Source organism: Sinohyriopsis cumingii, chromosome 7, assembly GCF_028554795.1.
Source record: "Sinohyriopsis cumingii isolate HCF-2022 chromosome 7, ASM2855479v2, whole genome shotgun sequence".
NCBI classification, from domain to species: domain Eukaryota; kingdom Metazoa; phylum Mollusca; class Bivalvia; order Unionida; family Unionidae; genus Sinohyriopsis; species Sinohyriopsis cumingii.
In genome coordinates this window covers 133,337,949-133,619,583 of record NC_142967.1, presented here as the reverse complement: position 1 = coordinate 133,619,583, position 281,635 = coordinate 133,337,949, and the positions used below count along the sequence as shown (strand labels likewise).

General features: G+C 36.2%; 4 protein-coding genes and 1 long non-coding RNA gene across 5 annotated transcripts in view; all 5 read left to right on the top strand.

Moving 5' to 3' along the window:
• The window catches only part of LOC149796161 (uncharacterized), a 21,605-nt gene extending 9,550 nt beyond the window's left edge, over window positions 1–12,055 (top strand). Inside the window, exon 5 of the mRNA XM_089964202.1 lies at window positions 10,791–12,055. Within this exon, the coding sequence (XP_089820328.1) occupies window positions 10,791–11,068 (278 nt within the window). The 3' untranslated portion in view covers window positions 11,069–12,055. The remainder of the gene's footprint in view (window positions 1–10,790) is intronic.
• A 42,088-nt stretch (window positions 12,056–54,143) lies between these two features.
• On the top strand, window positions 54,144–56,461 carry LOC149796160 (uncharacterized). The gene is made up of 3 exons (XM_089964201.1): window positions 54,144–54,222; window positions 54,685–54,864; window positions 56,080–56,461. The coding sequence occupies exons 2-3, from the start codon at window positions 54,759–54,761 to the stop codon at window positions 56,361–56,363; spliced, it is 390 nt and encodes a 129-aa protein (XP_089820327.1). The 5' UTR covers window positions 54,144–54,222; window positions 54,685–54,758; the 3' UTR covers window positions 56,364–56,461.
• Window positions 56,462–58,716: 2,255 nt separating this feature from the next.
• On the top strand, window positions 58,717–61,922 carry LOC149796159 (uncharacterized). The gene is made up of 2 exons (XR_016422168.1): window positions 58,717–58,947; window positions 60,715–61,922. It is a non-coding gene; the product is annotated as an uncharacterized LOC149796159 (long non-coding RNA).
• A 5,809-nt stretch (window positions 61,923–67,731) lies between these two features.
• LOC149796158 (uncharacterized) lies at window positions 67,732–173,490 on the top strand. Its single transcript, XM_089963937.1, has 11 exons — window positions 67,732–67,812; window positions 71,322–71,471; window positions 73,273–73,425; window positions 82,956–83,022; window positions 83,879–84,061; window positions 88,362–89,040; window positions 95,216–95,867; window positions 102,569–102,692; window positions 139,073–139,180; window positions 142,399–142,528; window positions 172,683–173,490. The coding sequence occupies exons 1-11, from the start codon at window positions 67,806–67,808 to the stop codon at window positions 172,824–172,826; spliced, it is 2,397 nt and encodes a 798-aa protein (XP_089820063.1). The 5' UTR covers window positions 67,732–67,805; the 3' UTR covers window positions 172,827–173,490.
• Window positions 173,491–236,949: 63,459 nt separating this feature from the next.
• On the top strand, window positions 236,950–272,653 carry LOC149796157 (uncharacterized). The gene is made up of 6 exons (XM_089966095.1): window positions 236,950–237,217; window positions 239,313–239,472; window positions 249,477–249,694; window positions 251,566–251,766; window positions 252,350–252,448; window positions 271,437–272,653. Exons 1-6 carry the CDS (start codon window positions 237,133–237,135, stop codon window positions 272,129–272,131), a joined length of 1,458 nt encoding a protein of 485 aa, XP_089822221.1. The 5' UTR covers window positions 236,950–237,132; the 3' UTR covers window positions 272,132–272,653.
• Window positions 272,654–281,635: the final 8,982 nt, after the last annotated feature.

Here is a 281,635-nt window from a genome sequence, read left to right as displayed (position 1 = left end):
ATTCTGCATACTTTTCGTTTTAAAGAAAGAAAAAATAGTACATATTTTTACAGAAGTGTTCATTTTGAATGAAATTGATTAAACAAGTTGAATGTGTGGTTTTATATTTTGCTACATCTGCTGAGAGTTAATTTATCACATTATAAACATATAATGATTTTATTAACTATAACTAAAATATAGTTTAGATCAGTCAACCTAAAGTACACATTGAACGTAACGCTTTTGTTTTTATTGACATCAACCCGTAAATTATGATATGTTATGGTATCAATAAAGAAATTTAATATAAAAACAAGATAATACAACAATCATATGATGAATAAACTTAACATGCCTAGAACGTACCTTGTTATTTTAATTACATCTTATTTTCCTAACCACTCCAGCACTGTTCTGATTGTTAGTGTTTGCTAATTTAGTAACAGAAGGAGAATATCCGCCTTTAATTATAAAACGCTACTTATATAGCGATGTAATAGCAAGCTTATGTCAGTGAACAAATGTACACCACTTCCAACTACCTTCTCTCCAGTCGACCTTCCGGACCTATTTGGAAATTTCTTCGTGACAAAGTACGAACCATTAGAGATAAGTTTGACAACACAATTTCAATTGACTCATCGTCACCATACAGTTGGGATACATAACTTCAGCGACAACCATTAGAAGGATTTTAACCAGTCTCTATGGATTTAGTACATACAGTCGTAATGAAGATTGCACCAAAATCACGTGAACTTGATCGAATTCCAACATCACTGCTTGCTTGAGTGCTTAGATCCAGTATTGCCTTCACTAACTGATGTTATTAATACATCTCTCTCATCCGGGGAATTCACATCATTTTTCAAAATTGCCATTGTAAAGCCTCTGCTGATGAAACCAACACTCTACCATAACGATTTAAAAAACTACCGCCCAATTTCTAATCTCCCATTCAAATAAAAAATCTTAGAAAAGGTTGTTCTATCTCAGCTTGTATCTCATCTGAATTCAAACAGTCTTTTTAGCAAAGTACAATTTGCATATCGCCCTTGCCACAGTACTGAAACTACTCTTCTACAAGTAGTTAATGACATTCTCTCTGCGTTGGATAGTGGAAAGATTACAGTCCTCACCCTCCTTGATTTGTCTGCAGCATTTGACACAATAGACCATGATATATTACTTCACCATCTCCAGCATGTATTTGGCATTCATGATACAGCCTTACTGTGGTTCAAGTCCTACTTGGTCAACAGGACACAAATTGTATCTGCTAATGGAATACCTCCATCCTAGTTGATCTATGTTGTGGTGTTCCACAGGGGTCTGTTCTTGGACCTGTTCTCTTCATTCTATGCACTCACCCGCTCTCAAGTGTCAAAGATCATCATCCTGTATCTCACCAATTGAACGCCACCCAAATATACAAATCTAGCCACCCAACTGAAGCTGATGCTACCATCAAAGTGTAGAGAGGTGCATTTCTGATGTGAAATCATGGATGACATGTAACAAGCTGCAGATGAATGATGATAAAACTGAGGCTATACTGATCACAACACAAAGACTTTCTCATTCACATCCTTTACCTCAAACAATAAATATCAGCAACATCAACATTAAATTCACACAGTCAGTATGAAACCTAGGTGTTACTCTGGACAGTACTCTCACATTGCACCAACATGTCATGAACATATGCAAGGCTGCATATCTTGAGCTGAGATGCATCAGCTCCATTCGCAAATATCTTTCAGTTGATGCCGCTAAAACACTTGTGTGTTCATTAGTACTTTAAAGTCTAGACTACTGTAATTCAGTTATGTCTGGTTCATCTCAATATCTACTCCAGAAACTTCAAAAAGTTCAAAACACAGCTGCTCGGATAATACTTAGAGTACCACGATCAGAGCACACCTCCCCGCTGCTCTGTACCCTACACTGGCTATCCATTCGATCCAGAATCAAACAAAAATTTGTTCTCTGTGCTACGTTTCACTGACGGATTCAAGTCCAACATACCTATCCGACCTCACCCATGTGTACACACCAGCAAGATACTTACGCTCCTCTTCTGACAATCGTATACTCATTATTCCCACTATGAAAACAAAGTTATATGGACAATGTTCTTTTGCATACCAGGGCCAAGCAACGTGGAATGAATTGCCCACTGAACTTAGACACAAAGACACGGTGATCCCATTCAAGAGTGCTCTTAAAACTCACTTATTTCGACTACAAGAACAAACTTAAAGACCTAATAACGTTTCCTACCTTAAATATTTTCAGCATTTTTTTATGTTTTCTAATTTCATGGTGTTTTTTTGTGTTTTGTTGTAATCATATCATTATATATATATTTTTAATGTTATTGGTGTTGTCTAATGTTGTAAAGCGCTTAGAGCTTCTAAAGATTAGGCGCTACACAAAATCCTCATTATTATTATTATGTCACGTGATTGTTTCATCGGAATATTATAATGTTTGTGCTTTATGAACTTAAGTCATGACTTTGGTCCATTTGTAACGGAGGGTAGCAAGTGAATATCGATTATAACCGAAACAACGTTTCTGGATAGAAAATATTAGAGTCTTCTAAAATGAAGAGATTCGCTTACATTAAATAGTCATTACACCAAGGATCCAGATAAGTGGAAATCTATAGTTTTCTCACACCATCCTGATTGTTTGTAAAATTGTCTCATATGGATGTTGTAGCACCGACTTCATAAATATAAAAAATAATGGTGCTTCAATCCTTTTTTATGTGGAGGTATTTGTGTGTAATATAGAAAATTTGTTAATATTACTACATGGCTTCGCTCAGGTTGGATAAGTACAGGTAAATTTTATATACGTGTTTTACTCAGCAGCGTCCAGCTCATTACATATTATTCTAAGCGACGCTTGACCTTCTTACTGGTAAACTGTGATTAGAATAGATTATTTGCTTTTCAATTCGTACAAGTACTTTAAGCGACGCCTGACTGATGTTTACCCGTATAGGCACTCAAACAATTGACCTTCCTACGGGTAAACTGTGACTAGAATGGATTATTTTCCTTCCAATTCGTACAAGTACTATACGCAACGCTTGACTGATGAGAACCCGTATAGGCACTCAAACAATTGACCTTCCTACGAGTAAACTGTGACTAGAATGGATTATTTGCCTTCCAGTTCGTACAAGTACTATACACGACGCTTGACTGATGTTTACCCGTGTAGGCACTCAAACAATTGACCTTCCTAGGGATAAACTGTGACTAGAATGGATTATTTGTCTTCCAGTTCGTACAAGTACTATAAGCGACGCTTGACTGATGTTTACCCGTATAGGCACTCAAACAACTGACCTTCCTACGGGTAAACTGTGACTAGAATTGATTATTTTCCTTCCAATTTGTACAAGTACTATAAGCGACGCTCCAGTGATTCTACATGTACGTACAGTCAATTTCAGATATCTGTCGGTTATTGTGACAATACATGATTATTGAGCATCAACATTTTTCATATTAAAGCGATGCTCTAATTCTACTTGTGCAGGTCACGTGCGCCCCTTTACATGTATTTATCATCGTGGGTAACTCTGCGCAGATACTCACAAATTCATAAATCAGGACACTAACTACACTACATGCATATAGAGTCTGCTCTATTTTGTCTTGCAGATTTAGACCATGGGCGAGACCAGTCTGACAACCACTCAACATCTGTAGTTTCTCTGGTTGTCATCACTTGAATATATTCAGGCTTAGATATTATGGACAAAAGTCGATCATAGCTTGGGAGGACGAAACTATCTGATTGCACGCAGGGGTCCGTACCGTATATTTTCTGGTCAGCGAGATGGAGAGAAGCAACAATTATCAGTTCTAGTCATGCATATCAGAATTATGGACCGGATACCTTTATCAATATCCCGTACCCCGTGTCAATCTCAAGAACTGGACAACCTCACGCGAACCAAAATGGTCATGATCCTTCACGGCAGGACTTGTCCATATGACTCTGATCGCAATGGGCCATGACCACAATCTATCATACAGTATCAGCCACCATAAACGAGCTCTTCATGAAACCAGTCGTAATTGGCTCAGTTTCACCCCAAAGTGCCGCTATGCATTTTCTGTGCAAGACAAACAGTTTTGTTAGGTACCATCAATAATCAATCTTACCTGCATAGTACCTCAAGACACTTCCGGAGTATGATGCCCATCTTGGGACCATAGTTTTCAAGAGATGTCTCTTCACTCACTCTCATATATCTGCCACCCAAGAGACTCTACTTAGCGACACGTCCGAAGTAACGGGATGCTATTCATAAGTGCTGCTATTGTAGTGGGACATAATCAAAGACATTATTTTCATTCGACTTCGCAGGTAGTGCAGGTGACGTCGACCTTACTGCATTAATATGTAAACAACGATGCTAGAATTCAAGTTACTTCGTCGTTAATAGATTTTACTTGGATGAGAGAAATTCCGCCCTCCAGTCTTGAATTGAAGTTTCCCAGCCAATCCCATTGGACTTCTGTCCTTGTTTCTCGACATCACTTGCCGGGTCTACAGTTTTAACATAGGTGAAAATAACCTACGGAAGATTCTGCTTTCAATTGCTTCGACAATCGGAATATTTGTAGATCACCACCACATATCTCATCATTATTGACGGTTCCTTTAGGTCCTCTCACCTTCGTGTTCGCCTTCTATATATATTGCTCAACAGCGAAGGAAGCAACGGAAACAGCCAAAAGTATTCTCTAGCACAGCATATGCACGGACGACCGGTTACATGAATCAAACAACGCCTAATCCGTCCCAACGTAATGAATCGGGCGACGTTCTCCCTGCACAGATGACATAATTTCATTTCGACCGGACTATGCTGTATGCAAGGGATCATAGGGGCCACGACCACAACATGTATATGATAAATCACCAGAAGACAATGTGTCGTTCTTTATGTTGAACTCCGTCTATACAGGCAATTACGGAGACCAGTCTAACCCACATATAGCCTCAATACACTCATTATTTGGGATGCCAAGCTTAGTACCACAAATTCCAATAGTTCTCAACCCATTGCCACGAGAAGGGAATCATGAATTAGCCACCGATTAGAAGTCATAGTGCTCCATGAGTTAAATAAACGGACTAAGCGGGAACATATTTACATAACAGAGGCACAACATACTATAGCCGTAACAGCAGCTATGAACTTAAAACAGATGAAAAAATACAATGCTCTCTACCTCCACCTTACAAGGCCTATCATAGCACAAGATACGCTCGCAATCTTCCTCATTTAATTTCCTCTTTAATGATAAAGTTTACGGACTTCGCACCATGCTACCAACCCTTTCAGTCCTAGCAACAGCGGAGGGATTTGCAAGGCAACCAGCAAGGTCGCAGGGATGTCCCTAGAGTGCATGCCACTGAGAAACAATCCTACAACTAAGTGGATGGGTCAGAGGAAGGTCGATCGTTTTCACCAGTGTTTCACGAGACAATCCTATCTCAATGACATACATACAGCTACCCCCCCCCCCCCCCTTATCACAGATCCAGGTAGGGATTAGGCTCCAATCTTTTGTCCCTGAATGCAGAAGATTTACCCTGAGGACTCAACAAGTTTTCTGGGGAATTTGTATCACGTCCAGCGCCTAAGTTCTTCAGCTACGACACAGCACATACATCAGTTCGTTCTCAACCTAACCACATTTAATCAACTCTGTTACGCTCTTGAATTTGCGATGGAGTGCAACAACAGGTCCTAACGCCGTCCAATGGTGGTTTTATACAATCACTGTGGACTTGCAAGAATCGTGTTTTCACAACTCCACTCAAATGACTTCCGCACGTTCTGCGATTTGGCTACAACAGGTTACAAGTAGTATAACAGTTATATTTTTGGAGCAAAACATGAATTCACATGTTACACTCCATACCTCTTGGTCTTCTAGTCAACAAAAATATTTGGTCGACTAGGCGTGGAATCAATGCTCAAGACAAAAGAATGGGTCCCCTAGGAAGGATAATTGCATTCATGCAATGGTATTTTCCTTGGCTATTTGCAGCAATACATATGTTAGAGAATATCTTTGCCTTCCAAGTTTTGCTCAATGACGTAACCGGATGTTGGAGTCTAGCTAGCTTTATTTGGGCTCCCATAACTTTATCTACGTGGTCGTGACCATTGGGCTAACTCTTACAATGTACAACAATACGAGGTTGCATCTTGAAGGCAGGGAAACCAATTTGGACTCTCACCCGCATCTGCGATACCTCTGTAATCACAACCTCCTGCAATAACCAAAAGTTGAACAGGAGTGACTCCCATTATCTGGATAATAGCTACCCTATTTATGATCCATGCAGCATGAGTGTTCATCCTAGTTTGAACTAGTGCATCTTCATTATTACTCGGAAATCAGAGTACTTCGGGACGCTGTTGTTTTTTATTGCCTTCTATTTGTCCAAAGAAGTACGGTGGATTATTTCGGATGACTCCTCGTAACATAATCCTCATATACCGACTATCCACATGAGTGGCTACAATTCTTGGCTCAAAGCCGCTTAAAACGCTTTGGATGACACAGCCTTGCCAAAATCTAAGCCACATCTAGCAGGCTTGTTGAAAAGCCATATTATCATGTTTCCATTCTATAGTGTTTTTCGCATCTAGGATTTCTTTATTAAAAACTAGATTGTCCGCCATAACCTGAATGAAAGCACGGTACTTGTTTTAGTAGAATAAACACGTAATCATTTGTATACCTTCCTTGTATGTGACCGCTCCGGTGGCCTAGTAGTTAGAGTGTCCGCCTCGAATGCGGGAGGTCGCGGATTCGAACCCCGGCTGAGTCATACCAAAGACATATAAAATGGTACTAATAGCTGCCTATCTACGCGATCAACATTAAGAGGTTAGTGATAGGACTGACCGGCAGTGCTAGACATCACTATAAGCTTTAACACAGCAGACATCGTTGCGATATGACTGAACAAATTGTTAAAGCTACGTTAACAATCCAACACACTTACACACACAATTTATATGTGCCTAAATTAGTATCGTACATCATTATTCAAACCTCTCGAGCCTTAGAACGAGCTTTTCTATGTACTGTTTATTGTCAGCGTGTTTGAGAGTATGAATTTTACCCAAAACCTAAGCGCTGTATATCTTGTGCAAAGTATAAAATCTAATGGTGCATGAATTAAGACCTAACCTTTATGTTTGCAAAAATGACTTCTTCCACATTCTTTCTTTGATCAGCCAGAATCTTCAAAAATTATATAAATTATTTTAAATCGTAGCATATGATTTTTCTATAGCAATATCGTCAGACGTTGGCACTGTAACAACCAAGACACTTTATATTTCAATTCAGAAACCTAAAATCTCAACTGCTTTGCATTCACCGACTTGTGATGGACCATCATCTCTTGAAAAAAATCTTGTTCCCTTTTCACATTTTTTATTTCTAATTTTTGTGGTTAGATGTATGAGTGAGATTTTTGCCTATACTAATTGTACCCCGCTACCGAATATGAAATATGACTTATAATAGAAGTGTCGGAAGATATTTGAAATAATTTTTGTCACCATAGCAGATTGAAATCTCTTCTTAAACGTTTCACTTCCATCGTTATTACCACCTGATATTGCATCACTGAGAAGTTGACAGCGAAAAGTCTGTCTAATGTATTAGTTCCTCAAAAGCTTCGTAATGCTGGCTTTCGTGGGAATTTTCTTTTTGTGACGAAGTACCAGTGTTGGGGAACATTTTGTGCCGGACGAAGTTCATGTAACATAATTCATGGTACTTATCCCCAGAAGCAGTAATGTTTTCCTGTATATTGGTACAAGTCTGCTTCATCTGTACTCGGGCTTTTCTCCCTTCCAAGCCTTATCATAACATACCTTTTCAAGAAATGTTTTTTTTAATAGAAGTTTTATAACAATTAATGTGTCACTAAGCCTTACTATCTTATTTTGATGGACATGACCTTACGGAAAACTTGCTTTGCAACACGCTCAACTGTCTGAATACCCAAGCTACCTACCATACATAATTGTTCGTTCCTTTTCTCTTCACATATCTTGACAAATAATACAGTGTTTCAATCTATCTGTAATAAAACTACATTTGCATTCTTTGACGACGACAATTACTTTTGCAAGAAACACCCACGCATTACCTCCTTCTCTCTTGCCAAGGACCTTGGCCGACCTCGCTCTTTCTCCGTTTCTCCGTCTCTCTGTCTGTATGTCTCTCTCTCTCATTGCTGCATCGACAAAAAGAACTTCTGAAATTTTAAAAATGGTTTTAGTTCATGCATGAGACTATTTAGCGCAGCGTTGACAGTAATGAGAACACGCCCATTTACGGCATGTCTCGTGAAGAATTTGCTTTAGTATTGGGGGTGGATACCGAAACCCATGCATAATTATCACAAGGCATACAAAGCAATCGCTGTAGTCAAAATACTGCCTAGATCTTGCATTTTCACTGGTTTTAATGACAAATGTTGAAACGTGACGGGGCAGAGTGGCTAGAATACTGCATAAAACGAACTTTCTACGATTATGTCAAACATTGCAGATGGACCTTTTCCTGTCTAAATTTATTCTGCATATTGTCGAACTGTTCTTTGAGAAAATACGAGAACAAAAATGTCTTACTCCTCGTAGATTTATGAAAATATTGCTTTGAGGACATGTGTTCAAGTCACCGGAGGCAAACTATCAGTAAGCAAAATATTGATTGACCAAAAGCCATCGCAGTACATATTTGACAAGTTATTATTAAAATGCATTGCAGTTTGAGTCGAGTCTAACACGCCATGCACAAGATTACGGAAGTATGTGTTAATAATGAATAACATAGATAAAAACAAGTATTGTATTCCATGTTATTCTTTGAAGTTTTGACGAGCTGTTCTGTTCCAAATATTAACGAGCCACATGTTTCTGGACACAACTTTTGTTCATCTCAATTTCATCACGACACAATTCAGGTTCCAAAATAGAACACAGAAGTTTGAATGGATTTAACGGTTATCAGAGGTAACGGCGGCTTTTCGACGTTCGGTTTTAGATACAATGCTTTGATGTCTTCAGAAACGTTTCCGGACCGGAAATACTAGCCACATAGCGTTATATATTCGCTATGTAAGAATTGGTTTCTACGAAATAAAAATCCCTGATAAATTAAACTACATTTTTCCTTCTTTTGAACTTGTAGGCATTTCGAAAATATCTCGAGGCTGCTTAGGTTAGATTTCGAAAATGCTTTCGTGTAGGTGAGGTCGCCTTGGTTGGATTTCGAATTTTATTTGTCGTAATAGTGGTCACTATCAGCAAGAAAAGTCAATGGTACTCGAAAATAATTTGACAAAACTACATTCAAAGGAAATAAGAAGCTTATCTTAAGTCTTCAGTATTGATAAATTATTGTACTAGAAACACAAAGTTTTCAAATTGTTTCATTTTCGAAATGATTTGCTAATTTGTGCAAATATAATCATTCCACAGTTATGCACAGTTATATGTGAAAAATGTCTTTTAAGGAAGACAAATGATTTTCTTTTTTGTGTTGCAAAGAGCAATGTTATAGACACATTTCAGCAACTTTTCTAGAGGAACAAAAACTAAAGCGCCATGATGATTGTGACTCTATTAGTTAACGGCTGCATTTTCTTTTGTTTCTCTTTTGTGTTGTCTTTTGTTGTTATCATTGTTTATTTTGGTTTTACCCGGGGGGATTTACTTGTTAGTAACTAATATCCCTGTAAGGAAACAAGTTTTTCATATAATCTTGAGAGTATGTGACCTTGCATTGCAAATATTTCTTCAAATTATTATTATTATTATTATTATTATTATTATTATTATTATTCATTCATTCATTAATTCATTCATTCAACACATAATCTGAAGTTCTTGTGCATTCGTACATATATGTAATTAAAAACAAGTTACGATGAAACCTAACGATTTAAATCTCCAATGGCTGACTAGGTCATCAAGCATTATTTTGTGATGACAACTATTTTCTGTGGTAGAGTTCTTGGGGGGTGGGGGTGTAGGCCCACACGCTTGGATCAATTTCACCCGATTTTAATCTGGTTAACTATTTGTGGGGAAACGTTAATACATTCGCAGATGAAACTCGGCACAGTAGCTATTGCTAACTCGAACTCAGACATTTCTCATACTTTTCGACGTACAACCGTATCGCTTGTTAAAATGCTGTGAATTTTTTCAACCTAAAATATGTGCGACTGTCATGTGCAAATCTATTACTATATTTATTCATAAAAGCTCATACCAGAGGCACAAACAATGACCATACTGCCATTTAAACATTGAATAAAAAATGTACCTTTCTATCAAGTAAATAATTTTGTAGGAACTTGTAATCAATAATTATCATCATTACACTACCACAACTACTACTATCACCAATTAAATCACAAAGTCAACAGCAAAAACAGAGCACGCACACTATTATGACTGTATTTATTTAACAGTTATTTAGTATTCCAGACTAAACGTAGCAAATTATAATCACATTAAATGTTTGTGTAATCGATAGACATGATAAACCAAAACACATACATGATCGGGTCAGAGTTCTTGCACTATCAGTACTGATATCATCACCTGGATACTCTAATATCCACTACTACAAGTACTACTACACAATGTTACTACTACTGGCACTGACAAAATTACCGTTGTGTAAAGATGTACTAAATATGTTTCAATTTTCTGATAATTTCAGTTCCTCCAAATATGGAAAATCTCACCTCGAATCCAGAAATGAATCTCTATGTTCCCCGAACTGGAACCTATGCATATGGCGAATACAGTCTGGAATCAGTCATAGAGGGCTTGCCTCCGCCCTACACTCCGGCCTCAATGTGTGAACCCGTTACACCTTTCGCGCCTCCTCCCTACACTATGGGCTCACACTCCGAACCCGCTGTACTTGTCGCACCTCCACCCTACACTCCGGCCTCACCGTCTGTACCTCCACCGCCATATTGCGAGTATATATAAGCAGAGAGTCTGCGGAATCTCATTCTGATATTAAAATCATACGATACGCGAATCTCTGTTTGATATGTATACAATATTATTACTTCCTTGAATACATACATTTTCTATATATTACTATTCCTAAGCACGTTATCGTATGTTTTTTTTTGCAGGGATTTGTTTTAATCCAGTACGTGTCATTTATGCATTTTTATTAAATTCAACTTAAAGACGTTGTAAAAAGAATTTTGAGAAGACAGACTTCAAGCAAAGATAGTATTCCTATTGCTTATATCTTATCTAGAAGAAGTGTGCCATTTCAAGTCGTAACAAAACTAACACCTGACAATGAAATATATGCACATATTTATGTTGTAATTTTGTTATTATTATTATTATTATTATTATTACATTGTCAGTATCCCACTAATACATTCACATGGCCTATTTACTTTATTACCTTCTTAACTTATAATTGTATTGTGATATACGCCGCTGTAGTGTATAATATAATTTCATGTATTTCCGTCATTTGTCTTTAGTCTACAATGACGTCAAGAAGTTTGGTTCGTACATATGATACTTTTATTAAGCCTTTGCTATTCCCAACCCCAACAAAAACAGACACATTGTCTTCACCTCGTTATTTGATATATGTTTAATTATTTAGCTATTTCTTGTAGATTTCCTCTGTCATTCAACGTTTACATAGCTCATGATTTGTGTCGATCTGGTGCTGCGTGTTTGTTGTGGTATTTTTTAAAATATTGTTTTGTCTCTTGACAATGAGATTGCTTCGTTCCTAACGTTGGGACGCTGTTATCTAAATGCGTCCATACCCAATTTTATTTTACTTAGGTAGGATTAAGTATAAAGAGATGGATTTGATATGCTATTTTTTTCTTCAACACTGTGTTTATTTTACATGCAAATGTATTTGAATATATTCTGTGTATTATATTTTGTATGCAAATGGATATAAATATATGTGTAAATGAGAACAATCAATTGAGTTTTATCATCGACTTTTTCATTGACAGTTTCGCTGAAAACGTATAGTTTGCTACAACAATGCAGTATTCGACAGAATAAAAGTGCAGACACGTATTCATGGTTGAAGTACAGTACATCTGTATTATCATTACCGAAATATCTCTTTCAAGAACACAGCACTTTGATGTATGTTGATCGAAAACTTGTGGTCGGATGCTAAAATGGATAAAGATTTCTTCTATTAAAAAAGTAAAGAAAACAAAAAAATTGAAAGTTTTGGGTTGGGTATATCATGAATGACTGTACATGCTTCTTAATACTATACAAAATAGGGTGGATTAATACACAATGTTAAAATAATTGCAGGCGATTTTAGAGCTTTGTAATTAATAGAATGCACATACACAGGCAGATTAATTGCAGGCGATTTTAGAGCTTTGTAATTAATAGAATGCACATACATAGATAGATTAATTGCAGGCGATTTTAGCGCTTTGTAATTAATTGCTTATACACAGGCAGATTAATTGCAGGCGATTTTAGCGCTTTGTAATTAATTACATGCACATACACAGGCAGATTAATTGCAGGTGATTTTATAGCTTTGTAATTAATAGCATGCACATACACAGGCAGATTAATTGCACGTGATTTTATAGCTTTGTAATTAATAGCATGCACATACACAGGCAGATTAATTGCAGGTGATTTTAGAGCTTTGTAATTAATTGCATGCACATACACAGGCAGATTAATTGCAGGCGATTTTAGAGCTTTGTAATTAATTGCATGCACATACACAGGCAGATTAATTGCAGGTGATTTTATAGCTTTGTAATTAATTGCATGCACATACACAGGCAGATTAATTGCACGTGATTTTATAGCTTTGTAATTAATTGCATGCACATACACAGGCAGATTAATTGCAGGCGATTTTATAGCTTTGTAATTAATAGCATGCACATACACAGGCAGACTAATTGCAAGTGATTTTATAGCTTTGTAATTAATTGCATGCACATAAACAGGCAGATTAATTGTAGGTGATTTTATAGCTTTGTAATTAATAGCATGCACATACACAGGCAGATTAATTGCAAGTGATTTTATAGCTTTGTAATTAATTGCATGCACATACACAGGCAGATTAATTGCAGGTGATTTTAGAGCTTTGTAATTAATAGCATGCACGTACACATGCATAATAATTGCAGGTGGTTTTGGAGCTTTGTAATTAATTGCATGCATATACACAGGCAGATTAATTGCAGGCGATTTTAGAGCTTTGTAATTAATAGCATGCACGTACACATGCATAATAATTGCAGGTAAAATGATATTTTGCCATAACTACGGCATATAATTTGATGGAGTTAGAGTGGTAAAGTTAAATGAACTATTCATTATTTGCTTTTTGTACACAGAGAAAGAGATTGAAATATACTGTTAGATATGTTTGGTTTGTATTATTTTTTGGCTTTTCTTAGTGATAGTATGTTAAATACGTTTGTTGTTTAGACGTGACGTTTTTGTCCACAATCAAGTACCTGTACATCGCAATTCTTTTTGTAAACAACATAATACACAGTTAATATGTCTCTGTGAGAATATATTAAACATTACGATCATAATCAATGGAAGCAAACATTTTTTTCTTAATCTGAGTCTTTGACATTGTTTTTTCCAGTGTAAATACCTACTCTACCTGATGTTTCCCATGTTCTTTATTATACATTTAGTAATAGACCTTGTCTTGTTGACAACCTTTAAAAACATCGCTTAAATAAGAAACATCATTCTATGTATAAAATCTTGAGTAAGGGAATTATTTGGCGAATAGAAAAACACAAACAGCAGATAATGACCAAGTTTTTTCAGTGATTAAATAATCATGCAATCATGACAAGAACATAAAAAATCTAGAACATTATTAAATGTTGCCTTAGCTTTATTCGTCCAGAAGAAACATATACAGAATCTCTGAACAGTATAAAATAACAAATCAGAACATATAAACATGTGGCGACAATTAAAACATTGGCATAGGTATTGTTCTGTGAAACTCATTGCAAACCTTGATTTGCAGCTTCAAGAAAGTTAACACAAAACCAATCTACTAAAGTATTATCACAGCCATTGTTGACACTTTGAGAACGTCAACGTGGGTGGGGAAACTCCAATGAACTATTTAAGTTTATGCTAGTCTTTTGTATATAAAAAAATTCTGATTTTGTGAAATGAATACTAGTCAAATTCAAAAATCAAGTTCGGTGTAGCAATTACTTTGCATGTTCATGGTTCTGAACAAGATATCGTGCTCAGGCGGGCTTGAGTAAAATAATTTATCCTTTGAATATGTACGCTAGTCATATTAGATTAGGAATATTAACATGCTACCTCGCAAATTCAATCCTACTAAAAGATGAAATTTGTCTTTTTCTCTCTATTTTAATAAACAAAGGGCAATCATTCTTGCTAATTACCTCCCCTTGGCACCGCCAGGTTTCGCTAGTTTTTAGCTTCGCTGCTGTACTGGATAACATCGTCCAGTTTATTCTTCAACAATCCAAGCCATTTTTGTGTTCTAATTGACTCATCTAACGTTCCTTTTCGATTTATTGTGTGGAATAATCACTCTGCTGCAGGTTATATAATTTTTTAATACAATTTCTGCCAAATTTGAGTGATTTCCACACCTTTAAGGACTTTTTACTTTTAAGACAAGGTGACACCATACTATCGTTGACCTCTACATTATCATTATGAGTTAGCGCAGCTTTTATAACGGAGTTGGTCTCATCTAGTTTTTAACATGCTGCATTACTAATATATGCTTTGTTTCTCCCATCTTGTGTAGTTTCAGTAGAACGGTCAACTAAACGCTTGAAATGTATAACTTCAAAGCATAGTCTGCAAGTTTTAAATGCGACAATGAAGAGATTACAAGATCAACTTGATAAACTAACAGAGGAGGAAAATAGGGGAAGGAAGATAAGGGCTGGGAAATTTACAAAAAATATACAAAAAAGCTGAAGGATTGTACAAAAGGGAAGAACTGGGGGGGGGGGGGGAATGTATAGGAAAACTAAAAACTATAAATAATAAAGAAACCAAGGAAGAAATAAAAATGAAATTCTTGACTATAATGAAGATTTTTACAAATATTTATATACATCACAAGAAATAGATAACACAACGATCGATGAATACTTAAAGGGGGTAGAATGCGAGATGATCTCATCAGAACATAAAACCTTATGTGATGGGTTCATCTCGACAGAAGAAATAGTAAAAAGTATCAACAAACAAACAAAAGGTAAATCTCCAGGTGGAGATGGACTCACCACGGATTTCTATATAAAATTCAGTGGTGAGTTGTCGCCCATCCTAGAACGGCTATATAATGACATTTTTCTGAGGAATGATACAATGACAAAAACAATGAGGGAGGGAATAATAACTTTAATCTATAAGGGGAATGGAGATAGGGAAGATCTTAAAAATTGGAGGCCCATCTCCCTCCTAAATACAGACTATAAAATCTTAAGTAAAATATTAGCGGAAAGAATTAAACAAGGAATGGACAAAATAGTAAATAAACCAAACATGTTGGGGAAAAGGAAGGGACATCCAAAACAATATACTAAGCATAAGAACCATAATAGACTATATACAGGAATGTGGTCTGAAAGATGCTATGGTACTTTTTGACCAGGAAAAAGCATTTGACAGATTAGAACACAACTATATACAAAACGTATTAGAAAAGTTTGGATTTGGAAACAACTTCCAAAAATGGACTAATATTATGTGCAACAAAATAATTGCAAGATTACAGGTGAACGGAGCTAACACGAAATAATTTGATATTAAAAGATCAGTAAGGCAAGGATGCCCACTATCTATGCTATTATACGTAATAGCAATTGAAATTCTAAGTATAAGAATAAGACTAAATAGGACGATTGAAGGCATCAAAGTTCCAAATATAAAGGACGAAGTAAAAATGCTACAGCACGCTGACGATTGTACAAACTTTATAAAAGACCAAAATTCCTTTCAACAACTAGAAAAGGAATTTGAAAAATTTGGGAAGGCCTCCGGATCTAAAATCAACCATGAAAAAACCGAAATCCTAAAAATAGGGAACTGGAGGGGAAATCACTCAGGATTACCACCACACATTAAAGAAAGAGTGAAAGCAAAAGTGTATACCGTTGTGGTTTTTAATCAAAATCATGAATTAGGGCCACTTGTAATGGAGGTTAGCAAGTGGATATCGATTATAACCAAAATAATGTTTCTGGAAAGAAAATATTAGAGTCGTCTATGTTTAAGACATTCGCAGACAGTAAATAGTTTTTCATCTAGTGTCCAGACAAATGGAACACGAGACACCAATAAAGAATCATAAGTTTAACTGGTTATTGCGGTAAGAACCGTTAGTGACATCTTTTTCACATTCATAGGCACACAACAGATTGGTATCATTGTTATCATAATAGAACTTCCCATCAAAGAACAATATATTGTGTGATTTCAATATGCATTTCATATATGAACTATGTACAAAAAATATTTGAAACATTGCACCCACCACTCCCTCTCCCTTTTCTTACATTTGTAGTTATAAAACAATCAGAGTGTTATCTGAGCTGAACATTTGGGCCCACTTTGTCGCACAGTGTTAAAAGCATACGATACTGTATGAGTGAGAGAATATTGAATAGCAAACAGCCGATAAAATAATTTATATGATTCAGCTGTCACTAATCATTTCTATGATTCAGCTGTCACTAATAATTTCTATGATTCAGCTGCCACTAATAATTTCTATGATTCAGCTGTCACTAATAATTTATATGATTCAACTGCCACTAATAATTTCTTTGATTCAGCTGTCACTAATAATTTATATGATTCAGCTGTCATTAATAATTTATATGATTCAACTGTCACTAATAATTTCTATGATTAAGCTGTCACTAATAATTTCTATGATTCAGCTGTCACTAATAATTTATATGATTCAGCTGTCACTACTAATTTCTATGATTCATGTGGAAAACTAATTTCAAAATGTTATCGCTTGAAGTCTATTTTTTGTTTTGATTTCGTTTATAAGCATTTTGATAGCACATACGTTTATTTAGATAAAATTTATACTTGAGAGGCTACCGTTTTTAAGACCCATTGAACCTGAGAGAGAGAGAGAGAGAGAGAGAGAGAGAGAGAGAGAAAGGAAAAGGAAAAGAAAATTGGAATAGCCCTAAATATGGGGATACAGATTTGAATAACATACATAAGGCATATATACTTCCTAAATAAATAAGGAAAGAAAGTAGTTCCAAAAGTGATATTCCCACTATAGTGATAAAAGTAGCATCGCCACTGTGTCAATATCATTTTTCTTCCACTGATATATTTCATTATCTCATTATGAAATATATAACGTAATGGTTATCTCTGAAAAGCTGCAACATGGAAAACATTGTTTTTACCGGCTGATTTGATAAATGTTTGGAGGGGATCAGATGCAGTTGATCACTAGCCTTACAAGATCTGTGCAGCATCCAGGAAGAGGCTGATAGAAGATTAATTTTGCACGTGTCAGATGCAGCAGAAAACCGAAATCACGTAACTGTCTGTTAAACCAATAGACACTAAATAGTCTTGTTTGTTGATTTATGCACGGCTTTCAATGCCAGTGTATAGTTAGAAACGTATAAAGAACAAATCACTACACATTTCAGTCCGTGATGTTGCAAATACTCTAAAACAGGGCGTTTGTTCTTTTCTGGTTGGATTCCATTCTGTACTAGAAAGCGAGTCAATTATTCGATTGTATTCGTTGAGAAAGAAAAACCTTTAAGCATGTTTAAAACTACATCCAACACTGTTCGGAAATGACATCTACACAAGCAATGGAACTCAGTTGAATGCCATGAAATAATCTGCCGGTTCTGAAAAGAACCACTATATCAATGAAATGAGCAACAAATTCTTCAAGAAAATGCAGTCCAAAAATAAAGTCGCTTCCTATTTCAGCTGTCCTAAGCACTTTATAAAGCGATCCAGCTTTCAGACATACATATCGAAAAAGCAGTAACAAAACCATCTTTTCATTCTACCATTGAAAATGGGTGTAAACTGGAGTGAAAAGCAATGCAGTCCACATTGATGACACACGACTCAGCCTCTAAATAATTGTCAGAGGTTATTATATACGCTTCCAAAGAGTCACTGAGTCAAATTCGTTACAGTTGTTATCTCAAGGACTTCTTTTTCACCTTGGCTTGTGTACATGTAAGGTTGAACGCTCATGCAGATATTGTATGAAAGAGTATTTTATTTTCATGCATGAGGACTGCGAGTCAAGTAGTAACAGCGATGCTGAAGATGACAACTGAGATACTGGATGATGATTAACTATAACGTGATCAACATTTAGTCTCTATTACTAAAGTTCGTCTAACCGCTTTTAATTCATTTAATTTCATTCATGAGCTTATTTAGTGAAATGTTGACACGTGATGAGAATACAGCCATTTATGGTGTGTCTTGTGCAGCATTTGCTTAATCAACGAGGGTGGGTACCTAAAACCCAGGTACACTCTATTCCATCAATTCCCTACCTGTTGGTCCCTGGCCCCCAGTGAGCCGCGGGGTTATTCCAAGGTGGCCCAAACGTTCAGCTCAGCTATTAGCATGTATAACGAAGCAATTCCTGTTATCAAAATACTGCCTACATCTTGCCTTTTCACGGGTCTTAATGATTAATGTTGAAATGTGACGAGGGAGAAAGGCCCGAATACTGCAGAAAAAGAACTATCTACGATTATATAAAATATCAATGATGGACATTTTCTTGTCTAAATTAATTCTGCATATTGTCCAATTGTTCTTTGAGAACATTGTGAACAACTAGATCTTACACCTCGTAGATTTATGAAAATATTGTTTTCAGACGTGTCCAAGTCGCAGGAGGCAACCTATGAGGACGCAAAAAATGTTAAGACCATAAATCCTTCGCAGTACATAGGACCCTATTTTACAAGTTATTATTAAAATGCACTGCAACTTGAATCGAGCCTAAGACACGGTGCACAAGAATTCGAAAGTCTGTGTTAATAATAAATAAAATAAATAAAACAAGCATTGTATTGCATGTTATTCTTTGAATTTTCGATAAACTGTAAATAGTAATGAGCTAGACAAGTTTCTATACACAGCTTTTATTCACCTCGATTCCATCATGATATAATTCAGGTTTCGGAGTAGAACCGTGAGCATTGAATGGATTAAAGTGTTATCGGAGGTAACCGCAGCTTTATAAGTACCATACGATTTTTCTGGCCGTGGCCACGTTCGATTTAAAATAAAACGCATCGATATCTTCAGAAAAGTTTCCAAACCCGAAATACTAGGCACTTAGCGCTATGTTCCCTATTCAGATTCGGTTTCAACGAAAAAAAAAACATCGCTGCTAAATTAAATAACCACTTTCCGGATTGTTAACCTGGAGGCATTTCGAGAATATCTCGAGGATGCATGGGTGGAATTTTTAAATATACTTTCATGTAACGGATATCACTGTCCGTGGGATTTTGAAATAGATTTTTGCAGTAGTGGTCACTAGCAGATAATAAGTCAATGGTATTGGAAAATGATTTGACAAAATTGCATTGAAAGGAATAAAGAAACTTATCTAAAAGCCTTCAATATTGACAAATTATTGTACTAGAAATACAAACTTACAATATGATTTCATTTTAGACAAAATATTCTAATTTATGCTTATAAAATCATTACGCTTTGGAAACAATGTCTTTTAAGACAGACAAATAAGTTTCATTTTTTTTACATTGCAAAGATCTATGTTCTACATGCATTTATGCAACTTTTACAGAGTAACAGGAATTAAAGTTCGTGTTGATTGTAACTGTCTTGTTTCCTGTTCGATTTCTGTTGCTTGTTTAATGTTGTCTTTTTATATTCATTCGTTGTTTTTTATTTTTGTTTTTGTTTTTCCCTATATGGAGGTCATTTGTTAGCAACCAATATCCCTATCAGGGAAACTGAAGATTTTTTCATATAATCATGGGAGTATAGGACCTATCAGTGCATATATTTGTTCAAAGCATTAATGAACTTTATATTATTATTATTATTATTATTATTATTATACAGCGCCTAAACTAAAGTTGCATTAACATTCGTACATATGTGTTATTAAAAAAGTCAAAATCGATCTGCAATGGCTGACTAGGACATCAGACATAGTTCTGTGACTACAACTATTTGCTATGGTAGCAGTTGGTCGTTATATATCTAAAAATATTAAATCACCTTAATTGTCGCGAACTCTAGCTAGCTTTGTGTTCATTGCCGTTATCACTTTTTCAAGAGTTGGGGCGAGGGTGGGGGTGTAGAAGGTGGGGTTTTATAAAGGCATAAGCGCTAGGATCATTTTACTCCTGATTTTAATCTTTTCAACTATTTGTGAGGAAAAGTTTTTACTTTTACAGATGAAACTCTTTTTACAGATGAAACTCAGCACACTAGCCATTGCTAACTCCAAGTCAGACATATCTGATACATTTCTACGTACAATTGTATCTCTCGTTAAACAGGTGTGAATTTTTCCACCTAAAATATGTTTGTCATGCGCAGGTCTGTTACTATAGTTATTCATAAAGGCTCATACAAGTGACACAGAAAGGGGCTATATTGCGATTTAAACATTGAATAAAAGAGTACCTTTTATGTCAAGAGAATACTTTTGTAGGAACTTGTAATGTTGGCAATAATTATTATCATCACACTACTACTATTACTTTCATCGCCTATTAAACCTCGAAGACAACATCAAAGACAACAACTATTCTTACAGAGCAAGCACGATATTATTATAAAAAGTGTTTACTCAACAAAATACATTTTCATAATGATTGCTGTTTTCTATTCGACACAAAATGTGGCAAATTATAATCACACACACACAATGCGCGCGCGCGCGCGCATAATGGGGTAAGATTTCTGCTACTTTCATTAATTATGTGCTCATGGACACTGTATTATCCACTACTATTAGCTCTACTACACAAGTACTACTATTACCATATTGTATATATGTCCTGAATATGTTCCAATTTTCTGATAATTTCAGTTCCTCCTGAAATGGAAAATCTCATCTCGAATCCAGAACTGAATCTGAATATTCCCCAAACTGGAACCTATGATTATAGCCAGGAACGCATTACAGAGGTCTCACTTCTGCCATGCACTCCGGTCTCACCGTTCGAATTCGTTACACCTTTCGCTCCACCAGCCTCACCGTCTCAACCCGTTACACCTTTCACACCTCCACCCGACACTCTGGCCTCACCATCCGAGCCTAATCTACCTGTCGCACCTCCACCCTACACTCCTGCCTCACCGTGCGTACCCCCATCGCCATATTCCGAATATATCTAAGTAGAGAGATTGCCTAATTTGCAACAAATATTGAAATCATATGATACACGAATCAGTTACACTAATATATAGAACAATTACAAACAATTCAAATTATACATTTACGATTTTTAATAAAATTGTTATATTTGTTTGAAGCTAACCATCCTAACACAATTCTGAAATTTTCCTATTTTAGAATTAAATGTCGAAAACGTTGCCAATAATACAATAATGTTTCAGAATTAAATGATTAAACCATTACCAAATTTATTTGCAATCAAAATATTTAATTAAATGTTAGTTCCAAAAAGAAAACTATAATATTATTTTCTGTAATTTAAAAGGTATTTTGTTTCTAAATTAATTATTAGTAAGTATGAAGTAGGTAGTAAACCATTTCTTCAATCCTCTCATTACAAATTTTAAATCAAATTTAAACAATCCATAACAGACTAAATTACAAGTTAAAATTATAAGATAATAAAAGATTACAACGCTTTAGAAGTGAATGAAATATTTTCTAATTATGTTTCTTCTCGATTGTCAATGTATTAAACCACTAAGAGTTCTCCATTTTGCATTCCACTTACATGAATAGTAGTAAATGGGGGCACACTAGCGACAATGGGAATTAGCATTACAAGACCCCTTGGGCAACTCTAGCGACAATGGAAAATTAACATGGAGAAAAATCGTGGGACAATCTGGCGACAAGGGAAATTAACATGGAGAAAAATCGTGGGTCACTCTACCGACAAGGGGAATTTAACATGGAACTATAGTGTGGGTCTGTCTAGCGACAAGGGGAAATTAACATGGGAATAGAGTTTGGGTTTGTCTAGGGACAAGGGGAATTGAATATGGGATTTTTTTTTTTAAATTTAAATTTAAATTTAAATTTAAAAAAAGGGGTAGGCAATGGAAAGGCTATCTCTTTTCGAGAAATATGGCTGGCCCTGAAAAGGGCCTTTGGGTTTATGTTAATATTAATATTAACATAGATGGCATCTGTCACATCTTCTTCTTCTTCTTCTTAAACTCCTTCTAACTGCCGGTCCATACACAAGTACCCTCTTGAGACATCTTTGTCTTTCTATGTAAACTATCCTCATCCATTGACTAGTATCTGTCCTATCAACAACAGTCCACTTGGACCTGACATACATGAGCATGTCCGTCCTAAACATCATGGAAGACACAAGGGTGGATGACTCAACTGTGGTCCACATCTTGAAGCGACGAGAATAGGTGAATCAATGCAGTGAACTGCGCTTATTTATAGGTACAGGAAGGATTGAAACGGATTGAACTCATTCACCAATCCGAACACGCGTTACAAAATTCAGTCAGCTCGCATCCAATCCGAAGAGAGCAGTCTGTGACGTCACGTGGTCTATATAGATTCGTTAGCGCTTGTGTGCAGTCAATCTATGCGACAGTGATTCAACATGACGGAAACTCAGAAAACGATCCATTGGGGTGCACCAGCAGGGGAGACTGCCCAAGGGAACCCGGACTTACTTTCAGAAGAGGTACATTGGGATTTTGTGGATTTTCTTACCTCGCAAGAATTTGTTCCGGAACCTTCGTTACCTTCTTCATTACTGCAAGTGGAGAATTTTAGACAGAGACAGAAAGAAGAATTGGAGAAATTTATGCAACGACAAAAGGAAGCGGAACAAGCTTTTCTCCTACAGCAACAGCAACAGCAACAAGAAGAGGTAAGAAAAAAACAACAGCAACAACAGCAAGAAGAAGTAGCAGCAAAGAAACAAGAGGGTGAAAATCAAACGGCTACGGTACTGTTGGACATTTTAGCGGAGTTAAGAAGTCTGAAACAAATGTATCAGACTTCTTTATCACGACCGAAGAGAATACGACCTTCCCGAGCTAAACACGCCAACCCTGTGACTAAGCCTATCGTATCACCCTTAGTGATTTCAACCCAATCATCAGAAGTAGGCCTTGGCCGTGGCAAAGGCTTAAGGCAGTTAAAGTTGATTGGTTAAACTCACCCCTACACCAAAATAAAAAGGCCCTTTTCAGGGCCACCCACATTTCTCGAAAAGAAATACAATTTCAATTTGCCAATAACTCAAAAATAAACCCCACCCATTTTACCCTTATAGTACGTGTCTGTGTATGAGTGCGTGAGTGTAGCTTCTTATTTTAAAATCAAAACTCAAAGACACTTACCTTATATCATTCATGTATTCTTTTATCCATTTTTTACAATCCAATTCACAGCACAACACTTTAATTAAAAGTTCATTGACTTCTTCTTTCTCCTTGTTTAGTCTCTCTGTTTTTTGAATTTCTTCACCGTTTTTTCCTCATTTTCTTCCCTTCTTCTTTTCTTCTCCTGTTTCTTTGCTTCTTTTAAATAGAATTGTCTTCTTTCTTCCTCTGAAGAATTCCTCTCTTCTTTCGAAGAATTCCTCTCTTCTTTCGAAGAATCCCTCTCTTCTTCCGAAGAATCCCTCTCTTCTTCTGAAGAATCCTTCTTTTCTTCTGATTCCTCTTGTTTCTTTTTTGGGCAATCTGGAGACCAATGTCCTTTTTCTTTACAATAATAACAGGTATCTTGACTTTTGTCTTTTTTAGCCCCTGTTTTTTTTCTTTTTTGACGGTCTGGACACTCTGAAGACCAATGCCCTTTCTTCTGACAGATATAGCAAGTATCCTGACTCTTATCTCGAAAGGAAGGAGAGTAGTCTGTCGGCTGGTCTGAAGAGAATTTTCTAATGACCCCTCGCAAAGCTCTGACGAAACGTTCGATTTGGCTAGTCTCTTCCATCGTTCTCCTCGGTTTGAGAGTGAAATGAATAGTGAAAGGACAAGACACACCCTTTTTATATACGCTGGTTTGCCATGACTATAAATTAGTCTATGGTGTTTGAACTCGAGTCATTTGACGTTTTGCACTCAAGATGAAACGATCCTATTCATTCGAGAAGAAAGAAGAAGAAGAAAGTAAGAGGCAGAAACGTGATCTATCGCCTCGTACCAGGGCTGAAATCTTGGCACAAATTCATGCCAGTGATTTTGAAGAGGACATGAGTGAACCAGAATCCGAACCCTCTAAACCAAGTTCACCACCCTTAGTCAACCCTGAAAAGTACTATTCCATTCGAGAGACGGAAAAGCGCTCCTCTAGAAAATTTAGAACCACGGCTTACACCTACACGGTGAAGTTTAAAGATTTCAAGGCCGACGTACCCTTGGAGAAAGCAGAAGGGTTCATCACCGAGATGTGGGATTCTTTGCTCACCGCACTCAAGCGACAATGTCAACCCAAAGAAGACGATCGCTTGACACTATCCATAGATCACGACGGTTTGAAATCCCCTGTTTGGATCGAGTTTAGCAGACCCGCAGAACTAACCCCTTCCAAAATCATGGACACGATTCAACACGTACAACAATCTAATGACCAGTTTGACATCACCGATGGTAAAGCCACACTGAAAATGGCCCACGTCTCTCTTCCTCAAGGGACAGGACGCAAAAAGATGTTATTGGTGGACAACCTTCGCAACACCAAAACAAGTCTCGTCCGAATTCACAACCCTCAAGACCAGATGTGTTTAGCCCGTGCCATCGTGGTGGGACGAACCTATGCCAACAAGAACGACACGGTAGAATGGAAAAGAACCTGGAAAACTATTCAACGATCCGATCGAGCCAAACAACGAAATGAAGCAGAACTCCTGTTACAACAAGCCGGACTGTCCAAAGACACACCCTGTGGCATTCCTGAGATGCAAAAGTTGCAAGATGCCCTAGCTCCACGCTACACCTTGAAAGTGCACCCTCAAGAAATGCGTGGAACTCTGTTGTTTCGAGGCCAAGATTTTAAGGACGGAAAATACATTCATGTCTATTATCACGATGAACATTTCGATACCATTACCAGTATCACTGGATTCCTGGGATACAGTTATTATTGTGAGAAATGTGATTATGGTTATAACAATCGAGAGCAACACAAGTCTTGTGGATGGAAATGCCCCGGATGTTTGGCCTCTCCACCCTGTCTGAGCGAAGAACCAGTGCCTTGTTCAACTTGTCTGCGCACGTTTGTCAGCCCTACCTGTTACCAGCAACATTTGAAAACACAAGGTTCACAGAAGAAATGTGCTTGTCAACTCCTGAGATTGTGCCCTACGTGTGGACAAGGCATACGTACCAATAGTACCAAGGTACACGTATGTCGAGGAAAGAAAAAATGTCACATTTGTCACCACATCGTGGACTTGGAACACGAATGTTACGTGCAAAAATACCAACCCCCACCAGAGGAAGAGGACGGTCACAAGCAGAAAGGCAATTTCATCTTTAACGATTTCGAATGCATGCAAGAGACCGGCATTCACATTCCTAATTTCTGCGTGGCTCATCGAGCGTGCGAGAAGTGCATTCAAGAACCTATCTTCAGTCATTGCCCTCACTGCAGCAAGATTCCTGGAGGACGTGAAAAAATCTTTCGAAGACCAAACACGTTAGCCGATTTTGCCCAATGGGTCTTAGACCCCATCGACAAGACATGGAGCAAAGAGGACATCGAACGTTACGGAGATTGTCATCGTCATGCCACGGTGATGGCTCACAATTTCTCCGGATACGATGGACAGTTTCTTCTCAGATACTATACGGAACAAGGCACCGAACGTCCTAAAGTCACTTTGAACGGAGCCAAAATCATTTTCATGCAAGTGGGACAAGTACAGTTTAAAGATTCGATGAGTTACTTGGCCATGCCTTTGAGTCGAATGCCTAAAACGTTTGGAATGACAGAAATGGCTAAAGGGTACTTTCCACACTTTTTCAATACGGAAGCCAATCAACATGCCGTTCTACCCCATTTACCTGAGGCTCACTATTACGACCCCGACAACATGCGTACCGAACAACGAGAAGCTTTCTACGCTTGGTACCAGGCTCGTGCCTCTGACCCCTTCGACTTTCAGGAAGAAATGTTAAAGTATTGTCGTTCCGAGGTGGACATTTTACGACGTTGCTGTGGAAAATTTCGAGAACTGTTCATGGAACACGGAGGGGTCGATCCTTTGAAAGAAGCTTGCACCATTGCCAAAGCGTGTTCCTTAGTGTACCGCCAACGATTCATGCCTGAAAACACCGTGGCTGTCATCAGTCCTCAAACGACCCACTATGTCAAGCGTCAATACTCGGTCAAAGCCCTACGTTGGTTACATTACTTGTGCGACAAGGAAGACAAATGGATTCAGCATGCCCGCAACGGAGGAGGCGAAAAGACCATCGGAACGTATTCGGTAGATGGCTGGGACTTAGAAAACCCCAAGATCGTGTATGAGTTTAACGGCTGCTTATTTCACGGATGTCCCATCTGTTACCCTGACCGTGACACTAAAAATCAGTTTTTGCAACGAACCATGGAAGACTTGTACCAGGACACTTGTCAGCGACGCCTAAAGTTAGAACAGCAAGGATACCAAGTGGTGGAAATGTGGGAACACGAGTACGATCACCGTTTGAAAACCGATCCTGAGTTTAAACGCCTCGTGGAAAGTTACCAGTTCATGGACCCGCTGAACCCGAGTGATAGTTTGTACGGAGGAAGGACCAATGCCACCTGTTTGCTGTACCAAGCCGACGAAGAGAAAGGAGAAGAAATCAAATACTTGGACGTGTGTTCGCTGTATCCCTACGTGTGCAAATATTGTCGCTTTCCTGTAGGGCACCCGCAATTGTTCACGGAACACATCGACCTGAAAAACATTCGACAATACGAAGGCTTGATCAAGTGTAAAGTTTTGCCTCCTACGAACCTATACCATCCCGTCTTACCTCACCATTGTCAAGGCAAACTGATGTTTCCCTTGTGCCGTACTTGTGCCGAAACGTGCAACCAGGACCAACCTTGCCATCACAGCCAGGAAGAACGTGCCTTGACGGGAACCTGGGTCAGCGTGGAATTGTTCAAAGCTCTGGACATGGGATACCAACTGTTAGAAGTGTACGAAATTTGCCACTTTCCCAAGACACAACAGTACCACAAGGGTGACCCTACTCAGAAAGGCATTTTCGCAGACTACGTGGATGCCTTTTTGAAACTGAAACAAGAAACCAGCGGCTATCCTTCCTGGTGTCACACTCCCGAAGACCAAATACAATTCAAAGAGAAATACTACGCACAAGAAGGCATCTTTTTAGACCACATCGAAAAAAACGAAGGCAGGCGATCGTTTGCCAAAGTGATGTTAAATTGCTTGTTGGGTAAAATGGCACAACGACCGTGTTTACCCAAGACGGAATATTTGACAGAACCTTCCCGCTACTTCCAGATGATTCACGACAAAACCAAATACATGAAACACGTGGACGTCGTTCGAGAGGATTTGATCTTGGTCAATTACGAAGAAGATCTGGACTTTGTACAAGACGACCCTTTTGGAAATGTCATCATTGCGGCTTACGTGACAGCTCATGCTCGCTTAAAATTGTACGAAGCTTTAGAACTGTTAGAAGAACGCGTCCTGTACTTTGACACGGACAGTTGCATTTACATCCATCACCCGATTCAACAGCACCCTGACATCGAAGGAGACCGTTTAGGAGCCTGGACAGACGAGCATCCCGACGACAAGATTCTAAGTTTCGTCAGTGGTGGTCCCAAAAACTACGGCTACGAATACCGGGACAAACAAGGAGAAGTGCACACGACGTGCAAAGTGAAAGGACTGACTCTGAATCATCGTACCAGTCGAGTGGTCAACTTTGGGGTATTGAAAGAAGCCTTGCAATCGGGAGAGGATGGAAACTTTAAAGTGACCACTTATCAACCGAACAAGATTGTACGTTTACCCACTCACCACATCGTCAGTCGGCCCCTGGAAAAAATCTATCAAGTCGTGTACCAGAAGCGAGTGAGACTTCCCAATCACTTTACGTTGCCGTACGGTCACATCGATATTGGTCAGCATATAAAAAGGGACAACGTCCAAGACCAATAGTTCATTGTTTATTGAAGTAACTTACCATGTCGTTGACGAAGAAGAAACCAGATTGGTTAGGAGTCAAATGTTGGACATCACCGAGACCAGGGTTTTGAGGCTTGGACACAAGAGGTGGCCCAGTATGCACGAGAGTTATTCAAGGAAAAAAGTTACTTTTCAACCTGTGTTAGTGACGGTGCCAGAAGAACCCGTCACCCAGGACAGGACTGTCGTGGACAGGCCTGAAAGACCCTTTCGGGAGGACACTTGTGTGACCTTACCCCCTACTATAGAACTGGTTAGAACTTTACCCAAAACATGTGGTTGTTGTACAGACACTTGTTTTTTATTCCACGTTCATGTGCCTTTTATTCTTGTACTTAAGCCTTTGGCTTTTATGTATTTTTGTCTTTCGTATTCATGTTTGAAAAAAACATTCAATAAACGTGTTCTGAAAAAGTATATAAACTCTTGTCTTGTTTGTTTTTTCGTGTCACAAGTGACATTCCTCACACCATGGCAACCTCTACTGTCTCTGCTCCCTCTTCCTCTACTGTCAAAGTCATCGACGAACACTTAGATCGTGCCAGTTGGGAGGCTTTGTATCTTCGCCATCCCTTTAACATGCTCATTGCTGGACCTAGCGGTTCTGGCAAAACTGAATTCGTCAAACGTTTGATCGAACATAAACATCATTTGATCGATCGGCCCCCTCAACGGATCGTGTGGTGTTACAAAGAGTGGCAATCGGCGTACAGCCTCTTGCGAGAAAGTCAAGGCGATTCCATCGTGTTTGTGGAAGGCATTCCTAAAGAAGACGACGGCATCGTCTCTGACTCCCGTCAAAACCATTTGGTCATTTTCGACATGTTAGGAGAAGACGAAGAAGAAATTAAACTGTGGTTCACGCGCAAAGGGCATCACCGTAATGCCAGTGTCGTTTACATCACCCAAAATTTGTTTCAACAAAGTAAAGCCCATCGCACCATCAGTCTCAATGCGCATTACGTGGTCTTGTTTAAAAGCCCTCGAGATAAATCGCAAGTGCAAGTCTTAGCCAAACAGTTAGGAACGCCTTGGCTGACTCAGGCGTACGACGATGCCACTCAAACGCCACACGCCTATTTACTCGTCGATTTGAAACCTACGACTCCCGAGGATTTGCGATTTCGTACCCACTTGTTTCACCACTGGTGCCAAGACGGAGGGCCTGTCCTGTACACGTCTCCGTCCTCGACTTCATTTCACTCCCCATAAAAAAATCTATAAAAACCTCAGACCCTTTTTCGTCTGTCTCACACAGTGCGAACATGACGTCCCTTCAGTCGCATCTTCCCGTCAAATTGATTCGTGCCTTGTATGGCATCAGTCGAGAAAAAAATCCACAAACACGAGCTCGTGTCTTAGAAGCTAGTCTCAAAGAAGTCTTACGATGGTTCACGGTGACGGCACGTCAAATACTCCAAGGAATCATTCAGATTCCTCATCAAACCAAACGCTATTTTGATCGAAACAAAGTCGCTTTGGTCCAACTGGCCGATCCCCGCATCGACACTCAAACCAAAAAACAAATCATTTTGAAACCTGGAGGGAGCGGTACTCTAGGAGGGGTCATCATTCGCTCACTCTTAAGATGGGATCCTAATGCCCCCAAAGTTATACCCAAGACAAAAGTCCAACGAAGCCCCAAGAAGAAAAAGACCAGGTCCCCAAGGAGAACTTCTCCAGTGGCAGGACCCTCCTCTGACCAGACACCACCACCACCCCGGAAAAAGAAAAGAAGCCCCCAGAAAAAGAAAAGTCCACAGAAAACTAGTCGCAAGAGAGGCACTTCGGCCAGGACGCAACCTTACACTCGCAAACCACGACCTGCCACGGCGGTGACTGCGTCTCCGGCAGCTTCACGTTTGTCCACTTCTCCGTTAATGACACCCAGAACTGAAGAGTACTTGGAGACGTTGATCACACCAAGAACTTCTCCGTTGATGACCCCCAAAAGAACTTCCCCAGTGGCAGGACCTTCCAATTTAGTGGCAGTGGCTGCTGCTCACAAAGTACCTTCTCCCAAAATCAAAGTTCAAGAAAGATCGGGCATGTTACAAAGTTTACTGGATTTGTCCAAGCAAGAACTGGCTCGATTTAGTCCGTTACGTACCCCTGCACGACGTGTCATGCCTGTCCTCAAACTAATACGACGTCAAGACAATCAGTGGCGACGCGTTCCAGTATAAAAAAGGCCTGTGACCAAGTCGGGTATCAGTGTTTTTTGGTGCTCCTGAAGACTCAAAGATGTCACCCTCCAGAAAACCCCAAGGAAAGAAAAGGAAAGGACTGCCACCACGTTTAGCCAAACATGGGGACATGTTATCTGTCCTGTCCAAAGCTTCTCCACCCCTACGAAAAAAACTCATTCAAACAGCCTCCAAAGAGGTCATCGATACCGTGTGCGAATGTTGTTTGAACGTTTTGAAAGGCACGATCCCTTTGTCCAAACACCAGAAACAATGCTTAGGCAAACATCGTCACGTTCTTCGCCAAATGGTTCAAAAGAAAATTCCCATTCGTCAAAAAAAGAAGATGTTAGTGCAACGTGGAGGTATTTTACCTCTCTTGTTAGGCCCCATACTGAAAGGAGTCTTGGGAACCATGTTGGGAGGACTGGTGGGAGCAAGATAAAAAGGCCTCGGAAGTTCCAAGATCTCAGAATCGACCCCTGACAACCCCATGGAAGGACGAAAACTAGCTTTAGTGCCTTACAAACGATGGATGGAATACCATCGGTGGCAAGAACAACACACCCCGCATTTACCTCCCAATCCCCATTTGAGCGAGATGTCCCAGTTACAACACGAATTGCAGTCCTTGATGGATCGCCAAGATTTGTCCGAAACAGAAAAATCGCAAAAGTACGGTCAACTCTTGCAACGACTGCAACTCTTTCACCAGAAAGCTTTAGACGAAACAGCTCTACCCACTCTGAAAGATTTTAAGACCTTGATGAAAAGTCCAGTACCATCACCAGTACCAGTACCAGTACCACCAGTACCCGTGACCAAGACAGAAAAAGGAGAAGAAGAGGAAGGGTTTCAAACTCCACCAGATAAAGTACGCAAGTTAACAACACCACCTACCTCCAGAATTGGATGGATTAAAAAGATGATGGCCACCCCTTCTTCCTCACAAGAGAAAAAGAAAGTGAAGACAGAAGTGAAGACAGAAGTGAAACAAGAACCGATATCCCCCGCTCAGACATCCTTCTCCTCTTCGACACCTATTGCTGGCCGCACACGCAAAGCATTGCAATCCAAGAAAATACCCCAAGAGAAAAATAGTAGCATCCTCCAAGAGTGGGTGTCTTATTAACACACCAACCAACACAAAAAAATGGAAAAAGTCTTAGCCAGCATTTACTACGATCCCTCCCATCCTGCAGGTTACGCAGGAGTTCAAAAATTGTATCGTGCTGCCAAAACGCGACTGAAAAGTCTCCGTTTACCTCAAGTGCAACGATGGTTACAAGAACAAGCTACCTACACTTTACACAAACCCATTCGACGCAAGTTTGCCAGAAGTCGCACCCGAGTGGAAGGCATCGATCATCAATGGCAAGCCGATTTAGCCGATGTCTCTCATTTGGCCAGCTACAATCGTGGCTACAAATATTTGTTTTGTGTCATCGACGTCTTTTCCAAATTTGCCTGGGTCGTGCCCTTGACTTCCAAATCGAGCAGCGAGTTAGTGCGAGCCCTGCAACGGGTGTTGAAACAAAGCGGTCGTCACCCTCTTCGATGGCAAACGGACAAAGGCACCGAATTTCTGAACCAAGCTTTCCAAAAAGAATTAAAGAAACGTGACATTCATTTTTTTACCACCGAGAATCCCGAAACCAAAGCCAGCATCGTGGAACGTTTTCAACGCACTTTGAAAGAACGCATGTGGAAATATTTTACGCATCACCACACTCTGAAGTACATCGACATCTTACCGCACCTGGTGCAAGCGTACAACCAATCTTACCATCGAAGCATCGGACGTGTCCCGCAAGACGTGACTCCCGACAACGAAGTGTTGGTGTTTGAGCGCCTGTTTGGTACGTCCCCGACGAGGGCTGTCCCCAAGAAAAGTGGAGAGTTGGCCGTAGGAGATTGGGTTCGCATTGGCAAAACCAAACGCACTTTCGACAAAGGTTACTTACCTAACTGGACGACCGAATTGTTTCGCGTCACTGGACGAGTGCATGGCCGTCATCCTGCCGTCTATAAATTGGAAGACATGAACGGAGAAGTGCTCAAAGGAACGTTTTATTTGCCCGAGTTACAACGTGTCACCAAAAAAGAAGACGACGTGTACGACATCGAAAGCATTCTCGAACGCAGAACCCGTAAAGTGGGCAAACGACGTGTCAAAGAAGTCAAAGTACGTTGGAAAGGATATCCACCCAGTTTTGATTCTTGGATCGACGCTTCGCAAGTCATCGACTATAAAAAGAAGTGACCATCATGCCCTTTCACACAGCAGACGCAGCTACGTCGACCACTCCTCCTTCACCTAGTTCTTCTGTGCAAGATTTACAAAAACAACCCTTGTGGGTGTGGTGTGGAGAACGTGTGCCTAAAACGCAAATCGTCTTTTTCTGCCAAATCTTCGTGGTGTATTGTGTCATCGGGGCAGCCATCGCCAATTTGAGTTTGCAACAAGGAGACAAACAATTGTGGACCATTTTATTGAGCAGTTGCATCGGTTACCTGCTTCCTAATCCGTCCCTGAAATTCACCTCGACCGGGAACCCAGGGAACCTTGTGTCCAGTGCCAGTGCCAGTCACCACTTCAATCACAACCAGAACCCCATTTTAGACGGAGACACGCCTCTGACGTCCAGTAACCCCTCGGACAGCCACAGAACTCTGGAATTATGAGTCACCAAAACCAATTTTACTTAACTTTACCCAGTGACAGTTCCATGGAGGTGTTTCCCAAGAACACGTTGTGCTGTTACACGGCCAAATTACCTCAGGCCATCCAGTTAGATCACGAAGCCCATTGGGAAGTGGCTTTAGTAGAAATGATTCACCCGACCCAAGTCCTCAATGTCCTTCCCAATCAAAATTTTTTTTTGATGTGGAAGTTCATGACGAGCAAATGCAACAGTGGATGGATAGCAATGTCAAATATGACAAGAAAACCCGTACACAAAAGTACACCACCTATCACTTGTTCATTCCCCCAGGCTATTATTTTAGTGGTCAACATTTGGTCAGCACCATAACCTCCAGGTTTAATGTCGTGTTTCTGAAAGCTTTGGAGCATGTCAACAAAAATGTCACCATGGAGTACCACAAAGCAGCTCGTCGCTTCTTGATGAAATTTGAACGGAGTAAAATCCTGTCCATTTTATTTTGTCCTGAATTGTATGACATGTTGGGCGGAGACATGGACATGAGAAAGACCATGATCAAGAAAAACGAATTACCCATCGTTTACGACAACGAGTCTTTTAGCAAGTTATTTCGTGCCCCGGTAGAACTGAACCAAGGACTGAATTTGATGTTCGTGTATTCCGATGTGGTGGAGTACAACGTGGTGGGACACACCTCCGTACCGTTACTGCGTGTCATTCCTTTCAAAGTGGATTCTGCCACGAACACTGACGAGGAAGGTGGAAACACTTACCACGTCCACCGCGAATTTGTCCATCCTCACTATTTGCCTGTCAGTAAGTCGTATTTGGACACGGTCAACATTGCTATAAAAGGAGATCTGGGACAAAATATTTCATTCACCAAAGGAAAAGTCACGGTGAAACTCCATTTTCGAAAACGGTTCTCTCACGACTCGTAAGTCATGTATCCAGTGTACCGAGGGGTTGCTCAACAGCGAGGACACGGCTTAGGAGATATGTTAAAATCGGCCTTTCGTTCGGTGGCCCCGGTGTTGAAACCGATGGTGACACGCGGATTGCACGCCTTGAAAGATGCGGCACTGACGCAAGGCAAAGAATTTCTCCAAAATGTCATCATCGACAAACAAAACCCTAAAGAAGCCTTCATGAGGGCAGGCAAAAATGTCTTGCTGCAAACGGGCAAAGACATTTTAGGCCAACGAGAAACACCTATAAATGCCCTGCACGCTACCGAGTCAGGCATTCAGCAAGGACAAGGCAGAAAGAGACGACGAAGAAAACACCCTTTCACCAGACTTCAAGCGAGAAAGGCCAAGAAAAGAAGAACCGTTCGAGACTTAGACGTTTTCGATTATTGAGAAAAGAGACAAAAAAAAATGATGCACCGAGAATCTTGCGCTTGTTCCAAGACGGAACTGGATCTGTTTGCCATGCCCCCCACGATGATGACGATGCAAGAATCCCAGTGGGTGGAATTTCACCCCGTCTCCTCACTGACCGATTCCGCTCCCATCGAGTTTGAAATCAAAGGACAGCCCGAAGATTACATCGATCTGAATAGCAGTTACTTGTACCTGAAAGTCAAAATTCTAGATAAGACTGGAGGTGCTATAGACGATGAAGCAGTAGCTCCCGTCAACAATTTCATGCATTCCTTGTTCAGTGGAGTGGACTTGTGTTTGAATAACAAACTGGTCAGTAGCAGCATGGATACTTACCCTTATCGTGCCTACCTGGAAAATCTCTTGACGTACGGAATAGATGCCAAGAACACTCATCTCAATGCCTGTGTGGTATGGGAAGCTGACGAACCTACCAAGTTTGAATTATTGGAAACTGATGAAAAGAAAGACAACAATGATGGATTTGTAGAACGAAGAAAGAGAATCATGGGAGCCGACACAAGTTTAGAACTGATGGATCGTTTGCATTTGGACATGTGGTTGCAAGAAAAGTATTTGCTGAACGGGGTGGATGTCCGCCTGAGACTGAATCGTAGCAGTGCCGCTTTCCATTTGATGGCTGATAGTGACGGTTACAAAACCAAAATCCTAGAAGCCAGACTCTACGTACGCCGTGTGGAAGTGTTACATAAAGTGGGAAACGACATCAGTCAGACGTTGAGCAGAACGACCGCCAAGTATCCCATACGACGCGTGGAAGTGAAAACCTTCACCATTCCCAAGGGACAGCGATCCATGATCGAAGATCATCTGTTCCAAGGACAGTTACCCAAACGTTTGATCGTTGGTATCGTCGAGAATACAGCCTTCAACGGAGCTGCCGAAAAAAATCCTTTCTACTTTCAACACTTTGGCGTGTCCAAAATCGAAGTCAGTCGCGATGGCAAGACCTTGTGTACCCGACCTTTCGAACCTGACTTTAAAAAGAAGAATTACTTGAGATCGTACTTGTCCTTGTACGAAGCCACCGGACAGTTAGGAACCAATACCAGTCACGGTATTACGTACGAGGATTATGCAGGAGGCTACGCTTTGTGGGCTTTCGATTTCACTCCAGACCAAAGCAGCGACGAGGGACATTTCCACCCTATAAAATCCGGCCAGATTCGTGTGGAAATTCAGCTTAAAGACCGAGACCCTGATGAAACGGTGAACGTCATCCTGTATGCAGAATTCGATAATACCATAGAAATCAACAGTTTGAGAGAAGTCATCCTAGATTACTAGAAACCATGGAAGACTGTTATCCCTCTTTACCTAGTGGAGAAACTTTTAGTGTTGCATTGTTGTTAAAAAATGTTAGAGTTGTTGTTGTTTAGTGTTAAGTGATTTTTGAATAAAAAATGTTGTGTTTTGAAAAAATTGTTTGATGATATATTGTTGGATTATTGTTAAAAATGTTAGAGTTGTTGTTTAGTGTTAAGTGGTTTTTGAATAAAAAATGTTGTGTTTTGAAAAAAATGCCTTTGTCTTTTGTTCAGCTATAAGAATGTTGGATTGATGCTCTTTCATTTCTTACTATCCCTCTCATGACACTCACTGAACGTTGCGACTCAAAAACCGTGTGGGGGATGTTTTCCTTCACGTTCGCGCTTTGACTTTAAGAACCGGGTTGTTTCCAGTCTAACCATCCATTGTCGACTCATCCTCCTAAGAAGATGTGCTCCAAACTAGCTAAACTCAACGAAACCTACGTGAATTTGCATAGGGTCAGACACAGTCTGATACCGAAGCCAGAAGAAATAGAGAATGTGAGAATGTTAAAAATCACTGAAGACCTGATAGAAGAGCTCTTCAGAGAAGAAATGAACAGGGAAAAAGAAGAATGGACAGAGAAGTACAGACTTCAGAGACAGCAGCAACAACAACAACAAGAGCAGCAGCAGCAACCTGAAGCTGACAGAGGCTTTGTCGATTGTCGTATCGACACCAAAGAGTTCTTCTTCTCTTTCCGAAGAAGCAGACCTATCGCCAGAAAGTCTATCCTCAGAGGACATCGCATTCTTAGAAACTAAAAAGAATGCCATAGCAAACAAAAAAAAACAGCCCTTTTCAGGGCTACCCAATACTCTAGAAAAGAAATAACAATCGATTTGCCAATGTGTGTAGGTAGAGTAATGTGAAAATAAACACTAACTCTTTTTTAAAAAAAATGTGAGGGTATGTGTTTGTGTGTTTGTGTTTGTAAGTGGTTAAGTTAGTTGGTATGGATAGTAGATTAAAATGATGTCTTTTTTTTTTGGTGTTTGAGGTATAAATTTGGGGTTAGATTGGATTGCTTTGCGTATGTGGATAGTCTATTGAAGTGATTTATAAAAAATTTTAAAATAGTGATGGGTAGCATAAAAAGTGAGTGTTTCTTTTAGGTCCGCGCGTTGTTGTTTTTTGGTCATGATGTAGGTAAGATCAATTTTATGTTTTTAGGGGATGTTTTCCTTCACGTCCGCGCTTTCACTATAAATTGAAACTCGTTCGGCAGTCCAGCTACCCTTGTTGATTGATCAACACCAAAAATGAACACGAGACTGGAGAAACTGTTGGAACTTCATGTGCATCTGGAATATGCCAGGCGCATATTAAATGAACTGGCCGCGGAAGCCATTGTGGAGGAGGGAAGGATAGAGAGGAGGAGGAAAGAAGAAACAAAGAAGAGGAGGAGAGAAGATATAAAGAAGAAGAGGAAAGAAGATACAAAGAGGAGGAGAGAAGATACAAAGAAGAGGAGGAGGAGGAAAAGGAGAGAAGAAGAAGAAATTTCAGAATCCCAGAGAGCGAAAATTGGGATTCTGAAGCGACATATCCTGCCTCTGCTCTCTCCCCCAAAAAGGTAAAAAGTAACTGGGGGACAAGATGTGTATGTGGCGCTAGGCCTGGAAGGTGCCACCATTAACCAGGTGTCCATGAAGTTCCAAAAAAACCCCAGCCCTTTTCAGGGCTACCCAATACTCTAGAAAAGAAATAACGATCGATTTGCCAATGTGTGTAGGTAGAGTAGTGTGATTATAAACACTAACTCTTTTTTAAGATAGTGTGAGGGTATGTGTTTGTGTGTTGGTGCTTGTAAGAGCTCTGGTATGTTTGTGGGAATAGTAGATTATGGGTTTCTTTATTGTTTATTAGCGTAGGTGAAGAGTATAGTTAGGGTTCTGTAAGCGCTCACGTACGATTGTGTGGATAGTAGATTATGGATTAGTTTATTGTTCTTAGCGTATGTGTTTGTGTGTTTGTGTTTGTGTGTTTGTGTTTGTGTGTTTGTGTTTGTGTTTGTACCCGCTCACGTACGATTGTGTGAATAGTAGATTATGGATTTGTTTATTGTTCTTAGCGTATGTGAAGAGTATAGTTTGGGTTTTGTAAGCGTTCACGTAAGATTGTGTGGATAGTAGATTATGGATTTTGTTTATTGTTTCTTAGCGTATGTGGAGAGTATAGTTTGGGTTTTTATTATATGAAATGAGAAAGTATAGTTTGGGTTTTATTATATGAAATGAAAAAGTAGGGGGATGTTTTCCTTCACGTTCGCGCGTTGTTTGGTCATGATCTAGGTAAGATCAATTTTACGTTTTAGGGGGATGTTTTCCTTCACGAACGCGCTTTAAGTATAAGAACCCATAGTATTCGTCGTTCAAACCATTCTGCAAAGAATAAAAAAGAAGATGGCTTCTAACCAAATGGACAAAATACAAACATTACAAGACGTTTTAGACAACTTAGGAATGATGGAGGAGATGTTAATAAGACTGGTTGAAGACCATTATTCCTATAGTCCCCATCGTGTAAAGATGGAAATTAATAACTTAAAAAAGGTAAAGGACAAGATTAGTGGTGTCATGAAGGAGATAAAGGAGGAGAAGGAGGATGAAAAGGAAAGAATAAGAATAAGCAAATGGAACGAAAAGATTGAAAAAGAAGAAGAAAATGAGAAGAGGAAGAAAGAAGAGGAGGAAGAGAAGAAGAAGAAAGAAGAGCAGGAGAAAAAGAAAGAGAAGAAGAGAAAGAGTGTTGGAGATAAAATAAGAACTTGGTGGAGAAAAAGAAGAAATTAGAAGCAGAAGAAGAAGAAAACCCAAAGGCCCTTTTCAGGGCTAGCCATATTTCTCGAAAAGAGATAGCCTTTCCATTGCCTACCCCTTTTTTTTTAATTTAAATTTAAATTTAAATTTTAAAAAAAAATCCCATATTCAATTCCCCTTGTCCCTAGACAAACCCAAACTCTATTCCCATGTTAATTTCCCCTTGTCGCTAGACAGACCCACACTATAGTTCCATGTTAAATTCCCCTTGTCGCTAGAGTGACCCACGATTTTTCTCCATGTTAATTTCCCTTGTCGCCAGATTGTCCCACGATTTTTCTCCATGTTAATTTTCCATTGTCGCTAGAGTTGCCCAAGGGGTCTTGTAATGCTAATTCCCATTGTCGCTAGGGTGCCCCCATTTACTACTATGAATAATTTGCCGCCTCAAAAATTGCAAAATTTAGACCCTGACTGTATTAATTTCTCTCATTGTATCTTTTGACATAAGCAACAGGGAATGATACTGACGCAAATAGTTTTTATGTACTGTATTGCTACCTTTCTTTATTGGGATATACGAGAAATACAGTAATATATTTTTGTATAATGTACAAATGCTGTAGTACATAAGAACCATAGTAATCTCTACTAAAGATATACAGTTTGGGTTACAATTATCTAACAATCATAGTGTATATTAAAGGTATACAATTTTTAATTACACAATACAAAAATTCTAACAATCGTCATCTTTATTAAAATTATACAAAATCAAATTACAATGCAGAAAATTCCTCAAAAATTCCATGGTGACATTAGTTCTCTCTGGCCTATTTTCTTTATTATCTTCTTAACTGATAATTTTATTATGATATATACGTTTTACTGCATAATGTAGTTTCTTGGACTTCGATGGCATTGTTTTCTCTATTCATTTATTTCCGTCATTTGTTTTTAGCCTAAAATTACGTCAAGCATTTTGGGTCGCAGAGATAATCATGTTATTAAGCTTTTGTTCTTTCCACCCTACATCTTACATCTTGATGTTTCATTTTGATTTATGTTTCATGAATGAGCTATAAAAAAAAATCTTGTAGATTTCTTCTGTCATTCAACATTCAAACAGTTCATGATTTCTGTCGCAATTTGTACTGCGTGTCGGATGGTGATGTTTTAAACATTGTTGCATCCCTTGACAATGAGCTTGCTTAGTTCTAAAGTTTGAGGCGCTTTTTTCTAACTGCATCTTTACCAATATATATATATATATATATATATATATATATATATATATATATATATATATATATATATATATATATATATATATATATATATATATATATATATATATACATACAACTGTCTCCTAATTAACAGTTTCGTAGAGATAAAGTGGAGTCCACGACAACAACGCAGTATTCCACAGAATAACAGCATAGACACGTATTCATGGTTAAAGTAAAAGTACGGCTGTATTATCGTTACAGAAATATTTCTTTGAAGAATATGTAGTACTTCTATGCACATTTATGGAAAACTTGTGTAAGATGCTCCAATGGATACATACTTCTTCTATTTAAAAGTAAAGAAAAGAAAATCACGTCAGTTTTATACTGGTTGGGTGTATCATGAGAGATTGACTGTATATGCTTCTTGATACTTTTGTAAAATAAATTGGGGTGGATTAATACACAATCTTAAAATAATTGTTCTGATTTTAGAGCTTTGTAATAAATAGCATGCACATACATAGGCAGATTAATTGCCGGTGATTTTATAGCTTTGTAATTAATTGCATGCACATACACAGGCAGATTAATTGCAGGCGAAATCATATGATGCCATAATTATGGTACATAATTTGATGGAGTTAGAAAGTGAAGAAAAATAAACTATTCATTGATTGTTTATTGTGTACAGAGCATGAGATTGAAATATACATGTAATAAAACTTTACACTATCCATGAGTAAAGGTTGAAATATACATGTAATAAAACTTTACACTATCCATGAGTAAAGGTTTATTTCCTTCTTTCTATATTTCTAATATTAGGACTGTACTCACGCATCTCTGAGGTCCCCATATTCGACAGTAGGCTTTGTTCTTTTTAGTGGCTGTCTTTCGCACTTTCAATTTTTATTGTAAAGAAAACAGTAATTAACCTCATCAGACACCATTCATGGGTTTTCTGGGCAACTTCTTAATGAAAAGGTACGGCTCGCAAGTTTGTCATGACATTTGTGTGCATTACTTGTAAGTAGCTTAATCTTTTAGTAATGGGGATAGGTGTCTCTTATTACCAATTTTTCATTCGAAACACAATATGTGCAGTATTAATTGTATGTAGTATAACGCTATCATATAAGTAGTAAGTTTTGTTCAAGTTTATTGTATTATATATGATATTAGCCACGTATTTGCTTTTGTTCATTGATTTATCACATGGTTGCTATGCTAATTTAATTATTAAACCTATTTAGTATTTTTGTGCACATTGCACACACGAAGTACCACCTAAAACTGTTCAGAGTAACTGGCTCCGTTTTTTATAGCAAAACTAAGGCATGTTTGTTTGACCACGGACGAGGCTGACACACGTCAAAATACTTCTTATGTCTGTTAACAGAAACGACATTGGATTCAAAATACTTGTTGAATATGCACGTTATGTGTAAGGACCAGAGAGAGAGAGAGAGAGAGAGAGAGAGAGAATACACTGCAGGTTCAGTCTGTGACAGTGGATATCACAAACAGATCACACGTCTGGGTGGAGAATATCTCCAGATAAAAGTCAAAATATTTGTCTGTCAAGGGAAACAACATGCGGTTCTAAAATCTCCACAGCAAAGAGACGAATCTAGAAACGAGATACAAACGTAGGACGACCTGTTATCATTGTGAGGAAAAAGTTGATTTACAGATTGTCCCAAGAAGGTGAAAAAAGAGTAAAAGTAGGACATTTCTGTAGAAGAGGGAGAAGTAGATTAAGAAGCAAGAAGATCAGAAGAAACAATCGTTATGTAATACATACGAGGTAATGCGATTCCCCGTTTGACCTACGGGCTTAAAGCGTAATGTTAAATTCCTGTTAGACCCCATACAGGCCGACACACGTGTTATATATATAAAGTGTGAAAAATAACATGCGTTGAATAATTTAACAAATAATTTATTTCCCTGGAAAAAACACAATAAAAATTAAAAAATAATAACCTACGGTTTTCAGATTCAAATCCAAAAATAATCCACGAATTAAATTTTAGAAGTCCCAGTAATGAAATATTCTAATGAAATTTGAGTTCGAGTCCGGACGAAAAATCCAAAATGGACGGCGATGACGTATACTGTAGTCAGTAGTGTGATGTTGTGTCTACAGTACTTCGTTGATTCACAAACAATAATATTCCGGTGTTTGAATGTCCGAATAAAATTTAGAGAATTAAAATATAACTCCAAACTGGTCACAAACAAACACTTTTCCAGTGTCCAAGGTAAAAGCCCAAACTCTCTAAACATCACTAATAAATCTAACTACTGCGCAATTTTGGAAAACCCAGTATTGAGAAATAGGGTTGTTTACAATCTAATGTCATATATTCCCAGTATGACCTTGATAAAAACCAATCATTTTACTCCAAGAATAAAATAAAAATAGAAAGTTGTTTACTTGTCTCAGTGATTTCTGAATCAAGGTCGGGAACTAAGTCAAAATAGAGACAGTGTTTCTAGTATTAGATATTTATGAAAAGATTCAGGACAAACTGAATTTTCTGGAAAATATCAAATTCCTAGTAAACAAATTTATATTACATTAACATGTAACGAAATTAAAATTAAAAAATTTAAAATTTACAAACAGACAATTAAATTAAATCAAATATAAAGTAAATCAAATATATTTAACACTTAAAGATTTATATGATAAAGCTTTCTTTTTCCCATATATTAATTATACATGAGGTTAAAAAGAACCCTAATAAATTATATAAAGTTTACATAAAATAATACATTTCTATTAAATCATCTTTTCCCTTGATGAGTCTTATATCAATATCATATTCCTTTAACAACAAACTCTACCTTAATAGTCCTTGATTTTTATCTTTCATTTTGCCGATGAAAGTAAGGGGGTTGTGGTCACTAAACACAATAATCGAAGAAGCTGAACTAATGTAAACTTCAAAATGTTGTATTGCGAATACCAAAGCCAAATATTCCTTCTCGATTGTGGAATAATTTCTTTGGTGCTTATTTAATTTCTTAGAAAAATAGTACACTGGATGATCAATACCATTATCATCTTCTTGAAAAAAAAACTGCTCTAACCCCAACATCACTTGCATTAACAGACAGTTTAAATAATTGCCTGAATTTGGAGCTGTAAGAACTGGCGCGCTTTTAAGTATGGCTTATAACTTGTCAAAGGCCTCCTGAAATTTGTCAGTCCAAAGGAACTTGTTTTTCTTGCTCAATAAATTTGTATGGGGTTCAGCAATTATAGAAAAATTGGAACAAAATTTCCGATAGTATCCAGCCACATCAATTGCTTTTTGTTAACAGCACAGGAATTCAGAGATAGTCTTGACCTTAGCATATATTGGCTTAACTTGTCCATGTTCCACGATATGTCCTAGAAAAGTTACACTAGCACGAAAAAACTCACTTTTGGATAAATTAATTGTCAAAATTGCATCTGTGAGTCTGTCAAAGAATTTCCTAATTGTTGCTAAATGTTTTTTCCTGGTGTTGTTGTAGATGATGACATTATCGATGTAAGCATCACAATTATCTAGACCAGAGGCAATCATATTCATGAGACTTTGAAAATTACTTGGCGACCCTTTCATCCCAAACGGCATTACTTTATATTGATAAAGTCCACCTGGAGTCACGAATGCCGAAATTTCCTTTGCTCTTTCCGTTAGTGGAATTTACCAAAATGCTTTCAGACGGTCAAATTTGGTGACATGCTTGGCATTTCCGACCTTATCAATGCAGTCATCGATTCTTGGTAATGGAAATGAATCTGTTTTTGTCACACTATTCACCTTCCTATATTCAGTGCACATACGGAAAGTTTTATCTGTTTTTGGAACAAGTATTCTTGGTGAACTCTGTTCACTTTTACTGGGCTCTATAAAATCATTCTCCACCAAATACTGAATTTCATTTTTCAAGTATTCCTGTTTGAGAGGAATCATCCTGTACGGGTGTTGTTCAACAGGTTTGAAATTTACAATTTCAACGTCATGGAAAATTTTGTTTGTTCTTGTATGAGCGTCTTGAAATAAGTGCTCATATTCAAATAATAACTGTTTAAGTTCATTTCTTTCTTACTCTTGCAAATGCGAAAGTTTCTGGTCCAGATCTTTCATAATTTCTGAATTCCAAAGATTTGTCACCCCAATATCAGTAGAATCCTATGATATTCCTTCTCTTAAATCTTCGCTGAGTGGGGCAGGTACAACTAAATTAATTGCATGTTTAACATGGCTATCTCTTTCAATAAAATGGTACTCCTATAATTTATTCAGATCACAGGAGCACTAATATCATAATTTAGCTCATTCATTTTATTTTCCTAATTTTATAAGGGCTGTAATATCTAATCTGAAGAAAATTTTGAAGAATGAGAAAGAGCTACAGAACTATATGACCAGACTCAAACGTTCTCTCCATTGAAGTTCTGTCAAACCATATTTTCACTTTTAACTTGAATTGCTGGATGCTAAATTCAAGAATAATAGGCTGGAAATTTCCAGACCTAAATTTTGACCTTGACCCGATTGGACAGATTTGGGAAAGCCAAATTGAGCAGAAAACTTTATCAAAGCTTTTACTCTTGTTTTAGATTTAATATTCCTCAAGGGAATCGCCTCTGGAAACCTTGTTGACGCACACATAATGGTCAACAAGTATTGGTTACCTGACTTGGTCTTAGGTAAGGGACCAACACAATCTACCATAATTCTACTAAATGGTTCGTTAAAGGCAGGAATAGGTTGTAGATGAGCCTTATGTATTTTCTGATAGGGTTTTCCAAATATTTGACAAGTATGACAATATCTACAGTATTTACCAACATCATTTTTGATCTTCGGTTAATAGAAGTGACTCAAGATCTTGTGATAAGTCTTATTAATACCTAAATGACCAGCCAAAGGAGTTTCATGGGCCAGACTAAGTATTTCCTATCTGTCAGGTTTTGGAAGTACGATTTGACAGTTCACTGACCACTCATCGCCAGCTGGAACCTTGGGAGGTCTCCATTTTCTCATGAGAGTTCCGTTTTTAATGAAATAACAGACAGGAACTTCAGTGGCTTCAGTTTCACTAATGACCTTTTTCCTGTCCGACGACAAGTGATTGTCGTTTATCACGCTGATTAGAATAAATAGAATGAGTCGTTAAAATAGGATCACTGTGACCAATACATTCTGATTGATCCAATCAAGGAGTGAAAGTGACTTCATCTAAAGCCTAACCAATACATGTGTCAGCTTATGGAATACTTTCCTTATCAAAATCATTCTCAAGAGCTTTCTTTGCCATAGCCCTGGTAACTGCACAAGCTTGTTATAAATCAGGGAATTCTTTTCCAACTGGATCGACTTTCTGATCCAAACAAGGCTTGTCAGTTACCAGTGGATTAACCACAACCTTGTATCCAGCTAGGCCGTTGCCTAGTAATAAATGATTGTCCTCAACGGGTAAAACATATACTGTACCGATAGTCACAGGTCCTGAAAAATTTACACAATGGAGAGGAACATTAACAAAGCCACACTCTACTTCCTGAATAAGAACACTCTCATTTGACGAAGACTTCTCAGAAAAAGGGAAAGTATCTGACAATAAAAGACTCTGAGAAGCTCCCGTGTCCCTTAATATTTTAATAGGGATATGATTGGCCGAATCACCCAAGAGTGATATAGAACCCTTCGATAAGAATGGTTCATAATTCTCCATAATAAAATCAGACTGGTGTTTATTAGACCAAACAAATGTATTGCTTTCAATACATGACCGTGACTTTGACCTCTTAGAAATAAGATCATTTGGAATATATCTGTCTTGATTCTGATGCCTATTTTTCAATTTGTAGCAATCAGAAATAACGTGTCCTTTTTTCTTGCAATAGGTACACGTAGGAAGAGACAATGATCTTTGGTCAAGCTTATCTGAAGCTTGATTTTTAGTAGTTGTGCCAGTTTGAGATTTAGAAGGGCTTGTGTATTAGGCTGAAATACTTTTCTGCTAGAAGGCTGTTGAGTGGAAGTCTTATTTACAAATGGAACTTTATGAGTTAAAGAATACACATCAGCAGCACGAGCAACATTTTCCAAGGTTTCGACCTTATGCTCGTCAAGATAAATGTTAATGTCACTATGAACTCTTCAAGTAATATAAGTTGTTTGTGACTTTCATAATCTTGTTAAACTTTCTTGGCTAAGCACCATCTATCAAATAACTGATCTTTTTCGCTAGCGAATTCGACATGAGTTTGTCCAGCTTCTTTTCTATAGTTTCTGAATTTTTGCTGATAAGCTTCAGGGACTAACTCATAACCCCTTAAGATGCATTCTTTAACCGTATCATAGTCACCTCTTTGTTGAACTGACAGTCAATGATAAATATCACTAGCTTTACCAATAAGTACACATTGTAATAACTGAGTCCCTTTTTAATGGTCATTTTTGGAATAAAAAAATCGCCGAAAATCAGAAAAAGATTTTTTTTTAAACGAAAAGTTTAATCCATCAGTTTGGTCTTGAATTTTAGATGATATATTTATGATCTCGAACCATTCAACTGTCGAACTGAAAAAATTAATTGATCGCCTAAATCATTTTCACCCGACGATTAAATTTACTTATACTGCATCTAGTACGCATGTTTCATTTTTAGATGTAAATGTAATAAAAATTATTGATAACACTATCTCTACAAATATTCATATCAAGGAAACTAATATCCACCAATATGTGGAATATTCTTCATGTCATCCCATGTCATGTAAAAACCGTATACAATATAGCCAGGCCAAAAGATACCAACACATTATTTCAGATGATTTTCAATTAAAAATTTCGTTGAATAAATTACAAACATATTTCCAAAATAGAAATTATCCATCACATATAATTGATTCCGCGCTGAACAAACCCCGTAATCTTACTCAACATGAGGCTTCAAACACAGTATAATGTAAAACAGAGAAAAATATAATTCCTCTCACAATACAGTATAATCCTTCATTAACTAATATAGGTCGCACAATTAATAAATATTATAGTCTCATAAATTTATCAAATAAATCCAGCGTAAAATCACTTAATTTTCTGGAAAATATCAAATTCCTAGTAAACAAAATTACATTACATTGACATTCAATGAAAAATATTTAAAAAAAATAAAATTTACAAACAATTAAATTAAGTCAAATATAAATTAAATCAAATATAAATAATAATAATAATAATAATAATAATAATAATAATAATAATAATAATAATAAAAATAATGAGAAGAAGAAATTGTCCATTGAAATGTATAATAAAAAACAGATGGCAAACTGATTTACATTTAAATCATTATGGTAACTGCTCCGCTTTAAGATACTCTCTCATTCTATCTCTTTGTGTCTGTCGGCCTCTCTCTCTCTCTCTCTCTCTCTCTCTCCATTCTTTAATTTATCAATCTAACACTAGTCTTAAGAAGTTGGTAAATGAAAATTTGCCAACCTTATGCAAACTTACAACTGGCTTTTAGCAAGAATTTTAAAATTTAGGATAGCTAAAATTTCTGAAATCACCCCCCTCCCACTTCAGTTCATATAGGATTCATAACAGATCAAGACTTTGAACACTTCTAATATAAGATCTTTCCCTGTCAGTGTACACTTGTACCCAGCATGCAACAACAACAGTAGCAGCAGCAGCAGCAATAATAATAATAATAATAATAATAATAAGAATAAGAATAATGGTGATGATGATGAAGATGATGATGATAACAACAACGACAATAATAATAATAATAATACTAATAATAATAATAATAATAATAATAATAATAATAATAATAGTAGTAGTAGTAGTAGTAGTAGTAGTAATGATAAATGACATATTTTCTTTCGTCATTCACTCTGCTGGTAAAATTATAAGGGTTATGAATATAATAAGGGACTAGTTATTCTTTTTTTAATTTAAAGTAAGTGATGAGATGGTATTGAGATTATATAGAGGGTAGAGGTTTTACTTCATTTATAATGGGGATGATAGGTTTGTTGATAGGTAAGGTATTTTTGCTGATAAGGGACTGAAATTCTGTTTGTATGACCCCTGTTTATTATCCTAACCTGTGTAGTCAGTCAATGAGTGAATATTAGCCATTCCAAAATGCACATTAAATATTAGCTGGATTGTTATAATTTCCTTTATTGTTATAAGCCAGAGAACCCAACACATCATAACTTACGGCGTAATATTCATTTCATTCAGAGTGCATAACAACTCCAACCTTTTCATTCCCCGGCAAGAGCATCCGACATGCTACATTTTTACATTTTCAGCCAGGACAGACTCTGCAAGTGAAAACTATGACGTAATATTCATTCAGACAGAGGGCAGACAAACACATTTCTTGCCAAATAGATAGTGTTACACTTCCAACCAGACTGACTCATCACGTGAAAACATTTAAACTCACTTTTAGAAAATAATAATTTTCCTTTTATGTTTCAAAATGGCGGCCTAATGTTAAATCCCGTTTTGACTCTATAATCTATTTTTGCCATGTTTAACATATGCCCCCATTTTATTTCGAACACCATCCTATGCTACTTAAATGTTTTACTATTTATGGGACTACTATATCCACATTCAAAATGTAGCATCATTTCATTTCATTTTAAATGGTGATAACTTGTGCCAGACACAGAAAAAATAAAAGCAGCATCAAGAATGTTGGTTAAAATTATAACACCGTCTGAATCAGATCTTGATGTTTGAACCCCCAATTGTCGCAATATCCACACCAGCATCTTCTTGTATGGAGTGTCCACCGTGATCCAAACCACGCAGAAAAAGTCTTGTTAAAGTTATTTGAAGACATAATTGTTTTCCACACCATCCAAATATCTGATTACAGGAAAACATAAAACCTGGAGGGAAAAAATCCGCGTATGGAATAATGTTTTTTTAATAAGAATTATTTTTTGTTTTCTTTAACTCTTTTTTCTTTTCTTCTCCAGGCTGGATTTGTTTTTCGTCCCAGTGGGTGGCGCTGGTGGCTATAGATAGAGCAAGAATCAAAACTGCATACATAATTTAGCGGGGGAATTCTCGTATCGCAATTTTTTTTCTTAAACAAGAAATAGTAATCTACTTTTTAAATGCGTATGTATCATATTACGAAGTTGTTTTTTTTTTAATATCTGAACGTAGCAGTAGATAGGAAAAAGTAAATAGCTGACTGTGCAGGGATAATAAAATAACTGATAATAAAGTCTTTTTTTTTAAAGGATTAAAACTTGAAAAGCAGTAACCAATTTAATTACTATCTTTGAATTAAACCTGCTCGAAGTCAATCAACAACACACGTGTCTGGGGAGAGCATTTAACTTTACTGTCGTTGCATGAATGTTATGTTTAGTGTCGAATAGCTTTATCTTAATCTACATGGAATGATGGTACTACCCTGCCACACGTTTCCGAAATTTCTTTGCGCTTAAAATGTACGGTCTTCTGTCTTGCCTACAGCTGGTTAAAAGGCATTTCCGGAAATAGATTGATTTGCGGCACCTCGGAACCAATCGAATCTGTACTAGTCAATCGGTTTAAAACTTGAACGAGGGAAATACGAATGTCATTTCTGTCGTCTCATGCTATCTGTTTTGGCCTTTTCGGATAGTAACATAATTTAATGTCTCTTTATGCTGTATATAAAACTAATTCACTGCAATATATTTACAGGGAAAGGTGCGAAAACAATTTGTACAATGATTAATTTGGCAGATGTAACAGTATAACAGGAATGAATCGTGTTCTGTCACTCTATGTTCTCCATATTATAGGGTCAAATCCCCAAAACAGAAGTTGTTCCAAATTAATTTTACGGCTGTTGTCATCAAGCATGCAGTAATGCTGCTTTAGTAAATGACAGAGAGAGAGAGAGAGAGTAAAGAGTGAAACGCTTGGTGGATGGTGTTGGTTCAGGGACCAGGATATCAAGTGATCCAATATTTATTTCTTAATGATATTCTGTCATGATTTCAGCTCATAAATCGCAGTTTACTCGTACGACACATTTAAGTTGAATCCGCATTTGTAGCGCTTTCCGAGGTTTGCCATAAATAAAGATTTTTTATGTACTGTTAACAGTTATCACCTATTCACCTAGTCCGAGTTTCCTCTGACCCTTGCCACCCCATTTTTGATATTTGGTTTTTTATGTTGGGGTGTAGGGTCAGAGTGCACTGACTATCGAAAAATTGGAATTCGCCAACACCATTTGGTGTCAGCATAGGGTACTCGCCTACTAACAGGCATAGCAAACTTAAATGACCTTACATTGAGCCATATTTACATTAAATTGATAGGGAAATCATTTATCTTCTCAGAAATTACAAGTATGACACCGATTTTGTCATCAGTCCGTTGTCGGACGAGATGAAACTACACAGCGTTGATGAAATTAGACCTCGTTTACACCATTTGCATTGCTAGTCACATGACTAGCCAAATCTCGTGGCCGATATGCATATCACGTCACAGGTTAAATAGTCACGTGAAACAATCTGCCTCTTTCCAGGATGATGCGACAGCGACATGTTTCTGGCTGGTGTCATCTCAATTAAAATGTTGAAAACCATGTGTTCTTTCGTGTTATTGTAGACATTGCATGACTTTGTTTCAATATTTTTTAGTGTTTGTTTTAACAACATTGGAAAATAATTGTACTATGATGGAGTGTTCATGCTGCGGCACAGTCTCAGAAAAAAATAAAGGATTTAAAAGAATAGCCATTAATTCTAAATTTAAAGGTGGACCTAGTGCGGCAGAATTACTAGAAAAAACATATTCTGTGACATTCATGTCTGAAAAACATAAATTCATTTGTACTGAATGCAGCTTGACAATAAAATCCCTGGATGTAAACAAGACTAACCTTGATGAAGTAGAAGAAAAATTCTGAAAAATGTGAAAATCAGAGTTGTAAATAGGAAGTAAGATTCAAACCACGCAAAAAAAAAAACGCCGCGGAAATGCTAAGAAAGCCAAGGTTATCTCAACATCAAGAAAAGTATACCAACCACAGCTGATGTCAAGAAAATCTTTGATGGAAGAAAAGGTAAGTACATAAGATAACTATAACATCTATCAACATCCTGGATAACCATTTCTTATTATAATTCAGCATAAGTTTGTTATTTTACATCTAGTGATATTAAATGTAAAATAAAAATTTTAAGCTGATAATTCCGTGTCTATAATGAGATAAGAATAAACTAACCTGTAAACAGGCCATCCATCCATATCTAGGAATAATTGTGACTTTCTTTTTTCTTATACTAGGATAACTTACTGTGAATAACACTTACATTGGGAAGGCAATACAACATTTGGCACACAAGATACAGAAATGGTCTGCGACAGCTCTTTAAAGATAGCAAATCTGCCAAGAAATCTTCAGTTTATGTCATTTGTGATATAGTGAGGCAGAAGATCTGCAGGTTTACAAAAGTGGTTTCAACGGTGGACTGTCATCAATTTTGGATTTCGAATAGGACAAAATGGACAAAATGATGTATGATGCCAATAAATGTTGCCCCAGTTTACTTGAGCTTGTCAAAGCCAGCTTAACCAAGAAGCATTACCACAACTCTGCCACAAAAAGAACTGGAAGAAAGGTTGCCTCCTTAGTACCTGTCATTAGCTCCCTCCTATGTATAATCAGCTTTATTAGAACCAGGCACATTACTATCCAGCAACAGCTGGTTTCCATTATAATGTGGTTAGGTGGTTGTAAGAGAAAGGGAACACAATCATTCAATTATAATTTGCAATTGTTATCTAAATTTTATGGTTGCAGTGTTATTAAAAAAATCTACAAATAAAGACTAAAGATTTTTTAGTCTTTTAAAATAAGTAGAAAATGTAGCATACATACTGTGCAAATTAATTACCATATTTGCATATTTTATTTACCATAAATATGTTTGTAATGTTTAGTGTAATTATGAGTATTTATGAATATATATTCTGGTGATTTATAAAAACATTTATTGAGTTCTTGAGCAATTAACAGCCAATCATAAAACATAATGTTGAGTCACTTTAAACATTAAGCATAATATATTGATATCTCTCCTGGCCTTTCTCATAATACCTATTGACATACTTTCATTGCATGAGCATGAAAAGTAAGAGATCATTCACAGGTTAGGTATAACAGATAGCTGTATTTATGCAGAATGACAAATCCTTTAAATGTCATTGCTTATCAAACATAAATAACATACAGATGATTCTAACATTTCTTAGTAAATGTATATTTGTAATATTTTAACAACAATAAAATAAGCAAAATTGTCTTGATGATCACTATTAATTTCATAAGAAACTGCAGGGATCGTCCTGGGCTTCGCCAATGTCGCAAATTGCGATTTTTTTTCCTTATTGGCGACAAAAATATCCCATCTGGCGATTTTTTTGGCGACATACTTTTTGGTTATTTGATTTGTACATACAATCATGGATTTGGACTGGATAAATTAAAAGGCAGAACGAAAGGAAGCCACAAACTTGACTAAGCAATGCATTGGAATCAATCTGTTACACAAACGATCCTTTGTTCTTATTGACAACCCCATCTTTACAGTGTATTGTTACATCATAATCTGCTTATGCTGACATCTGGGCTGAGTACTGTATGCTGTGATACAGTCAATCATGCTACCGCACTATAACTACAACTGACTGACTTCTGAAGACGCTAATAGAACAGATAAAATTAATTGTATGGCTAATCCTTCTGTTTTTTTTTATACATATACCAATACAATAGTTTTGCTGAACCTTCATAGAAAACTGATAAGCTTTGAAGTACCGACTACCGTGTATAAATACAAAGCAAATGGAAAAAATCTAAATCACAATTACATCTGTCGCCAGTGCAGCATTTTACTCATTGATCTTTTCCTTTTGCCATCAGTCCTGTGTTACGGCTGCAGAGACTTAAACTCCGCAACAAGAAATAGCAACAAAAAAAAAACAGTTTTGCATAATTAATAATAATTATTTATTTCTCAAAATGCAGGAGTGAAAGAATCCCTAAGTTGGGTGTGAATTTATGCTTATATATACGGTCCAATATTGCCAGGTGTTGACTCGTGTAAGTTTCATTCGTGGGAATGGAGATCCTATTTTTCTTGTCGAGAAAATTTATACAGCATTCAGTGATCATTCTTGGAATTTAGGAAGCAATTCACTACAAGCTTTGTGAAGCTAGCCATGGGGGGGGGGCTGCTGAGAGACTACTGGTGTCACCTGTCAGCACTGTAGACTGTGAACGTGGATTCAGTAAGATGAACTTCATAAAAACTGACATCAGAAATAAGCTCTGTATCTCATCTCTCGAGAATTTAATGAGAATCAGCATGTACAGATGTGAAAAATTAGACTTTGAAACTGCATTCAACAAGTGGGCAGCCCTAAAATCGCGACGGATCTTCATGTAACACTTTGTAACATTTTGTTAATGCTTCTTGTAATTAAAGTATTAACTAATCCATCTTTTGTAATTTTCATTGCCTGTTACATTAATAGACTAAATTAACACTTGGAAAAATGTACACTACTTTTTTGGCGACACTTTTTAAAAATTGGCGACAAAATATTGAGGTTGGCGATTGTTTTGGCGACATCTTTTTAAAAACCAGGACCATCCCTGAACTGGGGGTGAAGCATCAGATGGGAAAATCTGTATATGTAGACTCGGCTTTCATTTTCAAAAATAAACCTCTGTATGTAAATGTTTAACATCAGTTTCTAATATTTGGGAATGTGCTTATTGTCAGGCATTAGCTTATCATGGGTGATAGTTTATTGTATTCAACAATAGCAGGTTGTGTTAAAAAATTTGACTTCTTTTGCTTAAAGGGTTCTCATCAATAGATAAGATTTCTTTTGTACTGCCATGTATACTTTTGTAGATGATCAAACTGTACTTTTGTTATAAACTAGGTTTTTGGATGGTGTCAAAGTATTGATGCCTCAAGACAAAGAATAGATGGTCTGCAGCAAGATTTTGACAGGTTAAGCTGTGGAGAGATAAATTATCAGGAAAGGAAAGAGGTATAAACCATAGTGAACATGATACATATTTATATATGTAATGTCCATGATATATTGTAGTATATTATATTTTGTATCCATACCAACTTAGAAAATGAGAATCATACTAATTGTTTCCTTATTTTCCGTTTCAGTTTTGATAATTTAAAAGAGTTATTGTGAAAAGAATTAAAATTGTTGCATGTCATTCATAAAAATTTTGTGTCAATTCTTACACCTGTATTTGTCTCTTTGTTTAAATGTTTACTTCATGATACTTATTTTTGAGGCCACCTAAGTATATAAGGTTCAACAACACATCATCCAAATCCTGGCTATATACTGTCTCCATTTAGCATAAAAGTGAGACACTTTAAAAAAAATAAGGCATAATGATTTGTTTGAGGTACACACAACTATAAGTTTTATTAAACAGTACAGGCATTATGACAGTTAAATTATGCATATTTTTTCCTTTTTTAGAAAATGCAGATGAAACTTTGGATGAGCTTCCCAAGTTAGAGTCTGTTTGGGAAGATGAAGAGGAGGAGGATTTGATGGAGGAAAAAGAGCAGGCGAAGGAGGAAGATGAAGAGAAGACTGTGGAAGAAGAAGAGGAATCTAGTTCAGTCCAAGAAAGTGATGAGTTGACTAGTGTAGAAGGTATATTCAGATGAATAATTAAGTCATTTGATTCATATACGTGCACATCTGAAATTTACTGTTTTTAAAATAATAATAATGATAATATTTTTCATCATTGCTATCATCATCAAATTAATAGTAAGAATATTTTTTTCTAAAAAATGTCATACATAAACCAAAATGTTTACAAATCAAATAGCTTCAAGTTTCTGTCACAGCATGCAAATTCTATGACTAGGGGAAAGTTATGAATAATATACTGCAGTTATTTGAGTTATTACAAGGTATGTGAGATAGTGGATAGACCTGAGTCATTAATATCCACCCATAAAGGTCAGGTTTAATGGGGAAAAATGATGCCAGATATGCCAATAATTAACTTACAAAAATCATTGGGACAGATTTTAAATCATGTCATTAAAGCCTTTTATAATATTACAAAATTTGAAATTGACGCTAAATAACATATTTGATATATTGGAACTGCAACAACTTAAACTTTCTGAAGACCACAGGTTGAAACCTATGCATGTCAGTTATATTTTAAGATCACAATTAAACACAATGCTAACTTAATTTAGGAATTATATCTTCAAATATTACATTAGTTTGACAGTTTTTGCAGGATTTAACAAGGAAATATAGGTCACAGTGACCAATTGTTATAACACTAATGACATTTTTCTTATTGATAACCACATTGTCAAACTTTAGTCATCCAAGTAAATTTTAATCTTTAGGCAAGGCATTTGTAGAGAATTTGATAAGAGTGCTCCTTGCATAATCATGCCATTCCATGTGGTCAGTAGGTAATTGTACTCTTATTGAAAGTTGTTCCCAGTGTATCCCCTAAGGGTGCAAGACCGAGAGTCAAGAGTCTCCTTGGTGTCAAAACTAGGGTTAAGACTGAGTAAAAAACAAACTTTATTATTGAAACTGGGGGTCAAATAAAAAATTTGAGGGCCGCAGAAGCACAAGTGAGGGTAAAAGGAAACACAGTGTTCCTGTGCTGTATAATTGTTATTGCTATTGACAGAAACACTGGCATATATAAAAGCTTAGTTGTCTAACAACTCTTTACTCTGTTTTGTCATGAATGGTCACCATGTCCACTAAACATACAACTCTTTCCTGTAATTTTTATTTAGCTTATTGTTTAATGTTATTGTCAAACAACCATACAGTGGAAGGAATAATTATTGTCATACAAAGCACTCTCATTTAAAATTTCAGTTTCAACTGAAGTAACAACTGAGTCAGTTATGTTGCCTACTCCTAACACTAACCAAAAATTATGCTTTGATATTACTTGTGATAATATCAACCAGAAGATTGGTGTCCAGCATCACGTGAGGGGAAAGAGAAATGCCATGCTGAACATGGTACAGGGATTTGTCACACTGGAAAGGATTGGTAGTTATGGGATGTCACATGTATTCCCCTCACCAGAGGCCATAAGGAATTTAAAGATTTCGGATATCTTACCATCCAGTGAAGATGAGACGGCCTTAAAATAGGAGCTAGCAGTTATAGTTTTAAGGATTCTGACAACATATGTTCCTGCCTATGTTGGACTTGACACTGTGTGGTCCATTACTCATCAATATTCAACACAATCAGCATTCAGGAGTGAAATTGTTAGTAGTACATACTCTCTCACTCTCTTTATATATATGTACACATTTTCCTCCATACTGTTTGCCTACATACTGTTATTTTCATGCACCATGAACCTATCACAGTTATAGTTATATACTGTCACATTTGAGACACCTTACATTTTCTGTGCAATGTTCTGCAAATTATAGGTAATAAATAATAAATGCTTTTCTTTTAGGTATCATTTACCTACTGTTACATTTTATACACAATAACAAATAAAAATTATATGATAAGAATTGCATTATATATACAGTAGTCCCTCTCTTATAAGGCCACCCCTATTGCAGCAGGGAAGTGGCCTTATAATGAGGGTGGTCTTTCTAGAGGGGGATGACAAATGCGAATAGTAAATGCATATGAAGAAAGTCACAAGTACATTCAATTCTTAAACATTTAATATTTTCATTAAAAGATCACATGCATGTTGTGAAATAAATGTAAAACAAACTGTTTCATCATTTTCAAAAGAATGTTATGAATAACCATTGATATAGTTTTAAAACTGTCTTTATAATTATGTTACAGATTGCATCATCTGTCACTGTGTTGGTAACAGTCTAAAAAAACAAAGCATTCTCGTCACAATTAAAATTGTCCTTGCTATCATATCCCCTGCATATATCGTTTAGTCTTTTGGTCCAATCTTTGACAACTTCATTATTAACATCAGCTGATTCTCCACTAAGGATAGAACACTTTATATTTTGTCACACTTGAAATCTGTGCAACCATCCGTTACTTGCGGTAAAGTCGTCATATCCCATTTCAACTGACAAAATTGTTTTTTTTCTTTCTTGTCATTCAAGTCAGGATACAAACATCTGGCTCAAACAATCTTCCTTTCTCCATCCATTTCACCTTCCCACTTCTGCAGAATTGTTTCCTTATCTTTCACGGTGTTATTTATCTGAGTCTTAACGACATTAGTTTTCTGCAAGGATCCTTGTCCCCCCCCCCCCCCCGGTCAGTTGAATTACTTTCACTTTCTCATCTAAACTGAGAATTTTTCTTTTCCTCAATGACATGTTGATCTTTTTGCAGTAAATTATTCATGTTGCCAACTAAAATAATGATAAAACAATTTTGTATGCATCTAAACAAATTGCCATGCGTTTTTAAAAAAAGTGATCTTGTCACATGATTCATTAGTCGCAGTCTGGTACCCTATTGTTTTTATACATTTCTTTACTCTAAGTGAGAGAAGCCAAAACGGCTTCGATATGTACCATTAACGTCATGCAGATTTGACCTTGCGGCCATTAGGGTTTGTAATTTTGACAATTATTGTCAGTAGTAATAGCCACTAATTATCAAAGTGAACAAGCTTGACATCTTACTAAGGGAAGCCATAAAGGCTCTCAACCATTTTCCTGCTAACTTGTGTATTGTACATAGATACTGCCACTTCTCAGCTGTTACTACTGTTCAGTAATTGTAATCTTAACAATTATCAGAGTGACTAAACCGGACATCTTTTGATAACAGCAGTAAGGCTAATTGGATTACATGTACTTACCCTTTTGTATGGATTAAAATTTGAGTCTTTCTCTGCTTTATGGAATAAATGTGGCTTCTCGTGAGGCATAAATGATATAATATTAACCTTAGTGGTACATGTACTTTAGTCAACACTTCTTTCAGTAATGAAAACCTGACATCGGGAAACAGAAATCGGATTACTTAACACACGTTATGAATAAAATACTGGTTCTGGATACATATTAAAATAAAATGCGGCCGCTTGTGAGGGGTAAATAAAATTAATGAGCCCTATATCATATATTTATGATTATTGTTAACCTCTGTATTATGAACACACATTTAAAAGAGACACATGTTATGATCAACTGAATATGCTTCATTAAGATATTATCTATTTGTTAACCGTCAATATATATCAATGTAAATAAATTTAAAGAATTTAAAAAATAATACATTTAGATAGGTTTGATTGTTCATTTTAAGTTAGACTGTAATTTCAGTCAATCAGATTGCTCCCAATGCACTTTAGTTCAATCCAGAATTAAGTTGTCGGCTAATTTATGCCCATGTTTTATATTGTGTTAGCCCTTTTTCAAAGATCAAATGACAATAAACAAACCCTTTTTCAAAGATCAAATGACAATAAACAAAAATATCCAATGCAACGTTGCTTCTTCATATAATTTTCTATTTCTATTATAGGTTCCTTTGGGAATTCTCAACAAAGATGAATCTACCACAGCAGGCATGATTGAGATACTGGAGAGTTACAAGGAGTATAACCCTGAGAATGAGGATGGGGATCCACTTCCACTTTTACTTGACTGTGATGGCTTGAGTTGTGAGAGGGTCGAAGGGGCTCAACAGGCTCGAATAAATGGAGCTGACAGGTGGGCAAGACTTGACCTGTTTGAGCCTGCCATACAGGAGTGGCACAGATGACTCATGTTTCTCCAGGTGTGAACAGGAAGAAAGTAAAAATTTCACAACATATCATTTATATTGATTGGTACATAGCTGCCAACCCTCACAAATTCTTCAATTCTCAATTATTTTAAATCTTTAATAAAATAACCAATTTCCCGTTATGCGCTAGTCATGATATTGGCAGTTGCCAAAACGGCCTGGTACTGCTGGTCGTGATATAGTAGAACTACAGCCGATTAGTACAGTTGGCATGGTAGCAGGCATTTTAGCCTATCTTAATCTATATGTATAATAGTAGTTTTACAAACGCTTTTGAGAGAAACTGGGGCCTAACCGGAATTTTGCTCCGAAAATGCATCAGTAATACTGATTTGAGTTACCGTTCAGCATCGCATGTAAGATCTTGAAAATGTCTTCACCACCAAGGAAAAAGAAATGTATTGCTCAAAAAGTGAAGTTTAATTTGGAATATATACAAAATTGTCTGTGCATTCTGCCATTAAACATTGATATACATCATGCTTTTTGCACAGTGTGCCACAAATTTTAGTATTGCTCATGGTGGCAGAGACAATGTGAGGAAGCACATCAGTTGCAAAAAACACAAAGTTGGGAAAATTAAGAATTCCCAGATTTCAGCTCTGGAATATTTTAAGCTGTCATCGGAATACCTGCAAGCTACCAAAGCTGAAGCATTATTTGTGAGTTTTCTTGTTGATCACAATCTACCTTTATCAGCTGGAGACCATGCTAAAAACATTTGTTCCGACAACTGTTCCTGGACTAAAAAATCGCTTCCAAATTTTCCTGTCGAAAAACCAAAGTGATGCAGCTTCTGTGCATTCCTCACAGCAACAGTGACAGCGAAAGAGTATTTTCTCTAGTGAGGAAAAAATAGACAGACTTTATGGCCTCCTTAGCTGCAGAAAATTTGTCAGCAACTTTAGCCACCAAGATCAACCAGCAGGCAAGAAGTCTGAACTGTTTAGAAAACAAATTTATGATCAAGCAGTTGAGGAAGTTCAAGTCTGCCACCGTATCATGTCTTGATAAATAACCACAAGAATAAATGAAGTTTATGAATACCATAATAAATAGAAATGCATATATATTTCTGCATATATGTAGTGTTTTAGTTTTATATTGTGATCTTGATATAGTGTAGTATTGACGATCAGAATAGATGGAGTTACTGTCATAGTATTTTTCACTAATTCTTGTCCAAATTCACTACTTTTTATCCCTATTTTCACTAATTGCGAGCCTGGAAGGTTGGCAGCTATGTTGATAATTGCAGTAAAACCTGCTGTTGTAGAGAGGTAGAATATAAAGACACCTCATTGTTCAGAAAAGAATACATTTAGTGGTATATCCTGTCATATTTAAAATAAAATAACACCTTTATATATATGACACCAGTCAATTAATAATAAATTGGTGGGTTCCTTTAAGTGTCTTTTATATACAGGTTTTATGGTATTACATTTTCCCTACATTTTATCATCTTTAAGATAAGCTATTAAGGTGTACTACAGAAAACATACTGTATCTGATTATATATCACACTTTGATGTGCAACTAGCATCATACATTGTTTTGCAAGTCCAAAAGACTTTCATCAGCCTATTACTGTGTGACACTTGAAAAAAGATTAACAGTTTTGTTATTTTAAAGAGATGGAGTAATATTATGAAACGTCCCAAGGATACCAAGAAGGGTACAAGATTTTTAAAAATAAAATTTGGATGTTTATCATTTAATTCTGCCTTTTGCTGACTTTTGAATTTATCTCTTCAGGCACAGCTTAGCCACTACATTATATTCAGGACCAAGTTTACTATTGCAAGAGTCAGCAAACTTTATAATCAAAGAAAAGTGACTAAATTTACAACAAGATTTTTCCTTCATCAGGACACATATGATGAACTCTTCAAGTTTGAAAGTCACAGAGAGAAAAGAACATTATACTACCTGAAGCAAGTGTATGACCATAAAGGTGTTACAAAAAATTATAATGGATTGTTTTGACAAAGCAGAGGCACTGTTAGAGTTTGTGACAGGAGGTTATATCATATTGTATGCAATGGAACTCTCAGGTATGACAGAAATAGACGATACACCTAAAGGCTTTCCTGACTCACCAGAAGAAAGTATAAAGATGAGCTCTCAAAAAGAATTGTGGAAAAAGTATGAGAAGGTGAACACAAAGGATGTCTTTCACGTTGCAGCAGAACCAGTGATTGATGGTGGGGATTATTGTATATGCTGGTGGACCTATGGTTTATTGTAACAACCAGTATTGTCAAGGAGGGTTCCTGGTTCCATTTGGAGTGTTTAGGTATGGAGGAAGATGATGTACCAGAAGGTGAATGGTTCTGTTCAGAGGAATGCAGGAGGGAGCTTGAGTTAAGTTTAAGCTGGAGAAAGAAGATGACATCTGATAGACTCAAAGATGCCAAAAATGAATATGTCAAGAGATTAATTTGGAGGGGTTTAAATGATATAGCTCGGCATTATGATCCCAGAATGATAAGGTACTGGAAATTTGACCTGTTTGAATATGAAAAGAACCACCCCGAGTACTTGATATTTGGCCTGAGGCTGATTGCAAACATTGCTGGAGCAACATCAGAAAGACTAAAACATGTCCTAATGTGGGAAAGGACAGTCAGTTTGAAGGGAGGAAAAAGAAAAAAACATTCCCAAGGACCTACATTGTGAACATCTAAACAGAGAGTATAAGGAGAGTAGTAGGAATGCTGGAGGCCAACTCACCGCTGACACAATCACAGCCAGATGTTAGGAGTATGAAAGGCTGTTAATCATATTTTTGAGGAGAAGGTCATCTATAGGCCATTCAAGACTTGAAAAATTGGAAAGGTTCATGGAAAGAAAGACAGAATGGTTCAAACACTGAAGCCTCAGAATTTAGTCAAGTATCAAAGTGGAAGAACATTCAAAGGTTTTGAAGATTTGAAAGTGGTCAGTGGAGTAAGATTTCCTAAAAAAATTAAATGAGAGACTGTTGAGACATGTTGACAATATGCAAAGTTACGTGAAATAAACAATTAGCCATCATAGTTAGCCTTTATTCAGTAAAACTGAATGTTTGAAGCCATAAACTGTACATCTTTCTCCTATATGCAACATTTAAACAACTGAGCCTGACGGTCTCTAATGAAAAAATTCAACGCAAATAAGAATGAATCAGGTCATGCTTAGACTTATTTCTGTTTGGACATGCAGTTTATGCTTAGATGTATTTCTGTTTGGACATTCACACTTTGACATGCAGGTCATGCTTAGACTTATTTCTGTTTGGACATTCACACTTGGACATGCAGTTTATGCACATTTGACATTGGCATGTATCTACACAGCCTTTTGAACAAGATTTAAAGTTTTTCATTTTGTCTATTTCTGTATCAGTTTTGGAGCTTAGTGAAAAATATTTCAAACAGTAAATCCTCTGGCATTCAGTTCTGTTTGCCAAACTTCTCAGGTAGGTTCGACTTGGACAAGAGCATGCACTTTTGGTCTGTTTCCTGCAGTTACCACAAGGGATGGCAATACTTCTGGGGAATGCATAGCATAATGTAAGACAAAGTCGGCCAATGTTGGGGGCAAACCCCGTATTACTACTATGGACACATCTGAAATATCTATTCCCATACCTACTACTACAGTAGCAATTAGAATTCTGATGGTGCTGTCACTTCTATGGAAAATATTCACAATATGTTCCTTGGATGATGTATCTGTGTGTGCATGAACCAGTTCAATCAAACGATTGCCTTTTCCCCATCATAAGCTTTATCATTAAGTATGGAATGAAACCATATATATAATCATTCACACATGCTTATAGGGTTTACATATATTATGACATTTTCATCATACATCCATTCTGAATAATCTGTTTTTACCCATTCAAGTTCCTCTTAATATTTTTCAGAACTTTTGGTGGCACAATGCTGAATATTTGGCCTGCAAAAGTATCAAATTTATGCAATTTTATAGACGTGTACATTAATTTCTAAAAGAGGACTTTCATAGAATGCATTAAAATTACACGCCCTCTGATTATGGCATACAGCTTCTTAAAATGTTTAGGTGTAATATTTTGACCAGTTAGATTCCTGGGTCTAATCCAAAGGTAATAATTCGGTCTCACCAGTTTTAACTTATGGAGAATTATTATATCAGGTTTAATGCATCTGTTCTAATAATATTGTAAGAGCCTGATGTGACAAAAGAAATGTTACAAATAATAAAAATAGACTGAAGATATATGTACTAATTGCTTTTATCTACGTATGTATTATGTTAAAATACCTATGAAATGTACCAAGTTACTTTCTTTAGTGATGTTTGCCTATTAGTATATACTGAAATAATAAAATTTGTAGCAATATTTATTAATTACATACCTATTTGGCAATAGAGAAACAACATTTAATTTGTTACTTGTCAGCCCTAGGGTTCTTGCAATATTATTCTTTATTTCAGTTGTTGCAGTCAGTGTTAGCACGGGATATTCAGTAACACTTTGGAGTACTCCAACCTTTAGGTACTCTTCCCTGAAGTCCAGCCCCCTGAAACAAATCACAACCCAAATATTCTAAAAGAAGTTTATTTAAATTTATATTATTAGATATTATTGATCCAATTTCATAATTTAAAATAAACATAAATATTTATACGGTCATCAAATACATTTTTCCAGTCAGTATGTACGTGCCTATTTTTCCTCCTTGATGTTACATTTTTTCTCAAAGTTAAGCTTCTATCTTCCTGAGTAAAATCTGATACACCTATGTTATAAAACAGAGTTATTACAAACTTCATACCATTCAGATATGCATTAGGCTTCATCATATGCAACCACACAACTTTTCTCATAATGCATTGTCCAGTATGCCTTTCCATTGCCTAGTAATGATAGCTTCTGGGTAGGCTATTAATACTGTTGGTCATCCACTTTTTATGGCTGCAAAGAATAAATGGTGGCATGAGTAAGTTTGTAGCATTAAAGTGAAAAATTAGTATCAAAGTCATGTGCTCTGCATCATGGTGATCATTATGTTTCACATATTTGTGTGAATTGACTAAAACTTTTCAAACTGATAGTAAAATCTTTAATGCATAAATGACAGTAACTATATATATATATATATATATATATATATATATATATATATATATATATTATATATATATATATATATATATATATATTATACTTGCCATCTATTTATTCTTTCTCAATTCCTTCATGGATTCCATATGCTTTAATGTTATGGTTTTTCAGTGTTTTCACCTGGTCATTTATCAGTGATTTCAAAGGTGATATGACCAAACTTGTGTATTGCTTAGGACAGTGCATCTGCAATAAAATTGGTTTGCTAAACTTTGTTTTTGAGAAAACATAATTTATCTTACTCCAAAGTTATCTTATTACGATTAACATATGAAAGCAATTAACCTATTCGTATTAAACCTATATGCATTGATGCATATCACTGTACTTAACTTTAATGTTGACATTCAAAACATTAGCAATTATGTATGTACATTACTTTTATATTACAATTTTATATTTATAGCATTATACATGCATACCTACTATTACATAAAGAAAATCTTTTCATATATTTTCATAACACACAATTATAGTGTTTATGAAATCAACATAACTCAGCAGCATTTATTCAGTGTAAATTCACTTAAGTGAGTTAACTCTCTTTCTTCACTCTCCTTACCTTGTCCAACATCATTGGTGGGAGAATGTAGCATACACTTTTCCCATATCCCGTGGGAGGACGGCAAATGTGTCACTTCCATCAGTAACTGATTTTATTATCTCATACTGTTTTTCTTTAATCCATTTTTTTTAAGTATCTCATTGGCAAAAGCTTCCATGTTTCCATCTTTACCTGCCATGTTGTAATATAGGTTTATGCACCAAAAGTTCCTTTCCATTATTGCAGAAAGAAGACAAAAACTCGAAAATATTGAAAGAAAGTCACGCAGTGTCTACAGTAACACGAAAGAACACATGGTTTTCAACATATTGAGATGACACCAGCTGGAAACATGTCGCTGTCACATCATCCAGGCAAGAGGCAGATTGATCACGCTGATGCCACACGTCAGTGCAGTTTTGTTGTTATCACGTGACTATTTTACCTGTGACGTGGTATGCACATCGGCCACGAGATTTTGTTAGTCATCTGACTAGCGATGCAAACGGTGCGAAATAGGTCAAATTTCATCAACGCTGTAGTTTCGTCTCATCCGACAACAGATTAAAGACAAAATCGGTGTTGTACTTGTAATTTCTGAGAAGATAAATGAGTTCCCTATCAATTTAATGTAAGTATGGCTCAGTGTAAGGGCATTTAAGTTTGCTAGGCCTGTTAGTAGGCGAGTACCCTATGCCGACACCAAATGGTATTCGCGAATTCCAACTCTTTGATATGCAGTGCGCTCTGACCCTACACCCGAACATAAAAAAACAAATATCAAAAATAGGGTGGCAAGGGTCAAAGGAAACTCGGACTACTATTCACCTTGAAATTAGCAGCATGCATCAAAATAATATCTGACAAGTTGACTTTGAGAGGTAGCAAGTTTGGCACAAGTCAGACCCTGCTCACATACTACCCAATGACAGGATTGGGACATGAAAGTCTGTGACTACCATATACTTAAAATATTACAATTGAAATGTAACTAATAAAATTAAAATGTAAATATGTTTGCCCTGTTGTCAAATTTAAATAGTAAACATTTACATTATTGTGACAGCACTACAAAATGTGATTACAAGATGGAAATTGCAGACTTTTACAATGTATTGTGTGATATGAAGGACCAGCAGATGAAAGAAACTAGGCATCTATATAACAGAAGTATCTTGAAGATATAAACAATAAATATAGATGTTAATAGATGTACAGTGGTGAGATCACATAGTATAAAAATTGCAAAACATGAAGCATCGTGAACTGAACACACCCTCTCTCTCATTTTGGTCTTGCTGACAGACAAGTACTTGGCAAACCTGAGCTTCTCTAGGGCATGTGGCAAGTGGATTTGTAATGCCTTTAATATATAGTGACCCCGCTATAGAATGCTCTGTTATAACACAAATTTGGATATAACACGGTTGTGGTGTGGCTCCTGAAATTTCATTTTGGATTTTTGGCCGCTCACTAGTAGTTAATATATTTACATAGACTGACATTTGTATGTGGATGGTAAGTAAAATTCCACTTCTTTTCACTCGGAATTAAATCCTTCAGAACACTCACATTTTCTGTAGTAATCCCTGTCATCAGACCAGAACTGCATATCTACTGACCGTTGACCCTTTCTTAAATTTCTGATGCATGCATGGAAGGCAGTATTACTCCGCTACCACAAATGTATTAGACATATACATATAAACAATATACACGTACATATACCAATATGTAGGTCTCTGAATAAAGTAAAATATATATACCTTCTCTGTTTTCACTACAGGTGTATTTCTCATTTTATATGCATCGATTTAAGATGGTAACTGCCAATGAAGCACATATTTTTGCTCACGCATTTATTACCTACCCCCCCCCCCCCAGCAATTTGTTTTGGGGTACATGCATCATTTTCTATAGCTAACGGTCCTGGCTACTTATAATACAGTTCGATCTATAACATGGTAGGGTTCTACGGCTCCCAACTACTGTGTTATAGCGGGGTCAAACTGTACCTATCAATTTTCTGTCCAAGAATGAACCAGAATTTAACATTAAGTCCCAAAAGAAGGTAACTGATAGTTATTTTTCTATCCCATATTAACATACTCCTGAATAAGGCTGGAACTACTTTTTCCTCAAGATTTCCTGGTTACAACGGAACAAGCATAAATAATTATGCTGTAGCCTCAGTTGACATTAAATGGAAGTGAGTAGCTCTTCTTTAGCAAATCTGTCATCAATTTCCAATGATTTCTCCTATCCCACTGTAAATAACTAAAGATAATGCTGTGATTTACATGACAAGACCCCATTGGAGAGTATCTTCATATCCTGTTGCTTGGATAGAAACTTTACTAGATATTCAGCTGGTGAAGTCTTCCATGATGCAAAATTTGGCAACTGTATACTAGTTTCAAATCACATATGGGTCTGCTGCCACCCTGCATTGAAGAATGTGTGTTATTAACCACTGTGATAGTAGTGAAAATGAGTGAATATTGCTACACACACTTCATTAATAAAACTGATATTCCTGCACATACCAGCTGTAAACAAAAAAAAAATTTCATGGCTTAAGATGAAGTTTATATCAGAAAGGTAGGAATATTAAGCAATATCTTCTTTTTTCACTTACGTTTTGGGATTTTATTAATTTACCTCAAAATTGATAGGTATATAATAACGATATCTTTATCATAGTAATTCAGTCTTGATTTCTAGATCGCCATCTGAAAATTCAGATTTCTCATGCTGGCAACTCCGCATGATCTAGCAATAAAGATTGTATTACTGTGATAATAATGTATATGTACTGATAGAAATAAATACATTTATCCATTGTATAAGAAATAAGTTTTTAAGATGGACTCTTAAAGCTAGCAGAAATGCGTCATATATCATATTAAGAATCAGTTTCAAGAGACCAGTAAAGTATAGGGTATTTACTGTCAATATTAAAATTTAATATAGATACTTTTCTTTTACTTTCATGTGTTCATTTTTTTGTGTGCAACTGAATGGCACATTGCCATTTGAATTATCAATTGTTTTGTTTCTGATTTAAGGTTATAAATACAAACAGTTACAGGAAAAGGAGCTGCAGCAGAGTTTTATTTCAAAAGAAAAGAGGAGTAATCAACGATGGATGGTATGTATCAGAGAATACTGACAAGTTTTTAAGACAGTTCTTCCCACAAAGGTTTAAGTGCAGTATACAAGATATTTGCAACATTTCAACCATGTGGAGGACATGAAAATGGTTTAAAGAAGGCAGAGTTTGGATGATCAAACTTGTTCATGGACCCTTGGGGTGGCATGGGGTGGGGGGTGGGGGCGCTGATCAGCCATACATCCCTAGGTTAGAAGCAAAAAGTCATCCCAGATGATTTAGAGAAACCTGCAAATAATTAATGTTCCATCATGAAAATTATACAACTGTTGCAGTTGAGATTTCGTTTCAACCATACACAAATGACATTAGTTTTAAAAGATCTTTCCAGATTGGCTGTTGTTGAAAATCAAGCTCAGATGTATGATTTCCATGCCAGATAGTCACAGTTGTGCTTTTCTTTTACTCCAGATTGTTATTTTTTGCAAGAGATATACACATGCATTCTGCAAAATGTTCTCTAACATGGAAAAGCATGACCTAAGGCAGCATATGGAAAACTTTCTCATGAAAGGTTGGTTCAGAACTTACATTTGGGTGATACTATCAACACAGACAAAATGTTCTAGAAGTTCTGCTTGCTTTGGCAGGTGAGACAGTGATACAGGTTTTCATTCAAAGCTATAGAAATTTTGTAAAAAGTGAACATACGATCTATGGGAAAACTTTCTAGATCATTTGTGAAGTATTTGTAACTTGCTCAAGAAGTAATAAGTAAATTTGGCTGCTTGCCAGTTTGTTATGAAAACTATTGAAAGTATGTAAATGATCATGTTAGCAAGTTCTGTAAAAGTTGGCAACTTTGCTAGTAATTGGTCCCCATTATACTTGAGTGGGGCTTTGGCTAAAAGTTTATTATTTGCTTTCTACTTATTAATTTATTACATTTATTATCATTTACATGAAGTTCCTTTAAATTACTGCAGCAAATTCATATTGGGAACGCTACAGATATTATCAACTTCTGAGAGAGTGAGAGGTGTAAGGTGGAGTTTATTGCATTTGCAGCATGCACAATGGAGAGAATGTTGGCATGCCTGCGTTACTTTCATGTACTGTGGCTGAAATTTCATTGGATATTTATGGAAATTGTACATGATCTAAAGCAAACAGCTGATCAAAATGACTGCTTCCATGTGCTAAAAAATCAGCAGTTATAAAAGTAGGAAAATTGAATTTTGCCAGACGAGACAGTACCAGTTTCTGGAAGTGCAATGAATGCATTACCAAATATATAAAATGTAAAATAAAAATATTTTAAAAAAACAAACAATTTACCTCTGACTCCAGGAAGTGAAAATGACCAAGTGGAGGTAGCAGTTCTTTTAGTGGTGCACGTCTGAAGCAAGGCTAAGCTATATAGTCTATAACACAAAATACACACATCACTCAAATACCAAAATAATGGGAATTAAAAGTTCTTTTAACAGTATCAAGATATACAAGGTCATTTTTAAATAACCAGTATAACTAGCGTGGAAATCCTGGGAAATTCTTTTTCTTTAAAAATACAATCCTGTGCAAAATATGACACAGTAAAGTGCCACTGTTATTGGTTCTCTTTGATACAAAACAACCAAGATCCAGTCTGATTTCCTGCTCAAAGAAAAATTATTTTAGACAGGCCCAGGGCTGGTGACTTAAAAACAATCACAAGCCCAGACTACAAATTTCAGCATGCCAAAAAATATCTCTTTTTTAAATATTATTTATGACACGTCATTGCAACTTCTGCACTTCAAATATGAGAAAATAAAATAAAAAAATCATATCAAATTGACTTATTTATTTGGATCTCAAAAAATTTCATGCAAAGCAATATTTCTTACATGTCCAGAGGTCAGTAATTGATTGCTCTAACATAGTCCTTATTCATTGGATCAGCAGTGTTTATGTTCATTAGCATCAGAAGTGTGTCTTAATTTATACAGTGATGTTTACACTTTTGATGTTGTTCATTGGTGCCACTTAATATGTTTAACCAGTATTTCATAACACTAACGTAAGCATGAGCAAGGCAGGCCTGCCAGTCCTTACGATTTTACCGTAAGCCTTACAGAAATTATCTTAAAATATGGTCTTATGGAATAAAAGTTTAAATTACAGAAATACGATTGTTTTCAGTAAAATCCGGATACTGACTTTTATGTGGTTGATTCAGATCTAGGTTTCATATTAGATTCAGTAGAATTGGAACCAGACTAACTTTACCAGAATACCTCAGATGCTTTAAACTGCACATATTTTGTGATATGTTGGCATGATCAAGCTATTTTTTTAAGTAATGGCGTTCAACAAGTGAGCGGTCATGATGATGGGACAATACACATTTTAAAAGTACAGAAGAATGAAATGGAATATTAAGATTCTTTGGGGGGGGGGGGGGGCAGGAAAGCCAACAGCTATGTTTAGTGGACATCATGTGTTAATTGGAGTACATCCCATGGCAGGAATGATGATTACTGTCGTCATGGCTGGTTTTTTTATAAAAAGGATTACGTCAAGTTGAGAGATTTTAAGAAGCCATTGAGCTCTGTATGGTTTGGAACTGCAGTTTGTGAAACTGTACTGGAGGTAATTATTGTTAAAATAAACTTTGCAAACTTTTGCAACACAATGTTGACCATTCATAGATAAGTCTTGAATTACACTTTTGGAGCAGATTTAAATCCAGATCTTTTTTCAGAGTCCCACAGTTTTCAAAACAGATGGTAGCCCACTGGGGCCAGAAAAATGGAACTGTTTATAATTTGTTCCCCAGGCAAGTAAAGCTTACTTGACCAACCAGTTTGTCCAGTTATATTTGTGCACACTGACAAAGGCATTAAAAGACTGTAACAGATAAAATTATAGATATTCCATGCTACTACTACATACCCAAGTGTTGCACCTTTCTTTCTGAGGTGCTCTGGAAAATGTCTCCTGGACTTGCTGAAGCTGCAAGACTGGACATCACTATCCAATTGGTTCAGGCACAAGATTATTCATGATAATGATTAAAAGCCATCTGAGCTACATGATTTCAGTATTTGTAGCTCAGGCCCAGTATTTTGGTAGATACTGAGGTTGAGGCACAGGATTTGATGGACATTGTCTTTTGCTTTCCTGTAAGATTTCCACTATACCCTCAAAAGTGTATAGGGAGAACACCGATATTTTGTACTTGTCTGATGGTCAGATACTTTAAACAGGTTTAATGTTGAATGACTTTTCAATAATTCATATCTGTTACAGACACTGACAACATTGTTATTTGATCCACCTATGTCAAGTGGTAGATACTGTAATCTGGTTTAATGTTGAACATCATTTTAATCATTCATACTTGTTACATTGTTTTTAAGAAGTAGCCTGAAAACTGGAAATATGAGAAATGAAGGTAGATTAAAGTAGACTTTTAACAATATAAATTGCCAAGCTTTGAGAGTAATTTAAATTTAAATAAGATTTAAGCTGCTAAATTGATTTGTACAATTTCTTTCTTATAGGATGTGAGACTGGCATCCTTATAGACTTCAGTGAGCCAACAGATATATCACTTGATGGCATGGAAACATTCAGAACTCTGAATTCTGCCAACAATAAGAACCTTAGTGGCTTTGATGAAGAACAGAAAGAAAATGTATCTAATATAGAAGGTAATAATGTTTGTAAAAGTGCTTGTACTATAGACACAATATAATGTCAATTACATGAGTGCTGGGAAAATTGTAATTTGTGTTCACATCCTGTATGGCAAGTGACTTGGACCTTTCATTTGCCTGGTATCCATTTTATTTGTTCTACACTAAACATAATCTGCTGATAATGCTACTGTTCCAGTTGGATCAGCATCTCAGTCATCCCTCATTAATGTGAACAGATAAATGGAATTTTCAAGCCATGTTCATCCATATTGCAGTTACAGTTGACCTTTTATTTTAAAAATGTTGCAGTATCAAATTATATCTAAATGTGAATTATGACTATCATCACTCGAGACTCTGGAGATATGATTGTCATGTGAAATGAAGAAGAAAATCCACGACTTACATCAAGTTCAGAAATAGCAACAAGCCATTGAGCTGCATAAGACTAGAAACTGAAGTTTGTGGAACTGTACTAATTTGGTAAATAAGGTCTACATGTACTTTACAAACTTTTCAGTTGAATATAATGTTTACCATTGCTGTATGTTTCAAATGCAGAACTTTTAAAGATGTTTTCCAGTTTTACAACAGCAGTTCATGATATTTTATTACACCTTAGTGAAAAATGGTCAAACTTTTGGAAAAAAAATCAACTGCCTTACTGAGATGGTCTCATCAGGGTTGGCAGGTCTGTGACTATGAATACTAGATTAACAGGGTCTAATCTCATACCTACAGCTTGAGACTATAATCACTGTAGATTAACAGGGTCTAATCTCATACCTACAGCTTGAGATTATAATCACTGTAGATTAACAGGGTCTAATCTCATACCTACAGCTTGAGACTATAATCACTGTAGGCTAACATGGTCTAATCCTATATGCTGCCTGTGACTATCAACACTCTGGATTCACAGAATCTAATCTCATACCTACAGTTTGTCTTTAGGCTTATTCAGGCATATTGTTATTTTTAGTTCATTTAGTGTTATTTAAGCATTATCTCAAAGAGTGTTATTAAAGTATGATTTTATTAGAGTTTTGATACACAACTTTTGTATCATAATCCAGAATGGTTTCATGAATCAAAATATACATTATTTGGTTTGTTCTGTGACAGCAAAGTGGTAATCATATTTATGGTGAAAACATTTATTGTTATTTGAAAAAAGTATAGTAAATTCTATTATTATATTTATTCTTTTACCAATTTGTTTAGGTTTGTCTTGTCTATTCCTCTGCACTCTGTCTATGTCTTTGCATGCATGAATTGATGCATCTGTCCATAAGTTATTTCACCTTCTAATCTGCTCTGCTTTTTAATGAGTGTTTTATCCAGGATGCACATAAATCACATTAAATGTCCCTAGTTTTTGACAAAATACATATTGTTTTTTTAAATATCCACCTTTGCTTGCAAACAGCAGTGACATACACAGTTTTCCCATTCAAAGATCTGAGTAAGTTGAAATATCCCAGATGTGTATCATTATATTGAAAATAAATGTAATTTTGATAGAAAAGCAAATAATTTTATTTCTTTATTTAAACTGAGAGTTGATCAGAGTGAACTGTCACAGCAGTTGTTTTGTTTCTGCAGGAAGTAGAGTGTGAGAGATTTTGTTCTTAGTCATCTCCATTCTCTCACCCTAGTTGAGAATATTTTCCTCACGAGAAAATTGCACTATTTCTAGTTTTTAATATAATACCATATTGCCTTCCAAAATTTAATGAAAGTTATAAAATTGGTAATAGTTACAGATACAACATAAGTAATAATTCATTGTCTCCAAATATATTATCTGTAGATTCCAAACAGTTGGAAAGAAGTGGATCAGAGAAGCAGAACAGCTTCACAATAAAAACACCACACAAAGAAAAAAATTGTGTATTGGGAGATGTGACAGACTTTGTGACCAATCTGAAGAGTCCAGTTCAAGGTGTACAGAACAGTCCCACAGGTAATATGACTGCTTCTCTAGATTTAAAAGGTTTTATATTACATGTCAGGGGCTGGAAATTCAATCTCCCAACATGCAATGGCATTTGAAACTTTCCAGTAGTCCAGTGAATTTTCAAATAACTCACCCAATCAGGGAAGTACTTATTTAGGGCTGACCAGTGTTTCTCTTTAAAAGGGTGTTCTGTCAAGAACATTGCTGACTTTATTCATTGAAAGTTTGGCTTTCTGCCAAAAATTTATAGTTTGTTTTGATCAAGTTCATACAAGTATATTGTTGTACTCTCACTCTTAATACTAATAAACAGTTGCCATAGTAAAAGCAGACTAGACTAGTCTTTATTTGAAGTGACATGCATTTATAAATAGTAGGGTTGCAAAATAGTTGCCTCATATGATGAAATTTGGGTATGGTGAAATCCCACTTTAAAGCAGTGGTCAGGATCTGCAAAGTGTCATTATACAATATTCAGCCAAGTCAGTTAACTGAAGAAAATGTTGAGAGTATAGTGAAATCCTGCTTTATTAAAATGGCATGGGTCCAGAAAGTGACATTGTACTGTGTACTGTACTATGCAATATCCAACCAAGTCAGTTAACTGAAGAAAATGTTGCATGTTTATCCACATAAATAGCACAACAGTATGGAGGCAGGGAGTCATGCACAAAATTATGGACTTCACTGACACAGTTACCAACTTGATGCATATTAAATGATAAGTGCTTAAAAGTTACTATATATTTGGCAGAGAAACATTCATTGGTACATGTACATGTATTGTAAAATTAACAACTCAACAGAGTAAATAGAGTATGTGTATTCAACAGCTGATCTCATTGTATTCATAAATTCTTTAATTTTGTGATTGATTCCATTCAAGTTCTAATTTCTAATTTCTTGCTAATACACTTGCACCAACTTATAAAACACTGTATTGTCAGAAACATTCATGTTTGCTGGACATGTCCAAAGGGTGTGATTTTTGACTGACAATAAAATACATAAAGCAGGCATTGGGATTCAACAAATAAAATTGTATTCAGGCTTGAAAATATTGTAACTGAAATTTTCACAGGAGGTCAAGAATATTGACCTTGTAATGTACTTGAGGTGAACAATTTAACAGATACAGCGTGACTCCGCTATAGTGCGCTATGTTATAACATGAATTCGGATATAACACGATCGTGGTGTGGCTCCCGAAATTTCATATACAGTGTAACCCCGTTATAACGCGCTCCGCTATAACGTGAATTCGGATATAACACGGTCATGGCATGGCTCCCGAAATTTAGTATATTCATTCGCACATGAAAAAAAATTTTTTTTTCCAAAGTACATAAAATAGTGTGTAAAAAATTTATTATCATTATGGGGAGGAGATAGCATATAAATTCGAATTTGATATGATCATATCATGGTTCCTGAAATTTTAAATACGTGTATGTGTATTTTTCTCGTACGGGGAAAACACTTTTTTAAAAGTACGACAGCTAGTGTGTAAAACGTTTATTATCATTTTGGGAAAGAGTTCGCATATGAATTTTAATATAATACATCACGGCATAGCTTCTGAAATTTAACAATATCACCAGGTTGTTGAAGTGTTATGATAAAATAAACATTATTGGAAATGTTACTTATTACTGATCCATGATTACAGCCAGTATTAAAGTTGTCTTTGTGATTGTCTTCAATTAATTTCATATACAATCGTTGCTCAAACAATAGCCAACATGTGTTTCTTCTTTGACTGCATACACAACCAAGCAGCAGACAATGCAGTGGTTGATAAAAGATTCACACAATTTTATAAACATAAAAAAACAAAAGCCACCATCATATTTGCTGGGCTTGGTGGTGTTATTAGATGCAATCAGTTGACCAGTAAATACTGTCCGCTTTATTAGCTGGAAATTGAAATGGTATGAAATCGTACATGCACTCTTCTTTAAATTCTTTTTATAAAAGTGACTCGTGACCATTGCAGGCCTACTGCACTTAGTTCTCGGGTTTTACATGTGTATGGGGTTTACTTATGAACTCATTACTAATTTCCTATTTTTTAATAAAAATTATTTTACCGTTATGGAAAAGCATGTTTACAAACGCAATTCTTTCTCTGCACTTTGCGCAAAAAAAAACTCATTATTATTTTGGGGAAGAGATCGTGTATGAATTCGAATATAATACGATACGGTGTGGCGTGGTTCCTGAAATTTTAAATACATGTACGTGTATTTTTCTCATACCCGGAAATTTTTTTTTTTAAGTACGTTAAATAGTGTGTACAACTTTTATTATCATTTTGGGGAAGAGTTCGCATATGAATTCGAATATAATACGATCGTGGCATGGCTTCTAAAATTTAACAATTTCACCAGATTCTTGTAGTGTTAATCGAAAATAAACATTATCGTAAATGTTACTTGTTACTGATCCATGAGTAATGCCATTAAGTCATCTTTGTGATTGTCTTCAATTAATTCTGTATACAATCGTTACTCATATAATAGTTGACATGTGTTTGTTCTTCTACTGCATACACAACCAAGCCGCAAACAATGCGGTGGTTGATAAAAGATTCTCACAGTTTTATAAACATAAAAAACAAAAGCTGCCAACATGTTTGCTGGGCTTGGTGGTGTTATTAAACGCAATCAATTGACCAGTAAATAATGTCCACTTTATTAGCTGGAAATTGAAAGGGTATGAAATTGTACATGCGTTCAGCTTAAATTTTTTTATATATAAATGTTACTTGTGACCATTGCAGGCCTACTGCATTTAGTTCTCAGGTTTTACATGGTTATGGTGTTTGTTTATGAACTCGTTATTAATTTCCTATTTTTTACAAAAATATTTTACTGTTATGGAAAAGCAAGTACACAAACGCAAGTCGTTCTCTGCACTTTGCACAATGATTAGTATAGTAGTTTTCACACGTTTCTTTCGATATTCACAAAATCTTAAGTAAAAGTTATAGGTACGTTGAAAGCATGTGTTGATTGGTAATTATTCTTGCTGTAGTCAATCAAACGAATAGGCGTACAAGCGTTAATTATTGGAAATTTGCAATGGCAGTACACAGAAACGCATATGAAATTTGTACAGACATCTTACATAGACCCTGGAATGTAATGAACCGTACACGTGTTTCGTTTCTTAACCTAATTTTGCTGTTAATTTTTCCCATTGAATTTAGACTGAATGATGTGTGACAAAATTATTGAATAGTTTAAATATGTATGCAATTTTTGCAATGGAATTAAATATATTATGGATTAATTTCAAGCCCTGACGATACGATATCAGACGGCAAGTAAACGGTGTTGATACTCTCTTCATGCTGTATATTAGACGTTGAATTCAGACACATTGATCTATGATTTTCTTTTTTTTGAATATTGTAAATCTGTGTGCAATTTTTCAATGGAATTACATGCATTATAGATGAAATGAATGCCACGACGGCACAATAGTAAATGGTATTGATACCCTAGTCATCATATACGTTAGACATGAATACACGTATATGTGCGAATGAGTTGTTCTCTAAAAAAAGTAAAATATTCTAAAATGCCACATTAATGCGACCCCGATATTAACGTGATCCAATTTGTTGTACCCCAATTATCGCGTTATAGCGGGGTTCCACTGTACATGTATTTTTCTTGTACACAAAAAAAAGAAAATTCTTAAAAGTATGCAAAAATCGTAAAAAGTTTATTATCATTTTGGAAAAGAGATCACGTGTGAATAATACAAGACGATTGTGGCGTGGTTCCTGAAATTTTATATGTATTTTTCTCGTACACGAAAAGTAGTTTTTTCTTCTAAAAAGTATGAAAAATAATGCATAAAAAGTTTATTTTGGGATTGCGTAGGTCTTTGCCAATATTGCAAACTTTGATTGTTTTTCCTTATTGGTGGCAAAATATACTATGTGGCGATCTTTTTTTTTGCGACATTGTTGGCTGTTTGAACTTTTATATTCAACCATTGGTTTGGAGTGCAGAAATTGAGAGGCCCCATGAAAGGAAGCCGCAAACTGGATATAAAATGCACTGAAATTTATATATTGTTACATAAACAAATTCTTTGTCCATATTGACAAACCATCTAAACAGTGCATTGTTATATCATAATCCGCTTATCTTGACATATAGCATGAATACTATATGTTGTGAAATATCTGCTTTTTTGTTGTTGACATTTCTTGTAACAGGGATCAACTGGACCAGGCATTATCTCATACTCAATCTTTCATCAGATTTTTGGCAGCTCATTAGTAATTAATATATTTGCAAAGACTGACATTTGCATGTGGATGGTAAGTAAAATTCCTCTTTTCACTCAGAATTAAATCCTTCAAAACACTCACATTTTCTGTAATAATCCCTGTCATCAGACCAGAACACCTGCGTCTCTTTTGTCTGTTGACCCTTTGTTAATTTTCAGACGCATGCATGGAAGGCAGCATCACACTGCTACCACAGATGTAAAAAAAATAAAAAAATAAAAATAAAAACTACATCTTACTTATTGGTTTATTAAATAGGCATGGAGGGACAGTACCTAGAATAGTCCAAATGACATCAAATTAATTTTTTAAAATGTATCCAGATAAAATTGTTTGAGATTTCAAAGGAAACAGAATACCTTTGAAGCATCGATTGTTATGAAAATGTACTCAGCAGCTGGAGAAAAAAAATCAGTCTCAATCATGCAATACAATTATTTGGTGTTGCCGCCACAATAAGAAATGGGCATTTGTTTGGTTCCCCAAAGCTGTCCTTTAGTGGTGACTTCAAGAACGCATGCACCCTTCATCAAAGAAAGCAGACTACAATCTTTCAATAAAAACAAGAACTTTTCTTCGAAGGAAGTTAGTACCCAACTTAAATAAAGGTGATGGAATCTGATGGATTTTTGCATTTTCCAACGTGATTGGAACACATTAACTGTGCTGTGAAAGTTTCCTTTTTGTAGGGAAAAAGTTTATGCTTATGAACGCTACCAATGGCAGCTTTAATCGCAAACCAACTTTTACCAACTTGGGACATACTGAAAAGTAAACGTGCTTCATCATTCGTAACGTGCTTGTACAATGTTTTCCCAATGCATTCAGACCAATATGACCTGTGACAAAATTATTGAATATTTTAAAGCTGTTTGTGTATATATTTTCAATGGAATCACTTGTATTGAGGATTTAATGTATATGATGAGGTTCGCAGGTGAGTACACCGTGTTGATATCTATTCATGCTATACATTAGACATGTATATATAAACAGTATTCATGTATATGTACCGATTCGTGGTTCTCTAAATAAAGTAAACTATTATATATGTCTTCTCTGTTTTCACTAAAGGGGCATTTCTCATTTAATATGCATCAATTTAAGATGGTAACTGTGCTGATGAAGCACGTATTTTACCGGCCACATTTATTACCTACACACCCCCTCGCAATTTTTTTGGGGTACATGCATCATTTTCTTCAGCTAACTGACCTGAATATTTTAAAGCGGTCAGGTTCTATGGCTCCCAACTACCGTGTTATAGTGGGGTCACACTGTATACATAAATTGCTGAGCCCAGTTTGCAAGTAAACCGTTTGAATTGTGTGTAAATAGTTGAGCCATTCTAAAAAAGACAGTAAAAAATCGCTTGGTTGAGTATACCAGATGACTGCAATCATCTGTTGGCTATTGTTTAATCTGGATTGAACAACAGTTATAATCTGGATATATTGAAGACAAACACAAAGAAAATTTATTGGTTTTATTATTTGATAGCTGAGTAATTATTAGATTAAAAATCATCAGCCTTTTAGGGAGCTAACATCTTTTAAAAAATAACTGATAAGATGTATTCTTTCTTCAAGATAACAACACACCTAGTCAAATCATTAAATCAAACTCTTGTTTTATTGTGGCATTAAAACATTATAGTACTTCTGATTCACGGAAATAGTGTAGATTCAAAGAGGAAAAAGGGTTGGGGGCAGTGCTTTTCCTCCAAGTGTTTGTGAAAGGTCAAGAAGCATGTTATCGTGGGGTTTCACCATCTTCACTAGCCAAGGTTCCAATATGAAAACCCTATCTACACCTTGGTGGATGGAACATATGTATTGGTGCTTTGTTCTAGCAGCATCTATTGGATTTCATGATTTGACTTCCTTAGTATGTAATGCCAACTAACCAATAGTGCTGTGCATTGTACATTGGCCAAAAATGGCAGGGGCAATTTACCTACAAAGGATACTTTGGAAGTTTAACATCCAAATGTCATTGTTTTTATAATCATGACAATTGCTCAGTATTTTAAATATGAAGAAATCTGATTGTCACAGAAGTTGCTTTGTTAATAATCTTATTATTAGGGAGAAAGAGAAATAAGACAGTTTGTGCCTATCTGTGACAAAGTGGTAGTTTCAAAATCAAAACTGCCTTGTTGATGTATACATCCATTAGAGAGTGAAAATAAATCCAAGTGGAAATGAATCTTGCAAAGTAAAAGTATTTCCAGCAATTTCATATAAAGTTCAAGCAGTGTACTTCTGGACTGAGTCAATCATATGACTGATGCAGTCAAATAAACAGAACCACATGCTCGCATAATTATGTACATTTAATACACACCATCTTTGAGCCAGTTTGGTTTCTGATGCAGTTCTTATATGTGTCTGAGCAGATGATCTTGGTATAACTGGTATACATCTACCATGTCATGACCGCTCCAGTGGCCTAGTGGTTAGAGTGGATGCCGGAGGTTGTGGGTTTGACCCCTAGTTGAGTCATACCAAAGACTTGCAAAAATGGTATGAACAGCTGCCTCACTTGGCTCTCAGCATTAAGAGGTTAGTATTTGGACTGGTCAGCATGGTGTCAGGATAATGTGACTGGGTGGGACATCAGGCTACATGTCTGTGGCATGATGCCCTAGTGCTAGACATCACTTTAAACTGTTACACTGCAGACATCATTGCAATATGAAAATTTGTTAAAGCTACGTTAAAAATCCAAATGACAAACACACACACACACACACACACTCTACCATGTCATGGACTAAGTCCCTAGTTTTATGGCAGCAAAACACCTCAGAATTAATCACTGGGTAGATGTTGATTGCTTCACTCATGTATTAGTATATAAGATGGAAATATTTTAACAAAAAATATGCAACAACAAAGCTTTGCTGCTCTGCCATACTGAATGTAATGTAGTTTTGTTGGGAATATGTTCATAGGTGATTCTAATAAAAGCAAATATAAACAAATGGAAAAAATGCAAAATCAGTTACTTTCTAGGTCAGAGTTACCATAGCACATACATTTCAAGTGTATATTCCCTCTTTCTCTCTTATTTATGATCCTATGCTTGTTTTGCATAAATTAGACACAGGATAAAGTTTTGGAATTTGTCATGTCCATTTCATTCACGAGGTGAAATGTGACATACCTGAGTGATTGATTCTGGTCACACTAGCTGAGGACAACCTATCTAACTGGTAAATGCATGAACTAACTGGAAACAAATGTTGAACTTCATTTCGGAGGCATATTTCTTATGAAGGGAGCTTAGCCTCTACACAGGCCCTTTCCATGACAGGTTAGCTATCTGACAATGGGTATATAATGGATTGATTTGGATTTCATATTCATCAGTTAGTTTGTGATGCAGTCAATAGGCATAGCAGGTTGCTATCTGACCACTTGTCACCCTTGGTGGCTTATTGCATAGCTAACACTGACTTTATTGACTCTGTGGTGGTATTAAAAACTAGTTCTACTTGTCCAGTGCTTACTAAACATAGGATGAAATTTGAGGCATGTTGGCAAGGTCACTTCCTTACTGGGACTTCCTAGCCACTACTTTGGAAGTCATTTGTCACAGTTGATTTGGGTGCATTATTGACTCAAGTTCTGTGTTATTGAGAGTGCTAATATATGATTTAGAATAGGAGTTTTCTAGAGACGCATATGTATTGTATATCTAGCATTTGTTGGAATCTTCTACATTTTTACCTGCAGCCACAAAGGTGGATGACATCTTGAGAAATCTTTAATGGTATATGATAATAAATTGGCCTGTCGAGCTTTCTGTTGCAAAATAATGCAATCTCAGTAATTGTGTGATTCTGAAAATATAACTCACTTTTACACTTTACAATTACACTTTTCTTTGTGTATATGATTTGGTTGACAGTGAGTGTTGGGGTACCATATATACTTGCTTATAAGTAGAGATGGGAATCTGTCAGAATTTCGGGCCCCGAGTGGTCTAAAGCGCTTTCTGTTACGGATCACTTCCATCTCACCTCTGTCTGCGTGGGTTCGAGTCTCGGATTCGGCCAATGTGGGTATGTGAGAAAGCTTGCCAGTAGCTTCTCGTGAGTCGGTGGTTCTTCCCGGGGTTTTTTCCCAGGTTCTTCCTCCACCATTGATACTGGCCGCCATGTATAGCCTATCGTGTGCTGAAAAATGACGTTAAACCCTACAACAACAGCAACAACAACTGTCAGAATTTCATAATCGATAATTGATTCCAATTGGCTTTTAAGAGCAAATTTTACTTTTTGTTTGTTATACAGTTATATCTTGGCTTAAGAGCTCAAAATGTTAATAAATGTACAGGAGTAATCTCTTTTAATGACATTTATACTTTAACCTGATAAAAATGATACATTTTCTTATGATATGTTATTTTTGTTCCAAAACTTTGCTAAATGAAAGCAACTTCTTATGGCTGTTTAGTTTTATCTAACTAAAAAACTGTCGCAATCCCCATAAATCCTTTCATTCATATATATGATGTGTCTATCTTTTAAAGAAAAGAAGGTTTTCCTGTTTGTCATTATTTACAAATACTGCAAAAGATTTTACATTAAAACTAAAACAAATCATCATATTTGTAAAACAATTTATTAACTCTACAATTTAATATCAAAATCATGTAATCATGACTATATGCTCTTAATTAAGTTTGCAACTACAGGGTATGGTATGGTTTTATATTTTTAAGTAGTGAAGGGAATAAATCATTCAGATTGATGGTAGTAGGTTGGAAGTCCTATACAGCTTACCATTTACCCAGGAGTTTTACTAATCTTTGTATTTTGCATGCATCTGAAAAAAGTAGTCTCCCTTTGCACACAATCGATTGTGGAGTTTCTCAATCGATTATCTTATTGGTTTGCTCAACCAAATGATAATCAATAATTGGAACAACACTACTTATAAGTTGAGTCAAACCGCAAACAACAAAGATCCTGATCTGCTTTAGCATAATGCACCTGCAGATCAGAGTCTATGTAGTTTATTCTTCTGATTACTCCTAACAAACTGCACAGAGCCAGATCTGCTTGCACATTATGTGATGGCATCATTATGTGATGGCAGGTCTGGGTCTATGCAGTTTGCAATTGGATTTGTTTTATAAGCAAGTATATATGATTAATGACTTGCAATATGACATGCATAAAATTGACCTATCTTACATGAGCATTTTTATATTCCAGTGACTCGCCTGATAGATGAAGAGACCTTTGACTTTGATTTGCCACTGACCCCCACACAGCAAGAAATGTAAGTTTTGCCCAGAATTTTCCCCAAAGTTAAATGGCCATTATTGGTGTTGATAAATTTCACTGGGAAAAAAAGAAAAATAAGCAACTTCAGTTGGTGTACTTTCATAAATCTGCATGCTGTTTGTGCATTTTAGATACCAGGGAAAGGTATGTGCTTCATAAGAACATTGTATTTAACATTCAACATCGATGGGTTTGAGGAGCAGTTTTTTTTTTTTTTTGCCCATTCACTATCACAAATTAGACACAGAGTAGTACATCAATCTCAACATTTATGTAATTTGTCTGGGCATGCAAAAACAATACAATTTTTAATTTGTAAACACTTTTAAAGCAGTATGCATACCTGCTCGCACATTATAAAATGCTGGCACGTTTATTACCTATGGATTTTATTGCTGGGGTTTGGAACAAAAAAGAAACCAATTGGGAACAAAATTTTCTAAAGTGAATTGATAATATTGGAAATAAATCCAATTTCTGCATAATTGTAAATAACTTCTCACTGGGACAGGGTCTTAAAATTAGCCTGAGTACCTCCTTAAAAACAAAAACTCCGTTACCATATTCAGTGTCCTTCCACCATGTCATCTAAAAGGAGGAGGAGGTGTGTAATGGATGGATGGGCACTGTTTGCAACACCCCACCCATCAATACACACACACTGGGAGGTGTGGTACCTTTTCTAAGCTCGTAGTCCAGTCCAGTGTTTTCAGGGAACAAGTCATGCCACCTTGTGATGAAGGAGAACAACCTATCCAAGCCTGCATCACTGATGGTGACAAGCAGATCAAGCCAGCCTTAAATAGGAGATTAGCGATCTCATTCTGGAACTGCCGGTGTTCTTCCCCCAGATGTTTGAGGAAGGTTGGGAAGCATACTTGTCCTGCCCAGTCTGTTACTAGGAACATAATCATTGCTCCACATGAGGAGTTACAGGACTTGAATACTTTTACCCCTAGGTATCTTCCTCAACAGGGAGTCATAGGGTCAGAGTGTCATCCCTCCAAGGGGCAAGAGCAGGATGAGGATATCCTGTCAGTCCTAGTGGATTTGAGTGAGTTCACCAAAGAACAGACTGGGATGGTGCCTCCTCCTTCTTTTGGGTTACATACCTCCTCCCACCTTTTCATTCAAGTAGTGGTGGATGAAGAGGCCTGGATTTATGTCCCAGGATCTCAGGCTCAGAGGACTAGTAAATTCTCCTAGGGGCTGCCTCATACCAGATGACTTGCTATTCCCCATTCCAATGTAGTGAGGGAGATCTCCAAAGGTTTTGTAAGTTCCAGGAGTGTCCTAGGCAGCATAAAGTGTGATCCGTTCCCCACTTTATACTCAGACCTCAGGTCCCTGCAGCTAGCTACAGAGTGCATTAAACTGCTTGGTCCCTTAAGCCTCCATTCTTGGACACAAGGGTGTTGCAAGTGTTGCCTCGACCCCCATAGCCTTTTCCAGAGTAATAAGAGTAGCTGCCACCCACTCGGGTCAGTGGGCATCCCTATTACTATAGTATTTTGATGACTGGTTGACCTCAGCGGCTTTTTAGAGGCCCTTAGAAATGATCTTTACCACTGCTGGTCTGCAGTGACCTGACTGGGACTGGTTCCAAACCTAGAGAAATTGGAGTTAGTTCCATCTCAGGATTTCATATACATGGAGATGAAATTCCTCACCAATCAATTAGTTTGTTCCCCTGGAGAGAAAAGACAGAATCCTGTTGCTTTTGGGAGTGCTGCAAGCCAAGACTTTGTTGACAGCTTGCTTATATCTACCTCACCTGGGAATCTTTAACTCTGCAGCAGAACAGGTTCCCCTATAAAGACTGCACGTGTGCCCCCTCCGATTTCTCCGTCTGGTGAACTCCTAGTGGTTAGAGCGTCTGCCTCAGATGCGGGAGGTTGTGGGTTCAATCCCTGGCAGAGTCATACCAAAGACTTATAAATGGTACTAACAGCTGCCTCGCTTGGTGCTCAGCATTAAGAAGTTAGTGTTAGAACTGGTCAGTCAGGTGTCACAATAATATGACTGGGTGGGACATCATGCTACATGTCTGTGGCATGATGCCCAAGTGCTAGACATCACTACAAACTGCCATACTGCAGACATCATAGCGATATAACTGAAAAATTGTTAAAGCTACGTTAAAAATCCAAATCACACACTCCATCTGGTGAACTGAAAACTGAACAGGGGTCCTTGGAAAACTTGGATTTCTCTAGGATCAGAATTTCACAACCACTCAGGTTATTGGCTAATTGGGACCAGTTCATGACCTAAGTCCTTATGCAAACCCAGTCGTGTCTGTCATCTTTGATAACTTGAGTTGCACAGGGTCTTGTTCACTAATGCAGGGTGGAATCTCATGTGCATGTTTTGGTCTTTGTCAAAAATCCCATGAAACACTGGGTGAAGCTTCTTTAGAGAGCTGTACCCTTAAAACTGTTTCCGGCTGACCTTAATAGCTGCTAAGCGAAAGAGCAGGCTTTGTGCTCTGTCTAGAATTAGGTTGTTCACGGTTCAGCTGTAATTATGAGTCTATTTCTTCTCCTTTTCAACCAGGTTTTTCAGCAAAAAGAATGATTCCTTTGCTGGCTCCAGTCCTTATAGATATCCCTAGTCTTCGTCATAGGAAATGTTATTTCCTCCTCCTTATAGACTCAGCTGATAATGCAGCATCTATTTCTACATGGAATGCCGCGCCTCCCCCCATAAAGATAGCTTATCAGTCCTCTGCTGAGAGTGGCCTCTCATGAAAGTCCACAAGGTCCAAACTATTGTTGCTTCATGTGTCTATCTAACTCATTTGTCATTGGAGGATGTTATAAAAGCTGAATTTTGGCCATCACACACTACTTTCTTCTACCTTTGGTCTTCAAACACCAGAGTGAAGGCAGATTTTCTTTAGGGCCAATAGTTACAGCATAAATAGTGGCCAAAGCTGATGCCAACCGTTACATGTTTAGGCTCAAATAAACAGTAACATAGAAAGAGTGAAAACTACAAGCTTTTTAAAATTTAACAAATAATTTATTTTTCTGGAAAATATTGTAAAAATGAAAAAAGGAGAAGAACTTATGGTTTCAAGAATCAAATCCAAAAATAATCTAAGAATAATCCACAAATTGCAAAAGTCCTAGTAATAAATGTTCTAATAATTTCAAGTTCGAATCCTGATGGAAAATCCAAGATGGATTACGATGACATATGCTGTAGTCAGTACTGTGCTTATCTACAGTTCCTTGTAGAAATACAAATAATGGCACTCTGGTATTGGAAATCCAAATTAAATTTTTGTAAGTAATGTCTTTCCAAAATTTCTGTGAGCACACCTCAGAATATTTCCAGAGAATAAAGAATTAATCCTTTTGAAATCCAACTGATCTGAAGAAGTCTTATAGCTCAAATCTGGCTACAGCAATTTAACTTGACATCAATATGAAAAGCCCCAAAGTGAGAAATCTCTCTCAAAACAAAGATTATATTGTATCATAAGACACAGTTTCGAAATTCCCCCAAGTTGCGAAATCGGGGGTGGGGGCACATGATCATGTTTATATCACATACACATAATATGGCCTTGATTAGACCAAAGATTTTATTCCCAGAATAAAAATTTTAAAAAAGGTGTTTACTTCTTAACCCACATAGTCCCATCATGACCTTGACAACAACCAATCATTTTAAAATAAAATAGAACTTTGTTTACTAATTCTGAATCCAGGTCAGAATTTAGATCAACACCTGTTGTTTATAAACTGACAGTCAAGGTCAAACAATTTTCTGAGAAAGTATCATCTGTAGTGAATAAATGTACATTACAATAGCATGTAAGAAAAAAATATTAAAACTGACAAACAAACAATTAAATTAAAAAAAAAAATATATATATATATATATATATATATATATATATATATATATATATATATATATATATATATATATATTAAATCAGATATACATAACACAACCTACAGGATAGGACATTACTGTCTTAAGTGTGCATATATATCCTTTTTACCATGGACTGTGCCACAGTATTCATGCATGGGACAGTTACCATGGACTGTGCCATAATAGTATTCATGCATAGGGCAGTTTTTGCCATGGACTGTGCCATAGTATTCATCACTGCCGTAATAGTATTAATTCATGGAGCACATTTTTACCATGGACTCTGCCATAATAGTATTCATGCATAGGACAGTTGTTACTATGAACTGTGCCATAATAGCATTCATGTGTAGGGCAATTTCTGCCATGGATTGTGCCACAATAGTATTCATTCATGGGACAATTTTTACCATGGACTCTGCCATAATAGTATTCATGCATAGGACAGTTGTTATTATGAACTGTGCCATAATAGCATTCATGTGTAGGGCAATTTCTGCCGTAAATTGTGCCACAATAGTATTCATTCATGGGATAATTTTTACCATGGGCTGTGCCTTAATAGTATTCATGCATGTAGCAAAATTTACCATTGACTGTGCCATAGTATTCATGCATAGGGCAATTTTTACCATGGACTTTGCCATAATAGTATTCATGCATGGGACAATTTTTACCATGGATTGTGCCATAGTATTCATGCATAGGGCAATTTGTTACATGTCCTGTACTGCTCTGGTGGCCTAGTGGTTAGAACATGCGCCTCAGATGTGGGAGGTTGTGGGTTTGATCCCCGGCCGAGTCTTATCAAAGACTTACAAAAATGGTACTAACATCTGCCTCGCTTGGCGCTCAGCATTAAGAGGTTAGAGTTATGACTGGTCGGCCTGGTGGCAGGATAATGTGGCTGGGTGGGACATCATGCTACATGTCTGTGGCAGGATACCCCAGTGCTAGACATCACTATAAACTGCCACACTGCAGACATTGAAGCGATATGACTGAAAAATTGTTAAAGCTATGTTAAAAATCCAAATCACACACACACACACCATGTCTTGTACCATAATACTATTCATGCATAGGACAATTTTTATCATGGACTACCATAATAGTATTCATGCATAGGGTAATTTTTACCATGGACTACCAGTATTCATGGGTAGGACAATTTTTACCATTGATTGCCATAATAGTATTCATGAATAGGGCAATATTTACCTCGGACTGCACCATAATAGTGTCATGCCTTGGAGAAACTCATACAAATTTATAGACTGTTTTAGGGTTGTTGCCTGAGAAATTTCTTCAGATTGATGTAGGATTTTCAGCTGATTGAAGAAATTTCTTCAGAACTAAAGGTTGTTCTAGAGATGCATTTTTATCCAAGTTGGATTCAGTTATTTCTTATGGAAAAAATGTCATTTTCTTTTTTGGGGACAGAAGTCAGGATGTACCACAGTTTGATAATGAGGAAGAGGTGTTCTTTGGACCTGTTGGATTTACAGAACGTTGTGTTAGAACTGTTGTAGGAAATATAAACCCCCTTACTGAAGAGGTCAAACCAATGAGCCCACTTCGGCCTGAGCAGTGGGCAGAACTTGTAAAGGAGGCAAATATTGTAGCTTTTAGAATACAAGAAGGACAGACTTCTAGTTCTGATGATAACATGTCCCCTGTTCAACATGTAAGTAAAACAGGAAAAAGGAATTGTGGCTACTCCAAATGTAAACCTGATGGGAACAAAAACTGTACAGATTCAAAACAGGATAAAATTGCAAATACTGGATTGATGTCACCCAGAAATGGACACCGTCGAAGTGACACCTTTATAGTCAACACAGAAAAACTTCCAAATGATATCGTAAAGGTACTGCCTGTGATTAAAACTCCAACAGAGTCATTTAATCCAGAGATGCTCACTAAGAGAAGAGAAGAGGTCAGTGTGAAACAAGATAATCTGTCAAAAAGAAAGAGCAGCTCCAGAGATGCTAGTGTAGAACAAGAGAAAAGGTCAAGTAATGAAAGTCTAAGTGCTGCTGAACAAATAAAAAACAAACCAGGTCCTGGCTCCAAGTTGTCAAGGCTACCAAGGAATCGCAGTGCTACCAGTCTGCAAAAGGTATGCTGTGTTGTTACAGTGTACATAAGTATATCAGGGTTCAAAACAGAAAGTAGCAAAGTTGCAGCTTGTTCTATACTTTGGCTGTTATGTATAAAATTTGGTAGAACATTTTTTTCCTCCAATAATTTTGAACAAATAAAACCGTTTATTACACCTTTGCCACATGGTAATTTTGCTACTGGATTCAAAACCATGTAGCAAGTAGCATGAACTACTGCTATGCCTTGTTTTTATGTCTTAAGTGCACATGTTCAGTCTTTGTGGCATGGGTGAAATTTCTCCATGATATGATGGAAATTCCATCTTCAGAATGTTCCCACAGGTCGATCTTCAAATCATGTAAATCCATTGAGATTTATTTTTTTGGAGAGGGGGTAAAGTGGTTGGAAAGTGTTTAGTAGGATAAAAATAAATGCTTAGGGATAACTAAATTTTAATATTGTGATTTGCTGCTGAGCAAGCAAATGGAAGTTTTCATATGGTATTTAATTCACTCAAGGCTCCTCTGATGTGTTCTGTTGAATCATAGAGTTGAGTGCCCTCTACGGAAACCCAAATAACTCAGTTGTTATATTCCACTGCTATTTGATTCCTACATTTGCCTCAAAGGAACAATAATTGATAAAGGATGCTGAATTGTTTGAGTGTGACACTTCAGCTGATTCTATACCTGCATGTAAATCATTCTACCATTGGTTTCTCTAATTCATAAAAAGATTTTTTAACAAATAAATTTGTTGCATTATCCAGTTTTGGTAGTCATCAGTCAGGACTATTGGAATTTTGCCATGCTAAATGCACAGACAATAACTGCATATTTTTTTCTCCAATTCAGTCCAGTTAAAAATGTATAAATAAATGGCTTAAAGAAGAACAACCACCTTTTCCTGAGTTGAAATTTCAGAGCGTGACAGTCTATTTCTCCTGACTGCTGGTCCTGTATGGAGGAAAAAATGTGTGAATCAACAGACAAGAGCAGTGCATGCTGACAGGTTTAAGAGAAAATATTCATTGACTAAGTGTGGTTATTTGTTAACTGGGAGAGACTTGAGGATTTATGCAACAACATATTTGTTTCCTAAAACTATTTTCATGTTTGTGTTACAGTCAATATTGGTTCCAGTATATATATATATATATATATATATATATATATATATATATATATATATATATATATATATATAAATAAATAATGTATCAGACATATCCATTTGAATTAATGTTCAGCTCCTGAATTTTGATATTTACAGAAAGAAATGGAATAATTGTGTTGAGATATGGGAAGCACTTTTTTCTTCTTCAAAATTAACTTATAAATTGCTGTATTAATGATCCAGTGTACCTATGAATAATATTAAAGAATCAGAGTTTTGGATTGTGTATTACAATTTTCATTTGAATATATTGTGTCAAAATTTCTCCTGTTTTTGCCCCCCTCCCCCCCACCAGGCTCCTTTCAGTATTGTTTTTTTCCCCCTCAACTTTCTGATTTGATCCACTATTACTGTCAGTGAAATGTGGTGATGCAAAGAACAGGGTTCCCATGCTACTGGGAAATTGGGAAAAAGTCGGGAGAAATGATAATTTTTTTCCCGACTGTGAAAAGTCCTTGAAATTTGCAAATATTGACGAAAGTTGGGGAAAACCTGGGAATTTTCCTCGACAACGTGACACACGAAACAATTACGTAATTGAGTTGTAACTGAACTGATCATGAGTTTAATTTATTGATTTCTAACCAGAATATTAGGAGGTATGGATCATTTGGGTGCTTGCCATAAATATATTTGTTGAGACAATCCAAATGCTCAGGGTGGCCGAGTGGTCTAAAGCACTCTCCGTTACAGATCACTGCCATCTCACCTCTGTCTGCGTGGGTTCAAGTATTGGACTCAGCCAGTATGGGTATGTGAGAAAGCTTGCCAGTAGCTTCTCGTGGGTCTGGTTCTTTCTGGGGTTTTCCCGGGTTCTTCCTCCACCATTAATACTGGCTGCTATGTATAGCCATCGTGTGCTGATAAATGGCGTTAAATCCTACAAAAACAACAACCAAACGCTCAGTGGATTACATTCATCTAGAAGACTTTTTGTTTCACAGACAGCTCGATATCCGTATTTTTGAAAAAAATTATGGAATGCATGAAAACCAGTCTAGTATCATAAGTGGCCAACATGGTGGCGTTAAAGCATATCCCGTTAGCGGATGGGCTAGCAAACTTAAACGTTAAATCGAGTTAAACCTGCATGAAATCTATATGAAATTTTTTTATTTTCTCAGAAATGGCAAGAGTATTAAAATTGTTATGTCTTTAATCTGCTGAAAGACAATGAAATTTCAGCTGGTACTAGCAATTTTGATAGCATGTCGCATGAGCACACAGAATCTCATCACCGTCATTTTGAAATATTGTAGAAAAAAATATTAAATGAAAACCGTATACTGATTGTAATAAAAATACAAAAACAAAAGAGCACAAAATTCTCTATATTTATTCCGAGACCAACTTCAGAGTTTTGTTGTATCACGTGATTACCATGTTGACATGTGCTCTCTCACATATGGAGCATACGAAGCAGGTAACCAGACTACTCTGCTTGATGAATCAGACTGGCCCAGTTTCTTGTAGTTGTTCTTGAAATAAATATGTTGAGAATTATATGTTCTTTCTGGTTTTTACAAAGGTATCAGACTTTCATTTAATATAATTGAAATGTTATACAACAACAACATTAAAAAGGAGTTCGTTGCTGATATCACATGCCTATTGGACTTCCGATGTCGTTGTTTGAGAGTTGGGAAGTAATGTGACTATTAATGCAAATGGCAAGTACCTGGTCAGGTTTCATCTATGCTGAGTTTCGTCTAGTCTGTCAGCAGATTAAAAACATAACGATTATAATACTTGCCATTTGTGAGAAAATAAATAATTTTCCTATCGATTTCATGCAGGTATAAGTTGATAGCTAGGCCCGCTGGTAAGCTATCTTATGGTGGCGGCAGATTCCAAATTTGATATGTAATTGCTCTGAATCCTCACTCCATCCAAAATGTCCAGATGTGAAAAATGGGGTTGGAATATTTGGCGGAAACCCTGATTAGAAAAATTTTGAATCTCTGAGCTGAACTTTGGTGTGAAACTATTACACAGTGACATGTAGCTTGAAGCATTGGTTTCAGTTCTTAAATGGAATGTAGGAAAAATGGGAAATTGTCGTCCCTTTTATTATATATCAAAAAACGATAATATCCCATGTATCAATACATGTTTGGGGACTGGTTTATTGAACTACAAGAAGATAATTTGATTTACAGAAAATTCAGCCCTTGTTTATACAACAGTATATAATTTTTGAAGATCTTTTGTCAAAATTTAAATCATCCCTTTTGTAAATGTCTTTAAATGATGGAATTTTTAACTAAATTGTCTTAAGAAGTTTAGGTTGGTCGAAAAATCTTTTTTAAGATTTTATTCTCACACATAATTTCAGGGTTAAACATTTTTTATAACAAGATAAGATTCTAAAACTTTGCATTTATTGTTTTTTTTTTCATACTGTGATAGGAAATGTTTACTTTGTATACCATGCACACACATTGCTCTAGAATTCTTTGGAATTAAAGGTTTGAAGGAAAACAAAATAATGTATGCCCATTATGTTGTTTCCATGTAGCAACATAATGCAGGTCAGCAAAGTAAAGTTAGAATTTGTATTCTTACATTGAAATGACTTTAAATGCCAATTTATGGGAATATAGTCAAATTTGTTTCGTATGACTCATTTTGTGGTTTTGTACATGATCATCATTTCTGACATATATGTTTTGGAGAGTCTTGAAAGAGAAACATCATCAGATTTGGAAAATGCATGTTTTATAATCCAAAATGTTCTTTAATTCCATTCAGTAATGGTCATATGTTAACCTTGAAAAAATTAATTTCATCCTGGAAAAGACCTGGAAATTTATATTTAGAAAAGTGTGGGAACCATGAAAGAAAAAACAATTTTCTGTGATGATGATAATTTTTTATTACATTAGCATAGGAAAAAAATGTTTCAGTAGCCTCCCAATAGAGAGAGCATACTCAGATGTACCTAACACAAACTGTTTAACATATCAGTTCATATTAAAATGATTATTCAGAAGTTTATATAGAATGATAAAAAAATTTGAAACTGCATCTATGGGTAATTACTTCATATGCAAAGTGCCTTACCTTGGTCCCAATCATGTGTGGCAGGAACAGCCCTGGGGAATAATTGTTAATCTATGAGGAAAAAGATGTTTTAATTGATGAAAGATGATACAAATGGTTATCTTTGCTGATCAATCTGATCTGATTTAAATCAAGAGCTACTTATAAGAGAAGGTCTTATGGTAGCTATGGACAAACAAGGTGGGGATAACTCCAATATGCTTTTGAAAACTAACAGTAGGCCTAGAGATAAAAACAGGTCCTTTTTTGTACTATACCCTGTGTTAAAGAGATAATGTCTTGTTTGACAATGTGTATCTGGCATTATTTTAATTTTAGCACACATTTTAAGGTGAGTAAAGGCACAGCAAAATATTTAAATTGCATTTTATCCTCTTTTTTGAAAATTTTAGCTGGCACATTGCCTGAAATTGAGTTTTGAATTATGTGGGTCAGACATGTTATCCAAACCGGAAAATGCATTGCCAACATGATGGAAGTAGTACAGATACTTAGTGATGTCATTCTCATGGCTTGAAAATAAGTTACACTGCAAATTTATATAAACTTTTTGACCAAAATTGGCACACCATGTAGCAAATTCATAACTTTTCAAACACTAGATATGAAATTTTAGTTGGACTGATCACCAGCTTATGAGGTGTAAACTTCTGGACTGCTACTTCATTGAGTTTCAGCACCAACCTACTTTATTATAAATATGACTTAACCCTTTGCCATAATGACAAAGTGTTGTTATATATAGTCGCAATTTTTAATTACTCAGCGTTTAGGAACAAATATCTTTGAAATTGAAATAATGGATAGTAAGATGCATTTTGCATTTTTGATTCATGGTGATTGTGTTTATATTTTGGAATAAATCAAAGCAATTTGAATCCTAATGCACAGAGACAATTTACTCCAAATTACCATATAAAGGAATGAATTCAAATACATGTTTTAAATGTCTTTGTTAATTTACTTGTATAAATTTATTAATACCTTAACATTTATGTAGGTTAAGGTGTTATAAACAAATGTTTACATTTTTGCAAATTTCCCTTTGTTGATCTCCAAATGTTGGAAATTTTGACAACTGGTTATTTTTAGATTTCAAGTTTTGTACAGCTCCTGGAAAAAAGTAGGAAAGGCAATGTGTACATTTATTGGACACCCATATCGTTTATTGTGCATGATATGATTGATATATGCCATGTGATATTAAGAACAAAGATTACATTAAGTTGAGGGATCTAACAATAACCCATTGACCTGCATGGAGTTTGGAACTGCAGTTTCTGAAACTGAACTGGATGTCATCATGGTCGAAGCATACTTTACAAGCATTTTAGTTGAACATAATGTTGCCTTTCTTGCATCAGCTCACACCTCAGCACTTTTCAAATGCATGTTTTCCAAGTCTAAACTGTCTGCAAGATATTTAGTTATACTTTACTGAAATTGGTTTAACTTGCTATTACTGCGAAGGCCTAGTTAAAGTTTGTAGATCTGACTCCCAAACACAAAATGCAAAACATCATCAGATAAGCTACTTTAACTGAATCAATGGAATTGTAAAAGGTCACCAGATTGCAGCTTTGCTTTGATAGCAATAGGGGAAATGCTAACTATTCATCGTGATTTTCAACCTATGAAACATTTAGTGCAGACTTAGCCAGGTGATCATTCAACTTTGGAGGTTAAGTTTATTCTCGAGGTTTGGTTTCAACCAGCTATTAAAGACTTTACTATTGTAACATCATTATCCCCTCACTTTTCAACTATATGAATGAATGTTGCAGGACTAATGGATATGGCAGGGGACACTTTGAATATCAGCTTGGTTCATATTTCATTGTGACTTTTACATCAGTGGTCTAGCTTACCTATAAAAATCACAAAAATTGATACCCCACAGATTTAAAGTGATTCACAATAAATGTTTTGAGTGACTTTTTTCATTTTGTCAGCCAAGAATAGAAGCTGTTGCAAACAACAGTGAAATAAAGACGTCTTGTTTATCACTGCCAAAATCTGATGATGCTGTATCCTCTAAAATGGGAGGGATGTTGATACCTCAGGATGGAACAAAAGAAAACAATGGTCCTTCAACAACAGGGGATGGGAAAAAATCTGCCTCTAGAGGTCTTGTCAGGAGTGGAAGTCTCCGGGTACCTTCCAATGGTTCAACTGAAGTACAAAAAAATGAAGACAGGAAATCAGGAAGCACAGGATTGACACGAAAAGGATCCCTTAGAGTACCATCTAAGACCAGTTCCTTTACCAGAAAAAGTGTGGGAGAGTCACAAACCAATATTAATGACACTGCTTCTAAAGTTGGACCAGCAGCAGTTGCCACAAAAACTCTGAGGTCTTCAGGGGCCAACCAGGTCACTGCACAAGGGACTGCACATGGTAACACCACCAATGAGTCAATGTTCCTAAAGCAGAATGTTCAGAAGACTGGGATACCAGCTCCCAAAACAAAGCTTCATCTGTACAAACCAGGAACTGTGCAGAATGCTCTGATTCCCAACCGTAGCAAACAAGGAGACAATGTAACAAAGTGCAATGGGCCGATGAAAGCATTGGTTCCTGTGTCAGTCTCAGAGAAACAAACAGGTTTGTAGGCTTTGGTTTTTTTTTTTTACATGATGTTTTAGAATGTATTCAAATCCATTTTATCATAATACATGTATAAGGAAAGATAGCTTCATTATTCATTTTAAAAATCTGGAATGTAAAAAGTAGCTATTGAAGTCCATTTTTTCACGTCAATTGTAAGTCAGGCATATTATGCTATGATATTGTTTGTCCATTTGCTTGCCTGGCCCATAACTACTCAGTAATATTTTGAGGGATTTTCATGAAACTTGCCCAAGTAACTAGGCATTATCTCACATACATTAGGAATGCTTCTGGTCATCCACCAGAAGCAAGACATAGGAGTTACATTTAGGACATTGTTGTTAAAGTTTGGTTGAAGGTTTTCATTTGCTTGTACTTCCTCAACTTCCTGAGAGATTCTTGTCAAACTTGGCATGAATCAAAATCTGCGACAATTTATTCTGTGACATGTACATTCATCCATATTATTTTATAGTCTAGCCAATAGTTACAGAATAATTTTGTTAAGGTTTTTTGCATATATTTCTGATACCCCTTTGATGGATTTAATTCATACATGGGATGAATCATTATGAAACTAAGACTGTCCATTCTGCAACTTGGTGTCAAGGTCATATCATATGTTTTACAGTGTGGTTTGTACCACAGCCATGTCCCTTCATCATCGTGGTCATTCAACACACACATCAATGCTTTGGTTGTAGGCATGACATGCCTGCTGAGGCTTTCTTGTAATGCAACTTTAGTCAAGTATATAACATGTATAGACAGCGTGCCATGCCCCCTGCTTCACCATTCCATGCATCACTTGCTTAGTCATGTTATGATGCTGAGGCTTTCTTGTAATGAAACTTTAGTCAAATATATATCATGTATAGACAGTGTGCCATGCCCCCTGCCTCACCATTCCATGCATCACCTGCTTGGTCATGACATGATGCATTTCATGATACTTGAGTGGTGATATGATACATATTGCAATTAATTAATGACAGTACATTGTGTATTACAAGACTGACTCGTGTCAGAGTCTCTTTGCATGCCTGTTTTAGCATTATGTACATATGGCAAGGTTACTAGCATTGCTTGAATATAACAATTCTGTTCTGCAGAGTCTATTTATGGTTTTGTTACTAACTGTACAAAGTCTTTGTGTTTATTTGACCCTGAAACCCCAAATATTTCCTGACATGAGCCTTTAATACAAATGAGGGGTTTATATTCATGTCTGTCATGTTTTAACTGCAGTTTCTGAAACTGAACTGGATATCATCATGGTTTGTGCATACTTCATGAGCATTTTAGTTGAACATAATGTTGCCTTCTCTGCATCAAATCACACCTCAGAACTTTTCAAATGCATGTTTATTGGACCCAAAACCTGAAATATTTCTGGACAAGAGTCTTTAATGCAAATGAAGGGTTTATCTTTAAGATTTTTTGGGTCAATTTTTGGGGTTATCTTGCAGACTTAAGTTTCAACATGATTATCATTTTATGTAACCATATTCTACTTAAAAAGTTTTGATTGTTTCATCTCTAGGACTGGTGGTTTTTTTCTTGCTGATTAGTAGAAAATGAATTAACTGATTTGCAGCAGATCGATAATATGACACAGTGCCGAAATCTTGGATGCTTTTATTGAAGAAACTTAAAGCTCTCTAATTTTATAATTCCTATCATGATATTGCCTTGATGTGCAATATTGTTGTATTGAAACACTCATAATGTGATATGTATTGTGATATTCTAGTAGTAATAAAAGTATAAATGCAGTAAATTTGTCAATAAGATGCCAGTACATATTGATGAATCCTTATACCTTTAATAGCCATTCAGTGGTCATGGCAAGGGTGAATGTAATTTTTTGACTCATATCCTCGAACTTTTGAACCAAGGATATTTTAATGAAACTCTGTGTAATTCTATAACACAGATAGACTGCCATATACCATAGCCACTCTGTGGCTCTTGGTGAAGATCAGAGCAAGGGAAGATGCAACTCTGACATGTACTTATCTTCAGAATAACATTTGAACCAATGAAGATTACATGAAAATTCATAGACGGAATCTTCTGATTTCATGGCAGAAAGGAGGAGAATGGGGATTATAAGGATTAATTGATTATGGTTGAGTATTTATCAAAGTTTATATTTTAACTAATCACTCACAAAGGAAATAATGTTCAATAAATACCCAACCATGATTGTTTAATTTTATTTTAATGGTGACATCTTGTATTTTTTTCAATATTGTCATTACACGTAAATCAACAAAGTTTTCCAGTGGCTGTAAAAGCTCAAAGTAGCTCACATCACAACTGCATCAGTGATAATTCTGCTATATTGATTAGGGTCACCTGGTGGTCCCAATTTCCATTAGCATCCTCAGAATTTTTATTTTGAAATATTCCAATTGAAAATTGTAAATTTCCTTGCCAGAACATTTCTGTCATTCCATATCTTACCCGTTATACGTGTTACTAGATCAGAACTATAATTTTACCTTTATCCCAACCAGATGTCATCTAGATCACACGGAAACATGTTAGGTGCACCTAATCATAACAAAATTATGAACAGACTTAGCCAAAGAATTAGCAGACTTAGCCAAAGAATTAGCAGACTTAGCCAAAATGAGGAGAAGTGGGTGTAGTACATTCAAAATTGTCACACTTTAATTTTAGTTTATTAAAATATTGATAAAATACTATTACACTTTTATACAAAGATGTAAACATGTATGTTGCATAACTACAGTTGTTGACCAAAAATATGTTTTTGGTCGGCCAACACTCCCTGTTTTTCATTGCCGACACTAGCACCACCACCCTCCTACCCGAAGTTAAAAATATGCAACAAAAATAAAATCACAGAATTGATTTGTGGATCTAACTGAGCTTGTTTAGAACAGTACTTAAAGTGCTTAGTACATTATATACTAAACATTATAATATATACATATAATGATTTTTTTAAAAACAACCTACCTATTTACCCTAATTTTATAAACACACATTTTTATTTTGGCTTACTAATAAAATTAGTAATTTTATCCAATAATTCATTTTATATACAGATGAAAAAAGAGCTTCTGCTATTTAAGATATTGCCATTTTTAGACTAATGTATTTTCGATATTGCCTTTTATGTTTAATGGACCTGGATATGCATACTGAATTATATTTGCTAGAGAGAGAGAGAGCAAGAAAAAATTCAACTTTCCACTTGTTTTTTAAGGTTCTCTGAATTTCAATATAATTTCTGGTATTTATGATCATAAAATTAGTGACATAAGTGAGTGCAGAACATAAGACTTCTTTTTATATCTTTCTGCATTTGTCTTTGAAGGGGAAATAGACACCAAAGATTTACTTTGTCTAATAATGTATTGTATTGAAACAAATTGGAACATGGGTAATGTCATGAAATCAGTTCAGAGCAAAGTGAACTCACCATATGGGCTTGTTGGATGAAATTACATACTCTTGAGTTAATCTCCTCCTAACATGGACCTTGTATGTACTGTGATTTTCCAATGTACATGCATTTTTAAAAGGCTAACAAGATAGCAGACAGCTGACACCTCTCCATTTTCATAGAGATATATTCCTTCCATAATTAGAAAATTTTCATTGACTTGATGTTTGGATAGTTGACGGTAAATATTGGTAATGGTTGATACACACATTTTATGCTTTGAATTGCTTATATTCAACACATGGCCTGAGATTCCTCTGACAAAGTATGCTTAGTCTAGCATGAAAAATGAAGTGATTTTTTGACTATTCTACCTCTGTTGAACCAAATCATGTTTCTTGTGACATTCTGTTTGATACTTCTTTTTTAAAATTAAAAATTCACTTTAGCTTTAAACAGTATTCACTCTTTGTTGCTGACTTGTGTCTGCTTGGTAAATATGCTGCAAAGATTCCTATCCGTTAGAACAGAACTTTAATTTGTGAAATTCACTAGTGGTGTCATGTGATTATTGGGCATTTTATTCCTATAACACCTGTAACTTAGAAACAGAAATATTATAATGCATTCTTAATTTATATTATGTTAGATGAATAAACATTTAAATTTGTTTCATATTAATGAGTTGTTCTGAAAAAACTCATTCTGAATTCTCAGAGATGCAGCCATTCAGTAGTGCTGTTCTGATTAATAAATTTGATATAGTTTTTGCTTACCCTCTCAGTTTTTGTTTACCCCACTGTTCTGATTAATAAATTTGATATAGTTTTTGCTTACCCTCTCAGTTTTTGTATACCCCACTGTTCTGATTAATAAATTTGATATAGTTTTTGCTTACCCTCTCAGTTTTTGTTTACCCCACTGTTCTGATTAATAAATTTGATATAGTTTTTGCTTACCCTCTCAGTATTTGTATACCCCCGTGTTCTGATTATTAAATTTGATATAGTTTTTGCTTACCCTCTCAGTATTTGTATACCCCCGTGTTCTGATTAATAAATTTGATATAGTTTTTGCTTACCCTCTCCGTTTTTGTATACCCCACTGTTCTGATTAATAAATTTGATATAGTTTTTGCTCACCCTATCAGTTTCTGTACTAAAAAGATCCCCAAATTTTAGGAACAAAATACATCAAGGATATCAAAATGCACAAAACGTAATTTCATTAATCTGTTTTAACTCGATTGTTATCAGGGGGTCCCTAACACTGTCAGCTTGTTGGCATTTCAAACCAAATGGGAGTTGTTTCTTTAGTAACATGGCTGCCATATTTGCATGGGCAAGTCTATTTTGTGAGGCAGCAGTTGTGAAGTAGTTTGTGTCTTTGATAAACTGAATAATTCCATACATTTCCATAAGTTTGTGAGTTTACATACCTTTGAACATGACATAAAAGTTATGCCATTTTATGTGTTCAATTTTTTAATAGAAATATTAAGATATTGACATTGCAAATATTGGCCACATATGACACAGGTTGTTCTGAAAATGTACTATTCTAGAAATTGAAAAAGGGTTGTGAGCAGTTTACATTGACAGCTTCCATTTTGTTTGAAACAAAAACAAGATGATAATGTTAGGGGCCACCTGGTGACAATCAGGTTAGAACTTATAAATTGATGAGTGAAATGATTAAGTTTTGTGCATTTTTTTAATATCCTTGATGCTTGTCATTTTCAAAATCATTAGGGAGATATAAACAACTGGGAGGGTAGACAGATATACTATATACATTTTTATATGTCCACAATAAGGTGGAACATATTCTGTGATGATTTGTCAGTCCTGTATTACTTTTAATGAAATGATCAATTAATTAGTTAGTTATGATTTCTGAGATTGTTTTAAATTCAGGTCTGTGTCTTTCTTGCTGTATTGAAAAGTAGCACAAGTTTTGGTAGGACGTGTGGACATGTTATTTGATTATTCATCTATCTTGGATTGGTAAACAGAATTGGAAGAGTGATCTGGAAATTTTATACGATTCTCAACATTACTTTACAAAAGATTATACATCAATTTGTGGCAACTAGATCGGGAAATATAAAATTTAACACAAATTGAACTATAAACACAAGGACCTTGACTTACCACAGAGAAGACTCAGTTTTGGTGTCCCTAGCATCCAAAATAGTGATGTTAAAAGGAAGTACTTTAGACTAAACAAGGATGCAAATTAGCAGTATACTTTTGGCTGAATTATTATTATTATTATTAAATGATACCATTCATAACATGAATGCTAAATTTCAGTGTTGTACCTTGGGTGAGCCCAGGGGACAGATTCCCACCCCAGACTGCCAGCGTCCTCCTAAAGTTAAGAAATCCCCACAGATTAATCTTTATAAGCTGATAGCAGTACATACACTGTCCCTTGACAGTTCAACCAGATGCTGCACTGAGTTTAAACCTGTTTTTAATAACATATGTAAATACTTTCCAAGAAAAGAGTCCTTGACACAATAATATCACTGTCTGTAGTCTTTTTTAACATCAACTATTTTGGTTCGTTACTAAGAATGATTAGAAACTTGTTACCAAAACTTATCTTTCTCATATCTTTAAAGGATATTGAATAAAGTATATCACATTTTTATATGTTCACAATAAGGTGGAGCATATTCTGTGATGATTTGTCACTCTGTTACTAATTTCATTTACAAAACGAATAACTCTAGTTCCCTACCACCCTAGAGTAACCAAACTGTATGGATGGCTAGCACAATGAGTAGGGCAGGACCCTATTGATTTGGGGGTGAAAAGCTCAAAGGTCACAGTCATTGACTGAAAGAACAAAAATGGTTTCTGCACTGTAAGTCAAGATTTCCACCATCTCTGAAAATATAAATAAGTGATACTTATACTGCATTATGCTGTTCATTTCAGATTGTTTTTCACAGCCTTAAAGGTTTACATTATCACATGGCTGTGCAGTAGTTTTTAATTTCTGTATGATATATACTAATTATGTGCTATGGTCAGTAAATATTATCTTTTTTGTCTACATGTTTCATTATCTTCATAATAAACATGCATTTCTTGTTGCCATATAGCATGAAAAATTGATTGTGGCTCTTAACTGTCTTCCATCACAGTGCCACAACATGTAGACCAAGTCTTCCTAGGCCATGAACATTTTTAATGACAACAAGGTACCATATCTGTTGACAAATAAAATAGAACTGTTTGTGACATAGATATTATATTTGTAGACTTGAAGCCAGCAGTGCGGTCCTACTCAGATTCCTCAGTGTCCTGCACACCAATGAAGACTGAGAAACATGTGCAGCCTAAATGTCTTCTGTCTTCCAGTTTTATCACACCTAACAAAGGAAGGTAAGTGACTGTCTTCATAGGAGTGGGTAATGGGCAGGAAGGGCTTTTCATGTTAATGGTACTTAAATATTTCTCTTGTTGGATATAAAATAAAACACCACCAAAATGAATATCTTGTACTAAGACTACTCTGGTACAGTGTTTGAGAATCTAAAGAGCCAATGTTTGTCAAGCCGACATTATTGTGAAGTGTAACAGGGAATCACTCTTCTGTCATTATTTATGTCAACTGTTTCTTATGGTTTTGTCTAAAGATTTTCATGCAATACTTTCTTCATAGGCTGAATATGCTAGGCCATGCCACCTTGTTTTTCTTTTGCATTTCCATGTTTCACAGCCTCAATACAAAGACTACCTCACTATTAAGGATTGTGACCTGGCAGACTTTCTGCTCTACAAATGATAATGGTCACTCAATCAACAATTGATGCAGAGTCTGTACAAATACTACGCTCATCTAACCAAGAAGTTATATAACAATGCCAGTCCCACAGTCAGTAAATTGTTTTAAGCCTGCATGGTCATTGTAGCTTCCGACATACTGCAAGCTCAAGTAATTGAATTTCAAGATTATTTATGAAATATTTTAGATGTCTATGCAACAGTCATTTGGGAAAGTGCAAAATTTAAACAACATCGGAAGAACAGCGAAGACATGTCAAATTTATCAGACTGTACATGCTGGATGCCACAAGTTGAACTAGTCTATTAATACCATTCCCCTAATAAGACCACTTTTCTGAAGTCTAGCTATAGATCTTACTCAAAGGCACCTTGTCATGCAAATGGTTCATTTTGGTGCTACTCACTTCAGATGAAAGCTGCATCTAAATTGAACAATGTTGTCATTTAATTTGCGCATTCCCATGAAAGGTTGTCGGCAGCTAGCTTGAAACTACCAACAGCTTGGATTTCTTGGTCTTTGCAGACTTTCCATTTATTTGCTCACTTTGTGTGTGTAGGGTATTGCCTTGCATCCATTGTGTAACATCTGTAATGCATCCATCAACAATTGTTATTAAGAAATTCTTGTCAAAAACCACTAAATTAATTTCAGTAAACTTGGTAGACATCATTCACATCCTGCCATTGAGGGCTTTCAGATTTGTACAAAAGTAGTGACATAATAATGGTTTTAGACTTTGGTTACAGATATAGGTCATGACCTTCTATAATGTCCCATGACTTTCAGCTTATATTACAATAAATCATATGGATATGGATGTGAACATGTGGATTATAATCTGTAAAATTTATCAATATATGATTGTGCAAGAGGACAAAATCATGGGGTATAAAATGCTGTGACCTTTATCAGTAACCATCAAAACCACTATTGTCACACTGCTATGTTAGACACAATTATTTATTATGATTATGATCAATGTCAGCGATCACATGCTTAAGTTTCAAGTGAGGTCTATATTTTATTGATTGTGGCTATACTACACATCAGTGTCAGCGATCACATGCTTAAGTTTCAAGTGAGGTCTATATTTTATTGATTGTGGCTATACTACACATCAGTGTCAGCGATCACATGCTTAAGTTTCAAGTGAGGTCTATATTTTATTGATTGTGGCTATACTACACATCAGTGTCAGCGATCACATGCTTAAGTTTCAAGTGAGGTCTATATTTTATTGATTGTGGCTATACTACACATCAGTGTCAGCGATCACATGCTTAAGTTTCTAGTGAGGTCTATATTTTATTGATTGTGGCTATACTACACATCAGTGTCAGCGATCACATGCTTAAGTTTCAAGTGAGGTCTATATTTTATTGATTGTGGCTATACTACACATCAGTGTCAGCGATCACATGCTTAAGTTTCAAGTGAGGTCTATATTTTATTGATTGTGGCTATACTACACATCAGTGTCAGCGATCACATGCTTAAGTTTCAAGTGAGGTCTATATTTTATTGATTGTGGCTATACTACACATCAGTGTCAGCGATCACATGCTTAAGTTTCTAGTGAGGTCTATATTTTATTGATTGTGGCTATACTACACATCAGTGTCAGCGATCACATGCTTAAGTTTCAAGTGAGGTCTATATTTTATTGATTGTGGCTATACTACACATCAGTGTCAGCGATCACATGCTTAAGTTTCAAGTGAGGTCTATATTTTATTGATTGTGGCTATACTACACATCAGTGTCAGCGATCACATGCTTAAGTTTCAAGTGAGGTCTATATTTTATTGATTGTGGCTATACTACACATCAGTGTTAGCGATCACATGCTTAAGTTTCAAGTGAGGTCTATATTTTATTGATTGTGGCTATACTATGCATCAGTGTCAGCAATCACATGGTAAAGTTTCAAGTGAGGTCTATGTTTTATTGATTGTGGCTATACTACACATGTGTCGGCAATCGCATGGTAAAGTTTTCAGTGAGGCTTATATTTTATTGATTGTGGCTATACTACACAAATTTTTCAGCTGCTAAAAAAATATGATTATTGATTACCACTACAAAGTCAGACTTGACAACTCTTATGATTTTGCTGTAAGTCTTATGAAAATTACCCTTAAAATATGGGCTTATGGCATAAAAGCAAAAACTAGTGAAAGGTTATTGCTGCTGATAATTGGTTCATCCATGTTTGATTTGGATCCAGGTTTCATATTAAAATTAGTGAAATTAGTCAAGAAACCAGACTAACATTACAGCAGCACCTCAGACGCTTTAAACTGCACCTGTTTGTACATGCGAAGCCTCTGCATGATCAAACTGTTAAATATAGAATTTTTTAAAAATTGCTTCAAGCAAGCGATGCATGTTTAATACAGAAGGGAAAATAAACCTCTTGTGAAGTGCTAATAATCAACACGAAAAGGAATATTCAGATTCTTGTGAATAAAAGCTGGAAGGACACAATTACATTTATGGGACATCACATGCCAATTTGAGTATGTCTTGTGGTGGGGGGTATGACTGATGTCATCATGAGAAATAGAAAAAGAATTTCCAGGAATTATGTCAAATTGAGAGCAACAAGCCATTGAGCTGCATAGGGTTAGGAACTAAAGTTTGTGCATCTGTACTAGTGGTAAATAAAGTCTGTGTGTACTTTATAAACTTTTCAGTTGAACATAATGTTTGTCGTCACTGCATGTTTCTAATACCAAACTTTTAATTACATTTTCCAGCTTTACAATTATAGCAGTACACGGTATTTTGTTATGCCTTACAGAAAACTGGTCATACTTAGGGAAAAAATGAACTGCCTTACTAAGATGGACTCATCAGTGTTCAACTGTTGGTAGGTCTGCAAAGTGTGGATATTTTCATTGGCAGGGAATATTTTTTATCAACTGTGGCAGAAAATATTTATGCATTCAAGATTTACCATGGTGTATATATGGTGAAAAATTCACAGGAAGATGCACAGTGTTTTGAAATATTTTATTGAGATATCTAATTGCAGCATTACTTTGTCAAATCAGTGGAGTGTGTGTAATTTTACAAAAAAAAGATGAAATTACTGCTTTATTTGAATAGATTATACATATTTTTAAAAGGAGCCTCAAAGATGTTATATGACTTTCAAACACATAAACAGAACATATTGATAAGTTGATTAACATAGGAATTGTCTTTCAGCAGTAACAATGTCAACTTGACAAGTATTTTCAGAAAGAAACTGGTGAGTCATTATTAGATAATTGTGGTAGAAAAATGTTGCTTACACTGCATACAGAAACTAATTATTGCTGCAAAGAAAATGATGATGTCATTGAAAGATCAAGTACACATGACTGCTCCAGTGGCCTAGTGGTTAGAGTGTCCGCCTCGGATGTGAGAGATCATGGGTTCAAACCCTGGCTAAGTCATACGATAGACTAGGGGTGGTCAAACTATGGCCCGCAGGCTGCGTGCGGCCTGCCAAGAGCTTTCATGCAGCCATCCAAGGGTTTTCTTGCAGCCTAGGAACAAGTCATCATTTGCACTGACACTGTTTATGTTACTCTGTTTATCAAATAAATGTGCTTCTTTTGAAGTTAAGTTTTCAAATATTAACAACATATTAACAACTGAAAATTAATTAGATGTTATTTAGAAAAACCTTTTGTTTTTGCTATTTCAAATATTAATTATTTTGCTTAATGAACTATGCGGCCCACGACAAGGTGTAAATTTGTGTATGTGGCACTTGCACTGGAAAGTTTGCCCACCTCTGCCGTAGACTTATCCAAAATGGTACTAACAGCTGTCTCGCTAGGTGCTCAGCATTATGAGGTTAGTGTTAGGACTGGTCAGCCAGGTGTCAGGATAATGTGACTGGTTGGGACATAATGCTAGATGTCTGTTGTATGATGCCATAATGCTAGACATCGCTGTAATCTGCCACACTTCAGATATCATAGCGATATGACTGAAAAATTGTTAAAGCTACATTAAAATCCATATCGCATACAAACTCAAGTACATATAGTAACAGTACTGAAGATCACCATGAATAAATCAGAGATCCTGTTAGTATTAATATTATGATGGCATCCACAGTCACCAATCTTCAGAAGTGTTACGAAATAATGTACAATGAAGTAGAAGCAGTTCAGTGCATATCAGAGAAAAAAATTCAGACACTATGGCTGAAAACAATGAAGCAAAAACTGTTGAGGAAATTTCCAAATGCTCCAAGATATTTGACATTATTAGATACAAACTTACAAAGTTTGGTTGTATTAGAGTTGACATATTCCTCAGTGTTGGGTCATATGAGCTCAATTGGGCTGACACAGTGTTGGAAGATATTTTATTTAGCTTTTCAAAGTATTTTATGTTGCCAAAAAGAAAGTCTGTTGATTTGCAAAAGCCTGATGTACAATTTTGAACTATTATAAAACCAACATTTAAATCCAGTGAAATTTTAATGTAAGGGTTGGATATTAACTTCCATGTACCACACTATGCAGAAGAGGAGATTCAACTGGAAATGTTTTGTTGTTTAAAGTTTCAATTTTCCATATATAAAGGTTCAGTGGTATTGGGACAATAACTGAAAAGTGTGACTTGGAAAACATGAACTGTGCAGCAAAACTTGCCAAAATGAATAATGTAAATCACATTTGCTAGTATGATGTATTGGTCTAGGTATTCAACTCTTAAATGTGGTTTTGGAATCAAATCATATAATAGATTTGCTGGCCATACAGATCTGTTTGCAAGTATTATCACACTGATCAATGAAGATTTGCTGAACCAATGTTTGTAAAAACCAACACAGTTGAGGAAAGAGACACAGAAGTAAATGAAATAAAAACCAGGATTGAAGTGATTGCAGTAGAGAAAGAAAAAAAATTCAAACAATTTATTAACTGAATTTGTGGTTAGAGGAAGCTTTTCCCATATTTATATGCCAATTTTGATTCAACTAAGACAAATCACACAACAGTGTGGAATACAGACACCAAGCCGTATGCTTACATGAAGTTTTCTTGGATATTGCAACTTTGGTTTTTGACTAGTTCAGATAAAAATTAAGTACAAAGTAAAAAAAAAGGTGTTTCTAGCTTTTAAACACAAAAATATTACAAACCATTGCATCATTACACTTTCTCAAATGGTGTGGAAAGTATTTACACAATTGTTGTAGGTCATGAACCTTGACATTCTTGCAGCTTTTTGTCATTACGGAAATTTCACATGAAGGGAAGCTACAAATTTCATAGATTACAGGCCCAAAAAGTTTTCAGTAATATAAAAGGGAGAGAATTTACATGTCAGTAATTTGTTATTATAAACTATTATGTTTAATGAATATCATCTTTGATTTGAGTTTGCCACATGGCTGGAGATATGATTGCAGTCATCAAGTGAAATTGAAATAAATTTCCAAGAATCACATCAAGCTGAGATAGCAAAAAGCCATTGAGTTGCATAGGGTTTGGAACTGAAGTTTATGCATTTGTACTAGAAGTAAATATGGTCTATGTGTACTTTACAAACTTTTCAGTTGAACATTATGTTTACCATTGCAGTATCAGTTTCAAATTCAGAGCATTATAAATTACAAGGTTTCCAACTTTACAATGGCAATCCATGATAATTTGTTACACATCAATGAAAACTGGTCAAGCTGCCTTATTGAGATGGTTTTGTTAGGTTTTGAGATGGTTTTGTTAGGGTTAGCAGGTCTGATAGTGTACCTCAGGCAGCAAACAGATACTCATTCTCCTTTTTATGTGGAATATGGAATCTTTTCTGATGGGCAGCCTCAAAGGAGACCATACTCTGGGCAAAAGGAACATCCTGGCAGACAGTCTGTTCAGAGGGGATAGTGTCATCTGTACAGAATAGTCTCTGCACCAATGAGCTACAGAGTAATTTTTCTGACGGGGGGTGGGGGGACCACTGGCAGACTTGTTTGCAACCAGAACAAGCTCCCTGTTTGTGTCTTATGTAAAAAGGTCTAAGAAATGTGAAGATAAACAATCCTTTTTCATTTTTCTGTTTATATTTTTGAACTTCATGCCATGTAAAATACCAAACAATTCATTATTACATGTAACTTTTGTAACAATAGTCTTTTCAAAATGTCAAGTATGAAAATAGCCTAATACTAACCCCCACCCCAGCTGAGAAATCTAATTTTAGGCTTGCATTGTGGTCTAGATATTAATTGTAATTCATTGGAATATGTTCAGTGCTCTCACTACTTTTGTGGATTGACTGTTTCTGTACCCCCTAGGTCACTAAAATGAGTCAAATTAAAATACTGGGATGCAGATTGTGAAAAAAATAAAATAGTATCTTTGTTCTGGAATGAAGCAGAATAATCGAGAAATAAATAAATAAAATTTCACAACTTTTCATTTTGTACTTTTGAAAGTACAGACAAATATATGAATTATTGCATGAGAAAACCTGTCTTCCAGTATGACATCACCACAATGACATCACCACTATGAGTAAGACATCATTGAAATTATGATACTTTATTTTTTTTGTGTCCATTTTGTACTTTGTTGAACAGGTCAAAAGACTTGTCTGCTGTGTCCAGCTTTTAGGTAAAATAGATGTGGAAGAAAGTTGATTGTTTCATTTGTGTTCCATTTGCTTTCAGTTCAGTTTGCATATCGGCTGACATCTTGTTCTTTTTTGTTTATGGTCACAGAAATGCATTCTGATGTTGCATTTATCACTTCCATTCATTGTTTTCCTTTCATTTTTATTTATTGAAAATATATTTACCAAATTTTAGATTTCAGTTTTTGATAGTATTTAATGGAAAGAAATATTAATTTCTTAGTCATTGATTTCAGTTTTTGATAGTATTTAATGGAAAGAAATATTAATTTCTTATAGTCATATTAAAAATGTTTTTTACTAAAAATAGAAAATACATAAAGTTAAAAACAACAGTTTTGAATATGCAATAATAACAATATAACCTCAGCTGCATTCAGTGTTGAAAATACTTGTTGAATATTTGTTAGCAAATTTTTTTCCCCGTTTCATTCAAATATATTTTTTTTTACAGATATCTGCGATTATTTCATTGCAAGAAATTTAACTATGGTAGTCATTCAAAACTTCAGGGCTTGTAAATAGTGTAAAATTGTTTATTAAAGTAAAGAATAAAGAATTTTAACATGGATTATCATGCAAAAAGACTTTTAACTGTGGAAATTTAGTGGCAGCCCAAAATACAGGCAAATAGATTTTCAATTCCATTTATGAAATGAATTAGGTTTATTTCGTTTTTGTTTGTCTTTCATTATTAAACATACTTATTTGCATTTGCATTCTGCAGTTCATTTGCATCCATTTTGCATTTTGTTTGCATTCTATTTTTTTTTAATGGTAAATTTACACATTTCAGAGTCAATGTCTAATTTTTTTGTTTTACAAATTGCACCTGTTGTTTTTCATTTAAGGTGTACCGATTAATCGCCCATACTCATAATCGAGCCGATTATTGGAACAGTTGGTATAATCGGTATCGATAGAAATAATCGATGCTGATGTAAACAAATTTCCAAAATATAAATTTAATCATAAGATTCATCTTGACATGGCTTGAATTTTAAATCAGAATTAAATAGTGGAAATTAAGGAACAAATGTTTGATTTGGGGGGTTAATTGAAAGACAACATATTCTTAAAAGTAAATACTTTTTAACATGCTTGCTGTAAACTACCGCTGATTGTCTGCTCACAACAAATTAACAATACCATGCATGCACTCATCCTAATCACAGCAGCCAACCAGCCAAATGATGCCTCGTGTGGCCTTTGAACTTCCAGCATACACATTACAGGGATGGTCCTGGCTTTTAAAAAGTTGTTGCAAAAAGAAATCGCCAGTCTCAATATTTTGTTGCCAATTTTCACAAAATGTCACCAGAATAAGTAGTGAATATTTTTCCAAGACTATTAATGTAATAGGCAATGAAATTTGAAAAAGATGGGATAGTTATTTATTGACCACAAGCAATAGTCATAATATTACAAAATAGATCATTACATGACCGTTTTGCGCTACTTCCATGGTCTTTGCATTGCGCATCACCGTTAGTGCATAGGTCTTAACTGTTGTCACCTGAAATAAATGCATTATCAAATGTAAAATATCTACTTTCCTACAGTCTCTCTTTTTCAGATAGAAACATCAGGTATTAAGCAAATCTATATTATGTATATTATTTTCCAAATAATAGTTTGTAAGAAACTTTATTACAAAACCACATTTTAATAGTAAAACCCTATGATCGTACTTTGCAATGTAAGATAAGTGCCGTATAATGCGACCATCGATTTCATGCATTCAGGAATTAAATCCCCACCCCCTCTATTTTTATATGGCTAGCTTCACAAAGTGCATATCCGTCAACCAGGAGTTCAGAAATTTATTTGTGCCACGCTTTACATGCTTTGCTTGTTATTGAACTGCTTCCTAAATCCCAGGAATGATCACTGAATGCTGTAGATTTTTTTGACGACAAGCAAATTATGATCTCCATTCCCACCAGTGAAACTTACATGAGTCAACTTGACCTGGCATTACTGTACCATATATATAAGCATTGATTACCATCATTAAATTAAAAGACGGAATGAAGAAACATATCACAGAGCATAAGTGCCTCAAAGAAACTAATTCGGAATAAATATGTTATTTAGTAAAGAGTTTTATTTGCATATATGAGTTAACAATAAGAAATAAAGTGGGATATAAAATGTGGGAAATAGTTATCACATGTTTGGTAGTATGAGACCACATTTGAACTGTTAACATAAATCTGCACCCATTTTAGGCATTGTTAGTTATAACAAAAATAGGGCATGGTTTACTTGTCAATCAAATGCTAAGGCTTTCACTAACTGTAGAACAGGCAGTTTCTTGAAATAATCGGTCTCATAATCAGTATCGGCAATTTTAATAATTGTCTATACGTGGTATCAGCAAAAAGTGACATCGGTACAGCTTTATTTTTCATTACATTTTCAGCTTAATTACTACTTTTCTGTCAAAAGTCAAACATGTCTTGGAGCTATTTGAATGTAGGAGTACAAAGAATCTGTTGATTAATATGGTGCCATTGACATTTAGCCTTTCAGATTTCATCAGTGCTCACGGTCTGATGGCATTTCTCCTTATTAAAGAGTTTTTGGTCAGATTCTATAGCTGCTGATGTACAGTGCTAACATAAATTTTGAAGATTTTGCATTCAGCCTCAAAGTTTATCAGGTAATCTATCATAGAAACTATAAACAGTCACTCCACAATCGTGTCCTAAGTAATGTATGCATCTTTTTATTCATGATCCATCTCATTTGTGCAGTTAAATGTTCTTTTTTTTAAAGAAAAAATATTTATATGTGCACATTTTCTACCCATGAGAAAAATGTTTATTTTTAGTATAAAATTCACTATTAATTAAGATGATATTGATGACAGTAACAACAACAATAAAATAGCAATAATATTAATAATAACAACAATCTCAACAACCATAAGAACACCCTCATTGTCAGATTTTACTTTATAAATATAGCTAATTACAAATGTAAATCATTTGATGATTGTTGTCAGAATTGTGAAATGTTTTTCTTATACAAACCTTGAATGTGAATCTGAGGAGGGAAAAAAATGAATTTAACAACTCCACACAGAACTTGCCCAAACCAAGTGACAATTGTACCGGAAGTGTTCTCAGAACAATCTAGATAAATCTCCATACCAATATGTTTGCTGTTCTGTTCAGTGCATATTAATGAATACTTTGCATCACATTGGCTGAGCTTTTTACCTCTTTAGAGCTAGAGACTGCATTTCTCATCCAGTTTCTGTATTAGCTTGGTAAAAGGGCTTATATTAATCAAGGCCTTGGATAAGTTCAGTCATGAGCAATATTAATTAATATGCCTTTAACTTTGCAAAGTAATTTTATATGGTATGCCTAATTTTATTATATTTTTGAGAAAAGGGAGGGGAGTATCCACAAACATCTCAACATTGCAGGAATTTACAGAATAATCTGGAGCTTCCTGACTTACATCACTCTTGTTGCGGGAACAACACATCCATGCAGATGACATATTAGTGTAATTACATCACTCTTGTTGTGGGAACAACACATCCATGCAGATGACATATTAGTGTAATTACATCACTCTTGTTGTGGGAATAACACAGCCATGCAGATGACATATTAGTGTAATTACATCACCATTGGGGCCCCGAGTGGCCGAGTGGTCTAAAGCGCTTTCCGTTAAGGATCACTGCCATCTCACCTCTGTCTGCGTGGGTTTGAGTCTCGGATTCGGCTAATGTGGATATGTGAGAAAGCTTGCCAGTAGCTTCGCGTGGGTCGGTGGTTTTTTCCTGGGTTCTTCCTCCACCATTAATACGGGCCACCATGCATAGCCTATCATGTGCTGAAAAAGGGCATTAAACTCCACAACAACAACAACATCACCCTTGTTGTGGGAACAACACATCCTTGCAGATGACCTGTTAGAGTAATTACATCACTCTTGTTGTGGGAACTACACATCCTTGCAGATGACATATTAGTGTACAAATTCCAATAGGCTTCAAGTGCCAAGTTGACAATTTAGGGAATGCTTGGCTGCAATTGAGTTAGAAATTAAAATTCAATGAGTATTTTTTTATATCCTTGATGCTTTTCATTTGTCAAATTGGGGTACAAACTGCCTGGAGAGGGCAGAAACTATAGGCATCATACAAAGTCTTTTAATGAAACCTAATGTGGATATCGCCTTCCATTCTTTAGGAGTAGTTAAAGCACAATTTTCAAAATAACGACCTCAGCAGCCATGATATTGGATGTCTGAGGGAAGCATTTTCATTTAGGACAAACTAGACACCATAAGAAGACTTCTGGTGAAAATTAATATGGCTTTCTGTTGTTACAACTCTAAGTAACCGCAAAAAGCAAAAACCAGCAAGTTTAGTGAAATTCAACAAATAATTTATTACCCTAGAATACAAAATGAAAATTTAAATAGAACTTACAGTATTGTGAATAAAATCACAAATAGTCATACAAATTCTGTCACAAATTCTAAAGTAAAGAATATTTAGAATGAATTCCATTGTTTTGCCGAATGAACTCCAGTCTTAAATGTGCTGATATGACAATAATCTAGAATGCATTTATGTGCTAACCATCTTGAAGCATCACAGTGATATAATCCAGAATGTCTTTAAATTTAATTCACATCAATCCCCCCCCCCAATGATTTATTCTGAGAGTATTAATGAGCACTGTATTATTCCAATGAATAATAAAGAAATCCCCTAAAATTAGAAATGAACACAACACAACTAAAGGACCAATCCCAGTATAGATGATAAAATAGGAATAAATAATTCTGATGTAAAAAAAAATAACCTAAATATAAAACCTATAACACAATAAGGAGCCATCCATTTAGTACATATGCAAACATCTGGCAAACTTGACCCGTGCCCCCTGTACACGTGTACTTTTTTACACCCCCCATCTGTATACGTACGCTTGACCCCCCAATTCTGTAGAACAGCTTATATTTAATCCATGCAGAAACGATCAATGATTAATAATATTAATGTGTTTAATAAAACAGATAGTCCACCAACATTGACTGTCTGGCTGCATCAAAGAAATAAGCTGTGTAACTTTTGTTGTTGTGGGGTTTAATGCCATTTTTCAGCACACAATAGGCTATATATGGCGGCCAGTATTAATGGTGGAGGTAGAACCCGGGAAAACCCGGAAAGAACCACTGACCCACGAGAAGCTACTGGCAAGCTTTCTCACATACCCACATTGGCTGAATCCGAGACTCGAACCGATGCAGACAGAGGTGAGATGGCAGTGATCCATAACGGAGAGCACTTTAGACCACTCGGCCACTTGGGGACCCTGGGTAACTTTTAAAAATTGCCTAGAGTCCGCTAAAATTCAAATGCCAACTGAACCGTCGAACAAGTTACGTATTAGACAAATTATTATTGATGTTTCATTCCAAGCCACTCCCACCCTGTTTCCTATGTATACGTACATTATCAGTAGCGCCTCCCTTCAGCAAGTGTATGTGTTTGGGTTTTTAAAAAAAAAACATGCATACCTACTAAATGGACGGCCCCTAAGAGGACCAGGATGAGGGTCAAAAGTTAATTTCTAGAACATTCTAAGTTTGTAAACAAGATCAAGTCATGTGCTTAAATTTTATTGAAGAACATGGGAAATATCAGGTAGACAAGGCATTCCCAAGCATAAAATGAAATGTCCTGAACTCAAGTCCAAGTAAACATGTTTACCTATTAGTGATAATTATCTTAAAGTATAATTTACAATTATCGACAAAATGAGCCTTACAATCGATACCGGTAATCATAGGAAAAAGTTAAACACACAATACAAATAAAATATACATAACACTGTTCATAAGGACCAATATCAATATTTTCAAGATTACACCTTGGTGACTATATTGGATTGAAGATGGGCACCATTTTTATTTATAAACATCATAAGAAGTCTCTTAGTGAAAACCGCATGTTGATATGACCATCCATTCTGGAAATTCAGCAGCAGTAGCAATAAGATTTTAAAGATGTCAGCTGTGACGGTCATATTAGATGTCTGAGTGGGATCATCTTTATTTAAAACCCCCTTAACTGTAGGATGCATGTGTATATAAAATTTGAATGCAATCCTCTACATAGTTTAGGAGGAGTAGCAATAACAAACTTGTGTTACCAGTAAGATGACAACATAAAAAACTGTCCCATACACTCTTCCATGGCAGGTAGAGATAAAAGATTATCAGTGCTTATAATCTTACATATTTTGACTAAGAAAATCATTGAATATCTTTGATATAAAAAATAATTCTTACAATGGTTGTTCAAGCATATCCAGATATCTGAAATAAAGTCATCATTATTAATAAGATGAATTTATAAATTTCATAATAAAAGATATCAAATACTATGTTTAATTTTTTATATATTATGTCCTTGATAATCTTACTATATAAATATACAAGCAACACAGATTTTTATCAGTTTGGACCAAATGTACCCACTCAATTGCACATAATGCAGTCCCAAACATGGCATGTACCTTGATAGTATTCCCATGTTGTTCTTTGGCACTTGGGCCTGTAACATTCTTGACTGGTTCTTAACACATACAAATGGTTTTCTCCAATGATGATAACCTGGGTATCCTTAGAAAAGATTCGTTTATTCCAATATATTTCCACTGCAGAATGTCACTTTTTCTTGCCCCACTTCATGCAGTTTCATGTGTTATTAGCAGATACATGTACAATCCATTTCTTCCACACACAAAAATTTCTCTGAACCATAACCATGCAGTTGATGCTGAATTGTCCTGTCCTAATCAATGCTTTTTCAGGTGCTCATTGATTGTAATTATTCATAATCTGTTATCAGTATTGCTTCACCATTCCCAGAAGTTGTTTATCTTCAGCAGTGAATGTTTTCCGCATTTCCATTATGTCAAATTTAGTCACAGGTGATGAAATGGTAGTCTTTTGAACATATAATATTTATGTGAAATTACTTCAACTTTTATCTTTCTCATAAAATTCTTTAGCCAGCTGTCTTTTCTCACTTATGTGTCATTAGCCATCCATTGTTATCATTTTACATGATCTTTCAAGAGCAGACTACTCCATTTTTATGATTGCATTGGTAAAAGAATATCTAATTTGTCCAGACACAAAACCTAGACATTTCAGATAAAAATAAATGTAAAACAAACAATTTCTTATTGATTAATTGGTGAACTGAGTTTTTGATTTCAGCAGAAATTGCCCTACTTGCTTATCTCGTAAACACTGTGAGAGGACAGATGGTTGTCTCTTCTGCAGCCTATGGTCAGATGAGGTTTAGAATCTTACAGTGTAGATTTACCTATAAAGCAAGGAATAAGAATCCTTCCTTGTCATCTTCAGAACTTTTGGGATTCTCATTAAATGAGTCCCTTGGGTCTCAGAGAAGGATTACCCAAGTCTCTTTGGAGACTCCTAGGGTTAGTGTGCCCCTCTCAAGGGAGGTTATAAATGGGTGGAAAGTGTTTTAAATCCTCCCATTATGGAGGAGCAGCACATTCACCCAGTCTGTGAGGGCAGAAAGTGGGTTTTGCCCTCCCAGAGTTAGGATCAGCACACTCTATTCTCCACTGAGATAGAGAGTGGGTCACACCCTCCCTAGACGGAAATTGATAGCTCTTTCTTCCTGAAGGTCAGTGATGAATCACCCACCACTACCACAAGAAGGGGAGCTGCACCATTACAGTCTGGAGGGATCAAGCTCCCACTAAAAGGAGACCCCAGTTCTACATCTATCAGATCAGAGGAAAGGTCAGAGACAGACCTGCCAACTCTTACGATTTTGCTGTAAGTCTTACAAAAATTACCCTTAAAATACAAACTTACGGCATAAAAGCAAAAAGTACAGAAAAATGATCATTGGCAAAAAATCCAGAAAATTTGTTCATCCATGTATGATTTGGATCCAGGTTTTGTATTAGAAGTAGTGAAATTGGTCAAGAACCAGACTAACTTTACAGCAGCTCATCAGACGCTTTAAACTGCACCTATTGTTCATGTGAAGCATGTTTTAAGATGAAAGGGAAAATAAGGCTCTTGAAAAGTGTTAAAAATCAACACAGTAAAAATAAGGACTATTCAGATTCTTGTGAATAAAAGCTAGACGGGACACAATTATATTTATTGGGCATCACATGCCAATTTGAGTATGACTTGTGTCGGGAAATATGATTGCCGTCGCCATGTGAAATGGAAAAAGAACTATAATTTGTGCACTGTACTAGTGGTAAATAAAGTCTACATGTACTTTACAAACTTTTAAGTTGAACATAAAGTTTATCGTCGCTGTACATTCAGAATACCGAACTTTTAATTATGTTTTCCAGCTTTACAATAGCAGTTTATGATATTTTTTTACACCTTACTGAAAACTGGTCAAACTTACGGAAAAGAATCAACTGCCTTACTGAGACGAACTCATCAGGGTTGGCAGGTCTGCAGAGAGGAAGTTTGCTGATTCTTCCCCCTTTTCTAAGGGAGCCCTGAGTGGACAAGTAGTCTAAAGCATTCACCATTCCAGATTACTGCCATTTCACTTCTGTCTGCATGGGTTCGTGTCTCAGGCTTGGCTAATGTGGGTATGTGAGAAAGATTGCCAGTAGCTTCTCGTGGGTCAGTGGTTCTTTCAGGGTTTCCCAAGGTTTCTCCACCACCAGTTATATTGGTTGCCATTTATTGCCTATCTTGTGCTGAAAAATGACGTTAGACCACATAACACCAACACTTTTCCTGAAGACAAGGGTGGATAGCTCTAGGGACTTATTCCCACACCAGAACATACCTCTTCCACTAGTTCCCATTGGTGCCAGACTAAACCTCATTTCAGAGATTTGGTCTGGCGTAATGATCAAAGGGTCCTTTGTATAATAAAAGATGGCTTCCAGCTTCAGTTTTGGGATCTCCCTCCTATATTAACAGCCTTCATTTTCTTCTACCAGTTACTCTGGTGCACATAAAGGAAGAGGTTGATTCCCTTTTATCAGAAGGGTACAATAGAGAGGGTGTTAAATGACCAATCTCTGTCCTTCTAACCCTATTTTCCTGGCTCCCAAGAAAGGTGGAAAGGTCATATAATGACTGACTTTTCTTCCCAAGACTGAATTCTTCTGGAGGATGGAAACCACAGTCTCAGTCAGGAATGCCATTAACACCTGGTGATTGTGGTCTTTCCACAAATGTTCAGGATGCATACCTTTACATCCCTCTCTGTCCTCAACACTGGAAGTTGCTTGGACGTGGAGGTTTTATCAATTTTGCACTCTTCTGTTCTCATTTTCCTCAACACTAGGGTATAGGACCAGTTGCAGTCCATTTAGAGTCACTGGGTATACCAGTCCTCCAATATTTTGATGATGGGGACTAGGCTGGGCCTTCTGCCAAACTTGGAGAAATTGTAGCTCACTCCATCTCAAGATTCTGAATTTCCACACACACAAAGTCCATGTCCTTTGGGACAGAGTAGACAAGATCCAGTCCCTGTTGGATGTGCTGAGATTAAAAACTACTTTATCAGCTTGTCTTTTTCTCTTGCTGCTTAGGAACTTGAACTCCACAGTGGTTTCTCTCAGTAGACAGTACTTGCATTCTCTTCAGTTTGTCTTATTGATGATGTGGAAACTGCACAGGGTCCCCTTGAATGCTTTGATTTGTTTAGGCTGGGATGTCCACCATCACTTGATCTAGCGGACAAATCAGTTCCATTTTCCCCATGCACCACAACCACCAACACTACCCACCTGAACCTCATTCCTACCTGCTTGTAGATTGTGTGAGATTCAGATTGGGGTACTCATCTGAAGGTAGAGGGACTGATTCTTTGGGGTTCATGGACCTGGAAGAATCTACCCTCCATGTAAACAACTTTGAAAGGCAGGTAGTGTTCTTATCCCTTCAGGGGTACATCCACCAAAGAAGCGGTTGCTTTGGTGCTATATTGCCTTAAAGTGCCAGTGCACCATAAAGCTGCAGTCACTCAATCAATCTACATAATGATCTTCAACAATATGTTGGTGGTAGTATACATGTACTTCAGGAGACAAGGCACACGTGCACCTTCTTTTTGTGTGTGGGTTTGGATTCTCCTTTCCTGGCAGCTTCAGAAGGAATTACCCGCCAAGTCCACAACATTCCTGGCAAAAAGAATATTTTGGTGGACAAACCATAAAGCTGCAGTCAGTTAGTCAAAGTCAATCAATATACATAATGATCTTCAACAATATGTCGGTGGTAGCATACTTCAGGAGACAAGGCGCACATGCACCTTCCTTTTGTGTGGCGGTTTGGAGTCTCTTTTCTTGGCAGCTTCAGAAGGAATTACTCACCGAGTGGACAATTTCTCAAGGAAAGGTAAGATAGTCCTCCTGGAATGGCCACTCCAGCAATCCATAGAAGACTCCTTGTTCTTACTTTGGGGTAGTCCTTTGATGGACTTGTTTGCCACCAAACTAAATAACAAGCTCCCCTTTTACGTTTCCCATCACCCAGATCTGGGTATTGGATGCTTTGAGCCTGAAGTGGGATTATCTGTTTGCTTACACTTCCCACCTTTCAGGATGATCACCCAGGTTCTACATAAAATCAGGCACTCCACTGCTCAGATCATTTTGATCACCTCTCTCTGGCCCAAGCAATTGTGGTTCAATGAATTTTCTCGATCTGCTGGTGAACCAACCCAAGACTTTACCTCACAGGTGGGACCTACTGTTGCAGTACATGGACTATTTCCTACATGATGGACCACAGATTCTCTGTCTTCATGTTGGCTGATCTTGAACAATCTCTTCATAAAGAAACATTGTCAGTCAAAGTTACCAAATGCATTGTTCAGTCCTGGAGAAGATCACTGTCTAACGTGTATGATGCCAAATGAAGAATCTTTTGTGATTGGTGTAATAGAAAACAAGCCAATCCTATATGTCCTTCTGTAAGGGCAGTGGTTGATTGACTTCTCTTCCTGGATGGACAAGTGGTTTAAAGCACTTGCTTTTGGCGATCATCATCATCTCACCTCTATCTGCATGGGTTCAAGTCTCAGACTTTGCCAATGTGGGTACGTGAGAAAGCTTGCTAGTAGATTCCCATGGGTCAGTGCTTCTTACAGGGTTTTCCTGTTTGTTTTTTTTAACCAGTTATGCTGGCTGCCATGAATAGCATATAATGTACTGAAAATTGATTTATTGTTATGTCTAATTAGGGTGGCCTTCAAACGGAGAAGAAAGTTTAGGAAGTGTTTTTTCTGATGTTTCAGCTTTCACAACTTATAGGTGGATTGCATTGACTATCAAAAGTGCTTCCAATCCCTTATTGAAAGGGACCTGTTTTTTCAATGAAAATTAAAGTCCATGAGGTTTGAGACATTGCTGCCTCATGAGCCTGTCTAACTCATTAATCTCTAGAGTATATTATGAAAGCCACATTTTGGCACTCTCAAACTTCTTTCTCCTTTATCTTTGCTCATTAGGGGCCCCGAGTGGCCAAGTGGTCTAAAGCGCTCTCCGTTACGGATCACTGCCATCTCACCTCTGTCTGCGTGGGTTCGAGTCTAGGATTCGGCCAATGTGGGTATGTGAGAAAGCTTGCTAGTAGCTTCTCGTGGGTCAGTGGTTCTTCCTGGGGTTTTCCCAGGTTCTTCCTCCACCATTAATACTGGCCGCCATGCATAGCCTATCGTGTGCTGAAAAATGGCGTTAAACCCCAGAGCAACAACATCTTTGCTCATTAGCCCACCAAAGTGACAGCATTTTCTCCTTGGGCCTAGTTATCATCTCTTAGAAAGTGGCCATGCATATTCCATCCCACAGTAGCCTATTCCACAGTCAGAGTGAGCATTCCTTGTGTTTATTTGCCAATTGTGGGATCATTGGCCTTCCACCAAACTGACGAATTCAGCTATGCAATAACAATGGTTATGGTATTACTGATATTAAATATTGTTTGGGGAGGCGGATGGAAGTAATTTTAATTATGTGATGCTTACATATTGCCATTTCCAGATTCCCTCCTACTGCCAAAGTTATGCTGATCCCAAGGAAAAGAATAAAGGGGAATGAGCAAAAGTGTCTATAATGTGGCCCATGGGCAACCCAGTCTTATGGAATTTTGGTTCATCCTAATAGGATAATGAATTCTTGTCATACATTCGGGGTATTTGGGTATTTTCCACCCAGAAAAGTACCATCTGGGCAATAGCAACAGTTAAGTATTTCATCATTAAAATCAATTTTATCACTCCACTAACACATTTCTTAGAAGATTTTTTTATGGAGTGATATTTTCATATCACTATATATTAACAGTTCCTCCTTAAATATTCATAACACCATTTGAAAAACTGCTGAAATTGTATTCCTTATTTCAGTAATGTATCATTTGAAGCTGCCAATGAGAGTGAGGTATGTGGATTTAAGTCCAGAGAAATGAAACAGAAATATCACCCAGGGACATGGAGTTAGATGTGCTGAAACTACAAACAGAAAATGTCAAGCTTGACAGAGACAAGCTCATATCTAAAAAGAACTAATTCAGCATAAATAAAACAAGTTGGAAATATTGATAGAAAAGAAAAACTAAATAAATGGAAGATTTTACATGCTACATCTTACATAAGTACTTGTATAATATGAAACAAAACATTTTGCAGCCCGTATTAGCAAAAGATTGTAATTCTTTTAAATATAATTTAGAATAAGGACAAACATATGACATTTTTTCCGTTTATGAAACACTGAGAAAATGCGAAATTAATCAGATATATCAAAAATATGTAGTTAAATGGCCTTAAAGTATGTATTATGAAATTGCAGTAAAAGACATGGCTGTTAAATGCAAAGAGAAAAATGTGTTTTCAATAATAATTGATTAGAAATTTTAAATATCTAGGATTCCCATCATCACACATGACTGGTCCTTAACTTCATGTCCTTATCTAGTATGTTAATATTTTGTGATATCTCCCTTGTACTAAAGATAAACATACACCTTGATTTTTTTATTTTGAATTGCATTACATAATATTTTGGTTGGAGTTATTACCTTCTCACATTTTGAATTCTAAATCCTTGCCAGTCTAACTGGAAACAACATAGACCCTGACCTGCCATTGCATAATGTGCTGGCAGATCAGGGTCTGTGTTCTTTTGATTACTGCTAACAAACTGCATAAATGCAGATCTTCTGCTGCATTATGTGATGGCGGATCTGAGTCTGTGCGGTTTGCACTTAGACCCAACTTAAAAACGAATATATACACTATGTTTCTATAATTTGTCCCAGAACTAATCTAGTTTAGAAGCACAGTGGCTGATTGGATTTGCTGATTTTCTCCTGATCAAAAGGGTGTGATTTGGATTACTACCACTGGATTAGCTACCATGGTGTGTTCTTGGGCAAGACACCCTTGCACTGTTTTCATTTGGTTCATAAAGTCTCATTTGTTGGTGTGCCATAAAACACGAAACCAAATATTCTTGCACATTTAAATGGTAACTGTAACTTGATCATCATTAGTACTTAGAGTACTTGTTGCATGTTTTTATAAAATAAATTTTAAATTGCCAAATAAAATCACGAGGACCATCTGTATGTAATTCATTTTTTATCAAAAGTTTCATGTCATTCAGTGGTGAATGCATACACATATATTTGTTTAGAACAATAAATCTAACAAAACCTGATAGCAGTCTTTTATTCCATTCAGCTGCTTTTTGAAAAATAATCAGTTGATAATAAGCAGTGTTACTCCATTGAAAAATAATTTTAATTGTTTAAGTTTAATTGACAAGCAATTCCTGTGAAGTCTGACAGTGAAAGTTACATGTATTTTGATTAGGTCCTCAAACAAGTGTTGGAGAATGAAAATAACAGTATCTGGGTTTTATTTTATTTAGGGCATGTCCTACCTCATTGTGTTCTAAAGGGCTGACACACCACCACACAATACAGTAAAATGCACATGGTTTGAGGGAAGAGCTGATCTGCAGACCCTGGGACAGTCTTACACTTACAAGTCAAGGAGATAAGCTTTCACACCTGTTTTGTATTTTGCAGCTGCAGGGTGTTTAAACAGTTGGAAAAAACATAATGACAAAATAATTGCATTGGGTAGTTAGGGGCACCTTGTCTCCATTGACCAACATGGTCATCTAAACTCTTCTTGCATACTCTATTTACAGATATACAGTTTCGTATACCTACCATGGTTTTTAGTTACCATGTTTGGGGGCCCTGAGTGGTCTAAAGCACTCACTGTTACAGATCACTGCATCTCACCTCTGTCTGTGTTTGAGTCTGGGGTTCGGCAAATGTGGGTGTGTGAGAAAGCTTGCTGGTAGCTTCTTGTGGGTCAGTGGTTTTCCCAGTTTCTTCCTCCACCATTTATACTGGCCGCCATGTATAGCCTATCTTGTGCTGAAAAATGGCATTAAACCCTATAACAAGAACAAGTTACCATGTTGTGATGAAAGACACATAAGATACTGATGAAGTCACTGTCTTATTTGCATCCTTAACTTGTGATAGAGACAAGCAAATCTCTTCGGAAATCCAAAAGACTGCTCCATCTCAACACATGTTCTACTGTGAGCATGAGTCTAGTGTTCCTTGCATCTGAAAGTTGTATCATGATGTGGGACCGCTCCTGTGGCCTTGTGGTTAGAGCATCCGCCTCAGATGCAGAAGGTCGTGGGTTCGATTCCCAGCCGAGTCATATCAATGACTTATAAAAATGGTACTAACAGCTGCCTCACTTGATGCTCAGCATTAAGAGGTTAGTCTTAGGACTGGTTGACCTGGTGTCAGGATAATGTGACTGGGTGGGACTATAAACTGCCACACTGCAAACATTGTACCAATATGACTGAATTTTTTTAAAAGTTACATTAAAAATCCAATTCACACACGCACATGATGTGGGACTCAGAGGTTGCTTTTTACATGGGTACCCAGAATCTCTCACTGCCCTACAATTATATAAACTAGTTTTGTTCTGTGATGTGTTTTATGTATCTGTTGTTGGCAATCACTTTTCTCATTTACCAGATACTATATTTAGATTTATTACAGAGTGTATTCATAGCTGTACCGTGACAGATAAACTGTAATTACTATACTTATTGCACTGAGTGTATTCATGGCTGTACTGTGACAGATAAACTGTAATTACTATACTTATTGCACTGAGTGTATTCATAGCTGTACCGTGACAGATAAACTGTAATTACTATACTTATTGCACTGAGTGTATTCATGGCTGTACTGTGACAGATAAACTGTAATTACTATACTTATTGCACTGAGTGTATTCATAGCTGTACCGTGACAGATAAACTGTAATTACTATACTTATTGCACTGAGTGTATTCATGGCTGTACTGTGACAGATAAACTGTAATTACTATACTTATTGCACTGAGTGTATTCATGGCTGTACTGTGACAGATAAACTGTAATTACTATACTTGTTGCACTGAGTGTATTCATAGCTGTACTGTGACAGATAAACTGCAATTACTATATTTGTTGCAGTGAATGTATTCATAGGTGTACTGTGACAGATAAACTGTAAATACCATACTTGTTGTACTGCATATATTCATAGGTGTACTGTGACAGATAAACTGTAAATACTATACTTGTTGCACTGAGTGTATTCATAGCTGTACTGTGACAGATAAACTACATCGATCACAGATTAATTTAATGAAGGAAACATTCAATTAGAGGAATAATTTATATGTGTAATAAAAGATCAGAATCTTAATGTAGTATTTGTTTTGTTTTTTATTCCATTGTTAAAATATCTTTCTTTATTCAGAATGTATTCAAAGAACAATAGTTGTATTATATTCATGCCTAGTTGATTAATTTATTTAATCACTCATTACAAACCCTCAGATTTTTTGAATGCATACTAGAATAGACTTTTATCATCTTTAGAAAAAACTATCAGTGCACTTGATTTTAACATCTGAAAGTCAGAACTTTCATTTATTTGGGTGTAAATTAAATTCAGGCTCTCACTTATGCTATTGTACTTTATTACCCCTAGCATCATTATATGCACCCAATGTGGGTATGTGAGAAAGCTTGCCAGTAGCTTCTCGAGGGTCGGTGGTTCTTTCCGGGGATTTCCTGGGTTCTTCCTCCACCATTAATACTGGCTGCCATGTATAGCCTATCTTGTGCTGAAAAATGGCGTTAAACCCTACAACAACAACAACAACAACATTATATGCACATATAAAGGCACTTATGCTTACATGTCATGACAGCCATTCTTTCTCCTAGGTCATATTCAACAGATTCAGCACCAACCCCATTATCTGTAGTTTTTTGATGAAGAGTTTGCATTTAGCTCCTGACCATATAGATCTTTTGCACTATGTACTGTTATTCCAGGAATCATGAAACTTGGAGAGAGGTGATTCTTTATGAGTACTACACCTTGTCACAAAAATGGGTCACTGTGTTGTGTATTTCATGCTTCAGCGATTTTTGCTAACTTTTGTTTTTTTACAGTGTACATTTATTTTTGAGACACTGTTCATGCTCTCAAAATTATAATTGTTAAACCAGATGATAGACTGCATCTTTATTAGTTCTACACCTATACAACAAATGAAGATCACTGTGACCTAAACTTTATCTGTAAAGTTTGCCATTGAATAAACGTTTATTCCTGCTTTTAGCTGTTGTGGTCAGAGAGGACCTTTGTTCAGGCTTAGCTGTATATGGAAAAATCTGTGGATGTGAGCTTAACACAAATTCTTAACTTAGACCCTAACATGCAGATAACAATGTCTTTCTTTCATTGTAGGCTTGTACTCACAAAATGCATTCAGTTCTCAAGTTTCATGGTTCTAATATAAAAAGCATCTAAGAAAATGAACTTTAAACACAACATTTCAACAAAACCAATGAAGCGTGAAATAGTGGACCTCTTATTGCAATAATTGTTTACTACTTATCAAGATGCATCCCCATCACCTGCACCACCAAGTTGTAATGTCCATAATATATTGGCTAGCTGATTCTTTTTTTGTGTGGAAAATACCCTGACCATATTATGAGAATTCATCCACCCATAGGGTGACTGGAAAGTTCTAGAAGTCTACCACACCCCTATTCCACACTGTAGTTACCTTGAGTATGTGCCCTGTCCTTCATTCCAGTTTTGAAGAGAAACAATGCTAGGTTTCTACTAGTAAGAGCTATAGGACATCCCTATCCAACACATTAAAATTTTCCAAAGGCTGGCCATCAATCTGGATTCAATGGCAGACCTGATCATTTATTTCAAGCTGCAAAGACTGGTGTCTCACTCACTAATGCCTAGCTGGAATCACTCTTTTGTTTTGTGGCCTCTAATTTAAACACCCTAACCTTTGAGTGACGCTTCCTTCAAGAACCTTTCCCTCAAGACTGTTTTCTTGCTGTCCTTGTCATCTGTCAGATGGAGGAGGAAATTTCATGCATTATCCACATTGCTTTCTGCATAAGATTAAATAGAAATAATGAGTCAGTGTTTCTCCTTTGCCTACCAGGCCTTAAGCAAAAAAAACCCAGCTTCCATTGGTTGCTCAACTCCTGATTGAGATCCCCAGTCACAGTTGTATCTTGTGCTGGGGGTGATCAGGATTGACTTTTATGTCCAGTTAGGGCTTTTGCTTTTATTTGGCAGCTTCTCTAGGAAGAGGACGTGTCTTTTCCTCCCCCTTAAGGGGGTAAGCTGGTAATTCCACTTCCACAGATTTGCGGTCGGTTGCAGTAACTATCAAGATAGCTTATGCTAAGTTATCAGTCCCTTACCTTTCATGAAGTTTGAGCCAGTGCTGCCTCATGGGCCTTTCTAACTCATTCATCTCTGGATGATGGAAACCATTGGTTACTCTCACACTACCATCTTCTGTTACCTTTTCTTACTGGCTCACCAAATTGAAGGCATATTTTTAGGGGTCCGATTTTCACAGCTATTCAGCTTATGCAGTAGCAACAGTTGCATCGGGGGTTGGGGGATTAAACTAATTTTAATTTTATAATACTTACCCATTGCTACTTCCAAATTTCTTCCCATTGTTTCGCTTTACTCACATATGTGCCAGAGACGCCCAATTTTTTTAAATTTGACTGCCAATTCAGGCACCAAGGTTTGTTTTTGCTTGTACATGTATTGACATCCCTCCCCCTAAGTTAGGACACTTAGGGGATTTTTACTCTCAGTCTTGCATCAACTGTTTCTCCCACCCTGCACTGATGCCACACTAGTTTAGGCTATGTCCTGAAAAAGAATGAATGATAGTGTGCATGGGCAAAGCAGCTACAGATTGGACATGGAGCATTCTAGAATTCTAAGACTTTCCAGTCGCCCAATGGGTGGATGAATGCGCATCATGCAGTCAGGGTATTATCTCTGGAAAAGACTCAGCTAGATAATAGCAAATATTACATTATTAAAATTGCTTTTTTCCCCCCCCCCCCCCTTCATTTTGGAGGAGGCCGTACACAGGTGTTGCACTGTAGATTTACCATAAGTATATCATATGATTGGCTGCTATGCAAGGTTTCTAATCTTGACTTCGAGGGACTGTCTTGCTAGCCCTAACAAAATTGCACCCATTTATTTACCTAATCTCAGCACATGGTTACAAGGGTAAAACATGGTAAACATTGTTATCAGCTGTTCCTCATGTATTGACAACCATTTGTCAAAGATATGCATGTAAAAAAAAAAATTTTAAAGTAACATTTATTAACTTGGAATTTTAAAAAATGCAAGTTGCATATACCAGCATTTGTACTGTTTATTAAACTCAAATAGCATACAAATATATCCATCATCTCGTAACTTCCATGCTGTTTCAAAATATTGACTGGGACAGTGAATAGAATACATACAGCAGATAAGTTCATCTGGTTTCTACAGCTTTTCAACTTCCTCAAAAGTTCAGTAGAGATTAATTATCCATGTGGCTTAGAGTAATTTATTTCCAAATATTGTTGAACATTAATCAATTATTGGGAATAGATAGCCATTATAGTAAACAATTTTTTAGTCCCTGTCAAGTACATTTTTTATTCTACTAAGCAATTAAATTTTAGATGTGATTGGTCCTACAGACATTTTCTACTTGTTTTTTTGCACATAAGACTTAATCTGCCAATTATTACTCCTTAGGCTTCTCATTGATTATATTTTCAACTAACTTACTATTGTAGTTACATATCTTTCTTCTTTAACTTAAAAAGTATTTTAGATGTTCCCATAAACACACATTTTGTCTTAGATTCACTTACTATCATCTTATTTTGCTTTGAACACTCCTCAATTAACGTAAGGTCTGAACTTAGTTTGCATTCTTTGATGTAGGTATTCTATGGTATAGACAATGCTACTTGACAAAGAAATTGTTGTATCATCTGCAGACATGTCAGTAATTTGTATGTTGAGTACAGAGTGGAAGGTAAATGAGAAATTACATAAAGAGAAGGGGACCCAATAGAGAGCGTTGTGAAACACTGCCTTTTATAACATGGGATAGTGTGGTCATTTCAGATAGAGACTTGTTGCTTCCTATGACATAAATATGAATTAAACCAATCTATAACATTGTAGCTTACTTAGGAGAATATGGAAAATTAGATCTAAGTCTTTAACAAGATCTAGAAATATGCCTGGTTGCCACTATTGTTATATGTTTAGGCTTGAATAAACAGTAACACAGAAAGAGTGAAAACAACAAGCTTTTTACAATTTAACAAATAATTTATTTTCCTGGAAAATTCTGTAAAAATGAAAAAGGAGAAGAACTTACGATTTCAATAATCAAATCCAAAAATAACTAAGAATAATCCATGAATTAAATTGCAAAAGTCCTAGTAATAAATGTTCTAATAATTTCAAGTTCCAATCCTGATGGAAAATCCAAGATGGATGACGATGACATATGCTGTAGTCAGTACTGTGCTTATCTATAGTTCCTTGTAGAAATACAAATAATGGCACTCCGGTGTTGGAAATCCAAATTAAATTTGTAAGCAATGTCTTTCCAAAATTTCTGTGTGAGCACTCCTCAAAATATTTCCAGAGAAAAAAGAATTAATCCTTTTGAAATCCAACTGATCTAAAGAAAATTAGAATTATAAATCTGGCTACAACAAAATAACTTGACATCAGTGTAAAAAGCCCAAAACTGAGAAATCTCTCTCAAAGCATCTTAATTAAAACTAACAAATGTGCATAATGGAAAAAACCAGAATTGCAAAATCGAAAAGGGGGGGGGGTCACGTGATCGTGTTTATGTCACGTACACCAAAAATGACCCTGACGACAACAAATCATTTTACTCCAACAAATAAAAAATATAAAAAATTGTTTACATCTTAAATCATGTAGTCCCATCATGGCCTTGGAAACAACCAATCATTTTGAAATAAAATAGAACTTGTTTATCAAAGTAGCTACAAGTTCTGAAACAAGGTCAGATTTTAGAATCTTTAGATCAACACCTGGTGTTTATATACTAACAGTCAAGGTCAAACAATTTTCTGAAAAAGTATCATCTCTAGTGAATAAATTTACATTATAATAGCATATAATAGAATAAAAAATTTAAAACTGACAAATAAATTGAAATAAATATGAATTAAATCAGATATACGTAACACTATTCATTTCTTCAGTCACTGATCAGTTAAATTTGTGAGAGTTGTTAATTGACACAAATGCTTTTTGTGTGAACCTGACAGCTCCTTGTGGAAAAGGGAAAAGGTATCAAAGTAATTATAAATCTGTTTTGCTACATGTTTTTACAGAACTTTTGATAAAGCTGGTAATATAGAAATGGGTCTGTAATTTCCAGGATCACATCAGTGTTTAAAAATAACAGTAATTTTAGCACACTTTAGTTTATTTGGGAAGACATCTGAAGTAATACTGATGTCAATTAAGTAGCTTTGACCCTATTTGACCAAAACTTGTGAAAATTAGTATGTGGATGCAATATGGGGAGAGTAATTCAATCATAACCAGAAAGCTACTGTGACTCAATTTACACACTTCAGACACTTTTGTATTAGTTTTTTGGTTATTGTTCATATAAAAAAGCCATTGTGACCTCATTTGGACAGTTGTATTTTCAGTTATTTGTTTCTTATGCTTGTAACATACAAGTCCAATTTCATCTACCCTCATGAAAACTTGTATGAGGATGCATCTTGAGTAACAAAGTCATGCCAAAAATAGGTCACAATAATCTAAGTTTAACACATAAAAACATTATTTAGCTGTATCACAAGGAGAGTTACTGGTAATCAAGCAAGCCACACTAGGTTGCTGTGACCTCATTTTCATGCTAGAATGACTTTTTAATTTCATTTATTTGTTCAATTTCTTGAACCCTATTTCACCTTCACTTAAGAAAGTTGATATTGGATGCATCTCAAGCAGACTAGCTTTTCAAAACCAAGAATAGGCCACTGACCTGATTTTCACATCTGATATTTGTAGAGCTGGTACCATGAAAAAAAATTTGTACCACTGCCTACTGCAGTATTTTTGAATGGACTGCGATGTGTATAGTATACTAGAATTATGTTAGGGTACAACAATTTAATGTTCTGGGGCAGGCCCCTGACACTTTTTTCAAAAATGGGGGGCCCCGAGTGGTCTAAAGTGCTCTCCATTACGGATCACTGCTATCTCACCTCTGTTTGCATGGGTTCGAGTCTTGGATTCAGCCAATGTGGGTATGTGAGAAAGATTGCCAGTAGCTTCTCGTGGGTCGGTGGTTCTTTCCAGGGTTTTCTTGGGTTCTTCCTCAACCATTAATACTGGTCGCCATGTATAGCCTATCATGTGCTAAAAAATGGCGTTAAAACCTACAACAACAACAACAACAACATAAAAAATCAAATCTGTCTGTCAATAACTGAAAAATATATTGCACTGATATAACAGCATATTACTGCTGTTACATTATTTGAAGAAGAAAAAAAATTATTTTGAGATAAAAGAAATAAAATATCCCAGCTAAAAAGAAAATTGCACTCCCCGACCAAAATTATCTAATACTAGATGAATTTCCTTTGTGCATGTTTTTAGTCATACAAGCTGTAATCTAAAAGCTATAACTAAAGTGGAATGATAAAGCTTACACTGTTGCAGACACCCTGTGAAAGACGTTGTGCATATATTTAGAGAGCTTGTTGATAAAAATAAAAAGGTTTGTCACTGAAGCCTACACAAGCATACACTGAAGCTTAGCTACACTTTTGATATAATAGAAAGGGAAACTTTGAGTGGCATGTCAACACCTGGGCAAGGTATTTATCAGGGAGAGCAAGTAAACATACAGCATGCTTAATAAATGGAAAATATTTAGTGGACTTCAGATATTATGTAATATTCAAACAGAAAACAAGTGTTATCCTGAAAATCCTAGGCTGATTTGCAGTCTTACAAAGGAATGCATGTACTTCACACAAGAACATTTGCTATTAAATAACTAAAAAAAATGACTTCATTTTCATAGCAAGATAACTCATGAACTTCCATAAGTTCCTTACTGATGGAAAGTACTAACATACTGGTACAGTGAAAAAGTACCATTGTACATACCACTGGAAAAATTACTGTGGTAAACCAGTATACCAGTAATACCATACACCTCTAGATGTTTGAATTTCAGTAATTTGTTGCATCCTCAGCATCTTTACTCTAGATGAATCTGACTTAATGATTAACCCTACACTGATGAAACTTCATTGATTCATCTTAATGGTAACATTGTACATGTATATTGCAGTTATATATTTCCTTCCTCCATATGGTAGCTTAGTCATTAACTTGGATTCAATACCAGTTGTTAATGGGTTCAAATCCTGTCCAAATGAGCCTGAACCAGCTGCCACAGCATATCTCTTTGCCAGGCTTTTTTATTCCCACCATTTCAAGATCAGTTCTTCATATCAGTCTGTATTCATTTTGTCAGCTACTCAGACATGCATATGTTGAGGTACTGTACGATATTGTACAAAATTTCAGCAAGCCTTCCTCGATTTCTGTGATAAAAGTTTTTAAAATGTGTTATGCAGAATCCTTCCTCTGTTTGTATCATAGTGACCTTAACCTTTGACCTTTTGACACCCAAATCAATGTTTCTTGCTAAATGTGCAAGCAATCCACAATGTTTGAACTTGGAATGTACAAGCAGTCCACAGTGTTTTGGACAAGGAATGTGCAAAGTGATCGACTATGTTTAGACTAGAAATATACATTACCACTGATGCTATGGATTAGAAGTTGTTTTTTTATTTTTAGTTGCAGTGACCTTGACCTTTTGCCTTTTAATACCAAAATCTGTAGGAAGCTTCCTTAACTGTAAGGCATCTGTAAAGTTTGGTAAAAATACTTATATCTAAAGATATTTTGCAAAATAAAACAAACCAAGGGATGGACAAATATGCCATGATAGACTTTATCTTAGAATGTGTATAAAAATCAAAAGTAAAGGGATAGTACACATATTTTTTCACTTTATTGTTTTGTTTTGTGTTTTTTTAAAATCTTTTTTTACCTGACTCTTTTGTATTTATCTTACTACCAGGCCCATATCACAGATGATACTAACACCATCTGTACCTGAATCCTTGACCCTTACAACAGACATATCTAACTCTCTAGCCGTTTTTGTTCCTGGACCAAGTACCTGATAAATTTGATGTCCAGCCCTTGAAACTGGATAGATATCTTCTTTTATCACTAACCAGATTGAACTTATTCATTAGTCATTGTACCAGATATATAAATGTATGACTGCCTAACCATAAAAATTGAAAGTATTCAACTTCTTGGTCCTAACAACCAATGTATCAGACTCTTGAGTTATAGCAATGGATGTATATGACTTACTGACCTTAGCATCAGATGTAATTTATTCCCTGTCCGAAGCACTGAATGTTTTTGACCCTTACACCATACAACTCATTCAACAGCCCTCAAGAACCATATGAAATTGACTCCAAAGCTCTAATACTGGAGGTTTCTTACTCCCTAGCTTAAGTACTGGATCTATCTGATTCCCAGGCCCTAGTAATTTACTCCTCATTCATAATACTAAATGTGAACTGACTCTTTGATCAAGGCATCAGATTTGGCTGACCCCTTGGCCCTAGTGCTGCATATAACTTATTTTGTGTTCTGATGCTTAATCTTGTTGATTCTCTGGTCATATCACCATATTAACTGACTCCATAACACATTACAGTATGTATCTGGTTCACAGAACCATGTACTGAATACATACGACTCCCTGGTCCTAGCTCCTTATTCCTCAGTCCTGGTACCAGAAGCAACCCATTGACTGGTCCTAGCAACAAATATATCTCACACCCAGAACATAACAGTGGATATAAATTACTCCTCATCCCAGTCACCAGATTTTGCTGACTCATTAAAATTAGTGTCATCTTATCAACTGCATACCTTTAATACCAAATGTACCTGACTTTCTAGCCACATGTATCTGATTCACTATTCCTAGCATTAACCTTATTCATTCCCTGCAGTGGTCCTAACTGTTACTTCTCATTGAGAAATCACATCATCTTAAGCACCCAAATACACTGAGAATGTTCAAGAAAAAAATGTCAAACTAAAATGCAGGCATCGAGGATTACACGGAGATGGAAACAAAAGTAATAAAAACATTCTAAATCGAATACTCAGGGTATCAACATTGAATAAATATCATACCGTTGCAAATGTTTCTTCTTATTGCTACGCCTTGGAAAGTCATATTGAGACTGGGTTTTAACCAGGAAACTAATCATATCTAGTTGGTCCTGAATGAAAATGGTGCTGATCTGACTTATATGGCCTCCATGCAAGCCACTTTATAAATCTTGTTACTGATACTCCTTCTAAATGGAAATCAGTATCATCATGAAAGTCTTACCAGAAGACTTCTTATGGTGTCTGGTTGATCTTGAATGAAAATGTTGCCATTCTGACATCCAATACAGCCACCATGGTAGCAATCTGACATCCAATACAGCCACCATGTTGCCAATCTGACATCCAATACAGCCACCATGGTAGCAATCTTAAAAATCTTTATTGCTACTCCAGAAGAATCGATGGTGGCGTATTGACATAGAATTTTCTCCAAATCTTTCTTTTTCTTTATGGGCATAAGTGTTATGTATATTTGATTAAATTATATTTGATTTAAGTTAATTGTTTGTTAGTTTACATTTTTTTAAATTCCATTACTATTGTAATGTAATTTTATTTACTGGATTTGATATTTTCTAGAAATTCAGTTCAGTTTTTCGAAAACCTAATATTAGAACTTTGTATCAAATGCTGACCTTGATTCGGAATCAGTAAACAACTTTTAAAATTTTTTTTATATTCATTCTTAGTGTGTGATTTAGAGTTAAATCAAGGCCATACTGGGAGTATGTGATGTTAAGCATGTAAAGCTTCTATCTTGTTCTAGAAAGTCATCATGTGACCTTCATACGGGAATCTGTTTTGCGTCATAAATTAGTGTATAACATTTTTCTATAGAGAATTTAGTCAACTGTGGTTCTAAGCACTTAAACATCAAGGTGTTTGTTTTGTTGTGACCAGTTTGAATTTAAGTTATATTTTATGGAATTATTAATTCTTTTCCCTGGGAATATTTAAATGCTCATACAGAATCCATAGACAAAGACATTTACTGAAATTTTATTCTGAATTCAAACACCAGAATATTTTCTATGGTTCAACAAAGAACTGTTGACACTTCAGTACTATACTGACTACAGTTACGTCATCATGTTCCATTTTGGATGTTTGTCGTGACTCGAACTCAAAATTCCTTAGAACATTTTATTACTAGGACTTCTAAATTTTAATTCTTTGATTATTCTCAGATTATTTTTGGATTTGATTGTTAAAACTGTAAGTTCTTTTCCTCATTTTTACCTTGTTTTACTAGGGAAATAAATTATTTGTTAAATTTTACATAGCTTGTTGTCTTTACTTTTTCTTGTTACTGTTTATGAGAGCCTAAACACGTAACAATATTTAATTATATACCAAATACAGCTGTCATGTTGGTCATATTAGCGAAAGTCTTCTAATAATGTCTAGTTTTGTGATAAATGAAAGTGGCATCAGTTATGGCCATGGTGTTTTTGGAAGTCAAAACTGACTAGATTGTCATTTTATCACAGCAATTAAAACCAGTAAGTTGTGATATCCATAATTTGTAAATAAAACTTTTATGATATTTGTAAAGTTTGGTAAATTCAACATTTGCTTTTTGGCGTTTGTTGTTTGTCTCTTTTTGTTTGTGTTTGTCTTGGACAAAAACTCTGAGAGTTGAATGCAGAAAGTGCTGTCCCTGGATTCTACAGGATGATAGTTTTATTTGTATTAAATATTAATTCCATCTAGTATTATCAGAGCATTCTCCTGGAGAATCCAGGGACAGCTTTTCCATTCTGTTTGGTCTATATATGTAATTCTCTCTCACTCATTTTGTGTGTGTGTGTGTACTTTTACTGAGGATAGTGGAGATATGACCATACACTTTTCTCAGAATAAATAGTGATGCTGACATTGTTACTGTATATATTTGCCATCACTTAATGTGCCAGCAGATCTGTGTCTGTGCAGAGTATTACAGTAATCAGTAAAAGAAACAACATAGACCCTGTTCTGTGGGCACAGGAAGTTACAGCAGATCAGGATCATTGGTGTTGGCAGTTAGATTAAACTTATAAGCAAGTATAAATGGTAAATAGAAATAGGGACAAAGAGGACACTGCTGAAATAAGTCCCTTATGGAAAGTAAGGATGATATTGTATATGCTTTGCTGTACAAAGACGTTTATGATGGTTTTATTATGGTCTAGAATTGTATATGCTTTACTGTACAAAAACAGTTACGATGGTTTTATAATGGTCTTGAATTGTATATGCTTTACTGTACAAAGACAGTTACGATGGTTTTATAATGGTCTTGAATTGTATATGCTTTACTGTACAAGGACAGGCCCCCGAGTGGTCTAAAGTGCTCACCGTTACGGATCGTTGCCATCTCACCTCTGCGGGTTCGGCCAGTGTGGGTATGTGAGAAAGCTTGCCAGTAGCTTCTCATGGGTCGGTGGTTTTCCTTGATTCTTCCTCCACCATTTATACTGGATGCCATGTATAGCCTATCATGTGCTGAAAAATGGTGTTAAACCCTACAAGAACAACAACTGTACAAAGACAGTTATGATGGTTTTATTATGGTCCTGAATTGTGTACACTTTACTGTAGAAAGACAGTTTTGATGGTTTTATTATGGTCTTGAATTGTATATGCTTTACTGTACAAAGACAGTTTTGATGGTTTTATTATGATCTTGAATTGTATATGCTTTACTGTACAAAGACAGTTTTGATGGTTTTATTATAGTCTTGAATTGTATATGCTTTACTGTACAAAGACAGTTTTGATGGTATTATTATGGTTTTGAATTGTATATGCTTTACTATACAAAGACAGTTTTGATGGTATTATTATGGTCTTGAATTGTATATGCTTTACTGTACAAAGACAGTTTTGATGGTTTTATTATAGTCTTGAATTGTATATGCTTTACTGTACAAAGACAGTTTTGATGGTATTATTATGGTTTTGAATTGTATATGCTTTACTGTACAAAGACAGTTTTGATGGTTTTATTACGGTCTTGAATTGTATATGCTTTACTGTACAAAGACAGTTTTGATGGTTTTATTATGATCTTGAATTGTATATGCTTTACTGTACAAAGACAGTTTTGATGGTTTTATTATAGTCTTGAATTGTATATGCTTTACTGTACAAAGACAGTTTTGATGGTTTTATTATGGTCTTGAATTGTATATGCTTTACTGTACAAAGACAGTTTTGATGGTTTTATTATGATCTTGAATTGTATATGCTTTACTGTACAAAGACAGTTTTGATGGTATTATTATGGTTTTGAATTGTATATGCTTTACTATACAAAGACAGTTTTGATGGTTTTATTATGGTCTTGAATTGTATATGCTTTACTGTACAAAGACAGTTTTGATGGTTTTATTATGGTCTTGAATTGTATATGCTTTACTATACAAAGACAGTTTTGATGGTATTATTATGGTTTTGAATTGTATATGCTTTACTATACAAAGACAGTTTTGATGGTTTTATTATGGTCTTGAATTGTGTATGCTTTACTGTACAAAGACAGTTTTGATGGTTTTATTTTGGTTTTGAAATTTGTACTTGCCTGAGTGTATGCTACTAATCATATACTAAAAATTGATCTGATTGAAAATCTCCTGATTTGACCTTTCTGGTTCTCAAATGTACGTACATATGTCCGATATAGCTGGAAATCTTAATTGAGCTGCTTCAATTTTCATATGATGAGATATTTTGCATGCAGCAATAGTTACACCATATTCACTACCCAAAGGTCACTCGTCCATTTTTCTTGACATTGGCCCTTGGCATATGTAGTTAGACTAAACTGATAAAGTGCCCTCTTGCAGATGAAGAGTTATGTAAATTGCAAACAAAATAGACCAATCAGAGAACTTGTTTCTTATCTTTGTAAGGTTTAGATGTGGTGACTTCGTTAATGTCCACATGCATTGACATTGATCTAGAAGTCTAATCAGTATGAAAGATTCGAATTGGAAAAATTACATGCAATGTGTCGTTATCTACAGAGGCTTATGTGGTTCTTCCCAACAATCATCCTATTAAAATATTACAAGGAATCTGGTTTAATTAGTTTCTTTAAGCTACATGCAGTCGGATAGTTGAGTACCAGACACTGTTTTGACTAGTTACATATACCTAGGGTCGATGTTAACTGAATTGGATCGCTGACCCCTGGCTAGTAAAGAGGACATACTAATGTGGAAACATTTGTCAACATGACTCAAAACATACAGTATTTCCTCTCTTGATAAACCAAGGGGTTCAGCCTATTAAATGTCACTAAGTATCAGGTCACAGGGCTTTAATTATCAGAGATAGATATCCATAGTAAATATTAAGAAACACTTTTTAAAAATGAGTGTGGGCTTATTATCAAGAGTGAGTTCACATTCAAACGTTGCTTATCATTATCATTGGACAAATACATAGATAACCCCTTCCAAATAAGTTGAATGTTTTATGGTATTGGCAGGATACATTGTTGATGATTGCTAATTTTATATAATATTTATTTGCTTTTCCTTTTAGCACAAGCAGTACAGAATCCTCAACTCCAGCATCAGGTGTGAATAAGAGATCAATGCTGCCCACACCAACAAAGATACGGCTTGGTTCAGCGAGCTCTATCCCACCCAGGTATCTCTGAAACATTTCTTTGTTTTAGATCACACAAGGCTCTGATGTGGACTGATATTTTTCTTAACTTGAATTAAGCAGGACATCTGCATTCCCTCACTATTCTGAGTGATGTTTATCTCAACCACAATACTTTGTTGTTCAGTCACCAAAATGCCAACATTAACAACTTCAAATAAAGTACACCATGATAAATAGGGACTAGGAATGAAAGTTATGAAATCAAACAGTCATACTCTACTACAGTTTGGATTCATTTTTTCCCCTCAAAACTGAAAAATCGTCAGTACTGATAAGTATTGATATCATGTTCACTGGAGAGTTATTAATTAACTTCACACATAATTCTTGCAAGAACAACACATACCAATGATAGGAATTTTCTCCTGAGGTATTCCCATTTGGGAATTGACAGTTGAACATTTTAGACATGTACATCACACATCATCAACAGCACTGCAGTGATTGGGATGTTGGCAAGATTAAATGTAAGTAGTATGAAAGATATAAATGTTGATAAAATATCATGAAGATTGTCAGTTATTAAACTGATCATAATAATTTGAATATTTTGCAATACTGGCAAGATTACATTACACAAGGCATTTGAGTTTACATGAATTCATGCAGAAGAAATGTAAGATCAACTGTAATAATTCAAGAATTACGATCGTTTGTGTGTATGTTGCAAAAATCTGTTTGCAATGAATTTATTACTCTTATGAATCTCTATAAATCATCAGTTCTGATTTTTCGTTTTTGAAGGAATAAACTCAGTCTGAACTCCAATATGTCTGTGATTTCTTTCAGGGGAGGGAGTTCTTGCTCTCCAATGGGTCTGTGATTTCTTTATGGGGAGGCAGTTCATGCTTTCCAATGGGTCTGCTATTTCTTTCAGGGGAGGGAGTTCTTGCTGTCCAATGGGTCTGTAATTTCTTTCAGGGGAGGGAGTTCTTGCTTTCCAATGGGTCTGTGATTTCTTTCAGGGGAGGGAGTTCTTGCTCTCCAGTGGGTCTGTGATTTCTTTCAGGGGAGGGAGTTCTTGCTTTCCAATGGGTCTGTGATTTCTTTCAGGGGAGGGAGTTCTTGCTCTCGGTTATTTATGAGAACATGATCTGTAGATAGAGTCCATATATTTCACCAAATGTGGTAGAAAGCTAAACCTTACAGTTGTTTATATTCATTACTGGCACATTACCTGTAGTAATGTGTTATAAAAATTGGCACAGTACCTGCAGTCAAATGCTGAAATATTGGCACATAACCTGCAGTCATGTGTTATAATAATTACACATTACCTGTAGTCATGTGTTGTAATAATGGCACTTAATTGTTGCATTAGAACTGCATGTAATAGCAGAGCCATTAAATACTGAAAACTTCATGATTGTCTTCCATTGTACAATCTCTACATGTATAGTTAGTTGATCAAACACTTTTAAAAACTAGATAATGTAAGCATTTCATTTGAAAATGTTACTTCATAAGTACTTGATTTTGGCAGTTGATCTAGAAGTCTAATCAGGTTGGACCATATGAAGCTGCATTCAGTTTTTGATAAGAGTCTTTACATTAGACTCAAAGTTTTTAATAAAATGTCTTGAATGCAACACATGAACTGCATATGTACAGTACTGACATACTCATCATTGTGTCAAGAAAACCCAATAACATGACTTTATGAAGATGGCAGATGAAACAAATAACAGTACAGAAGTTGTAACTATCCTGATGTTTTGTCCTGGCATTAAGCATCATCTGTTTTAGTTGCATTTCACCATTTATGCATACAGACATGTGACCAAGCTTGACTCAATCCTTGTATTTACAAATTGAATGCAACCTAATGTTTATGAAAGTTGCAGGTTTCAGTAAGCTTGCAACAGTTCATCTCTGCTCAATATTCTTGCAGTTGGTCAATTTTAAGGAGGGTGGTTACTTAAACTTTGCGATCATTTCAAGAGCACGTGAATGATAATGAATAAAGATGTTGATGTTGTGAGTGATGCAAATATTCAGAATTTGTATGTTGTGATTACTTTCTGTGTGTTTGAATTTATGCTGATTCACAGAACCTCCCTTAATGCCAACTTTTTCATCGTGTTTTTTTCCTCTTCATTTTGATTAGCAATTTAATTATTTTGCGGATGTTTTGGTTTGTATGGATTTGTGTCTCATATCAGAACCAGCAGTATTTAGGAACTGTGAGATCGTTATTTTTATATTTCTTTCTACTGTGTAGCAAAAGAGAAAGCCATGGCTGGAAAGGAATTTATGAGTACATGGCTCCATATACCTAAACTGCTACATAGGTTTGGGGGAGAGGGTGTTCTAGCTGGGGGAGGTTAATAATTTCTTGACTGTGATATAGTGTTCATTCTCTTTTACCAGTTAATTATAGTTTGTGTTACTAATAATATTCGGCTAATGTGGGTATGTGAGAAAGCTTGGCAGTAGCTTATCATGGGTTGGTGGTTCTTCCCAGGGTTTTCCAGGGTTATTCCTACCCTAGTTATACTGGCTGCCATGTATAGCCTATCTTGTGCAGAAAATTGCATTAAACCGTACAACAACAACAACAACTAATAATAGTAACAAACTTAAGGGTCTTACTACTATAGTTGCTCATTATAAATGGCCTGGCATTTCAGGTCAGTATTGTGTCAAGGGAGGCAACTAAAATTTAATTAAAGGATTGACAGTAGTTATCTCCCAAGTGATTTTGTTTTCCTCTGATAGTAGAAAATGCTTTCAAAAGGAAATTAACACAGTAAAGTTTCAAATGCTAATATTTTGTTGTAAGATAATTTGTCAAGATTAGTTATAAAGAAGACCATAAATACTATGTGTGTTTTTCCATCTCATCATACTGTGTGTAAATTAACATCACTTTAATCGTCCAAGTCAGGGTGGTCCAACATCTTCAACAGCTTGGACCAAAAGTCATCAGTAGTCTCAGTACATTGTCTCTTCAGAAGGGAATTTTCTTTCTGGTGTAAAATTTATATCAAGAAAGGTCCAACCTTTGCTTAGTTAAATTAATATTAAAAAAATATAGAAAAGGTAATTGGTGGGATTATTCTTAATGCACATGAATGAAATAGTTTGAACCATTTTTTTTTGAGGGTTTAATACAAAATATTTGAGACCCCATCAGGTAACTAAAACTCTCCCATTCTGTGGATAACATGCATTCTAATTTTTCTCATGAATTTCAGCCCAATGTCAATACGCAGTACCAGCAGTATATCTTCCACTCACTCAAGAATGTCCTTCCTAAGCGATAGCAGCACGGCTTCCCCAGTGTTTGATGTGGGTCTCAGTACTAAGAATCTGGGCTCTGAAAGGGTGAGCATGTGTACAGTTTTCTGTAGATTTTCATGTGTTATAATGTTTTAGTTTGTTTAAAGCTTGTTTCTGAAGATAGTCTGGGAGTAAGACATTTTATTCACATTTTCATTTTTTTTTTAATTTGTGCAATTTAACAAATACCCATGATGTTATAAGACAAAGGAAATCTTGTCATTAGATTTATCAGAGTTTGTAGTTGGTTACCACTAATATTCAAACCATCAGCAGTTATCCAGGTAATTGTGGCATTCCAAATATGTATGCCCCACCACAACAGTGGTAGAGTATATAGTTTCCCTTGTCTGTCTGTCCTTTCATCTGTTCATCTTGTCTATAGAATGTAGAATAGGTCTATTGCAGCATCCCACATGTCAGAAGAGGCAGGAGGCCCAAATGTCAGTGTTTATCCTACCAGACACGTGACTGAAAGGATGAAGGTTTTAGTCCTACTATTGGATCAGCCTGGATTGTCTACTGTGGTCTGTCCTAGGATATGGCACTTAACTTTAAACTGATTGCTTCAACACTAAATAACCTATTTGACATGTATTGTTTTGCCATAAAATATCAAACTAATCACCTTGGTTAAATTTGGGTTTAGGTCACCTTTTGCTTGGTGAATCCATATTTCAAGACTAGTTTGTCACATGACTAATTTTGTTTTTATTCATGTTGACTTAAATTAAATGTATTTCAGTTATCTTAGTCTTTCGTTTGTGAAGGCTCCCAAAAAATGTAAATTATTTCAATTACTTTTTATTTGAAATGAGCACTGATGTAAGATCCTGTGTATTCACTTGCTTCGATTTTATCACAGTGATGTCTTCTTGAATTACTGCTCCAGGTTTGTGTAGGGATCTAAGATTTGTCTCTTCCAGCAAGGGATTGCCTTCACATAGCTGTGCTTTGCTATACAGTATCTAGTTGATGGGAATGTTTGTAAGTTGAAAATAATCTTTAAAAACAGTCTTAACACAGTTCAAATTTTTTTTTATTTACATAATACAAAGAAAACTAATTAGTCTGGTTTCTTATATGTTAGACAATTTGTAGAATTTGAAGTAGTTTCCAAAATTTGATAACAAAAACACTGCAGTGTTTTATTAGCCAGTTTACCAGAAAGACCTGCATATGGAATATATTTGTTCTGGATCTGGTTTTACTTATTACCAATCTTAACTCTTATTTTTCTGTCTTAATTACTCTCTTTTTCTAATATTTTTTTCAAACCTATTAAAAGTGCATTTCTGCTCTTCCCTTTTATTAAAGTTAGTTCCTTGCATATTTGTATAGCATAAAAATATGTTTACTACACGGCTCAAATTTAACACAAATTTCTTTGTAGCCAGAAGGACTAGTATATTGAGAAATTTACTAGTCCTGCCAAATCTTTACTAGTCCTGTTCACAAAACAATGTTATGCAGCTGTATGTTTACCGATTCAGTTTTAAAGTTTGAACAACCCGCAACAAAACTGGATGTTTTCTGTGTGTTTGTTTTTGCGAATTGCGTACACCAGTTACACCACATAACGTTCCTTTCCTCGTCATAATTCAGCCATTCCCTGTCATTTGTCCATTTCTTCTGAAATTTTCCATTATGCTTTTCCCTATCATAAAAATTATTCCTCATCATTCTCATTCAACTTTTGCTTTTTTTCCAGTGGCTGAACACCTTCTATCAAATGCCACATTTTGCCTGTCTTATAAGGAGGGAATTGTGCCTTGTTTTGAAATACGAGATGTTATAGTATAGCTGACGCGAATTATTTAAAGCAAGAAAGGGAATGGTACAGTGTCCTATATATAAGAAAGAGAGAGCAAGAAACATGTTTCAAAACATGTGTCTTTGCCCCCTCCCACAATTAAATGGCCTCTCCCTAACAAAGACTTAACTAAAGCAGAGTTCTGCATGATCAAAGCAGTGGCTGTTGTAAACACTGTTATAAAATATTAGCATCAGAAGATCATGTTAGTTTCAGCTCAGAAAAGGTGTGTTCCCATCAAACGAAGCCATCTGAAACTCGGTGCATTGTATTTAACAGCTCCAATTACGGTATCATAAGTCATAAGTTTGGTAATTGTTCCTAATTAATTGAACCTCAATGTATTGTTGAAATTAATAATAAGGCAGAAAATTTTCAAATCTTAGATGTTCATGCTCAGAGATTTTAATTCCCAACAAATGTACAGCATTCTGCACGGAATTATTTGTTCATTCTTGAAAAATATAAAAACTATTCTTATCATCATAGAAAAAATAGTTGTATGGAAAGGATGTGTCAATAACGTAATCGTAATAAATTGATCTAATTCTTATAATTATTTCGATGGAAATGTAAAATATGTAGTTTCCTGTTTATGACTGTTGGAGCAATTGGGTAGCGAGCAAAAAAAAAACTTAAACAAAAACGTGCGAACTAATTTCTTCGAATAGTTTTTGCCATGTTCTTTTGTGTGGTATACCGCTTTGTAGTTTGTTACTGTGGTCAAGTGAATAAAGTGTGATACTGCATCATTTTTTTATATTTAATTCATTATCAGATTAATTAGGATCAATTACCAAATTTCCATTGTTAATGACGGGACCGTAATTTGCGCTGTTAAGTGAAGTGCACAAAATCGGATGGATTCTTGTTACAGAATCACACCTTTCCGAGGCAGAAATGGACTTCATCTTCTCATGCTAATATTTTATGACTGTGCTTACAATGGCCACTGCTTTGATTCTACAGAACATCTGCTAAGTCAAGTCTTTGTTAGGGAATGGCATAAACAAACGCTGACTATTGATAACCAAAACTTACCAGCCCATCAGACTATTAACACTATGAAAGTTACTATTCTGACAGGAAATCTGCTAGCCTCAGGATAGCAAACTACCGCTAATTTCGAGCCCTGTACTCTCTTCAGACAACAGCACAAGCCCCTAATTTTTCAATGTACTTTGTGGGGGCCAGATTTCAAAGCAATTCCAGCATTTGCATTGGTTAAGTCCATCCATCCATCCATCTGTTTGCCCATGTGACATGAACATTCATTTTAGGATTTGTGTGTAGGTCATTTTTCTCTGATACTATTGGTGTATGTGCCATATGGAGTACTTCAACTTTCAGTGAAAATTGTGTCAGTGTGACCTATATTTCATGATGCAGTGATTTTGGTTAGCCTTGCATTTAGCACAATTTGCCGTGCACTATTTGCCCATGGAGTCACATAAATTGGTATGAAATTGATTGATGAGGAGTAATACAGCCATCAGTGAGAACTAAGTCACTATGACTTATATTTGATGATCTAGTTATTTTTGCGTGGTTAGAGTTTGCATTTAGGCCATTTCTTCAGACTCTGTTTACTTATAGTCTCATAAATTCGTACTTTGGTCTGTCACGACTACACCTTTCAGCAAAATTTAGGCTTGTACCCTGTATTCCATGGGTAAATGATCTTTGTTTAACCTTTGTATTTTGTTCATTTTCTCAAGCACTAATGTGTATGGAGTCACATAACTTATAAATTAAATTGCATCATGAGAAGTACTACAGTAGTCAGTGAAAACTTGGCCCATGACCTATATTTCATGGTAAAGTTGTTTTTGCACTGAGTTCAGATCCTTTGGGCTGGGGTTTGTGTGTAGATCTATTGCCCACTGAGTCACATCAATTTGTATATCAGTCTGTGTTTCAGAAGAACAAACAGTCTGCAAAGACTTGTACCCTTTGAATAAAAAAGGATATGAACTTATAGCATTGATGATTTGCAATCCAGCGATAGCAGAATTAGCAGTTTTCTTGTTGCAGTGAATTACCATCTGAAAAATTTTACCACCATTGGTGATATGGAAATTGGTAGCACTAGTATAGGAAGATCCATAATGCCTTGTCTGTAGAGGACTATACCAATATTACTTTAAAAAACCAACAGTATTTGTAGCACTTAGGTTTTATTCTTCTCATGGGAACACTAACACAGCAGTAATATACTTGTTTTTCTCCTATGTCGTCCTGGGCTCAATACCTGGTTCAAGTTTCTTGTGGTTTGGGTTTAATGCCATTTTCAAAGCATGATATGCTATTCATGGCAGCCAGTATAACTGGTGGAGGAAGAAATTGGGAAAACCCTGGTATGAATCACCATCCTATATGAAGCTGCTGGCAGGCTTTCTCACATATCCACTTTGGCTGAGAGCCACCTGGGGCCTCTGTTCTAGTTTGATGAAGGATTCAATTTGGTAGAAATTTAGAGCTTGTAGGTATTGTCTTTATGCAATTCAGATAGTAGAAAGTTGACAACTACAAATCACTCCACTGTGTATTCCCTACATTTAATGTCTCCAATAGATAGTATTTTGTAAAGTGAGGAAACAGTGCGCAGTATCTCATTTATCTCATCAGATCTCTCAGGAAAAAATTGAATTGTAGAATTAATCTTCCACAGGACCCTTTTGTGCATTCTTTGAAGGAAATTTTAAAAAACAAATAAGATAATCAGCCCAAATTATTTTTTAATGTGTTTCAACTGGTTTTTATAATACTAGAAAAAGTCCATGATCAAGAACATCTTAACTGTTCATAAACTAGAACTTGTGAAGAATTATAAAGCTTAAAATAACTTGGTCAGATATAGGCTGTTTACATTTTGATGTAAAAGTGCTTGATTTTTATGCACCAGCCATAAAGAGCATGTCATGTTACGATGTTGTACATCCCTCCATCTGTTCCTCAAGTTCTACAACATCTGTTGATACAGACTTTGTGCATAGCTTGGATTTGGGGCAGGGAAGAAATCTATTGAATTTGGGCTATTAAAAAAGGTCAGAGTCACCGGTCAAAGAAGGAAAACTATGCCCACACAATAACTCAATAACTTAATTTGTGTATCAGGTAACTTGACCAAATTTTGTAAATTGTTTCTATTTGACATAAGAAAGATGCTTATTGATTTTGGGTGAATAGGTTGAAGTTCAAGGTCACAATTACTCAAAGACGAAAACTTATTTCTGCACAGTATCTTGAGCTACCATATTTATCAACTTCTAGATGGCTTGCAGTTCAGAAAAGGAAGAAACCTATTCATTTTGCAATCAGAGGTCAAGGTAACATGGTCTGAAAGAAGGAAAAGCAATTTCCACAAAACTACACAAGTTCTGTACTACCTACCTTGATTAAACTTGGAAGAGGGCTTTCATTTGAGCCAAGGAAGATGCATTGATTTTTAATTCAGAGGTCAAGATCAGAATGACTCTAAGAAGGAATATTATTTCCAGAAAATAAGTAATGTCATCTAACGATAACCAGACTTTGCTGATTAGTTGAATTAGAGACAAGAAAGACTACTACATATTGATGTTTGGGTTATAAATTCAATCTTCTGTGTGCAAAGACTTACAAATTGAAATGTTTTTGACTGACATAATTTTTATAATAAAAGTGCATCCATCTTAGGAAAGCCTTGTTGAGATGTTTTAAGATTGTTTTGTTAAAGTGAGAACCCAGAAGATAAATCTTAGCATGGGTAGAAGGTTGAACATGTTTTGCACTTTTGGATCAATCAACTTTGTGATCAACCTTAATTTGGTAGTCCAAAACATTCTCCATCATTGGTAGGAATGACAGTCTAAATAGATTGGTCACAAAGGACAAATGACCAAACATTATATTACACTTTTAAGTAATCAATTACAAATTAATAAAATTTGCACATGCAGGCCCATAAAAAAGAGCATGTTATGGTATAGAAATTGTCCTCCCTTATGTCATTTTCTCAGTTCCCTATTTGGTTTCAGCACAATAACTCAGGTTCTCCACTATCTGCCATTACCAATCTTTAAGAAACATATCAATTTCTGATACATTAACTTGAATAGTATACTGGAAACCTTGACTAAACTTTACAAATGACTTGCTTTGTAGATAAAAATGATGTCATATATTAAATTGAGGGCTAAAGGACAAGGGGACAGTTACTCTAAGAAGACAAATAGTTTCAGCACAGTATCTTAGTTCCTTATCACCTGCTTGAACCAAACTTAATGAATGACTTGCATATGAGACAAGAAGACATATATTCATATTGTGTCAATCGGTTAAAGATCAAGATGGCAGGGGCTGAAAGATCAAAAATCAGTTTCATCAAAATTGCTTAAGTTGTTTACCACATGCATTGACTAATCTTTGTTGATGTCTTGCTTTGAGACAAGGACAATACCTATTTATTTGGGGGTTTAACAGTTGTAGGTCCAGTTAAGGGAACTTCCACAAAGGAAAACAGTTTCCAGAATATACTGAGGTCCTATGCTGCAAGCCATGACCACACTGTATGGATGGCTTGCATTTTAGACAAGAATGGCACTTTTTGATGATGGGATAAATAGGTCAAATGTCAAGGTTACCGAGAATGGAAGAAAAACAATGGTTTCAAGAAAATAACTTTCTGTGCCTTTTCACTTTGCCATATTTTGCTGATGGCTACATTGGAGAAAAGGAAGACAAATACTGAAAAGGTAGAGCATATCCCTTGGTATCTTGCTGAGCAAGGTCACTTTGTGACCTTGACATAGTACACAAGTTAAACAGACACTATGTCTTTTAATACCAAAATATGAAAGAAGGTTTTACTGAAAAGAAATATAATAAATTACTATATTTACCATATGGTGGGTGTATAATGTACCATTTGCATTACTCTTATCAGTTAAGATCATTATTGTGCAAATTGAAACTTAAAGAGAAGTGATGGATAATATACCCACTTCAGTAACTTGTTTAAAAGTTGGGGTGGTTTATTTTTTATTAACCCTTACAAATAGGAATATTAAAGACAATAAGAAATGCAAGGTACTATTTAAATGCTATGGTAAATTGGATGATTAGTGGAAATATAATTTAGGACTGATTATACACACTTAACATTTAATTAAACATCATTAACAGTGCTGGTTGTAAACATTTTAAACATAACAAGCACAAAAAGTGGCCCAAAGTGGATGAGAGTGGCTTATTTTAAAAGTCACTTGATGGCAACCCCCTTTGCTAGGAGTTTTTAATTACTTCATTTGCTAAGAGTTTTTAATTGCAAAGTTATGCATGAATCAAGTATATATTGAGGGGTACACACTATGATGTTGTCAACCTGTGCAGTGTAAATACTTGTGAGTTCTATGGAGTGAAGCTGTACATGAATTATATGATTACAATTCTGTTACAGTACTCACATACAGACTTTATTGATGACAGTTCTCCCAGTGTCATGAAGGTTTGTAGCCTCTCCCCTTTTATATATTTGTTACAAACCCGAAACATTGTCACCATTACCACCTTTTCACTTTAATTCTATCATCACCAGTTGTTTGCTCATGGAGTTGTTCACCATAGTTAGTCCCATCTCTGCTTCTGTTCTGTGTTGTTTTAATTTGTCAGTGGAACTCACATGCAGCCAAGAATTAATCTAATGTTGGATATCCAACAGTAAGGTGTAGTAGTTACTAATACAGTAGACAGAATGAAGCCAAATATTAAGGGTGTAGTGTGACAATTGCTGAGTTGGTTGGGGTTTATGCCACTCTATACAGTAGACAGAATGAAGCCAAATATTAAGGGTGTAGTGTGACGATTGCTGAGTTGGTTGGGGTTTATGCCACTCTATACAGTAGACAGAATGAAGCCAAATATTAAGGGTGTAGTGTGACAATTGCCGAGTTGGTTGGGGTTTATGCCACTCTATACAGTAGACAGAATGAAGCCAAATATTAAGGGTGTAGTGTGACAATTGCCGAGTTGGTTGGGGTTTATGCCACTCTCTACAGTAGACAGAATGAAGCCAAATATTAAGGGTGTAGTGTGACAATTGCTGAGTTGGTTGGGGTTTATGCCACTCTGTACAGTAGACAGAATGAAGCCAAATATTAAGGGTGTAGTGTGACAATTGCTGAGTTGGTTGAGGTTTATGCCACTCTATACAGTAGACAGAATGAAGCCAAATATTAAGGGTGTAGTGTGACAATTGCTGAGTTGGTTGGGGTTTATGCCACTCTATACAGTAGACAGAATGAAGCCAAATATTAAGGGTGTAGTGTGACAAATGCTGAGTTGGTTGGGGTTTATGCCACTCTATACAGTAGACAGAATGAAGCCAAATATTAAGGGTGTAGTGTGACAATTGCTGAGTTGGTTGGGGTTTATGCCACTCTATACAGTAGACAGAATGAAGCCAAATATTAAGGGTGTAGTGTGACAATTGCTGAGTTGGTTGGGGTTTATGCCACTCTATACAGTAGACAGAATGAAGCCAAATATTAAGGGTGTAGTGTGACAATTGCCGAGTTGGTTGGGGTTTATGCCACTCTATACAGTAGACAGAATGAAGCCAAATATTAAGGGTGTAGTGTGACAATTGCCGAGTTGGTTGGGGTTTATGCCACTCTATACAGTAGACAGAATGAAGCCAAATATTAAGGGTGTAGTGTGACAATTGCTGAGTTGGTTGGGGTTTATGCCACTCTGTACAGTAGACAGAATGAAGCCAAATATTAAGGGTGTAGTGTGACAATTGCTGAGTTGGTTGAGGTTTATGCCACTCTATACAGTAGACAGAATGAAGCCAAATATTAAGGGTGTAGTGTGACAATTGCTGAGTTGGTTGGGGTTTATGCCACTCTATACAGTAGACAGAATGAAGCCAAATATTAAGGGTGTAGTGTGACAAATGCTGAGTTGGTTGGGGTTTATGCCACTCTATACAGTAGACAGAATGAAGCCAAATATTAAGGGTGTAGTGTGACAATTGCTGAGTTGGTTGGGGTTTATGCCACTCTATACAGTAGACAGAATGAAGCCAAATATTAAGGGTGTAGTGTGACAATTGCTTAGTTGGTTGGGGTTTATGCCACTCTATACAGTAGACAGAATGAAGCCAAATATTAAGGGTGTAGTGTGACAATTGCCCAGTTGGTTGGGGTTTATGCCACTCTATACAGTAGACAGAATGAAGCCAAATATTAAGGGTGTAGTGTGACAATTGCCGAGTTGGTTGGAGTTTATGCCACTCTATACAGTAGACAGAATGAAGCCAAATATTAAGGGTGTAGTGTGACAATTGCTGAGTTGGTTGGGGTTTATGCCACTCTGTACAGTAGACAGAATGAAGCCAAATATTAAGGGTGTAGTGTGACAATTGCTGAGTTGGTTGAGGTTTATGCCACTCTATACAGTAGACAGAATGAAGCCAAATATTAAGGGTGTAGTGTGACAATTGCTGAGTTGGTTGGGGTTTATGCCACTCTATACAGTAGACAGAATGAAGCCAAATATTAAGGGTGTAGTGTGACAAATGCTGAGTTGGTTGGGGTTTATGCCACTCTATACAGTAGACAGAATGAAGCCAAATATTAAGGGTGTAGTGTGACAATTGCTGAGTTGGTTGGGGTTTATGCCACTCTATACAGTAGACAGAATGAAGCCAAATATTAAGGGTGTAGTGTGACAATTGCTGAGTTGGTTGGGGTTTATGCCACTCTATACAGTAGACAGAATGAAGGCAAATATTAAGGGTGTAGTGTGACAATTGCTGAGTTGGTTGGGGTTTATGCCACTCTATACAGTAGACAGAATGAAGCCAAATATTAAGGGTGTAGTGTGACAATTGCCGAGTTGGTTGGGGTTTATGCCACTCTATGTTGGATTTCAGATGCATAGTAACAACAATCCTGGAAATTATATAAAAAATTTGTCCCCATATTCAGCTCTAAATCAAATATGATAATTTACAATAGATTTATTTGTCCAGTGTTTTCTCCTTTTTAGAACTGATTTCATCCTAATAATATAAATATGAACAAAATTCCTTAGGTTAAAAAAGTTTCTGGTTGCTCATTAGGCAAATTAGTTCTAGCCGCTTACAAGCTGCCAACATTATTAATAGTTATATTCTAAATTGTTGGCATTCAGTTAAAACTCATGTGACAAGAGGAATTTAGGTCTGTTATGTTGTTACATTGTAGCATTAAAATACACAGAAGAAATCAGCCTGAATATACGGAGCAATCATTCCATAACTATGACCCATGTCCATTGATCCTGTCCCATCTGTCGGCATGTTTCATTGCCAATATGAATAACTTTTGATAGACATGATAGATTGACATTAAATTTGGTATGAGGCTTTACATTGTGAAGACCTGTGTCAATTTCTGACAAAGTTAAAGAGAGTTTTATCTGTGTTTGATATAGAACCATTTTCTTTTGACTGTTTCATATTGACCAAAATATGTATTATGGACGAATTTGTGGTATATTTTAGTAAAGGAATACAAAGTCACATATAATACTAACTTTGTTATTGAGAATGTATTAAAATAATTTTACAATTCAGTGTATGATACTGCTCAGTGTGAGTTCCACTGATATGATATGTACCATATGTACTCACTTATAAGTCGAGTCTGACTGCAGACTACACAGACCCAGATCTACCATCGCATAATGCACCAACAGAGCTGGGTCTTTGCAGTTTGTTAGGAGTAATCAGCAGAACAGATATCATAAACCCTGAAATGCAAACTCAAATCAGGATTTTTTAAAGTTGCAGTTTGACTAGACTTATAAGCAAGTATATATGATATGTGCCTTATGTTCCATTTGTAGGTTCCATTAACCATCATAGACATTTTTTGTCATATTTATTTCACCAGTAACTAAACAGTTTGTATGCACTTTTATTTATCTGTTCATGTCTAATCTTGGTTGATTACTGGTTTCATAACATTTATTTATCTGTTCATGTCTAATCTTGGTTGATTACTGGTTTCATAACATTTATTTTGCCCACCGAGTTTCTAGAGTCAAATAGGAATGGGATTTATCTTCCAGATGATCTTGATCAGATCTTGTTTATTTACTCATTAAAACAGTGTCAGTGACACAAAATGGCTCCTAATCCATTTTGGTCATTTACTCATTAAAACAGTGTCAATGACAATAAATGGCTCCTAATCCATTTTGTTCATTTACTCATTAAAACAGTGTCAGTGACACTAAATGGCTCCTAATCCAATTTGGTACTTGGTTTCTTTCTTTCCTCAAGAAAAATATTAAGTCTAAATTTGCTCAAAAGGAGTGGATTCATGTGAGCATGGAAATTTGTATGAAACAGTTTGTTTTGTTGTTGTGGGGTTTAACGCCATTTTTCAGCACACGATAGGCTATGGATGGCGACCCGTGTTAATGGTGGAGGAAGAACCCAGGAAAACCCCGGGAAGAACCACCGACCCATGAGAAGCTACTGGAAAGCTTTCTCACGTACCCACATTAGCCGAATCCTAGACTTGAACCCACACAGACAGAGGTGAGATGACAGTGATCCGTAATGGAGAGCGCATTAGACTACTCGTCCGCTTGGGGCCCCATGAAACAGTTTGTGGAGTGTCTTTTAAGACCATCCCAGTTCAAAAGATATAAAGGTGATCAATGACAGGAGGTTGCATATTCAATAAATTTTTATATTGATTTAATGACTTTCAAAAGGGACTGTAACTGTGTTTTCCTTACAGATATTTAGGATCATTCAAGTTGTATTTTCACTGTAGAGTTTTCCATTTTCTGTTTGCATCATCATCACATGGGTGACATTTTTTAGACCTTCACCTGACTTATTCATTGGTCATCAATGCATTTATTTCTCAGCTCGATGTTGTCTTCCAAATCAATCCATTCCAGGACTCAACATTGACTTGTAAAATTAGTTGTCCACTTGGACATTGAAATTCAATAGCCCCAATGTAAATGTCACCTTCCCAAATAAACTGTCAACAGAATTTTCTTTTTTTATGCAACTCGAATTGATACTAGAGTTAAAGTGCATTGCACAAGTTAATGTTTTTTTAATAGATTCAATTTATGAGATTTGACAGTGATGGAAATTAAATAAATGATAGTTGAATTCTACAAACCTCTTGCCCATCTAACAGGGGGAATGTAAATGCTATTTGTCTAAATTAAAATTTAAGCTGCCCTGGGCAATCCATCAATGCCACATCCTGCATGCAATCAAAGGACCTCTATCTATCCAGTGTTAGCTTTTCTCCCTGGTCCAGCATTAATCCTTTTACTTCCATTGTTATAAATGGTTTTATTCTTCATACTTAATGATCAGTTTATCTTTGATGGATACTATTCATAAAAATAACTGTGCTGTAATTCCTATGTTATTACATGCCCATTAAATATTGTATGGTTAAGCAGATGTTACAGTTGTTCCAAGTCAAATTTCTGGATCACTCATCCAGAGGTATTTTCTGTAACATCAGCACATTTATGTTTTTTTGATGTACCAAATTTTACTTTTACAATGTATAACTCTCAATTTGTTTTTAATCCTATTCACACTATGGTGCAAAATCTTTGTAAAGTGTAAAAGACCAGGTAGGTAATAAATACAAAACACAGTTGTGTTTTGTTCCAAACTGGAGGGGAAAAAATTGCTTTATATGCTAAATGGATACATTATGGCCTGACAGCCTCATCATGTCCTCATGCATATCAGAATTATTCTTCAGAACAAGAGGTACACGTGCATGTAGTTTACCTTGTATAGTGTGTGCTTAAGAGAGAACAGCATAGAGCCTGATCTGCCATTTAATGTATTAACAGGTCAGAGTCTATGTTGTTCTTTCTTTCAATGATTTCAAACAAACAAAATATGCCATTAATCTGCCAGCACATTATATGATGACAGGTCTGGGTCCATGTTGTTTATTTAACTTAATATTTCAAACAAACTTATTGACCACTGATCTGTTAGCATATTATGTGATGACAGGTCTGGGTCTATGCATATATTCCACCTAGGATTTCAAACAAACAGTAGTGTCAACTGATCTGTTAATACTGTACATATGCATGTATTAGCCTGTTCACATATAAACCAACCCCTCAAACTGAATAGGTAAAACTTTAAAATTTGAAAAATGGCTAATATGTGAAGAAAAAAAAATATTTTCACTATTACAACTATTTTAGTCAAAAACTGGTAATGTGACTGCTCTTTTGCATTTCGAAGAAGTTTTAATACATGGATTCAGACCTCTGCAGGAGTTACTGTTTATTTTAATTAGGTTTTCAAATGAATAGTTTAGACCACAGATATGTTAATACAATATGTTATGACAGGTTATATGCTGTTTTTACTTTGAATTTCAAGCAAAGAGTAAAGATCACAGGTATGTTAGCACATGTGTACAAAGGTAAGTATACTAAATAATTTGTATCAACTATTCAGATTCCACTTATTCAGGCTAATATCGTCAAATAGTGGCTTATAACTGCTGATTTTTCTGCTTGATATGAATGAGTTTTCATACAAGTTTACTCTTTATTAATGAATGAGTTTTCATACAAGTTTACTCTTTATTAATGAATGAGTTTTCATACAAGTTTACTCTTTATTAATGAATGAGTTTTCATACGAGTTTACTCTTTATTAGATGTTGACCAGATCATTTATTTCAGGTTGTTTGTCATGAATTCAAGGTTGATAACATGACTCTCAAGTAAATATTTGTATGCCAGTCATCAAGTATGTCATGTTGTGTTGTTTGTCATGAATTCAAGGTTGATAACATGACTCTCAAGTAAATATTTGTGTGCCAGTTGTCAAGTATGTCATGCTGTGTTGTTTGTCATGAATTCAAGGTTGATAACATGACTCTCAAGTAAATATTTGTATGCCAGTTGTCAAGTATGTCATGTTGTGTTGTTTGTCATGAATTCAAGGTTGATAACATGACTCTCAAGTAAATATTTGTATGCCAGTTGTCAAGTATGTCATGCTGTGTTGTTTGTCATGAATTCAAGGTTGATAACATGACTCTCAAGTAAATATTTGTATGCCAGTTGTCAAGTATGTCATGCTGTGTTGTTTGTCATGAAATTCAAGGTTGATAACATGACTCTCAAGTAAATATTTGTATGCCAGTTGTCAAGTATGTCATGCTGTGTTGTTTGTCATGAATTCAAGGTTGATAACATGACTCTCAAGTAAATATTTGTATGCCAGTCTTCAAGTATGTCATGCTGTGTTGTTTCTCTGCTAGTTTTTGATATCTGCATAATAAATTTAGTTTTAGATAACATAATTTCACCAAACTCGTTGGATGGCTTGTACATGTAAGGAAAAAATAATAATTACTTGATTTTGGGGTCAAAATGTCATAGTCACTTTGACTCAAAATGAAAAATTGTTTCTGCACAATAACTTTAGTTGTAAGCCGTATACCTTGACCAAACTTAGTAGATAGCTTGCTGCGGAATAAGAAGGAAACCCAGCTGGCACTTACATACAGAACTGTTAAACATGTGGCAGGCATGCAAAGTAGTATTCATGGTACTGCATATACTTGCTTATAAGACAAGTCCAACTGCAAACAACAAAGATCCAGAACTGCCATAGTATAATGTACCTGCAGATCAGAGATATGTTGCATGTTCTACTGATTATTCCTAACAGACAGAACAGACCCAGATCTGTCAGTGCTTTATGCGATGGCAGATCTGGATCTGTGCATATTACAGTAAGTTGGACTTTACTTATAAGCAAGTAAATACATTACCATTGTTTTTTTTTAATGCTTTTCATAACTCTAGCATGTTATATTATAGTGTTGTCTATAGGTACATCCATCCATTTGCATTTTTTTGTCCAGCCATAGCTTTATAAGTCTTGGTAACATTCTGATGCAGTTTTGCCCATTTTTTTTATGAATGACTATGGCTGACATGCCGCAAGGTCAAACGTTAATGTCATGGCAGGAATAAAAAAAGTTATTGGACTGAACCTTTGTCTAGGTTGTAACTTCTGATAACTAATTAAAATTTTAACTTGATATATGTTATAAGCATATGGTGTGTTTTAGGTCAAGGTCACTGCCTGAGAAAATATAAATAAATGATTAGCATCCTTGTTGAGGTATGCTTTGAATAACATGTAATGATTATATGGTGTGTTGTATAAGGTTTTAACTGCTTGAATAACATGTAATGATTATATGGTGTGTTGTGAAATGTTTTAACTGCTGAGGGAGCTTGAATAACATGTAATGATTATATGGTGTGTTGTATAAGGTTTTAACTGCTTGAATAATATGTAATGATTATATGGTGTGTTGTATAAGGTTTTAACTGCTTGAATAATATGTAATGATTATATGGTGTGTTGTATAAGGTTTTAACTGCTTGAATAATATGTAATGATTATATGGTGTGTTGTATAAGGTTTTAACTGCTTGAATAATATGTAATGATTGTATGGTGTGTTGTATAAGGTTTTAACTGCTTGAATAATATGTAATGATTGTATGGTGTGTTGTATAAGGTTTTAACTGCTTGAATAACATGTAATGATTATATGGTGTGTTGTATAAGGTTTTAACTGCTTGAATAATATGTAATGATTGTATGGTGTGTTGTATAAGGTTTTAACTGCTTGAATAACATGTAATGATTATATGGTGTGTTGTACAAGGTTTTAACTGCTGAGGGAGCTTGAATAGCATGTAATGATTATATGGTGTGTTGTATAAGGTTTTAACTGCTTGAATAATATGTAATGATTATATGGTGTGTTGTATAAGGTTTTAACTGCTTGAATAATATGTAATGATTGTATGGTGTGTTGTATAAGGTTTTAACTGCTTGAATAACATGTAATGATTATATGGTGTGTTGTACAAGGTTTTAACTGCTGAGGGAGCTTGAATAGCATGTAATGATTATATGGTGTGTTGTATAAGGTTTTAACTGCTTGAATAACATGTAATGATTATATGGTGTGTTGTATAAGGTTTTAACTGCTTGAGTAATATGTAATGATTGTATGGTGTGTTGTATAAGGTTTTAACTGCTTGAATAACATGTGATGATTATATGGTGTGTTGTACAAGGTTTTAACTGCTGAGGGAGCTTGAATAGCATGTAATGATTATATGGTGTGTTGTATAAGGTTTTAACTGCTTGAATAACATGTAATGATTATATGGTGTGTTGTACAAGGTTTTAACTGCTGAGGGAGCTTGAATAACATGTAATGATTATATGGTGTGTTGTACAAGGTTTTAACTGCTGAGGGAGCTTGAATAACATGTAATGATTATATGGTGTGTTGTACAAGGTTTTAACTGCTGAGGGAGCTTGAATAGCATGTAATGATTATATGGTGTGTTGTATAAGGTTTTAACTGCTTGAATAGCATGTAATGATTATATGGTGTGTTGTATAAGGTTTTAACTGCTTGAATAACATGTAATGATTATATGGTGTGTTATATACTACAGTCATGCCCCCTGATCTGAAGCCAAGATCACAGCAATTGATGAAGTTAGTGATATAATCCTTGGTGGTAGAAACATTGAACCACTGAAAATATTTTTAAAAAACTTGGTAAATTTTTTCTACCTCTCAAACACACACACAAACCAAATCCATTAATTACCCCACCCAGTATAATTTTTAAACTTTGTTCAGATGAATTTGTCATATGCCACTTGTACTCTTAACATAAACTGAACATGTCTGTAAATACTATAAGGATGAAACTTTGTTACACTTAGTATATCTAGCAGGTATTTGAAACAAGTTTGATAACCAGACTTCCATGATTTGGTATATCTAGCAGGTATTTGAAACAAGTTTGATAACCAGGCTTCCATGATTTGGTATATCTAGCAGGTATTTGAAACAAGTTTGATAACCAGACTTCCATGATTTGATATATCTAGCAGGTATTTGAAACAAGTTTGATAACCCATCTTTCATGATTTGGTATATCTAGCAGGTATTTGAAACAAGTTTGATAACCAGGCTTCCATGATTTGGTATATCTAGCAGGTATTTGAAACAAGTTTGATAACCAGTCTTTCATGATTTGGTATATCTAGCAGGTATTTGAAACAAGTTTGATAACCAGACTTTCATGATTTGGTATATATAGCAGGTATTTGAAACAAGTTTGATAACCAGACTTCCATGATTTGGTATATCTAGCAGGTATTTGAAACAAGTTTGATAACCAGACTTCCATGATGTGGGGCTCAACATTAAAGCTAACAACTAGGAGTTTTGTACTCTCAAAGAGAGTAAATAAGAAAATTCAAACAAATACCAATCACTCATGACCAAATTTGGTAAACATTTGCAATAAGGGTTCCAATTAGTTTGGTAGTAAGCAATGTGAAATTTCAGATTCAAGGTCAAGATTAGGACAAGTTTCAAACATCTAATACTTGTTTACTTTAATTAGTATGTTTATGTGTTTTAGAATATCTCCAGTGATTTCAATACAAAGCAATCCCCCAAATCCCACAGAATTTTAATGAAGTCCTTCATAATTTTCCTTAATGAAAAGAGACTGCCAGTCCCTTCAAAGAAAATAATAGTGTCACTTTGTTAAGATAATGTTGTATATTGCAGTGTGTTTTATTATAAGCTACTCATAATAATGAGTTGACATGGCATATGATTGTTTGAACCCCATCACTTTGGAGACCAAATTAAAATCAGCTTTTGCTCCGCCATAAATTTATGTTATCATTGTCGTGTACAGGTTCTATTATAAGTAAGAGCTGTGCATGTTATAGAGATAATTGATCAGCAGGGTTTATCTAGACCTAGAGACTATTTCTCATCTAATTTTTATAAAACTTTATTGATTGGTTTGTATCATCAAATGTTTGGATAACTTTGATTATGTGAAGAGAGTATTCATATTATTCATGCCTTTATCTTTAGAAAGAAATTTTATAAGGATGTAATCTATAGGTAAAATCAACATGATGTAAAATTTGGGAAATAGTTTGCATAGGTTGTGTTCTTGCAATACTACATCAGCCTGCTTAGTGAAATGGACAACTGATCAGTTATGTAAAGCCAGGTGAGTAGGGGTGAAATGATACACCTGTGCTGTGTATCGATACGATTCATGATACATAGCCTGTGATATGATTCATATTGATACGCTTGATGGTCTTTTCATCTTTTAAAGGTAGGTGGCACCCCTTTATCTATGTTCACATACTGGTTGTATTTCCAATATGCAGATTACAGATAGAGATATCGTTATATATTTACATGCAGTTCTCAATAATGACAAGAAAACAAAAATACTATCAAACAGACTACCTGTTGGTTGTCAGTGAGTTTTATTCATCATTTTAGGCTATTTAGTGGTGGCTCCATTAAACTCACTTTAGACACCAGACCCTTTGTTTTGCATGGCATGAATGCGTTGAAAACATCTTATTACCAATTTCATGTCTAACATAAACTTGGAAGACATTACAATGTTATCTTCAAAACAGAAATAAAGCAATTTTCTTGTGCAAAGAAAATCTCATCTAGAACAAATCTGGGCATGGAAATGAGGATGAACACCAACAAAATCCATCACATTGTAGTGCTGTGGCCACAGGTACTTGTATGTATTAGTGAAGAAGGAAAACCCAGTCCTATTTTAATGTTTTTTAAAAAATTTTTACACAAGGTGAAAACTAGAGCTGTTTGAAATCTGCCCCCTTGCTGATTCCTTGGTAATTTTATTTATTTCATCAGCACCTTCATTCACTAGTTAAAGATCTCTGCATAAAAAGAGGGTTCTTAAAGAGAGAAATTTCACATGTGTTCCCCATGTACAATTTAAGGAGAAATGCTGCCTGGATTTTATCTTAAGGGGGACCACCCTTTGTCACCAAGAGAAGGGAGCAGTAGATAAAAAGGGGCGGGAGGAGGAAACAGTCATGGTTCAGTATTTATCTAACAATTCGATACTCCACTTTTTAGAGCTCTACTGAAATCAAAATCTTTAAAAGATGTCACCTCTAGTTGTATAAAAGTATTAATCTGTTAATTATTTCTGAGCATACTCGGTTCCTTATCTGTTTATGAATATTGTTCTGTGCATCCTTCTGAAAGGGAACATACATAGCAAGCTTTGTCAGCCTGAAGATGTTGGAAAAACTGATCTTTGTGACTGTTATTTACAATTTTCCAGAGCTCACAGATTTTATCTTTTGAATACATCTGCTCCAAAATAAGATTTTTCACTAACACAAACTTATTTCTTGAATTAGTTGTTTATTGACTACCATGCCAGATTTCTTATTTGTTCCATAATGCTGTATTGTTTTTAGTAAGTCAATGCCATAATTGGCTTGTGCAGACAGGTATTCAAAATAAATATCTTTACATCTTAATTTCATTGTTTAACCCTGATATGGATATATGGTTTTGCATCATATGATTCACAGGGCTGAAATGGTTGATAAAAAAATGAAAATTCCATTCTGCTTTTAAATTGTCTGTATTTTAATTATACTCAGTCTTCTGCCCTTTCTACATATAATTTTGAAATACCGCTGAAAGGTAGACTGGCCGTCATGCCCTCTATTTTTGTCCATCCAACATGTGAATCTGATTCGCATTAACACCACTTTCTGGCTCAAAAACACTCACTGGTATCTCCATTAACAATTTCCTAGCTCCATTAATCCGATATACTTTGTAAGTTTAGCAAATATTGTGATAATCATTATTACCAGCCAGTATTTGGCAAACAAAAATGTAATGAACCACACCGGGAATCCGACATTTTGGGTTTTCTAGGTTGCCCGAATTTTATACGCTCATTTGTAAAACTTCCTTCATGGAGGGTTCAAACTACGCCATAACATGTATTCCAGGGCACAATGTGCCAATCAAATTTAGTTTAACAACCATTTTTGTCATGCTTGAAGATCCCAGATATGTAAACAGTTGCCTACCTGAAAAACAGATATCACCACAAGAATGGTTAAATAAAAAGGGTATATTTCGTCAAGCACATTAGTATATGTTATACTTTCAACAAATTTGTTAAAGTTCTCACGCATCACCGTTCCCCAAATGTGTGAATTCATACATATTTTGCATGATTCATGCAATCACACACCACAGGTTATCTCAGATTTATTTACAAGGAAAAGCACGGCTTAATGGCATGTTATAAACAATGATTTATGAGATTTCAATGGGAAAAAAACATTTGTATAACAAATGAGGTTTGTGTGGTGAAATTTATTGCACAAATATTGATGACTCAATGGGTGATTTATCCTATGTTACACTTTAACACTTGGTTTCTGCCTCTAGTAACAGATTTCATTAATCTGCTTGGCCCTTAATAGCCTCCTATCTTGGACTTGTGCTTCCTAAGTGGGTATATCAGCTGGCACTGGGACCACCTCTCTTAATTCCCTGAAGGCTTTAGAACTCCAGGCTTTTACACTTGTTACTTTTGCCTCCCATGCTAATCTGTTTTTGGTTTCCTCCTTCAGTTTGTTGAAGGAGGACTCATTGTCTCAGACATTTGTGCAGAGATTGTTGGATTTCATTACTGAGAGGCACACACTTTTGGTGCTGTCTGCCAAGCTTCTCCCTCTTCATAGAGATGCTGTCTTGGAGACATCGTTAATTTTGCTGGAGCACAACAAAAACCTTTTGAATACCTCCACCCCCAGATGCAGAGAAGTTATTTGATGGGCTGATTACTACACTGTCAGTGTGTTTTTGAGGAATCATCAGCTTTAGTCCCTGGTCACAGTACCACGTCCAGCCACACTTGCGAAGAAATGTCATTATCCTTTAATAATCCTCATAATAAACTTTTTATGCAGGGCTCCAGAAGAACCATCAGACAGAATTTAAAACTCCTTGAGCCAACATTTTTCACGACATAGTGCCAGGAGGTATCAAGAGTCAGCCCAAGGAAGTCACACAATCTACAATCTACTGCCAGTTGTTTCTCTCTCAGATATCCCTGTAGGGTCCAAACTGGGTATCTTTTCAGAGATTTGTTCAGATCTTGCTGTCTTTTCATGATAGAGGATAGTTAGTGGCATCATTTCTGTACCCCCTACCTCTTTTAAGGACCCCATTTGGTTCCACCAGTCCCAAATGGTATCATTGATGGAAGTGGTGTGCACTCTTCTAAACAAGGGTACAGTAAAAATGGTGAAAATCATTCAAAGTGAGGGATTTTATTTTGGTTTTTATCTTTTGGTTTTAAAAAAATATGGGTGAAAGATTTGACTTCTATCAGGAAGAATATTTCAACATGGAGAAAACCACCTCAGCCAGGAATACAACAAGTTAGAATAACTGGGCAGTCTCAGATCTCTTAAGATGTGTATTTAGTAAATCCCCATCTTTTTGTTTCCATACCACAGGAAATGTCTGCAGTTTTGTCTGGGCCAGGAAATCTTCTGATTATTCCCACAAGATCTCTTATCCAATATTTTGATGACTGGGTCATGCACATTTTGATGACTGGTTCATGCGCATTTCGATGACTGGTTTATCCTCATATATGTCTTAACCAATGACCTATTGCCTTGTTGTAAGACTGACTCATCTGGAACTGATCCCCTACTAAGAAAAGTCAGATTTCATTAATTTTTAGAATTTTGTCTGTGTGGGGATGAATTTCCTCATCTGTCAAGGGAATGCTCACAGATTCTGTCACTCATAGTAAGACTCTCCGCTCACTTCTACCTCTGTCTCTGTCTGTCTCTTTTGGGGATTTGGAATGCAGCAGCAGACTTAGTTCCCCAAGGAAGACTTCATTTGCTGCTGCTGGAAAACTGGAGACTCTACAAGGAGAGATCCTTGGCTCCCCATAGGAGGGACAGTCCCAGTGCCCACAAGAGCACGTCATGCCTTCTTCAAGGCAGGGAAGAGGAACTCTGTAACTCAAACAGATCTAAGAAATTAAGACCCCCAAAAATATGTGTATTTCTGGTTGGCTGACCATCCCTATTTTTTGTAGCCAACCCTAGCACATTTTTTTACCCCAGCATAAAAAATATTTTTTTTTAAAAATCCAAAAATTGATTTGTGCATCTAATTGAGTGGCTTTGATCAGTACTTGAAGTGGTTAGTACATTATATTTACTAATCATTATAATATATATACATTTTTTTAAAAACTACCTACCTGCCCTAATTTTAAAACCAGTGCAATAGGAAACACATTGGGGTGGGGGGTGCCTAAGAGAAAGAGAATGTCATAACTTTGTGATTTTTTGTTGGGTCAGACAATGTTACTCTTGCACCAGGTTATGAGTATCTTCAAGATTGAAGCTTTATTGATACACTCACACCAGAATGATGCATTCATATAGTACCATAAGTATGTACAGTAATTATTTTTCAATTTATTTTACACAGAGCAGACAATTGTAACTATTTATAAAGTGCAAAATGTTGAAACAGTAGCCGATTAATAGAAATTTATTTGGTGTCATGACCTAGAGACATTCCATTTCTTTTGACCAATCAGCAATCTTTCCTTTCATCTTTGAGTATATCTCTGGAATGGAAGTTTGACTAAAACAAATCATTATAAAAATTGGTGGAAATTGAGATGATGGAATTCTTCTTTCAAATGCAAGTTACCAAGGTGTTTTAGTGAAAAGTAATTACATACATACATACGGTACATGCATGCATGCATGCACACACACACACACATACATACAGGGGCCCTGAGTGGCCGAGTGGTCTAAAGTGCTATCCGTTACAGATTACTGCCATCTCACCTCTGTCTGCGTGGGTTCGAGTCTCGGATTCGGCTAATGTGGGTATGTGAGAAAGCTTGCCACTAGCTTCTCGGGGCTCGGTGGTTCTTTCCGGGGATTCCACAGGTTCTTCCTCCACCATTAATACTGGCCGCCATGTATATCCTATCGTGTCTGAAAAATGGTGTTAAACCATACAACAACAACATACATGCATACATACATACATACACACACACACACACACACACACACACACACACACACTGGTATCTTTTCTTTGGCTTGACAATATATTAATAAAGCTGCACTGCCTTGAAAATACCAGTGACCTTTGGAAAGTGTAATAATCTCTGATCAATTCAAGATCATACAATTTGAACATTCTCCTTGTCTTTGTTTAACCCATATCTCACCATTAAAAATTTGTCTTAGCTCATTGAAAAAGGAACATTTCTTGACAGTAAAATGACACCTCTGTTACTGAAAGGTGTTACTGTTGTTTTGTTAGAACTACTCACTTGAGCAAGCAGAACAGACCCTGATGTGCTGATGCACTAGACAGTTGTATAGCTGGGTCTGGGTGTGATCTATGGGGGAGTTTTATGGCATGTACATACAGGTTTTAGCATATTCACAGTTATTCCATAATGTTTTAAGTTTTTATCTTGCCACCTGCAGCAGAAAATAATAAGATACAGTTATCATTTTTATGGCAGCAGCAGTGGCAGTGACCGCTATGTGACTGTTTAGCAGTTACGATGTGTCCACTATGTGACTATCTGTGTAATAGCAATGGCAATGACCACTATGTGACTATCTGTGTAGTAGCAATGGTAATGTACACTATGTGACTATCTGTGTAGTAGCAATGGCAATGTCCACTATTTGACTATCTGTGTATTAGCAATGGCAATGTCCACTATGTGACTATCTGTGTAGTAGCAATGGCAATGTCCACTATGTGACTATCTGTGTAGTAGAAATGGCAATGTCCACTATGTGACTATCTGTGTAGTAGCAATGGCAATGTCCACTATTTGACTATCTGTGTAGTAGCAATGGCAATGTCCACTATGTGACTATCTGTGTAGTAGCAGTGGCAATGTCCACTATTTGACTATCTGTGTAGTAGCAATGGCAATGTCCACTATGTGACTATCTGTGTAGTAGCAGTGGCAATGGCCACTATGTGACTGTGTAGTAGCAATGGCAATATCAACTATGTGACTATCTGTGTAGTAGCAATGGCAATGTCCACTATGTGACTATCTGTGTTATAATTTTGTGTGATATTTAATTTGAAAGTTCTGTAGTATACATCACAGGAATTGTTTGTATGAATCATGATGCTTTAGTTTGGGGAGGAGTGTTGACCCTTGTGTAAATTATGAATATTCTTTTGTCATGCCTTTGTCCCTTGAGTGTCTTGTGTTGAAACAATGATATAAATTCATGTAGATTGTGAAAGTACATGTGGATGGTGTGTAAATATATGTGGATGGTGTGTAAGTACAAGTAGATGGGGTGTAAGTATAAGTAGATGGGGTGTAAAGTATATGTAGATGGTGTGTAAGTACAAGTAGATGGTGTGTAAGTACAAGTAGATAGGGTGTAAGTATATGTAGATGGTGTGTAAGTACATGTAGATGGGGTGTACGTACATGTGGATGGTGTGTAAGTACATGTAGATGGGGTGTAAGTACAAGCAGATGGGGTGTAAGTATATGTAGATGGGGTGTAAGTACCTGTAGATGGGGTGTAAGTATAAGTAGATGGGTGTAAGTACAAGTAGATGGGGTGTAAGTGCAAGTAGATGGGGTGTAAGTACAAGTAGATGGGGTGTAAGTATATGTAGATGGGGTGTAAGTACAAGTATATGGGGTGTAAGTACATTCTTAATGTATAGTACACTACAGATTGGTTTACACCTCCAGAAAATAACTGAGTGTGTGTTGTGGATTTTTACATAGCTTGAACACTTTTTCAGTCATATTGCTTCGATGTCTGCAATGTGGCATTATCCTGACAACACACCAAGCAGTCCTAACACTAACCTCTTAATGCTGAGCACCATGTGAGGCAGCTGCTAGTGCCATTTTTATAACTCTTTGGTATGACTCAGCAGGTTTTCAAATGCACGAAATCCTGCATTCGAAGTGGATAATCAAACCACTTAGGCCACTGGAGTGATGAAAATATTTGAAAAGTACATGTATATATGTCTCATCAACAGCAATAACAAAAAATCTACCTAGTTTCAGTCTAAATATCACTTTATGCTGTTGATTAAATTATGGTGTGTGTCTGTGTTACAATTGTTTTCTTTGAAATACTTGCAATATAGTCAGTAGTTTTATAATGACAGCTACAAGAAAAACAAATTTGCAAAATATTTTCTCAGACAAGATATTATGCATGAAGTTGATTGTTTAATTGAAAAACTTATGTAAAAAATTTCTGTATTTTGTAAATTCATGAATTTTGTTGAGTTAGTTCAATATTTTTTTTATTGTTTTTTGGTAGTATCTTTGGAAATATCTCTTTTCAGGGGTATGCCATTTTGGATTCAATCATGTCAATTTGTAATACACTGTTATAAATTTTGTGTGAATGTTAACCATACTATCCATACATGCATTTTTGAAGAATCCTAAGATTGTTCTGCATTGTAAATTATTATTGTTAACAAGGAGCATCAAAACATGAACATTGGGAAAAAGAATGTATATTGGCATTGATTTTTTTTTTGTCACCCGATACAGAACATTAGTATTGCAAACAAGAGTATTTAAATATTGATATTGGAAATGATATACTGGTTTGGAATTTAGAATCCAGTCCTGTGCAGTTTAGTTCATACACAGCCTCTCACTACATGATTTATTGATGGACCTCATGAAGTATTTAATATCTATAAAACCGCTGTTTCAAAAATAAACTTTGTATTCAGTCCTCAGATATCTTGTTTGACATTGGATGGAGTGTGTGTGTGTGTGTGTGTGTGTGTGTGTGTGTGTGATTTGGATTTTTAACATAGCTTTAACAATTTTTCAGTCATATCGCTATGATGTCTGCAGTGTGACAGTTTTATGGTGATGTCTAGCACTGGGGTATCATGCCACTGACATGTAGCATGATGTCCCACCCAGTCACATTATCCTGATACCAGGCCGACCAGTCCAAACACTAACCTCTTAATGCTGAGTGCCAAGCGAGGCAGTTGTTAGTACCATTTTTGTAAGTCTTTGGTAGTCTTTGGTATGACTTGGCCGGGGATCGAACCCATAACTTCCCGCATCTGAGTTGGACGCTCTAACCACTAAGCCACCAAAGCAGTGACATTGGATGGAATGATGGCATTTATTTTTCACAGAACATAAACTCTTTTTGTACAAAATCAATTTTGATGTCAATTTCAAGATCATAGATGAGTTTGATTGGTAAATTCTTTGTCTTTTCTTTATAAATCTTCTTAAACCTGTTTATCAATGGGTACACAACATGTGCTTGTGGTCAATAATTTTGTTGTTGTGATAGTTGTTCCTAACTTTTAGATGGGTATGATGAGTCCCATGTATTTGTAATCTTTGCATTCACAGCTAGCTGGGTATGATGAGATCCATGTATTTGTAATCTTTGCATCCACATCTAGCTGGGTTCGATGAGACCCATGTATTTGTAATCTTTGCATCCACATCTAGCTGGGTTTGACGAGACATGGTTTGACGAGACCCATGTATTTGTAATCTTTGCATCCACATCTTTCTGGGTATGATGAGACCCATGTATTTGTAATCTTTGCATCCACATCTTTCTGGGTATGATGAGATCCATGTATTTGTAATCTTTGCATCCACATCTAGCTGGGTTTGATGAGACCCATGTATTTGTAATCTTTGTATCCACATCTAGCTGGGTTCAATGAGATCCATGTATTTGTAATCTTTGCATCCACATCTAGTTGGGTATGATGAGACCCATGTATTTGTAATCTTTGCTTCCACATCTAGCTGGGTTCGATGAGACCCATGTATTTGTAATCTTTGCTTCCACATCTAGCTGGGTTCAGTGAGATCCATGTATTTGTAATCTTTGTATCCACATCTAGTTGGGTTTGATGAGACCCATGTATTTGTAATCTTTGCTTCCACATCTAGCTGGGTTCAATGAGATCCATGTATTTGTAATCTTTGTATCCACATCTAGTTGGGTATGATGAGACCCATGTATTTGTAATCTTTGCTTCCACATCTAGCTGGGTTCAATGAGATCCATGTATTTGTAATCTTTGTATCCACATCTAGTTGGGTTTGATGAGACCCATGTATTTGTAATCTTTGCTTCCACATCTAGCTGGGTATGATGAGACCCATGTATTTGTAATCTTTGCATCCACATCTAGCTGGGTATGATGAGACCCATGTATTTGTAATCTTTGCTTCCACATCTAGCTGGGTTTGATGAGACCCGTGTATTTGTAATCTTTGCATCCACATCCAGTTGGGTATGATGAGACCCATGTATTTGTAATCTTTGCTTCCACATCTAGCTGGGTTCGATGAGACCCATGTATTTGTAATCTTTGCTTCCACATCTAGCTGGGTTCGATGAGACCCATGTATTTGTAATCTTTGCTTCCACATCTAGCTGGGTTTGATGAGACCCATGTATTTGTAATCTTTGCATCTACTTCTAGCTGGGTATGATGAGATCCATGTATTTGTAATCTTTGCATCCACATCTAGTTGGGTTTGATGAGACTCATGTATTTGTAATCTTTGCATCCACATCTAGCTGGGTTCGATGAGACCCATGTAATGGTAATCTTTGCATCCACATCTAGCTGGGTATGATGAGACCCATGTATTTGTAATCTTTGCTTCCACGTCTAGCTGGGTTCGATGAGACCCATGTATTTGTAATCTTTGCTTCCACATCTAGCTGGGTATGATGAGACCCATGTATTTGTAATCTTTGCTTCCACATCTAGCTGGGTATGATGAGACCCATGTATTTGTAATCTTTGCTTCCACATCTAGCTGGGTTCGATGAGACCCAGGTATTTGTAATCTTTGCTTCCAGATCTAGCTGGGTTCGATGAGACCCATGTATTTGTAATCTTTGTATCCACATCTAGCTGGGTATGATGAGACCCATGTATTTGTAATCTTTGTATCCACATCTAGCTGGGTATAATGAGACCCATGTATTTGTAATCTTTGCTTCCATATCTAGCTGGGTATGATGAGACCCATGTATTTGTAATCTTTGTATCTACATCTAGCTGGGTTCGATGAGACCCATGTATTTGTAATCTTTGTATCCACATCTAGCTGGGTATGATGAGACCCATGTATTTGTAATCTTTGCATCCACATCTAGCTGGGTATGATGAGACCCATGTATTTGTAATCTTTGTATCCACATCTAGCTGGGTTCGATGAGACCCATGTATTTGTAATCTTTGTATCCACATCTAGCTGGGTATGATGAGACCCATGTATTTGTAATCTTTGCATCCACATCTAGCTGGGTATGATGAGACCCATGTATTTGTAATCTTTGCTTCCACATCTAGCTGGGTTTGATGAGACCCATGTATTTGTAATCTTTGCATCTACATCTAGCTGGGTTTGATGAGACCCATGTATTTGTAATCTTTGCTTCCACATCTAGCTGGGTTCGATGAGACCCATGTATTTGTAATCTTTGCTTCCACATCTAGCTGGGTATGATGAGACCCATGTATTTGTAATCTTTGCATCCACATCTAGCTGGGTTCAGTAAGAACCATGTATTTGTAATCTTTGCATCCACATCTAGCTGGATATGATGAGACCCATGTATTTGTAATCTTTGCATCCACATCTAACTGGGTATGATGAGACCCATGTATTTGTAATCTTTGCTTCCACATCTAGCTGGGTTCGATGAGACCTAGGTATTTGTAATCTTTGCTTCCACATCTAGCTGGGTTCGATGAGACCCATGTATTTGTAATCTTTGTATCCACATCTAGCTGGGTATGATGAGACCCATGTATTTGTAATCTTTGTATCCACATCTAGCTGGGTATGATGAGAATCATGTATTTGTAATCTTTGCTTCCACATCTAGCTGGGTATGATGAGACCCATGTATTTGTAATTTTTGTATCCACATCTAGCTGGATTCAGTGAGATCCATGTATTTGTAATCTTTGCATCCACATCTAGCTGGGTTTGATGAGACCCGTGTATTTGTAATCTTTGTATCCACATCTAGCTGGGTTCGATGAGACCCATGTATTTGTAATCTTTGCATCCACATCTAGCTGGGTTCAGTGAGATCCATGTATTTGTAATCTTTGCATCCACATCTAGCTGGGTTTGATGAGACCCGTGTATTTGTAATCTTTGTTTCCACATCTAGCTGGGTTTGATGAGACCCATGTATTTGTAATCTTTGCTTCCACATCTAGCTGGGTATGATGAGACCCATGTATTTGTAATCTTTGCATCCACATCTAGCTGGGTTCAGTAAGAACCATGTATTTGTAATCTTTGCATCCACATCTAGCTGGATATGATGAGACCCATGTATTTGTAATCTTTGCATCCACATCTAGCTGGGTTCAGTAAGACCCATGTATTTGTAATCTTTGTATCCACATCTAACTGGGTATGATGAGACCCATGTATTTGTAATCTTTGTATCCACATCTAGCTGGATATGATGAGACCCATGTATTTGTAATCTTTGCATCCACATCTAGCTGGGTTCAGTAAGAACCATGTATTTGTAATCTTTGCATCCACATCCAACTGGGTATGATGAGACCCATGTATTTGTAATCTTTGTATCCACATCTAGCTGGGTATGATGAGACCCATGTATTTGTAATCTTTGCTTCCACATCTAGCTGGGTATGATGAGACCCATGTATTTGTAATCTTTGCATCCACATCTAGCTGGGTTTGATGAGACCCATGTATTTGTAATCTTTAAATACACATCTAACTGGGTATGATGAGATCCATGTATTTGTAATCTTTGCTTCCACATCTAGCTGGGTTCGATGAGACCCATGTATTTGTAATCTTTGCTTCCACATCTAGCTGGGTTTGATGAGACCCATGTATTTGTAATCTTTGCATCCACATCTAGCTGGGTTTGATGAGACCCATGTATTTGTAATCTTTAAATACACATCTAACTGGGTATGATGAGACCCATGTATTTGTCAGTGAACATACAAAGCTATTTAGCCATAAGGAAGAACATCAGTATGCACAATGAATTGTATGATTAACATTGTACTTTTAATTGTACATTTCTTCTTGCTTTATCATATTTTTTGTGTTTAATACATATTCCACTGCAAACATTGTAGACTCATATCTACCATTGCATGCTGTTTTTGTAGATAAGGTCATTCCTATTTCTTAAGATTTTTGGAGGACAGTTTGAGCTCTGATTTCTTTGTGCATTATGTAACTGTAGTTTAAGGTCTACACTATTTGCAGTTTGGTCTGCTAGGGAAAGGAATATTCAGGATAATGTTTTTTTTTTTTAGCCCCGTAAACCACTGGTGGTGAATACACCCAATATGCCCAAGAAGCAGCAGTCTGTCTGGTCCCCCATCAAGAAGGAGAAACTCGTCCTGGAAGATCAGGTCATTCAGTGCACTAAGAGAACTAGCTTTATCAAGAAAAAGTGATCTGGAGGACAAATTGCGAGTATTTGGCTGGGTAGTAGAATCCTGGAGGATATATATAAAAAATTACTGCAAAAGTTGATGTATTTCTTACCATCTAATTCAGTGACTGTGACATGGAAATTACTGTTAGGAAAAATGATTAATTATGTGGCTGTTAGCTGTCATAAGAACCACTAAATAACTAATTGCTTCATTAAGAAGGCAAGAGTCTAAAGGGACAGTTGTCTTATAGTCCAGTCTAACCATAAATTTGTTCACTGTTGGCATTCATCAATTTTATGTGAATCAAAGCATATATGTTGTAATTGTATCCATATTTAGCCAGGTTTATTTGGGATCAAGGAGTCATATTAAAATGCAAATGTTTATTTATGTGTATGTATATATATCTTGTAAGAACTCTTTACATAAAGACTAAAACAACTAAGGTGGGGGATTTGTAATAACAAAGATGATGGATTTTTTCAGTTTCAAACTTTGCAAGATCCTTTGAAACCATTTTAATATTGTTTTCCTTCTGAACTCGACAGGAGGTTCAAAATGTTACTTTTTGTACAAGTCATGGAAATTTCATTCAAAGTTATGAAAACTTTAGTGAAAATTCATTGATTTCTTAGTGAAATCTGCAGGAACCCAGAAAAATGATGTCATATATTGGGTGTGTTGGAAGTAAGAATTAGGTTATAGATTGGTTGGAAGTTTGTAAATTTGATAACACAATGATAAGCATGTATCTTGTATTTGATATCTACATATTTTGTGCATATTCATAGCATGCTGTCTGTACATAACTATATGTTGTTGACTGGAGGTTTTAATATATAACAAAAATCTCTTGTAATATAGCTACTAGTAATCTCTGTGAGATAATTGATTAGTTTTTAATGTATTTGTATTCAATTTAAATAATAAGTAATTACTATATTTATAGGTGGCTGCATTTGTATGGGAAACTATGAACAAGTTTTTCAGATGGAAATACTGCACGACCTTGGAAGTGCAGTATATCCATTCGACAAAACGAGTTCATATTTTCCCATACAAATGCAGTAACCTTTTTATCATATGCTCATTTTCTTATTCTACCTAAGGTTTAATTATATAAACAAAATACACTACAAGAAACAAAGTGACTGAATGTATGCTGTATTCCAAACTAAATACACAAGCGCAGATTCATCATTACAAAACAACATTATTAATGCGCACATAACTCCGCCCAAATAAATTTGAACTTAGTTGCATGCTAGACATAACTTTTGAGGAAAAAATGGTGTTCTGCTCTACTTGAAATTTGGAGTCATGTGAATGAATGCACATTGCAACAACTTTTCCATTTGATCTGGAATGAATAGAAGTTGGTATTTTTGTCAGTTCTATGAAATTTTGTGATTATGGACTGGATTTGTCTGTGATAATTCTACATGAAGTACATTGGATTTCAGCAGCAAGGGAGCAGTGTGTTGACATCTGCAAGTGTGTTTCTGTTATGTCATTGAATGTTTGAAATCATAATGTTGGAAAAATATGAAGTGTTTCTTTGCAATTATCAAAAAGATGCTATGGAATATAATGTTTGTTTCATTTTGAGTGCAGTAAGGAGGATGTAATTGCACTTGGAATATAGTTGAAATTACAGTACAATTTCAAAATGTGTAATCAAGCTTGAAAACCCATGACATGGCTCATGTAATTTGGATTTGCAGAGTTAAGAAAGTATATATTGAGGAAATTCAGGATGTAAAACTAAATATATTTTTTGCCATTCTTATTACCAGCTAAAGAAGACAGTTTATGCCTTGTCACTTACATGCTATTTGTAGGGACCCAGCAATTTTATCAAATCTGGCATCCATTGCTAGCCTAAATCTGAAACATTTATCTATAAAGTTAACGCGGAATGTGGCAAAAGCAGCTGGTATGTGGCAGTCCACGAAACATCTGCTTTAGTTTATACAGAAACAAATTTAAACAACCTAAACATAAAGTGCCTAATGAGTGTACATTATTTGTTTCCAAAGTAGCACCTAATACACTGTTGGGCACACACAAGTGCATTATAAAGTGAACATGAGTGCAATATCATAAAATATTGCACGATTCTGATAATGTAAAGTTAACTGAGGGAGAAAAAAAATGAGCATATAATAAATTACATTTTGTGGTTACAGTATACACACTTCCTAATATCCCAAAGACTTGGTCAGCAGTCATCATGGGCTTGGCAAAAATAATGCTTCAAAAGTTTTATTGATTAAGTTAAAGTGAAATTTTAAGTATTTCTAAGAAATAGTTTTATCATGAATGTTACCAGTTGTAGAGGAAAAAATCATGAAAACAGAAATTTCCAAATACCATATTTTGATAAATGATTTTTGTTCATATTAATGCAGTGAAAGCATATGGGAACTGAATATCTAAGTATTGGGTTTTTGGGGGGTGTTTTGTATTCTCCAGTAAATGTTAATAAAGTAATTGTTTTTGCAAATATGATAAATTAAATTGAGTAAATTCAGTAATATATAACCGAAATGATGATCATTGTAAACATTGACATTTTTTGCACAAGTCTATTGGGTTTTTAAATTTGTGAACATTATTGATGCTGATTACTTAAGGCTTGAATTGTTTTGAGACCATTTTGTATTCATGCAGTTAGATTTGCTGTCTGACCAGTACTATGAGATTGCCTGGTGAGACATAAGAAAATGGTATCTGCTGAGTCAGTTTTCATTTCTGCATGTTATTTAATTTAGCTTAGTGGACTGAAAGAAGTTGCAGCTGATTGCTTGACTGATTTAGCCTATCCAGTAAGTTTGACTTAGAAATCCAAATAATAGTCACAAGCTTGACTTAGAATGCCAGATAATACTCAGCAAGTTTGACTTAGAATGCCAATAATAGTCAGCCAGTTTGACTTGAATGCCAAATAACATTCAGCCAGTTTGACTTGAATGCCAAATTAAAAACCAGCAGAGCAGATATAGCAGTGAATACTAATAAGAACAGCATCTTTAAAATCAGTTTCCCCATCAAATTATCATGCTGTATTAAAACAGAAATTGAAGTTTTGAACTGAAAATGTCAAGAAAATTTTATATAAAGTAATATAATTATAACAGTTTGAATACGTACAACTGAGTGTATAGTAAAATCAACTTGTTGTCACACCATGCTACTCCAGAGTTAAACAAAGCTAACATTTTATGTATGGTTTAAAATAACAATTACACAAAGCCTAACACAAGATTGGTCATTTTATGTATGGTTTAAAATAACAATCACACAAAGCCTGACATGAGATTGGGCACTTTAAGTATGGTTTAAAAAATCACACATAGACTGACATGAGATTGGTCATTTTGTGTTTGGTTTAAAATAACAATCACACATAGACTGACATGAGATTGGTCATTTTGTTTATGGTTTAAAATAACAATCACACATAGCATTACATGGGATTGGTTATTTTATGTATGGTTTAAAAAAAACAAGCACACATAGCCTAACACAAGATTGGGGATTTTGTTTATGGTTTAAAATAAACAATCACACATAGACTGACATGAGATTGGTCATTTATATGTGTAGCCTAACACAAGATTTGTCGTTTATATGTGTAGCACACAAGATTGGTCGTTTATGTGTGGTTTTAAAAAACAATCACACTAGCCTAACACAAGATTGGGGATTTTGTTTATGGTTTAAAATAACAATCACACATAGACTGATATGAGATTGGTCATTTTATGTTTGGTTTAAAAAAAAAACAAGCACACATAGCCTAACACAAGATTGGTCATTTATATGTGTAGCCTAACACAAGATTTGTCATTTATATGTGTAGCACACAAGATTGGTCGTTTATATGTGGTTTTAAAAAACAATCACACTAGCCTAACACAAGATTGGGGATTTTGTTTATGGTTTAAAATAACAATCACACATAGACTGACATGAGATTGGTCATTTATATGTGTAGCCTAACACAAGATTTGTCATTTATATGTGTAGCACACAAGATTGGTCGTTTATATGTGGTTTTAAAAAACAATCACACTAGCCTAACACGAGATTGGGGATTTTGTTTATGGTTTAAAATAACAATCACACATAGAGTGATATGAGATTGGTCATTTTATGTTTGGTTTTAAAAAAAAGCAAGCACACATAGCCTAACACAAGATTGGGCATTTATATGTGTAGCCTAACACAAGATTAGGCATTTATATGTTTAGTCTAACACAAGATTGGGCATTTATATGTGTAGCCTAACACAAGATTAGGCATTTATATGTTTAGCCTAACACAAGATTGGGCATTTATATGTGTAGCCTAACACAAGATTAGGCATTTATATGTTTAGCCTAACACAACATTGGGCATTTATATGTGGTTTAAAAAAAACAATCACACATAGCCTAACAAGATTGAGCATTTTGTTATGGTTTAAAATAACACTCACACAGACTGACATGAGATTAGTCACTTTGTCTGTTGTTTAAATAACAATCACATAGCCTGACATGAGATTGGTCATTTTGTCCATGGTTTAAAATAACAGTTACACATAGCCTGACATGAGATTGGTCATTTTATGGATGGTTTAAACAAACACAAGATTGGACATTTATATGTGTAGCCTAACACAAGATTGGGCATTTTATGTGTGGTTTAAAAACACAATCACACATTGACTGACATGAGATTGGGCAACAGCTAAAGACATTTTATATATTAAAGTATATTTATTCCAGGGAAATTGCAGCAGTTCCAGTATGTACACATCACATTAATAGTGTAGACAAATTATGCACAGGAGCCTGTCAGTTCTAATATATTTGGCTCCAGTCCCATAACCTTCTATGAAGAAATACAAAAGCAAGGATGGGACTGAAACTTGTATGGTTTTCTTATATATAGTTAGTTTTCAGCAATTGCCTGGAACTAAAATTGTCCACATTTATTTTTGAAAGGAACAAAATGTAAACGTACTAATATCGCTAATGTCAAGTTTTACCAGGAATGAGTGAATAATTGACTAATAGCTGGTGATAGACAGCTGTAACTTGATCATTCTTCGAGTAAGAAACTGATAAGACAAAGGACAACACTAAGCTTGCATTAGCCAATGGCCGCTATCAGAAAAGATACGCACACTGCTCACAGGTACAAATAATTGGGGAGGGGTACATTTACATCTTAGTGGAGAATGGAATTAATGGAATTGCAGCGCTGGTACTTTTTCAGGTGGACAATACCATTACCCTATGACGAGAATTCATGATCCGATTAGGGTAACTGGGAAGATTCCAGAACACGCAATTGCCCTTGGGACACCATGTGCTTCTTTTATCCATGTGTACTTCTTCATTCTTTTCTTGGTCAAATGAGTATAATGTCTGCATTGTTAACACTCAGTTAGATATGCCATCACTTCCGGGATTAACGAGCGACTTGTAGGCATTTGGAATATACCCCTGATCGAGATTTTTTCAGTTAAATTACAAATGTGTTCGACCTTGCATTTTATCCCCTTTCCCCTTCACTGAGCTCTAAGGATTACGCAAGAAAACTACTTTTTCTAGCTAGGAAGTGTTTTGTGAAATTGTCTCTATCCTTGCATGAATGTGGTCTACGGAGTCGCATTGAGTCTTATTTTTGTTCATTATGATTCAATGTAATTCAAATTGCTTCTTTATTCATATGATCATAAGGAGGGAGCAGTACCTTTTCATTCCCAGGAGCCCATTGTTGGCTATGATTTCGGACACACACACACACCCAGTGAGGTGAGTGCTCAGATCTGGAGTTGGAGAGACTATTCGGTGGGATCATCCCTTCCATGGCTACTCAAGAGTTTTGAGAGACCAACATCATTGGTTCCTTGCATCCATTCCTGGCTCTTCGAAACTGCCCAAGTAGTGAAATCATCCTAACCGCCCACAGGTCCATTGGCTAAATTGTTTAAAGCTATGCCTCAATTAAGCAACAACCTTATTTCAGAGGCACTCCTTCAGCAGGCGTGTAGAGGGCACACTACAATGACCTAGAGAGGAAGTTTGTGGGCCTTTCGCCTTTCCAGACACGAGTGGAGAAACCTATGATCATCAGCCTGTAAACAAATTGAGAAATTCAGCTTTTCAATAGCAACACGTATGGTATTACTGATAATAAACATGGGGGGAGGGTAATTTTAATGAGGTAATACTTACCTCTTGTCAGATTCCCTCCATCCGCCCCGTACTGAGGTCCTATTAAGCTAAGCTACTCCCTAGAAAAGAAAGAAGGAGTACGCATAGGCAATGAAAGTGTGGCGTATCCCATGGGCGAACCAGTATTCAGAAATCTTCTGGGTCACCCTAATGAGATGAATTCTCGTCATTTGGTCGGGGTATTTTCCACCCGGAAGTGGACCAGCTATAGCAGTAGGTATGTATTTTGAATCATTAAAATTAGTTTTACCCTCATTCCATCACAAGAAATACAAATGATTCCTTGGTTTGAAGATAGTCATTTCAATGTAGCTGGAAATATTTCACCATAATTGTAGGCTAGACATATCTACGAGGTGAAGTCAGATGAAAAATCTCAGATTTTAAGTCAGCATTCAATTAAAATAGCAATAAACATAAGCTGTTTGAGCTATTTTACTGACCGCAAAATCAATACAGTTATAATAATGGATGACGTTAAAGACAGCATAAGAAGGTTACATATGCATACAGAGGTCAACGTACACATATTAATTTTGGAAATAAGGAATTAGGCCAGCGGTTACCATCAGGCCGCAAGCCAAATCATGGTCGCGGGGGATCTTCAATAGGGTTGCGAAAGGTCATCAAAACATTGATTTGTGTGCTTTTTTATAACCATGTCATGTTTATTTAGCTACTACGAACAACATTTCTGTTGAATTCTCAGATTTTCTTCCTCATCCTTTGAAATTTAAATCTCTAAAAAAAATTCATTGAAAATGTCCAGTTCATGAAGCTAGAACAGGTTTACAGTTAGGTCAAGAAAATAAACCTGGTGCATGAACTTGCGGTGTTTATGTTGCTCCACAATATCAAGGCGTTTTGTTTTCTGGTTTATGAAAAACAATAGCCAACAGTTGTTGATTTATATTTTTAACGTAGCTTTAACAATTATCGCTACGATGTCTGCAGTGTGGCAGTTTAAAATGATGTCTAGCACTGCGTCATCATGCCGCAGACATATATCATGATGTCCCACCCAGTCACACCCAGTTACATTATCCTGACACCAGGCTGACCAGTCCTAACACTAACGGTAACTTCTTAATGCTGAGCACCTAGCGAGGCAGCTGTTAGTACCATTTTTAGAAGTCTTTGGTATGACTCGGCCGGGGATCGAACCCACGACTTCCCGCATCCGGGGCGGACGCTCTAACCACTAGGCCACCGGAGCGGTGCCAACAGTTAGAAAGTCGGGTATGAAGCCAGTGGCACAAAAGCTGTTACAGATGGACTAGGGTAGCACGTAGTCGTTCTACCTGAAACCCATTAACGACAGTGGCTGTTCAATTGAATCATCAACCTCACGTGTAGGACCTAGTATTTTTCGTACAGAATTTGAAACGACAATAGCTGTATGCTGAGGTGTAATTGAATCCATGCTTTCTGTTGTTGGAAGGTAATAAACAATGACTAAAGTAGGGCTGTATGGATACAATGTGACACTGATGGCTTAATTATTTCATAATCAGGGAGGGATTTTCATTATGAGGAGGAGGTTGCACCAGTATGCGCAGTACATCTCGATAAAGCTTGAAATATGAACGTTATACATTTTTTGTATTAATATTAATAAACCAAACGCCATATACAATGATAAATTACGAAAGAAAATGTTTTTTCTTTTTATTTCCACCCCACCCCCTTATCTTTTAACTATAAATTCGTATATCAAATATTGGCTTATTTAAATGTTCTAGTATTTTGCAGCTTTTTAATAATTAACCATGTCATATAAATCCTAGCTAATCAATTTTTTTCTACAATATTGTCACTCTTATGTTATAATTCACGTTACGTAGTCTTTAGATCACAAATCCGTAAAGCAGTAACGTTTACTGTTTACCATTTCTTTGACACGGTAAAGGTGGCTTTTTAATATTCAATATTTATGAAACCGATGGATCATTACTATTCTGGTATTGACTTTCCAACTGCAAATTCAGGCTTGAATTATTTTAAAGCATTCAAACCCAGGGGTATGCTGACCTTTTGTGATAGAAAAGCTACTTGCAGGAGTGTGGACAGATAGAACCAGAAGAGTTTAGTTCTGTTTTCACATTATTTGTGCAAAATGCGATTAATTTGTTCACCCGTCCACCCTTGAAAAATATACAATACCCGAGCACCAAAAGTTTATTTAATACTGGTTACGGCTTACGACTTTTCGACATGACAGGTTTCCACACGCATCAGATCGACTTTCCAGACAATCTTGATATACACAGCGAATTTGACCAGGCATGGTAGCAATTTTTTTCTTTATTACCGCCCACCTCCTCACCACCGACACTCCGAAATATAATCCTTGAAGTGGCGCTATGTGTCACTCAAGATCAGGCTAATATCATCAATTGATGCTGGCGTTTGCGGATTGGTTAATATTTACATGATTTAAGTGGAGTGAGGCGCAAATTTTGGAAGTAGGGTACTTGCTTTTTCCGCACTAAAAGCAGAAGCTGCTGGGGGGGGGGGGCGTGCAGTAAAAGTAAATCTATAGTACAAAATGAAAGACATGTCCAAGACTGTTTAAGATATTCCGTGGAAGAATTGCAATTAATACGCATTTTCATTTGTACCCATATGCCTGAAAATGTTTACTGTTTTCTGAACAACTTTATTAATTTAGTTTTATTTGTTAAAATTGTATTAATTCGTTTTCTAGATTCTACACATCATTTTAGTGAGGAGTTTTGTGTAACTATACTTGTATTAAGCTAATTTGATCCGTGCAGTTTAGCTCTTGGATTAATTTTTCTAGTACATGTTAGGCTTACATTTTCCGTTAAACTCATGATATATACAAGCTGCAAATCTTACCCTTTATTCTTGATACATAAGTATTCCAACAAATCGACCTGATCTAGGTATGCAGCCAACATCAAAACGGAATACTTCGATGATCAAGTATCAAAGAGAAGTTTTTAATTACTCAACCCAACCCCACCCAACCCCTCAAGCTTGGAATGGTCCAAGATTTAAAACTGGCCTGAGCGCCAAATCTACATCATGAACACAACAGGAAATGTGCATTCTTAAATTATTGGGGTGGTTTGTGGCTATGTGTTTTTGAGACGTCAACTGTACTGCACATTGAAATTTCCCACGCAACGTGAGTGAAGTTTTCTTGGGGAGAGGGTAGTCGTGTTAAAAATCTCGTATATTTTGGTAATTGGTATGTAATGTATACATCTAGTAATAAGTCATGGAAGAGAAACAATACTACAAGCTTCCACCTTCGGGCTGGGACTCACCCTCATGCTGCAGTAATGCTCACATACTATACCAGTATTCAATAAATGAAACGTCGTTTTGAAACTACTAAAAATTTTAACCAACATGTAGGCCTCTGTACATGTAAATAGTTGAGTCAACGTCAGAGTTGTTTTGTTTTTTTTATATAAAAAAATAACTTGATTTAAAATTGCCATTAGAGAAAATTAACATTAACTCTGTTGTTTATTTTACTGGCTATAGAAAAACGATAACAAAATTAAGTGACGGTGTTAGCCAGAGACAGGATAAGGAGATGAGATATGCCTACACAGGTTAAGATAAACAACATCCAGATAAATGATGCATCAGTTGCTATTTTGCAATCAAAGCTGTCCTCTTCAGTGAATAAAATAGATGATAGAGCTGCAGTTTAGTTTTATATATCTTTGTAAAGATTTAATTAATCTAAAATGTTGGGATCAAAATCACTAAAGTTCAATTGTGTCTGATCCTCATCCCATCCCCGCGACACGTTTTGTACAGTTGCATGGGCTTAATGTGTAACCATGATCTGTTCATATGCAGTTTTCCCTACTGACGTCAAGTTGGTTACTTATTCCCGACTCAACTATTTATACATACATTTGGTTACTGATTCCTTATTCACATCCAGTTGGGTATTCATTATTTATTTATAGTTCCATAAATAATTGGTTATAACTTCTTGAAGATTAAAAGCCCTTCAGGGCATGCATTGGTGTTATTCTAACCCAGTTAGAGACACAAGAGTGTTCTTTGGTGCCAGCTATATATAGCTGACTAGAGACAAATCACGGACTACGTGGAGGAAGGGGTTAAGATATTGATAAGTATACATAATTACTAATTTGAAATAGGATTAATTAGTTGTGTTAGATGTTGGGGTTGCACCTGTTTTGCATGGCGCGAAATATTAGTATTTGTGTTCGAAAGCTTACTAATGGCAAAGGTAAACGTGAAACCACAAAAAAACATACAAGTGTGAAATTTGGAGATTATGGAGTTTTGACATGGACTTTTCACAGACATTTTATCTCTAGGTGGTAGTGTCGAGCCACGAAAGAAGTCCTGATGAATCTCATCGAAAGGAATCGGCATAAAAGGGGACAACCTATGGGCACCGGGTTTGAAAAAGACGCACAATCTGGATCGATTGAAAAGATTGTTATTATTGAACCCCAAACTAGAATATATTGATTTCAACGCCTCTCTGAGAATATCTAGTTAGGGATCTGTTCCAACTGTACGAAAAGTTTAAAGAAAATTCGTCGACCCGATTTCTTGGAATCCGGAGATGAATATATAATAGTTGTAACAAAGTCCATTAGCAGATTACCTCTTCAGTCCATATCTGGTTCCTACAGTTCACCACTAAAACGACATTGACATTTATTATTGTATAATATCTTCTAAACTTATATATATTTGACTCCCAAAAGCATTTTTGACTGTGTTTGTCTAATACAAGCGGAAAACGTAAGAGGGTTTTTACGGATACCAACAGTTATTAAAACCATTATAATCTATGAACCGATTGCAGCCAAACTTTGCAGTACTTGAACCCTTACTCGGAGAATTTTGATTTCAACCCCTGTTTGACAGTCGGTAAAGAGTAACCAATCCCAACAGTAGGAAACCTTAGAAGAAAATTAGTCGAGACGATTTCAACGAATTCTTGGTTAAATAAAAGAGATCGAGGACAACACATGCGATCAGAATATTATACCTTACGTATATAGTTGAGCGGGCCTCTACGTCTCCTCTTTAGAGAGTTCTGACAATGGACCTTCCTCGATATTTTATCTCTGTGCGACAGAGTCCACCCGTGAAGGAAGTCCTGACGAATATCGTCGATAGGAAACAACGATGGGTACCGGGTATAAAAAACACTAAAATGTTCATAGATTATATCAAACTTTTGCGCTAACTGAACCTCTACTAAAAGGATTTTGATTACAACGCCTCTTGGATATTATGTAAATAACAGAAAGAAAAAGTGGAAGAAAACACGTCGAGCCAATTTCGATAAATTCTCGGCTAGATAAAGTTAGTCTAGCTCAACACATGACGTAAAACTTTATATTACGTTTACATTTGAGCTAATACGTCTCCTCCATATACAGTTTTTACACAGACCCATCCCTGATAGTGTAATAAATTGAGTATCAGCAATTTGCATATAGCTCTCCATATTAAGGATTTCATAGATTTAAGTGATCACATGGTTGATTTTGGGAAGTCGGTGTCCTCAGCCCGACTAATTAGCCAATTGCTATGGCAAAACATCACAGACTGCAGTGTTGATGAGATTCCAGGACAAATGGTTTAATTTTAAAGTGAGTGCAGGTACCGGGTATGAAAAACACGCAAATGTTAATAAACTGTATTAATAGTTAGTACTCATGGAGACCTTACTTAGAGAATTTTGATTTCAATGCCGCTTATACTGTTTTGAAATAAGGCCCCTTTCTAACAGCAGAACAATTTTAAAGAAAATTCGTCGAGCCGATTTCGAGAAACTTACGACTAAATAAAGGAAGTCGAGCAGATCACATGCCGTAAGATTATATACATGTTGGCCATTATGTCCACTCCTTATACTTTCGTGACTAAACCACTTTGTTAATCCTCAGTTGGATTGAATAAATTTACGTCAGGTAATTTTGGTCAAGTGGCGGCATAATGAACACAATGTCATTCATATATATGGCGTAGTCATTGCTTTTGTAATTCAGTAGCTCAACATTTCTCACGTACTGGATTAGGTTCGTCAGAGCGCTTAGGAGGTCGTTGTCTGTATCTCTCGTAGCATTTGAAGCTGTCCACCAGAATGGCCTACATTCCTTAATCCGACCTGCTTCAATAAACAGCCTCGTAGAAACAAATCCGTCGACATCAGCGCACCTGCCTTCAGGTCGTTATCGAGCGCAATTGCTATCCTAATCGGCCCTTCAGAATTTTCTGAACAGAGTGTAGTAGCCGACACCGCGGGCAAGGCGGTGGTATGCGACTATCCCCACGATCCAAAACTATCCAATATGTCACGCAGTTTTGCGAGTTGCCACGGTTGACAATGCCGACCTTTGTACACCTTACCATGGCAGACGTTCCAGCTCGTCACTCACGAAGTGGCCGGTTAAGAGTTTTCGAGATGGGTGTTTCTAAGCTGTTTAAAGTTGGAGATGGTGCTCGCCGTCTCCCCAGGCGGTTGATGGACTTTAGGGCCAAACCAGCTAAGGCGCCTAGTGGCGAAAATGATGGTAGCTAACTGCACCGCGTTCACCACCGCCCAGGCAGCGATAGCCAATGACGTGAGACGAGCAAATTTGGGAATCGAAAAAGATACCGACTTCTTTGTGATATAAGACGGCAAGAAGTTTGCTTTGTTGGACACTTTGTTAGAGGGTGAGGACTTCAAAATGTCTTTTTGTAGGGCATCACATGCATGCATGTGTCATGGGTGGACATCAAATCATTTTTGCGGCGGCGGATTGGAAAACAGTTTATAGTTCTCCACCGCAAGAGAAGGACTGAAGTTGTGATCTCCATATGTTCTTTGTTATACATAACATATATTGAGCTCCATATCTCTAGAAATCGGCCCCATAAATTTTCAATAAATCTATCAAGTGATGGAGCAGATCCATAGACAGAAATTCTCCTAGAGGCGCTGATATCAAACTTCTCACAGTACAGTATCTGTAGGTACTAAATATTGATACAGTCGACAGCCATATGACGTGTTTTTTATATCCGATACCCAGGAATACCCTCACCCCCATTTCACTGATTCCTCTCACTTCGTCAAGATATATTTCGTGGTTTCAACATATTACCAGACATAAAAACTCAAGAATGGCCAATGAAAAACTCTGTAAAGAGGTATTCATGGGACTATGTATATATATTCGATTTAATCTGACACCTGTTTCGAAAAGTGTTACTAAAATCTGCTAAAGGGCTGCAACGCTCCACTACTGTGGGTATCCATAACGACTTTCCCGGTAATCACTTTGTTCTCGATTAATGCAGTCAATATATCCTGTAGGAGTCAAACATATCCATATGTACAATCTTTCAAAAGAAAGATCGATCACGGGGTCATTTAGGCGAAAACCGTAGGATCTAGATAAGGACAGAAGAGGCAATACCCTAGTGGTCATCGTTATAACGATCGTACATTGAGCTCCGGATTTATCGTAATCAGCTCGAAAATTCTCATTTAAATGTTATCTACTGTTAAAACAGGTCCCTAACTAGATACTGTCCAAGAGACGCCGAAACCAAAATCCTCTAAAGATGCTTAAAGAGGGGACGTAAGTGCCCAACTTGATACGTAAAATAAGACATTCTAACGGCATGTGCTGTACCGGCCACATTTCTTCTAGCCGTGAATTTCTTGAAAGCGGCTCGACAACTTATTTTTATGTTTTCCTACTGTTGCAACAGATCCCGAGCTAGATACTGTCCAAGAGGCGTTGAAATCAAAACCCCCTAAGTAGTCGTCCAATTACTACAAATTATTAATATATTAGATCAGGGTTCTCAAACACGCAGCCCGCAAGGCCGTATCATGTGCCCCGCAAAATGATTGGTGTCACAAGGTGTCATGAGAGATACCTGTATTAGATGTACATTGAGCGTGTTTTTTTAAAGCACGTACTCACAGGGTGCCCCTTAATTCGCTGATTCCTCTCGAAGAAATTCGTCGTGGGTTGACACTGACCCATACAGATTAAGTGTCAAAGAAGTGTCTGTGTAAAAAATCTTCTTACTGCATGCATTGTATCCAACCCCTTGATCTAGCGAACTATTTCGTGAAATCGGTTCAACAAATATTCATCAGACTTTTCCTTCAGTTAGAACACATAACTAGCTTAGCATTCCCGAAGAGACGTTGAAATAGTCTCTAAGTAGAAGTTGAGTTAGTAAACATATATTGATACAATTGATGCGTGTTTCTCATACTTGCACCCGCAAGGTGATCCTTTTTTCACCGATTCCTCGTCACGAAATTTATTAGGACTTCTTTGGTAGGTAGACTTCTTCCCTTAGAGATAAGTATCAAATAAGGATCCATATCAAATATTGTAAATAGGGGACGTAATGTCTCAACTGTATACATCGAATAAATCTTTCAACGGTATGTGTTGTATGCGACAAATTCTCTACAAACATTTCCTACTGTGGGAACTGATTCCAAACTAGATGGTTTCCAAGAGGCAATGAAATCAAAGTCCTCGAAGTCATTTTATAATTAGATCAAGTTATAGCTTAATTTGATCTACACTTTGCGTGTTTTGACAGATGGTACCTCCCAAGGCGCCCCTTCATTCGCAGTTTCATCTCCACGAAATTCGTCAGGACTTCCTTCGTAGGTGGACTCTATCTCCTAGAGATAAAATATCTATGGAGGGTTCATGTCAAGACTGTATAAAGAGTGGATGTAATGAGACCCACGTGTATATAATCTTACGGCATGTGATCTGCTTGACTTCCTTTCTTTAGTTTCTTGAAATCTGCTCGACGAATTTTCTTTACACTTTTTCTGCTGTTAGAAAGGGGTCTTATTTCGAAACAGTATAAGAGGCGTTGAAATCAAATCCTCTAAGTAAGGGTTCCATAAGTACAAACTATTGATACAGTTTATAAACATTTGCGTTTTTTCATACCCGGAACGTAATTTCCCAATTGTATACGTAATGTAAAGTCTTCTTAAAGCATAAGTTGGTATGCATGCATACATACATACATACATACATACATACATACATATATATATATATATATATATATATATATATATATATATATATATATATATATATATATATATATATATATATATATATAGACGGTACAACAAAGCGCTCTAACACTTAAAATTAAACATAAACGTTAATGAAACTAAAATTAACTTATATGAAACGAAAATTACTTCGTGGATCGCCTCTACCACCTCTATATAACATGTCAAAGCAGAGTAAAGGTCAGAATTCTTTAGGAGGGTACATAATATCCAAACTTTACATGTAAGATATGATATCCTGACGGCATGTGTGATACCGAACTTCTTTTTCTTGTCGAGAAAATCTCAAAATCTGCTGTACGAATTTTCTTTAAACTTTTCCTCATGTTGGAAACGATACCGGGTTAGATATCGCTGAAGATGCGTTGAAATCAAATTCCTTTTTGAAGGGGTTCAAATAGTACAAATATTTAACGAATCGGTCCACATTGTGCGTGAGTTTTCATACCTAATAACCATAGTAACCCGCTAATTTCGCTGATTCTTGTCGACAAAATTCGTCAGGAAGTCCTTCTTAGGTCGCCTCTATCCAACAGAGATAAAATCGTAAGGAAGGGTCCCTTTATAAACTCTTCAAAGAGTGAACGTAATGGTCCAACTGTACACGTAAAATATAATCTTCTTACGGCAGGCAGTGTACCTAAATCCGTTATACAGACAAACGTTCTCGAAATCGACTCGACTAGTTTTCTTTTACATTTTCCTACTGTTGGAGCACTGTTGTGTATATTTGATTTAATTTAAATCTTATTTAATTATTTGTCAGCTTTAAAATCTTTTTATTTTTTAATGTCATTTTATGTCAAAATAATGTAGTTTCCTTTACTAGGAAATAGTATTTTTTCCAGAAAATAGTTTGACCTTGACTCTTCATTTTTGTAAACATAAAGCTGACCTGGTTCTCGACCTTAATTCAAAATTAGTAACAGTCACGCGAACAAGTTATTTTTTTAATTTATTTTCATTGTGGGAATAATAAGGTTGAGATCGGAGCTGTTTTGGATATATGACCCTCGACTTGTACATAGCTGTTAGTGAAGTAAACAACTTTTATTCTAGGAGTAATAAGGATATACAGGGGCTACGTGATATTTTATATATAAACATGATCACTTGGTCCTCTATTTTGCAATTAGACATTTCCAAAATTGCGCATTACTTAGTTTTAATAGTGATGCTTAGTGATCGATCTCACAGTCTGGGCTTAAAAACGCTTGATGTCAAGTCGTTTCCTTCTGTTGTAGCCAGTTTTTGAATTATATGTTAATTTTTCTTCAGATTATTTGGATTCTAAAAGATTAATTCGTTTCTCTGGAAATATTTGTTGTGCTCATAAAGAATTCTTGAAATAAGACATTTCGTAAAAATATTTTTGGGATTTCAAAAACCGGAGGATTATTTCTTGTGTTTCTACAAGGAACTGTAGACAACAACATTGAACAGAATACAGCATACGTCATCGCCTTCCATCTTGGATTCTTCGTCGGGACTCGAACTTGAAATCATTAGAACATTTTATTATTAGGACTTCTAAAATTTTATTCGTGGATTATTCTTGGGATTTGTTTTTTTAGCTTTGATTCTTAAAACCGTAAGTTTTTATTCTTTTATTTTTACAGCATTTTTCCAGGGAAATAAATTATTTGTTCAATTTTTCAAAGCTCGTTTTTTCACTCTTTCTTGCGATGCTGTTTAATCGAGCCTAAACTTGTAACATAAGAACTGGGGGCTCATCCGGGATTTTGAATTTTGGCTAAGATATTTTAGAAAATTTTGTTGTATTTTTTATTTGAATTCCCTATGTTTTTGAAATCTTTGTTAAATTTGACAAACATTTTCTACAACAAAAGTGGAAATCTTTCTTTCAAATCCTACCCAGGAACAATAAGATCTTTTCACAAAAGATGAATTGATTCAACTTTCCAGAAAATACGATCTTTCTGAGGTAAAGGCTTCCTTAACGAAGCAAGAGATAAGAAATAATTGGTTCAGCTTCGGCAGAAAAGAATTTTTTGGATAAAAATGCTTTGGTTTCGAAAATAAGTCTGTATCAGACTCTGACATAAAAGTGAAGGAATTAGAATTAAAGTACAAGATGGAATTGGAGTTGAAGAAGCTGGAGCTTCAGAAAGAAGAAAGAGAAGAACAAACGCAATTACAAGCGGGAAAAAGAGAAAGAAAGACAAATGCAGTTACAAGAAAAAACAAATGCAGTTACAATATGAGAGAGAGAGAGAGAAAGAGAGAGAGAGAGACCGGAAACGTGGAAGCGTTGTGCATAGCCAACCCGATCTATGAACTTACGATTGGCAATGTACAAGGATCTAGGCTACCGACCATGTCAGACTTCCGATTCCTGATCATCCAAGCAGTGCAAACTAGGGCTCAGGTAAAGGAAGATAACAAACCTTTACGTAAATTAAAAGTACCGGAAGCCATTACAGATATCTCCCGCGAAGAATTTCAGAATGAGTAAAAACGTAACGAGTCTCTACGTGCAACCGCGAAGAAAGCATTATCTGGTACTGTGAGGAAGTGTAAGAACGGGGGTTCCTCTAAATTCCTTACTCGAAAAAGTTTAATGTATAGGGAATACTCTACACTTGATAGGAAGTTCTTGCAACTAGTGGTCCCCCAGAGATCCAGGTCGCATGTACTCGAGGTCACGCAGGAGTCGAGTATGGCGGGTCATTTAGACATGAAGAAAACAACAGAGAGGGTATTAAGAGAATTTAATTGGCCTGGTGTCAACAGCGACGTAGCGCGGTTCTGTCGCTCGTGCGATGTTTGCCAGGAAACTGTCTCTAAGGGCAGAGCAACTAGAGTACCGTTAGGTCAGATGCCCTTGATAGATACTCCGTTTAAAAGAGTGTCCGTTGATATTGTGGGACCTATATTTCCACATACAGATCGGAAAAACCGATACATCTTGACGCTGGTAGATTGCGCTACCAGATACCCCGAAGCCATAGCTTTGCGATTGATTGAAACCGAATGTGTAGCCGAAGCGCTCGTAGACAAGTTCAGCAGGGTCGGAGTGCCCGAAGAGGTTCTTACGGATTATGGAGCGCAATTCACCTCAGATCTCATGGCAGAAATCAGAAGGTTATTGTCCCTTAAACATTTGCGCACGATACCCTACCACCCTATGTGCAATAGGTTGGTCGTGAAATTCAACGGGACGTTGAAGCAAATGTTGCGACGGAACAAACTTAAAGACCTAATAATGTTTCCTACCTTAAATATTCTAAGCATGTTTTTTTTTTCTCTGTTTTCTAATTTCATGGTGTTTGTGTTTGTAATCATATCATTATATATGTTTTTTTTTTATCTTATAGGTGTTGTCTAATGTTGTAAAGCGCTTAGTAAAGATTAGGCGCTAAACAAAGTCCTCATTATTATTATTATTATTATGTGTGCGGAAAGACCTAAGGATTGGGATAGGTATCTGAACGCAATTCTGTTCGCGTATCGTGAGGTTCCTCATGAAATCTTAGGCTTCTCCGCGTTTGAATGTACGGTAGGACAGTTCGTGGTCCTATGCGCATTTTACTCGAACTGTGGTTAGACGAAGTCGCGGACGAAGCAGTTAAGACTACTTAACAAAAAGCAGTAGATTTGCGCGAACGATTAGAGAGTACATGTCGAATGACGCAAAACAAACTCGCGAAATCTAGTCGTAGGTACACGAAGTACTACAACCGAGGAACGCGGAGTAAAACGTTGATGTAGGCAATCAAGTGTGGGTGCTTCTCCCAACGAATAAAAATAAGCTGCTAGTCCAATGGAAAGGGCCATACGAAGTCAAACAGGTGAAAGGCGAAATGGACTATATCATTGACGTGGCGGGTAAGTCCAAGATATTTCACGCCAATATGCTTAAACTCTACCTAGAAAGACCTAGACAAACAATTGATAAAGGGATCTTGAACGCAGTATGCGTAGCGGTGATAAAGGATAAGTCGTCTGACGAATCGGAATCGTCTCCAGTACAGAAATGCCCCTTGGATACCCCACTGACGTAGGGAAAGAAGGTATTGACCAGATCAATGTATGCCCGGATTTATCAGTGGGTCAGCGTACACAGATATTGGAGGTTTACGGACAAACCGGGCCGTACTGGATTGATTCAACACGAAATCAAGTTGAATACCTCTGAGCCGATTAGGATTAAAGGATATCCAATACCCTTTAATGCGCGGGACACAATCAACGAAGAAGTGGGGAAAATGTTAGACCAGGAAGTGATCGAACCTTCCAGTTCCCCGTACTCATCCCCCGTTGTGTTAGTCAGAAAGAAAGACGTGAAGAGCCGTTTTTGCATTGATTTTCGGCAATAGAACAAAATCACCGTGCTCGACGCAGAACCAATGCCAGACATGGAAAGTTTATTTTCGAAGTTAGCAGGTCATAAATACATTCCCAAATTAGACCTTACCAAGGGATATTGGCAGATACCAATCGCTGTAATGCCCGCGAGTTAACGGCATTCGCGACTACGAAAGGTCTTTATCAATTTAAAGTTATGCCTTTCGGTTTAGTCAACGCCGGTGCGTCGCACGTTCGTCTCATGCGCAAACTGTTAAACGGTATGGAAAACGTCGACATTTTTGTAGATGATATCTTTGTGTATACACATACATGGGATGAACATGTTAAGGTATTACGGGATCTGTTCGATAGACTTCACACTGCAAATCTTACAGCTATGCCCACCAAATGTAGTATAGGGTATTTTAGCTTAGAGTGTTTGGGACATCTCGTGAGTGGATTAGGTCACTTGAAACGTCACCCAGATAAAATAGGAGCAATCAGAGATGCACCTAGACCAGAAACTAAAAAACAAATACGATCTTTCCTAGGTTTGATTGGGTTTTACAGGAAATTTGTCTCCAGTTTTGCGGCTATTGCCAACCCATTAAAAGACTTGACTAGGAAAGGGCAACCGAATAAAGTTCCCTGGGGTGTGTGCCAGGAAAAAGCATTTAATGCTTTAAAACAGAAACTGGTAAGTACACCAATCTTAAAGTTGCCAGAATTGAACAAAACGTTTGTGATGAGGACTGATGCGTCCGATACGGGTCTTGGGGCTGTTTTGCTACAGGGGCAAGAGGGGATGAAATTGCCCATTGCTTATGCAAGTAGGAAATTGCTCCCTAGGGAGCAAAACTACTCTGTAACTGAGAAGGAGTGCCTAGCCTTAGTATAAGGGATAGGAAAATTCCATACGTACCTTTCCGGGAGAGAGTTTACCTTACAAACGGTCCATCAGCCGCTCTTATACTTGAACAAAGCAAAGGTCGCCAATGCAAAATTGATGCTTTGGGCGTTGTCTTTGCAACCGTATAGTTTCCGGATCGAGGCAATTCGAGGATCGGAAAATGTGGGTACTGATTTTTTAAGTAGGGTGTAATTAGCAAATCATTTTCGTTCAGTATTCAAATTGGAAGTTTTAACAATTGTTTATGTTCACATTCCGTGATTTTTTCTAACAGTGTTACCACTTTTTTTAGGGGGGGAGGTATTGACACGGAATTAAATTATTTTATTTATTGAATACATGTACTCGGGTTTCGTTTTTTGTGTACAACGATGCCCGAGGATGATTTATGTATGTTGTGTCGTATTTCGAAATAGTGTGTTCGGTTCATCCCATGCCGCACGTGCGAAGTGCTCTCGATGGGACGAACCAATGCCTATAATGCACAGACTACGTTTGTGTATAAATACTTCACCGTACGTAAATTTCTTTACAATACGGAATAGTCTTGTCAGACGGCGGTCTGCTTCAAGGACTTGCTCATCTTCAGCTGTAGAGGTATGTAAGTTTATTAATTTCTAGTTTATAAGTTATAACTACTGTACTACCACGTTTATTTATTAATCTTTGCTATGTAGCTTTGGTTTACGCAGTATAATGCACATATTTCTATTCTCGTTTTCGACTTAGCAAGGGTTTATATTAGTAATGAAAAGCTTCATTTTTTCAGAAAACTGTTTAATATAGTAGGATTCTTATCGAGCAAGATTAGGTTTATTTTTAAGCCTGTCATTGTGTAATTATTGTGCTGATAATGTAATCTATATAACTTACTGTGTATAACGTCATTACGTTATTATGCCCGTGTCATGTATAGTACACGGTATTGGATATATTTTCAGCTGTCTGTGACTGGAGTGTCTGCGACCGGAGTGTCTGTGTCTGTGACCGGAGTGTCTGTGTCTGTGTCTGGAGTGACCGGAGTGTCTGTGTCTGTGTCTGGAGTGACCGGAGTGTCTGTGTCTGTGTCTGGAGTGACCGGAGTGTCTGTGTCTGTCTCTGGAGTGACCGGAGTGTCTGTGTCTGGAGTGACCGGTGTCTGTGTCTGGAGTGACCGGAGTGTCTAATGTCCGGGGTGTCCGAAGTGTCTAATGTCCGGAGGGTCGAATGTTCCGAGTGTTTCGAAGTGTTCCGAGTGTCCGGAGTCTGTAGCAGCTGTGAAGCAGAACTGTCGCAGCCGTGGAGCTGAAACAAAGTGTACTGATGACGGAGTGTATCTCTGTACATGTAATTTGTTAGCCGTGGGCTAATTCTGGGGTCGTAAAACCCAGTGTATCTTTCGGGACTGGAAAGATAAGTTGTATATCTATCCCTCTTTTTATCACCTTAATTTCGCTACCTGAGTGAATGCATTTTGCTACTTGAGTAAAATTTTACATCGTTTACTACCTGAGTAAACTATATTCATCGTTTCATTGCCAAATCGTTGTTAACCATTCACCCCTTGTCTTTGTATTTGCTAAATTAATTTATTTGTAATTTTCATCATTAAGTCTGTGCGTTCTTATGTTAGTTAAATCCAATATTTGGATTATATATACACGCACATATTCATAATTAATTGCTCATGCAAGTCATCCATTATTAAACATTGTATTTATATCATCGTCAAAAGTGTTCTCTTGTGAATCCGAAAATCCCACCCGGTTATCTTGTTACACCATGGTGCGCCCTTATTTCGCTGTTTTCTCTCGACGAAATGTCAGGATGTCCTTGGTTAGTGGACTTTATACCCTAGGGTTAAAATACCAAAGAAGGGTCCATGTAAAAACCTAAAAGAGGGGACGTAATGGCTCAAATGGAAACGTAAGATATAATCTTACAGCATCTAAAGAGTTGCTTTATCTAGCCGCGATGTTCTAGAAATAGGCTGGACATTTTTTTTCTAATTTTCCTACTGTTAGAACGGATCACTACTTTCGTACTGTTCAACAGGCGTTGAAATCAAAATCCTCTAATCAGTAGTTCAGTTAGTACAAACTCTTGATTCAGTCTATTAATCTGTGCGTATTTTTCATACCTGGTACCGGTCGGACGTACCTTATATCGCGGTTTGCTATCGACGAAATTCGTCAGGACTTCGTTCGAGAGTTGGCTCTATCCCCTAGAGATAAAATATAAAAGAAGGTTCCATGTCAAAACTGTATGAAGATATAATGTTCTCATGGCATGTGTCTTACTCGACTTTCATCTAGCAGTAGATTTCTCGAAATCGCCTCGACTAATTTTTTTTTTATAAATCTTTTAGAACGTGTACCTAGTTAGATAATATGCAGGAGACGTTGAAATCAAAATCGTCTTAGCAAGTGTTCAATTAGTACAAACTGTCGATGCAGTATATTAATATTTGCGTGTTGTTGTTTTTTGTTGGGTTTTTTCGGGGGTGGGGGTGGGGTAATGCCAGATACCCATAGGGCGTCCCTTATTATGCTGTTTCCTCTCGACGAAATTCGTCAGGACATTTTTCGTGGATGGATCTCTATCCCCTAGAGATGAAATGTCAAAGAAGGGTCTATGTTATAATCTTACGGTATGTGTCGTACGAGACCTCCGTCATCTAGCTGATTTCTCGAAATCGGCTCAACGAAATTTCTCAGGACTTCTTTCGTTACTACACTGTCTTCTAGAGATAACATCTCAAGAAGGGTCCTTGTCAACTTTCTTTAAAGATGATACTTAACGACCAAACTATAAGTAAGATATAATCTTCTTGCGGCATGTGCTTTACCCGCCCTCCACTCCCTTGTATAACCCCAATTTCTGGAAATCGGTTACAAGTATGCTAAGTTCCGCAGTTCCAAGGACTTCAAGACAATATTCAAGTCAACTGAAGGCTTCTTAAATTCGTAAATGCCCACATAATTCTCCTATAAGGACATGACGACTACACAGAGAAGTCTCCATTTTCACACTTGTATGTTTGTTTTTGTGGTTTCCCTTTTACCTGAGCCATTAGTAAGCTTTTCGAACCCGAATACTAATACTTAACACCATGTAACACGAGACACGACCCAAATGCCTTAAATTACAAAACACGTATTCCTATCAATATCCTAAACGATTCCTACATATAGTCCGTGATCTGTCTATATTTAGCTTCATATAGCACTCGTATTTCTCCAATCAGGTTAGAATTACACCACTGCATGCCTTAAAAAGCTTTCATCTGCATTAACTAAGTGGTAACCAATTACACACTGAATTGGGAATAATGAATAAATATAAAAAACTCGGTGTGAATAAGGAATAAGTATTAAAATGTATGTGAAAATATTTGAATCGGGAATAAGTAACTGGTTACTTATTCCTTATTGAATCGAGAATGAGGAATAAGTAACCAACTTGATTTCGCTGTTTTCCCTTAAAGGAAATTCCATACTTCAAAGTTGTTATTAAATTAATCGTCGTTAAATCCTACGCTGTTTTATCAGTTGTCACAATTATTGCCATTTCCTATAAACAAGATATCAACCAGACTTGGATTATCACATGTTCGCTTAATCCAGGTACTCTAAGGCGAACTAAAAAAAAAATTAATTTCTATTCTCACTGAGACATCTCGCCTGTCAGACTGGTTGGGATGTATATGTTTTTATTTCGAGTCTACATTCCCCAGAATGTTTCTATATTTTTTGTGTTATTAAAATTGTTTACTGTGTATTTTAACATTGATATTAATGTGTGTGCTTGAGAATTGTTTTAAAGCAGTAAACCAATTCTTTACACATAATTGATATAAAATTCATACAAGATCCACTTTTCTCAATTGAAATTCTGAATTTATTTAAAAATAAGTTCTCTTAAAGATCAATGCAATTAGGTCGACGATCAAAGATGTTGAATTGCATTTTGCATACCTGGTGAACAAGCTGATTAAGAACAGAGTGTGTCACTTAACATGGATGAGTTGTCTCGCCACGCGTTGTTTACGGCATGTGCTTGATCTCTTAATGTTTACAAATTAGATGAAACTTATGGTAAAAAACATTTGATCATTCATGACATATTTTTTTTTAAATCACTTGTTCAAAAATCTGCGATTGGGAGGGGGATGGACAAGTCCAGTGGTTGACCAAGATTAACATCAAACGTTTATTTTATTTAGAGGGGGCCACAAAATTAGCAGCAGGTAGGGTGAACAGCCCACTTATTAGGACAGTCCATTCACGAAAATAAAGCTTCCTACGAAAATGAAAAATACAAGGTCAATAACGCCTAACCGAAGCCTCTAATCGACCGAGATTTCTCTAATTGGGTTATTTTATTTTTGACGCTTTTTTGTGTGTTTGTTTACCCACCCGGACACTCATTGTTGGTCGTCACCCTCCCTGCTGCTGTAGTGTGTGTGTGTGTGTGTGTGTAATTAAATCATTATTATATCGATAATGGAATCTCACACAGCTAGATTAGCTCGAGAGCCACTAGAGGCAATTAAGAAACATCTCCCCGTCCGTGATTCTGTCAAGCAACAACTACAAGAGCGTCAGGAGTCTAGGGTGCAATTTACAGAGGGTGTAAAACAGTTATTTGAACCGGTTACGAAGGCTACCAAATGTCTTCTTCCCAAGTTGGAGCAAACCGCTAAAGCAACTAGAAAAATAGCAGAAAGAACTAAAAAAAACAAAAGATTATACGAGAACTTCCTGGTGAAATAGCTGCTGCTCAACCGATGCAAGAAATACTTGAAGGTATTGACCAAGCTCGTGCTGAAATAGGCGATATAAAAGATCGTATACCAAAACCAGAACACGCAAATGATAGAACTGAAGTGAATGATACATTTACCGAAACTAGTATTGCCTTCATAAAAAATAAAAATTTACAGCGTGGAAGAATTATCTTCGTTTGCCGTGTGCAGTTTTGATCAAAGAGAGAGTTTTGAAACCCGAGTACGTGAATGATACTGTAAGTCGTGATAACTGGTACAAATGGATATTTTGCTCACACTACGGAGTTGATCAGGCCCGAAGTTGTGATACAAAATATATTGCATTTATCCATGGAAGGGATAACTAGTTTACACGGTTACAACAACCACTGCCAGTATTATAACAACCAGGCAAAAAATCTGGAAAAGATCTTGCTACTTGCAGTGTAAAAAGAACACCAAAATAACATCCGTTACCCGATAAACTTTATCCCAATAACATACTTGCTGATGTTGAACGACTAGAAAATCTGATTGCCGGTAAACGAGACGGTAATAATTACCCGCATAAATCATTAATGAAGCAGCTGATATTTGTCAACGATTATTTATATTCGGTATCATGGACATTAATGTTTATCGGTCTCTCAACTATGAAATCGTTGATGATTATCACAGTGATTGAGGGTATGCGATTAGATCAGTGACAAGAAAATAAGATGATCATACATAATGCTCAATATCGACCGATCATGATCAGGGTGATAAATTCAAGATTACCTACGTATAAAGCGATCTACGGTGATGTTGTTCAGGGTCTATTCAGAAGGATAGCCCCAAAAGCAATACCGATTGCAAAACAATTATCAATGAAAGTTAATGACGTTGTTCGTGATAAAGATATTGGTGATGTTGCTAGTAAAGCATTCTCAGCAATCAAGGATAGACTAGCACGATTAATACGACGAAAACCTCAGCCAGTAAAATTTATAAATTACGGAGAAATATGTATAAATATGACAATGATATACCATTCATCGACGACAATTTATTAAATCACTTTCGGACTATATTAAACCCGAGTACGCATCTGTATATGATGACCTACGAAATTTATTTTCCAGAATCACACAATACTACAATAACGACGTAAAACAACAGATTATTGAAAGATACAACATCCAAATCGGGTTATATCTGATCTTAAGTATATTAGCTAAACTATCGTTGTAATCACTACGGTGATGATTAATTCGTTGATCATCATACAAAACCCCGTACAACAACCCTTAAACAGTTATTTCTTAATCATTATAATATAACTGAAACAGAATTACTAACATTCATATTGCCAGGATTTAACAGCGAAGAACTAAAGAAAACTTTTAATGATATTATTGATGAAAACTTTCCTAAAATCATTGCCGCATGGAGAAAAATAGCCCCACCAGCAACTATTCTCAGACATAACAATGATCCATATAGTGAAAGCAGGCCTATTTCACCAGGAATTGTTAATATCACATCAACGATCGCAGTCAGTATTTTATGTAATGCAATTGATGGCAGCTATCAAGTAGATCTTGAAAAATCCAGTCAGGCCCAGCAAGGATATATTATATATACATTTACACCTCAAGCACCCCCTGGATTTCGTATTGTATTAGAAACCGTTAATCAGGTTTATCTACGATGTTATAATCCGCTATTATCAAGAATACATTTCAAGCCTACTGACTAAACCGGACACTTGCTAGATTTGAAAATTCTAAATATAAATCTGTACGTAAGATCGTAAAGATATTTTCGTGGATCTTCATCTTCGTGATTTATTTTCGATCCTAATTCCAAATCAAGGGAAATAAAATATAACAGACTTTTTTAAATACTGATTCTCGTCCAGATTTCAGGTAAATGATACTCAAAATAACGAAATTCGTTTACATTTTATAATTTAATGGGGGTAAATGCTGCTCAAAATTGTAAAATTCAGATTTTTTAATTTGATGGGGTAAATGATACTCAAAATTGTAAAAATCAGACTGAAAACAGAAAAAAGTACAATTTCATAAATATATTATAACAGAATTTTTTTTTACTGATCCACAGTCAGATTTCAGGTAAATGGTACTCAAAATTGTGAAAATCATTCAGATTTGATAATTTGATGAGGTAAGTGGTGCTCAAAATTGTGAAAATCCCACTGAAAACAGTAAATGACATAATAAATATTATTATCAGAATAAAAATATATATTATAATTAGAATGAACATTATTGTAGGAGTAAAAATAAATATTATAATCTGAATAAATATTATTATAAGAATACAAATTATAATCTGATTAAATATTACTATCAGAATAAATATTATAATCTGAATATCAGAATAAATATTATAATCTGAATAAATATTGTTACAAGAATATAAATCTTATTCTTCACTGATTATCGAATTTGCTGGGGTAAATGGTACTCAGTTGGGGTCATCGATCACATTTCATAATTTGTTGGGGTAAATGTACTCAAAATAATAATTATAGGATTGATTTCATAATTTGTGGGGTAAATGTTACTCAAAATAATAAACTCCTACTGAAAACAGAAAATTACATAATAATTTCACAAAATAACAAAAATAAATCTCAATAAGAATAAATATTATTATGATAATAAAAAATACTATAAGTATAACTATTATAATCTGAATAAATATTACTATCAGAATACAAATAAATATTATAGTCTGAATAAATATTTCTTTTACTATAGTCAGAAATGAATTATTCTGTTTAGCTGTTACCAGTCACTAGTAACAGTACTTTCACAATCACCAGTGACTTTCACTGTTTTATTTTAACTTTTACAATGGATCTTTTCACGATCTGACAAAATCTTTCTCAACTGCCATACGTGCATATTCACAATCTTTTTTGTTTCGTATTCGTGAGATAATTCTGATCTAATTTTTTCAGTCGTGCGTGAGAAACGAATTCTTCAACTTCTGTTTCTTTGATTGTCGCCAAGGACTGTAACATATATTGCTTGTCAGCGTAATGAATCGGTATTATGCTGGTAATGTATATCTAACTTCAAATTTTCGTTGTTGTAATGATTCAATATCACAATTCATTTTTTCAGGATTAAGTTGATCATGAACTTTTATATCGTCGTGTTGTAATTTTTAAATTGCAGAAATAATAGCATTAATATTTTCGAAATTCACTACATAATAAATATATATTTAAAATAATAAAAAATATTTACACACCAGTAACTTAATTTTATAGTCAGCACTACCCTCATGAGAACTCCAAAAATACCAAATTATATTCTAGAAAGTCCAGAGCGCGATACTAAATATTTACGGTATATATAATCTTAGATCTAAGGACGGCACAACCCCAATATGAACCCCTAGATTGTGTACCGACATTCTAGCCAGTCCAGAGGGTACATAAATACAGTGTGTGTATATAAATATATTTCACAGTACCACCATATTTGCTCTTGTGACTCTTTGTAATAGCTCGTAAATTACCCAAGGAATTATATTTCGGATATGAATTAATATGATCGATCACGAAACCCTTTTCGATAAGTCCATGAAAACATTCATAGCTGAATTTATGAGAAAGATTCATTTTATTTCCAACCCCCGCATTGAACATGAGATAACCAGTATTAATGGCATTACCGACTGTTTTTTTAGTCGACAGTTCCTGATTACATACATATATGTGTGTATATATATAGTTTGAGAGATTATCTACAATCTAACCTTCTAAAGCAGATTCGATCTTGACAGAAGAACCCCTCGCATACCGAGTCGAGCTCTGGTTGATCCTACGAAAACTCTGATCAAAAAGTATTCATGACGTCAAAGGAGGAATTTCGCGGCGATTGTGAAGCTCATGTGTGCTCAACAGACAGAATCATGCGCAACACCTTAGGTGTTATCGATGCTACAATGAATGACCAACGAGCGGCGACGATTATTAATTATCCCGATAATCAAAGGTACTTTTTAGCGTCAAGTGTTCGGTTACACCACGGCGTTGGAAACATTGTTGTAAATATTGTTACGTTATATAAAAACTCCAAAGCAGGAATATTGACTGGTATTGACAAACCGTATTATAAACAAGCGTATCTTGTGACCGCAGTTATTTATGCAATATATCCCTTGAATGATAAATTGGTGTTGATTATCTCAAACTAATGAAATTTTCGACAAAAAATTGTTTAGCCGAACCAGTAATGGAACATGTTACAAATGCAACACGTGGAAATAAATTAACAGGTCTACAACGTGAAAAAATGAACAAATGGGTTGAATCAGTCAAAGATAAAGGATCTACAATAAATGATGTTGCTAAGTTAGAAAAAATACTAAAATTCCCAATAATGGTAAAAATAATAACAGGAGAAGTATTATAGGAGCCAAAATATTTATCGAAAGGAGCCCCGATAAATATCATTGATCACAATGCGCATGCTTGGACTTCTGCTATAGAAATATTTCCAAGAAATCGAACCGTTAGATTTTACCAAGGAGATATATTTGATTTTATTAACGAAAAAGTAATAATGATCCTGTATCAGTATGGTTATTTCAGAGTTTTGAAGAAAATCATTAAACTAATTAAAGCTGATGAAAGTATCTGTATCGAAGAAAATAAATTTGATCAGTTTGTAAGACCTAATGGTGAGATTTGTCGAACAGAATTTCTTCATACAAATATGAGAGATGTTGCGTTGAAATACACAAACGATCATGAAAAGTTGCTCAGTAATTATTTTACGATTCGCGGCTCATTTTGCTAGAGAGAAAAATTCATGGAAACCAACTCGGTTTTATTTTCTCGATAATATACTATCAAGTTGTGTCGAATACGGGCACGGTGGATTATGGAACACCAGATACGATTATCAGGATTGTGAAGTGTCGAATTTTGAATTACAGAAAATTTTATGGTTGAATGCATTGAACATTAAAATTCTCTCGCATTTAAGCCAGAAAAGTCCTTCTGAAGGGTCACTTTGACCTTTCTTCGTCCATCTTCCCCCATGTCAGTGTAAACTTCAAAGGGACAGCATTCCGGCTCAGTATCTTAACACGGTCCTTAGAAAGTAAACATTTGAACTACCAGCCCTAACCGCTTGGTAGGAACCTATGTCCACTTATCATTTTTTTCAAAGGGAAATTGTCACGCACTGTCGTTCACAGATTATGAGCTGTCTAAACCTGATGAAAGGAATTATTTCTTTGGGGAAAAATTAGGGACCGCTGCCTACGGTTGGGCAGAATAAATTAGGGCGCACACTTCAGAGCAATCAGACTTTAAAGTGATGACTCTAGTCGAAATTCTTTAGTCTGAAAATTTCCTAGAAGAGGAAACTTAGTCTCGACTCCATAAGAAGCATAAAAAGATTAGTGCTTTCCTCGTGAAAAACGAAAGACATGTTTAGTGCTAGGACGCACAAGTTCTGAAAGAGAACACCAATAAGGAACAGCTTTCTGAAGAGAAAGACGAGACATTCTGGAGACAGGTGTCCGGGAAAAAGAAAGAAGGACGATGTCAGAATAAAAGGACCAGGAAGTCCATGAAGGGGCAAAGCACAGAGCTCAGGAAAGATGAACTAGGAGACGATGTTATACTGCAAAGGGGGAGGAAGGTGATACAATTAATCGTGGACATTGCGCTCTTTTCACCTCTCGTTATGATGATGAAATAAATCCAAATTAGACACACCTTTTAAATTCGATTGATGTAATCTAACTTGAATTGGAATCGCCATTATTAATTTGTTATGATTAAATTTATTATTTTCTAGTCAAAAGGGAGCTCGTATTGCTTTATTTCTTCACAGTATTCTCGCTCAGTTCTCTATTGAAATTCCATTCTTCTTCCACTCCCACCGGGCTATAATATCGAGGGAGGTTATCCTCTAAATAACGCCAGCCAAACCCAATAAACCACCCCTCTTACTTGGAGGGCAACATTACAAAGTGGGGGCTCGTTCGGGATTATTTTGAACGTTGTGAGCGACAGAGGCTGAGTAGGTTATTGGATAGAAATTAGAGTACATAGCAGTGATAAATTTGGGTATTGTTAAGCAAGAAATTACGAGAGTGAATCGAGTCAATATCTATGCATTATGTAGTTAGTGCATGCCATTATTTGATATTTCTTTAATGTATGTTATGACCTTGTAAGAAATGAAGATTCCGTACCTGAAGTGTTGTGATAGCGATGAAACCTCGACTTCTCCCATATATAATTTGCTACCTGGTGAATTAAGGAGACTTCAGGAGGAAGTTTCTACCCTTAACATGATACGCGGTATGCAAAGGAGGTGTCCGTGCGGAACTTGCCAGACGGTGAGATAGAGTTCGTGCTGAAACGGGGTATCTTGTATCGATACGCCCGGAAGGGAGCCGAGATGTATAAGTAAGTGATTGTACCTCGATCCAAGAGAGAAGAAATGCTTAGGCTAGCACATGAGAGTTTACTTGGTAGTCACATGAGCGTGGCAAAGACGTGAGATAGGTTAGTGAGGGAGTTCTACTGGCCAGGTGTGTATGGGGATGTAAGGAGGTTTTGTCTGTCGTGCGACAAGTGTCAGCGGGTGGCACCTAAGACCTCACATCACCCAGTGCCACTAGGAACCACACCTCTGATTGATGAACCTTTCTCGAGGGTGGAGATGAACTTGATTGGTCCGATAATGCCTGTGTCGGAAAGTGGTATTCGTTATGTGTTAACGATTGTCGATTATGCTACCCGATACCCGGAGGCCGATGCGTTGAAGAACATTGATTTAGTTACGGTGGCTGAGGCTTTGTTAGGAGTTTGTTCCAGAGTTGGTGTACCTGAAAAGATACTAACCGACTAAGGGACACAGTTTGTTAGCCAGGTGATGGAAGAAGTGAACCGGTTACTTTCCATTAGGCACCTGACTACTACCCCGTATCACCCGCAGTGCAATGGTCTAGCAGAGCGTTTCAATGGGACGTTGAAGCAAGCTCTGAAGAAGTTGTGCGAAGGTCGACCCAAGGACTGGGATCGATACCTTTCCGCGATACTTTTCGCTTACCGCGAAGTACCCCAAGCTAGTCTCGAATTCTCACCTTTTGAACTAATTTATGGGAGAACAGTGAGAGGACCCATTTCTGTATTGAAACAGTTGTGGACTGATGAAAAGGCATCCGAGGAAGTACGAACAACGTATCAGTATGTTGTCGATCTCCGTAACAAGCTGGAGGGAGTTTGCAGCTTGACCCAGAAGAACCTATGTGACGCATGGAGATGTCAAACCAGGTACTACAACAAGAAGGAGAAGGAACGGAAGTTTGAAGTGAGTGATAAGGTGTTGTTGTTGTTACCATTGGTGCACAACAAACTCCAAATATCCTGCAGGGGACAGTTCGTTGTAACGAAAAAGAAGGGTAGATATAACTACCGTATCCGGGTAGGAGATAAAGAGAAGTTGTACCACGTTAAACTTCTTAAACGCTATCGTGAAAGGGAGACACCCACTGAGTTCGTGGTTGATACAGTTGTGACTGAAGAACCCGACGACAACGGAGGAGTGGAAGATGTACTTACTATTTGTCCTTTGACGAGGGTTGAAACTTATGTCGACGTTGTCCTTGACGTAACGTTAACGTCAGAACAACGTGAAGAGGTGGAGGAGATAGTCTACGACTACTCAAGTGTCGTGACAGAAAGACCAGGCATGACTGATTTGGAAGAGTTCAGTTTGAAACTGCTGAATGAAACGCATGTGAAACTGAAACCCTATCCACTACCTCATGCGAAGTTAAAAACTGTACGGGACGAAATTAGAGCTATGCTTGACTTAAGGGTCATTGAACCAGCCTAATATGCTTATAGTTCACCGGTTGTTTTGGTCCAGAAGAAGGATGGTGATCACCGCTTTTGTGTCAACTATCGGACATTAAACAGGATCACAGAATATCAGGTCGAAATGTTACCGGATCCTGAGTCCATATTTACAGGAGTAACCAACACCAAATATTTCTCTAAAATAGACTTGTCGAAAGGATATTGGCAGATTCCAATTCGTAGGGAAGACCGTCCAAAACTTACCTTTGCAACACCAGATGGGACATTCCAATGAGTAGTCATGTCGTTCGGGGTCCAGATTGCACCCAGCATTTTCACTCGAATGATGAGGAAACTGATAGAATCTTTAAGAGGGACCGGAATTCAAATTTCATAGACGATTTGTTATTGGCAACACCCATTTGGGAAGAACGCGTGGTCTTCTGAGAAAAGTTCTGAAACGACTTAGAAAGACAGGGCTCGCTGCCCGACCATCTAAATGTCACATAGGATTTCGGAGACTGACTTATGTAGGACACACACTAAGTGAAGATACATTAACACCAGACAGTACTAAAGTCGATCAACTTCGGAACGCCGCACGTCCAACTACGAAGACAGAGGTGCGATCTGTTTTTTTTTTAGGACTTGTAAGTTATTATCGTAAGTATGTCGCAAACTTCAGCGCCATTGCTAGTCCGTTGACTAACTTGACACGGAAGAAGGCTCCGACGAAGGTTATTTGGACAGACGCTTGTGAGAGAGCATTTCAGACGTTGAATGATAGGTTGAAGTTAGACGCCGTAGTGAGACAACAAACTACGACGTAACAAAGGACTTTGTCTTACGTACCGACGCTTCTGACAGGGGTCTTGGTGCAGTTTTACTGCAGGAACATGATGGGAACTTATTTCCGGTTTCTTATGGTAGCAGGAAGTTATCGCCAGCAGAGAGTAATTATTCTGTTACCGAAAGGGAATACCTAGCGATCATCTTTGGAATCTCTAAATTCCAGCGCTATCTGTATGGGCGAAAGTTTATTATGGAAACTGACCACCAACCACTTGCTTATTTGGCCCAAGCTAAATTGACAAATGGACGTTTAATGAGATGGTCATTATTTCTCCAGCAATATCAAGTTCAATTGCGTTACATTAAGGGAAGCGCCAAAAGTAGGAGCAGATTGTCTGAGTGGACTAATTGGTTCTGAGGTGAAGTGGTCACTTCAGGACATGTAAACAATAACTGAAATACAGCGTCAACATTCGGAGAGCGAAATCCCTGATTTTACATTTAAAGAGGGGCCTATGTGAATTGTCGAATTTGGAATTACAGAAAATGTTAAGGCTGAATGCATTGAGCATTAAAATTCTCTCACATTTAAGCCAGAAAAGTCTTTGTGAAGAGTCACTTCGACCTTTCTTCTTTCATCTCCCCCAAGTTAGTGTAAACTTCAAAGGGACAGCATTCCGGCTCAGTGAAATTGACCAGGGTATCTTAACACTGTCTTTAGAAAGTAAACATTTGAGCTACCAACCCTAACCGCTTGGTAGGAACCTATGTCCACTTATCATATTTTCAAAGGGAAATTGTCACGCACTATCGTTCACAGATTCCGAGCTGTCTAAACCTGATGAAAGGAATTATTTCTTTGGAAAAAATTAGGGATCGTTACCTACGATTGGGCAGAATAAATTAGGGCGTACACTTTAGCGCAAAAAGTGATGACTCTAATCGAAATTCCTTAGTCTGAAAATTTCCTAGAAGAGGAAGCTTAGTCTTGACTCTGTGAGAAGCATAAAGAGATTAGTGCTTTCCTCGTGAAACAAGCAAGGGACCAGGTGTTCGTCGTGTAAAACGAAAGACATGTTTAGTGCTAGGACGCACAAGTTCTGAAAGAGAACACCAATAAGGAGCAGCTTTCTGAAGAGAAAGACGAGACATTCTGGAGACAGGTGTCCGGGGAAAGAAAGAAGGACGATGTCAGAATAAAGGGACCAGGAAATCCATGAAGGGGCAAAACATAGAGCTCAGGAAAGATGAACTAGGAGACGATGTTATACGGCAAAGGGGGAGGAAGGTGATACAATTAATTGTGGATATTGCGCTCTTTCCACCTCTCGTTGTGATGATGAAATAAATCCAAATTAGACACGCCTATTAAATTCGATTGATGTAATCTAACTTGAATTGGAATCGACGTTATTAATTTGTTCTGATTAAATTTGTTATTTTCTTGTCAATATGGGGCTGGTATTGCTTTATTTCTTCCCAGTATTCTCTCTCAGTTCTCTATTGAAATTCGATTCTTCTTTCACTCCCACCGGGCTATAATATCGAGGGAGGTTATCCTCTAGATAACGCCAGCCAAACCCAGTAAACCACCCCTCTTACTTGGAGGGCGACGTTACAAGGATGTTATCTCGTTTGATATGTTTATATGTTATTCCGGAAGTTTTCTTGGAATGGAAGGGTGTTCTGCATATTTTAAGAGATTTAGACATCCAACACACGAGATAACCAGAGAATCAATAAATGGACATCTACCAGATTTTGATATAACGGGATTTGCACGAATTACTTCGTTAGGTTTGCCGAAGGTCTTCATCCGATTTGTTATCTCTGGTTTGATAAACACTTTTCAGAAAAAAAAAATGTGAGCACCAGTAGTTTTATTACGATATATGTTTTGATGTAAAATACTAATATCATGAACAATAAGTGAGGAAATAATATCATATTGTCCACATAAACAAATCTGGCTACCGGAAGAGAAAAAATATAGAATATTTTTTTTTTTTTTTTTTTTTTTTTTTTATATTTATTGATTGTATTCAGATGATTTATTCTTATATCATGTAATCTTCCATGGAAGGAAATAAAGATGATGATGATGATGATGATCGATTAGATATCGACGATGCCGAACTAGATTTTATAACTGCCGATACAACAAAGAAAAATGCATGTGTTAACCGAGAAATAGCTTACATGTCAGATGGAACTAAATTAGGTACAATTGTGAGTTACACTGATGTTGAATCACCTCAGTTTACTCATTTAAGGTCTTCAATGCTTGAGTACGTCTCGATAAACCTATTATCGATGGTGTACAGATTTCCTAAACTCGCTGTTAAAGTAGCGACGGATTCATTTTATACTGACAAGAAACATATAAATCGTTTGAAACAATTAAATATTGCACTGAATCATCAAGGGGCGGATGGAGAATCAAACGAGAACAATTACACAGCTATGTTGAAACAGCCGATGTCTTGTGTAAAAATACGTAACTCAAAAATAATCAGATGTCAGCGTCATCAGCACCATCGATAAATGATCATGTGACCAGACATTAAGATTGTTTATCTTAACGGACCGGGAGGTTCTTGTAAAACAACACGTGTGATCGAATTATATCGTGGACTTGATATAATTGTGTTAACTCCTACACATAGACTCGCCAGAGAAATGAACAAACGAGGAGTTAAATCTCCTACTTATGACAGCTTCTTCCGATGGAAGGGAGATACATGGACTCCTGAACGAATGAGTAAAAAATATATTCCAAAGATTATTATCTTTGATGAAATATGTACAGTGTCACTGGATACATTTAAATATTTCTTGATTGGTTGTTGACACAAAGTACTCCTGTTATTATGTGTGGCGATCATGGTCAACCACCGCCTTTTGTTGGATTGTCTCCGCATGAATGGCTAAAAAAGTTCGTAGATTATTATAAGGAGATAACTGATGATGATAGAGCGCTTGATCCAGAATTAAGAAAGCTTAAGAAATTAATCAGGCTACAACCAAATAAAGTGCAGTGTGAAATAATGCGTGAGATAATTTCAGAAACTCCTATGAACAATTTTTGGAATTTATGGAGACCAGATGATTTGACAGTTGCAAGAAGAAAGAAATCGTGATACAATTCAACAACAATTATTTCTGTTACATAAAGTAAAACTTTCCAATCTACCCGTATCAGTGTGTTGTCGCCCAGCAGATACTCGACTGCAAAATATCGACGTTAATATTCCAGAGTGTGGTAGTAAACAAAATCTTGTGTTAAATGTTTTAGTTCCTATACATGTTGTTGGGAGGGCGTTAGTGACGGACAAAAGTCATGGACACTAAGATATGCTATAACGATTCATTCGTCACAAGCATTAACTATTTCGGATACTAATATTTGGATTGTTGATGATCGTATTGAATGGTCAAATTTAGTTTATCTCGAAGTGTCTCGAGTCAGAGGGTTATCATAGACTGCGGAGGGTTATCATAGACTTCACAGAAAATAATAATCAAACTACTGGCGACACCAAAGGTTTTGGCGATGATGTAGTAAGAAAAAACTATTATAAACAGTGTGTCAAAAAAAAAAAACGACTTTGATCTCGACGCTGAATTTATCATGACATTGAAATAACAGAATAATCTTTGTGCGAGCTGTAACACTAATATTGTGGCAGTATTCAAATAGTAATCCAAGATAGTTTACCGTAGATAGTATTATTAGTAGTCTTGGTCCCACACTCGAAAATGTGATGCTGACCTGTCTTTAATGTAATTGACGTCGATGCGCTGTTTCAAAAAAGTGAACACGGTGGTAATTGTGTGTCTTCAGGAATTATTTGTAAATTGTTCACGTACAAATCCACGCTGAGGAGCAGTTGAATTTATTCTGTATATTGCAGGTCTACCCGTGGATCTTACCACGCTGGAAATATTACGTGTCGTCACGCTCCAAATTAGGATCAGCTGATCTTTTTTACCCCTTCAAGTTCACCAGGTGCATATAAATATCTCACAGTCACGTTACCTAGTACTGCTTGTTTTGAGGAGTCATATCGTTGTATTGGTACATATTTTTGCGATCGCATTGGTAGGTTTCATAGAAATTGCACGAGTAATTTCATTATTTAACGCAGCTATCACACTTGGAAGTTTTGAAACCCATTCACGAGATCTCTTTTCCCCGGAAAATATGCGTACTGAACTTCTTTAGGTGGTTGTAGCTAAATTTGCAATATTGCCTGTCGTGCTAAGCAATTTACAGCAACAGAACGTTTGATATTTGTTGCATCAGCGAGTTTACTAATCGCTGCTCTACCCTTTCAACTTCCCCTTGGACTATAATAAATCGATTCCATAGTAATAATAATAATAATCAGCCGACTAATTAACGGTCCGTATCACTAGTTTACCTTTCATCGCAGATTTTACCAGGAAGCTAGCAAGTGTTTGTCTGAAAGATTTATTTGTTTATGGAATTTCACGAGTGAATCAATTTTACATGTGCAATATGTCGTTGTTGTAAATCTTTATTATTTTCATACGCTACATCATAAACGTGGCACGCTTGATCAATCGCTTTTAATGGATACTCTCCAGGTCTTGGTTGATCTTGCTCGTCAATCGGATATCAAACCGGGTTCCAGGGCCATAATAATTCTATAAAGGAAGATGTTTTTCTCCTGGGTATTTAGTCCCTGGAGCCCCTGGTAATTTTCCTAATGAAGCAGCGATATCGCCACCCGTTTTTCTTGACTTGTCAAGAAAGTTAAATTTATGTTTGCTTGTACATATAACTGTTTAGACTGTATAGGTGTCATACACATTGTAATAAATAACTTAAACAGTTATCTATAATTCTAAATAAAATATTTCTGATAGACCCATCTGTCCGTTGAACTCTAAGCATCTTAGAATATATAACAAAAGTGGTCGAATTTTGTACAAACATAATTTCAATTAGTGAGGAGATATCCAGATTTCAACAAAAATGTTGCAGTTATTTCAACATTCTATATATGAATGACTCCGAATTAGCCTTCGTGCCAAGTATAGATATAGAGGCTTGTACCTTTGATTCTGATTCGGCTGGGTATAACTCTCTGACCCTGTATCATCATTTAGGCCAGGTATAGATACAGAGGCTTGTATCTCCATGACCCTGTGTCAGCCTTTGGGCCAGGTATAGATACAGAAACTTGTATCTCCCTGACCTTGTATCATCCATTAGGCCAGGTATAGAAACAGAGACTTGTACCTCTCTGATACTGTATCAGTCTTTAGGCCAGATATATATATATATATACAGGGACTTGCACCTTTCTCACCCTGTGTCAGCCTTTAGGCCAGTTATAGATACAGAAACTTGTATCTCCCTGACCTTGTATCATCCTTTAGGCCAGGTATAGAAACAGAGACTTGTACCTTTCTGATAATGTATCAGTCTTTAGGTGAGATATATATATATATATATATATATATATATATATATATATATATATATATATATATATATATATATATATATATATATATATATATAAACTATATATAGAACTCTGACTATGCAAATATATGGATAAAAATTTACACAACTTTGCTTTTAAATAAGTGGTTTTTGGATATTAAGAAAAGGAAGCACACAGCCCCACCTTTGCTATCATAAATCTTCATGACCTCAGTCTTGGAGGATTTGATTTTGGCGGCGTTTAGGCTGAATTCTTTGCATGTCCCCGGACTTTGGATGGACTTAATTTTGAATCAATAGCACTGACACAAATTCACAACGTCTTTAATGCTTCCCAAAATAATGTGAAAAGTGGGTAAAGACATATTACATGGAGAATCGAAAATCGTTCTTGTAGCTTGACTGGATGATCCGTAATTGCACATCCATTCAGTATGCTTTAGTTCAAAAGACTAGTCATAGGCAGAATGGCCACACCATGCAAGCAAAAAAGGGAAGCAAATTCAAATAACACATTACAAAATTTATGGTAAAATGGTGTTGAAATTCTGGAGAAAATGGATCAATTTTCAGTATTTTCTAAAACAAATATGATTACTTAATGATTAAATTCTAATAAATAATTAAATGGTGCCATAAGTACAAGCGTATATAATCAGTCTAATAATTTTAATGTCATCTCCAACTATCTTCAACATTTTAAATCGCGTGTGGAAACATAACGGGAAACATCAATTGTCTTGGTATTTAATGACTAGGAGTATCGACACAAACAATTAGGAAGGTTTAAAGTCTGTCAATTCATTTTAGAATCGCTTTTTCAAACACACGATTATACGGCATGACGTTATCCTACCTGTCAGACGCTTTCTTCATTTAGCAAATAAGGGCAGAATTTCTTATACATTCGGACTATTTTTTTCTTCCATCAGTTTAATTTAGAATGTCTTTAAAATTTCATGTTAAATGTCCATTTCATTACATGAAAGCTGTACAGTCTTACAGAACAGCCGTTCATAGTTGTTAAGGTACGCGAAGTAAAACTGGTGAAGGAACTAGTGGTTTTCATGTTCCTACTAAGGCGTTTTGTTTTGTTAGCTGTGTACAAAACAATATTATCAATCGGACCCTTCCATCGAATATATAGAAGGTACCGTTTTGGGTGTAGAATTAAAGAGATAACATGGGTGAGATGTAATTATAGACCTTGAGTTAGTGTGTTAAAAGTAAATCAGCACATACGTGGATAGAGAGTATGGATATATATTGACACAAGGGACCTTATTAATTCATACTATGTGAGAAGTTTTCGTTCTCAGCTGGTTATGCCGTCCAAGATAGTATCAAGGTTACGTCAATATGACTGGAGACGTATCAAAACAAAAAATACAATTTTTATTAATTGTTTTAATCATATTTTTATAGTTTATAAAAAATATTTAGCAAAAACGCACGTTGCATCTTGATAAAGCGTACAAAACAAATACTTTCTTTATTTCTTTCATTCTTTCTCTCTTTCTTTCTTTCGGCATATAATTATTCGCTTACAGGTACTAGAATTTATGATCCTCAATCCGTAGGAAACCTACCCTGTCCAGTCAATACTGTGCACACAAGACCGTTATTAGTATTCACTTTATTAGCCTTTAGAACTTAACAAATCCGTAACATGTAATAGTTACAATATTTTTACGTCAGAGGTGGTTTTTAATATTCAGTACACTTTTATATTAAATCGATGGATCAGAACTTTCATAGCATTGACTTTCCAAACTCGGTAAATATAGGCTTAAATTATTTGAAAGCATCCGCGTCCGCTATTTTGTGTTGGATTTTCTGACCACTTTAGGTTAAAACGCAACATGGTGAATTGTCAACAAAGAGAGAACAACGCAATTTTAAGTCCCTTTTACTTTTTATTTATACAAAACGCTATTAGTATTGTTGATCAATACGACTTTTGAGATTTGTGCTTGGTAAAATGAATATATTAACATAAAAGCACTAACATATTTTTATACCCACTTAAGATGACGTAATCATTGATACGATGCCTTTATGACCACACATTATGTTAGTTATCATGGTAGTTTTCCGCCTCTTATTATGTCTGTATGATGTATGTACTGATTAGAATTTCTCCCTGCCTTCCGTACAAATTTATCAGCGGGGGAACTCTCAGATCGAAGGAGAGAAATACAGCGTTCTGGCCTCTCCTACGGAAGTGTCATTCCTTTGTGATACACGATTATATTGCTGGGGTGCGAGATGATACCACGTTCAATGTCAGGAAGTGCAGAACTCTAAAATGACTTTTTATTATATCAAACAACAGTATATAGAACTTTCATACGTGAAGTTATACATTTTAGATATAGAATTACGTATAAAATTATTATATTTATTCAAAATTTACCAACTTCATACATTTCTAGAATTTCTGTCTTTTAAAATATGATGTGTATATTTAAATATCAAACGAGCCAAAGATAGCCAAAATATACTTGAAATTTAGTAAGAATTCATTATTTCTAACTAATGCCGAAATCTTTAGTAGTAAAGACTAATTATTGACTGCTTAACATTAAAACCGTAACATCATGTTTTGTAACTTGAAGGGTACTTTATTTCCAAACATGAATTACTGTGGAGCATGAAATTGGTGGCAAAGTAGTTTTCAGTAATAATATAATACAACAATTACAAACGCGTATAGATTCCTTGTAAAAGTTTTAACACATCCTAAAACATTATACCTCACAACAGATATTATATTTAAAAAAACGAACTTCTCGCAAGAGAAAATTAAAAATACTTTCCACAATATCCGCCGACAAAAATCAAATGCACTGTGACACTAGAAAAAAGTCTTTAAAATATAATAAAACGTATTGGTCTCTTCCCGGTAAAGAAAGGCACAATTCTAAAATGCGCTGGTGCGACGGCTTATCCCAAGCATTCTAGGTCCCGTTTGTATAGAGCTTGTGGCACGGAACGTGCACCCATGCTCCAGGCGATCGCTTTTCCCAAGGATTCCGGGTCCCGTTTGTATAGAGCTTGTGGCATGGAATGTGTAACCTTGATCCCTGAAAGGCTACGGATTAAGTAAAGAAATCTCCCTTCTAATCTATGGTTGCGAGATTGTTGCATAGCGTCTTCTATTGCCCAACATCTCATTAAGCTCATGTCACGTGACTTCATGACATTCCAAGCACTAATATGTTTCAGCGTGTAGACATAAACGTGGAAGAATTTTCTAACAAGCGATTTTCTGCATATGTATTGTGTACTGTTAATTAACTCACTTGCATAGAATATAGGAGGGATCAGTATAATATATTTCTGCAATGTAAATAGTATCCAGCTACTTCACAGTCTGCAATGTAAAAAATATCCAACTACTTCACAGTCTGCAATGTAAAAAGTATCCAACTACTTCACAGTCCGCAATGTAAAAAGTATCCAACTACTTCACAGTCTGTTTTTATTCTAAATTATACAAGTGAATTTTAGCAATAAAAATTAGATTTTATGAAAAATCGTGGAAAATTCAATCGTAACATAATTGATTTTTCTAATTAAATCTCCTGACAAAAATGGTACTTTCGCACCTAACACGTGGTAATTGGTTCCACGATGCTTGTCAATGTGAAATAGATGCCAATGGGGTATCTTTACCCAGAGAATCCTACTACCGCGTGAATTCTGCTGGAAGTCACTTGTTTTTCTCTTATTTCCATGGACTTCTCGACAACGACCGTTGTCTACTGGAAATTCTTACATCATGCTACATGTCTGCGGCATGATGCCCCAGTGCTAGACATCACTTTAAATTGCCACACTGCTGACATCGTAGCGATATGACTGAAAAATTGTCAAAGGTACGTTAAAAATCCAAATCACACACACACACACACACACACACACACACACACATCTTCACGTTTGCATCAAAACTTCACAACTGTATGCCATCCTCACAACTGCATGTACTCTCCATATTATCTATCCATAAAGTGGCGCCAATACTTCATGTCGTGAAAATATAAATACAACTCGTCTACAAGGAATTATTTTCCTTTTCTATCCTTGGGTCAGTCAAATCACGATTTTATGCGTCAATTCGCATGTAACTCTACACAACATTTATAACCAAAACAACAATAAAAGGCGTCTCCAGATAATGGAACAATCCCTTCTCAATTATTCCATTGTACGAAATATCAGTCCCTCTCACAAATAGTTCACAAGGAGATGCACAGTCAATTAAAACAATTAGATTTTAATAGGAACTACTTGGCTAAAGACCCACTTATGCGGCACTGACCTGAACTCATTACGAAACTCAATCATACCATCATCAAATCTCATCAACACTGCACTATGTGATGTTTGCCCTAGAAATTGGCTAATTACTCGGGGTGAGGAATATCTCCCCAACACCGACTTCCCATAATCAAACAAGTAATCACACAAATCTAATAAAAACTTAAGATGGAGACGTAAATACAATGGCGAATAACCTAAATTTATTACATTAACTTATGGTCACTTTGGCATGGAGTCATAAGGCATCCTGTTTTGTCATGTATATTTCATTTGTATTGTTTTTGGTTTCTTTTAATGGTTGCTAATGATTATTAATGATTTACAGCAAAGCTGATTTTAAGGAATCTCACAACTGATGAGATATGATAACAGTAACTAACTAGTCAGATCTATTGCTAACACCAAGGGATATTTATGCGGTATATATATATTATACTCAAAACCAAACTATTAGAATTCTCAGCTTTGTAAAACGGTAACAGTTCACCCAACCGATAAACCCTGGTTTCATTGCCAATTAAGTAAAATGACAAGGAAAAGGGATAGAGCACGCAAATTTACCACCAATTGTGGTAGACTAATCGACTGAATTTCTGAAATTATTTTAATCAAATTAGAAATAAAGTATATTAAAAAAACATGAAAAAGTGTGCTAGAAAGCCATATATCAATAATATTGTTGCACATGATTGAAGTTCTGAAACAATGCTCTTAAACCTTTTGGAAAATCCCTTTTAAAAGATAAAAATCCTTCAAATTCTATTCCACCACTTATAGATACAGGAAATAATGCTTCGTTTTGCATCTATGCTGAAAAGAAAAGGATAACTTATATAATGATTATTTAATTTCAGTTTCAACTAAACACGATAGCAATGTTCCTCTCCCTATTATTCAAAAAAGATGTTCTGATACCCTAAACGAAATTACTATTACTGAAAAAGAAATTAAAGGTATTAATAGTTCCATTTCTGTCAATAAAGCCACTGGGTCTGATCGAATAAGTCATAGAATGCTGAAAGGCGTCAGTAAAACAATAATAACACTACTAGCGATCCTTGTCAGTCGATCATTGAAGTAGAACAAATTTCGAGATAAATGGAAACTTCCGCACATTCTTCCCATTCCTAAAAAAGATGATCCATACGAGGTTGACAATTATTGACCGATTTCTCTCTACTTAGCTGTGTCTTTAAAAGATGCATATTTAGGACAGTGTATAATTACTTTTACAAAAACCGTCTTCTTATACGCGTCAGTCAGGATTCCTCCCTGTCTCTCCACTGTTGTTCAACTTATTAAAATGTATCATGGTACATGCAATTCATTAGAACAATCTCAAAATTCTTGTGTTGTTTTTGTGATCTATCAAAAGCTTTTGGTCGGTTCTGGCATATAACTTTATTATTTAAATTGAACGAATATCAGGCAATCTGATAAAATTGTTTTAAAGTTATTTAAGTATTAGAGAGCGAAAGTCATTTTACACGATACTTCTTCATGAGAAATGATTATAAATGCTGGTATGCCACAAGGATCCGTGCTTGGGTCTCTCTTGTTTCTAATTTATGTACACGATATTACTCGTCTTTTTGCAGATGTCTCATCTCTGCATTATTCGTCTCCTTATTGTGCTGAAATAGAGCTTGTAATAAATAATGATCTAATAAAACTGCATAACTGGTCCACGTGATGGCTCTTAAAGTTTAATCCAGAAGAAAAAAAAAACAGTGGCCATGCTTTTCACCAACAAAAACGTAACAAATTATTCTGAACTTGTTTTTGACAATATCGAAATCAAATATGTGGATTTTCATCGCCATCTAGGATTATAACTTTCATCAAATACCAAATGGACTTGTCATACTGACAGCATTTTAAAAACAGCATCGAATAGCCAGTCTCTGAAAACTAAAATGCAAACTCAGCAGGAAGATGTTATAAAAACTTTATATAATTTATATTAGGCCTATCTTGGAATATGGCAGTGCAGTCTGAGACTCACTCTAGTTGATCGAATCAGACAAATTGGAAAAATCACAGCTTTAGGTGGCAAGAATAGTTACAGGACTTCCAAAATACACTAGTAGGCAATCTTTGTACTTTGAAATGGTGTGGGGAAAGTTTGCAGTTTGGAAGAAAACAAACTTATTAACACTCTACAACATTAAAACGAGCCAAAACACCAGACTATCTCACTGAATGAATCCCTTTCGAATAGGATGCGCAATGTAGCATATCTTACAGTGCTTTGAAAAAGTGTTTACGTCCCAAATATCGTGTCTAGCAAAAGGACAAGATTTATTACTCGAACCCTCTATATTATCCATACTAGATTCCAGTGGCCGAGTAGTTAGAGCGTCCGTCTTGGATGCGGGAGGTCCCGGGTTCGAACCCCGTCCGAGTCATACCAAAGACTTATAAAAATGGTACTAACAACTGCCTCGTTAGGCGCTCAACATTAAGAGGTTGGTTTTAGGACTGTTCGGGCAGGTGTAAAGATAATGTGACTGGGTGGGACATGATGCTACATGTATTCGGCATGATGCCCCAGTGCTAGACATCACTATAAATTGCCACACTGCAGGCATCGTAGCAATATGACTGACTTTTTTTTTAAAGCTACGTTAAAAATCTAACACCCCCCCCCCCACACACACACGCCAAATTACGACATAATTTAAGCTCATTAAAAGATGATCTTTACCGTATTCAGCTTGTTGACGCCTCCCTTTGTTCCTGCTGTGGGATCGAAAATACCATGCATTTCTTCATGTTCAGTCTCACTTACAATGAACAATAAACTGAGTTGATGAGAAAATTACTCTCAATGTCATATACAGCCATTAACTTAGATTTATTACTTTGAGGAAATGAGCTATGCAAATGAAGAATATAGAATTTTACATCATTACTACCGGACGATTTCAATAACTTACTCAAATCGTGATTACTGTCATTGTGCGTCTGCCTGTCCGTCTGTCTGTCTGTCTCTCCAATCCTTTTTCATTCTTATGTTATCATGTTGAATATGTTGTAATTTAACTAGTTAATTTTGGAATTATAGTGAATTCAGACAAGGGCATTGTGGATTATATTATTGTGATACTTCAAAAGACCGTTAACACATCACGACATATCAGGCCATTGGCACTTTTGCATACATGTGAATGAAAATAGAAACTCAAAAAGAAGACAATCAACTTATCAATTTTAATATGTGATTGCGAACAACAAGAAAAATCGTAGAACTAAATTTTGTAGCGGACACACACGCAGGGATGTGAGGAGTTCATTCACTCAGTAAATACACAGTTGCCCGGAGCATATCGTAACTCAATTCAAAGTGCAAATATGTGTATTTGTATATGATATAAATAAAATATATGTATAGTATGTACGCTGTATCAATAATATACCACTCGTTGTATAAATTTTTCATTAAAAGAAAACGAGGCTTGCTTCGTTTCCTTTTAATGAAAAATTTATACATCTCGTGGTATATCATGATACAGCGTAGATTACACACACACACACACACACACACACACACACACACATATATATATATATATATATATATATATATATATATATATATATATATATATATATATATATATATATATATATATATATATATATATATATATATATATATATATATATATATATATATATATAATTTCTGAACACAAAGATAACATTCTTTTGTTGTGAAGCTTTAATATATCAACGCTGCTAGTCAAAACTAATTTTTTTTTTCATGAGATTTTAAACGAAGCAAGGTTATTTGAACACTTATCCTCAAGGGTAAGGAAATGCAATAGGTGAGTGCTGGTACAGTACAAGAGCTTTTGAAAAGGCCGGTTTTTGTCCGCCATAGTGTGTATGTGGTAGTATGTATCCCGTAAAAATCAAGTCCAAGTGACAAGAGAGGTAGATATTTCGACAGTAATTTTAAGTTTTTTTTATACTACCATTCCACATATGTGATCTACATCTGTATTCCAGCTGAGATGTTGATCAGTGTAGATACCAAGCAATTTTATAAATATTAAAACTAGACACATCTATACCACTTCGAGCTGGAAGTAAAATCGATGTTAGAAGATAGACGCTGCCTTGTTCTGATTTTAATACCTTTCGTGTTACAGGCTTTCATGTACATTTTGTTTTGTTGAAACCAAACTGATATATTTTTGAGGTCGATTTGAAGCTTATTTTCAATGGAGTCAAGTGATTGCTCAAATAAATGCAGCACAGAGTCGTCATCGAGTGCATTGGCTAAGCCATTGATAACCAGTAGAAGAGAAGACGCTCTAAGATAGATCCTTGAGAAACACCACTTAAAATCTAACGATTCGGAAGTTTATTTTTACACGTGCAAACAACCTGAGATTAGTTAGTGAGATACGATACGAACGAAGTAAATGAGTTTGAAGAAAAGTTATTTGCTGATAAGGTTTTTAATGAGTATCAAATGGATAACCAAATCGAATGCTTTTTAAGAATCAATGAAGATTGCGTTTGCAAGTTCGCCCGATTCGATCGCTATGAGCCACTGGTCCATGAGCTTCGTCAGTGCAATTTTACATGAATGCTTATGTTGGAAACATGATTATGATTTATGGAGGAGTTGATACTTGTTAAGATCTCCCAAGAAAAATGCTTACCGACATGCTTTTCGCTATCTTTTTAAGTGCAGATAGAACAGATATAGGTCGATATTTCAGGGGGTCATTCTTTTCATTTCCCTTATGACTTGTGAATACGTTTGTTAATTTCATTGACTGTGGAAATTTACAGGAAAGGATACATCAATTAATTACTTCTTTCAGTTACTCAGAGATTGATAGAGCCGAGAATTTCAGAAGTTTGGTATGAATTGCATCAGGACCCACTGATTTGTTATTTCGGTGTCAATATCATTAGTATCGTAATTAAGGGAAACTACATGACGGGTTGCCCTTTTACTTACGATGGAAGTACGTTTATCTATGTTAGGGTTCTGTACTGTTAGACCTGTCAAATGTTTGTTAAATATTATTGAGAAGTTCAGATCTTTTGCAATATCGTGCTCGTAAGTATAACCAGCGCCAGTAAATATAATTTCACATGCACTTATAAGCAATGGTTTCTTAGAAGTTCGTTCTCTCAAGTGATTCCAGGTGGATTTGTTATCGGTGTGTGAGGCGATGCCGTTTTTGATACATAAAAACTTGCATTATATTTTACAATAATTTGGCTTTGTTCCACCATAAACGATAATTTGCAAACTCTTTAAATGTATGATAGTAGTTTCGTTACCTTGCGCCATCCTGGTTGTTTTGATAGTTTAATTCTTTCGATTTGTATCGGGACGTGTTTTTTTTTTTTTTTTTGAATAGTAAGCAAACAGTGGTTCATGACACGACAAATCATAATCTGAGTTTGTATTAGAGAAAGTTAATGAGCTAATATTTTGAAATAGTTCAGAGAAATTCACTTTCAACAAATTTCTTCAAGCATCCTTATTGCATATAGGAGTTCATTTTTTTCTTTTCTTTTGCACTATGCTGCTTACGAGTTGCACATATAGGATGGTGATCACTAATAGAAAAACAGGGCACGTTAACCTAGACGGGGTTCTCAGGGTGGATAGTGTATACATGGTCGATCAGGATGGAAGTACGGGCTTTTATTCTTGTTGGAGTATTGATTACCTGTTTATGGTCGTGTAGTTTTATCATATGAATCCATTTAGTGTCAGTATCTAAGATGAAATCTATGTTAAATCTCTCGAGATAATTAACTGTTTTGTTTAAAGCTAAATCGACCTTTTAGCTCGTATTCAATTGGTCAGTTCATGATGTGAGGGAGTTTGGAGGTCGGTAAGTGGAGCAGACATAACTAGATTTACTACTGAGGAAACGTAACTTGATCCATTGATTCTACAGTGGATGTTCTTCTCACGTATATTTCGATGCTTGAAATATGTATGACTATCCCTCCATGCTTTGACGTCGATCTCCTATTTCCAGAGAAAGTTGATAAGAGAAATAGAGCAGTCAAGTAAATTACTATCTAGAAACGTTTCGCGAAGATTGGTATCATTTTGTATCGCAAGTCATAGTTCATCGATGTTTGGTATGATGTGTCTTACACTGAGGTTTATATGTTGCAAAACATTCTATTTCAAGCCAAAATGTGTACAGTGTAGCCAAAATGTGTATAGTGTAAGCCAAACTGTGTATAGTGTAGCTAAAATGTGTATAGTGTAAGCCAAAATGTGTATAGTGTAGCCAAAATGTATATAGTGTAGCCAAATTATGTAAAGTGCAGCCAAAATGTGTATAGTGTAGCCAAAATGTGTAATTTAATGATCTCAACACCTGAGTAATTGAAATAAAATCAATGATTTTTATTAAACATTAATCATTTCAGTCCAGAAACTTATAATGGTTTTATCGGGTACAGTTTCTAAATTGAGACAAGTACAACTTAGCGAGAAAACATCTCTGGAAAATCAGTAAAAAGTACAAAATTACATGTAGAAATGATAAGGATCTGTTTATATGTGATATCCGGTAGAAGCACAAACAAAATATTAAATAAAAATTAAATGTTCGATTATATAAAGGCATGGATTATCCCTGAAATTAAATTAATATATATATATATATATATATATATATATATATATATATATATATATATATATATATATATATATATATATACACACACAGAATCAAGTGTTTAACAAGATAATTACACAACCTTTAAATTAATCGTGGACAAATTAGATGTATTTACAATGTTATGTTAAATGATGTTATCATCAAATTCAAACAAAACGTCGCCAATAGTACTAAATAGGTTTTAGAGAAAATCTGGGCTCTCTTTAGTTCATAGATTTGACCAAAGAAAGGATCGATCTTGTATAAAATTATTTGAAATCGCTAAAAAAAAAAAATACATTCCTTAATATTCAAAACACGTATGATAGATTGGATGTTGTTATATGCAATCCAGTTGATTCTAAACACTCCATAAAAATTATGGAAGGTCTTCGCGCTATAATTCAAATAAGTATGTCCAATGAAAATAGTAAACATTGGAAAATTTGAGGAATATATCAATATATCAAAAATCTTTTATGAACTATTTCATGATAAACTCATACAAACATAAAATACAAGACAAGAATGGATTATAATGTAGACATGCAAATAATGCTTAATGTTAATATACCAAGTGAACAGCCATTTAAACATAAATAGGAACATACAGGATACCTTATTAAATAGGAACATACAGGATACCTTATTAAATAGGAACATATAGGATACCTTATTAAATAGGAACATATAGGATACCTTATTAAATAGGAACATATAGGATACTTAATTAAATAGGAACATATAGGATACCTTATTAAATAGGAACATATGGGATACCTTATTAAATAGGAACATATAGGATACCTTATTTAGGATTTATATAGGCTTTTCTAAACAAAAGTTAACTAACAAGTTACGAAATTACGAAATGATTACTGAACAACTTCAAAATACTCAAAAAGTTTAGAAATTATAAATGTATATGTTACTCGGAAACAAAATATATCAACATTGTTTTAAATTAGAACAAGGTTCTGAAACGTAAATCAAACAACTTTCAAAATTAGTTTAAGGCTCCATTGCTATATATTGCAACTTGGACAGTTTCGTCGTAAAGAGTGAAAAAGAATCGTGTCTCGATGACCTTGGGCACGCACAAATACTCAGCATATCCCATCATGCTTTTGCATGAGTCTCAAGTCAGTTCACAACGCAAATGATCTAATTGTTTATTATTAATATGATTGTATTAGAATTTGTTATTGATTGTCAAGCAGAGTTTTAAGATGTGTGTGCGTTGAATTAAAAGCCCTGAAAAATACATTCTCTTGTATAGATCAAACAATTTGTATTCCACAGATGTTTGTCGTATTGGTGAGAAAACATTTTTCAAAAGCCTATGGTTTGTGTGTGTGTGTGTGTGTGTGATTTGGATTTTTAACGTAGCTTTAACAATTTTTCAGTCATATCGCTACGATGTCTGCAGTGTGACAGTGTATAGTGATCTCTAGCACTGGGGCATCATGCCGCAGACATGTAGCATGATGTCCCACCCAGTCACATTATCCTGACTCCAGGCCGACCAGTCCTAACACTAACCTCTTAATGCTGAACGCCAAGCGAGGTAGCTGTTAGTACCATTTTTGTAAGTCTTTGGTATGACTCGGCCGGGGATCGAACCCACGACCTCCCGCATCCGAGGCGGACGCTCTCACCACTAGCCCACCGGAGCGGTCCTATGGTTTGTGACCATGCCTATGGGTTGTGACTCGTGAATGCAGAGGAACAATCAATGCAATTTAAGTTATAATAATGAAAAATGTATGCTCCTTTTTAAATTATAGTTATGAAAACTGTATGTCGCTTTCTAAACTATAAATATGAAAAATTTATCCCCCTTTATAAATTATAACTATGAAAAATGAATACTCCTTGTTAAATTAAAAGTATTAAAAATATATAGCCCTTTATAAATTCTAACTATGAAAAATGTATTCCCCTTTTAAAATACATAGATTTGAAATATGTATATACCTTTTTTATTATAACGATGAAAAATATATTCACGGTTTAAAATATATAGCTTTGAAAAAATGTATATACCTTTTTTAGTTATAACTATGAAATATGTATACCCCTTTTAAAATATATAGCTTTGAAAAATGTATATACCTTTTTTTCATTTATAACAATGAAAAATGTATTCCCTATTAAAATATATAGCTTTGAAAAATATTTATATCTTTTCTAATTATAACTGAAAAATGTATGCCCTTTTTGAATTATAATTATAAAATAATGTATGCCCCTTTTTAAACTATAACTGTGAATAATGTATATACCTTTTTGTTCACAATCTATTATTAAGTAATATATATGTAATGATTCTGGCTATGTATATTGTTAGGAATTTGAGATTGATTGATATTTCAAAATGGAGGATTTAATAATTGTTCAGCGAACACTTAGATTTGTAAAAAGATTTAGATTCATGGGCCAAATACTTGCAACTTGCTAAGAAGGTAGCTGATAAAGTGTTTACAGATACAACGCACAGATTTAAGAATTGGGAGTGAAAATTCCCTCCTAAAGATACCTATTACTAACAACATTTTAACAATTTTGATTAATTTGAGGAAACAGCTATTTCTTCTATTGAAAAGTTCTATTCTTCCCTATTTAGTAAAAGTATGCTATTTGACGATTATCAATATGTACGTGATATAATTAAACACTATCTGCCATTAAAATACTCAGTGACCTTCAAGATTATTACATTAAGAAGAATACATTGATGTTATAAGGCATGCTTTTTATATAAGGAAGTCAGAAATGTATGTATTTCTAACTATGAGCATTTGTATATGGAGTACGACAGTATGCTAGCTTAAAACTAACTGTTGTTGAATTAGAACTCATGACATACAAAACTGTCGTTGAATTAGAACTCATGACGTACTAAAACTGTCGTTGAATTAGAACTCATGACATACTAAACTGTCGTTGAATTAGAACTCATGACATACTAAACTGTCGTTGAATTAGAACTCATGACATACTAAACTGTCGTTGAATTAGAACTCATGACATACTAAACTGTTGTTGAATTAGAACACGACATATCACGATACGATTAAAACTAACTGATTTTGATTTAAAACTGATGACATATTCAAACTGTCCTTGAATTAGAACTCATGGGATATTACGATAAGTTTAAAACTAACTAATTATAAGCATCTGTACATGGAGTAGGACACTATGCTAGTTTAAAACTAACTGTCGTTGATTTAGATTTAATGAACTACTATGTACGATACGTTAAAAACTGTCGTTGAATTAGAACTCGTGGAATATTACGATAGGATTAAAAACAACTGTCGTTGAATTAGAACTCATGGAATATTACGATATGATTAAAAGCAACTGTCGTTGAATTAAAACTCATGTCATATTACGATAGGATTAAAAACAACTGTCGTTGAATTAGAACTCATGGAATATTACGATAGGATTAAAAACAACTGTCGTTGAATTAAAACTCATGTCATATTACGATAGGATTAAAAACAACTGTCGTTGAATTAAAACTCATGGAATATTACGATAGGATTAAAAACAACTGTCGTTGAAATAGAACTCGTGGAATAGGGTCATAATCATTGAAATTGGTACTTAAGGCGCATCAGTCTGGTTCCCCATAGATATGCACACAAAAAACACCAATAAATATGGTGTCAAAAAATGGAGAGGTAGAAAATGATGGGGACTATAATAAAAAATAGCCGAAAGAGCACATAATCTATCTAGATCACAGTAACCTCTATGATTGAGAATGTGGCTGTACATTCATGTGAACAAAATTTTAAAGGGGGTGGGGTAAAAAGAAATGATGGGTGCTGGCGATGAAAAAGAAATTAAATGGTTAGAGAAACAAATCCTAAATATCCCGGACAACAATGAAACTGGGTATGCTTGCTTTAATGCCTATCATTGGGTACCGGAACAAAAAACAAGTCCTTCCTTCAATTATCGTTTCAATATTTAAAAACAAAATACCAAAGATTAAAAATGCCGCTAGTCCAACTGTACCAATGTTATTTTTTATACTTAAGGACAAACGATAATTACACGAACACAATATAAATCGTCCATGTATATTCAAGAATGTTCAAAACTTACATCCATCCATCCACACAATTATTTACTTTAAACAACAGCCGTGGTTTAAAATATATAGAGCTCAATACTTCGTTGAGGCAAAAAAGCTACAAATCAATTCGATAAATATTTCTTCAAACTTATGAATTATGGTAAGAAAATTAACTATCCATGTAGAAGTTATAGTATATCATAGTATATCTCAGGTAAATAAAAAGGTACAAGTAGGTTTTAAAGAGGAACTACTAGTATCTGGAATTTCAATTTGAGGATTTCTTCGTCCACGCTCTATATTAGATTCTTACTGGAACAATAAAGAAAAAAATTTTATCTAAAAAAGTGTGATAAAACAGAATTCAAAGTGTGAAATTATGTTCCAAAAAGAATTATTAACAAATGTTTTTGAGATTTTATAATCACAACGTGTACAATATTATTAAAATGAAGCATTATCATGCTATGACGATCTTGTTGACATCATTGAAAATTTTCCCTCTAGCTTTACTTATTGTATTTATTCATGTTATTTTTATGATTCTATAATGGATGCTAAATAGGCTGTCAGTAAATGTACACAATAGCAGTATGATGCTATAACATGACACAATTACAGCGTGATACTAAACAATATCGCTATAGCATTACAAAATCAAAACATGATGCTAAATAAGCTTTCTATAACATCACACAATTACAGCGTGATGCTAAACAATATCGCTATAGCATTACAAAATCAAAACATGATGCAAAACAATGCCGCTAGAACATTGCATAATCATATTATTATGCGAAACAACCTGTCCATAACATTAAATAATACAGAATGATTCATACTGTTATCTCCATGACATTACATAATCACAAAATGATTCATAATAATCTCTCCAAACTTTACGTAATCACAGAGTGATTCACAATACTATCTCTATAACATCGCATAATCACATAATCACACCATGATGCTAATTAATCTCTATATAACATTACACGTTCCCAGTTTCATCCTAAGTAATTCCTCCATAACATTACATATTCTCAGTATCATCCTAAATAATTCCTCCATAACATTACACATTCCCAGTATCATCCTAAATAATCCCTCCATAACATTACACATTCACAGTATGATACAAAGCAATACCTCTATAACACCATACAATCAATGCATGCTGTTAAACATTAACTCTATTATATTATATAACCACAGAGGCAGTTTTTTATAATTTCCATCACATTACATAATCACAGTATGACACATAGTAATCTCGCTATAACATTACACAATCACTGCATGATACTAAATAATTTCTATACCATTAAATAATCACAGTATAGTGTTTAATAATCATCTCTCCATAGCAATTACAGGATCACATTATAGTGTAAAATAGTCTTTCCATAACAATTACAAGATCACAGTATAGTTTTAAATAATCTCTCCATAACAATTACAGAATGAAAGTATGGTGTTAAATAATCTCTCCATAACAATTACAGGATCACAGTATGGTGTTAAATAATCTCTCCATAACAATTACAGGATCCCAGTATGGTGTCAACTAATCTTTCCATAACAATTACAGGATCCCAGTATGGTGTCAACTAATCTTTCCATAACAATTACAGGATCCCAGTATGGTGTCAACTAATCTTTCCATAGCAATTACAGGATCCCAGTATGGTGTCAACTAATCTTTCCATAACAATTACAGGATCCCAGTATGGTGTCAACTAATCTTTCCATAACAATTACAGGATCCCAGTATGGTGTCAACTAATCTTTCCATAACAATTACAGGATCCCAGTATGGTGTCAACTAATCTTTCCATAACAATTACAGGATCCCAGTATGGTGTCAACTAATCTTTCCATAACAATTACAGGATCACAGTATGGTGTCAACTAATCTTTCCATAGCAATTACAGGATCCCAGTTTAGTGTTAAATAATCTCTCTTTAGCATTTACGTGATTACAGTATGATGTTAAAATATCTGTCTATAGAAATTACATGATCACAGAATGTGTTCAGTAATCTCTCCGTAGTAATTAGAGGATTACAGTATGGAGTTAAGTAATCTCTCTATAACAGTATGAAATCACTGAAAGCTGCTACGCAATGTCTCTATAACAGTACATAAGTACAGCATGATGCTAGACAAATTTTTTATAACATTACACATCACAGATGGATGCTAAATGATCTCTCTGTAACATTACACAATGATATCATGGTGCTAGACAAATTCTTATATAACATTACACAATCACAGTTGGATGCTAAATGATCTCTCTGTAACATTACACAATGATAGCATGGTGCTAGACAAATTCTTATATAACATTACACAATCACAGTTGGATGCTAAATGATCTCTCTGTAACATTACACAATGATATCATGGTGCTAGACAAATTCTTATATAACATTACACAATCACAGTTGGATGCTAAATGATCTCTCTGTAACATTACACAATGATATCATGGTGCTAGACAAATTCTTATATAACATTACACAATCACAGTTGGATGCTAAATGATCTCTCTGTAACATTACACAATGATATCATGGTGCTAGACAAATTCTTATATAACATTACACAATCACAGTTGGATGCTAAATGATCTCTCTGTAACAATACACATTGATAGCAAGGTGCTAGACAAATTCTTATATAACATTACACATTCACAGCTGGATGCTAGATGATCTCTGTAACAACACACAATGATAGGATGGTGCTAGACAAATTCTTTATAACGGTACATATCACAGTTGGATGCTAAATGATCTCTCTGTAACATTACACAAATACATTATGCAGGGCTCGAATTTAACACAAATTTCATTGTAGCCAGAAAGAATAGTATATTGAGAAATTTACTAGTCCTGCCAAATCTTTACTAGTCCTGTTCACAAAAAATATCACACGGCTTTCATGTAAGTTTACCGATTCAATTTTAAAGTTCGAACAACCCGCAACAAAACTGGATGTTTTCTGTGTGTGTGTGTTTTTGCGAATTGCGTACGCCAGTTACACCACATAACGTTCCTTTCCTCTTCATAATTCAGCCATTCCATCTTTTGTCAATTTCTTCTGAAATTGTCCATTACGCTTTTCCCTGTCATAAGAATTATTCCTCATCATTCTCATTCAACTTTTGCTTTTTTTTCGGTGGCTGAACACCTTCTATCAAATGCTACATTTTGCCTGTCATATAAGGAGGGAATTGTGCCTTGTTTTGAAATACGAGATGTTATAGTATAGCTGACGCGAATTATTTAAAGCAAGAAAAGGAATGGCACAGTGTCCTTTATATAAGAAAGTCAAAGCAAGAAACACGTTTCAAAACACGTGTCTTTGCCCCCCTCCTACAATTAAATGGCCTCACCCTAACAAAGACTTAACTTCAGTGGATGCTCTGCATGATCAAAGCAGTGGCTATTTTAAACACTGTTATAAAATATTAACATCAGAAGATAGTTTTAGTTTCAGCTTGGAACAGGTGTGTTCCCATCAAACGAAGCCATCTGACACTGCACGTTGTATTTAACAGCTCCAATTACGGTATCATAAGTCGTAAGTTTGGTAATTGTTCCTAATTAATCAAACCTCAAACGTATTGTTGAAATTAATAATAAGGCAGAAAATTTTCAAATCTTAGGTGCCCATGCTCAGAGATTTTAATTCTCAACAAATGTACGGCATTCTGCTTGGATATCTCCACGTGTATTCAATTATAAAAACTATTCTTATCATCATAGAAAAAGTAGTTGTATGGAAAGGATGTGTCAATAACGTAATCATAATAAATTGATCTAATTCTTAAAATTATTTCGATGGAAATGTAAAATATGTAGTTTCCTGTTTATGACTGTTAGCGTTTGGCTAGCGAGCAAAAAAAAAAAAAAAAGAACCTTAAACAAAAAACACGTGCAAACTAATTTCTTTGAATAGTTTTTGCCATGTTCTTTTGTGTGGTATACCGCTTTATAGTTTGTTACTGTGGTCGAGTGAATAAAGTGTGATACCATGTCATTTTTTCATTTAACTCGTTATGAGATTAATTAGGATCAATTACCAAACTTCCGTTGTTAATGACGGGACCATCATTTGCGCTGTTAAGTGAAATGCACAAAATCGGATGGATTCTTGTTATAGAAACGCATCTTTCCGAGGCAGAAATTGACTTCATCTTCTCATGCTAATATTTTATGACTGTGTTTACAATGGTCACTGCTTTGATTCTACAGAACATGTGCTAAGTCAAGTCTTTATTAGGGAATGGCGTAAACAAACGCTGACTATTGACAACCGAAACTTACTAGCCCATCGGACTATTAACATTATGAAAGTTACTAGTCCGACAGGAAATCTGCTAGCCTTGGGCTAGCGGACTATCGCTGATTTCGAGCTCTGTCATGATGCCAAATAATCTTCCTATAACATTACACATTCAGATTATAATGCTGATTGATGCTAATTGATTTCTCTGTAACATCACACAATCCCTGCAAGATGCGGGACAAATTCTTTATAAAAATACACAATCACAGCATGATGTCAGACAAATTCTTTATAAAAATACACAATCTCTTCATGATGTGATGCTGGGTAAATTCTTTATAACAATACATAATCCCTGCATGATGCTAAACAAACGCAATGTAGCATTACACAATCTCAACATGAGACTAGACAATTTTTTTTTTTAATAACATTACGCATTCACAGTTTGATGCTAAATAATCTCCAGTTGTGGTCATTGGTGCAAGTACCGGAAAGACGGGGTTCTTTAGCAGTTCCTAATATTGCAGTCTTTAACATAAATACAAGAAGGAGTCACAGTGTTAGGACTGTAGAAATAGATCTCTCGGAATTGATTCAAATCTTACGGAATAATTTATCAAACTAAACAGTGTGATATTATGAAAGCATGCTAAGCTTCGAAACAGTGATAGTTCGAAAAATTACAACTTTCAAATATCTACTATATATGAGATTTTTAAAAATTGATTAAAATAACTAAACATTTAGAATTTGTATAAAAAATAATCTTTTGTTAAATCTAAAAATCTAAAAGTTTACAATTTCAAAATTTAGATGTTAAACCAAAATAGCATAGTTGAAGAGGCTACCATAAGGTTTATACTGTAAAAGTTCAACCAGTCTGACTTGTCAATTTCTAAATTAGTTTAGATTTTTAGAAATCAGACCAGGTATCTAAACTTCTAGAATTTGTAACAATGACCTAGTGCCCTAGTGGTTAGAGCGTCCGCCTCGCATTCGGGAGGTCGCCCGTTCGAACACCGGCCGAGTCACATCAAAGACTTATAAAAATGGTACTACGATGTCTGCAGTGTGGCATTTTATAGTGATGTCTAGCATTGGGGCGTCAAGCTGCAGACATGTAGCATCATATTCCACCCAGTCACATTATCCTGACACCAGGCTCACCAGTCCTAACACTAACCTCTTAATGCTGAGAGCCAAGCGAGGGAGCTGTTAGTACCATTTTTATAATTTTTTGGTATGACTCGGCCAGTGTTCGAACCTGAGACCTCCCGCACAGTCTTGTTACAGAAATTTGATATACCAATCATGTTGGCATATCATATTGAAATTTCTCCATGGCTCATTAGTATGGATATAAATATAAACATTGCTTCAGTACAAGGCTAATGATTTTATTGATTATTTATGAATTTCCACTGATTAATTATTAAGGACGAAAGAAATTGAAGAAAAAAATATAAATTATTAATAATTCCCGTTTTCTAAATGAATTATACATGGTACACAATTTCATTGAAATCCTTTCTGTTTTCCCTTTTTTCCTCTATCTCTCTCATGCATAAGATATTAATAAAACGCGGTAACATGTTGAGAGGATGAAGAAGAACATTGTCATTGTGGTAATTGTTTCAAGCCTCTCCTCCCACCTTTCTCTCTGGTATGTCATATAATCAGTTCTCTCTCTCTCTCTCTCTCGTCCATCGTAGCATGATACGGACGAAAATCCGCAAATAAATGTGCGAATCGAATTGTCCCTGTGTCATGCGACGATTTATCTGGACCTGTGAATGATGATGATGAAAGTTCCAGTCAAACCGAATAATGACATGGGAAAGAAAGAGATGTAGGGGAAAAATAAAAATGTTATGGTCGGTAGCAGTGTTAATTAAAGCATTATAATGGCTTAGATAAATTACAAATACATTTAACTGTTCTAATTAACTGTTATTTGCTCGCTATTTGGCTAGATTTATTTTCCATATCCGTTCCAATGCACTCGCCGTTAAGTGAATGGATGTGCGTTCACCGTACGCTGCGTTTGTAGTGCTCTATTTCGATCATTGAAATATATATTTCATGTTTAAATCATAACCGTGTCTTATATTCATTTAATCAATATGAATGATAATAGAAGAAGCAAAATTTGCAAAAAGGATAGTGAATAGCTGCACAAAGTACTGAACTCCACTTTGTGGTGTATACACTGGGCAGGGATGTGAAAGATCATTCATAATCAATACATAGTTGCCTCCAGTCTCAATCTTGACTCCTTTCAAAAAGCAAATATGTGTATTTGTATGTGATATAAATAGAATATATGTATAGCATGTACACCGTATTTTGGATATACCACTAGTTGAACAAATTTTTCATGAAAAGAAACTCGGCAAGCCTCGTTTCCTTTTAATATACAAGTTTTCTAACAACTATCAAACTCTGAGTTATTTTCGTCGACTGTCAGTTTGTTGCATAACCAGTATTGACTAAAACAAACGTCACATGCGCGAACAATTACTTTTTTTATAGGTAACGAGATTACGAATATTTATAGGTTACTGCATTTGTATCGGAAAATATGAATGAGTTTTGGGATGGAATACTGCACGACCTTGGGAGTGCAGTATATCCTTCCGACAAAACGAGTTCATATTTTCCCATACAAATGCAGTAACCTTTTTATTATATGCTCATTTTTTAAAATCTACCTAAGATTTAATTATATGAACAAAATACACTACAAGAAACAACGTAAATGAATGAATGCCGTATTCCAAACTAAATACACAAGCGCATATTTGTCATTACACAATAACATCATTATTAATGCGCACATAACTCCGCCCAGATAAATTTTTACTTAGTCGTGTGCTCGACATAACTTTCGAAAGAAAATGGCATGTCTAGTTAAAATTGAAATTTGCAGTCATATTATGAATGAATGTGCATTGCAACAACTTTTCCATTTGGTCTGGAATGAATATATTTTGGTATTTTGTTTCGATTCGACGAAAGTTTGTGATTTTGGACTGGATTTATCTGTGCAAATTATACATGAAATACATCGGATTAAAGCGGCGCGGGAGAAGCCTGTTTACATCTGCAAATGTGTTTCTGTTTCTGTCATTGAATGTTTGAAATCATAATGTGGGAAAAATATGAAGTCTTTCAATTGCAATTATCAAAAAGACGCTATGGAATTTAATGCTTATTTCATTTTGAATGCAGTAAGGAGGATGCAATTGCACTTATCATCGAAATTACAGCACAATTTCGAAAGGTGTAATCCAGATTGAAAACCTATGACATGGCTCATGTAATTCGGATTTGCAGAATTAAGAAAATACATTTTGAGGAAATTTAGGATGTAAAACTGTAAGTATATTTTAATTTGCCATTCTTATCACCAGCTAAAGAAGAGAGTATATGACTTGTAACTTGTATGTTATTTATAAGGACCTTATCTTGCGTATCTTATATAATGTAGCTAGCCTAAATCCTAACATTGTATCAACGCGGATTGTGCCAAAGCAGCTGGTATGTGGCAGACCACGAAACATCTGTTTTAGTTCATTCAGAAACAAATTTAAACAACCACAACGTAAAGAGCCTCTTACGCGAGTGTACATGATTTGTGTACAAATCAAAAGTGCTGGCGTCTGCGTCCATTGTTTGTTTAGAATAGAAAGTAGTTCCTTTATGCACGTGAATGCTATATGTGTATTGTCGCGCGAGTTCAGTATCGGGTAATACTGAACGATTCTGACAATGTAAAGTTAACGGGGAAAAAAATGAGCATATAATAATACGACATCCTGCTCACCGGGAAAGTCGTCGATTGCGGATAAGAAATCAATCGTCGGACTTGCTTGAGACCCTTCTACTTCAGATCTGGTTGGCTGCCTCTGTGCGACCTCGGGGAAGGCACTTAGGAAATATTTCCTTGGCATGATATAGCCAATAAAGTATTTAAGATGACATTACAGACCAACCAACGAAAGTGCAAAGCTTCAATAAATGCCGAATCGTTCTATATATTTGAAATAAAACTGGTTTGTTACAAGCATTTGTTTGATATATAAGAAGAGATTTCAAAACTGACTAATAAAAGAACGCATCCAACATAAAAATAGTATATTTTGATAGAACATCAAATGTCAAAGACAAATTTTTAAATAATTTATTTTCAATTACATGAGTTAATTTTTAAGACATGCTTGAGCGCTAAATGTAAATACCCGAAATAGTGAATGCGTCATGAATTTTTCATTCTTAAATGATCGGGCTAGTCCCGGCTGGTTGGAAGTCATGCGCTTCTGTTGGAGCGATCGTGATGTGACGTGTATGTAGCCTTATTGGGCTAAAGGTCTCGAATGTTGAGGACAGGTGCGAGGTTTAGCGATGTCTCAAACTCGGAAGAAGGTTTTGTTAACTGTCCCAAAAAGTTTATTTGGTGGAATATTCACGTTAAATTCGAACGTTAGTGAAGATGGATGATCAGTCTAATTGCATATTTAATATTTTGCCTTTTAAATGGAGGTCAAACGCTTGAAAACACCTGAACACAAAAAAAAAATAAAAAAAATAAAACCTGGGTAATTTTGTTTCTACGCGGTAACTTAAAGTGGTTCATGCTATGTTTTGTTCTATTCTTTTTGCCTAAATGAGCTTCGGGTCAACTGACGCCGGTTTCAGGAGAGAGAGAGAGAGAGAGAGAGAGAGAGAGAGAGAGAGAGAGACTCAAAGCGTATGAGAGTACATGTAATCCATTCGATATTCATTGGACTGATTTAAACAGCTCCGAAAAATGACACGATGAGTTACTGTAATTGCTTAAAACCAAATCCAAACCAAAATATAAAAACATTGGTAACCAGGTTGCAGATTTGAATCCATTGTCACACCATTCTGTATAATGAATGAATAGAGCACGATGAATCAATGCGTCTCTATCCGTTCAATATGGTTCCATAGATAAACACTAAAGTGATTTACTTCCTACATTTCGATTTCGAGAGTTTATTGGCAGAAAGAAGGGTCTTGCAGTATGGATTTGTATCAATGATGCCTGAAATAATTTGTTGCTTGGAAAATATTGAAAAGAGATAAGTAATCGATTTATGTATCATTTTTACATAGAATGTAAAGTATCGTAAACTTCGTTTTAGTTACCGTTGGCATGGGCGTGTTTGAAAAGATTTCCTAGAATTGTATTGGTTGCATGTATATACAACAAACAAAAACCTGAAATTCGTAAAATAAGAGCATGTTGTACGGGATACTGGAAACACACGACTGATCGACAATATTGAAATTTATTGCAAATGTTTTTGTTGTTGTAAAGCGTATGTGTCTGACATCAGTATTCAAGCGAAAGCGCAAGGAAGAGCTTACTGTAATATATCTATGCTTGAAACGAATGACAGTATAATGAATTTTGTTGTAATGTGAATGCGAAGAGTTAAATAGCATGTTATTGTTACTTACTTAGTAATCCAAAGATGTATGTTATCATTATTCTCCTGTCCAACCTGCTGAAAGTCATATATGGAACACATTACTTCCAGGAAATTATTCCAAAAACTGGTAAGTGTCCTTGTAATCAATACTATTTATTACTTACAAAAATAATATTCTTATTTTAAGCATTGGTTTCTTTTAAAAAGTACTTAATACATTGGTTTGCTCACTTCCGCTTAAAGTCAAAAGTATGTTTCCAACTTAGTTTCAGGGTCTTCTGAGAAAAATCATCATCATCATCATCATCATCATCATCATCATCATCGTCATCATCAATAATAACAATAATAATACTAATAATAATAATACTTGAAGAATACTAAAATGATGTATACTAGAAGAATACCGAAATGATACATACAAGAAGAATAACACAATAATATATAATCGAATAATACCACAATGATGTATACTTGAAGAATACCAAAATGATGTATACTAGAAGAATAACAAAATGATGTTTACTAGAAGAATACCACAGTAATCGAAGAATAGCACAATGATGTATACTTGAAGAATAACACAATGATGTATACTCGAAGAATAAAATAATAATATATACTTGAAGAATAACACAATGATGTTACGTATTTTTCTTTGTGATTCAAATTTCTAGTCCATTGAGGATGTTCATGTGTCCACTATACATAAAGTTAAAAAAAAGTATTTAGATTCTTCTTGGCGTCCTTAATTTTAGTTCACAATCAGCGATCTAACTGACTGAACTTTAAGTCTAGATAATAATGATCAATTAAAATTGTTTGTTTAGTCTTAAGACTTATGCTGGTGAAACTGAGACCTAGAATGTGTTCAGGAAAATGTAGGTGCCCAAAGTATTGCAAAAACGCATTCATAATTACCGGTACTTTTCTTTGCCACTTTTTTAATTGTACTAAGCAGCAACATTGCATATGATCTTTTAATGTTTTGGACTCTGATGGCCTAGTGTTTAAGTTCATTTACTGCAAGTTTACAAGATGAAGTTCTCGCAGTACAAGCGTATATATTTAACAACCGAACTTCGCATTTTACAGGATCATTGATGTCATGAACTTTAATTCATTTTGATCTTTAATTCTATCTGCAAAGGTAAAGACTGTAAATGTAATATCTGTAAATAATACTCTCCCTGCCCCCACCATGATGACAGCTAATGTTTGTGTTAGCGTTTGTTGTTTACCTGTCCTTGCTTTATGTATTAATCACGTGCCATTGTCTTAGCTCCTTTCTTGTTAAGTAAGCTGTAAGCTGCATCGCAGCATGCTTTTTCAGTCTTAATTAGGTGTTCTGTATTTATTTTAAATTTCAATTCTGACCAAAATTTTTAATTTTTTTCAAATAATCCTAACTTGTTTGTTTTATTTATCCTAGAACTTAATTCAGTGTTATTCACCGACTTTTAAATTTTTTTGCTTGCTCGTGTCTTACGTCTTGCGGTGTGTGTTTTGTTCAGTTCTGTATTTACGTCTTATTATGTGTTTGGAATTTTTGCTAGTCATGCTTGTTGTGATGCCTTCTTTTTCATGTAATGTCTGTAAAAAGCTCATCAGAGCTTATGTTGAATTGTTGTTTTAAACCATGCTTACGTTAAATCAGTCTTGTCTTGTCTTGTCTTGTCTTGTCTCGTCTCGTCTCGTTTCGTCTCATCGCATCTCATCTAATCTCATCTCAGCTTATGTTATCTTATCTTTGAAAATCGATTAGACACTGCATGAACAGCCGTGGCGATGCAAAGGTTGTTCGTTCATGGTAATTACTGCAAGTCATATAAAGAATGTCCAATCTAAGGAAATAAACAACAAACTATACTTTTTCTACTGCTTACAAGTATTGTAAAAGCGGATGACCATATAAGTAGCTCCATTTTGGTATTTTGAACTAATAACTTCTCGTTTTCTGCATCATGGTATGAGAGTTTAACCATTCTAAACGTTTTTAGAAACTTTTGCTAAGATATGTTATCATTTAAGGGTGATTATTAGCGCACCTAAAAAAGCACGTGAAATACAATATTCATCTACACATGGGACAAGTGGACAGTAGTGCATAGGGATCACATTTAAAAAAACAATGCAGTTTTCTTACCTTTGTTTCACTTGTCAAAATACTATCACATTTTTTTCCCTTAATTTTTGTTTTTGTTTTCTGGTATCTTTTGCAGAAGACTTAAACGGAAAGAGCTACATATATGTGAACCGTACGATGACGTGGAATGACGCGAAAAGAGTATGTGATGATCTTGGAGGTCATCTCGCTAAAACAGATCGCCAGAGCATTATAGAAATATTCAAAGATCTAAAGGAACACGAGTGGTCCTCATTGTAAGCATGTCGTCATTTACTTCAGGATCTTGCTCATTTTGAAACAAATGTATACAATTAATCTAATTATTTGCAGGAATCTTAGCAAGCACAAAGTTGAACTTATTTGACGAGTAAAATGAGTACACGTGTATGATTATATTTATTGCATGTCAAAAATACTAATTTTATATTGCCAAGCTGCAGAATAGTGAAGCGAAATGGATTTAAGATACACACAGGTGCTTCAGCAGTTACTCATTTTCAATCCATGACGTTATCCATCATTCGCAGAGTCATGAGGTGCTAATTTAGGTGTTAAATATAGAGAGGATCTCAAATGGGCAATGATTTAATATTGAATTTATGAAAGGAGATGAAGAATGTCCATCTTTTCAATATCAAAGCATTACCCAGTTGAGATTTTGTTAATCACATAGTTTTTATTTTAATGGAAATAGGAGAGAAAAAATAAGAAATAGTGTCGTTCATTCTTATTCAAGAGCTGCACCTTTCATTTGCTGCGCGTAAAAAACAGTCCCTGGCTCTAGGAGAATTTCTTGCGCAGTTCTATAACCAGTAACATTTATTAGATTTATTAGTAATTATAATTCAAAGAGTAACCGTCCTTCCGAATAAATAAAGTAATTGACACAGACATCATAATTTTTAAAACAGAATGTCTATGCAAGGTTAGTATGATGTCACATAGTTTGACTCGAGCTTGGTCAGAGTAGTAATGTTTAACAGCAAACTGTGTCAATACTGAGCATTCCTGCTGTTGGATATTCATGTGAAGGGATGATTATGGATGCAGATTATTCAGATTTCCAGTATTTAATGTATGACCTGATATTTGTATTACTCGATTTGGAATGGAAGACTACAGTGGACATGGACAAATTTTTATTTAGAGTCAGAACTGCATCACATAATCAGAAACATTAGATCCTTTGGGTTATTTAACCGCGTAAACATGCCGTGGTTGGATAATATTCTCTCAGTTTGGGGACCGACTTATGTCCACATTCTTCTGTGAACAGAGGCGAGTTTATTTACTCCTATGAGTTAACATTTAAGCAACACCTGTATGTAGGATGGATCACGTGTTCGATATATACAGTCCACCCCTCTCCCAACGCCCACTACCAATTGACCAATTACCTTGGTTTTATTTGTTGTTCTTTTTGTTTGGAGTTTAACGTCATTTTTCAACATATAATATTCAATACACGAGGTAACGAGCCCCTGTTGGCAAAATTGATCTTATTAAGACAGTCATTACCTTTTTTCCCTAATTCACTTTTGGGGCAATCAATTCGAAAAATGGCCGCCAAAATGCTGACAGTGATAATAAAAACAAAATGTTCCAAAAGGAGGGGTAAGGACAATTTTCCCACGACCGCAGCCGGTTAATAAAGAGAATATCGCACAAGAATTTCATGGCATTATTTGGACCAATCGGAATCACATAAAGTGATTTTTAACATGCTGATATATCAAAAATATGAAAATGCACACAACTGTGTAAAGTGTACCGACTATGTGATAAATAAACTTTATGATACGGGTATATCAACACAATTGTCACGTGACGAACAGAAGATCTCAAATGGTTAATGACTTAATAATGAATTTATCAAAAGATTGAATAATATCCAGTTTTTGCGATCCTTGGCAAACGAAATTGGAAATTATTCAACGAGTTCAATAATTTCGATATTAAATTACTGCCCATTTGACATTCTGTTTATTACAACTTTATTTTGATTAGAAAGAATTTAGATAAAAAGAAGAGAAAATAATTTATGACTCAGACGCTGTAATTTTCAATTCTTCTGCGTTAAAATAGTTCCCAACGCGAGTTCACACAATATTGCAAAATTCAATGACCAATTTTTCACTTCCAAAGTTCACTTCAAAATGCAAATGCCCCGTCCATCATTATATATGTAAAACATCATTTTTCAACACTGTGTCTAAACTGAAAATTCCACTAAGTCTGGTCAGCTGGAGTTGTTGAGGATGCATGGATTTTGACGAGACTGTTTACAATGTTTCCACCGAAAAGAGTGTATGTTTTTATCAAGGACATTCACAACATTATTGAATATGGAAGAAGAACTGTCACTCCAGTTGCTCGATATTTTTCTATCGGGATGATCAAAAGAAGCAAAATTGTACTAAATCTAAAGGTGTTATGCCGCTGCTGGTTGACATTCATACGAGTTTATAGTGATTTTCCCCAGCCTGAATGCTTATGTTGGATAACATTTTATCAGTTGAGAGACCAGTATTTGACCACATTCTCTTCATAAGAAAGGTTAATTATTTACTTTCTATAAGTTATAGGTTCAAATTTAAAGCACCCTGGTCCTGGGATGAGGTGCAAGAACCATACTGGGTGGTAGAAGCACAGTCTAAATAAGGGACTGTCTTAATTTCAATAGGGCATTTCTCTTCATAGACGCGGTATGGACAGCCTTTTATTCGTTGTCTGTTCATTTTTTTATGATAGTCATCCGTGTTTCCCTAATGTCCATTTAAATACCGATTGGAAAGACAACCGCAGTATTGTTGATAGCAATAGTACAAAAAAGAAAGAAAAAAAAAGGGGGGGTGGGCAAGGAAAATACAATGTTAGAATTTCATGAGTTTATTTTGTCCAATCGGATTTGCAGGAAGTAATATGTTAATGTGCTGATATAATTTTTTTTAAAAAAAAACAAAAAACACAAACACTATGGAAAGTGTACCATCTGTCTGATAAAGATTATTATCCTTACACATGTGTGACCCCGAGCGTGGAAGTTTCCCATCATACCCTGAAGCATAACAATGAATTGTTGTTGTCACATTTCTGAACGAAAAATGAAAACAAAGGTAAAATTGGAGTAACGGACTGAAAAATTCCTCACCCAGTATAGAGTGTAAAAGGTGTATTTCGAAGAACAGTGATTGAAACATGTATGATAGTAGTATTACACAGCGTCCAAACTGTGTACTGCAGATAGCTTGCAAAATTATCAAAATGTAAAGAGGTAAAAAAAAAAAAACCGGTTAACTTTTAGCCATAAGATTAATCGAGACAGGCAAAACATAATGAAGCAGTCCTCGAGTGATCTTTGATCTAGAATGGATTTTCCCTTTAATCGAAACATGCAAACATAATGAAACATTCCTCGATTCAGCTATGATCTAGAATGGATTTTCCCTTTAATCGAGACATGCAGAACATAATGAAGCAGTCCTAGATTCACCTTTGACCTTGAATGGATTTTCCCTTTAATCGAGACAGGCAGAACATAGTGAAGCAGTCTTCGATTCACCTTTGACCTAGAATGGATTTTCCCTTTAATAATGATAGTGAGAATATGAATATTTTAAAAATAATAACATTTAAAAGAACGGCGTTTACGACCCGAAATGGACTAAAACTAGCTGGATTGATCAGTGCGAAATGGCACGTTTATTGAACACTTAACATCAACCATTGATCAATAAAGTAGGAAAATGTGTTACGATTAAGGTATACCTTGGCAATTGTGAAAGAATGTTCAAATGATTGAAACTGGGAAGCTTTACGTACAGCATTAATAGATCAAAATAGTCCACGAATCAAGATAAGGATCACGTGTAAGGCATGATAGAGCCGTCCACCTACCCCGACATCCATCCATCCATACACACAAATACATACATACATACATGCTTACACACATACATACATACATACATACGTACACACACGTACGTACATACATACACCCACCTATCACGACATCCATCCATACACACAAATACATACATACATACATACATACATACATACATACATACATACATACATACATACATACATCCATCCGTCCATCCATCCATCCATCCATCCATACACACAAATACATACATACATACATACATCCATACACACAAATACATACATACATACATACATACATACATACATACATACATACTGTAACGACGTCCTCATTGTAAGAGGGGTGGTTAATTGAATTTGGCTGCCGTTATCTAGAGAATGACCTCCCTCGATTTTATAGCCCGGTGGGAGTGGAAAGGTAGAATATCAACAGAGAACTGGGCAAGACTATTGGGAAGGAATAATGCAATACGAACCCCCCTTAGAAAAGAAAAATCACAAAATTTAATCAAACAAATTAATAGCGGCAATTCCTATTCAACTTAAGTTATGTCAACAGCATTTAATATCAGTGTCTAATTTGGATGTATTTCATCATAATAGCCAGTAGTGAAAATAGCGCAATTTCCACAAATGATTGCATCACTTTCCTCCCTTGACCATGTATCAAGGTCTTCCTATTTCCTGGAGTCTTCCTATTCCAAGCGTGTCATCCCTTTCTGGACTTCCTAGTCCTTTATTCTGAACTCGTCACTTCTTTTTCTCAGACTTCGGTCTTCGGACTGTTCCGTCTCTCCCCAGAAAGCTGTTCCTTAAAGGACAAAATTACCCCATAATCCTTATATGTACCACTTTCGCCAAGTGCATAAAATCCCTCACTTAGGTTACTCAGAAACATACTAGCTATCCACACTGCATAAATTCTGACTTAATCCGATAGGACATCACCATCGCTTTACAGCGACTGGCCATGAATTAACACGTGAGCGGTATATCTAACATTACCGTATCTTTTTATCTACGCTACCACATGCTCGAATACTATTGCATAACATTCACCAAATTCTAGCTCACAGCAATCCCTAAATTACAGGATTATTTAAACATTACAAAATCAGAAATAAATATGCGATTATCGTTAACTCATGAGAATCAGTATCGTCCTAACAGACAAAAGAAATTCTTTCATATAACCCTATGAAATCATACAAACATGAAAATTTGGATAGCAAGCAATCAACAATTCTATCAAAGAACTAGTAACTGTAAAATTAAAGAGATAAATTGCATAACAACTCTAGCATTAATAGATTTCCATGAAATTGAATAAACGATACATAATATGGATCCTAGTCATGGCAAAAACATTTGTACAAAACAAACAATCAAAAATAGAAAATTACCTGAAAAATTAAAATTGCGTACCTTAACGCTGTTATCTTTTAGAAATTGTGCGTCCCAGCACTAAAACCTGTCTTCTTTTACAAGACAGCCACCTGTCCCCTTTTCTTTTTAACGAGGAAAGCACTATTCTTTTTAGGTTTCCTCGGATTCAAACTACTCACCTCTCAGGAAATTTAAAACAAAAGAATTTCGACCATGGTCGTCACTTTAAATTCGGATTACTTTCAAAGTGTACGCATTAATTTACTCTGCCCAATCATAAGCAGCTGTTCCTAAATTATCCCAAGATAATAACTTTTTCCGTCAGATTTTAGATAGCCTAGAATCTATGAACTACGGTGCATATCAATTTCCCTTTGAAAATGATAATTTGACATGGGTTCCTATCAAGCGGTTATGGTTGGTAGCTCAGATGTTTACTTTCTCAGGACAGCGTTGCAATGCTCTGTTCAAATCTAACTGAGTCATAGATGCTAGCCTTTTCAAGTTTTAACACTGGCATGGAGGGGAGGGAGAAAAGAAGAAAGGTCGAAGTTACCCCTCACAAAGACTTTTCTGGCTTAAATGTGATAGAATTTTAATGCTCAATACATTCAACTTTAAGGTTAACTACAACTTAAAATTCAAAACTTTATGCATACATACATACACTCATACATACATACATACATACATACATTTTTTTTGGATGATACATAATAGTATCAAAGCTAGTCTTCCAAAATGATCTTCACATAAAGAAGACATACATACATACATACATACATACATACATACATACATACATACATACATACATACATACATGCATGCATGCATGCATACATACATAGTCTTCCAAAATGATCTTCACAAAAAGAAGACATACATACATACATACATACATACATACATACCGCTTCGGTGGCCTAGTGGTTAGAGCGTCCGCCTCGAATGCGGGAGGTCGCGGTTCGAACCCCGGCCGAGTCATACCAAAGACTTACAAAAATGGTACTAACAGTTGCCTCGCTTGGTGCTCAGCATTAAGAGGTTAGTGTTAGGACTGGTCGGCCTGGTGTCAGGATAATGTGACTGGGTGGGACATCATGCTACATGTCTGCGGCATGATGGCCCAGTGCTAGACATCATTATAAACTGTCACACTGCAGACATCGTAGCGATATGACTGAAAAATTGTTAAAGCTACGTTAAAAATCTAAATAACACACACACACACATACATACATACATGCATACATACATACATACATACATACGTCGATGGCATTGTCAAAATCTGAAGTTTTTTTGGTATTAATTTTGTAAGGTCTCATAATAATACATATCATAGTAGTCAGAACACGTCGTTTCACATATTGTATAAGACACACAAAACGATGCTTATAACACTGAATATACCATGTAGTCTTGTCAGGGTGATACAGTAAGTATTTGATGCTTCAAAATTTAAAGATTTTTAACAGTTTCAAACTTGTAATAAATAGCTGACATGGTTTATCTTTATTACGTATCACCATTTATCACATAATCGGTAAACTTTGCCTAAATTGTGTGCAGTTTCATATTTTTGATATTATAACATGTGAACTTTATGTGATTTTGATTGGTCCAAAAAAGCCCATGAAATTTGTGTGCAATATTCTCTTCGTTGATTGGCTGCGATCTTGAGAAAACGTTTTAACCCCGCCTTCTGAAATGTTTTGTTTTCAATGAACATTTTGGCGACCATTTTTCAACTCGACTCGCATAAGGAAATTGAAGAAAATGATCTCGGCTGTCTGAATATGGATGATTTACCCCCAGAGGGGTTTGTTATGTCAAAAATAACAATATCATCATAAGAAAGAGGACTCCAAGACAAGAACAACAAAAAGAAGTAAAACTAAGGGTATTGCTCCGTTCATAGCGGGTGGGGTTGGAGGGGAGTGGAGCGGGGGGGGGGGCGGTAAACCTGTAGCATGGAATCCACCTGATATACAAGTGTGGTTTAAATGTTAACTTACAGAAGAAAATAAATTCACATCTGTTCACAGAAGAATGTGGGTATTAACCGGTCTCCAAAGTGACAGAATTTTTATCCAACCAATGAATATATCAACCAATGCAAATATCCGATCACAAATACATTACAGTAAGAATGGGAATTTCTGCATCCAGTAAACCTTCCTTCAAATGAATGTTGCAACAATGTACTGTTTAGTTGTGAAAGTGTTACGTTAAGTTACGTAAACATGGATCGTCAACTAGACTCTAACGGGGTACTGCATCAAACAATGCGATATCACGCGCAATGGACATTCTGTGTTGAAAAATGATTTTGCCTGTGTAAAATGTTCTCTGTTTTAGGAAGGACACTTGTTCTTTGACTTATAGTTTGTAAGAAAATTATAATCTACTTTAAATGTTAATACTAGTTCGACTTTATTAGGGACTATCTTTAACGCACAACAAATGAAAGGTGCAATGTCTGTCAGAATGAACGAAATTATTCGTTCTTCTTTCGATTTAAATAATTGCCACTGAATAAAAACTATGTGATAAAAAGAATCTCAGATGGGTAATAATTTAATAATAAATTTATGAAACTTGTTGAATAATGTCCAGCTGGACATTATTCAAAAAGTTTCATAAATTTAATATTAAATCATTACCCATTTGAGATCCTCTATATACTCCAAAGATGAGAAAACATTCAGTTTCGAGAAGATTATTAAACTGTTTTTAATTTCATTGGTTCAGCTTAGATAAAGGATGTTTTACTATTAAATAAAATTGTGTTATTAATAAATTTGCCATTGTCTGTACGACGTTTCTTAAGGTATTGCGCAAGAAGTGCATGCCATACCATGTTATTGCACAATGCATGCTATACCATGTTACTGCACAATCAAAGCATGCAATACCATGTTAGTACCCAACAAGCACATGTCATACCTTGTTATTACACATCAAGTGCATACCATTCCATGTTATTGCACAACAAATGCATGCCATACCATGATATTACACTAGTGCATGGTATACCATGTTATTGCACAACAAGTGATTGCCATACTACGTTGTAGCACAACAACTGCATGTCATACCAAGTTATTCAATTTTCTCCCAAGCTATAAAATCTGCATTTTTTCTCCATATATAAGAAACTGAAACGGATAAATAAGAATCAGTTTCCATTGTAAATCTCAGCAAGGTTATCGCACCCCCAAAGGGATATAAATTTAAATTCTAACGTAAAAAGAGCCGCGATGCTCGTTCTTTACCAAGCGTCTGTGATCTAGTTTTAGGCTAGTGACTAGTCCAACCAGGCTCGCACGAAGGTCTAAAAACAAACCTAGTGTTAGGGTATAGTAAAAACAACCTAGTTTTTTCTTCTTAATGTCACAACGAGTCTTTCCCAAAATTTGGAAAAGCAATTTCATTGGCAGGTACGATGACGTGATGTCTTACGCCATTGTGATGACGAAATAACACCACATTTTTAATCTACACATGGACATTAGAAGTTTATTCTAATCAGTAAATGGCACATTAAATTTTATTGTGACTTAAAATCTTGATATTTTTTTCCTTTTAAGGATTGTTACAAATTAAATTTTCCTCGATCCCCGATCGCAGCACTTTATTGCTAGATTCTGCTTTAGTTCATCTCTTAAGTTAGAATTTCGTTCACGTGAAGAACTGGCTATATTCATAACTTCAACGTACATGCTGAACCATAGTTTCTGGTAGGGAAATATTTGGTTTACTCACCTTAGTACCAATCCAGTGTCAAAATTTCTATCCGCAACAGTTCCGAAATCAGTTTCAGAAAATATAAGCCAATCACAAAATACTATCCATTACCAAAATCTCCCATGAAAGAACAAGTAGTGCAACATCAGCACTGTTGTTGTTGTTGTTGTTGTTACAGGGTTTAATGCAATTTTTCAGCACAAGATAGATTATACATGTCGGCCAGTATGACTGTTGGAGGAAAAACCCTGGAAAACCCCGACCCACGAGAAGCTACTGGCAAGCTTTCTCATGTACCTACTTTAGCCGAGCCTGAGACTGCTTTAGAAGTGTAATTATCATTAAAATTAATGCTATATCATGAGAGTATAAGTAATACATGGGGTTGTTGTTTTTATGATGATTGATGTTGTCGATCTTGTAACTCAATTTTTCAGTAAGGCTTTTGATGTAAAAAAAGATAATTAGAAAAACAACTTAATACGCCAACGCTATATACCTCCAAGTCATGGATATTCGTACCATTTAGGAGGAAATTGTGTACTGTCTATTCGACATCACGTACTGCATGGTGTGCGCATTTTATACTTCTCCAAAAAGGATAGGTACATCGCTGGTCTAGTAATACAAAAGGTTGCGGGTTCCATACCCACTATGGCCAGCTCGGTCGATTACTTCTATGTGTCCTTGCGAAAGACACCTAGCTCCCATTTCCTCGTCAATATATAGCCAGCTATGTATTAAAAGTACAATTAAAACTTAACCAACCAATCAACTCATGAAAGATAACCTCATTCACTCGTCATGCCAGACTGACGGATAGTTCGTATACCTTCTGTGGCTTCAATCTGAAGGCATACTTCCGTTCATGGCCATTCTTGTATATAACAGAGAAATATTAATAAGCCTTGTGTTTGATAATCTGTTGACTGACTCATTATTTGTTTGATTTTGTGACTAACGGCAGATCAGCCAACAAGGACTGTTTATTTGCAGGCAATATGAGTGCCCTTGCCTAGAGACATATTACAGCTGCTGACGAGGACTAACCTCGATAGATTTGGAATACACAACCCACTGATTAAGAGTCGACTATGCTAACCAGTGAGCCAACCGGTTAGAAGGGAGATGATGATGACTTTATACAGTATATTCCTATCTTCATGACTGTACAGTACTTTATAATTGATATCTTTTAAAATCTTGAACATTTTGATTCTAGGACTACAGATGTCTGGGTGGGTCTGATTGAGCCTGTGGATGGTACCCGTCTTTGGGTAGACTGTGACGTATGGATAACCGGAGATTGGAGCAATTTTGCACACGATATTTACACCGATTACCATCAGTGTTACAAGCTAAGGGCAGCTTCAGATTGGAAGTGGGAAAGCACACTGTGCTGGGAGAAATATCCTTTCATCTGTGAGAAGAACGAAACAGGTGGAGTAACAGTTAAATATATAGATCATTCGTGTTTTCTGTAGAACTATCTATAGTTTGTATAAAAACCCATGTTCGTCGAATTTCCCTTTTGTAGGGTTTAACGCCAATTTTTTTTTTTTTAATTTTTTTTTTTTTTTGTGCACAAGATACGCAAGTATAAATGGTGGAGGAAGAACCCGGGAAAAACCACCCACCCACGAGAAGCTACTGGCAAGCTTTCTCACATACCCACATTGGCCGAACCCGAGACTCGAACCCACCCAGACAGAGATGAGATGGCAATGATCCGTAACTCGCGGCCCGCAGGTCTACTGAGAATCATTCGGAAAAAGGTTTGAAAAATATGAATCGCACAGTTCAGTTCAGAAGGTCTGTACCAATAATTCGGTGGCATGGACTAAAGCAGATTTCTGAACATACTAAATATTGATTGTTGTTTTCCGATAATCTATAATGTGAAACAAACTATTATTTCACGCCAAAACTGGGGTGAAACTTCTCCAATGCTTATTCGCACATTTCTGCGATTTCCGTTGCTTTGTGACGCCATCTTTCATACATCTGGCATTTGTTTCTATGCTATTTTGCAAGCGCTTGATTCCTTTGAATTCATTTGTAAATGCTGAACGAGGAAGTTTGGTCGGTTAAAGCAACGGCGTTGTTCGCGTGCCTTATACCAATGCAGAACATACAGATGTTTGGTCATTTTAATAATTCACACACAGATCAAAACTGGAATTAAGTTATATCGTCTAGATCAGTGCTGTCCAACCCGCAGACCGCAGGCTGATTTTAAATGGCCCACGGGCTGATTTTAAATGGCCCACGGGCTGATTTTAAATGGCCCGCCAGAGCTCGAGCAGCTATATAGTCGTTGCTTTTCAGTTTTCTGCTGCGGCCCTCGGCTTGAAGAAAAAAACATTTTTCAGTGGCCCATGGTGTCAAAAAGGTTGGACAGCACTGGTCTAGATATTTTTAAGTTAATGAAGATCATGAACAAACTGATGCAATCTAAGCTTCATCGTATCTTATAAACCCAAGTAGTCAGCCTCTGCGTCATCTCTGATTCTGGTTTTCTGTAATCCTTATCTAACTAGAGCGCACTTGTATAAATTACAGTCGAAGACCTTACATCGTACAGGATAACACAAATCTGATATGTATAAATTACAGTCGAAGACCTTACATCGTACAGGATAACACAAATCTGACTTGTATAAATTACGGTCGAAGACCTTACATCGTACAGGATAATACAAATCTGACATGTGCGTAAAATAAATGGCTCTTTTTTTCAGGAAAAACTGTATGACCCGATAAACAGGGTTGTTACATGTAGCTCGGCGTATAATCAAATTATGTACTACGCAACACTATTAAGTCGCACATGTATGCACGGCTCAGTTCCATTAACCTACCGCAGAATGCACTTATAACTCATTGCCATAGTGCTGTTCTTGACAGGCTCTTTTTCGTTTGTTTCGGTTTACATTTTATTTGTCACCAGTGCGACACACTGATAAATATATAGACTAAACCCATGTTATTAAATATTGTATCATCAACTATATATAAGTATAAACATAAGTATGGTAACCATCATAATATTCCAGGTGAACTGGTTTGGCAGTGATAGAAGTGATATACCAATCGTTGTGTGTGTATCAAGCTTAAGATTTTTTTATTAGTGCCTGTGATTCCCGTGCAAGTCTGATAAAAAAGAGAATTCATTAAAATCTTAACTACCCATTCATACTTTTTGCAGACTGTTTAAACTCTTCTGGAAGTATTTGAATGATGATGATGATGATGATGATGATGATGATTTTTATTATTATTTATTATTATTATTATTATTATTATTATAGCTAACTGTACATTCCGGGATCGCCTTTTGTCATACGATACCGTTTTATTTGATATAAATGAGACGGAGTGCTCCCTCGTGTGCCTGAATTCTTCCGACTGCTGGGCTGTCTTGTGGAACGAAACGTCAAAAGCGTGTCATCACATGACGATTAACAATGCGAGTAGTCTGTCCAAATTCAAGGTCAAAATATGCTATACTGGTGAGTCAACTTTAAGTTCGAGGAAGTAATTTTTTTTTTTTAATAAATAAAAAAGGCGAATGAAAATGTAACCCTAATTGATACAATATTTAATTCACGATAGAGCAGTTACATTTGGTCTTGGCTTCAGATTTCCATAATTTCAGTTCAAATTTTTGACATTCATTTCCATAGGTTTACGTTAATACTTTGGACAAAAGTTGAATATCCTTGATTTATATGTGAATCGGTCCAAACATCTTGTAATTATATATTAATTTGGGATATTTTAGAAAATCACGTATACATACTCAAATATAATCATAACTTAAGAATTTCAAAAAGCGGTCCAAAGCTATACGGGTCATATTTGGCATATACCTTGATAATGATAAGTGATAACAAAACTATTTAAAATAGTAATTATGTCATTTTCAGTATCAGTAAATGGATGCTAAAGTTTTTTTTAAAAAAAAATTCTGAACGTTCAGATAGCACAGAGATTCTGGTATCTTTAACATCGAAACTTCTATATGACCCTGCAGCTTACCTTCCAGAGGTGATTTTCTGTCCCTTCAGTAAAACAGTTTCTCATTGTTTCTAGGTGAGACGCATGCAGCTGCAGCCCGGTGTCCAGAAGACAATAGCCTGATCCCTAACAATTCGTGTATACTGCCGACTCTTTCATCCATTATTTCTTTTGGTAGGTCTGTCTTTCTATCCGTTGTCCTCCTGCCTCGTTGTTCTAGAATCTATTTGTTATATATTGTGGGTTGCATACAAAGTAACAGGCAGAACACTGGCGGCCACCAAACATAGCAGTGAATTAGATAGGTTATAACGCAACAAACTACATCGGGAGCTGCAGTATTCCACATGAAAGTGACATTTGGTGAATGGGAAAACTGACCCATCAATGATTGTCACCCCGCGTAGTGAACTGGTACTATAACGCGACTATTACTGTCAATTTTAAATGTAATATATATTACACTCCCACTCTCAAGCCATGAGTGGCACACTTTTAGCGACTATGAGACATCAGTGGCCTAGAAAACACGTTTACAAAAAGTCATTCAAGGAGCATTACTTTCCTAGCTGATCAAGTTTATGAGGCGGTTTCCGAACACGTTGTGGGTAACGTCAGACAGTCTTACAGTATCCAGACTGTTACGACTCGAGATTTTAAACTACGCTGTTACGACTCTATAGTCTTAAACTAAATTACAGAAAAGCAACACGTTTTGTAAAATTCAATACATAATTTATTTCTCAAAAATACAAAGTGAAAAATTAAAAATAGCTTACAGAATGGTAAATAAAATCCTAAATAGTCATAAAAGTTATATTATCGAATATTCCAAATGAGCTCCACTGGTGTTCCGAATAAAGTTCATTCTATTGTGCTGATGTATCAATAGCCTGGAATAGTTTCATGTGCTAACAGTCTTGATGTATCACAATGATATAAAAATGTCTTTAAATTCACAGTAATTCTAAAATAGTTACTAAGTTCTAACGTTTACGAGCACTTTGTGATTCCAATGAATAATTGAAATAAGTCCTCTTAAATTATAACTGAAAACAAGTAAAACTGATTTTACTAAGATTGATGTTTAAGATATGAATAATTAAATCTCATGTAAACATCCGTTATATAAAAACTAAGATACAGGATGAGGGTAAAATATTCATTTCTGGGTCATTCCATCTTGTCAACAAGGCCAGGTCCTTTAGAAACTAACCAATCAGAAATCAGGTGACCCAACATTTCTTAGGGGAAAACCAATAACCTGAATCAGATCCCATCAAAATATAAACAATATCACTTCTACAACTTCCAATGTTAAATGGCCTCGAAAACGTTTTTCCCAAACAAAATGACCTTTTCTTAAAGTTCAAACCCAGAATCATGAACAAAATTAGCTATTTAATATGTTTTATTTTTACAAAAAGACCCTTACAATGTATAATCATAAAAATTAACAAAAAATATATAGGTATACATAACAATGCAACAGAGAGAGAGAGAGAGAGAGAGAGAGAGAGAGAGAGAGGCAAACTAACAATTAAGCTTTACTTGTTTCAAGAGTCGATAGACCAACTGCCCTGTGTACAGGCGCTTCCCAACTCGATTACTATAAAATGCGCACAATTCATTGCAAGTGGTATCGTTAGGCAATTCCGGCTGTAGAAGATTGCACGGGACTTACACAGCCAGTCTAACCACGGAAAGTAACAGAGTTACTTTTTTATTGTCCCGTACCTCGTTGGCGACACACAAAAAGTACTCACGGTATCGCACAATCGACTCACTCTTTTGGGAAAATTCCTCCTTTTGCCGAATTATCCATTTCATTCGTTACAAAATATATCCAAGATACATTCGAAACAAATTATTGTGTGTCCGCAATCACATCCCCCTTGTAAAATTTGAAATGTCGTAGGTTACACAAAATGACACAGCATAATAGTATCCATCAAACAATCGTACTGATTTTTCCCGGTTCTTCCTCCACCATTAATACTGGCCGCCATGCATAGCCTATCGTGTGCTGAAGAATGGCGTTAAACCCCACAACAACAACAACAATCGTACTGAATCAGACTAAAATGTAACACAACCGTGGAGGAATTTTCCAAACTGCTCCATGTGTCATTGTCTCCCTTCTCTCGAAATGCCACTATCACCACAAACTCATATATACAACTTTCTAGCGGAAACGCCTGCTCTATTTTTGCCTGATTTTCCAAAAGAATAGGTAAAAATATCGAAAATTATACAAAGAGTTAAGCCGTACACCAGTATTTCTATGACTGTTATTGTGAACTTTTTATCTTTTTGACGTCAAAAATTTAATGGAAAATTGACTTAAAGAAAGTAATATGAGATTAGCATTGTGGTCACACAATGTGTGCAGCAGCGACATATATATATATATATATATATATATATATATATATATATATATATATATATATATATATATATATATATGCCAGTGGAGAGTAGTTTGTGAAATTGCATAAGGTCTATGGCCATACTGCACCGAGGCTATTGATTATGGTGTACAGTTGTAAAAATGTCACTTCCTTAAAGTATGTCGTCTGCATGATATTCATATATGCTAACTGCACATTAAACTGATTTTTCACAAATAAGACATCATTATATATGGTATTGGTAATTGTCTTTGAATTTTTTGTGTGCTATTCCTTGATTAATGTTTGTGTTGTTATTTTTTTTTTAAAAAAAAAATATCTCAGAGGTTTTATCTTTTCTGTGTTTTATGTTTTCCTAAACCAAACAGAAAAATAAAACAGAAACAACATAAAAACGTTGTCACCTCACCCCCTCCACCACTCCACAGCCAAACACCACAAGAAGAGAATCTTACGTGTAACATAATTTTTTTAAAAGTCCGGGCGTGAAATCATTGAATTTTTCAAATTTTTTATTGTGTTACATGTAGCTCATAAGACACCTTCTGTGCGTTGTCAAATACAAAACGTGAAAGTCACGTCAAATAATTGCGAAATCGCTGTCATCGTCATCAAGCTTAAGGCGTTTTTTCACCGTTTGCTTAATCAGACGTCACTGTTCACTACGTGATATACCTTAGTTTAAGGAACTGAATCATAGCCCACAGGATTAAGATAATGAGAAAGGAAAACATGCGGATTCCAGGAATTTATATCCTCCGGCTTTTCATTGAAAGCAGCAGTGTAGTTTTATAGTGGACAAGGGTAGGTGACCATGATGATGTAGAAAAAGTTAAGATACTTGTGTGAAAGAAGACAACACTGATGACGTAAAACACTTACAACGGATACCACCTGAGGTCTCGTCAATACCAAACTGCATACAAGTTGTAGGTCCATTATTCAGCGAGAGTAACTCCGCTCAACTATAATGTTGAACACTGATAATCAAAATTTCATGTAGTTATATCAAGACAGAGCTGCACATACATTTTCTTCAAATCCAACAATAATTATTAAAGGGACAAGATTTTGTGGGTCCAACAATCAGGGACCACAACTCTGCCATATGATGATGCAAATCGAACGCTGAATAAGTTAAGCTAATGTGTCATCCACATGACGTTGCATCCTAAGGGAGCAGTAACGCAGAAATGAAAGTTGGTTTGTCTGATAATATGAGGCCACACTGAGATGTCCCGGAAGTAACACAACAATCAATCTCAGTCAAGGTCTAATTAACATCAAGCTGCCTACTCACATTTGTTTAAAATCAAATAATGAAATCATGATTAAAAAATGAAAATGAATGCGGTTGAAAAACAGGAACGGTGTCTCTGCCAAATGACGTAGAATGCTGATGACTGAATTCATCCAAGGTATCATCAATACAAATCTGCATGTAATATTTCGTTTAAATTAAATACGAATTAGTTGAGTTACTATGTAGAAATTAAAGAGATGAGCCCGACAACCAGGGGATATAACTCCGCTAAATCATGATGCGTTCTAATATTTGTCGTAGCCAATATCCTATCAACATCAAGCCTTCTACAAATTTTGATCGAAAAGCCAATCGTATATGGAGTTGTCGTAAGTAGTATAGTGGAATCTGTTTACTTACAATGGGAAAATGCATTACAGACCCCATCCCATCCCCTTGGGCACGATTACAGACAAGCCTTGTCAGCACACCCTGGGCACGTTTACGGACAAGATTTATATGGGGCTGTTTACGGACAAGGGAAAGTTGTGTTGAATATGACTGGAATAGGTAAGGCGATGTCACGGTACTGAAGATTGGTAACAATGTAGCAAGGGGATGACCTCAATCGGGACCAAAGAGCGGGGGAAAAAACCTAGAACGCTTGGCTGACCATAGACATATATAACACATACAACATGCAACATACGACATAAAAATGGTTCAACATTAATCTATCACACAAAACACTATACAACCGACTAAAAAACAAAATTAAGGCATGAAAGCAAATCTTTTCAAGGCATATAAGTGGCCATGAAAAGGGCCTTTGTTTATTTTGTTAACACCATTCCGTTAACATAAAGGGCATCGCAAAGGTTTTCTTTTCTTCCTCAAACTTCTTTTAACTTCTGAACCGTAGATGAGGACTCTATTCAGACAGCCTTGTCTCTCCTCATAAATTCTTCTTTTCCAAACGCTTGTATCGGTGGTACGGATAATTGTCAATGATGATTTCATATACATGGGTAAGTCCATGCGGAACAGCATCAACGAAACAAGGGTAGATGATTCTACATTTGTCTACATCTTGTGACGAGAACAGGTGAAGGGAATGAAATGAACTGCGGTTATTTTTAGTGGAAGAGCGGATCGAAATGGATTGAGTTTTTCACCAATCCTAACAGGCGTTACAAATATCAGTCACAGTGCTGAATCTGTCTTCCAATCCGAAGAGAGCTGTTTGTGACGTCACATTCCCTATATAGGCGTGCTAGCGTCTATGCGCCGTGAATCCATGCGACTGAGTTTTCAAATATGACGAAAACTACGAAGACACTGATATGGGGTGCACCGACCGTTGAGACGACAAACGATGGTATAGCAGCGGCTACCAAAGTCAACACCATCCTACTTCCAGAAGAGGTCGATTTCAATTGGGATTTAGTCGATTTTCTTTCTTCTTCGCAAGAATTTGTTACGGTACCAGTACATTCGCCACCTTTTCCTTCTTTACCACACGTCGAGGATTTTAAACAGAGACAGAAAGAAGAATTGGATAAATTTTCACAACAGCAGAAGGAAGCGGAGCAAGCTTTTCTCCTGCAACAGCAACAGCGAGAAGAGGCAAGAAGAAGGAAACGACAGGAAGAAGAAGAAGAAGAAGAAGAAGAAGAAGAAGAAGAAGCAGAGAATAAGCAAGGTCTAGGAGAGTATCACACTTCTCTAATACGACCCAAGAGAAAAATACCTTCCCAGACCAAACAACCCAACCCTGTTACTACGCCTGCGATACCACCCCTAACGATTTCTAAAAAATCATCGACAGGAGCCAGTCCAGAAGTAGGCATTGGCCGTGGCAAAGGCTTAAGGCAGTTAAAGCTGATTCCTGATCTTGTTTTTTTTTAATATAAAAAAAACACCCAACGGTCCTTTTCTGGGTCACCCACTTCTCTCGAAAAGAGATAGTATTCATTTTACCAAAATCAGTTAAAACTCAAAATCCCCTTTTTTGCCCATGATGTACGTGTGTCTGTGTGTGTGTGTTGGGGGAATGCGTAAGTGTAGGTCCTTATTCTAAAAAATCAAGACCAAGAGACACGTTTTCTGTCTGTTCTAATCTGGTACACATTTTACAGTCCAATTCACAAAACAACACTTTAAAAAATTCATAGGCTTCTTCTGTGTCGCTGTTCATTCTCTCTGTTTTTTTGAATTTCTTCACTTTCACGGGGTTTTCCTCCTCTTCTTCCTCACTTTCTCCTCGTCTTCTTTTCTTCTCTTTTTTATCTTCCTGGAAGTGTCTGTATTTTTACGTTTGGGAGGATACACCTTCTCCCTATTCCGAACCCCTCTCTTCCTCCTGATCCTGTTGTTTTTAGAGCATTTTGAAGATCAATGTCCGTTCTCTTCACAATGATATCATGTATCTTGACTTTTGTCTCTTCCGATACCTGTCTTGCTTTTTTGACGGTCTGAACACTCTGTAGCCCAATGCCCTTTCTTCTTACAGATATAGCAAGTATCTTGACTTTTATCTCGAAAGGAGGTGAGTAGTCCGACAGCTTGTCTGAAGAAAACTTTCGTATGACACCTCGCAAAGCTATGATCAGAAGTAAGATTTGTGTGGGCTCTTCCATCTTTCTGATCGGTTTGAGAGTGAAATGAATACTGGAAGGCAAGACGCTGGCCCTTTATATATACACTGGTCTGACATGGATATAAAGGGATCCATGGCAATTAAAATCTAGTCATTTGACGTTGTGCAGTCTAGATGAAACGATCGCATCATTTCGTGGAGAAAGGAGAAGAAAGTAAGAGGCAGAAACGTGACTTATCTGCTCGCACAATAGCTGAAGTTTTGGCTAAAATTCATGCCAACGATTTTGAAGATGAAATGAGTGAGCGAGAGTCCAGACCTAGAGAGTCTAAACCCCACCAAAGTCCACCACCATTAACCCCTCAAAACGAAACGAATACCATGTTCGAGAGACGGAAAAGTACTTCTCTAGAAAATTTAGAACTACTGCTTACACGTACACGGTGAAGTTTAAAGATTTGAGACATGTGACCATGGCTATAACAATCGAGAGCAACGCAAGCATTGTGGATCGAAATGCTCAGGAATTTTGGTCTCTAAACCCTCTCTGGACGAAGGATAAAAACAAGTGCGTTGCCCTGCTTGTCAGAGAACTTTTGTCAGCCCTGCCTGTTATCAACAACATCTGCAGACGCAATGTTCACAGCAGAAAAGTGGTTGTCAACTCCTAAGATTGTGCCCTACTTGTGGACAAGGCATATGTACCAATAATGTCAAGGCACACGTATGTTCAGGAAAGAAACGATGTCACATTTGTCATCAAATCGTGGACTAGGAACACGAATGATACAATCAAATATACCATTCAAAGCATCAAGAGAAAGACAATGACCAGAAGAAAGGGAATTTCATCTTTTTCGGTTTTGAATGCATGCAAGAGACCGGGATTCACATTTCTAATTTTTGTTTGGCTCATCGAGCGTACGAGAAGAGCATTCAAGAGCCTATCTTTAGTCACTGCCTTCATTACAGCAAGATTCCTGGAGAGCGTGAAAAAATATTTTTAGGACCCAACAACAAGACGTGGGGCCAAGAGAACGTTATGGAGATTGTCATCGCCATGCCACGGTAATGGCTCACAATCTCTCGGGATATGATGAGCAATTTCTTCTCAGATACTATACAGAACAAAGTACCGAAAGTCCGAAAGTGACTCTTAACGGAGCCAAAATGATTTCCATGCAAGTAGGACAAGTACAGTTTAAAGATTCGATAAGTTACTTGGCCATGCCTTTGAGCCGAATGCCTAAAACGTTTGAAATGACAGAAATGGCCAAAGGCATTTTACCACACTTTTTCCATACCAAAGCCAATCAACACGCCATTCTACCCGATTTTCCTGAGGTGTACTACTACGACCTCGACAATATGCGTACCGAACAACGAGAAGCTTTCTATCCTTGGTACCAGACTCACGCCTTGGACCCCTTCGACTTTCAGGAAGAAATGTTAAAGTATTGTCGTTTCGACGTGGACATTTTACATTCGAGAATTATTCATGGAACACGGAGGGATCCATATTTTGAAAGAAGCCTGCACCATTGCCAAAGCGTGTTCCTTAGTATACCGCCAACGATTCATGCCTAAAAACACCCTGGCTGTCATTAGCCCTCAAACGACGAACTTTGTCAAAAGTTAATATTCGGTCTAAGCCCCACGCTGGCTACATTACTTGTGCGACAAGGAAAACAAATGGATTCAACATGCCCACAACGGAGGAGGCGAAAAGACCATCGGAACGTATTTGGTGGATGGTTGGGACTTAGAAAACCCCAAGACCGTGTACGAGTTTAACGGTTGCTTATTTCACGGATGTCCCCTCTGCTACCCTCAACGTGGCACTAAAAATCAGTTTTTACAACGGACCATGGAAGATTTGTACAAAGCCACATGTCAGTGGTGCTTGAAGTTAGAACAACAAGGATACCAAGTGGTGGAAATGTGGAAACACGAGTCACATCACCGTTTGAAAACCGATCCCGAGTTTAAACGCATCGTAGAAAGTTACAAGCTGGTCCCTCTCAGTGACAGTTTGTACAGAGGACGGACAAATACCACCTGTTTGCTGTACCAAGCCGGCGAGGAGAAAGGAGGAAAATCAAATACTTGGACATGTGTTCGCTGTATCACTTTCCAGCAGGGCACCTGCAATCGATGACAGAACACATCGACCTGGACAACATTCGACAATACGAAGGATTTGATCAAGTGCAAAGTCTTACCTCCCACGGACTTGTACTATCCCGTTTCACATCACCATTGCCAAGTAAAACGGATGTTTCCCATGAGCCGTACATGTGCCGAAACGTGTAACAAATGCCGACCTTATCAGCACACTCAGGAAGAACGCACAATGAGGGGAACGTAGGTCAGCGTGGAATTGTTTAAAGCTCTGGTCCTGGGATACCAGCTGTTAGAAGTGTACGAAATTTACCACTTTCCAAAGACACAAAAATACCACAAGGGCGACGAGACTCAGAGGGGAATTTTCGCAGACTACGTGGATGCCTTTTTAAAACTGAAGAAAGAAGCCAGCGGCTATCATTCCTGGTGCCACACTCCCGAAGACCAAAATAAATGAAAAGTATAATATTGGTAGAAGGATGGCATCACTTTAGACCACGTGGAGAAAAACGAAGGAAGGCGATCGTTTGTCAAAGTGATGTTGAATTGCTTGTGGGGTAAAATGGTACAGCGACCGTGTTTACCCAAGACTGAGTATTTGACGGAATCTTCCCGCTACTTTCAGATGATTCACGACAAAACCAAATACATGAAACACGTGGACTTCTTTCGTGAGGATTTGATCTTAGCCAATTACGAAGAAGAACTGGACTTTGTAGAAGCCGACGAATTTGGAAATGTCATCATTGCGGCTTACGTGACAGCCCATGCTCGCTTAAAATTGTACGAAGTTTTAGAACTGTTAGGAGAACGCGTCCTGTACTTTGACACAGACAGTTGCACCTACATCGATCGCCTTGGTTACTGTTACCCTAAAATCGAAGGAGACCGTTTAAAAGCCCGGACGGACTAGCACCCCGACGACAAGATTCTAAGTTTTGCTAGTGGCAGTCCCAAAAAGTACGGCTACGAATATCGGAACAAACAAGGAAAAGTGCACACAGAGTGTAAAGTGAAAGGATTGACTGTCAATTATCGCATCAGTCGAGAGGTGAACTTTGGCGTGCTGAAAGAAGCTTTGCAGTCTGGACAGGATGGAAACTTTAAAGTGACCACCAACGAACCGCACAAGGTTGTACGTTTACCCACACACCAAATCGTCAGTTGGTCTTTGGAAAAAGTGTATCAGATCGTGTACCAGAAGCGAGTGCGACTTCCCAATCACTTCACTTTACCGTACGGACATGTCTATATTGGTCAGCATATAAAAAGGGACAACGTCCAAGACCGACAGTTCATTGTAACTACCAAGGCCAAGCGAAAAAGATGAATACGTTTAAACAGACATAATTCAAGTTCGGGTAAGCTCAAGTGGAGTGCGATGCTGTGCCTTGCTATGAAAGCGATGTCAAACACTGTGACATCAGCGATGCAGTAAAGTATCATGGGAACTTTGCTATGATTACTACTACTACCACTACACCTACCATGGAAAGTGATTCTGTGCGTGTTAAAATGACTGATAAGAAAGCGATGCCCTCGTTACAGAACACCTTTTCACTTTATGGTTTTCATGGTCAATATCATTCTCCACGTGAAACCATGCAGCTACCACCCTACAGGATGTCATCCAAAACTGAGCAAACTCCTGTGGATTTCACCGTACCCTCATCGAAATGAACCTGTGAAAGACGAATATTTGTTCCCTGTACGTTTGCCTGAATACTGCGACGTTGAAAGTCGATTCCAAACGTTCCAAGGAAATCGTTTACATATCTGAGTGGACATACCCTCGAAAAATTAGCCAGAGCCGGATTTATTTACTTGGGCACAGGGAATAAAATCAAGTGCATCAGTTGCGGTGTGTCACTTTACGAGTTGGAGCGGAAAGATTCGGTTTACCTAGAACATGCTCGATGGTCTCCGCATTGTCACTACCTACTTTTAGTGAGCCTCTAGTCATTGAAGTGGCATAACATGTCGTTTATGATACCAGCTTGGCTATGAATCAAACGTTGGACAACACCGAGACAAGTATGTAAACTCCATTTAAAAAATAATATTCAAGGATTACCAAACAACTGCACATTTAGTCAAACATGGGAACATGTTGTCCGTCGTGACCAAAGCTTCTCCACTCATGCAAAAAAAAAAAATCATTCAAACAGCCTGCAAAGACGTCATCGATACCGTGTGCCAATGTTGTTTGAACGTCTTAAAAGGCATGACACCTTTGTCTAAACACCAGAAAAATGCTTAGCCAAAGATCGTCACGTTCTTCGCCAAATGGTTCAAAACAAAATACCCATTCGTCAAAAGAAAAAGATGTTGGTACAACGCGGAGGAATCTTGCCCATGTTGTTAGCGCCCTTGCTGAAAGGATTATTGGGAACAATGCTGGTAGGACTCATGGGAGCAAGATAAAAATGACCAAGAAGATAAAAGGGACCTTTTGAGTCCAAACACCTCAGACATGACCATTTAAATCCGATGGAAGGACGAAAACTGGCTTTAGTGCCTTACAAACGATGGATAGAATACCATCTTTGGCAAGAACAACGTACCCCGTATTTGCCTCACAATCCTCATTGGACTGACATATCCCAGTTACAACACGAATTGCAATCGTTAATGGATCGCAAAGATTTGTCATAAACAGAAAAATCGCAAAAGTTCGGTCAACTATTGCAATGACTGCAACTAATTCAACAAAGTTTTAGACGAAATAGCTCTGCCAACTCTGAGAGATTTAAAGACCCTGATGAAAAGTCCATCACCACCACTACCCCCAGCTGTCAAGACAGACGCCGTGCCACGAATGCATGAAGAAGAAGAGGTACGCGAAGTCTTTCAAACACCGTCATCAACTCCCATTCCTAGTAAGATTTCAGCGTCCTTGTTGACCTCTTCCCGACTCCCCAACGGGAAGAATTTAAAGCTTGGGTTAAAAAGATGATGTACACTCCTTCTTCGACAGAAGTCAAAAAGAAAGAAAGGAAACCAGGCGTGGAAAGAAAAAAGAAGACCAAAGCCACCCCATTACCATCTCTACCACCGCCACTACCATCGACTTCAACTACCGTGGCACATCAGACACGTAAAGCCGTTTCAAAACCACCATTTCGTCCCATCCAAAGTATCATCAGCGAAGAGTGGGTGACTTATGAAAGAAAATGAAGAAGGTATTAGCCACCATTTACTACGATCCATCCCATCCTGCAGGTTACGGAGGAGTTCAGAAATTGTATTGTTTTGCCAAAACCCATCTGAAAAGTCTCAAGTACAATGATGGTTACAAAAACAAGCCACGTACACTTTACACAAACTCATTCGGCGACAATTTTCCAGAAGTCGCACCCGAGTGGGAGGCATCGATCATCAATGGCAAGACGATTTAGCCGATGTCTCTCATTTGGTCACCTACAGTCGTGGATACAAATATTTGTTTTTTGTCATCAACGTCTTTTCTAAATTTGCCTGGGTCGTACCATTGACTTCAAAATCGAGCAGTGAGTTAGTGCGATCCCAAAAACTGGTGTTGAAACAAAGCGGCCATCACCCTCTTCGATGGCAAACCGACAAGGCATTGAATGTTTGAACCAAGCATTCAAAAAGAATTAAAGAAACGAGACATTCATTTTTTTCACCACCGAGAATCCGGAAACCAAAGCCAGCATCGTGGAACGTTTTCAACGCACCTTGAAAGAACGCATGTGGAAATATTTCACGCATCAACACACTCTCAATTACTTCGAAGTCTTACCGCACTTGGTTCAAGCGTACAACCAGTCTTACCATTGAAGCATTGGACGTGCCCCCCCCCCCAAGAAATGACTCTCGACAACGAAGTGACTGTTTTTGAGGGCCTGTTTGGTACGTCACCGACGATCCCCGACACTGGCTGTCTTCAATAAAAGTGAAGTGTTGGCAGCTGGGGATTGGATCCGTATTGGCAAAACCAAACATACTTTCGATAAAGGTTACTTAACATACTGGACCACTGAGATCAACAGCAAATATGAATTTTTACAGGGCTTTTGAATCCCCGGTAGAACTGAACCAAGGACTCAATTTGATCTTTGTGTACTCCGATGTGGTGAAGTACAACGTGGTGGGACACATCTCCGTACCGTTACTGCGTGTAATTTCTTTCAAAGTGGATTCTGCCATGGTCACTGACGAGGAAGGTGGAAACACCTATCACGTTCACCGCGAATTTGTACATCCTCACTATTTACCAATCAGCAAGTTGTATTTTGACACTGTCAACATTGCTATAAAAGGAGATCTGGGACAATATATTACATTCACCAAAGGGAAAGTCACGGTGAAACTCCATTTTCGAAAACGATTCTCTAACGACTCGTAAATCATGTATCCAGTGTACCGAGGTGTCGTTTTACAACGAGGACATATTATAGGAGATATGTTAAAATCGGTCTTTCGTTCGGTGGCCCCCGTTTTGAAACCTATGGTGACACGAGGAATGCACGCCTTGAAAGATGCCGCTTTGATGCACGGCTTAAAATTTCTCCAAAAGGTCATCATCGACAAAAAAAATCCCAAAGAAACTTTCTTGAGAGCAAGCAAAAATGTCTTGCTGAAAACGGGCAAAGACATTATGGGCCGTCTAGAAACTCCTATATATGCCCTGGACACTGCTGAGTCAGGCATTCCTGCTTCCCTGACACCACAGCAAGGACAAGGCAGAAAGATACGATGAAAACACCCCTTCAGAAACCTTCATACTCATAATGTGTGAAAGACTAAAAAAGAAGAACTGTCCGAGACTTTGATGTTTTGATTATTAAAAAACACAGAGAAAACGCAAGAAATGATGCACCGAGAGTCTTACGCCTAATCCAGGTCGGAACTGAATCTGTTTGCCAAGCCATCTAGTATGATGGCGATGCAAGAATCCCAATGAGTCGAATTTCATCCCGTTTCCTCTGTCGAGGAGTCAGGAGCAGCTCCCATCGAATATGAAATCAAAGGACAGCCCAAAAATTACAGCGATATGAATAGCAGTTACTTGTACTTGAAAGTCAAAGTAGTCGAAGGGACTGATAATGACAATCTAGAATACGATGACAAAGTAGCTCCCGTCAACAATTTCACGCATTCAATCTTCAGCTCAGTGGATTTGTACTTGAATAACAAACTGATCAGCAGTAGCATAGATACTTACCCTTATCAAGCGCACCTGGAAAATCTCTTGACGTACGGAACAGAGGCCAAGAACACTCATCTGGATGCCAGCGTGGTATGGAAACCTAACACGCCAGGCAAGTTCAATGTCCTAGATGACACCAATGTGGGGTTTAAAGTCCGTAAAGACAAAATAACTTGAAGCCGTAGTTTAGAACTGATGGATCGTTTGCATTTGGATATGTGGTTGAAAGAGAAGCATTTGCTGAACGAAATGGATGTTTGTCACAGATTGAATAGAAGCAGTACCGCTTTCCATTTGATAGCTGCTAGCAGCCCTTACAAAATAGTCATCCAAGAAGCCCGACTCTACGTGCGAAGCGTGGAAGGGCTACCTAAAGTGGGAAACGACATCAGTCAAACTTTGAGCAGAACGACCGTCAAGTATCCGATACGACGCGTGGAAGTGAAAACTTTCACCATTCCCGCTAACCAGCGATCTATGATCGAAGATCATCTGTTCCAAAGACAGTTACCCAAGCGTTTACTCATTGGTATAGTCAAGAATTCAGCCTTCAACGGAACCTTCGAGGAAAATCCTTTCGAGTTTAAGCACTTCGATGTGATCAAGATCGAAGTCATTCGCGATGGCAAGACATTGTGTACCAGACCCTTCGAACCTGACATCATCGACTTTTTGAGAAAAAATGCCCAGACGACACGATTCAAGAATGTGAAATTAAAGGAACATATTCCAGGGTGTGTGGACAATATTGTGTGTATTTTCTCCACCAGCGCAGTCTTGGATATTCTTTAGAACATTTAGTGAATTATTTTGATCGTCACTCTTCTAGAAACGATGACAAAGTAGATAGATGGTTTTATGACCATTATGGTTATCTTTTGTCTTTAGCTAGGAAACGTAGTGTACATCAATGGCCCAATGACTTCCATAAGTGGAAGTCTAGCTTCACTTCGCAACGTTGTCAACCTTGTCAAAAATGGTTTGTTATTTGAAAAATGTATGTGCGTTTGAAAAAATGTTTTATGGTTCATTGTTAATAATTAGTTATTTGGAGGAAAAAAGTTGTGTTTTGAAAATATGTGTGTGGTTTATTTCCAATTTTTATCTTGATACATGCTCTTTGACTTCTCTCTATCCCTCACCCTCTAATCAACAATCATAGTGTTACGACTCTAAACATTGTATAATGTTTTCTATCGCGTCCGCGCTTGAACTGTATAAAGTGAGTCAGTCTCCAGTCTGACCATCCATTGTTGACTCATCCTCCTATGAAGATGTGTTCAAGACTAGGCAAGATGAAGCACGGTTTGAGCTTACGTGAATTTGCACCGTGTCAGGCAAAGCCTGATACCGAAGCCTGAAGAGATAAAGAATGTCAGAATATTGAAAGTGACCGAAGACCTGATAGAAGTGCTCTTCAGAGAGGAAATTAACAAGGAGAAAGAAGAATGGACGGATAAGTATAGACTTCCAAAGGAAAGAGAGCAGAGAGAACAACATCAACAACAGCAACAGCAGGAATCAGACAGAGGATTTGTCGGCTGCCGTGTAGACACGAAAGAGTTCTACTTCTCCTTCCGAAGAAGCAGACCTTATGTTGTGGAAAAGCCTACCACCAGATGGGGACGCAATCTTAGACGCTTAAAGATTGTCATAACTCCCCGTCAACAAAAGCAGCCCTTTTTTTAGGGGTACCCCAATACGCTAGAAAAGAGATACTAATTCAATTGCCAATTGTATGTACGTAAGTTAAAAAATAGAAGTGTGTCTATAAGCACTTCATTTTTTTGCTTTATGTCAAAAAATAAAAATATATACATCTATAAACACTTCTTTTCCGTAGCTTGTCCAAACAATTTTCTGTGTAATTTTAATTGTAGTTAGTGTTTGTAAGTAAAAAGTGAGTGTTTCTTTTAGGTCTGCGCGTTCCATGTTTGTTTTGGGTGATAATAAGGGTCTTGAAAGTTTTGGTATCAGGGAATGTTTTTCTTCACGTCCGTGCTTGACAAATATTAAAGGAGCATTCGTCAATCTGGCTACCCATCGTTGACTCCTCAACATTCAAGATGAGCAGACTCGCAATACTCTTGGAACTTCAGATGCACCAGGAGTATGCCAGGCGCCTCCTGGATGAGCTAGCCATGAGTAAATGCAGGAAAGTGCCAAGCTTGAGGAAGAAGAGGAGAAGAGAAAGAAAGAAGAGGAGAACGAAAAGAAATACATTATCCTGCCTCACCGGATGCAAAGACAGAGCTGTGAAGTCAAGCCGATGGTGAGGACACCTCCACAGAGACAAGCACCACAGCCACAACCAACACGGAGGCCCGTGGTCCAACAAATAGAGAACTGGGACCAATAATTGGAGATAGAAGAGCGGGAGTCTCAGCGTCTTAAGCAGGTAAGGAGGTAGCATCCACGTGTGCAGAACAGGAGAAGGAGGGAAGTCTTCACTATCCCTCAAAGTGAAGACTGGGAGAGTGAAGCCAGTCAACCCAACCCCCCTCTGCGCTCCCAACCACAACTGTGAATTGGAAGCAAGATTGGAGACGCCGTTGTATCTGTGGGGCCCCGCCTGGGAGATGTCACCATAACCGGATACATCTGAAGTTAAATGAAAAGCAGTCCTTTTCAGACCTACTCCAAAACTCTAGAAAAGAGACTATTCAAGTTGCCAATTTGTGTGAATGTGAATAGTGTGATTATAAGCACTCACTCTTTTCCTAATGTGTGTGTGTGTGTGTGTGTGTGTGTGTGTGTGTGTGTGTGTGTCTGTGTGTCTGTGTCTGTGTATGAGTGAACGTACGTTTGTGTGGATAGTATATTTTAGGTTTTTTCCTCTTCGCGTGTGTGGATAGTAGATATTGTGGTTTATGAGTTAGCGTAAGTTTGTGTGGATAGTATATTTGTGTTTGTTTTTCCTCTTAGACTACGTGGATAGTATCTATTGGGGTTTGTGGATAGTATATTTTGGGGGTTGTATGAGCTCGCGTACGTTTGTGTGGATAGTAGAGTGTGTGTTTATATGAGTACGCGTACGTTTGTGTGGATAGTAGATATTGTGTTTTTTTCTCCTTCAGGTGTGTGGATAGTAGATTTGGGATTTTTTTATATTATATTTTGGGTTGGAAGCGTTCGCGTACGTTTGTGTGGATAGTACATATTGTGGTTTTTTAGTAAGCGTAAGTTTGTTTGGATAGTATGTTTGTGTTTTTTTTTTCCTCTTCCAGTGTGTGGATAGTAGATATTGGGGTTTGTGGGTAATATATTATAATTTTTTTCATCTTCCCGTATGTGGATAGTATATTTGGGGTTTGTATGAGTTGGAGTACGTATGTGTGGATAGTACATAATATGTGAAAGGGGTATAAGGGATGTTTTCCTTCACGTCCGTACTTGACAAATATAAAGTCAAGCGCCCGTCATTCGCGCCATCATAGACATAATAAACGAACAAGATGGCTTCAAACCAAATAGACGCCATGAACATATTGCAAAAGGCAATCGATGACCTGGGAGTAGTAGAGGATTTTATGATGAAGTTGGAGTATGGTGTTTATACCATCCACATGGCAAAGATGGAAACTAACAATGTAAAGAAAACGAAAGGAAAATTGAGAGAACTGATGAAAAGTAAAGGAGGACGAAGAGGACAGAATAAGGATGAGAGCGTGGAATGAGAAAATAAAAAAAAAGAAGAAAAGGAAAAAAGAGGAGGAGGAGAAACAGGAGGAGAAAGCGGAGAAAAAAAAGAAGAATGTAGGACAGAAAATAAGAAGCTGGTGGAGGAAAAGAAGAGATTACAATAAGAAAACCAAAAGTCCTTTTCATGGCCACTCATATGCCTCGAGAAGATTTGCTTTCATGCCTAAATTTTTGTTTAGTCGGTTGTATAGTTTTTTGTGTGATATATTAATGTTCATCCATTTATGTCTGTATGTTGTATGTATTATATATCTCTATGTCCCGCCAAGCGTTCTATGTTCCCCCGCCCCCCCCCCCCGCTCTTTGGTCCTGATTGAGGTCAGCCATTTGCTACATTGTTACCAATCTTCATTACTGTGACGTCACCTTACCTATTCCATTCCTATTCAACCCAAATTTCTCTTGTCCGTAAACTGCATCATATGAATCTTATCCGTAAACGTGCCCAGGGTGTGCTGAAAAGACCTGTCCGTAATCGTGCCCACGGGGTGGTGGTCTGTTATGTATTTGCCCATTGTCCGTAAACAACTCCACTATACTACTGTCGTACGTAAATGAAGATCAGTGGGTCTCTAATAAGGGGCTATAACTCTTATAACCGATGACAAACTAAATCGAAACCTGATTAGTATCACTGCCTATAAAATCTGACTAAAATTCAATAATTATTAAGGGGTTTACTGTGCGGAAACGAAAGAATGTGATTTGACAATTAAAGACTATAACTCTGCAAAACAAAGTTGAATTTAGACTAAGCCAAACTCTCATTCAAATCAAGTTGAATTCAGACTAAGCCAAACTCTCATTCAAATCAAGTTGAATACTAAATCTTGTTGAAATCCAAGAATACCTACGAGAACTGTGCGGAAATCGGGCACTGACCCGCTAAACGTTTATGGAAAATGCTGGGAATCAAACTCGGCCAAGCACTTTATTCCGAATATGGCTCGAATCCAAATAATCGAGGAATTTGTTATGTGGAGAAGATAGTGGGTAGGTCTAATACTCAAGAGCTTTACCTCGTTCAAACGATTACATAAAAGCCAGACAATTGAAATCAGCCTGGGTCTCATCAATGTTAAACGGCATTCCAATTTTGCATGAAATCAAACAATAATAAAGGCAGTTATTGAGCGGAAACAACAAAGGGTGGGTCTGAAACTGGTGATTGTGTCTCCGGTAAATAAGGACGCAGATAGATGACAATCAAACTAGGCAAGAACCCACCATTATCCAACTGCATACAATATTTGGCTGAAATCTGATAATAATTAAGGGTGTGATTGTGCGGAAACGAAAGCGAGTTGCTCCGACGATCGTGGTAATAGCTGTGCTAAATAATGACATGGACGGCTGAAAATCGAATTCAGCTACGATGCCATCCGTATATAAATGCATATAAAATTTAGCTGGAATTAAGGATGTTATTATGCAGAAAGGCCCAAATTAATATATCACCTTTTTCTATGATAAAATAGGGATAAGAAATGTGAGCTTCACTAGCTTTTACGTGCAATAATGGTTAACTCTAGAATTTGCACGGATGTGACAGATGTTGTTGAATCCGTATGTAACAACGCGACAAAAATGAGAGATCGATAAAAAAAGATCAGAGCAGCAATTGATTCCAGAAATATCAATTTAGCATAAAATGACATTCTGACACACAAGCAATTAATTATAGAAATAGTCATTCAATATACAAATGACAATCTGATCTACAAGCAGTTAATTCCAGAAATTGCAGCTTAACATACAAATGACAGTCTGACCTATAATTAATTAGGTACCAAACAACCCCCACTCATGACAAATTAAAGACTTTATTTTTAAACGGGCCTTCTTTGATGCACAACAACAATTTATTGCAACGCTATTGTACTGAAAATATTGACTTTATCTTCCAGACTCTCTATCATCCTCACCGTATGTCCACCCTTCCGTTTCAATCAGCACACTCGAGCCTTACCAGGTCATCTACATAAACGACATTCGTGTTGCAGTGGCAGGCTGTGACGTCGTTAGTCTTTTTGAGACAGCCTATATATGTCCCACAGCGACCCCTATCATAGTGGAATTTTCCTCACTGACGTTGGATTCATCTGCTATGTTGCCCACAATGACCTCCATTTCCAGTTGGTCACCAACCACGATTAAAATGGACATGGCTTCCACTGAGAGCTATGTGGAAACCTGCATGTGTGAAGAAAGTATATACGTATTCAGTCAGTATTTAACCTGCAGCGGTTTTAAAAACCACGCCAGTAACACAGTGCTTGATGTAAAAGGTCTGGTATCAAATTTAACAGTGAACAAGAAGAGCACTGGCGCCTTTCAAAGACTTAAGACAAGCGCTAAGGATAATCGACCTGCAGCCGTAGCGGTTGGGACTGTCGGGATAATATTCCTTGTGATGGCATTGATGCCCATTCTTACACCTGATGTTATTGGTCTTGTTATATTTATAAAGAAGATGTATTCAAAACAGAAGGCAAAACGTGAAGAGCAAAAGAGAATTAGGAAATGTGAGCAGATGATAAAGCGGCGCCTCAACGGACCATTCCCTGACTTCTATCCTGCTTATTCCAGTGATGTCAAATAGTTACCTATGGTTTAACAGCAATATGTTCCTTAATTAAGATCCCCTTTTTTATCTTCCGAGCAAAGGCCTGATCAGAAAACCACTGTAATTAACAGAGTTCTCTTTAGAAGATATAGGAGAACACTCATTTAACATTCTGCATGTGTTTTAGGAGACCTATTTGAAACGTTGAACGCCAGGCCGTACAGTGGACTCGACCTAGTTATCACATTATTATAAAGTGCGATAAAAAATAATAACACAAAAACTTGCTTTATCCATCACTGTTATGTACGCAAATCCAAAAATTGCATGTATATTTTAGGCTCATAGGAAAACCTATAACTATCTCCCGTGCTGAGTTCAGATACTATAAATAAGAATATTTAGCTTATTTTTCATTTTTATGGTTTAATACTTGTATTATGATAGCATTTTTCAGTAAATTTATTAGGATATAATTTTTCAGTAAATTGTATTTAAAGCAAATTGTTATTCCTGTAATACAGTATTAGTTTAATAAATATTGTGCTTTTATGTGAATTTATAACGCATTTCCTTTCTATTCTAAGTCAGCCAATTTTAAACTCAATAGCAAGGTGTGCTGAGCTAGCCAAATTCCTTTCTGCTTAGTATATCAGAAAGATTCCACGTGTTTTCTTAAAACATAAGCTGTTACAGCATATTTTCTGTCTGATGACGCACACAGACACAGAGAGGATCTATAGAAGGAAAGAAACCTCTTTCTTATACGAGACGAATGAACGTAAGAAGTAGGTAGACGAATGTGCATATTTGGCTTTGATAATACGTCCAAAATTGCGTATAAATTGAGAACAAGTTTTGAGCAAATCAATTCATTCGTCGAGAATCAAGAGGGCGTCTTCTTACAGGTAAGCATCTGTCTGTGTTCGTAGACTTTCTTTTGGATATTGGGACTTTTAATGTTCAAGATATTAATGGTAAAAATCCAGTCAAGGCTCGACATGCTGCAACATTTTTGTATATTATTTTTCTATTCAGTATTATAATGTATTGGAAAGTTTAACTGATTAAAGAATATATATTCATTTGCATTTATATTATTGATTATTGTAAATGACGAATTCGCTATCAACTTCATGTTGAGTAAAAATTAATTTGGAAATAAAATATTCTTTAAGTAATAGAGAATAATGTTTTAGTATCTTATTTCAACATAGTATTAATTTTAAGTTGAGTAAAATACATTTCTTCAGAAGGATTGTTGTTTTAATCGTAAATATTTAATTTTATACTCTTTGGCTATCGTAAATTTATTCGATATTTAGTTATCGGTATTATATTCTAAAAGGCAAAAATTATACAAGTGTATGAAGTTGGTAAGCTTGAAGGAAAGATGTAATTTTATATGTATTTCTTATATTTGAAATATAAAGTTTGTGTGTATCTAGAGTGTAATTTTCTATATCTCAATTATTTAAATTAAATGCGTTCATTCGTCGAGAATCAAGATGGCTTGTCTTCTTACAGTCGTTCCCGTATGGAGGGGAATTACCGCCATAATTCTATGCATACGATTATAGCGGTCATCCTCTTCCATATTCCCGTACCTCCGCTTCGCCGTATTCCCCAAGAATGAAGATCTATCTAGACAGTTATGAGTGACACCTCTTGTGATGAGAGCCTGAACTCTCTCTCTCCCTCTCTCTCTCTCTCTCTAACCATGGTGAAGACATTTCTTAAATTATGAGTAAATTCTTCTCATCACAAGTAATGGCAAGAAGGTTATGATAATTCCGTCTCACAGCAAGTAATGGCAAGAAGGTTATGATAATTCCTTCTCATAATATTTATAAATTTAACACCTGCTATTTTTTATCAAAGCATCATAAATAGCTCATTATTCCTTTTACCTGGTAGGTACTTTATTACATTTTTTATTGATTCAAGTAAACTGAATAGCTTTCAATTTCCACAATGCACTTTTTCTTTAATACGAACGTTATATTTGTATTGGGCGGTAATAATTTCAGTAATACATTCACACAAAAAAGCATGCAACTAAAACTATCATAACCAGACAACAACTGAACCTCATTTTGGTGACTGTTTGTGAGATGTTTGGGTAAAATGAAGTTTTTCAGTATTTCAAGTTTCACGGAAATTTGACAATGTTATATTTTCTTATTAGTATTGGATGCCTTATCAGTTTATGCAACAACTTTTCTCAAAGGTACTTCTGATAAATAGATTTTTTTTATTCTTATTGGATTACATTACATTTGTGCAACAACTGTTGTTTTGTGTTTTTTTTTCTTCTCAAAGATATTTTTCATTAATAAAGGCTTCCATCATATATGCATTGAATTGAAATTCGTCTAATCTATACCCAGGATGCGCAAATAAGATGTTAAGGTGTGCGACCAAAGAGACTGAAATGTGCGCTCGGGCTCGCCTCCGCACGCATACACAAAAGTAAGGTGCATTAGTATCGGCAGGACGTTTGTCAATGCCTGTCTTATTTAACACAGTTGTTCTGGGGCTTTCTACTGTTATCAGTTCCGACCTATATAAAGCTACTAGCATCAGTTGCGCGTTCTCAAACGTTTGGAATGTACAGACACCAACGTCCATCACTGCCTACTTATCGATCGAAATGTAGAGGTACCAACGTCCATCACTGCCTACTTATCGATCGAAATGTAGAGGTACCAACGTCCATCACTGCCTACTTATCGATCGAAATGTAGAGGTACCAACGTCCATCACTGCCTACTTATCAATCGAAATGTACAGGTACCAACGTCCATCACTGCCTAGCTTTAACAAGTTTTTATGTCAATATTTTACAACATAGGAGCTACAGCTCACAGAGGAACAGTAAACACAATAAGTACTGTTACATAAATCCTCGAAATTAGGTCACTTTAGTTCTGCTCTGATAAGCAATATTGTAATAAATCTGGAGTATTCGAAATTGTTTATACCTATCCATTTTAATGATTTCTGATATTTTTGTGATTCCTTGTTTGATTATACTAAGTCGGTGCTGCGGATATAGTCTTCAGACCGAAATAATTAAGGAATAATAGGGACAAACGTCACGGAGTGAAGTGTTAGTGTGATTCCATGATGACATGGTTTACTTTTAGTGAATTCAGAGCAGAGCCGCGTGAGTGTCCCTGTCACTCAGTAGTCCCTATTAAAATCCAATCGTGAAAAGTGATCGTTTGACTACAGGTGCAGTATTTACGATTGGAGACTGGTAAATTATACAATGGAATAAACGAGAAAGGACTGTTCCGTTGCCGGCAGGTGCCATTTATTGTTGCTATAGTGGTAAAGATGGTACAGAGTTACAGGCGAAGTGTTGCTTAAAATAATGCTTTGACTGGACTAAGGTGGCGTAGTAAAAATAGTTCCCTGTATCGGGTGGCTGAGTAGTATATTTTCATGGCGTGGAATACTGCCGGTACGTTACGGAAATTTAATGAGGAGAAACCATGCAATTGTGAGGTTGACAGGCAATGGGAAAGTTGTGAAATGTGTGGTCATGTATTAATTAGACTAAAATAATTTATAGTTTGGACACGTTGGACTTTCCAGTTTACAAAAGGAGTTGAATAGAAGTCCTTGGAATCGAGGGGAAACACATGACTTCTAGCGGGATTCACGCCAGAGTTGACATCGCTCGGTCAAGAAACCCCGTTGGCTTGTTGAAAGAAACACATTTCTGGTGGCAATATAGACCCATCCTAAGATGCATCTTTAGTGTAGTCTGGCGGCAATTAGAACCTAGACACAAATCTAACCTTTATTTCAATAAATCCTGGAACGTAGATCACAGTGATCTAGTCTTCGGCGTCTAAGATATGCTCACCCTAATCTTCACCCATGGTGCAAGTTTTATGTTAATGCGTGAAGCAGTATAGAAGTTGTGGTATGGATAAGGAATACGGGCAAAGTGTATACCGCCCGAACTCTGACTTGACGGTATAAAAAGGAAATAGTATGAAAAAGATCCAACTCTTGAATAACGACTATTCCATGATTATTATTCAAAGACTGCTTCCTTTTCAAAATATGGAGTAAATTGTGTAAGTGATGGTAAAACATGGTTTAAAAAAAAACAAACAAGCGTAACATGCCAGATAATCATGAGATCGCACACTAGGCTAAAATTCGACTGAAAGCCAAAGATGATAGCAATTTGCAGGTTAAACTAGGCATATTTCTCCTGTTGCATTGAAATTAGCACACAGCTTATAGGCTTCCAAAGGTGCATTAATTGAAACAAATGTATTAAAAAAGTGAATAAAAAAATAAAAAGTTTAATTTAAATCGCCACACTTGTTTTCAGAATGTGAAAATATGTTTTCCATCTCATCAAGTGAAAATTTCCCGAAAGTTTAATAAGAATACATGAAGTAGTTTCGGAGAAGAATGGCAGAATTTGTCTGTTCCTCAATTGGCCGCCATTAGGAACACGATAAACACAACGTGTGTTGGCCATATAATAAATATTTCGTCCGATTTATAATTAAAAAAATTGCACCAGTGCATTTGTTTTGGTGAGATGTGAAAATATATTTCCTGCCTACTTACTACGGAAGTAGAATGGTTGTTTTGGAAGCTATCAAAAACAAAAGGTTGGTAGAACACTGTCAAATATGCAAAATTTGATCACAATTCGCCCTTTTGGATATGTCAATATATTTTTATCCGGATGCCATGAAAACTAAGATTTTGTCAATCCCTTCGCCTTTGGGATTGTTCACAGCTAACATACAAATCTGTTCTTGGAGCCCTAAGTTGATGCAGAACAGATGATAAATGAATAACGTATGTCACTTTCTATGACGTTTTCTAACAGTTTAAACGCTCTCGTATGCTTAGCGTATTTCACAAAAGGTTTAGTCATGTTACATACAAGGGGTCTCAAACTAAGCCAATCAAACTCTTGAGTGAGCCTGGCTTTGATAGTCCATGTTTTCCCTAGTTCCAAGGACATCAGGACATCTGTCGGTGTCACCCGAAAGGTTCTTTAGTCTTAAACTCTCAAACGCTACAAATAATTTCGTATATTTGTCTAATGACCACACATCACGAAATTATAATAATTCACATTTGCGTGTTTTTTCTTGTCTCACATTTGTATAATGTCTATTAAGCCTTTCCAAGCCGAATATTAATACTTCACTCCATGCAATACAAAACACGACCCTAACACGAAGTACAAACAATTACTAAACTCGAAGAAAGCTATAAACGGAGACGTAAACACGAAAGGCACATACCCTAGGTTTATTACATTATGAAAACTTCATTGTACCAATGTCTGTGTCATATTAAATTTGTTGAGAAATATTTTAAAGGAAATAATCAGAAAGAAAAATATCTGCCTGCCAAACTCTGCATGCCTTCTTAGCCCATCCCGATTTAGCGTCATACACAAAATAGTCAAGAGACCCAAATTAACACATCGAAATAACATGATTTGATGTCCCCATCTATATGACGTGTTAGTAAACAAAATTCGATAAATTTTCTTATTTAAGTCTATGACTTTGATGTTCAAGATGGGACCAAAATAGTGATATATGGCATAACCGTGAGGCTATGAGTCTCAAGATTACCGCAAACGACAATTACATGCTCGTCTCAAGAACGTTTCTCGTCTTGTGACCTTGACCTTTGCATAAGCATTTTGACTGCTGTATGATAATGCCTGGACCGGGTAAAACGTTCCATCAGACAATCTGTAAAGGTTAAAAAGTGACTCCTCGAATATGGCAGCAGAAGAGTAGCTTGTATTACCTTATTTTACCTTGACTGTTAACTCCAGACAAATGTACAATTCATATTATTACACTTTTCCTTCACTTGACCTCAAACCGAGGTCGTGGCTATGATACACAATACTCCCTCTTTTTATCGTATATATTTTGGGTCAGGCTTCATTGAAATATCTTTAATGACATAAAACTAATAATCCATAAAGGATGCACGTCACCAAGTTACATTTTTCCCTGCACGTGATGTTCACGACACGGCACACCTACGAGTTATGGGTAACGTTTGATTAAAATATCTCTAGTGGTTCTAAAGTTACACTCTGGACAATTAACAAGTCATATAATTAAATTTGTCCTTGCTGTGACCTTGACCATTAGACATAGGGCCTGGCTATGGTACATGAGACACCGACTAATCGTGATATATACATAAGCAAAGTTTCATGAACATCTCGTCAGTCGTTACAAAGATGGAATGAGCAGAAAATATGACTCAGCTAAAATCAACGCCCAAAGGCACAACACATAAATCACAGTATGAATGAGAATGAACATGTCCGGTTTTTCAATATGAATGAGTTTCTAGCATGTTACAATGTAGAAAACGCAGTTCATTAGAAAATGAGCTTGCCAAAGATACGTCATGCGAAATTGCATTGATCACGACTCACAGGTTTAAAATGAAACAGATTAAAAATTTGATAAGACGACTTCAATGCAGGCCATGTCATTACTTCGTAATCACAGAAGAAATTTACGGAGATAACAGTGCAAAACGACTGATTTTCATTCGATTTTTAAAAGGTTGAAATAAGAAACACAAATTAACACAAATACACTTTCAACTATTAATTTCTCCTATTTAAAAAAAACCAACTTGTTCTCAATGTTCAGTTTTAAAGCATCCATAAAACCTTAAATCACAAAGATTGACCACACATGAAATTGACAAAAAATCAGTTGACATGGTAAGAAAACTTACACTATCTTGGTGAAGTTTTAATCAGAACAACCTTAACAGTATGTGAATATACAAAGTTTGAAGATTCTGTTTTACAGACATTTGTAGTAACTGAGATTCAGCTTCATAATTAAATGGTTCAACCTGTTTCATATATGGTTTGTCACGGGCCTCCTACGGTATTATTTCTAACACCGTGATGACACAATGGGACAGTGCTTCTCTATATATAGTCTTGGACCGGATCGAAACGGATTGGAATGTTCCACCATTCAAAATGCGTGTAACATGTTTTAGTCAGGGAGTGTTTTCGTATTTCCAATCAGAAGACAGCGGACTCGAAGCATCACTTTCAATACATATACACACCAGCATTCTAACGATTTGCCATTGCGAAGTAGTGTGAATACAATACCAATGGCTAATGAAATAAAGACGATGCATTCGGGTGCGTCTGCCGCGAATACATTGTTCTCTCTGAGTGACAGTAGGACTACAGCTACTACTGCTGCTGTAGCAAATCTTCTTCCAGAAAAGAATGACTTCGATTTAGCCAATTGCGATTTCTTATCGTCTCTGCAAGACTTTTTGCCGGTGGTAGCATTACCTTCACTCCTTCTCCATCATTACACGTGTATGATGATTTGAGAAAGAAACATAACAAGAGTTGGTGAAGGCTTTTTGCAACGTTAGAAAGAAGAAGAGTACGTATTTGCTCCATCAAGAAGGAATACAATCAAGAATAAGACACGACGAAAACAATGATCAGCAGGAACGGAGTGAAAACAAAACGCTTAGTCTGTTACAGTGCTCTAGAAGGAATTAAAATACCTGTGAGAAATTAATCAGACTTCTATAGCCCAACCCAAGAGAAAGAAACCGTCACGTTCAAAGACTTATGAACCTTCTGCAACTAAATCAACGTTAACAACCACCTTTGATACGCCATGAGCAACATTCACTACTACCAGTATTACAGCAGCAACTGAGCCAATTTCATTTACACACAGGACTATACCAAGAGAGTCAAGATCAACCAAGCAAATATGATATGGAGCTCTTTAGCTTACATGCACGCCGTGCAGTTTAAAGAGTTTTAGTCTCAAATTCCTCTAGAGAAAGAATGGAGTATCATTACAGCTTTTTAGGAATCATTACACTGGTCAACAGTGAAATCATTACTGACTTGAAAAGGCCCTAATCTGTAGTATTTTGGTGTGCCGAACACGAATATAACCGTGAAAAATTTGTATTGGCTCTCGTTTTGAAGATATTCATATACCTCATTTTCTATGTTTCACTGTGTAAATTTCTCCAGTAGGACTGCAGCAACATCCGGAATAATGATGTAACATTGCATAATACCATCATGCTCACATCATCCACAGTTGATTGCATCATTTTCTGATGCAATGCAATACTAATGCCATGCGGCTGCTGAAGTAAGTTGACGTCAGCAGTGTACTATACATGTGTAGGCCTATTATACTAATGCCAGGCGGCTGCTGAAGCTGACGTAAGCAGTGTACTATATAAAGCCCACTCAGATAGGTTCAGCATTTAAAATATTTTAGACGTTGTGCGAGACAGTTCAAGCTACTGTTACATAAAACTTATTATTTTATCCATTTACGTACAATAAAGAACAGTAATGCCTCGAAAGTGTGTTAATACCGCGGACAATTTTTGCTATATTTGTGGGGAAGTGACATTTGCCAACCAGAAGAAAAGTATCAATTCTCAAGTGAAGAAGGCATATCATCTTTACTTCGGATGCAAGGTTGGTGACCAAGACAAGCCTTGGGCTCCGCATATATGCTGTGCTACATGTACAACACAGCTTTCACAGTGGTTGAATTGCAAAAGGTCATCAATGCCGTTTGCAGTCCCAATGGTGTGGAGAGAGCCAAGCAACCACCTAAATGACTGTTACTTCTGCTTGGTTCCTCCTCTTTCCAGCGGAATAACGAAGCGAAAGAAGTCGAGAATAGTCTACCCAAACATTCCGTCTGCATTGAGACCAGTTCCACATGGTGAGGGACTTCCTATTCCAGAACCTCCAGCAGAATATTCTCTTGATTCATCTGACGAAGACAAAGGTGAGTCGACCTGTTCTTCTCCTGGTCCATCAGCATGCAGTGATCCAGATTTTCACTGTGGTGCATCATCAACCCCACACAGAATAACACAGGAAGAACTAAATGACCTGATTCGTGATTTGGACTTATCAAAGAACAAGGCAGAATTGCTAGGATCAAGACTCCAACAATGGAATCTTCTAGAAGAAGATGTCACAATTACTGCATATCGAAAGCGCCACCAGCAATTGGAGCCTTTCTTCAGAAAGGAAAGTAATCTGATATTCTGTTCCGATATTGAGGGCCTCATGAATGCTTTAAAAATCACTCATGACCCACAAGAATGGAGACTATTTGTGGACTCTTCGAAACTGAGTCTCAAGGCTGTGCTTTTGCACAATGGAAACATTCTTCCATCTATTCCAGTAGCGTATGCTGTCCACATGAAAGAGACATACGATAACTTAAGGCAGCTACTGAATTCCATTGAGTATAACAAGTACAGCTGGCACCTCTGTGGTGATTTGAAGGTAGTTGCCCTTTTAATGGGACTGCAGCAAGGATATACAAAATACATGTGTTTCTTATGCAAGTGGGATAGCCGAGCAAGGGAAATGCACTACATGAGGAAGGAATGGACTCACAGGCAGAATGTAGCCATTGGAGAGAAGAATATCCAACACCCAGCTCTGGTTGAGGCTCAGAAAAT

Coding starts and splice junctions, on each gene's coding strand:
- LOC149796160 (XM_089964201.1), top strand. CDS start 54,759: ATGGAGGAAAAAGAGCAGGCGAAGGAGGAAGATGAAGAGAAGACTGTG. Junction 54,865..56,079: donor TGAGTTGACTAGTGTAGAAG/GTATATTCAGAT, acceptor TTAAAATTTCAG/TTTCAACTGAAGTAACAACT.
- LOC149796158 (XM_089963937.1), top strand. Junction 95,868..102,568: donor AGTCTCAGAGAAACAAACAG/GTTTGTAGGCTT, acceptor TTATATTTGTAG/ACTTGAAGCCAGCAGTGCGG. Junction 139,181..142,398: donor GCGAGCTCTATCCCACCCAG/GTATCTCTGAAA, acceptor CATGAATTTCAG/CCCAATGTCAATACGCAGTA.
- LOC149796157 (XM_089966095.1), top strand. CDS start 237,133: ATGTATGTTATCATTATTCTCCTGTCCAACCTGCTGAAAGTCATATAT. Junction 249,695..251,565: donor CTGTGAGAAGAACGAAACAG/GTGGAGTAACAG, acceptor TTATTATTATAG/CTAACTGTACATTCCGGGAT. Junction 252,449..271,436: donor TTCATCCATTATTTCTTTTG/GTAGGTCTGTCT, acceptor TTTATCTTCCAG/ACTCTCTATCATCCTCACCG.